Raw genomic sequence first — 254,661 nt, forward strand, 5'->3', positions numbered from 1 at the left:
CCTCCGCCTGCAGTGGAGGCCCATGCGCAGGGCCCTGCGGCGGTGGCGGAGGCCAGGGAGGCGACGGAGAGGCCGGCGCTGGTCGCTGGAGGCCCTCCAGCGCCGGCCTCTCCGCTGCCTCCCCGGCCTCCACCTGCAGTGGAGGCCCGCGCACGGGGCCCTGCGGTGGAGGCCGGGGAGGCTGCCGAGAGGCCGGCGCTGGTCGCTGGAGGGCCTCCAGCGACCAGCGCCGGCCTCTCCGCCGCCTCCCCGGTCTCCGCCTGCAGTGGAGGCCCGCGCGCGGGGCCCTGCGGCGGTGGCGGAGGCCGGGGAGGCGACGGAGAGGCCGGCGCTGGTCGCTGGAGGGCCTCCAGCGACCAGCGCCGGCCTTTCCGCCGCCTCCCCGGCCTCCGCCACCGCTGCCGGGCCCCGCGCGCGGGCGGGGAAGGCAGCGAGTGAGGGAGGGAGCATCCCCGCGCATGCGCAGAGCCCGCCACAATGGCCCTGCGCACGCGCAGGGACACTCCCTCCCTCACTCGCTGCCTTCCCCGCCCGCACGCGCAGCCCACCGGCTCTCTGGCTGGCTAAACCGGGACCTCTAATGGTCCCGGTATAGCCAGCCCGGGAGCCGGGAATTGGGGGCCAGAACCGGGACTTTCCCGGGAGACCGGGACGGTCTGGCCACCCTACTTTAGCCCCAGGTGGCAAGATGGAACCTGCAGAACTGCAGGCATGGGACAGGAAGTAGTGTGATGTCACAGTCTCATGACAGGAAGGGCCCTGCCTTTGCCAGAAAGAAAGCCTCTGTCTCCACCTCTGACTGACCTCTTGCCATTCTGATGCTCCCTCCAGGATGGGTTTGCAAGGATGCCCACTCACAGCAAACCGAGAAGGCGGAGGAAGAAGGTATTTTTTCCCTTTCTCACAATACAAGAACTCGTGGGCACACCATTAAATTAAAGAGCAGTAAGCCCAGAACAGAGAAAAGGAAGTACTTCTTCACCCAAAGAGTCATCCACATGTGGAATTCACTGCCACAGGAAGTGGTGGTGGCTACAAGCATGGAGAGCTTCAAGAGGGGATTGGATAAACATGGAGCTGCAGAGGTCTGTCTGTGGCTCTTGGCCATGATGCAGATGGAACGCTCTGTCTGGGACAGATGCAAGAAGGTAGCAGTGTGGCCCTTCCTGATGGCTGTCCCACCCCATCTTCCTGTGGATAGGGCCTGAGGAAATTCTGTTTCACTCTATCTGAGGAAGTGCACGTGAGCACAAAAGCTCATACCTTGAATAAAGCGTTGTTGGTCTTAAAGGTGCCTGACTGGAATCTCTTGCTCTATATGGGGCAGTGATGCTCTGTCTTCATGGTGCTTGGGGAACCACAGTGGGAGGGCTCCTGGAGTTCTGACCCCACCAGTGGACTTCCTGATGCAACTGTATTAGACTGGATGGGCCACTGGCGACATCCAACATGCCTTCTCTTATGTTCTGATGCCAAAGACTGAAAATGACCCCTTCAGCATATAAATTGGTGTGGTTAACCTGCTGCATAGGAAGGAGTGGATGACCCCCCCACCCTGCATGAGGACCCCTGGTGACCAGGGACCAGCAAAGTCCACCCTTCTCTACTCAGCCTACTTCACAGGGCTGCTCGGAGGATAAAATGGGGAGGCAACGTGGCTGCCTTGTGGGATCTTCTGGCAGTATAAGAAGAATGGTGAGATGTACCTGCCTTGCAAGTAACCTCCAAGGAGCTCTTGTTTGTTCCAAAACCAGCAGCAATCCACTAGCAATATTCTGCTGGAGTCTGGCTGTCTGACAGCCAGTGGGTGGCTTGCTGACACAGGCTCACTTTTGCTTTCTTTTGCCAGCAACTCTTGCCTCCATGGGGGAGGCATATCCACTAAGCAATATAGGAGAGTCCAGGAAAGAACATGTTAGGTAGGAATGGAAAGGTGTGCTGGCTGGAATTTAACCTGCAATAAAAGTGGTTTGCAATATTTTTCTGGGCTGTATTTCTCCATAAGGAACATTTGAGCTTTCCTTATACTGAGTAGGCTAACTCAGTCCACCTAGTGTCAAGTCTGCTATAATGTCTGAGTAGTTTAGAGCTAAACTTTGGTTCAGGAAAAGGATCCTGGGTAAAACCACTCTGTATTCAGATGCTGCTAGCTGAAGCTCTCCTCCCCCCCTCCCTCCCTTTGTTATGTAGCAATGCTTGGAACTGAGAATATGGGAACAAGATTGTGGTGCCTTCTCAGAGATAGCCGGTGCTAAGAAAGCGCCCAAGGCCAGCCGGTGCTTGAGAACGATAAAACAATAACAATGTGTGAGTGTGCCATGCATAGAGTGCCTCCTCCCTCAGGAATCCCTTTGATGTATACCTTAAATGTTTGCTCTTTGTGCATGCTCGCCAGTCTCTCAATCTGTTTCTACAGTCTTGCAACATGTTACAGTAAACTAGAAACTTTTTTATCAAGAAGGTCTCGTTATTGAAACATCAGACTTGACATTTTGAGAGACTCCCTTTTTGGAGTTCAACCTTTCCGGCAACTTGAAAAGCCCGATGGCCGACCAGATTCCGGACAACGGAGAACTCACACCCGACACGGGACTGGAGGGAGCGACTCCGTGGCACGTCCTAGACCCGAGGAGAGCCGCGGAATCTCCCCCCGTGTTCCAGCTGGTGTTGTCCCCCCGGCAGTATCAACCAAGGACCTCGACCACCATCATGGATCAGGCCCCTCTGCGTCGGGAAGCCATCCTGAACCGCCACACCAGGCCGATCCAGGGGGCAGGGACGGAGACCGCAAGCCCAAGCTCAGGGGAGACGGGCGAGGCGGACAGCATCCTTGTGCGAGTCGGAGAGGACGAGGATGGAGGAGCAGGACGCCGGGGGGCGGACAGCGGTGAGCCGAAGCCCAAGGACCCATACGAGGAGGACTACCAGATGTTCCGCTCGATGGTCCGCAAAGAAATCGACGGGGCCCTGGGGAGCCTGAAGGACGAGGTCCGCGACCTGACGGTCCAGCTGGGGAGGGCCCTGGGGGGAGTAACATCTCGGAGGCCCACAGTGGTCCAGGCAGGGGCCAGGAGCCAGCCAAGCCAACCGGTGGCGGCGCCAGCCCCTGTCCAGGCAGGAGCCACGCCGGCGCCTGCCCCCCAGCCACCAGCCCCACCAGCGGGGCCGCGCCACGTGGGGCAAGAGCTGGATGCCACCTTCGATGGGGACCCGGAGGAAGTGAACTACTTCAGGATCCAGGCGAACAGCTACATGCACTACTGGGGCCACGCGTTCCCCGACGAGTTCAGCCGAGTTGACTACCTAGGTTCGAAGCTGCGAGGGGCCGCGAAAAGGTGGTACGTGAGCTTGTGCGAGACCAAGAGCCCGATCCTGGACGACGTGCACACCTTCCTGCAAGCCCTCCTGACCCAGTATGAAGACCCGCTACAGGAGTCGCGGGCATTGGCGGCCCTGCGCGACATGCAGCAAGGGGCCAGGTCCATCTGGGAGTATGCAGCTGACTTCCAAGCTAACATAGCCCGGGTGAGAGGGTGGAACGAGGTGATGAAGATAGACAAGTTCACGAATGGACTGAATGCGAGCATCCTGGATCGGGCCCTCACTCAAGCCCAACCAGCCACCCTAGTGGGGTGGATCCAGCTGGCTGGGGAAGTAGAGAACAACCTCAGGCGGGTGGCTATGCTGCGCCAGCTCCAGTCCGGAAAGTCCCAAGCGAGGGGGAGCCCCACTAGAGCTGAACCCCCCAAAGGGAAGAAGCCAACTGCCGCGGTACCCCGCCGGTGCTTCAGATGTGGGGACCCGAACCACCTGGCCTCCAACTGCCCACAACCTCCGCCGGCGAGAGCACCAGCCGGGCCCCCCAAGCCCACCACACCTGCCCCGAAGAAAGCCCCCGGGCGCCCTAAGGATGCGGCGAAAAGCAGCGCGGTGGCGGTGCAAGAGGAGCTGCAAGAGGAGGAGGTGCTCCTGTCCGCGGAGCTGGCCGACCTCGCGTGGCTGGAAGAGCCGGCGGGAAACGAACCCGACCTGCTGCTCTGAAAGGTGCCCACCAGCAGGTCGATCGAGACGAGGCACCGTTGGCGGTGAGAGTGACGGGGAGATTGTATTTTGTGACTGTGAAACTGCTGAACCCCAAATTGCGAAGGTTCCTGCAGATAAGAGCTCATAGACTCGGGGTGTAACAGAGAACTGATCTCCCCCAAAGTGGTGGAGGCCTTGGGACTAGAAAGCTCACAGCTTCCCCACCCGATGCTGTTTGAGCAAATGGATGGGTCCGTGATGTGCGGGGAGCCCTGCACACGGGAGACACAACCATGCCCCATGGGGATCGAGGAACATTTGGATCAGGAGTTCTTTGTGATAGCCCCCTCGTGCTCGTACCCGGTAGTGTTGGGGGTGGGTTGGCTAGAGAAGCACGAACCCCTGATCCGATGGAGGGCCCAAACCATCATGTTCTTGGATCCGGGTTGTAAGACCCATCTCTGGAACACGGCGTGGGGGCCGAAAGCCCCCGCCGCAAAGGAGAGGGCGTGCGTGACGGTGGAGGAGGTACACCCGATCCCGGAAGCTTACCGAGACTTAATGGAGGTGTTTAGTGAGAGGGAAGCTGACCAATTACCCCTCCACCGCAGCACGGACTGCGCGATAGAACTGATCCCAGGGGAAACCTTGCCCCGTGCCAAACTGTACCAGATGGGGTGGGCGGAAAAGAAGGAACTCCGCAAGTTCCTAGACAAGAACTTGGCTTGGGGGTTCATCCGACCAGCCACGGCCCCCCCATGCCGCCCCGTCTTGTTTAGGAAGAAAAAGGACAATTCGATTAGACTTTGTACTGATTTTCGCAGGATTAACGCGATCTCCATGTCAAATGCCTACCCCATCCCCCTCATCCGAGACTTGTTAAGCACGGAGGCGGGGGGGAAGATTTTCACCAAGCTGGACTTACGCGACGCATACTTCCGGGTGCGCATCAAGGAGGGGGATGAGTGGAAAACAGCTTTCAACACACCAATGGGACAGTTCGAATACTTGGTGATGCCGTTTGGGCTGCATGGAGCCCCGGGGGTGTTCATGAATTTCATTAATGATGTGTTGCGGAAATACCTGTACAAGGGGGTGGTGGTTTACCTGGATGACATCATTATTTACTCACAAGATGAGCAATCACATGTAAAATTGGTGCGGGAGGTCCTCAGCACTCTGCTGGAGCACCAACTGTATGCTAAACTGTCCAAGTGCGAGTTCCATCGGACGGAACTAGATTACCTGGGGTTTCGGGTGTCAGAACGCGGCCTGGCCATGGACCCGGCCAAGGTCCAAGCAGTACTAGAATGGGCTCCCCTGAGGACACATAGACAGCTCCAATCTTTCCTCGGGTTCGCAAATTTTTACAGGCAATTCATAGAAGGGTTCGCCCAGATCGCCCTGCCCTTGACCGATCACCTAAAGACCAAAGGCAAGGGTCCGGAGGCCAAATGGCCCGGGGCCGGGTTAAAACGGACGCCCGAGTGTCAGAACGCGTTCGACCACCTGAAGTGCCTCTTCACGAGCGAGCCGGTCATAAGCCACCCGGACGAGCAGAAGGCCTTCGTGGTCCAATGCGACGCTTCCGATGTGGCCGTAGGAGCAATACTCATGCAGAGGGATGGGGAGGGAAAACTACGACCCTGCGCCTTCATCTCCCGCAAGTTTTCAGACGAACAGCGCAATTGGTCATTGTGGGACAAAGAGGCGTTTGCCGTCATGTTCGCGCTGAAAACCTGGAGATCTTGGCTAGAGGGGGCGAAGCTCCCCTTTGAAGTGTGGACCGATCATAAAAATTTGGAAGCATTGACTGGAAAGCGCAAACTGAGCGTGAAACAAATTAGGTAGGCCGGGTTCTTCTCCAAGTTTGACTTCACCCTGAAACACATCCCCGGAACGAGGAATTCCTTGGCCGATGCGCTCTCGAGACTCCCGCAGCACGAGAGCCAGGGGGAGGAGGTGGTGGACTTATTAATCTCCCTGTCACAAGTGGCGGCCATGGTCACCACCCGCTCCCAAAAGAAGCGAGAGCTGGACAGGATCAGCCGGGAGCGCATCGCCTTAGAAACCGAGAGGGAGGGGAAAGAGCGACCTGAGGGGTTGCAGAAGGGGAAAGACGGGCTGTGGTACAAGGGAAGCAAACTGTACATCCCAAACTGCCTGAGAAGGGAAATATTGCAGCTCTGTCACTCTTCTAAGCTAGCGGGGCACTTCGGCTACGTAAAAATGCTGCACTTAGTGAACCGCCAATTCTGGTGGCCCTCCCTGCGCAAAGATGTGTCCGGGTTCGTCACAGGCTGCCCAGTGTGCATAATGGCCAAACGGCGAGGGGGGAAGCCGCCCGGGCTTTTACAGCCCCTCGAGACAGCCAAACGACCCTGGGCGATAGTTTCCATGGATTTCATAGTGGAATTACCCCCCTCCCGAGGCAAAACAGTCATCTTGGTAATAGTGGACACCTTCTCCAAGCAAGCCCACTTCATCCCTTGCACCCAACTACCCACAGCCAAGAAACTAGCGGCCCTGTTATTTGACCACGTGATAAAATTACACTCATTCCCAGACAAGGTCATTAGCGACCGCAGGCTGCAGTTCGTTGCCACCTTCTGGCGGGAGTTCTGCAAATTGGTGGGGATGGAACAGGGCCTAAGCTCTGCCTATCACCCCCAGATGGACGGCCAGACGGAGAGGGTGAACGGGGTGCTGGAGCAATATTTAAGGTGCTTCGTAAACCAGCGCCAATCAGACTGGGTGGACTTGCTCCCCTTTGCCGAGTACTGCTATAACAACAGCATGCAAAGTTCCACCAAAGCCTCCCCTTTTCCCACTGTATTCGGCTATGAGGGAAAGCCTCTCCCTTTACTACCCGGGGGGGGGGGCAGCAAAGACGCTCCCACCGCTTTCGAGCAATGGTGGGGGGGGGCAGCGACAACTGGCCGGTCATAAAAGAAAACCTAGAGGCAGCCAAGGAATCCTACAAGAGGCAGTACAATAAGTCCCACACCCCGGCGGGAGACTACAAAGTGGGGGATTCAGTGTACCTGTCAACTAAAAACCTCCCCCTTAACCAACCCTCCCGGAAATTAGCTTACAAATTTGTGGGACCTTTCAGAATCAAAAGAATAATCAATCCTGTGACTGTGGAACTAGACCTGCCAGCCTCCCTGGGTAAAATCCACCCTGTGTTTCATTGCAGCTTGATTTGTCGAGACCCCAGGCCATCAAGTTGGCACCCTCCACCCCCGGGGTCCACCTCTGCCTTGGTCGACTGCTGCCGCATCGCCCCAGACGGCCTGGAGTGTAAACCAACCAAACTCCTCCCCCCTGCGGTAGAGGGGGCTTAGGGGGGGCAGTATGTCAAGTCTGCTATAATGTCTGAGTAGTTTAAAGCTAAACTTTGGTTCAGGAAAAGGATCCTGGGTAAAACCACTCTGTATTCAGATGCTGCTAGCTCAAGCTCTCCTAACCCCCCCCCTCCCTTCCTTTGTTATGTAGCAATGCTTAGAAATGGGAATATGGGAACAAGATTGTGGTGCCTTCTCAGAGATAGCCGATGCTAAGAAAGCGCCCAAGGCCAACCGGTGCTTGAGAACGATAAAACAATAACAATGTGTGAATGTGCCCTGCATAGAGTGCTCCCTCCCTCAGGAATCCCTTTGATGTATACCTTAAATGTTTGCTCTTTGTGCATGCTCGCCAGTCTCTCAATCTGCTTCTACAGTCTTGCAACATGTTACAATAAACTAGAAACTTTTTTATCAAGAAGGTCTCGTTATTGAAACATCAGACTTGACAACCTAGTTTATTGGTCCACCTAGTTTAGCATAGTCTACTCTGATTGGCTGCCACAGTCAAGGACAGAGACCTGAAAAGCTTGCTTCCAAGATGTTTGGAACCGTTTGTCTTTCTCCCCCCCCCCCCAACAAAAAGGGCAATGAGTGGCTCCCAGGATGGGGGTGGGCTGACAAGATAGCAAGCACCCCCCTCTTCCTGCTCACTGTGGTCCTGATCCAAATTGGGCCCCTGCACAGCAGGGACTTAAGCTCCAAGTATGGAATTCCCCAGCTTCATCTGGCATGGGGGGCATGGGGTCATCTGGGAGTAGAATGAATTTCTGGCAGGCTTGTGACTTTCATTCCTGAGGTGACCTGGGGTGGGAGGGAGAGAAGAAGAGGAGGAGGAGATTAGATTTATTCACTCAGAGCAGCTTGCATTCTTCCTTTTCCCTCCCCGCAACAGACACCCGGGGAGGTAGGTGGGGCTGAGAGAGCTCTGAGAAAATTGGGACTGGCCCAAGATCACCCAGCTGGTTGCATGTGGAGGAGAAGTGGGGAATCAACCCCGGTTCTCCCAGATTGGAGCCTATCATTCTTAATGACACCAAACTGGCTCTGGGAGACTTTGAAGCCCTTGTCTTATGAACTGAAGAATATCCATTCCCCCCGCCCCAGTCTCTCCTGTAGGCTGTTGTCTGTTTATAAAATGTTTTATTGTATTTTATTGTTTTATCATATGTTGTACTCCGCCCTGAGCCCTACAGAGAATAGGCGGAATAGAAATATACTAAATAAATAGGTTCTTTAAACCCTGTCTGCCCACAATCCAGTAAAGGAACGAGCTTTAAATGAAAGGTGGGTCACATGTAAGCTTGTGCTCTCTCAAAGTTTCTTCTTTGCAGACCAGCTGGACTACAGCTACACTTTTACTTAATTTGCTTTTGCTTAATTTTTTGACATGACAGACAAGGCATCAATGAAGGTTTTACACAAAATGAAGTACTTAATGAGGTAAAGACAATGCATGGAGAACTTAAGTATATAGAAGGCTGGGTCTCAGATCAGGTGACCCTCTGTCCCAATGCTGCTTAGGCCCCTCCCACCCAAGGGAGTTCCTGGGCTATGGTTGGCTGACCATTACTTGGATTTGCATGAGGTCTAAATCACAGAGGATGATTGCCACAACTCCAAATATCCTTTGAACTTGGTCTGTTCATGAAGGAACCATGGGGGTCTTGAAAGGAACAAAGCGCCCTGACCTGGACAGCCCAGGAAAGCCCAATCTTGGAAGCTAAGCAGGGCTGACCCTGGCAAGGACTTGGATAGGAGACTTCTACCAGGCTGGGGAGACAGAGGCAGGCTGTATCAAGCCACTTCTCTGAACATCCTCCATGCTGCAGTAGGGATCGTTAAAAGTTGCCATGACTTACAGAAATGCATGTGTAAGTGTGTGCATGCACACACACACCAACTACCCCCCACACAAAAAAGGAAGGAACAAGACCTCTGCCTGCCTGCCTGCCTTCCAGTTACTTCCTGAGACTTTCTCCTCTTCTCCAGGAACTGCTTCCTGCACCCACTGCTCTCCAAATGTCTAATATTTTGTTGCCCAAAGTCTACTAGCTGGAAGAAGTTGATACCGGGGTGGGGTGGCTGCCAAGAGGGTGGATAAGGGCAAGGACCACTGGCCACAAGGACCATGGGAGGCCTGTTTCTTTCCATGATGTTGTCAAGCATTGATATTTCGCAATAATCAAGCTTTTGGTTTTAATCAAAGACTTGTTTTATTGAAACTCCATGACTTGTTCCAAGGACGAATTCCTTGGAAGTAATGATTGATACAATACTGAATAGTATCTTATAGACTACTTCTAAAGACAGGGTTACAGATAACTTCAAAGAATAACATAAAGATGCAAATTGAGTTGAAGGTTCAAAGGCTACTTGCTAGTATCTCTTTCATGACTGAGGAATGTTCACATCTCCATTTCTCACACATTCTCTGCTAGCTGATAAGACATCGCTGTGTGAATCTGAGGGAGAGGCACTTTACACCGTTAATACAAGATTACACTAAACATCCTGGATTCAGAGGGATTTATTATGCCTCCACAGGTGGGAAGGAAGAGAAGGGGGGGGGAGAGAAGAAAGGTATGGAAGAAACCAGCATTAAGAAATAGCATGCTTGACATATTGCTCCCCCTAAGATTTTCTTCGGGGTTTGGAAGGGTGAGCTTTATAAAACTTTTTTATTAAGTCCAGTGCTTTGACCTGCGAGCCTTCGACCCATTTGTCGTGGGCCGGTGAAAAATGCTTCCATCGGATCAGAAAATACAAAACCCCTCATTTAAACTTAGCATCTAATATTTCTTTAACTTCATGGTGACTCTGACCCCCAATCGGGATAGGTTATGGAGCTTGAGGTCAAGGGTGCCAAAACGTAGCTTCAGGATCTCATCGGAGTAGACTGCAATGAAAAATAGGATGTATTTTACTAAACATTTTGGGTAACTCAAGTTCCACTGTCACTTTATTAATCACTCTTTTGATACGAAAAGGTTCCAGGAATTTGTATGCCAGTTTCTTTGAAGGTTGGGGTAATGGAAAGTTCTTAGTAGACAAAAATACTGTTTCTCCCACTTTACAATCCCAAACCGGGGTATGGCTTTTGTCATAGTGTTTCTTGTATGTATCTTTGGCTAATTCCAGGTTTTCCTGGATAACCTTCCAAACTTTCCCTAGTTTTCCCCACCACTGTTCAAAAGAGGAAGGTACTTCTGGTGTTACTCTCCCCCGGCAATAGCAGGAATGGTCTTCCTTCGTACCCATTCACTACTAAGAACGGAGAGGTTTTTGTAGAGCTATGCACACTGTTATTGTATCCATATTCTGCGAATGGCAAGAGTTCCACCCAGTTTGAATGCTGGTAATTCACAAAACATCTCAAATATTGTTGTAATAACGCGTTCACCCTCTTCGTCTGTCCCAACGGTTTGCGGGTGGTAAACTGAGCTTAATCCCTGTTCGATTCTGGTCAACTTACAAAACGCCTGCCAGGAGTTGGCAACGAATTGCGAGCCCCAATCGCTGATTATCTTATCCGGAAACGAGTGTAGTTTAACTACATGTTGAAAAAACAATTGGGCTAACTTTTAGCCATGGGAACTTGAGTGCAAGGGATAAAATGGGCTTGTTTGGAGAACGTATCTACTATTACTAGAATTAAGGTAAGGTAAAATTTTATTTGTATCCCGCCCTCCCCCGCCGAAGCGGGCTCAGGGCGGCTAACATCAACATAAAAATAACAGTGCATTAATAAAACATTACATTAGTAGACATAAAATTAGCCTTAAAACCAATTAATACATTAATTAAAAACCATTATTAATCTAATTACATTGAATTAAATCTAACCGTGGTATTATCTTTGACGCTATATCTGTCCGTTGGTATTGATGGCGGATGTTTCCTTATTATGGTTCAGCTATTCATAAACGCCAGTTTATAGAGGGTAGTCTTGCAGGCCCTGCGGAACTGAACGAGGTTCCGCAGGGCCCGCACCTCCTCTGGGAGCTGATTCCAAAGGTGTGGGGCCGCAGATGAAAAGGCCCGTGTGCGGGTGTTCTGGAGTTTAGTTTCTTTTGGCCCCGGGGTAGTCAATCTGTTTCTTCCTATTGACCTCAATGCTCTCTGGGGCTCGTACGGGGAGAGACGGTCCCTCAGGTAGGCCGGTCCTCGGCCATATAGGGCTTTAAAGGTAATGACCAGCACTTTGTACTGGACCCGGTATACAATCGGTAACCAGTGCAGTTCGCGTAGCCCCGGCCGTATATGTTCCCATCTTGGGAGACCAAGCAACAGCCTGGCCACCGCATTCTGCGCTAGTTGTAACTTCCGGGTCCGGCACAGAGGCAGCCCCATGTAGAGGGCGTTACAGTAGTCCAGTCTTGAGGTGACCGTCGCATGGATCACCGTTGCTAGGTCCTGGCACTCTAGGAAAGGGGCAAATTGCCTAGCCCGCCTCAGATGGAAGAATGCTGACTTGGCAGTGGCTATCTGGGCCTCCATTGATAATGAAGGCTCCAGTAAAACACCCAAACTCTTCACCCGCTGCGCCGCCTTCAGTGGCGCACCGTCAAAGGTCGGGAGAGATATTTCCTTCCCCAGAGTGCCACAACCCACACAGAGAACCTCTGTCTTCGCTGGATTCAACTTCAGCCCACTCAGTCTAAGCCACGTTGCAACAGCCTGTAAGGCCCGGTCCAGATTCCCCGGGGCGGAGGCGGGCTGGCCGTCCATTAGCAGATAGAGCTGGGTGTCATCTGCATATTGATGACAACCCAGCCCAAACCTCCGGGCAATCTGGGCAAGGGGGCACATATAGATATTGAATAACATCGGGGAGAGAACTACTCCCTGGGGCACCCCACAATCTAGTGTGCGCCTCTGGGATCGTTCACTCCCAATCGCCACCCTTTGTACCCGACCCATGAGGAAGGAGGAGAGCCATTGTAAGGCCAACCCCCTAACCCCTATGTCGGTGAGGCGGTGGATCAGCAGCTGATGGTCGACTGTATCAAATGCAGCCGACAGATCTAGTAACATCAGCACTGCTACCCCGCCTCGATCCAGTTGCCACTGGAGGTCATCTGCCAAGGCGACCAGGACCATCTCCGTCCCGTGGCCTGGCCGGAAACCAGACTGGCATGGGTCTAGGACAGAAGCGTCATCTAGAAATCTCTGTAGCTGCAACGCCACTGCCCTCTCGATAATTTTACCTAAAAATGGTAAATTAGACACCGGTCGGTAATTTGCCAATTCGGCCGGGTCTGCTGTAGATTTTTTCAAGAGGGGGCGGACCAAGGCCTCTTTCAAAGGTGTTGGAAAACGCCCCTCTAAGAGGGATCTATTTATGATGTCCCGTAAAGGACATCTAAGCTCCCTCTGGCAAGATTTAATCAGCCAAGAGGGGCAAGGGTCCAAATCGCATGTTGTTGGGCGAGCAGCAGAGAGGATTCCATCGACTTCCTCCAGGCTGAGTGGGTCGAAGTGGTCCAGCATTAAATCCGAAGACAGGTGCGGAGCCTCAATTTCACTTACTGTATCTAATGTGATAGGCAGGTCTTGGTGGAGTGACGAGATTTTATCTGCAAAGTATTTTGCAAATGCCTCACAGCCTATCTCTAATTCTCTAACGTTTGGTTTGCCTTGTGGCAATGTTATAAGGTCCCCAATTACCCTAAACAATTGTGCTGGGCGCGACTTTGCAGATGCAATCTTGGCTGCAAAGTATTCTTTCTTTGCAGCCTTGACTGCCATCTCATATGACTTCATAAACGTTCTATAGGATGTTCTCATCGCTTCGTCCTGAGTATGCCTCCACCGCCTCTCTAGTCGTCTGAGCCCTTGTTTCAGCTGGCGCAATTCCAAGGTGTACCATGGGGCCAGCTTCATACGAGGGCGCAGAGGGCGCCGGGGTGCAATTTCGTCGATAACCCTGGATAGCTGGCCTTGCCAGACTTCCACCAGGTCATTGAGGGAATTGCCAGTGGGCCAGGGATCCCTCAGGGCTATTTGGAACCGTTCCGGATCCGTCAAGCCCCGAGGGTGAGCCAAAATAGGCTCTCCGCCCATACAGGGTTGAGGTGACATCTCCATACGGGCCTTAAGGGCTAGGTGATCCGACCATGGAACCGCTTCAGCTGCAATATCGTTCACCAAAATCCCAGATGCAAAGATCAGGTCTAATGTGTGTCTGGCCTGATGTGTGGGTGTTGTGACAAATTGAGAGAGCCTCAGTGTCACCATGGAAGACACTAGGTCCATTGCCTGAGTGGAGGCCGTGTTATCGGCATGGACATTGAAGTCACCCAGGACCATAAGCCCCGGGTACTCCAAAGCCCAGCCCGCCATTGCCTCCAATAGTGATGGTAAGGCGCCGGCTGGTGCGTTAGGCGGACGGTACACCAGCCAGATCGCCAACCCCCTCTCCAACATCCCACGTCAGACCGGCACATTCAATGCCATCGATCTTTGGGGCCGGGAGAGCCCAAAAGGAGTAACCCTCCCGTATGAACAACCCCACCCCTTCCCCCCGCCCGTTGCTCTGTTTTGCCTTGCGACATGGGTAGTTCCACAATAAAATTCATTGAGACTACTGACCACGGGTAGCTGTCTCCAAAAATTGCAAAAATCCGGGGGGGGGGGGTTCCCTCCCCTTTTCTTTGCCATTATACATATTGGGCAAGAGGCCACATAGTTGGAAATGTCTTTCTTCATGAATGGCCACCAGAACTGTCGGTTCACTAAATGCAGTGTTTTCACATATCCAAAGTGTCCTGAAAGTTTATTGTTGTGACAGAATTGCAGGACTTCTTTTCAGAGGCTTTCAGGTACGTACAGTTTACCCTCTTTATACCAGAAGCCTCTTTCTCCTTTCGTGACTCCCTCTGGTTTGCTGTCTCCCTCTTTTTCCACTTCGCTGATTAATCTTTCTCCTCCCCATTTTGCGTCTAGGTTTTCGCGTTTTGCCTTGGAGCAGGTAGTTACGGCCCCTCCTATCTGGCTTGGTGGGATGAGGGAGTCAATCACGTCTTCCCTCTGGCTATTATGTTGAGGGAGTCTGGACAATGCGTCTGCTAGAAAGTTTCTAGAACCCGGGATGTGTTTTAAAGTAAAGTCAAATTTGGCAAAGAAGCCCGTCCACCAGATTTGTTTCTCGGTTAGTTTCCTTCATCCTGTGAGGGCCTCCAAATTCTTATGATCTGTCCAGGTTTCAAACGGAATCCTCGCCCCCTCTAACCATGATCTCTATGTTTTTAAAGCAAAAGTCACGGCGAAAGCCTCTTTGTCCGAAACCGACCAATTTCTCTGTTCATGAGTGAATTTTTTGGATATGTATGCACAAGGCTTTAACGCCCCCTCTTCATCACGTTGCATCAGAATTGCCCTATGGCGATGTCACTAGCGTCATATTGTACCACGAAGGGCTTTAATTCATTTGGGTGAATTAGAATGGGTTCACTAGTGAATAGCCTTTTCAATTTATTGAACGCCTCTTGGCATTTAGCCATCCATTCTAGTTTCGCTCCTGGCCGTTTGGCTTCTAGACTCTTCCCTTTTATTTTCAGGAGATCTGTTAAGGGTTGCATCGTGTGTGCGAATCCTTGTATAAAATTATGATAAAAATTCATGAATCCAAGGAAAGATTGGAGCTGTCTATGTGTCCTCGGGGGTTCCCAATCTAATACTGCTTGGATCTTAGCTAGATCCATGGCTAGCCCTTTCCCAGACACTCAGTATCCTAAATAGTCGAGTTCTGTCTTGTGAATTTCACATTTGGGTAGTTTGGCATACAGTTGATTCTCATAAAGGGTTCTCAACACCTCTTGGACCAATTTCACATGAGATTGTAACTCTTTGGAGTAAATAATTATATCATCCAGGTACACCACTACCCCTTTGTACAAGTACTGGTATAGGACTTCATTTATAAAGTTCATGAAAACCCCCGGGGCTCCTTGCAATCCAAAAGGCATGACCAAATATTCAAATTGTCCCATGGGCGAATGAAACTCAGTCTTCCATTCATCTCCCTCTTTTATGCACACCCAGAAGTAAGCATCCCGCAAGTCTAATTTGGTGAAAATCTTTCCCTCGGACACCGTACTGAGTAGATCTTTTATTAGCAGTATGGGGTACGCATTAGAGGTGGAAATCCCATTAATCCCCCTAAAATCCGTGCAAAGCTGAAGTCTACCGAACTTTTTCCAGAAAAGCATCGGAGCAGCATGGGGTGCGGTGGCAGGTCGTATAAAGTCTCTCTTTAAATTTTTGTCCAAAAATTTTCATAGCTCAGCTTTTTCGGCCGACCCCACTGAGTATAGTTTAGCTTTCGGGAGCTGCTGTCCTGGAATCAATTCTATGGCACAGTCAGTATTCCTGGGGCAGGGGGAGTTCATTTGCTTCCTCTTCACTGAACACTCACTTTAAGTCTCTGTACTCCTTAGGGATCGACTGTACTTCCTCAATGGTTAAGCACAGCTTCTCGTTTCGAGGGGGTGGGTCTGGGCCCCAATCTCTGTTCCAGTGATGGTGTTCACACCTTTTATCGGTAAAGTCTATGGTTTGTTCCCCCCACTTTTTATCGGGCTCATGTTTGGCAAGCCACCCCACCCCTAGCACAATGTCAAAAGAAGAAGAGGGGGCTGTCACAAATACCTCCGTATCCCAGTGGTTCTCTATTCCCACTGGTACTTCTTGGGTTTGCTTGGTGCAAGGTTCTCCTTTCATTATAGTTCCGCCCATTTGTTCAAACTGTATCGGGTGAGGTAAAGGGCTCTTATGGAGTCCCAAGGCTTCCACCAATTTGGGCATAATTGTGTCTCTATTACACCCTGAGTTAAGCAGCACTCAAGCATGAATAAATCTCTTTAGTTTGGGGTTTAAGAGAGTCAAAAGGGACGAAAAATAAAGTTCCGGTTATTCTCACCCTTAGTGGTGCCGTTAGTTCCGCGACCTGCTGCTCGACACCTCTCAGTGCAGGTTGTCCCAGTTTCCCGCCGGCTCATCATCCCAGGACATTTCACTCAGCTCATTGATGATGGTGGTTTCTTCTCCCAAAGAGGTTGCGGTAGTGGTGCTCCCTTTCGCCGATTCCTTCGGTCGACTCTCGGTCTTCTTCGCCTTGGGGGCTCCAGGTTTCGGGGTGAGGGGGTGGCTTCGAGGTCGCTTTGGGCAATTGGCGGCCAAATGGTTTAGGTCTCCACACTGAAAGCAGCGTCGGGGAGCGGCTGGCTTAGTCACTCCTCCAGCAGTACTGACCTTTTATCCACATGGTTTTGCCCCCGACCGAGACTCATGTCCCCCCTTACCCCCTTGCTACTGTTGCCGTTGTAGGGCCACTCATTTCATATTGGTTTCAACTTCTCCGGCTAGTTGCATGCACCCCACTAGCGTGGTGGGGCATGCTTGCTGCAGAGCCCAATCCAGCACGCTCGCATTCAGGCCCCTCTGGAACTGCTCTATCTTCATTTGCTTGTTCCACCCACGGATTTTGGCCATGTTAGCTCAGAACTCTGCGGCGTACTCACGCACGGATTTGGGTTCTGCTATACATCTTGCAGGGTGGTGAGGGCCCTAGTTTCTTGCAGGGGTCCTCATATTGGGTTAACAGGGCCCGAAGGAACATGGCCACTGTGTCCAGTTCAGGGCTTTTGGTGTCGTACAGGCTTACGTACCATCGTTTTGCAGCCTCCTTGAGCTTCGACCCCAGGTAGTCTACTCTGCTGAATTCGTCAGGGAGGGTGTTTCCCCAATAATGCATGAAACTATTGGCTTGAATTTAGAAGAATTCCACCTCTTCTGGATCTCCGTCAAAGGTGGCATCCAGTTCTCTCTCTCTCCCATAATCACGCGGGATGAGGGGCAGCGGAGGTAGCGGCACTGGCGATTGCCTCACCGGAGGAGGTATTTGCCCTCCTCTTGGATCTGTTGGCTGCAGCACTCTCTCTAGTTGCCTTCTCATCTCTTGTGCCATGAAAGTAGCATTGGCTTGCATCTCCTCTCTCAGGCATTTGGCCATTTCAGCCATCTCGTCTCTCACTATCTTGAAGAGCCCCCTGTCATCAGGATTGGGTTCCTCTTCTTCCGGGCACAGCTGACCTGGGTCACCCCTGTCCTCATCCTCTTCATCTGGTCTCGGTTGGTCTCGTTCATCTCGACCGCCTCCTCCACCTGCTCTCCAACTGTCCTGGTCGCTCTCTTCTCCCGCTCTCGCCCGCAGGGATGGTGGTGCCAGGATCGCTTCTCTCCAAGCTGGTGCCTCGTCCATCAGGGTGGTGGATGTTTGGGGGGCCCACATTTTAGGGGTGATGAACAGTTGTTGGATATGCAGGGGGGACCCTCTGCCTATGACTCGGCGAGCATTGATGATGTGCCACGGTGGTGTTCGCACCCTGGCACTGTCTCCTCTAGCCTCCTCCTCTCAGCCTGTCCAGAGTTGTAGGGAATCTGTCAGACATTGTAACTTGACTGCTTAAAATGTGTTTATTCGCCCCGACTCCCTTGCCTTAACCGACTCCATCTTGAAGTCAGAGCTCCCAGAATAAAAGGTTGCATTTCAAACGCTTTTGGTAACAGCCACTAACTCCCTAGAGAATTCCTTGCATAGTACTAACAAATGTAGCGAGCCTTTGAAGATAACATGCCCCAAGGTGACCAGCAGGGTTCCTTCCTTGGGAAAGAGATAACAAAGTATGGGAACCGGCAATTGCCTCCCAAATGTGTGAGAATGATTTTATTGTTTAGTTTTTGATGTTAGAGGTTAAAATGATATGCTACACTGTCGAATGTATCAATCCCAACTTGCTTCTACCCCAGACCACTAGTTCTCAAATAAATGGATTTACTTTGATACAAATGATGGTCCGTTTACTTTGAAGTTCCAAGTCTGACAGAATCTTCCATTGTCTGGAGTTCTTTCCGCCATATGGTTAGAAAGTTGCCAGTTTGATTAAATTCCCAAGTGGGATTACTTCCAAAGTATCAAGCATCAATATTTCGCAATAATCAAGCTTTTGGTTTTAATCAAAGACTTGTTTTATTGAAACTCCATGACTTGCTCCAAGGATGAATTCCTTGGAAGTAATGATTGATACAATACTGAATAGTATCTTATAGACTACTTCAAAAGACAGGGTTACAGATAACTTCAAAAGAATAACATAAAGATGCAAATTGAGTTGAAGGTTCAAAGGCTACTCGCTAGTATCTCTTTCATAACTAAGGAATGTTCACATCTCCATTTCTCACACATTCTCTGCTAGCTGGTGTGAATCTGAGGGAAAGGCACTTTACACCATTAATACAAGGTTACACTAAACATCCTGGATTCAGAGGGATTTATTATGCCTCCACAGGGGGGAAGGGAGAGAAGGGGGGGGGAGAGAAGAAAGGTATGGAAGAAACCAGCATTTAGAAATAGCATGCTTGACAGATGCGGCTTCAAGGCATAATGTAGCCTGCCCCCTGGAGAGCCCACTATTTGAATCAGCCAGCAACTGAGGACTATGACTTTGACTCTTCCAAGGACCTAGCAAGAGGAGGGGCAGGCAGGCTCTCCAGCTTCCTGGAAAGGTTCCTGCAGCCCCCCTGGACCAGCCACACCCAGTTGAGGATAAGCAGCACCACAGGGGCTGTTCAGCTCAGCTCCAGTTGGTATTGGAGACAGTGGGGAACAATGTCTCCTTGACGCCTTTATGAGGGTGGGATTTAAGAAAACATATCCTCTTTCCCATTTTTAAGAAATTTGCATTGGATAGAAAAGCAGGGCATTAGTCTATCTCTATAACCATCTATCTCTGGGGGACCCACAAGTAGTTGTATGGGGCACCTCACTTTTCCTTCCCCCACAATTTCTTCTTTTCCTTCCCTGAAAGCCCCACACATTCTCTCTAACTTTGAGGATTCTGTGATCTGAGGGCCCTTTCCTTTGCTAGGCTTAGTAAACAGTCTGTTTTAAAACCACTGCTCAGAAAATAAAAGTATGTGGTTTTAGAGCAATGCCATTGAGCTCAGTGGCATTATAAGTCCAGTGCTGCCACCTACTGCTTGCATGAGGTAGCACAAAGTGTTTCAGAGGCCCAAGCAGGATGAACTGGAGGTCACTGGGCAGAAGTGTGTTCACGCAAAAGTGTGCACAGACAAGCACGGCAGGCACAGGCCCTCCCTGATGGGTTCACTACTTTATGCTCCTTCAGATCCCACTGGTTTCAACAGGGCTTAAAGAAATGTTGGACTGCCTCCTTGTCTGGCTGCCTTTGCCAGCCAGGAATTGCCTGTTCTAGAGGTTGTCACGTGCCCTGTGGCAGGGATGGCCAAACTTGCTTAACGTGAGAGCCACACAGAATAAATGTCAGATTTTTGAGAGCTGCAAGACAGGAAGGAAGGAACTTTTAACTTGAAAGCATTCTTCAAGCTGCCAACTGCTTTGGCTTAGAGAAGTGATTTGAAGAGAGAAAGGCCTTCTCCAAGCCAGCTGATGGGGCAGTGGGGGCTTCAAGAGCCACATAATATGTGTGAAAGAGCCACATGTGGCTCCCGAGCCACAGTTTGGCCACCCATGCCCTGTGGGGAAGTCTCCCATTTCTAACTGCAAGTGTGCCCTGGGAGAAGCGGAATGGGACATACTCTGTCACTCCCCCCCGCATTGGTCAGGAGTTGCCCCAATGATGCAGCCACATCATCTAACAGATTTATTATGTCTTGTGCTTTTATGGATCAGAATCTACTTTGCCAGATGTAGCTCAGCTAGCTGTGTGTTTGTGTGTGCGTGCACACAGCCCAGGCTTGCCTGATCTCATGAGATTTGGGAAGGTAAACAGGGTTTATGCTGGTCACTCTTTACATGGGAGATGGCTAAGGATGTCCAGAATCGCACTGCAACTGATGGCAAATGGCCTCTATTCATCTCTTGCTTTGGAACCCCACAGTCCCAAAAGTTAGCTCTTGTCATGGTTAAGTGATGAACTGGGGTTTGAATCTCTCCTCTGTTATGGAAGCTCCCTGGGCCCATTTCTGTCGGCCTAACCTACTTCACAGGTTGTTGTGAGCATAAATAGATACAAGTATATTGTCCCCACTGGATAGAAAAGCAGGGCATTAGTATATCTCTACAGCCATCTATCCCTCCATCTATCTGTGGAGGACCCACAAGAACATGCATGGGGCATCTCATAAGAACATAAGAGAAGCCATGTTGGATCAGGCCAACGGCCCATCCAGTCCAACACTCTGTGTCACACAGTGGCAAAAAATTTATATATACACACACACTGTAGCTAATAGCCACTGATGGACCTGTGCTCCATATTTTTATCTAAACCCCTCTTGAAGGTGGCTATACTTGTGGCCGCCACCACCTCCTGTGGCAGTGAATTCCACATGTTAATCACCCTTTGGGTGAAGAAGTACTTCCTTTTATCCGTTTTAACTTGTCTGCTCAGCAATTTCATCGAATGCTCACGAGTTCCTGTATTGTGAGAAAGGGAGAAAAGCACCCCCCTCTCCACCTTCTCCATCCCATGCATTATCTTGTAAACCTCTATCATGTCACCCTGCAGTCGACGTTTCTCCAAGCTAAAGAGTCCCAAGCGTTTCAACCTTTCTTCATAGGGAAAGTGCTCCAGCCCTTTAATCATTCTAGTTGCCCTTCTCATTTTCCATTCCCCCACTATTGTCTAAAAACGTTTCAGTTTAAAGAGACAGTTTGTTTCAGTATACCACAGGGCTATGGAAGCTATTTGTCATGGGTCATTTTCCTACGGACCTTACTCCGGAGCGACATCCGGAAGAGCCGCCAAGTCCCGCAGCTTTTGCGTCGCAAATGTAAACTGGTTTTTGGCGGTTTCCATTTGCGACGCAAAAGGTCGGGAACTTCCTGGTTCCTTGGAGCAGCCTCGAAGCAGTTGGTGGGAAATCCGCGCAGACGCTGCGCGGTGAAGAGAGACGTCGCTCCGAGGTAAGCTCAGTGGGAAAACGGCTATGGACTTTTTAAAAGCTGTATTTGATGTTCACTGATAGTGTGAGAAGGTGTTCATATAAATCCAATTAAGATCTCGCTTATTGTTTTGTTTATTTCGGTGATTTTCCTTATATTGTTTTATCTATACACCAAAACTGTGATTGTGTTCTTCAACGATCTGCTGATCACCAGCTGCAACAGAGGAAGAATTCACCTTCCACCTCTGCGCAGTGCTTCAGTGATTCGATGTTGCAGGCCTTAAGGTAAAGAGGGAAAAGTGTATGCTGGGGGTCCCAACAATCAGCTTCCTGGGCTACATGGTGGACACTAGTGGAATCCACTTGGTATAGGACAAGATCAAAGCCATCTGTGACATGCCGGCCCCCACCAACAAGGCAGAGCTGCAGGCATTCCTCAGTCTGAACTTTTATCACGTCTTCCTCTCCCACAAGGCAGCAGTAGCGGTCTCTACATAGGTTCCTGGGTTTGGGTTCCGTGGGTTTGGGGTCGCCATCAGGCATTTCAGGCAGTAAAGGACATATTAACCTTGAATAGCTTGCTGGTATTAGTGACTGGCATGCCCTAACCTAAGCTGTCTGCCTTTGCCATTGGGGGACCCAGATCCTGCTCCAGCGCACCAGTTACTGCTTCTAGAGTCCCTCCTGGACCAGCCCAATACACATGAAGGACATTGCCCACCAACCGGGTGGGCCCGGATTTTACAGCATACGCATCCCACCGGGATGAACTTTTGGTACACAAGGGGTGTTTGTTTTGGGGGAGTAGGGTGGTGGTGCCCCTGGTGCTGCAGCAGTGAGTCCTCACAACACTGCATGAAACCCACGTGGGGATCGTGCAAATGAAGGCGCTCGCTTGCAGCTATTTTTGGTGGCTCAGGATCGATGAGGCGATTGAGTCCTGCGTCTCCAGATGCTAGCCCTGCCAGGAAACCTGACCGGCTCCTTCATGCACACCAGCTCAGCATTGGGAGTCTGCGTGCAACCCCCAGTCCCGCCTGCATTTGGACTTTGTGGGGCCCTTCCAGGGACAAACTTTCTTTTTAATAGTGGACTCCCACTCGAAATGGCTGGAGGTGATCCCCGTGGTGTCTGCCTCTTCCTGGGCTGCCATTAGCAGCCTCCGCAGGATCTTTGCAACACACAGCCTTCTGGACACTCTGATCTCAGGCAATGAAACCGCGGTTACTTCGGGGGAGTTCCAAGACTTTTGTGCCCGGAACTTAATGAGGCATATCGGGTCAGCCCCTTTCTACCTGGCCACAAAAGACCAAGTCGAAAGGATGGCGTGGACAACGAAGGAATCACTCCGCCGCATTATCTAAGGGGACTGGGAGGCCCACCTTGCAGAGTTCTTATTGGCCCAGCAAATACAATGCAAAACAGAATTCCTGAATAAAACCAAGGCATTGTCTGTTATGATCAATTTGACTCTATATTCAGGGTTTCCCACACTTTCCCCCTCCGTGGCCCGGTTATGTTTATACTTCTCCTTCATGGCCCACTAAAATTGGGGGCGGGTGTGTGTGTGGAGACAGGAGACTTTGAGGGTGGAACCGGGAGACAGGAAATGATGTACAAACAAGCCTAAAACTCTTGCAATATTTTGTTTAGGAAAGGTAGTAGAATAGTGGGAATTTGCAATGCAATTTTAAAAATAAAGCATCAAGAAAAAGCACAAGGACCACACAGAAGAAAACTAAAAATATAAAATGTTCTCAGCCTGGGAAAATATGAAATGGCAGGGCATTTCAAGCTTCTCTCCTCACCCCCCCAGGAAGGAAGAGAAAATGGCAGCGCTGGGTGTGCCCTGACTCTGCTCTGGGCCTGTCCAGGCGTCCTGGAGGTCTCAGAATTGGGAGGGCAGAGCTGGGTTACTTCACCCCTCTTGCTCTTGCCTCTCCCTGGCTGTGCTCGGACTCCACTCCCTCTCTCTCTGTTGGCCGCCCTTGCGCTGCATCAGCCTGCTTCCTCCTTGACCCCTCAGCCTCTGGCCTTTTATCCTTCCCGCAGCCCTCTCCGCACCTCCCAGTTCCCACCCCCGGCTGGCTCTGCCCTCGCTCATAAGTGAGGACTTTGAGGTGGGGTTTCCAGGGGCGTGCCCTTCTTGGGTCTGCTGAGGTGGTTGGGATGCCGCCGCAGCTTGAGGGTTCGGCCTTCCCGCTCTCTCTGTGAGACGTTGTTTGGGCCTCCCCCTCCTTGCTGCTGCAACCGTGGCTCCGCCAGCTTCCCTGGGCGTGGGGGTGGGCGCATCGGCTCTTCGGACTAGCAGGTGCCTTGGCCGACGGGACCTTGTCTGGAGGCTGCAAGGTATGTCGGGGAGTGCGGGGGGGGGCTCCCAGCGGAGTCCTGTCTCAGCTGGGACAGGACACACCCGCTTCCATGTGTCGGGCTGCTTGGGGTCATCCTCAAAGAGCCTGGAGAGGTAATCTGCCACCTGGAGGGCCCTGGCCTGGTGATGGACTGTAAAGCAAAAAGGGAGAAGTGACATGTACCACCTGAGGATGCGGTCATTGCTATCTTTCATCCTAGACATCCACAGGAGCAGGGCGTGGTCAACCACTAAATGTAAGGGGTTATTAGTAAGGTAGAACTTCAATTCCCCAATGGCCCACTTTACGGCTATGGCTTCTTTTTCTACCGTGGAGTAGGCCCGTTTTGTGGGTAGCAACTTGCGGCTGATAAACAGGAACGGGCGCTCATCTCCCGTCTCACCCTGTGACGGCTGCCCGGATCCCTATTCTGGAGGCGTCGGTGTGCAAGGTGAAGGGTCGGGAAAAGTCCAGGTTTTGCAGCACTGGCTCCCAGGACAGACTGGTGCGGAGCTCTTCGAAGACCCATTTCTGGGTGGGGCCCCACTGCAGGATTTTCGGGCACGTTTTCCAGAGGCTGTCCGTCAGGGGGGTGGCTGTAGTTGCAAAGTTGGGTATGAATTACCCCACGAACCCTAAGAAGGAGAGTAGTTGTTTCTTGGTGCGGGGGCGCAGCTGCTGTTCTAGGGTCATGATCTTCTCGGGCAGGGGCCACAGCTGCCCTTTCCCGACCAGGAAGCCCAGATACTTATTGAAACCCGAGGTGGCTCTTCCGGGGGTTGGCTCGAAGTCTTGCTGCGTGTAGGGCTTTCATTACCTGGCATAGATGGTCCAAGTGCATCTCCCAGGTCGGACTGCATATGATTATGTCGTCGATGTAGAAGAAGAAGAAGATATTGGATTTATATCCCGCCCTCCACTCCGAAGAGTCTCAGAGCGGCTCACAATCTCCTTTACCTTCCTCCCCCACAACAGACACCCTGTGAGGTGGGTGGGGCTGGAGAGGGCTCTCACAGCAGCTGCCCTTTCAAGGACAACCTCTGCCAGAGCTATGGCTGACCCAAGGCCATTCTAGCAGGTGCAAGTGGAGAAGTGGGGAATCAAAACCGGTTCTCCCAGATAAGAGTCCACACACTTAACCACTACACCAAACTGGGCAAAGCCTTCGCACTGGGCCAACACTCTGTCGACGAGCTGCTGGAACGTCGCCACCACTCTATTCAGCCCGAAGGGCATCCGCTTGAACTGAAAGAGCCCCTGGGGAGTGGGGAAGGCTGTCTTCTCCCTATCGGCTGAGTGCATGGTGACCTGCCAATAACCCTTGGTCAGGTCTAGTGCAGAGAGATATTGTGCCTTTCTCAGTTAGTCAATGAGAAGATCTGCACGGGGCATCGCGTAGGCATCAAACTTGACTAGTTTATTGACCTACGCCAGCACTCTTCATGCTAGGCAGGGGGATGGCCTCCGGGTACCGGGTGGCGTAATCCACTAGGACCAATATGTAGCGGGCCCATAAAGTCCATAGCCACCCGCTTAAAGGGGGTACCCATGAGTGGCAGGGGGGCCAGGGGCACCCGGGGGTCTGCCTGGGAGGTAAGGCGCTGGCAGACTCCGCAGGAGCAACAATAGGCCTGTACGTCTCAGGCCACGGAGGGCCAGATGAAGTGTGCCAAGACCTGGGCTAAGGTGTTCTTGACCCCTTGGTGATCTGCCCATTGGTGATCATGGGCCCCCTGGAGGACCTCCGACTGATACCCGCGAGGGACTAGCAGTTTTTTACAGGGGCCTAGCCGCACTTTTACCTCACAGAACCAGACGCCTTCCTCACGGACGATCCGGGGCAGGTGTCGGCCGCACTGTTCATCTACAATGACCCCGTCTTGGACCATTTCACGCCTTCACAGGACCTCCAGTCCTTCATCCTTGGTTTGTCCCTCCACAAACTGAGGGTCTGCTGGCCAGGCCTCCCTGACGTCTGCTGCCGCTGCTGGAGTCTGGGTCAATGGCCCCTCTCCTGGGTCCTCATCCACTTCCATGGCTGGTGCCACAGTGTCCTGGTCGACAGGGGCAGGCCCCCCTTGGTATCCGGGATTGGCGGCTTCTAAAATTTCCACAAAACATAGGGTGTCCTGCCTGAGGAGGATCGGGTACGGCAAACATGGAACCTTAGCCACCTGCACACTCCAATACTGACCCAGGTACTTCAAGGGGATGGCCACCACCGGGCAGCTTTCCATGTGTCCGTGGATGCAGGCAATGGAGGCTGTCCGCCGGATGGGCAACAGGGCTGGTACCAGGTGTGCCTGTATCATTGAAACCGAACTGCCATTATCCACCATGGCCTGCACTTGTTGTCCCCTGAGCCCTACAGGGATGGTCCAGGGAGGAGGCTTAGCTCTCACCTCTGAGGTCTGCAGGGGGCCTCTTCCCGGCCAGTGTTGCACTCCATCAGGGGGCATTCCCACTTCAGGTGCCCCCACTGGCCGCAGATGAAGCATGGCCTCACCTCGCCGGCTGGTCATCGCTCTTCTGTGGGAGGTCGTCCTTCTCTGCCGCCCTTGCGACTATTGGGCCAGGATCCCGGGCCCAGCGGTAGGGGTCGGCTCCAGGTTCCCTACAGGCAGGTATGGTGTGGGCGAGCAGGCTCCATGTGCGCCCGCCTCTATCATGCATGCCAGAAGTTTGCCCCAGGGTTGCCCTAGGGACCGCCTGCCCCGCAACCGGGGTTGGTTCCTTTGCAGGGCGGGGATGTCACGGTGGTTGGCTGCCTGGAAATTCTCCCACAGCTCTTTGGCCTCACTGAGACATGTAGGCTTCCAACAGGCCACCCAGTGTTGCGTGTGGGGTGGCAGCACCTGCACCAGCTGCTCTATCATCACCAGCTCCACGATACATCTCCCATCCTCTGTGGTCAGGCGAAGCCAACGGGTCGCCACATCTTTGAGTTTTTGGCAGTGGGACTCTGGGGTGACCTCTAGCCGGTCCAATATGGTGATTTTGAGCTCGTTGTAGTTGGCCACCTGGACATTCTCCAGCGCCTTCATGGTGGCCTGGGCCTCACCCTTTAGGTAGGGTCCCATGATAAAAGCCCATTGTTCCTTTGGCCACCTAGCGGCCTCGGTGACCCGCTCGAATGCCTCTAGGTAGGCCTCCATGTCATTGTCTGTCCCCAGCTTTATCAGTGGGGGCCAGGGATTCTGGCCGACCCCGAAAGGCGCCGCCCCCGCTGGGTCAGGCCGGGTCAGTAGCGCCTGCTGGAGGTCCTGGATGAGTGTCGCCTGGGCTACCTGCTTCTGCTGGGTGACATCGCGCAGGAGCTGGGCCTGGTGGCCGGCCAGCAACAACCTGAACTGGGCCAAATCCAGAGGCGTGGGGTTGGCATCCATGTCCGTTGGCTGCCCCACGTCTATGACCGATTCGTCATTGGCCTCGCCTGCAGAGGAGCTGCTGGAGCCAGACTCACTAGCCTGGTGCTTGGATCAGGTGGGTCGCCACCCGGTTGGGGCTGGGATATGGGGGCGGGGGCATCCTAGGCCAGGGGCGGGGCCCGCACCCTCCACCACTTTGTCATGCCCCTGGTGGCCCCCGCCACGCCCTGCCATGGCCGCTGCTCTGGGTGTGCCCTGATTCTGCTCTGGGCCTGTCCAGGCGTTCCGGAGGTCTCAGAATTGAGGGCAGAGCTGGGTTACTTCACCCGTCTTGCTCTTGCCTCTCCCCAGATGTACTCAGGCTCCACTCCCCCTCTCTCTGTTGGCTGCCCTTGTGCTGCATCAGCCTGCTTCCTCCTCGACCCCTCAGCCTCTGGCCTTTTATCTTTCCCCCAGCCCTCTCCCCGCCTCCCAGGTCCCACCCCCAGCTGGCTCTGCCCTCGCTCATAAGTGAGGACGCTGAGGTGGGGTTTCCAGGGGTGTGCCCTTCTTGGGTCTGCTGAGGTGGCTGGGACACCGCCGCAGCTTGAGGGTTCGGCCTTCCCCGCGCTCTCTGTGGGGCGTTGTTTGGGCCTCCCTCCTCGCTGCTGCAACCATGGCTCCGCCAGCTTCCCTGGGCCTGGGGGCAGGTGCATCAACTCTTCGGACTAGCGGGTGCCTCGGCCAACGGGACCTCGCCTGGAGGCTGCGAGGTATGTCGGAGCCCCAGAGGGTGCAGCGGGGTGGGGGGTGGGGTGGAGGCTCCTGTCAGAGTCCCGTCTCAGCCGGGACAGGACAATGAAATAGCAGGGCATTTCAAGCATCTCCCCCCCCCTACTCAGATTAGCAATGGCAAGCAATGAAGGAGAAAGGAGAAAAGACTGACAGAGAGAAAGCAAGAGGAAGGGGAGTGGGAAATAAAGCAAATAGGGGGGGAAAGTGATAGAATTAATGAATGAAAGGGAGGGAGGGGGATAGAGTTGGAAACAAATAGAGAAAAAGAAAGAGGAAAGAGAAAGGGAGGAAGGAAAAGGGAGGGAAGGAGGGAAAGAAAGGGACAAAACAAAGAAAAAATAAAGGAAAGGAAAATAAGAAAATAAGATGGAGAATAAAAACTTACCTTTTAAACTGCTGACTGGCTACTCTGCTGGCCAGGGTGAAGTCAGACCTTAGTTTGTTCTCTAGCGCCTCCCCCCATGGCATCGCACACACACCCGTGCCTCCTCCTCCCTCCCTTCCCCACCCAGGTTAATTTCAGGCTGTGCAAAGCCCTCCGTCCCCCTCCCCCCACCAACCACCTTGTTAGCGGGGAAAATGGGGTGTGCCGAGCCCTGACTCATCTCTCAGGCAGGCCAGCGGCAGATTGAAGGGACAGCATTCGAAAACGGCGCTACAGCTTCTACCACCCCAACACTTCCTAATATAGTCAAAGTGACCGTGACTTTAAGCTTAGAAGGCTGTTTACTCACCAAGGGGAATCAATGGATTCCTGTAAACAATGAGAAGAAATCACCTTGTAACATGGAAACTAAATGACCAAAACAGATAAAACCTTGAATCTTTCCAGAATTCTTCTGTGCATTGTATTAAGCTTAGCGAGCTGTGTATTGTCCAAGGAGAATCAACACATTCCTGTAAGCACTGAGAAGTAATCATTACTTTGTAACATATTGTTACATAACATTAAAAGTGACCATGACAGACGAAACCTTCATTTTTTCCAGGAATTCTTCTGTGCATAGTATTAAGCTTAGAACACTGTTTCTTCTCCAAGTAGAATCAAAAGGATTTCTGTAAGCACCGACAAGCACTATTTTGTAAAATATAGTCAAAGTGATCCCATAAAGTCAAAGTGATCACAACAGGAGATCCCTTGGCTTTTCTCAGCAATTCTGCTGTATTACACTCAGAAGGCTGTGTGTTCCCCATGTCGAATTAATGGAATCCTATAAGCACTGAGAAGAAATCACTACTTTGTAAAATTGTAGCACAGGAAATCGAGGAAACCTTGTTTTTTTTATTCTGTGCATTCTATTAAGCTTAGCAAACTGTATATTCTCCAAAGGAGAATCACTGGATTCCCTTAAGCACTGAAAAGAGATCACTAGTTTTAACATTGTATTGTAACATATTTCAAAGTGACCATGACAGACGAAGCCTTCGTTTTTTCCAGGAATTCTTCTGTGCATTGCATTAAGCTTAGAACGGTGAATCAAAGAATCAAAGGATTCCTGTAAGCACTGACAAACACTACTTTGTAAAATGGTAACATATAAACATATATAAACATATATATGTTTATCAATATATAAACTTATATAAGCACAGATTTCCTGGGAAAAGCCAAGGGATTGTTTGTTTGATGCTATATGTTAGCATGTTACTTGGTGATTTATTCTCAGTGCTTACAGGAATCCATAGATTCTCCATAGCCTTCTAAGCGTAATGCAATGCACATCAGAATTCCTGGAAAAAGCCAAGGTTACGTCTGTTTTGGGCATGTGTTACCATTTTACAAAGTCGTGTTAGTCAGCCTTCTAAGCTTAACAGAATGCACCGAACAATTCCTGATAAAGAATGGTTTCTTATGGCTACTCTGACTCCCTATGCTACAAATTTACAAAGTGGCAATTTCTTCTCAGTGCTTAAAGGAATCCATTGATACAGCTTTCTAAACTTAATAGAATACACAGAACAATTCCTGATTAAAAACCCCCAAAGGTTCTATTGAGTCCCTATGTTACAATTACAAAGTAATGATTTCTTCTTACAGGAATCTGTTGATTCTCCTTGGACAATACACAGCCTTCTAAGATTAATAAAATGGACAGAAGAAATCCTAAAAAACCTCAAGGTTTCATCTGTTATGGTCATTTTGACTATTTTACACCTCCTTCATGGTTAAGTTACAACGTAGTTTTTTCTTATCCGTGCTTACAGGAACTCATTTTCTCCTTGGAGACTATACAGCCTTCGAAGCTTAATAAAATACACAGCAGAATTCCTGAGAACAGCTAAAGAATTGTCTGTTATGATCAATTTGACTCTATATGTTACCATATTAAAAAGTATTGATTTTTTTTCAGTACCTACAGGAATCCATTGAGTCCCCTTAGAGAATAAACAGCTTGCTACGCTTAATACAATGGAAAGAATTCCTGAAAAAAGCCAAGGATTTGTCTGTTATGGTCACTTTGACTTTTATGTTTCTATGATACAAGATAGTGATTTCTTCTCAGTACTTACAGGAATCCATTGATTCTCCTGGGTGAGTAAACAGCATTCTAAGCTTAATACAATGCACAGAGGAATTCCTGAAAAAAGCCAAGGATTTGTCTGTTATGGTCACTTTGACTTTTATGTTTCTATGATACAAGATAGTGATTTCTTCTCAGTACTTACAGGAATCCATTGATTCTCCTGGGTGAGTAAACAGCATTCTAAGCTTAATACAATGCACAGAGGAATTCCTGAATAAGACCAAGAGATTGTGTGTGATGATCACTTTGCTTCATATTACAATGTTACAAAGTAGTGATTTCTTCTCAGTGCTTACAGGAATCCATAGGTTCTCCTTGAAGAATATACAGCCTTCTAAGCTAACTACAATGCACAGCAAAATTCCTGAGAAAAGCCATGGGATTGTTGTGAACATATACTTTCCATTTTACAAAGTAATTATTTCTTCACAGTGCTTACAGTGAATCTCCTTGAAAAATACAGCCTTTGAAGCTTAAATAAATGCACAAGTTTCCTGAAAAAGTGAAGAGATCACTGAATCTGTATGTCAGCATGTAAATTTCCTGGAAAAAGCCAAAGGATTGTCTGTTACGATCACTCTGACTTTATATGTTAGCATGTTACAAAGTAGAGATTTGTTAAGTAGCGATTTCTTTTCAGTGATTACAGGGATCTGTTGATTCTCCTTCTCAGCTTAATACAATGCATTGTGGAATAATTGAGAAAATCCAAGGGATTGTCTGTTGTGATCACTTTGACTCTATATGTTAGCATGTTACAAAGTAGTGATTTCCTCTCAGTGTGCATGCTTTCGTGTGCATGCACACTTCTTCAGACGAGGAATGAGGTACAGTAAGCAGAGCGACATATAGCTGGTGGGATTTGGAATGCAAACTGGTATAAAGTTAAAAACCAATAGCAGAATAGTGAAATTAACAAATTCAGCAAACCTTTGATCTAGGTTGAATTAGCGTGGGAAACCTTAAAACAGTAACATGTCAGAATGTGAGAATGCCTGTTAATTATTCTATTACTAATAAACCTGGGTCAAAAAGAAGGCATTTAATCCGTTATGGTCACTTTGACTTTATATGTTACCATGTTACAAGGTAGTGATTTCTTTTCAGTGCTTACAGTAATCTTTAGAGTTTTCTCTCTAGATTCTTTAGAGTTTCCTCTCTGTTGCCAACTCCTGGTGTTGAATTGGAACATGATTGCCTAGAAGTTATGATGGTTAAAACAATTTATTATAATGCTATATATTGTAATGGTATGTTATCATTTGTCATTAAATGTTAATACACATATATCACATTTTCTCCACTCTCCCCATTTTGGTGACCCCCAGCAGTGCCTACTCCCTTAACAAACATCTCCATATTACTATTTAATTTAGTTTGTTATGAAGTGATAAACTCTATCTATTAAAGAATCTTTCTCTAAAAAGCCCAAAGGTTATAATTATAACCCATCTTCATGGTAGTTCTTCTTAGTCATTAGCAAGTAAATGAAAAAGTTATAATCCAATAATCCTATTTTTTTAAACTGTAATACATATATAGTTTCTTTAAAGATTAACCATTGTCAAAGATCACCAAATGTCCTTTAAGGTTCCATTGTTTTTCAATATATTTTTGAAACTTTCCCCACTCGTTTTTAAATTTCTCTAGATCTTGTTCTTTTAAGATTCTTGTAAATTTGTCCATTTCACTCCAATTCGTGACTTTTGAAGTCCATCCCCACATTTCTGGTATTTTGTCTTGTTTCCACATTTGCGCATATAATGTCCGTACAGCTGAAAGCATATACCAAATTATTGTTCTATCTTGCTTTTGAAAATTTTCCATTTCTTTACAGTCAGCTAATAATGCTTTCTCCTGCATTTTTTGCATAGTGGAATCTACTTTATCCATTCTTGTATCTAGGTCTTTCATCTTTTCCTCCACCTTCTGCACTTTTTGTAGAGCTGCTTGTGTCTTTTCTGAGATCTTCAATGTCTTTTTAAACTTCTTCTGCACTGGACTCAATATCTTTTTTTAGTTCTCTTTTTAGTTGTTTTCGTTTCTCTAATTATCTTTGCCACTCTTGCTTCCATAGCATCCATTGCTTGTTGCCATTTAAACATTTAAACAGGTAAGTTCCAGTGTCTGACACCTGCTTTCTCAGCCCTGTCAGTTTTAAATTTGGCCATTTTTCTTCTTCAAGTGACCCAGCCCTCGTTTGCATCTGTTTTGCTGCTAATCTTTGCTCCGACATCACTGTTTACCTAGTGCTTTAAATAGGTTCAAAAGTTGACTTATCAGATTTTAAAAACACAGCCTGTAGATTAAATCATGCCCTTTTACGTAAGCCTAAAATCACCGTTCTCTGATGTTCCTAGGTCAAGATATTAATTTTTTAAAAAAATTGTTTACTCAAAATGGCCACCGCGGTTTTTCTGTCCTTTTAAAAAAAATTCCTTTTTTCTCCAAAACAGTACCAAAGTTGATTCTGAGTATATAGTCCAATAGATTTAACCTTTTAATGACAATATCTGCCGGCTCTGCTATTTTTCAATGTCCAGTTTTCTTTTAATTAATTAAAAAAAAACAATTTTTAGTTAAAACAATTTTATTTAGTAACATATGGTAACAATATCTATTTCTTGCATCATTAACAACTTCTTTTTATCTATTCCATATGTTACTTTCTAACCACCCCTCCCCCCATTACTTGACCCCCGCTGGTGTTATTTACTTAAAATACTAATATTTAAAGGTACCCTTAACTAATAAAAACAAAGATTAATATCCTTCTTCCTTCTAAGACTTAACCATTATCAAAAATTGTCCAATGTCCTTTTACTTTCCACTCTTTTTCTACATATCTTCTAAACTTTTTCCATTCCATCTTGAAAACTTCTAAATCATAGTCTCTTAAAATTCTTGTTAATTTGTCCATTTCACTCCATGACATAACTTTTACAATCCAATCCCATTTCTCTGGTATTTTTTCTTGCTTCCACAACTGCACATACAATGTCCTCGCAGCTGAAAGCAAGTACCAGATTATAGTTCTATCTTCTTTTGGAAATTTTTCCATTTGTAATCCCAACAGAAAAGTCTCTGCAACCTTCTTAAATTCATATCCCAAGATTCTAGAAATTTCTTGTTGAATCATCTGCCAATACTTTTTTGCTCTTTCACAAGTCCACCACATATGGTAGAAAGAACCTTCATGTTTTTTACATTTCCATCATCTATCTGGCATCTTATTGTTCATCTTTGCCAACTTTTTAGGAGTCATATACCATGTATACATAATTTTAAAACAGTTCTCTTTAATACTATGACATGTCGAAAGCTTAATAGAGTTCTTCCACAAATATTCCCAAATTTCCATCTGTATTTCTTTATTTACATTAATTGCCCACTTTATCATTTGAGATTTCACTACTTCATCTTCTGTAGACCATTTTAGAAGTAATTTATATAGTTTTGAAATTAATTTTTTGTTGTCTCCAAGCAGAACTCTTTCCATTTCTGTTTGCTCTTTTCTTATTCCTTCAGTTTTAATATCCTTTTCCACCAAGCTCTTTGTTTCATTTGAAACCAATCATATTTATTATTCAGTTCTTCAGCAGTTTTCAATTCTATTTTGCCACTTTGTATTTTTAATAGTTGGTTGTATGACAACCACTTTTCTTCACCCATCCCAGCTGTTATTTTTATTACTTCTGCTGGCACTATCCATAACAGCTTTCTCTCATCCCCATATTTCTTATATTTCATCCACGTATTTAACAGGTCGTTTCTTATATAATGGTGAGAAAAAAAACCATCCATCTTTTTTCCCCATAATACATATAAGCGTGCCAGTCAAATTTATTTCCATAACTTTCCAACGCTAAGAGTTTTCTGTTTAACAGCATCATCCATTCTTTTATCCACATTAAACAATCTGCTTCGTGTTATAGTTTTAAATCTGGTAATTGAAATCCACCTCTCTCTTTTGCCTCTGTTAAAATTTTCATTTTAATTCTTGGTTTCTTCCCAGCCCACACAAATTCTGAGATTTTTCTTTGACATCTATTAAATTGTTTACTGTCTTTCACAATCGGAATAGTTTGAAACAAATACATTATTCTTGGCAGAATATTCATTTTAATTGCAGCTATTCTGCCCAGCAATGACAAATTAAGTTTATTCCATTTTATCATATCTTCATCCATTTTACGCCATAGCTTCTCATAATTATTTTTAAACAAATCAATATTCTTCATTGTTATCTCCACACCCAGATATTTTACCTTAGAAGTAACTTCACAACCCGTTAGTTTCTGCAATTCCTTTTGTTTATTTACTTGCATATTTTTACATAGAAGTTTTGATTTTTCTTTATTAATATAAAGTCCCGCCAATTCTCCATATTCTTGTATTTTAGCTAACAACAAAGGTGTTACTTGTATAGGATTTTCATTTATAAACATTATTGTCATGCCTGCACCAGACCCAGCCCTTGCTAACCCAGAGCAGGAGCCACCTGAAACTGATCAGGCCACACCAGGCCCTAGCTCATCCCCTCCTGAAACTGATCAGGCCACACTGGGCCCTAGTGCATCACCTCCTGAATCCCCGCCACCTGTGAGCCGGCTCCATGAAAGGAGACGGCAGGAGTTCAAAGACAGATGGAAAGAAGCACGCATGCGTGGGAGGAGAGATCTAAGCCCGGAGTACTAACGAGTTAACAAGCCAGCACAGTATATCTGTAGTCCTGGCCTTAGGGCAAACTGTGCTGGCAACGAACGATCCTCCTCGGACGTGACCACGCCCTGCACCCTCTTGCCTGCTGAGAGAACCCGTTTGCTCCTGACCCGGCTGGAATCTTGGACTTGGAACTGGACTCTGCTTTTGCTCTGTGGACTGGCTTAGGTACTTTGAATATATTCGGCTTGCTTCCTCTGGCTTTTGACCCACTGCATTCCTGTGACGACGCGCCCTGCTTCTCCCTTCGGCTGGACTGATTTATGGTAGGGACTAATTAGGACTGCTAGATAATGCTTGTGCTGCTTTTTGAAAGCCCCGTAGCCGGCTGCCAGCGTCCTGGCCGAGTGCCAGGGCAACAGCAGCCGCCCGTCTCTACCTGAAGGTCCGGGTCGTGACAGCTATATTATCTGCAAATGCTCTATATTTATAAGTAAATCCTTTTACTTTTAATCCTTCTATTTCTTTGTCTTCTTGGATTTGCATTGGTAAGATTTCAAGAGTCATTATAAACAACAGTGGGGAAAGCGGAAAGCCTTGTCTTGTACCTTTGCTAATTATCATATATTCTGTAAGATCTTCATTTATACATAGCCTTGCACGTTGTTCAGTATATATTGCTTTTATCATCCTTATAAAGTTTTCCCCCAACTCCATTTTCTCCATTACTGCAAACATAAAGTCCCAATTTAAATTATCAAATGCTTTCTCTGTATCCGCAAAGAATAATGCTACTTCCTTTTCTGGATGTCTTTCATAATATTCTACAATATTTACAACAGTTCTAATATTGTCTCTTATTTGCCTTTTGGGGAGAAACCCCGCTTAATCCTCCTTTATAAAATTTGTCAGATGTTTAAGCTGTTCTGCTAATATTCTTGTATATATTTTATAATCATTATTTAATAGTGAGATTGGTCTGTAATTTTTTACATTAGTGCCATCTCTATCTTCTTTTGGAATCAATGAAATAACAGCTTTCTTCCATGTATTTGGTATTTTCCTTTTTATTCTTATCATGTTCATTAATTTCTGAAGTTTCGGTGTTAACTCCTCTTTGAAAGTTTTAAAAAATTTAGCTGTATATCCATCTGGCCCAGGTGCCTTTCCAATTTTCATTGCATTAATCGCTGCTTAAATTTCTATTTTTTCAATTGGATCATTCAAAACTTTCCCCATATTTTCTGTTAAGGGTGCTATTTTAATGTTTTGTAAATACTCTTCCATCTTTTCTTTCTTTATTTTAACACCCTTAAATAATTTGGCATAATACTTAAAAAATTCTCTTTTTATTCCTTCTTGATCTACCACCTCTCTTCCATCCACCACAATTTTATTAATAATTTTGCTTTCTCTCTTTTTCTTCAGTTGCCAGGCCAAATATTTTCCAGGTTTATTTGCTCCCTTGAAAGATTTCTGCTGCAGTCTTCTCAGATTCCATTCCAGTTCTTTATTTAACAAATGTCTCATTCGTGTTTGTAATATTGTAATCTCCCTCATAATTTTCTTTTTCCCTGGCCTTTTTCTCAGTTCCCCTTCTTTTTTCTTTATTTCATTTTGAATGTCCAGCATCTGTTTTTCTTTTGCCCTCTTATCTTTATTATTCAAAGTAATCAATATTCCTCTCATTACTGCTTTATAAGCATCCCATACCATCTGAAATTCTATATCTTCTTTATCGTTTATTTGGAAGAAAGCTTTAGTTTCGTTTTCTAGAGATGTCACTATTTCTTTATTCTGTAGTAAATCCTCATTTAATCTCCATCTTCTTGACTTTTTAGACAATTTTGTAATCCACATTATTGGGTTATGATCAGTCCCTATTTTAGGTAAAATCTCTATTTTCTTTGTTATAAGACCTAAATCCTTAGTGCCCCACAACATGTCAATTCTGGAAAAAGTATTATGTCTTGCTGAAAAAAAGGTATAGTCCCGCACTTCAGGGTTAAATTTTCTCCATATATCCTCCAGATTTTCTTGTTTGACCAATTCAAAAAAAGACTTTGGCAATTTTCCTTCCTTATTATTTCTTTTTCCCCCAGACCTATCCAGTGTATTCTTAATTGTTCCATTAAAATCCCCCATTATCATTATCATATGTCACTTCATCAAATTGTTGTATAATGTCTTTTTTAAAAGCATCCTTTGCTCCATTTGGTGCATACAGTCCCAATAACAACTTTTTTTTGCATTTAATAATATTTCTACCGCTACAAATCTTCCATCTTTATCTTTAAACACTAATTTCGGGTCCAGTTCTTGTTTAATATAAAAGATCACCCCCCCTTTTATTCTGTTCAGCCAGTGAATGAAATTCTAGTCCCAATTGCTTATTCCATAAAAATTTGTAATCCAATGAAATGTTGCCTTTCTTTTTTGTGGTGAATTTAGTCCATTTACATACCAAGATAATAATTTATAATCCATCATGGTGCAAATCCTTTGTGTTCTTCAAAAAATCTATGCAGATCCTGTGTATTTGTAATTGTAATCCTTCTTCCTTGAAGTTCAAAGCTCAAACCTTCAGGTATTATCAATCTATACTTCATTTCATTGTCCCATAATTTTTCTGTCAATTTCTTATAAGCTCTTCTGTCATTTATCACCTCTTGGCAACTCCTTCATAATTCTTACTCTGCTGCCTCCCACTATCAATGTCTTTTCAAAATTTGTATTCATATTTTTTCCCACCATTTCTTTTGTCATATATCTTATAACAAGTTCTATGCTGATCTACGCAACCTCGTACGGAAGACCCCTACAGAGGACAAGGTGATCATCCTTGGTGACTTCAATGCCAGAGTAGGTAAAGACTCGGAAGCCTGGAAAGGAGTACTTGGCAAACACGGCATTGGCAACTGCAATGACAACGGGCGCCTCCTGCTAGAATTCTGCATGGAGCACCAGCTCACCATCACCAACACTATCTTCCAGCAGAAGAACAGTCTGAAGACAACCTGGATGCACCCACGGTCCAAGCATTGGCACCTTATCGACTACATTCTGGTGCGCCAGAGAGACCTTCGAGATGTCTTACACACCCGAGTAATGCCCAGTGCAGAATGTCATACGGATCATCGTCTTGTACGCTGCAATCTCCGTCTTCACTTTAAACCCACACCCAGGAGAGGAGGTATCCCTCGGAGGAAGTTTCAGGTTGGCAGCCTCCAGTCAGCCGAAGTTAAAGCTGCCTTCCAGGCAAAACTCCAGTCAAGAATTGAGGACCTCAGTTGCCCCACAGACCCTTCTCCAGAAGCACTCTGGGAACACCTAAAAACTACCGTCCTGCAGATCTCTGAAGAAGTCCTCGGGTTCTCCACAAGGAAGAACAAGGACTGGTTTGATGAGAACAATCAAGAGATCCAAGAATTACTGGCAAAAAAGAGATCTGCCTACCAAGCACATCTTGCTCAGCCCTCCTGTCCTGGGAAAAAAGCAACCTTTCGTGCTGCATGTAGCAACCTCCAGCGCAAGCTTCGAGACATTCAGAACGAGTGGTGGACCAAGCTTGCAGAGAGAACCCAGCTGTGTGCAGACACTGGTGATTTAAGAGGGTTCTACGAAGCCCTGAAGGCAGTATATGGTCCATCATATCAGGCTCAGAGTCCCTTGCATAGTGCAGACGGCCAAGTGCTCCTCACAGACAAGGCATCCATACTGAGCCGGTGGTCGGAGTATTTTCAGGTTCTCTTCAGTGCCAACCGCGTAGTTCAAGATTCAGCAATCCACCTCACCCCACTTCAACCGGTGAAAACAGAGTTGGATGAGATCCCCACCCTAGAAGAGACTGTTAAAGCCATCAAGCAACTGAAAAGTGGCAAGGCAGCAGGAGTTGATGGAATTCCACCAGAGATCTGGAAGCATGGGGGCACAGTACTACATAGCTCACTTCACAAAGTACTTGTCACCTGCTGGGAACAAGGCAAACTACCACAGGACTTTCGCGATGCAATCATCATCACCCTATACAAGAACAAAGGGGAAAAGTCAGACTGCTCCAACTACCGGGGGATAACCCTGCTCTCCATCGCAGGCAAAATCCTTGCCAGAATACTCCTGAACAGACTGGTGCCCACCATTGCAGAAGAACTCCTCCCAGAGAGCCAGTGCGGCTTCAGAGCTAACAGGAGCACCACCGACATGGTATTTGTTCTCAGGCAGCTCCAAGAGAAATGCAGGGAACAGAACAAGGGTCTGTATGTGACTTTTGTCGACCTTACCAAAGCTTTCGATACCGTTAGCAGGAAAGGCCTGTGGCAAATCTTGGAACGTTTAGGATGTCCCCCAAGGTTCCTCGGCATGATCATCCAGCTACACGAAGACCAGCGAGGCCAAGTCAGACACTGCAACGACCTCTCGGAGCCCTTCCCAATAGGCACAGGTGTAAAGCAAGGCTGCGTTCTCGCGCCAACTCTCTTTACGATCTTCTTTAGCATGATGCTTCAAAGAGCCGCAGTAGATCTGGATGAGGACGATGGTGTCTACATCCGCTATCGCACCGATGGCAGCCTGTTCAGCCTGAGGCGACTAAGGGCACACTCCAAGACAATGGAAAGACTCATCCGAGAGCTACTGTTTGCTGACGATGCTGCACTCGTCTCCCACTCGGTATCAGCTCTGCAGCATATGACGTCCTGCTTTGCAGAGGCTGCCGGGCTGTTCGGCCTAGAAGTTAGTCTGAAGAAGACAGAGGTTCTCCACCAGCCTGCACCCCAGGAAGATTATCACCCTCCCTGCATCACTGTGGGTGAATCAGTTCTGAGGACAGTCCAGCAGTTCAGCTACCTGGGGTGCATCATCTCCTCAGATGCCAAGATCGACAAGGAGATTGACAACAGGCTGGCAAAGGCAAACCGTGCATTTGGCCGACTGCACAAAAGAGTGTGGAGCAACAAGCATCTGAAAAAAGGCACAAAGATCAATGTTTACAAAGCGGTTGTGATGACAACCCTCATCTATGGCTCCGAATCGTGGGTTTTATACCGTCATCACCTGCAACTCCTTGAGCGCTTTCATCAGCGCTGCCTTCGCACCATCCTCAACATCCACTGGAGTGACTTTGTGACCAACACTGAAGTCCTCAAGCGGGCAGAGGTTACCAGCACCGAGGCACTGCTGTTGAAGACGCAGCTGCGCTGGGCAGGGCATATTTCTAGGATGGAAAACCACCGCCTTCCCAAGATTGCCCTGTATAGCGAACTCTCCACCGGCCATCGAAATAGAGGGGCACCAAAGAAGAGGTACAAGGACTCCTTGAAGAAATCCCTTAGCACCTGTCACATCAACCATCACCAGTGGTCTGACCTAGCCTCAGATCGCAAAGCATGGAGGCACACCATCCACCAGGCTGTCTCTTCCTTTGAGAACGCACGCATAGCTGGTCTTGAGGACAAAAGGAGATTGAGGAAGAATCGCACTGCTACAGGGCCAACCCTAAATCAGACTTTTCCCTGCAGCCGCTGTGGCCGGACCTGCCTGTCCCACATTGGTCTTGTCAGCCACCAGCGAGCCTGCAGCAAACGTGGACTATTGCACCCTTCTTAAATCTTCGTTCGCGAAGCCAAGCCGAGAGAGAGAGAGATATCTTATAACCACATCTCTTGGTAAATTATTTTTTTTAGCATAAAGTGAATTCACTCTATACATATAGTCATACATGTTTCTACTCGCTTCAGGATCTTCCTCCAGAAATGCTGCAATTATTTTTATTATATATTCTTTCAAATCAGTTTCTTCATCCTCAGACGTATCTAAGTCTCCATCAATCTGCAGATGTATCTAAGTCTCCTCTCAGACGTATCTAAGTCTCCATCAATTTGCAGTCATGAATTGCCACTTTTTCCTAAAGTAGGCTGGTTGCTGCAATGATTTCCCTTTTTCATCCAATACTTCCTGCTTTACTTGCCACCAAATCCCGTTTTCGCTGGTAGAGAGATACTTGACCTATTTCCTGTGTTGACTGTGGGAGCTGCAGTTCTATGATGATGGGGCTTTTTCCTCAAAAACCACAAGTAGACCAAACAATAAATTCCTTTCCAATTTTTAACACTGTCCTTTAAATTTACAAAGTCCAGATTTCACCCCTTCTCCCCTTTTTCTTCCAAGCTTTCTAGATTTCAATTTCCCACCTTCTGATTTTATTTTGTTTAACTTTAATTAGTCCTGGAATGAAAGATAGCGATCTGTACCTTTTCTGTAGTTATTCAGATCAACACCGGTCTTGTATAGCTTTAGATATTTAGTAGTATCAAAGAAGATTAGGATGCTGTCGAGCTCAAGTCAAATAAATGACTCAAGCTCGATAGGATCCTAATCTTCTTTCAGAATAAATAAAATAGGATCCAGAATAAATGACTCTGGAAACTTCTGCAGATGATGAAAATGCAACTCGTCTCTGGAGACCCTTCAAAGTCTCAAAGGAGCCCCCCCCCCCCGGGACTCCCTTTTAGCCAAAGTAAATCTCCTCAAAGTTTCCTGAGAACCAGTTTGGTGTAGTGGTTAAGTATGCGGACTCTTATCTGGGAGAACCGGGTTTGATTCCCCACTACTCCACTTGCACCTGCTAGTATGGCCTTGGGTCAGCCATAGCTCTGGCAGAGGTTGTCCTTGAAAGGGCAGCTGCTGTGAGAGCCCTCTCCAGCCCCACCCACCTCACAGGGTGTCTGTTGTGGGGGAGCAAGGTAAAGGAGATTGTGAGCTGCTCTGAGACTCTTCAGAGTGGAAGGCGGGATATAAATCCAATATCTTCTTCTTCTTCTATATCTTGGACTGATCTCTGACTGAGAAAAGTAGGCAGTAGGCATTAGATTGCCTTCTACTACCCCGAACAGAAGTTCCAGCCTGCTCCCCTTCTGAGAAGCAGTTCAGCTCTGCATTTTTCAACCCTAGAAGTCATTAATTTTTAAAATTTTGACCTTCTTATAATGGCCGCTGATACTTCTCTATGATTTTCAGTCCTAGAGAAGGCTGGGAGGCTTGTTATTTTTCCCTTCTCCTAATGGCTCCTTCCTTTACCTTCCTTCCTTTCTTGACACGAAGTCTTGTTTTCAGTGGTTATGAAATCTCACGTTGTTTCAATGACGGCATTTCCTGTATTATAATCACCAGCTCAGTAAATCTTCTCAGAGGGGTTGTCTTTTTCAGACCACAGGTATTCCAAACGCCATGCTGGGAATTATTAGGAAGGGAATTGAAAACAAATCAGCCAGTATTATAATGCCCCTGTATAAATCGATGGTGCGGTCTCATTTGGAGTACTGTGTGCAGTTCTGGTCGCCGCACCTCAAAAAGGATATTATAGCATTGGAGAAAGTCCAGAGAAGGGCAACTAGAACGATTAAAGGGCTGGAGCACTTTCCCTATGAAGAAAGGTTGAAACGCTTGGGACTCGTTAGCTTGGAGAAACGTCGACTGCGGGGTGACATGATAGAGGTTTACAAGATAATGCATGGGATGGAGAAAGTAGAGAAAGAAATACTTTTCTCCCTTTCACACAATACAAGAACTCGTGGGCATTCGATGAAATTGCTGAGCAGGCAGGTTAAAACGGATAAAGGGAGGTACTTCTTCACCCAAAGGGTGATTAACATGTGGAATTCACTGCCACAGGAGGTGGCGGCGGCCACAAGTATAGCCACCTTCAAGAGGGGTTTAGATAAAAATATGGAGCACAGGTCCATCAGTGGCTATTAGCCACAGTGTGTGTGTATATATAAAATTTTTTGCCACTGTGTGACACAGAGTGTTGGACTGGATGGGCCGTTGGCCTGATCCAACATGGCTTCTCTTATGTTCTTATGTTCAAACAATATTTGTTTTTCCTCTTTTAGTCTTAATTCTCCAAGTTTACAAGTCCCAATTTTAACCCCTCCTTTCTCTTCCTTAATATAAGATGATATTTCTGGATCCAGACCTTTGTTTTTATTTTTATCTTGTCTTTTATTAGTCTCGGAGTGATAGATATAAATCTTTTACCTTCTGTTCCGATATCCTTCTGCGTATTGCTCTCTTAGTTGTTAGATGTTGATCAGTCTCAAAGAAGCTTTGTATCTTGGTGGATTTAAGCCAACTTAATGACTTCAGAGATCCTCTGTAGACGACTGAATGCAGTCCTTCTCGGGGGGACTCTTCAAAGCCAAAAAGGAACCCCACTGGAGTCCCTCGTCAGCCAAAGTAAATCCCCTCAGAACTTGATAAGTATATCTTGGCCCTCTCCCTGCCTGGAAGAGGTAGGCAGCAAGATCACCTTCTCTGCCCAGAACAGAGGTTCTGATTTGCTTGTCGGCTGAAGAGCAGCCCAATCCTCCATGACCAAAACCCGGAAGTCCTTGATTGCCTAGAAGTTATGGAAGTCTATTCCAACCGGCCCGATCTGAAAGGTGCCCCATTTTATTTATTTATTATTTATTACTTTAAATTTCTATCCCGCCCTCTCCACAGGCGGACTCAGGGTGGCTGACAACAATCATATTCTCACGTTAAAACCAATAAAAACCAATAAAACATAATTACAATTTAAGCTTTTAGAAACTATTTCATGGTGCTGTGTCAGTACAATATTAGCGAGTTCTTAGGATGGATAGATGGATCGATGGATGGAGAGGATGATAGACGATGGATGGATGAATCAATGGAAGGAGATGGATGATAGAGGATGGATGGATGGATACATGCATGGAGGAAGAGGATGATAGAGCATGCATGGATGGATGGATGGATGGATGGATGGATGGATGGATGGAGGATGATAGCGCATGGATGGATGGGGGATGATAGAGGATGGATAGAAGGATGGATGGAGGAGGAGGATGACAGAAGCTGGATGGATGGAAGAGGAGGATGATAGAGCATGGATGGATGGTGGAGGAGGATAATAGAACATGGATGGATGGATGGATGGAGGAGGAGGAGGATAGAGCATGGATGGAGGAGGAGGATAGAGGATGGATGGATAGAAGAGGAGGAGGATAGAAGATGGATGGAGGAGGGGGATAGAGGATGGACGGATAGAAGAGGAGGAGGATAGAGGATGGATGGATGGATGAATGGATGGATGGAGGCGGAAGAGGATAGAGGACAGATGGATGGATGGATGTAGGAGGATAGATGTAGGAGGAGGAGGAGGATGGATGGATGGAGGAGAAGAAGGATAGAGGATGGATGGAGATGGATAGAGGATGGATGGATGGAGGAGAAGGATAGAGGATGGATGGATGGAGGAGTAGGAGGATAGAGGATGGATGGATGGAGGAGGAGCATGATAGAAGATGGATGGAGGAGGATGATGAATGGATGGAAGCATGGAGGAGAAGAAAGGATGGATGGATGGAGGAGGAGGCTAGAAAATGGATGGATGTAGGAGGAGAAGGATAGAGGGTGGATGGATGGATGTAGGAGGAGAAGGATAGAGGGTGGATGGATGGATGTAGGAGGAGAAGGATAGAGGATGGATGGAGGAGGAGGAGGATAGAGGATGGATGGATGGAGGAGGAGGATAGAGGAGGAGGAGGCTAGAAAATGGATGGATGTAGGAGGAGGAGAATAGAGGGTGGATGGATGGATGGATGTAGGAGGAGAAGGATAGAGGGTGGATGGATGAATGTAGGAGGAGAAGGATAGAGGATGGATGGATGGAGGAGGAGGAGGATAGAGGATGGATGGATGGAGGAGGAGGATAGAGGAGGAGGAGGCTAGAAAATGGATGGATGTAGGAGGAGGAGGATAGAGGGTGGATGGATGGATGTAGGAGGAGAAGGATAGAGGGTGGATGGATGGATGTAGGAGGAGGATAGAGGATGGATGGATGGATGGATGGAGGAGGAGGATAGAGGGTGGATGGATGGAGGAGGAGGATAGAGGATGGATGGAGGAGGATGGTAGGGGATGGATAGATGGATGGATGATGATAGAGGATGGATGGAAATGGAGGATGATAGAGGATGGATGGAGGAGGATAGAGGATTGATGGGTGGATGGAGGAGTAGGATAGAGTTTGGATGGAGGAGGATAGAGGATGGATGGAGGAGGATAGAGGATGGATGGATGGAGGAGGAGGATATAGGATGGATATTTGGATGGATGAAGATAGAGGATGGATATATGGATGGATGGAGGCGAGGGAGGATAAAGGATGGATATATGGGTGGATTGATGGTGGAGGAGGAGGATAGAGGATGGATGGAATAGGAGGATGATAGAGAATGGATGGATGAAGGAGGAGCATGACAGAGGATGGATGTTTAGAGGAGGAGGATAGAGGATAGATGGATGGAGGAGGAGTTTAGAGGGATGGATGGAGGATGATGATGACAGATAATGGATGGATGGATGGATGGATGGATGGATGGAGGAGGAGGAGGATAGATAATGGTGCAACTTAACCATTACACCAAACTGGCTCTCAAGTACCTGTGCTGAGACACCATTGGGTTATTTGAACCAGTAGGGGGCTGGTGATTGGTCAGGCGAAGCAGGGATTGGGATCCTGCTTCCCATTGTTTCTCAGTCCCCAAGCTCAGTCCTAAGGCTCCAATAAGCCAGGCAGAAACTCATAGAACACATGAAACAATGAGTCCACATACACAACAACCAGGACAGTAATTGTGTTTTGACTGCTTTAGAGAGCACTGAATTATGACTTACTGGAAGGAATTTTACTAAATGAAGGAAGAAGACAATGATGGATTTGCTATCCAGAATTTCTACCACCTGGATCTAATGCATCTAAATATAATTCCTAGGTTTGCTGACATAAGGCCTGCTGTGTTCTCTGCCTTGCAAGTGACATATGTGTTCTGATTAGGACAGAGAAAGATTTGGAGAAGGGCTTTTATATTATCAAAGAAACAGCCTTCCTTGTTTCTCTGTCCCAGAATGCCTTGTATAATCAGAGATGTTTTAGCATGCCACAGATCTACCCTGACCAGTCTGCAGAGGGATTGCTTCGTTCTCAGTTGAAGCAAATCACAGAGAAGACTTAATGCCATGCCCTCAGAAATCCCCCTCTCCCTTTGATTTTACATCCAGTTCCAGAAAGAGTTCCATGCAACTCAAAAGTTCACAGTTCACATATCACACTCAAATTTTACCTGTTCCCAACAAAGAAAGTATTTCACACATTATGATGTACACAGATTTGGTCTGGAGATCCCACCTTGTGTCAGACAAAACACAGTCAAGCATGAATTATGGCTTCTCTGTTCCCATGCATGCGGTGCCCAATTTGGATCTACTTGTGCCATGGTCAGACACCGGATGGTGACTGTAGACACAACCTGTGTGCTCTACAATGACATAGGCTTTTGGCAATAAAATCTGGAACTACTGTACTGAGCCAACATGGCTGTGTGCTTAGCTGTGTGTCTTTGCAGAGGCCTTCTGAGTTCAGTGAGGACAGCTAATTCACTCTTTTGCAAGCAATATTCACAGTGCTGTACGCAAACACGTGACAATCTCTCACCCTGCTCCTGTCCTGACCATACAGCACTCCCTTGCTCCCTAAATTCCAGATCCTGCAAAAATCTGAACACTAGACTCAGGGTAAACAGGCAAATTAAGCAAACTAAGCACAGTTATATGTGTTTTGCTGATTGGCATTGTCATGGGTTTCCAGGGGACAGGAATCTGAACTGTTCTGGAACTCCATCTGTCTGATGCATTGTGTGACAGAACCGGCCCGATTCTGCCTTCAGACCCGGTCCCGTCAACACCCTGTTGAATCGCCAACTCCTGGAGGGAGCTATTTCTCCTCCAGCCACTTGGGCTCGCTGCCACCACCTGCTCAGTCTAGGGGTTCAGATTGAGAGGAACAGGACTCCCAATCCCCCTCTCCAGCTATGAGGCCAGGCCTCAAGGTCCTCTGCCACCCTGTACTTGGGTATCACAGAGACCCCAGCACTTCTTTGGGAAACCCCTGGAGGATTGGCACCTTATCCAACTGCATGCCTTCCCCCTTCCCCGGGGCCCCCTTCATAAAGCAGCATGGTCTAATGCGGTTGGGGATCTATGTGGTACAGAGTTTGACTGCCAGCATTCAAAACAGTAAAAATGTTTAATAAGAAGAGAAAGAAAAACAAAAACAAAAACAGTTACATGTAAAAGTTTAGCACAGCACCTGATCAGCAACAAGAAGGGCAAATAAAAGGTGGATTCAAACGCATCCTCTCGTCCCTGGTGTAAACTTGGTCTACCTTGTAAATTACTTACTCGGTCTGACTGCCTGGAGTCCTCCTCCTCTTGAGTAGGCCTCTCCCACAGTCAGGAGCCCACAGACTCACAACCTCTCTCTTGGAGGGCCAGCTGCGGACTGCCTTTTCCCGCCTAATTCAAATAAAAAGAACCAAAAGAACTTCCTGCCCCTCTAGGAGGCTTTCCCCCTAGAGCTGCTGGTTTAACTCCAGAAGGGAGGAGGGAATGAGGGGAAGGCTAAAGAACTTCCTGCCCCTCTAGGAGGCTTTCCCCCTAGAGTTGATGGTTTAACTCCGGAAGGGAGGGGGGGAGTGAAGGGAAGGCTAGGCCGCACAGCCTGCCTAGTAGTTTCATGTTCCCCTCCAACCAAGCACCAACATTAACCAAGATGGCGTTTCTCCACACAGTGCAACACCCAAATAAAGTTCAGGGTGAGGGACAGACTTCAGCTTGCGACTCTGCTGTCAAGAAAACAACATTGCTCAGAACTTCCAGAGTACCACACACTAGAGACCAACTAGGCCCATCTTCCTCTGTCAAGGCCCACTTGAAATGAGGGTTCATCCGGCCATCCACGTCCCCACTGTCAGCCCCTGTCCTTTTTGTGAAGAAGTGGGGAGCTCCGTCTCTGCAAGGACTACTGAGCGTTCAATAAGATCACCATCTGTGACCGGTACCCCCTGCTGCTGATCCCCGAGTTTCTGGATCGTCTAAATGGGGCTCAGATCTACATCAAGCTGGACCTCTGCGACGCTTACAACTTAGTGCACATAAACCCAGGAGATGAGTCGAAGACGGCGTTTGGTACCCGCTACGGCCAATATGAGTACCTAGTAATGCCGTTCAGGCTGACCGTGCCCCCACCGTCTTCCAGAGGCTAACAAATGACATCTTCCGAGGCCTTTGACCGTCCCGTCATTATATATCTTGATGATATTTTGGTCTACTCCAGAAGCTCTACCCAACACGCTGAGCACGTGCGCCAGGTTCTACGGGACCATGGCCTCTATGCCAAGCTTGAAAAGTGCGACTTTGACCTGCACTCCGTCAAGTTCCTCGGCCATATTGTGTTGCTCCAAGTGATCTGAATGGACCCAAAGAAGGTGGAAGCCGTGCTGACTGGGCAAGCCCCGTGCAACCGCAAGGACTTGCAACGTTTCCTTGGCTTCTCAAACTACTACCGCCAGTTCATCCCATCCTATGCCTCCTTGACCACTCCCCTGACCCAGCTCCTTCGACCTAAAGAACCATTCTGTTGGACCTTAGAGGCTGACCAGGCCTTCACTGCCCTGAAGGCTCACTTTGTCACAGGTCCACTCCTGTGCTATCCAGATCCCCAGCTACCCTTCACCGTTGAGACCGATGCTTCCAGCGTCATCCTTGGGGCAGTACTCTCCCAACGAGATGACCCCACCCAGCTGTTCCAGCCCTGTGCCTACTACTCACGACAGCTGACAGTGGCAGAAAGGAACTACACCATCTGGGAAAGGGAACTACTTGCCATCAAGACCGCCTTCGAGGATTGGAGGCACCACCTTGAGGGGGCCCGCCACCCAGTCCAAGTACTCACAGACCATTGCAACCTAGAACAGCACGCTGTCTCAATCAGCGGCAAATTCATTGGTCCCTCTTCTTCTCTTGCTTTGCCTTCTGGATCACCTATATCCAACCCCCCCCCCCAAACCAGAAAGCCGATGCATTCTCACAGAAGCCCGAGTACACACCGACCCCGCCTGAAGAAGCACCATCAGTTCCCATCCTGCCGCCTTCTGTCTTTGCAGCCACCTCATCCAACCCAACCCTGACCGAGGACATCCAGGCTGGTCAGGCCAAAAACCCCTGGGCTCAACAGCGCCTCCAGCAGCTCCAAAACGGCCCACTGGGAGAACTCTCAATCCGCGATGGCCTCCTGTTTCACTAGAAATGCCTCTATGTGCTGCCAGGACCCCTCCGGGCAGAGGTGCTACGCCTGTCCCATGACTCCCTGCCTGTGGGGCATTTTGGCCAGCACAAGACTCTCCTCCTGCAAAATCTGCCAGCAAGCCAAGGACCTCCCAGCTAAACCCTCAGGATTCTTGCACCCCTTGCCTACGCCTTCGGGGCGCTGGGCTCTCTGGACTTCATCACTGAGCTTTCCCAATCCAAGGGCTATTCTTGCATTCTGGTGATCGTGGATCTTCTCATCAAGATGGTCCACTTTGTCCTCTGCCCAAAGCTCCCTATGGCTCAGGAGACAACCCAACTCTACCTCCAGCATGTTTTCCGGTTTCATGGGCTCCCAGCCTGTCTGGTATTTGACCAGGGCTTTCAGTTCTCCTCCTGGTTCTGGCAGGCCCTGCATTCATGTCTGGGTACTCAAGTCCACCTCTTCTCTGCGTATCACTCACAGACCGATGGCCAGACAGAACGCACAAATGCCACGCTTGAACAGTACCTCCACTGCTACACCTGCTACCAACAGGATGACTGGGCTACACTGCAGCAGCTGGCCGAGTTTGCTTACAACAATGCTGTACACTCATCCACACAACTGACACCCTTTGTTGCCAACTACAGGTACCATCCCCACTTCTTTCCCCTGGTCCTCCCACCCATGAATATCCTAGCTGCAGATGCCCACCTGCAAGAACTCCATGCTCTCCAAGACCTCCTCCAGGAGAGCTGCAGCGGGCCAAGGAGGCATACAAGGTAGCGGCCGATCGCAAACAGGACGGCCTGCTGCTCAAACCTGGAGATTGCATCTGGCTCTCCACCTGATACCTGTGGCAGCCTGGCTGGTCTCAAAAACTGGACGTTTGCTTTGCTGGGCCCTACCTGGTGACGAGCAGGTCAACCCAGTCACCCTTTCAGCTCCAATTGCTGCTGACCCTCTGCAGCCACCCAGTCTTCCACTGATCCCTCTTTGTTCCAGCTGCACCTCCCGACCCTACTCGCCCACTACCTTCGATGCCGATGAGGAAGAATACGAGGACTATCAGATCTTGGACTCCCGACTCCATTGTGGCGGCCTCCAGTACCTCGTGGACTGGAAAGGGTACGGCCCCGAAGACCGGTCCTGGGAACTCGCTGACAACCTCCATGCCCCAGACTTGGTGCAGCAGTTCCACACCTACCCAGACAAATTGGGCTCCTCTGTTGGGGGGAGCCCTGGGGAGGGATAGTATCATGGGCAATGTCATGATCCTGGGCCAAGTGAGGCCTACAGGCCCCAGGGAAGTCTGCTTAGGAGTACTGGGAAGAGGCTACATTTCCCAGGATCCCCTCTACCCCTCTGATTGGGTGGCCAGGGTTTGGAGGGAAACTGGCTCAGAGAGGGGTGGGGCCTGGGAGAAGATAAAAGAGCCAAGCCCAGGGTGTTCTTTCCCTGGAAGGCTTAACTGGAGGCAGGCTGTAGCCTGGAGAGCTTGAAACAGGGAAAAGACCCTTACGCAAGGGGGTAAGTGTTGGTATAACAGTAGGGACTGCATAGACAGACATGTTGAGGCATTTGATTATTTTTCCCTTCACCCCTTTTACTGTTTTATGCACCTTGTTATATTGCACTGACCTTTAAATAAACCTTTCCCCGCCTGTTGTTAACTGCCTGGTCCTCACGCCCATTATTTGGCCTAAACTAAGAGAGGCCTGGAAGGACTTGGGAGGATACTCTGAGCCTTCTCAAGAGAGACCCTTAACCCAAAGTGGTGGCAGCAACTGGTAAGACCCCCCCTGAGTCGTAACAGGTGATGAAGAGAAGCTGCCGGTTGCAGCAGAACTGGCAGCTGGGCCCTCTGACAGCACAGTGGCTGAATTCTCGGAAGAAAATGACACTTGGCAGCTGTCGCCCTCATTCCCTGCCATAGAACGGCCACAAGCACAAAGCCCCCAACTCACCCCCCTGGATGGTAGGAAGCACGTATGAAAATGAGGCGCTCTCTCAGCCCCGAGTTCTAACAGAAGCTGGCTGATCACTAATTGGAAGCAGCAGCGGCAAGCCATTTAGCTCCCAGCTCTGGGCAGATTTCCCTGTGGAAGCAACATGTCGAATCGTGTGACATCACTCCCGGCTGGTTTTGAAACCTGATCCCTTGGCTCCTGAACTCCTGGCTACGAACGACTTGGCTTACAGTTAGTGTGTCTGGACATTTTTTGTTATCGGTTCTTACTCTGCTCTTTAGCTCATACCCTGCCCTGGACTGAGTCTCACTTCCTGCCTGCACCCCAGAGCGTGACAAAACTTTACAAAGAACACAAACACAATTAAAGATTTTTTAAAATAAAAACCTTAAAACAAAATATACTTAAAAGATTAGCATTCTTGCAATATTTTATTTATTTAAGTCTCTGATAACACCTCTTGCGCTAAATCATTGTATCAAAATCTGGAGACAATGTCTGTACTATAGCAATCTTGAGTATGCTGTTCAGGTGTTGTTCAGATGTGTGTCTGTAAGCTGCAAACCTACTTTTGATTTATTGACATTCATTACAGACATCTCATGGCCCATTCTTTGAGTCTAAGGACCCAAGGGAAAACATGAAATGGTTGGGCATTGCGAGCTTTTGTACATAAGTTGCTTCATGTGCTGGTCAGCCAATGGAGAAAATAGAGGTTTTGCTCTGTAGCTCCTGTGTGATTGAGCAAGCCTGGCAGAACAAATTGTGATGCAGAAGGAACTGAGAGAAAGAAGGAAGCAAATGACAGGGAGTTGCTTGTAGGCTTGATAGGAGTCCTCCGGGGGCCTGATCTGGCCCTTGGGCTGCACGTTTGACACTCCTGCTGTACCCCATTCCATTGTCTGATAAAGTATGCATGCATACAAAAGCGTACACTCTGAATAAAACCTTGTTGATCTTAAAGGTGCTACTGGACTCCTACTTTGTTCTGTTCATCCATATTAGCTTCTTGGGTTCCCTACCATATTTCTTTCTAGCTTGTAAGAACTCTTGTTTTAGGACAGGGGGAGTCAAACTTTTTTCATGTCTTGCAGCTTTCAAACATCTGATATTTATTCTATGTAGCTCTTACGTTAAGCAAATTTGGCCACTCCTGATAGAGAGCATCAATGCCTCAGACAACAAAATTTTATTTAAGGTATAATAATTTATTGAATTTATAAATCATCCTCCCCTAAAGCAGTGACCCCCAACCTTTTTGGCACCAGGGACCAGATTTGTGGAAGGCAATTTTTTCACGGACCAGTGATGGTGGGGGGCAGCGCTGTTTTTTTTGTCACCCCAGCCTGCTGCTGCTCCCCATGCAACACCCCTGCCCCCAATGCAGTTCTTTAAATGGGGGCAGGGGAGATTGGGGCTGTTTTTGCCGCCCTCTCCCATTTAAAGACCCTCGCTGATCAGCAGAGGTCTATAAATGAGGGGTAGGCTAAGGTCACAGCAGCGCTGTCCCTTCTGCCAGCCTGGGACCTGGATGGACAAAAGAAGTGGTATGGCCTCGCTCTGAGGCTGCCTCCCCTGCAAGGGGAAGCAGCCTTGGAGGAAGGCCATGCCACATCTATAGTCCGGGGCTGTTCTGCCTCGCTCTGTGACTCAGTTGCTAGCAGGCCATGGACCGGTACTGGTCCACAGCCCTGTGGTTGGGACCCCTGCCCTAAAGGACTCAGGGCAGTGTACATCATTATCATTCAACAAATTAAAATATACAATAATTAATTACAGATACAACCAATAAACATCATCCAAGGATTCATTGTATTTCACTCCCTCTATAGGGTGGATCACAATAAACCAGACATGGTAGCGGCCATGGTAAAAAGGCCATAGTAGAAGGCCATTGCTGTCCTCAACTGTAGGCCTAATGGAACATATATGACTTACATGCCTAGCAGAACTGAGCTAATGCAGTATCTCTATGTCAGGAGCCTAAAAGAAAAATCCTAAATCCAATGTTAAAACATTTTAATGTGAAAGCTATATATTTGCATTTTTACAAACAAGTTTGAGTTTGGAAAATTAGCTCAAATTTCCCATCCTCTTTAAAAACACATTTAAACGCTACACAACCCCATCTTTCCAGGTATGAGTTTAGAGATGGTGGGAGACAGACAGAAGTGGTCAGAAAATCAGACATGGGATAGTTAAAGGCCAAGAGCTGGGACTTGGATGCTTAAATCTGTAACCCACATTAATTCCTGTGCTTGCTTGGAACTACAGAATAGACAATCCCTGGCTGTAATGTGTCTGCATACAAGGTTTGAAGGAGGGCAAGAATCTGGGGGCAGGGGTGTTGTGTTGGAAGGGGAAATGGTATCTAGAAAGGTTGGGGAGGGGAGGATTGGACTAGATGGCCCTGGGGGTCCCTTCCCAACTCTGTGATTCTATGACCAAGCATTGAGTGGCAGAAGAAAAAAGGATCCAGGAGTTCTGAACCTTGCAGTCAGTCTTCCATAATGGCTGTGGCTACAGCACCTCTTGGAAGGCAAGCACAATTCCTCAGGTACAATGCAGCAGAATTTCCTCAGGAAGATGGGCTGGGGCAGCCATCAGGAAGGGCCGACACTGTTACCTTGCTGCATCTGCCCAGCGTTGCGGTCAAGAGCCACACAGACCTCTGCAGCTGCACAGGTTTATGCTTGTAGCTCCCGCCACGTCCTGCGCTGCGGCAGGGGTTCAGGGACTAGAACCTATTTCCGTAACAATGAAATGACAACAACTTAGGAAACCAGAAAAAGTATTGCCAAATCAGAATCTACATGAGAACTAAAAACCTGATGTTTCCACAGGAAATTGATTAGGGGTTAGACAGCCATTTCCCTAATAATAATGGACTTGTTATTTTTTTAACCGCAACAACGACCGCCGAGGAACTAGAGAGACAAGTCATAAGAGAGGTTAGAAAAGGGCTATTTCCTCAGAGGCAATAATGACCATGAGAGCTGCTGAGGAATTACAGCAGGCCGGGCCGCCGGCCCAGCGGGAGAGGCCAAGCCAGCGCAGCGCAGCGCATGCCGGGATCGGAGTCCACGGTCGCCGCGTCCGCAGCTACGGGCGGTAGCGCCGGCGCAGTGCACGCCGGGAGGCGGCGAGCTTTACCTTCCCCTCCCCAAGATGGTCTCCCAGCGCCTGTCCCCGCCCCTCCCCGCGGACCGCACATGCGCAGTGCTCGCGGCGGGCCGAGCCTGCTCCCTCCCTCCCTCCTGGCGGCCGGGGCGCCACTGACAAGACCGGAGCAGAGACGAGGCCGGCTCGGGGGAGCGCCGCGACGAGGAGGACAGGCCGCTGCCAGAGCCCCGCTCGCCCGCCCTTCTCCCCCTCTCCACACGGGAGGGGGCCGCACCCTCCCCCGGCGCGGTGAAGCCGCCTCCCTGCGAGCCCTTGGCGGGGCCCGGCGGCGGCGGCTGCTCCTCGGGTAAGGCCGCCTCCCCTGCCTCACGGCCCGGTGCGCGCGAGGGAGGGGGGCGGGCTCGGCCAGAGGAGGGTGCTAGGCCCCAGCCCCCCCCCGCCTGCTCCTCGCTCTCAAAATGGCCGCCGCGCCCGTTGAGGTGGAGGAGGGGGGAGGGGGAGGGAGGGAGGGGAGTCTGCCGCCGCCCCCCCTCCCCCTCCCCCCCCCTCGCGGGGCGGCTTTTGTCCCTCTCTGTGCCGGCCTCTCCTGGGGTGACTCGGCAAGAAAATGCCCAGGAAGCGGCGGCGGCGGCGGCCCTTCCCCCCGAAAGAGCGCCTGCCTGCTTCCTCGGTGGCCGCGCCGGGGATGGGATGGGCTTCGGCTGCCCTGCCCAAGAGAGCGGCCCTTCTCGCCTTTATCGGAATTGGAAAGAATATCCTCACCGGGCCTCTTGCTTTTAATACTATACATTATGCTCTTACCTCTCTTGACTTAGAAGCGTCCTGTTAAATAAAAGGTTATGACTGGGTGGCGAGGGAGAAAAGAGTCTCTTATACTTGCTCGGGTCTGTGTACCACTGAACTCATCTCTCATCCATCTGGTCATCCTCTGTTAGTTCAGACCCACTTCTGTAATGATATCTCTGCAAGTCATTTTTGCTTCCTTCTCTGAACCTGGTTTGCTAGAGAGTTTTTCAGGTCTCCCGCCCTCTGCCCTTCACTCTCAACTCATCCTAGGCTTCATCTTTTGTACCAGAGTGTCCTGTCTCTCTGTAACACAGAGCATTTGCCTTCATCTGCTTTGTCACCAAATACTTCCATCAGACAGGCTTGCCCAAGGCCCCTAATTCTTCAGGCCAGTTTTCTCCCCCACCCATCCAACCTCACAGAAGTTTCCAGCATCCTGATTGTTCAGTAGCTGCTCCCAACAATTCTCACAGTCACAGCTTCATTTCTTCAACCTAGCTTGTTTATGTTCCTTCTTTCCCATCCCCTTATCCTTGAACCCCATCTCTACTTTTTTTTTGAGCCTGCCTCGGTGGGGAGGGCGGGGTATAAATCGAATTAAACATAAACATTGTTTTCGTCTCTCATCACCAGCCCAGTCTCCCTGCATCATTTGCTCCCAGCCATTCCATAATCTATTCTCACCTCCCTGTTTTCTACCTCCACATAACCTATTAGTGTTTCAACCCATTCCTGTAAGCTTTGTCTCCAGCCCACAACACATGTACCGTACAACACACATCTTTTTTTCCCAGCATTTCTTCCACTTGTTTATTTCTTCCTTTCTTACTTACACAACTGCATTTGCTAATGTGTTCTCTCCTGGTGATTTATCAAGAAATAAGGGCTTAGAAGCTGTAATAATAACGACCTTAATAAAGGCCTAGAGATAAAGAAGGATGAGAGCTTATATCGTAGCCTATCTTTTCCCCATGCTTCCATCTTATTTTTATTTATTATTTTCTTGCCACGAAGATGAAGGAAAATTTGTTGACAAGGTGGCCTGTTTATTAAAATAAATAAGGTTGAGATTTGAGTTGTTGGATCTAAAGAGGTACCCGTAGTGTTCAAAATATATATTTAGCAGCTCCAATCCAGTCCTCTATTAAGAGGCCTGTTTCCCACCCATCTCCCTGCAGTGACTGAGTAAGAGAAAAATCATTGATAGGAGGTGGCTCAGACCTTCAAAACGAGCCGCAGCAAAAATGGGAGGAGATAGTGATGGGAAATGAATGGTAGGGAGATTAGATTCCACACATTGGGGTTTTTGAACCTCATTGATTGTAGTTTGGAAATGAAATTGTGCTTCTGAAAAATATTTTGGGTGGATAGGGCAGATTTGATTTAGAAATGCAGATATGGAGTTCCTTCCCATTATTGTGCTCACTCAGAATGCAGGGTTTTTTTTTATTGTAACCAGTTCTGTGGAGTCTTTCTTTGTACTATCTTGACCTCTGTTAAAGAAGTTGGGGGTGACTTATTTGCTTTTAAGAGAGGTTTTTGGTAGTAGTAGTGGGGGGAGAGATGTTGCAGTCATCCTTTGATAACAGCAATGTCCCACCCCCCCTTTCTTGGTAGCATCGGTTTAAAAAAACCCTGTCCTGACAGTGCTGCAGTAGGGCTTGGTGTTTGCAGTCCAGATAATTTTCCATGGATTTCCTAGCTCATGAGGGTTTGGCTGCTTGAGGTATACTAGCAGCTTGCACTGTCTCCCCCACTGTCTTGCACTGTCTCAGTAAAAATACTGAGGTTTAAGCAGATAAACCTGTTTGCTTCTTCAGTTATCCTGGGATTTGTTCTTGCTACCATATAGACATCGTTTGTAGACCATGTTGTGGTGGGGAGGGGAAGGAATGATTTGCATGTTCAGATATTTATAATTTATTAAATTTTTTAATGCTATTCAGTTGTTTGTGTGTGGGTCAAATCCAGATTTTTTCTGGGACAATGGAAGTAGTTTTAGTGCCTCTGAAATACATTGATGTTGAACAAAGAAAACAGTTAACAGAAAAGCTTTTGCTACAGATACTTGATTTTGTCAGGATGGGTTTGTGTTTTCTAGTTTGGCTAGATCATATTTATTGAAAACGCATGCAGCCATTGAGCAGGAGAGAAACTGGGTGGAGTAAGGCAGAAGCTGTGAAATGGCTAATTGCCTTTTTGATCCCCCCCCCCCCCCTTTTGGCCTGTGTTCTTTCTAGGGTGGAGGGCATAGTAATCACAGTAACAATGATGCCTGTTCTTCAGGGAGGGGCCTAGTGGTGCAGAAATTAAGCAAATATAGTATTCTGTTTATTTGCTTTCCCCCTCTACAGGGTGAATCTGATTTGTGTAGCACTAAAGTGACTACTCACTGTTACAAAGCAAAGCTTTTTTTTTGTCTGATTATCTTTCTCAGATTGCCATAGACATTCACTTGTTGACCTTATTTTCTGTTGATCATTGACTTTAAGGGATGTCCTACACAGGCAATACATGTTACAGGATTTCTGTCTTCATTTGTTTAGACAGTTGTGAGTAGTTCAGTTTGTAGAGGTGTATTGCTACCCCCATACTCTGTGCTGCCCCCACAGAGTAAAATTAAATTCAGGAGGATTTGAATTGACGCATATAGTCATAAGCAAAGACGCTTTTCAATACTGTTTGCTGGTGATCGTGCACAAATTTTGAAACACAGTAAAAGTGTAGGACAAAGGATGTAGGAAGTACTTGGATGAAACTGTGAACATGATTTCCCCCTTTCTTAACATTTATCTAATGAGATATGGCTGTATTTATATTGAAGGTGTGGAAAGTCCATTTTCTTAGATGAAAATACATAAATTATACATCAGACGATCATTTTTATTGCCACTGAGTATATTTAAATAGCTTAGTATGCAACTTGTTTAATCTTTGGTGCAAAAATTGCTACTTGGGTAGTCTCATGGCTGGAATTCTGAGGGGTGGGGAAACCCACATATTTTAACGTTTGGGTTTGGGCAGAGTTCTTATTCATATGAACTCCCATACTTGTCTTTTAAATGAAAACTTTCAGGTCAGTCATATTCTTGAGATGGGATACCTACAGTCTTCATATTTGCTTGTTTCATTCCATGTGGTATGAATAGCTGTTGCTTGACTCCATGATTTTGGCCTTCTGTGCCCCACAATACTTTTGAACACCAATGCTTATCAAACACATTGTCATCTTCCCTCCCCCTCCAAGTTTTGGCTTTCATCTACTATATGCCCATATGTTTTGTTCTTGGTTGTGGTCTGGTTGAAGTCCTTACTCAAACAGGTACGGTTGTGGTCCTTACTCATGAATTGGGAATATAATTAATGTTGCTTTTTACTCGAAGTGAAGGATTTCTGTATGATCTTAAATTCCGCTACTCAGTACAGAGGTGTGAATAGGTTGAACTCCCTCCCTGTTTCCATTTGGTAGCTCATGTTTGACTTGAAAGTAGCAGTTCTGAAAGTAAGAATATTTTCAGAATCACATGAGGTATATCAGTTTCATAAATGTTCTTTAACCAGCCTTTAGTATTCACATGGGTGTGTGTCTCGTTTCACATGGGCATGAATCTTCGGACGAACTGCGTTTCGTGCTTAAAATGACTGATTCATGGTTCATTATAAATAGGGTTGTTTTGTAGAAAAATAGGTGGTGGAGCTCATCCAAGGATTGTTATGCAGCTGCACCTACTATTCGATGGACAAAGTGGGAAGGAGGAAGTGGAACTCTCAGAAAGGTTCAGGAGCTGTGCTCCTGTGAGCTCCTGCTGAATCCAAGGCCTGATTATAAATCAGTTCAGCAAATGGTGCTGCACAAGAAATAACAACAAAACAGTTTTGGGGACGGTTTGTCTGTGTTATCTGTTCATTTTTGGCAGTCAGGCTGGTGCCAAGGCAATTAATTTCCAGGCAACGCTTGATTGGCAGGTCTCTAGCCTAGGGTTGTGTGGTCCTACCTGGCTCCTGGTGGGGGGATCCTCCTTGTTTGCTTTGATGTGCTTGACATGATGATGTCATCTGGAAGTGATGTTATCGCACCAGGCATGTTGCCAGGGGGGCACTCTATCACTTGGGGGGAAACCTCTGTGGTTATCATAAAGTTTCCTTCAAGTGGTAGAGTGACACCCCCAGCCATGTGCTCAGCACAAAAATGTCACTTCCAGGTGATGTTATTGTGCCGGGTACGTTGTGGCACGCCAGCATTTTCTAGCCCTTTTGGGGGCCATTCCATACCTTCCTGAACCAAACAAACCATGATTCATGTGGGGGGGGGACTCACTATGAAACCAGTCACTGAATTGGGCAAACCAATGAACCATTAAACTAAACGAACCACCATTTTCACAGTCAATGTCCATCTTATAGAGAGAGTTTGAAGGCCTATGAGATGGCAATGAAAGCTGCAAAGAAAGTGTTCTTTGCGGCTAAGATTGCGTCCGCAACTTTGCGCCCGGCACAATTGTTCGACATAATTAGAGGACTTACAACGCTGCCGCAAGGCAGACTAAATTCTACTGAATTGGAAGTAGGCTGTGAGGCTTTTGCGAAATTTTTTGTTGATAAAATCGCGTCACTCCGTCCTGACCCCCCCTGCCAATTTTGAGACAGTTAGCGAAATCGAGGCCCCGAGTCTGTCTTCGGACTATATGCTGGACGGCTTTAGCCCCCTCAGCCTGGAGGAAGTTGACAGGATTCTCTTATCTGCTCGCCCAACTACTTGTAAACTGGACCCATGCCCTTCCTGGCTTATTAAATCTTGCCAGGGTGACCTTAGATATCCTATACGGGATATCATAAATAGATCCCTGATAGAAGGGCATTTTCCAATGCCGCTCAAAGAGGCTGTGGTCCGCCCCTCTTAAAGAAACCATCTTTAGATCCGGCCAAATTGGCACACTATAGGCCGGTCTCAAATTTGCCTTTTCTGGGCAAACTTATTGAGAGGGCAGTGGCGATGCAGCTACAGACCTTCCTGGAGGATGCTTCCATCCTTGACCCATTTCAGTCCGGCTTTCGCCCGGGACATGGGATGGAGACGGTGCTGGTCGCCCTAGTGGATGAACTTCAACGGCATCTGGATCGGGGCGGCTCAGCGGTGCTGATGTTGTTAGACCTGTCGGCTGCGTTCGACACGGTCGACCATCGGCTACTGAAGGGTCGTCTCGCCGACGCGGGGATTCAGGGGTTGGCCTTACAGTGGCTTTCCTCTTTCCTTGACGGTCGGGGACAAAGGGTCGCAGTTGGGGGGGAGCTGTCCCGGAGGTGCACACTTGATTGTGGTGTACCACAAGGGGCGGTTCTCTCCCCGATGTTATTTAACATCTACATGCGGCCTCTTGCCCAGATTGCCCGAAGGTACGGGCTAGGGTGTCATCAGTATGCTGATGACACCCAGCTCTATCTACTGATGGATGGCCAGCCGACCTACGCCCCGGAAAATCTAGATTGGGCATTGCATGCCGTGGCTGAGTGGCTCAGACTGAGCGGGCTGAAGCTTAACCCTCCGAAGACAGAGGTCCTTTGCTTGGGTCGCCGCGGCCCGGGAGGGGGAATCCCCCTACCAGCCTTTGACGGTGCGCCGCTGATAGCGGCGGACAAGGTCAGGAGCTTGGGGGTGTTATTGGAGCCTTCCTTAAAGATGGAGACTCAGATAGCAGCCGCTGCCAAGTCTGCGTTTTTTCACCTTAGGCGGGCAAGGCAGTTGGCCCCCTTCCTGGAGCGCGACGACCTAGCAACAGTGATCCATGCTACGGTCACCTCGAGGTTGGACTACTGTAATGCCCTCTACATGGGGCTGCCCCTGTCCCGAACTCGGAAATTGCAGCTGGTGCAGAATGCCGCGGCCCGGCTGTTATTGGGCCTCCCAAAGTGGGAGCACATTCAGCCGGGTCTTCGGACTCTGCACTGGCTTCCAGTGATATACCGAGTCTGGTACAAGGTGCTGGTTATCACCTTTAAAGCCCTATATGGCTTGGGACCTGTCTACCTGAAGGACCGTCTCTCCCCGCATGTTCCCCAGAGAGTACTGAGGTCGGGATCACAAAACTTCCTTACTGTCCCTGGGCCGAAAGAAGCCCGCTTGAAATCCACAAGAGAAAGGGCCTTCTCTGTTATGGCCCCTACATGGTGGAATCAGCTACCGGAAGAGGTGAGGGCCCTGCGGGACCTTGTTCAGTTCCGCAGGGCCTGTAAAACAACCCTCTTCCGGTTAGCCTACACCTAGCTTGAGAATTTTAATGCAACCTGCCAGATCTCTGTATATATTGGAATATTTATTAATTTTTATGGTTTTATCTGTTTTAAAGTTATTCCCTTATATGTTTAAATATTGTTTAATTTATGTTGGATCTAATGTTGGAAGCCACCCTGAGCCACTTGTGGGAAGGGCGGGATATAAATTCTAAATAAATAAATAAAATAAAAAATCTCTAGTGTGGACTGTGTCTACTCTTTACCCATTCTTATTTATGCGATACGTGCATATAACAAAGGTCATGGTAGTTCCAATCTAAATTAGCATAGATTCATGTGGGTATTCATATTGGTCTGAAGCAGCAGAACAAAGTGTGAGTCCAGTGGCACCTTGAAGACCAACAAAGTTTTATTCAAGGTGTAAGCTTTTGTGTTATATGTGTCTGAAGAAGTGTCTGTGTACACAAAAGCTTTGAATAAAACTTTGTTGGTCTTAAAGGTCCTACTGGACTTGAATTTAATTCACGTAGAGTACAACTTTTATGCATAGGGCATAAGATTCCAGTCCTGAGTCTACTCTGTATTTCTCATAGAAATACTAGGCAATTTTCCTTGCGAAACAATAGGCTTACTCTGCTGTTAGATAGATGCTGTATGAATATGAGATAGTTTTTTTGTACAGATAATGTTTCCTTATGAATTGTATATAAAACTAGTTCTATAATGAAATTGTATGTTCTCTGCTCTGTATCCTCTTAATAGTGATATGAAATGGGTCATGAGATCTGAGTTCATCCAGTGATCTGGTGGTGTATTGGCTTGGGTCCACTGCTGTTTCTGCTGCATTAAGTTTACCTCACTGACATTTGGATTTTCTCTCACTTTTCAGTCCTCTGTGTGCCTAATTACCTAATTCTTGACTCCTTTACTGTATATTTGGCACAGTTGGCATTCTTTGCCGCCCCAAACTATTTATCAGTAGAAGGTGCAGATATGCATATCTGCAATTTGTGGCATAGCTTGCATATTTAACACACTTTTAACAGTTTAAGCTTGGGGGAAAACCTGTTTTTTTTTTTTTTTTTTAAGGTATGGTTCAGTGGTAATGATTTTTGTGCATTACTTTTCGGCTGTAAAACTTCCTGCGTGAAATGTGTTCTTTCCATGCAGTGTGACTCTGAACATGGTTAGCAGTAGTTAATTTTCTGCTTTTCTTCGCTCTAAAAGTGGTAACATTTCCATAATTCTTTTGTAAAAAGGTTCTTTTAAAGGTTCTAGCAAGGCTTGAATACTTGTTATTAAATTGTACATGAGACTTAAATATTTTAAGGAATAATTGATTTTGATAATTAGCCTGAAACACCCCCCCCCATTGGTATTTTTTGGGGGGAGGGGTGTGTGTGCATGCACTTGAAGTTATGGGAACCTCTGGAGGATATTCAGACAGGTGGCTGAATGAAGCCTGCCCATGCCTGGTATTCAAAGAAGATGTCCCATCCAAGTACTTGCCAGAGTCGACCCTGCTTAACTTCTGAGATCTGCTGAGATTGGGCTTGCCTGGGCTATTCATGTCAGGGTTTAAAAAGCTGAAATTCGAGCATACTGATCATATTTTTCATGTGATGCTAAATATAGGGGCAGATCTAACGAAATAAAGATTTTTCTTAAAATTTATTAGGATGAGCCATGCTAGGAAGTCAAAGATCCCAGTTAACGTGGAAGCACGGAATACTGACTTGTATGCCAGGCATAATTAGATCCCTGTTTTGGTCAACTGTAAACCAGGATTGATGAAACTTAGTTACTTCTGAGATTCGCAGACATCCAAATACTGCATTTGTTAAAAGATTTTGTGAATTGGATATGAGGCAATATTCTCATCCAAAGATCTCATTTAAACAACAGTCTATCTGTTCTAGTTTTGGAAGTTTATGAGACAGCTTGCTGTAATTTGGACTGTATTAGCATTTACTTAAATCAGTTTTAGATGAGATGATTTACCATATTTTGTCTAAGCTACTCAGTTTGCTGCTTGAGTTTATGTAAGAGAAAATTAAAGGCTTGTTAGGGGGTTGGCATTATTGCTAAGGTTGCTTATTGATGACATAGTACCTTTCTCAATCAGGTGCACAACTAGGAAAGACTCATTAAACAGTTGCTTCTGTGCTGCTGGAGTGATGAATGTATTCTGCCCATTTAAAACATTGATTAAATAAAGGTGATTTGGAAGTGTTTATTTAAATAACAGAGAAAAGGTGCGTAATCCAAATGTTTCATCATGCTACCATATGTTTCTTGCTCTGCTGATTTATATCTTCTTATGGATGAGACAGATTTCTCTTTCTATCTTTACAAAGATACTTAACAAGTTCACTTGGAAATTAAGGCAGCAACTGCACACACTACTTGGAAGTAGGAAAGGAAAGGTCCCCTGTGCAAGCACCAGTTGTTTCCAACCCTGGATGACGTTAACTTTCACAACATTTTCACAGCGTGGTTTGCCATTGCCTTCCCCAGTCATCTACACTTTCCCCCCAGCAAGTTGGGTAGTCATTTTATCGACCTTGGAGGGATGGAAGGCTAAGTCAACCTCAAGCCGGCTACCTGAACCCAGCTTCCACCAGGGATCGAACTCAGGTCGTGAGCAGAGCTTAGGACTGCAGGACTGCAGCTTCAACGCTCTGTGCCATGGGGCTCTTACTTGGAAGTAGACAGTCTATTAAACAAAGGGAGGGGTAAGCTGAATAAACTAAAGCTGGGATGTAAAAGTGTTTAACTGTCTAGAAGCAAGAACTGGCTATTATTGGTTAAAATAGTGTTTCTAGTTAGACAAAGTGAATGTCCATGGCCTTTCATCACCAGATAACTGTTAGAGGACAGGGGCACCCATCCTGGATGATCAGGGTGACATTTATTTATGACAGGGTGACATTTATTGGCTATAGGTGGGTGTGATCTGTTGTCTCTGGGCTTAACAGAAACACATTGTAATAACTCTGTCTTTTTAATTTGTATTTTAAATTCAGATGTCCTTCCAGCAAAATTAATTTTTAATTAAAATTAATTAAATGTATGGTAGAAATACACTGTCTAAATTTAATCTCTTGTGTCTTATTGAGCGGCTTCACAGATCATCTTGACAATTTATCTGTGGTTACTATACATTTTCAGTTACTCTGTTTTGGGTGTTGCAACAGTGATTTGTATTTGAGGTGCCAGTTTTGTTCCATTGGCATTATTTAAACATTACATCAGCTAATATGTTTCTCAAATGTTGCTTGAGGTAGTGTATCTGATAGATGGATGATTTACTATATAAAAGTTTAAGGCATTTAAGGCATTTTTAATTTTGGCCTATCTTTCTCCAAGGCAACTCTGATAGATGTTGGACAGTAATGTCTAGTAGTTCTGTATGTAAATGCTACCAATGAGTTAATGGATTAATGGAAGTTACTAAACTTTTTTATGTTCTCAGATTGACTAACCATGATTCGTGTAAACTGTGGAGACCCTGTTGTGTTCTTTGGATAGATTTTTTTGGAACAATAACATTCTCTTGAGGTAATCACTTGTGAGTAGCTTTCTGTGAAGCCATTGTTTCTGTGATGTCAAATCCCTCTTCTGTTCTTTTTTGCCACTTCAGAAACTTTTGGCTGTGCTGTACTGGATATGATATTCAGTAAGCAGCTATGTTGGGAAGTTCTGGAATGGAACTTGAAGCCATTGTGGATTTAAAACAGATTAACTTGTGGAACTCATGAAAACTGTTGGGATGCCATGACTGTTATGTTGGGCTTGTGTGGGAAAAACTTGGTTTCCACTACCCGTTTGGCTTTGCAAATCATTAGGTGAACTTAGGCAGGACAGAGGTTCAATTAAGACATTGTTCCAAACAGTGATTAAAGAAGCTTGTGATGCGTAAAGGGACAAATCATTTTCTTTGATCAGCTGGGAAACCAGAACTGGAAATCATGGCCTGAAATTGCTTTGCAGCCCATTGCCTGCTCTGTGATTTAGAATAGTATCTGAATAAAAATCAGGAGCAGAGGTGATGCAGTATGCAGAGATATGTAGGCAGGCTAGACTATGAGCTGTTAATGTTTAAATGATAATTTTTGGTAGTTTAAACACTTGCTTTTTATTAAAAGAAATTTGTACCAGAATACTGTCTTTAAAGTGGATCCTCTATGCTTTGCAATATTTTTCTTACAAAAGGGTGTTATTTGGTTTACCAGGTCACCCAGTTTTAATCCAAGTCTGTATGTTGTCCATTCCCTGAATTGGTGAATGTGGCTTGTCTTCGATTGGACAGAAGTACTACAATTCTAAGATTTTTTTTTTACAAGAATCATGGAGACCTAAAAGCAAAAAACCTTTCCTAATGTTGGGAATGTTAACCAGCAGAATAGATCTAGCCATTCTTTCCAAGATGCTATACTGTCTTAATTAAGAAGCCATATTTATAATCATTTTTCTGCCTCTAGAAGTTGCTTCACCATGGTGATGGAATGAATTTGCAGAACTGAGAGAACAAAAACAAAAAATAATGCTCTATAACAGCTGAATTTACCAGTTCTCAGTGCATAACCAGATCATCATACCTGGGAACTTTCTCTATGCTTAGCCAAAGTACCAGTTGCAGTTTCCATTACAGTTCACATGAAAAATAGACCATTACTGTGAGCTGCACTTGGCTGTATTATCTGTATTCTTATCCTTTTCGTTGTACTTACTACTACCTAGAACCATCATTCTTAAACTATTGTTGTAATTACACTAGCAGTCTAGAAGAAAATTAAAAACACAACTTATAGGTGGACAAATTTTTGCTGAGCAAGTGTAGTTTAATTGTTGATAGAACTACTTTTCCTTTTTTAATGACCGAAAACCACTTTTTCTGTTCCTGACTTCAAATAATGCTTCTGAAAATAGGTTCAGGTGCTGTTGGGGTGGTGGTTGCAGGCTTACTGCTTTGGTTTGATAGTAGCAAAAAGTGAAAATTTGTCGTTCCTAGAATTCTTTTAGCCACTAAAAGGTGTAGGTAGTCCCCTGTGCAAGCACTGAGTTATTACTAATCCATTGGGTGACGTCACATCTTGGTTTGTGATTGCCTTTGCCTTCCCCAGTCAAGCATAAACAGATCTGAGCAATGCAAGCAGCATCTTGGTTTCATTTTAGTAATTGGGGTTGTGAGGGATGACATGATACATTTCCCCCCCCTGCAGAACCAAGACTCCTCAGATTTATTTGAAGCTTCTAATTACTTCAAGTCTATACTGATTTTTATCACTAGTTCTTAACACTTTCTTTTGGCTCTTAGTCATCCAGGAACTGGACTTTTTTGGGCAAGCTGTCCCTTGATGGCTTAATACATGTTCCTAAAGCAGATGACTTCCACAGATGACTTACTGCTCAAATTCTGATGAGTCAACAAGAAAAACTAGCTAGCTGTGAAAAAAAATGGTCATGGATCAATGAGTTCAATGGTGCTGCATCGTTACTGATATTTCTGTTGTAAGACTATTGCTGTCAAATCAGATTTTATCACACTAAGAACTGGGAATGGTTCTCGGCATTTTCAGGGAACTAGCAGTTAAAAGGACTCTGATTTGATTTGGGATTTGACTGCCTGTCCTTCTGAAAAGGAATACCGTATATACTCGAGTATAAGTCGACCCGAATATAAGCCGAGGCTTCTAATTTTACCCCAAAAATCTGGGAAAACTTATTGACTCGAGTATAAGCCGAGGGTGGGAAACGCAGCAGTTACTATTCCTGTGGCAGGTAAGGCCACAATGCTGCTTGCAATGAAAGATGAGGAGAATGGTGGTGCAGAACACAAATCAACAATACCAAGGCAGAAGTCATTTCTGGTCAGACTGAAAACACCAGTCCCAGCACGACCCCTCCCCCTTCACGTGGAGGCGTCACGGCAGGACCGGCTGAAGGGGTGGGAGGAGCAGCAGCGGCGGGTCTCCCTTGGCGCCCGCTGAGGAGGAGTTTGAGTGTGAGGTGATTGGGGTTGAGGCCGCCGCCATCGCCTTTCCCCCGCCTCGCAGATGGAGCAGCTCTTGCCACCTCCCCAATTTGCCCTTCTCTCCGGCTAATCCCGCTGTTGTGCAGCGCTTCCTTGACAGTCTGTCTCTCCGGGCTTCACAGCCTCAGAGGATGCCGACAGAAGGTTATTATTAGCACGGCGTTAAAAGGGAGTGATCAGCCGAAGGTTGCCAAATGAGGGAGACGACAGGGAGAGTTGAACTCCAGCTTTAGCTGTCCTTGGAATTCCGGGGATGCGGGCGGAATAGTGACTCAAGTATAAGCCGAGGAGGGGTTTTTTCTGCCCAAAATTTGGGCAGAAAAACTAGGCTTATACTCGAGTATATAGGGTAGGTGGCTATTGTCAACTTTGAAGCTGCATTTTCCATATTCTTACCTGTTACATAGGCACATGAGGGAACTGGAGTATTTTTTGCTATAGAAACTTAAGAAAACTGCACTATGAACTCTATTCAGTATTGTAATATAAGTAATAAATATTTATACAAAATCTTCAATAAATCATCTGTGAATTTTTAATATCTAAATCAGGGGTGTCAAACTCATTTGTTATGAGGGCCAGACCTGACATAAATGAGACCTTGTCGGGTCATGAAATGTAATGTCAGGTAGCAGAGATATAAACTTTATAAAGGACACAAACACAAAGATTTAAAAAAAGACTATTGATAATATTACAACTATTGAATAACATGCAATATTAAGATTTTAGCACCAAACCAAATGCTGATTGTTTTAACTGTTGAATGACTAATTTTATAGAATGTATGATTTATAACATGTATTGTTTTTACTATTGTGGTTTTTATGTTGTGAGCCGCCCTGAGCCTTCTTCGGCGGGGAGGGTGGGATATAAATCAAATAAATAAATAAATAAATAAAAATAAAGAGTTCATGCTGTGATTTTCTTAGTTTCTATTCCTTTCAGTCCACCGTGGTCCCTGTTACTGTTCTGTAGTTGTATTTCTTGGTATAACTGGGGAAAGATGGATCAAAATTACAGTGGAGTCACGTGCAGATGGCAAATAAATCATGAGAAGTTTCTTTAGTCTGTGAGATTGGAAACTAAATATTACAGAATATGTTATCCATGAATTGACTTGAAGTTCTAATCTTTAATTGTAATGCTGTGCTTTCTGTCTTCCATTGACATTTAATTTTTCCTACAGCTAACTGAATGGTGCACAAGCAGATTTAATTGAGCACTGTAAATGGCTTCCTCCTTTAATGAACATCAGTCTGCCTTGCAAATAATTTGCACTGGAATTGTTAAACAAGTATTAAACTCACAGGTGATTATTGCTGTAGAAATTGTGCTCATGCAGACTTGACTGTCTCTGAACAGGCATGAAATGCAAAGGGTGGGTGGAGAGAACTTTAAGCATTCATTTGCTTGTTTTTCTCTCTCTCACACACACACAAACACAGCTGGCTTTCTTTTTTTCTAAATTCTTAGAATCAGTAGATTGGCTGATCTGCATACCAGATTAACAAATCAACACTCTTAGAAATAGGTTTACATATAGTATACTGAATTTTAAATTGAACAGCCATTCCTGAGATCTATATATCATTGTATTGAAAACTACAGATGTTAATTCAGTAGTTGCTCTCTGCTATAAAGATGGAACTAGGTTATAGTCTTCTACTGAGTTCTAAACCAATGGGATGAAGAACTAATTTCCAGATTTGTAGAGAGAGCAGTTCCTTGTGCTGATAATCGCCAGTGCTAGTAGCTGTTCTTTTTCAGGAGTTTGATGGAAACATAATTACATCAAAAAACAGTAGCACCAGCAGCTCCACCCTTGAGAAAACTTAAGACTGTCTATACATTGTACTCTTATTTGTTCAGCTTATTTCTTAACAAGTTGCTTATTGCTGTTTTGCTTATTGTGTTGTTCTTTATGCTTTCTGCACCATGGGTTTTTGGTTGTGTGGTCCATGAAATGACGAGTCAAAGTTGATACAAAGACTACGTTTATTGATAGACCGATACTTTCTGTGTAACAAGTTCTTGAGAGTAATGCTGCCAATACATTGATACAATACTTTTAAGGCTTACTTCAAAAGTATTCCAAGGGATGGGGTTGCCGGGTAGCACTCACACATAAACTATCATAAATGTCTACGTTCCCATAGTGTTATCAGGACTTCGTCCTTGCTTTACCCAGATGCCTCGTGCTCCCTTACAGGAATGTATGGGAAGGTGCTGATTACTTAGTTTCAGTTCTCACTACTTCTAATTTTAAGCCATAAAGCAAGACGGGGGGAAGGGAAAGAATAACAAAGCTGGATCCTCCATGACACTTCACAGACCACGTTTAGGCAGGACCCTATAACAATCAATTATCAATGGGATTTCACCATGCTTGACAGGACTAGGCTCTGCCTCTCCTCTAACTTTTCCAAAATTCGCTTCATTCTTCTTCCAGCTTCCACTAAGCTCCTTTCCTCTTTCCTCTTCCTGAACCCTCTCTCTACCTCCCTCACTTTCAATCTTCCTTCACCGTCCGCGGAGAAGACGAACTGAGTGCAGCTGCCCGTGGCTGGCAGGCACTCCAATGGTTTCCTCTCGAAGGGAGAGGAAGAAAGCTGCACAGCTGCTGTTGCAGCTACGCAGGAGACAAACGTGGCCAACATGCCTTTGGGGCATGATCGCACCTCCTCAGCAGAAGTCACAGCTAGGGCTGCCAAGCCCAAGAAGAATTGGCACAAGTCAGAGGCCTTTGGCGCACACATGACCCAGGGCCTTCGGCGCACACGAAAACAAGCAGCAATGGCTGCTCTGCCAGCAAGCAGTTCACGCCTTCCCAGCTCAGCCCCCTCTCTGCGGGTAATGCCTCCAGAGGCAGCACTTGGCGGGATCTTCATTTTGGTGCGGCTGCTTCCACCTCCGCTGGATTGGGTAACTCTCCTGCAACCCTGGAACCTGGCAGCCCTGATTCTCTCCTCCCCCTGCAGCAATTTATGCAGGAAGAAATGGCCAGATTCTACACAGCCTTTGGCCTGAATGTAGCAGGGGCCTTTTTCCACAGAACCTCCCCAGTCTTCCTAATCTTCAGCGCCCCCATTCCTGGCCGCCCAAGGCAGCACGCAAAGCAGCTCCCTTACCTAAGCTTGGGCTTAATGCAGAGACTGAGTCAGACCCTTCAGTGTCTGAGGGGGAAGAGAGGGAGGAGGGGGAATTCCTCTCAGATGAGGAACAAGAGGAACAGTCTAAGGTGCCTGAATTGCCCAACTGCCTCTTTAAACCAGAGGGTTATCAGTACTTGGAGGCTAAGACACAGACTGCATTAGAAATATGTGATCTGCCAACTGATGAGGAACCTAAACCTTCACAAGCTAGGAGGTATCACCCAAAACCCGTTTAGGCGGAGAGCGTATTTTAGCTCACCCGCGGAGCCTGATGGACCCGGAACGGTTCCTAACGGCTCTACGGGATACCTGGCCCACTGGTGATTCCCTGGATGGTCTGGTAGAGTCCTGGAACAATGGGCTCTCCAGGGCCATCAAGGAGATCGCACCCAGGCGCCCTCTGCGCCCCCGCCCGAAACCGTCACCCTGGTTTAACCGGGAGCTGCGGCAACAAAAGCGGGGGCTCAGACGACTAGAGAGGCAATGGCGGCGTACTCGAGACGAAGTGACCCGAGCATCTTATAGAGAGAGTTTGAAGGCCTATGAGATGGCAATCAAATCCGCAAAGAGAGCATTCTTTGCGGCTAAGATTGCATCCGCAACTTCGCGCCCGGCACAATTATTTGACGTAATTAGAGGACTTACTACGCTGCCGCAAGGCAGGTTAAATTCTACTAAATTGGAAATAGGCTGTGAGGCTTTTGCGAAATTTTTTGCGGATAAAGTCGCATCACTCCGCCCCGACTCCCCTGCCAGTTTGGAGACAGTTAGCGAACCTGAGGCCCCGAGCCTGTCCTCGGATTATATACTGGATGGCTTTGACCCCCTCAGTCTGGAGGAAGTTGACAGGATTCTTGTATCTGCTCGCCCAACAACTTGTAAATTAGACCCATGCCCTTCCTGGCTTATTAAATCTTGCAAGGGGGACCTTAGATATCCCGTGCGGGATATCATAAATAGATCCCTAACGGAAGGGCACTTTCCAACGCCACTTAAAGAGGCTGTGGTCCGACCCCTCTTAAAAAAGCCATCTCTAGATCCGGCCCAATTGACACACTATCGGCCGGTTTCAAATTTGCCCTTTCTGGGTAAACTTATTGAGAGGGCAGTGGCGAAGCAGTTACAGACCTTCCTGGATGACACTTCCGTCCTCGACCCATTTCAGTCCGGCTTTCGCCCGGGACACAGGACGGAGACAGTGTTGGTTGCCTTAGTGGATGACCTTCAACGGCATCTGGATCGGGGTGGCTCGGCGGTGCTGATGTTGTTAGACCTGTCGGCGGCGTTCGACACGGTCGACCATCGGCTACTGACGTGCCGCCTCGCCGACGCAGGGATTCAGGGGTTGGCCTTACAGTGGCTTTCCTCTTTCCTGGAAGGTCGGGGACAAAGGGTCGCAATTGGGGGGGAGCTGTCTCGGAGGCGCTCACTTGATTGTGGTGTGCCCCAAGGGGCGGTTCTCTCCCCGATGTTATTTAACATCTACATGCGGCCTCTTGCCCAGATTGCCCGAAGGTATGGGTTGGGGTGTCATCAGTATGCTGATGACACCCAGCTCTATCTGCTGATGGATGGCCAGCCTGTCTGCGCCCCGGAAAACCTTGACCAGGCACTACGGGCCGTGGCTGAGTGGCTCAGACTGAGTGGGCTGAAGTTAAATCCTACGAAGACAGAGGTCCTTTGCTTGGGCCGCCGCGGCCCGGGGAGGGGGATCCCCCTGCCGGCTTTTGATGGTGCGCCGCTTATGGCGGCGGACAGGGTCAGGAGCTTGGGGGTGCTATTGGAGCCTTCTTTAAAGATGGAGGCTCAGATAGCAGCCGCTGCCAAGTCCGCATTTTTTCATCTTAGACGGGCAAGGCAGCTGGCCCCCTTTCTGGAGCGCGACGACCTAGCAACAGTGATCCATGCTACGGTCACCTCAAGGTTGGACTACTGCAACGCCCTCTACATGGGGCTGCCCTTGTCTCGGACCCGGAAACTGCAGCTGGTGCAGAATGCCGCGGCCCGGCTGTTATTGGGTCTCCCAAAGTGGGAACACATCCAGCCGGGTCTCCGGACTCTGCACTGGCTTCCAGTGATATACACCGGTACAAGGTGCTGGTTATTACCTTTAAAGCCCTATATGGCCTGGGACCTGCCTACCTGAAGGACCGTCTCTCCCCACATGTTCCCCAGAGAGCACTGAGGTCAGGAACACAAAATCTCCTCACTATCCCCGGGCCAAAAGAAGCCTGTCTGAAAGCCACCAGGGAAAGGGCTTTCTCCGTTATGGCCCCCGTATGGTGGAATCAGCTGCCGGAAGAGGTGAGGGCCCTGCGGGACTTAGCGCAGTTCCGCAGGGCCTGTAAGACGACCCTCTTCCGGCTAGCCTATACCTAGCCTACATTTAGCTAGGATAACAACTTGAGGAAACTGGCCAGCCATCTGTTCATAGGAAACTGAATTACTCTGTTTTAATGTTTTAACTGCTTAAATTATTTAACTGTTTTATATTTGAAATTGTTTACTTTTAAGTTTGATTAATTGTTGGAAGCCGCCCTGAGCCATTCGTGGGAAGGGCGGGATATAAATCCCAAATAAATAAATAAATAAATAAACACTGAATTTTTATGCAAGGAAGAAACATCAGAAAAAGTCTTCCCCTTCGCTCAGTATTTTGAGAAACAACTCAGGTCTGAGTGGGAAAAACCAGCTTCCACTAAGCAATTTTCTCACTTAATGAAAAAATTGTATGCTTTACCCACGTGTACTGCTGAGCTCTTACAGATACCAACAGTGGATGGTCCAGTGGCAGGGCTGCAGTCTTCGGGTCTGTTGTCAGAGGACAGGCATAGCAACATCAAAGATGCCTTGGACAAGAAAGTGGAGGTTGCACTCAAGAGAGTCCATGAGTCAGTGGCCATGATGGTGCGGGCATCTTCCACAGCCTCCGTAGTCTCCAGGGCCTCCATCGTTTGGCTATGCAAACTTTTGGAGATGATTCCGGAAGACAACAGGCGTGGTTTAGAGGGAGTCAACCACCTCCTTAAGGCGGCTTCCTTTACTGCTGATGCAACCCTTGACATCATCTCAGGTGCTTCCGGAGCCATTGCAGCCAACACAGTGGCCAGAAGACAACTATGGTTGAGAGCCTGGTCAGCTGACCTATACTCTTAAGTCCAATGTAGCAGCCTATCCTTTCTATGGAGAGAAGCTCTTCGGAGAAGCCCTAGAGAGCATCCTGGTGGAAACTCATGATAAGAAAAAGGCCATGCCTAGATATATCCACTGTCCCAGAAAAAGGGGGCTCCAGTCCTTTCGTTCCCACCATACCTTGTCCAGATTCCGACCAGATACTAAGAAGTCCTCATGGGAAGCCAGGTCCAACTCCAGAAGAACTTCGTATGGATCTAAATTCAGCAAGTCAAAGGTGGACAAGCCTGACAGATCTGACTGGGACAACAACAAGCAAAAGCAAACATGACTATCCCATCCCTCCAGTCGAAGCACGTCTGCTACATTTTCTCCCAGTCTGTCAGGCTTCTCAGGCAGACTCTTGGGCGATAGAGGTTGTTTCTCAGGGTTACTCCATTGAATTCTCCTCTTTTCCACTGGACAGATTTATCAGATCCCCCCCAGCCAGGAACCTCAACAAGAGATCAGTCATCGCCAGGGCATTACAACATTTCCTGGACATCCAAGCCATCGAACCTGTTCCTCAGTGGGAGCAAGGCCAGGGAGTATACTCCTGTTCATGGTACCCAAGAAAAATGGCAACTGGTGGGCCATTCTAGATCTCAGATTCTTAAATCGTCACATCAGGTTGCGACGCTTTTGGATGGAAACCTTGAGATACATCACAGACTCCCTTCAACCTGGGGACTTCCTATCGTCCATAGATCTGACCAAAGCTTATCTTCATGTACCAATCCACCCATCTCACAGACGTTTTCTGCGTTTCTGCATAGAGGGTCGACACTTCCAATACAAAGCACTGCCATTCGGTCTTTCCTCAGCTCTGAGGGTATTTTCCAAGCTTCTCATCAACCCAGTAGTCCACCTCAAACAGCAGGGCATTCATGTTCATCCGTACCAGGACGATCTGCTGATCCGATCGAGCACAAGGGAGAAGGGCTTGGAAGATACCGAAACCACCATCAGGTGCCTACAGTCCCACAGATTCCTGGTGAATCTCTCCAAGAGCGCTCTCCAACCCACAGGTGTCTGGAGCATTTGGGAGCAATCCTGGATACCCACAACAACAAGTTGTTTCTCCCAATGACCAAGGCCAACAAGATAAAGGAGTCAACCTCTTGGTCCTTCATTTTGACCTTCACTTGACACTATAAGATCCACACTATGGCCTCCGCTGAAGCAGCATTTGGAAGGAAGGTGTTGCAGCATATCCTTACTTCCAGAGAAGATGAAGAGGATCCACCCATCTGAGGGACACTGCTCTTTAACGTCCCACCAGGATGTCCTCTGACTCTGAGGGAGAATGGACGATTGGTATTCACTGTAAGGGGTCCTTCTCCTCAGAGTAAAGGAGGACATCATGCCACACCCGTCTTCATAGTTCTTCTCTATATATTATTACTGTGTCTCTGATCTGTACTATAATGTGAATTAGGTACTTGTGGTTATTGTTACAGTTTTATCTTTGTTCTGTTAACAAGTTCTGTTTTTTACAGTGAAGTAGTTAGTAGTTAGATACTGCTCTTTGGAGTCCCGAAACTGAAAGCCCAGGGTTATTCCGAGGGCGCCAAAGGGAAGAAGAAGAAAGTATTTCCTGCCTCCCAAAAGAACCATGGGAATAACCCACTAGGATGTCCTCCTTTACTCTTGAGGAGAAGGACCCCTCATGGTGAGTACCACATACTTCAGAGTCTTATGTACTGATCAGTTTTCTTTCATGCAGGCCTAATTGCACAATGTTGCCTCTGGTTAAAAAAATGTAGCACGTTGTCACCTTATAACTGGACTTGAAGCTTTTTCCTTTGTGGGTGAACAATTGGTCTAGGTTGCTCTAAAAATAACTAACATCCTTAATTTTATACTTGTCTCATTTTTGTTTTTCACTCAAGTGTTAGGTGTATATAGAGTACATAATTTCTTTATAAAATGTTTTTCTGTGCTTTATTCCTAATTCTGGGAAAATGAAAGGCTGTTGTTAGCACTAATCCCTGGGCATTCAGATTTTAGTTTTAATATTTGGAGCTAAAGGATTTGAGAAGTAATGTTGAGTAAATTGGTTTGGGGATGGGAAAGGATTTACATCATTTGTGCATATGTGATTTAGGGTCATAATGTGTCGCAAACAACAGAGTTTGAAAAACAAGAAAGGAGATTGGCTTTATACCCCACCCTTCACATGGAGTCTCAGAGTGGCTTACAATCTCCTTTCCCTTCCCCTCCCCACAACAGACCCCCTGTGAGGTAGGTGGGGCTGAGAGCTCTGAGAGAACTGTGGCTGACCCAGTGTCACCCAGCAGCTGCATGTGGAGGAATGGAGAATCACACCTGATTTGCCTGGATTAGAGTCCACACACTTGGTGTAAAACAATTTTATTAATTTGCAATGTATTGTTATAATATTCTTAAAGAAATAAAAAGATCAATACAAATTTAATACCAGTACATTATAGTTTTCGCCCTCCTCCTCTCCCCCTTTTTATGACCCCTGCCGGCGTATACTTAAATTGGTAAAAATACAAGATAATTTTATCAAACCAAGAATCACCATATTCAAACCTTACAACAGGGGTCCTCAACCTTTTTAAATAGGGGGCCAGTTCACTGTCCCTCAGACTGTTGGAGGGCCGGACTGCCGTTACTGTACAAGGCTGCGGGCCGTCAGTTCTCCGTCTTCTGCATCTCTCTCCCTTCCCCACACCACACACCCCGGCCTGGGAACTCACCTCACCTCGGTATCACCTCACACTCTGTCTCTGCCGCCTCAGCCCAGTGCTGGAAGTGTGCGTTGCTAACGCAAGTTTAGGTCGAACGTCACTTCCGGTCTGATTTTGCCATAACCCGGCGGGCCGCATAAACGTTCTCAGCGGGCCGCATCTGGCCCGCGGGCCGTAGGTTGAGGACCCCTGCCTTACAACAATAAAAAGAAAAAAAAGGATGAGTATAAGAGAAGTCCAACCCTATATGTCCATCTTTGTTCTTATCCTTTCACATTTATCAAAAAAACAAGGAAATTATTTCTTTATCACCAAAGTAAATTATTTTATAAGTTTTAGTCCATTGTTCTACAAAGCTTCAGCTATTAGCAAAAATCACTAAATGTCCCTTTACCTTCCAATGTTTTTCAGTATATTTTTGAAATTTCTCCCATTTCTTTTTTTTTTAAACTCAAATTTTTTTTTATTTTCAAGTGACATTATACAAAGGGCAAAAATAATACAGTAATACATAGACCAAGACTTTACATTAACCCAATTCAAAAATATGGAGAAAAAGAGAAAGAAAAGAAAAAAATTATATATATTACCTTTTACAACACTACATCACACAGCCAAATCTTGAAGTCCATCATGAGCGCCAACAGATAAATTAATATAATATAAAATTTAGATACTTTTTTGGCATCTTACTCTTCTTTGTTGAATTAGCATTTACGAAGTCCAAAAAGATATACCATTTCTCAACAAAGTTTTCCCCTATTTTAGGATTGTCACTAAGGACAATTTGGGAGGCTATTTTATCTTGTATTACAATGTCCCATACCTTCTGGAACCACAGGGTTATAGATGGGATCCTTGCAACTTTCCAAAATTTAGCCAAAAGAATTTTCCCTGCCAAAATCAGCAAAGAGATGAGTTCCTTCTTTTGTTTAGAAAACTTATTGTTAGGCCAGTAGTTACGCAAAATAGATTCCGAGGTTCGAGGAATGGTTTCCTTAACAATGATTTCAATTTTGTTTATCAAGGTATTCCAAAAGGTTTGAATTTTCTGGCAAGTCCACCAACAATGAATAAAAGAACCAATCTCGCTACAACTTTCCAGCAAAGGGGGTTATAATCTAGTTTCGCATGGCTTAAAGAAAGAGGAGTTAAATACCAGCGAGAAAATAGTTTATATTGTTGTAGTTTAAAATTTGTACATCTAGATCTACAAAGTGGAGACAACTAAATTGTGGACCACTGTTCTTCAGATAAATTAATAAAACAATCTTTACTCCAAGCGACCAGTTTTTCTGGTTTAATAAATTATATAATTTTGAAATTACCCCTCTCAGACTTGTGTTTTCTTTAAGAATTAGTTTTTCAAAAGCATTTAGTTGACTTATAGGCTTCATAACAGGGATCACTTTATTCAGTACATCGTAGAGTTGATGGTATTCATACCAAGGAATATTGATTTTAAATTTGGATTCCAGTTGGCTACAAGTAAGCAATTGCCCTTTAGAACTGACGTCTGATATCCTCAAGATTTTTTGCTGTCTCCAGATTTTAAAACCTCCCAGTGGAATTCCTGGAGGAAACCAGAGCTGACCCAAAAAGACCATTACTGGAGAAGAAGGCTGGACCACAAATGACCTGTACTTGTCCCATATCTCTAGAGTGCATTTTAAGAAAGGATTGTTTAACAACTCTTTCCTTCTTTCTGATCTAGAATTCCATAAAAATTCATTAAGGCGTACAGGGTAAATACTTGCAGATTCAATTTGGATCCAAGGTAGCTGGCACTCTTTTCTGGCATAGAACAAAGTATTTCGAAGTTGGGCTGCCACATAATAATTGTCTAAGATCGGTGCACCCAGCCCCCCCTTAGCCAGAGGTTTAGAAAGTACTTTATATGAAATCCTTGGCTTCCTATTGTTCCATAAGAATAATCACATACATTTTTGCCAGGTCTTCATGTCATTTCTTGGAATAGGTATAGGAAGGTTTTGGAACAAAAAAAGAAATTTAGGGTAAAAAAAAAGTTTTAAACAAGTCTATATTTTCCAACAAATTGAGTTGAAGTTTAGACCATATATCCAAATTACTTTTTGTTGTTGTAAAAAGCTGTTTAAAATTTGCTTCAAACAGTTTGGATAAATTTAAAGGAATGTAGACACCTAAATGGTGCCATGATTTAGTAACCCATTTAAAAGGAAAGGAGTGTAATAATTGTTGGTAGACATCTGGAGGGACATTTATCGGAAAAATTTCCGATTTAGACATATTTATAGTAAAACCAGAGTATTTCTTAAATGATGCTAAGATATTCATTAGTTTGGCTAATGATTGTAGGGGATTATTCAAATCAAAGGCAGTGTCATCTGCAAACAAGCTAATTTTATGAGGATATCCTCTCACCATAATGCCTTCAATATCTGGATCAGATTGTATTAAATGTGCCAGAGGTTCTAATGAAATAGCAAATAAAATTATAGAAAGGGGACAACCTTGTCTTGTGCCTCTAGATAAATATATCTCATCTGATCTAGAGTTATTAATAGTTAATTGTGTTTTAGGTGCTTTATAAATAGCCGCTATAGAATTTAGGAAGTTCGGGCCAAATCCCATGTGGTCTAAGACAGCTTTTAGGTAGTTGATCTCTAGCATGTCAAACGCTTTCTCTGCGTCTAAAGAAAGAATTAAAGAAGTTGCTTTAGATGTTTTGCCATAATAAATTAAATTGAGAGTTCTCCTAATGTTGTCAGAAATAGAACGGCCAGGGATGAAGCCTGCTTGATCAGTGTGTACATAGAAGCTGATAATTTTATTCAGTCTACAGGCCAAAATAGTTGAAATTTTTTTGAAATCATGATTCAAGATTGAAATCGGTCTATATGATTTGGGATTTTGTTTGTCTTTAACTTCCTTGTGAATTACTATCATTTTAGAGTCCTTCCATGAATCCGGTAGGATACCAGTAGCCATTGCCAGATTACAAGTTTTCAGGAGAGGCTGCAGCACACCAGAACTGAATTTTTTATAAAACTCAATGGGGAAGCCATCTTTCCCCATTGCCTTGTTATTTTTTATTGAAGATAGTGCCCCTAAGATTTCTGATTCCGAAATCGGTCTATTCATAAAGTCAGTATCTTTGGATAATTTCCTATCAAATTTAGCATTTCTTAAATATTCTTTAAAATCCAAGTTACTATCTATAGATGATTTATATAAAGAGGAGTAATACTCCTGAAATACTGTGGTGATTTCTTGTGGAGTGATATGGATATTTTCTTGAGATGAGCGTATAGAGTGAATTAAAGCATTAGCACTCTTTTGTTGCAATCTGAATTTTAAGAATCTAAGTGATTTCGTAGTCTTAGTGACATACTTTTGCTTTAGATATAACAGCTTTTTTTGTATGTCAGGGGTTTCAATCAGTTCTAGCTTATTTCTCTCAACTGAAAGTTTCTTTAAGATTCCCCCCCCCCCCCCATATTTCAAATGCTTTTTTTCTAACTCAGCAATTTTAGCTTTTAGCTCTGTTATTGCTTTACATCTATTTTTATGTCATGCCGCTGCTATGGAAATTAGATTTCCTCTAAGCACTGCTTTGAAAGCATTCCAGATCAAATGCTGAGACACACCACAATCACTATTGTGTAAAAAATAATCTTGAATTAACTTTTTGATTTCCTCACAGACACTCTCTTTTGATAACAGTAGCTTGTTTAAAGACCATGTTGGGCCTTTGTTATCAGAGTCTTGAAACACCAACTTTCCAGTCACCCAAGAGTGGTCTGAGATAGTTCTAGAGCCTATGTTGACACTGTGAACAGATTTTAAAAGATTTGGGGAGGTTAAAATATAAGCAATTCTGGAGTAAGAATTATGTACGTGTGAAAAGTAGGTATAGTCTCTCACACCCTGATTTAACGTCCTCCAGATGTCTACCAAGTTAAAGGAAAGTAAAAGATCATGTAAACCTGATTTTTTGGGGGTGCTGGGCTGAACCACCTTACGGACTGATTTATCAAAAACCGAGTCAACAATGCAGTTGAGGTCACCACCTACAATAAGCTCTCCTTGTTTGAAGCCCATCAGATCAGAAAAGGTTTCCTCCAGGAATTTCAGTTGGCCACTGTTTGGGGAATAGATAGAAGCTATTGTTAGTGGATTGCCATTTAAAATGCCTTTAATAAAAACAAACCTTCCTCTGGCGTCTGTTTTTATGCCTTGCAGGACAAAAGAAGTGGTTTTAGAAATCAAAATTGCCACACCCCTAGCCTTAGAAGAACCCGTGGCTTGGAAGACCTGGTTAAACCATTTGGAGCGTAGCAAGGAAGAAGTCTGTTTTTTAACATGGGTTTCTTGGAGGCAGACCACATGTGGTCGCTCTTTAGCTAAAAAATTGGAGATACGTGCCCGTTTAATTGTTTTTTTAAAACCCCTGCAATTCAAAGTGAGAAATTTTACCTCCCTAGACATTGTAAATTTAAATTATGAATTTTAGAAAGACTAATTAGGGAGTCAAGATTTGGCTGTGATATATTGAAGCTAATTATTAAATTAACTCACAAAGACTCACACAAATAATAAAAGGACAAAAACAAACACACACACAAAAAAGGGGGTATAAAAGCTAAACAAACTAAACCTTTCCAAGGTAAATCTATGGAAAGGTAAACTACCTCTAAGTAAACTTGCTTACTACCCTAAATTGGGTACTGTTTCAAAGCTTCCTTGGTATCAGGAAGCTAAGGAAAAAACCTTTTAGGCTTCCCTTACTTGAAACTTCTAAAGTTCTCACAGGAGGGCGAATACAACCACCAACAAAAGTAAATTTTTAACTCCCCTCCCTTCCCAGTATTGTTACTTAATAATAAACTCCATTAAATATTTAAGCACGTTAATAGTCAATACAAATTAAAGCTATTTTAGTATAGCACTGACAACGCTTTCAAATATTATTTCCAATCTTAAGATACAAAGCCCTGTTAAAGATAGTATAAGAAAGTTCATGACACTATAACAAATATCATTTCATAGCTTTCCATCATTTCCAAGTCTTGCAATCTTAACACAACAAAGGAACCTTTGCAGACTTAATTTTCTAATGCTATCCCTCCTTTTTTTAAAAAAAATCAGATTTCTGAAATTAATTATAAAACCCAAAGATCAGTGATATAGATTTGTACATCTTCAAGGATCAGAGTTACTTAAATTGTGGGAAGGGCGGGGTATAAATCTTAAATAAATAAATAAAATAAATAAATAAAATTTCTAATTAATAAAAGAGTAATTAATTAATATTTGATTTAATGCAATTACATAAAAAAGTTAATTTCAAAAACAAGATCCACAGTGGTGATTGAATCACACAATAGTGATTTTTTTTTGTTTTTTAATAAAAACCTAGTGTATAACTTTCTTTAGAATAGTAAGCCTTCAAGTAAAATAATTTTTTTGCCATGTGATATAATGTTTTAGTTCATTTAGTCAGGAAATAGCTAAGATATAATATAAAACAAAGTCTTATATCAGACATCAGGTTCTGTTCACTCCCTCTATAAAACAAAAAAAATGAGAACAGAGACCTATATATACCTAAGGACTAGAAGTACTTGGCTTACAAATTACCTAAATACCTTGACTTAATTACGACTTAATTTAATAATGTATAGAAAAATTTATCCTAAGGGCAAAATCAGCAACAAGATGAATTGGTTTGCACAATAGCTATGAATTTCTTAATAATAACTTTTCCTTTTTATATAGATTATAATTCCATTAAGTAATTTAAAATCCTCTTATCATATAAAATATAATATTTCAAAAAATAAAGAAACATCCTAGAAGTAAAACAATGTGCAGTTAATTTTAGTGCCAAACCTTCTCTATAATAGATAACAGCTGAAACTATTTGGAAATAGCAATCTAAGGAGAAGACAAGAGCCTAATCATATCTAAAACTCAAGGCTGTAAAATGCCTTCAGTAGCCCCCCTTCACTCCTTTGCTATTGGATCTACTAGCGATCATTAAACAATAAAATGCTAAACTTAGAACTTTTACAGCATTAAGACAATAGGTGATCTAATTCCAGAGAACAGTGGTGCAAAAAAAAAAAAAAAACTAGTTTGAAATGAGCTATAGAGTTTCTATGAGGCTTCATCTTCAGCAGGTGCTCAGTGTTTCGGCGCCGGAACCAGCTTCCCGAGATCTTCCTTCTCTTCCGTCGTTAGCTCTAAGGAGAGGGCGTCCATTAACTCCATTCCTGACTGTGCATCATAGGCTTTGTATAGGACGCCATTTTTGTGTAACAGAATGTCTGACGAAGGGCTCCACCTGAATCTCAAGTCGTTTGCATGTAGTTTATTTGTTATAATTTTCAAGTTTTTCCGTTTATCTAGCGTTTCAGGGGATAGATCTGTCAAGATTAAAATTCTTTTGCCATTGTATAACAGGTCATCTTTTTGTCTTGCTTTTTGCAATATCATGTCCTTAATTCTGGAATTAGAGAATTGCACAAGAATATCTCTGTAGAAGTTACTCCTCACTGACTTCTGAGGGCCCAGTCTTTGTACTCTCTCTATGTTGGACGCCATATTGCCTTGGAACAATCAGTTAGTTTGGAGCCAATCCGCAATAAATAATAATAAATCACTTTTATCTTCAGCCCCTTCTTCAAAGCTACGCAGCTTGAAATTTAAGGCCCTCCATTTGTTTTCCAAAATTAATAGTCTGTCCTGCAGTTTATTTTCATTCACTTTGATATTGGTGAGTTCCCCTTTAAGAGCCAGCCCCAGCTCCGCTGATTGCTCTGCTATTTTGGCTGCTGTAGCTAGGTCTTCAGTTATTTCCTTTACCTGCTCTTTTAAGGGCCTAATGTGCTCAATAATAGAATCAGTGAAGTACTTATGAATGTCCAAGCGCAGCAAATCAAGGTCTCTGAGGCTAATTGGGCCGTCCTCCTCATGAGCAGGAGCTGGAGGGGTATTAGGTTGACTAGACTGAGAAACAACAGGGCTAAGCGCCATTTTGCAAGTGATCGGGGAGCACGTTATTGGGCCACCAACCTTTGTTGAGTTCTCTGGAGAAAAGTTAGCTGGAACTGAGGCTTTTTTTGTGGAAATTTGCTGCTTCTTTTGTCAGGCAACTTTCACCTTTGATTTAGATGACATTGGAGTCTGAGATACAATGTACAAGCTAGCTGGGGAAGGAGGTTATAGGAGCTCTCTTATTTTGCGTCCGCCATTACTCCATGACGCTCCACCCCCCCTCCCATTCCTTTCTAAACTTCTCCAAGTCATAGTCTTTTAAGATTCTTGTAAGTCTGTCCATTTCACTCCAAGACATAACTTTTAAAATCCAATCCCATTTTCTGGTATTTTATCTTGCTTCCATAACTGCGCATAAAATGTCCTTGCAGCTGAGAGCAGATATCACACCATCGTTTTATCTTGTTTAGGAAAACTTTCCATTTGTAATCCCAACAAAAAAAAGTCTAGAGATCTCTTAATGTCATAATCTAAAATTTTTGACATTTCTTTCTGAATCATTTGCCAAAATTGTCTTGCCTTTTGACAAGCCCACCACATATGATAGAAAGGTCATTCATGCTTTTTGCATTTCCAACATTTATCTAACACCTGATTATTCATTTTTGCCAGTTTCTTAGGTGTCATATACCATCTGTATAGCATTTTGAAGCAATTTTCTTTAATGTTGTAGCATGTCGATATATTCATTGAGTTCTTCCATAAATACTCCCATTATTCCATTTGTACTTCTTTGTTAAAATTAATTGCCCATTTTATCATTTGAGATTTAACTATTTCATCTTCCGTAGACCACTTCAATAATAAATTATAAATTTTTGAAATCAACTTTTCATTATCGCCCAACAGCATTCTTTCCAGTTCCGTCTTATACCTTCATTTTTGATGTCCTGTTCCACCAAACTCTTAATTTGTTGCAGTTGAAACCAATTATATTTATACTGTAATTCTTCAGCCAATTTTAGTTCCACGTTTTCTCCCTGTATTTTTAATAGTTGATTAAACGTTAACCAAATCCCTTCATCAGTTTCTGAAGATAATTTTATTACTTCCGTTGGCACAATCCATAGCGACTTTCTCTCATCACCATATTTTTTGTATTTTAACCAAGTACTTAGCAGATTTCTTCTTATATAATGATATGAGAAAAAGCCATCCATCTTATTTTCCCCATAATACATATATGCATGCCAACTGAAAATATTTCCATGGCCTTCTAAAACCAACAATTTCTTATTTAATAACGTCAGCCATTCCTTAATCCACACCAAACACACTTGCATCATGGTACAATTTTAGATCCGGCAATTGGAAACCTCCCCTTTCTTTTGCATCGGCTAAAATTTTCATTTTGATTCTTGGTTTTTTCCCGACCCACACAAATTCTGAAATTTTTCTTTTGCCATTTACTGAATTGTTTATTGTCCTTCACAATTGGAGTTGTTTGAAATAGGAACATAATTCTTGGTAGAACATTCATTTTAATTACAGCAAGTCTGCCCAGCATAGACAAGTTCAATTTATTCCATTTTATCAGATCTCCATCAATTTTATGCCAGAGATTCTCATAATTATTTTTATACAAGTCTATACTTTTCATAGTAATTTCCACACCTAAATATTTTACTTTTGAAGTAACCTCACTCTGTTGCACTTTGCAGTTCTTCCTGTTGATTTTTTGTCATATTTTTACATAAAATTTTCGATTTTTCTTTATTTATATAGAAGCCTGCCAGTTCTCCATTTTCTTGTATCCTACGAAGCAGCAGTGGTGTTACATATATGGGATTTTCATTGATAAACATTACATCAGCAGCAAATGCTCTGTACTTTTAAGAAAAACCTTTTAATTTCAGTCCCTCTATTTCCTTATCTTCTTGTATTTACATAAGCAAAATCTCGTGTCATTATAAATTTCAATGGAGATAGAGGGCAACCTTGTCTTGTTCCTTTACCAATTATCATCTTTTCCGTCAAATCTGCATTTATACAAAGTCTTGTTTGTTCAGTACATATTGCCTTAACCATTCTTATAAAATCTTCTCCTAGTCCCAATTTCTCCATTACTGCAAACATAAAATCCCAATTCACATTATCAAAAGCCTTCTCTGCGTCTGCAAAGAATAATGCCACTTCTTTTTCAGGATGCTTCTCAGAGTATTCAACAATATCTATAACAGTTCTGATATTATCTCTGATTTGTCTCCTGGGAAGAAATCTTGCTTGCTGCTCTTTAATGAAATTATTCAAATGCTGTTTGAGTGGTTCTGCTAGTATCCTAGCATATATTTTATAGTCATTATTAAGTAATGAAATTGGTCTATAATTTTTTACATTTGTGTTGTCTCTATCTTCTTCCGATATCAACAAAATTACTGCTTCCTTCCGCATATTTGGTATTTTCCCATCAATCCTTATAATATTCATCGATTTCAGAAGTTTTGGTACTAATGTCTCTGTTAGGACTTTATAGAATTTTGCTGTAAAACTGTCTGGACCCGGTGCCTTTCCCAATTTCATTGAATTTATTTGCTGCTTCAATTTCTATTTTTTCAATTGGTTAATTTAAAATCTTTTGCATATTTACTGTCAAGGGATTTACCTGAATTTTCTGTAAATATGCATCTACTTTTCTTTTCTCCACCTTTTGACCTTGAAATAACTTAGCATAATATTTATAAAATTCTCTTTTAATTCCTGCTTGGTCTACAATTTCTTTACTTCCTAAAACAATTTTGTTAATAAATTTATTCTCCCTTTTTTTTTTCATTTGCCAAGCCAGGTATTTTCCAGGCTTATTTGCTCCTTCAAAAGAATTCTGTTTCAGTCTTTTGAGATTCCATTCAACCTCTTTGTTTAACAGATGTCTCAATTGATTCTGTAATATTGTAATCTCCCTTATAAATTTCTTTTTTCCTAGTCTTTTTTAAAGTTCCTTTTCTCTCTTTGCAATCTCTTTTTGTATGTCCAGCATTTCTTTCTCTTTAGCTCTTTTATCTTTATTGTTCATTGTAATTAAAATACCTCTAATTACAGCTTTATATGCATCCCACACTGTCTGAAATTGAATGTCCTCATTTTCATTTATTTGAAAGAAAGCTTTAGTTTCTTTTTCTAGAGACTCCACCATTTCCATTTTCTGTAGCAAATCTTCATTTATCCTCCACCTCCTTGTCTTTTTCGCACCTTTTGCCATCCACATTAATGGATTATGATCTGCCCCCACTTTAGGAAGAATCTCTATTTTTTTAATTATAAGTCCAAGATCTTTTGCAGTCCATAGCATATTAATTCTTGAGAAAGAGTTGTGCCTTGCTGAGTAAAAGGTATAGTCACGCACTTTAGGATTAAATTTCCTCCATATATCTTTCAAACTTTCTTGTTTCACTAATTCAAAAAATGATTTTGGTAATTTCCCTTCATTATTTTTTTTTCCAGATCTGTCCAAAATATTTTTAACTGTGCCATTAAAGTCTCCCATTACCATTACTTGTTCATATGTCACTTGGTCTAATTGTTGTACAATATTTTTAAAGAAGGCATCTTTCGCCCCATTTGGGACATACAGTCCCAATAACAATGTCTTTTTGTCATTCAACACCACTTCCACTGCTAAATATCTTCCATAATTGTCCTTAAAAATAAACTTTGGATCCAATTCTTGTTTAATATAAAAAACCACTCCCCTTTTTTTCTCCTTAGCCAATGAATAAAATTCCATTTCCAATTGTTTATTCCATAAAAATGTATCATCCATTTGTTTAACATGTACCTCTGGTAGGCAAATGATACTACATTTTTGTTTCTTAGTCCAATGAAATGTAGCCTTTTTTTTTGCGGTGAATTTAGTCCGTTTACATACCAAGATATTAATTTGTGATTCTTCTATTTTGTGTCCCCAAATCCCCCATGTTCTTCAAAAAAACCTCCTCAGTTCTTGAACATTTGTAATTGTAATCCTCTTTCCTCCATATTCAAAACTTAGACCCTCTGGTAGTATCCATCTGTATCTCACTTTGTTCTCCCGCAGTTTGTCAGTTAATTTTTTATACAGTCTTCTGTCATTTTATGACCTTTCTTGGCAACTCTTTCATGATTCCTACTCTGCTGACATCTATTTCCAATGTTTTTTTCAAATTGTTTACTTAAGATCTTCCCCACCATATCTCTTGATAGAAATCTTATTACCGCGTCTCTTGGCAACTTATTTTTCTTGGCATATGCTGAATTAACCCTTTATATATAGTCATAAAGATAGCTAGATTCATCAGAATCCATACCCAAAAATTCAGCAATGATTCTTATTATATATGTTCTTAGATCAGACTCTTCATTTTCAGGTACTCCTCTCAGACGTATCTGGTTTTCCATTAATTTACAATCTAGTAGAATTACTTTCTCCTGCAATTTATTAATCAAGGAATCTTGATCTTTCACTTTATTTTCAACCACATGTACTTTGTTTAATGTTGCTTGTGTGTAATTCCTGAGATCCTCAATTTCTTTTTTAATCGCTGTTTTCACCACCTCTGCACTTGCTTCAGTATCTTTTTTAAATTCTTTAATTAATTGCTTCTTATTATCAGTTATTAAATCTTTCATCACTTTGAGCAATCTTGCCTCCATAGCCTCCAGTTGCTCTTGTATTTGTACTTTAGCCATTTTTGCTTCCTCCAATGAACTCACCCTCGTACGTGCTGGCTTTGGTCCTGGCTTGTGTTCAGACATTACTGTCTTCCCATCACAAAAATAGGCTTCAAAGTTGGTCTCACAAAATTAAAATTGAACCACAGGATCCTAATAGATTAGAACATGCACTTTTCAGTGAGCCCAAAATCACCGTTCCCAGAGCTTCCTAACTCAAGATATTAATTTTTGAAACTTATAATTTACACAAAATGGCACCCGCGATTTTTCTGACCCTTTTAAAAAGTTTTCCTTTTTTCTCTTAAGGTCCACCAATCTTACTTTCACTTAGGTTGTTCAATATATTTCACCCTGTTATAAAAACACCTGCTGGCTCCACTGATTTTTAAAGTCCCGTTCTTCTTTTAAAAAGTTTTTAATTTTTTTGACCTTCCTTTAATGGCCGCTGAAGTTCTTCTATGGTTCAGTCCTAGAGAAGGTCAGGAGGCTTGACAATTTCCCTTCTTTCAATGGCGCCTTCCTGCTTTTCTTGCCACGAATTCTCGTTTTTGATGGTTGAGAAATCTTGCGATGCTTGTATGACGCCACTTCCTGTGACATCTTCCAGATCAGCAACTCAGTGACGATGGGTTTTTTTTTATAGAAACCGCAAGTATTCCAAACATAAACTGAAATGAAATGAAACTTTTAACATGCAGCATGTTTTACAGCCTGAAGTAATTCTTGGTGCTAGTCACCCAGTTACTAGTTATAAGTTAGTAGGAGCCACAATGTGACAGAGGGCCTGGATCATAGAATTTGTTTGATCTGTAGGAGGGTTGGAAGCTGCAGGAAGGTTGACTGATTAGAGTTTCCTCAATTTGCTCAGTTGTAACCGTAATGGAATGATTTAACTGCTGTGGAGTTGGTTTGGTTTTGACCTCCTTTATTGCCTGTAACTGGTATATACAGGCAATAAAGCAGGTGTATAAGTGAATTTATTCATGGACAGACTCATTTAAAGAGTTAATTTTTCATGTAGGTTAAGTTATATTTTCCTGCTGTTAAGTTCAGTGCAGTTGGAAGACTTAACAGTAGCTGATGCTCTTCAGAATGTACCTTTTCAGATTTTGATAGTAATAACTAATGATCTTCTAGCATATTAGAAGCATAGTGCCAGTGTTTAGCAGCTCTGTTACATGGAAACTGCTTAGAGAGAAATGGTGTCAACCTGTGCATGAGCTTGACTCCAAAGAAAATGCTTGGCCTTCATATCTGTCTGCAGGAATTAACTTAAATGGCATATAGTAGAAGAATGCAGTGTTAGAGCATTGTTATGTGCATATGCTCAATAACACAAATTAATAAAGCAGTAATTAACTATGTAGGTCAGGGGTATCAAACGTGCAGCCTGCAGGCCAAACTGGCTCCCCAAGGGCCTCAGTTGGGCCCACGGGGCTCTCTTCTCCCCCCTCCTGTTCTCACCCTGCAAAGCTGAGAGGCTGCTGACATTCCCAGCTCCTTCTGCCTTCTTTTTGCAGAGGCTACAGCAGAAACGAAGCTGCAAAGAAAATGTGGACTGAATTTCCCATTCAGGCCTCTAGGCAGAACAGACGTATGGAAAATCCACTCCACATATTCCTTACAACTTTGTTTCAATGGAGAGGAACTCAGTATAACTTCCCAGCGTTCCTATGGTCAATTGATTGAAGCTTCTTGGAGTTGTGTCCTTGGAAATCAAGCTGTGAGTCAGCTTTGTCTCTTCTCAGTGGGGTGAGAACTAGTACCTAGTGAGTACTCTAACTTGGGAACCCATAGCCAAAGGGGATATTACACTGGAGAGACATTGCTAATCTGAGTAGACCAGGAGGTGGGGGAGAAGAGAAGCTTGCCATTTCATGTTTTTCCAGGCTGAGAGCATTTTATATTTTTAGTTTTTTGCTGTGTGATCCTTGTGTTTTTCCTTGATTTCCTTTTAAAATCGCATGCCTCTGGGTATGGAGGTTCCATTAGGTATTGCAAGTATTAGATAAACTCATAGAAGAGAAGTCAAATTCTCTTTTAAAACTAGCTAAGCTCTTGAGCATCAGCACATCTTGGGTTAGATCCAGTCAGCTTTTCCACTTATGAAGAGAGAAGAGGAAGTACCTTTTTCCCACCAAAAAGGTGGTGGGGATAATAGGACCTGTATGAACAAAACCCATGTGGAAATAAGGGGGAATTGAATGAGGCTGAATGAAAGTGTTAGCAGAATCCAGCCCCTTGAAATCTTATACGTTTCTTCTTCCCTTTCTTGCCCATTTTGGTACTTTTATGTATAATTCCCATTAGGTGATTCCAAATAAGCATTTATGTAGTGTTTCATGTTGTCTGAAACATTTAACGATCATTATCTTGTTATCCTAACAAGCTCGTAAGGAGAGGTAAGTGTCTTAGCTGAAGCTAGGAATGACTTGCCGAAGACCACCTAGTTAATTTATCAGAGGTAAAATTTGAACTGGGATGCTATACCATGCTTGGAATTCACTCCAGTCACTGATGTTTTCATGACGAATCTCATAGTGGAACTTGCGAGTGGCGTAGTGTAGCCTTATTAGGATAGCTCAGGGGATTCCAGTGCTCCTGGGGAGGGGAAGGCATAGCAGTGGGAGCAGGCAAAGTTGGAATGGAAGGAGACTGAGACATAGGAAGGCTCACTCTCCTTCCAGCCTGTATCCCATCCCAAGAATAGCAGGTATAGGGGCCAAGTGGAAGCACTCACCTCTGTCCTTGGTGTTGTGCAGTGCCAGGTCCATAAATAATAAGACCTCAGTCCTGCAGGATTTCCTGCTTAGGCAGGATATGGACCTGGGTTCGAGACGGGGAGACAGTAGCTGTCTCCCAAGTTGCTCCTCATGGGTTCTCAGTCCTTCACCGAGCACGAACTAGTGGGCAGGGGGGAGGGGTGGCTTTTTTCATATGGGAGGCTTACTCCTTCCAGGCGCTCACGCCTCCAGAGATCACTGGCATAGAGTGTGTTGGCTTGATGTGGAATGTTGGGGAGAGTTTGGCAATCTGGCTGGTGTACCATCTGCCTAATGCACTGGCCAGTGCCTTACCATCCCTGATGGAGACTGTAGCAGGCTGGGCACTGGAGTACCCTTGACTTATAGTCTTGGGTGACTGCAATGTCCATGCCGAGGACGCAGCCTCCAGTTGGGTGGCAGACCTAGTATCTTCCATGGCGGCATTAGGGCTCTTGCAATATGTAACAACCCCCACACACCAGGCTGGACACATGTTAGATTTGATCTTTGCAATAGGAGTTGTAGTGGACCGGATTTCTGCTGATGCAGTGCTATGGTCGGACCACTGTGCCCTGAGGGCCTATGTGAATATCTCACTTCTATCCTGTTTAGGTGACGAGAACATCCTATAGGTCGTTTATGTGGACCTATGAGATGGCAGTCTGGGCCACAAAGAAGGCTTACTTTGTGACCCGGATTGCGTTTGCGACCTCATGGCTGGCACAGTTATTTAGTATAATTTGGTCATTAACTTTATTACAAGGTAAACCAAACGTTAGGGAATTGGTAATAGACTGAGGCTTTTGCAAATTTTTTCACAGATAGGGTCTCATCGCTCCGACATGACCTCCCCACCACATTTGATACAGTGAGCGAACTAGAGGCACCGAGCATGTCTTCTGGTCCATTTCTGGATTCCTTCACTCCACTCAGCCTGGAAGAAGTTGACAGGATCCTTCTTACTGTGTACCCTACCACCTGTGGGTTGGATCCTTGCCTGTCTTGGGTTGTAAAAGATAGCCAGGCAACGCTGTATGAACCACTACAGGTGATTATCAACAGATCCCTCTTAGAAGAGATCTTAAAAGAGGCTGTGGTCCGCCCCCTCTTAAGAAAACCATGTGCAGACCTGGCTGAATCGGCAAACTGTCAGCCGTTATCGAACTTACCCCTTTTGGGTAAGGTTATAGAGCGGGCAGTAGCGACTCAGTTACAAGGGTTCCAGGATGACACTTCTGCACTGGACTTGTTGTTCCAGTCTGGCTTTAGTCCAGGTCATGGTTTTGGTCGCGCTCACAGATGACCTCCTACGACGCCTGGATTGAGGCGGCTCAGTGGTGCTGCTGCTATTAGATTTGTCAGCCGCATTTGATACGGTTGACAACCAGCAACTGTCTAGCTGCCTCGCCGATGTAGGGATTCAGGGGTCCGCCTTGCAATGGCTGGCCTCTTCCCTCCAAGGCCAGAACAAAGGGTGGTGATAGGGAAAGAATCATCCCAGAGGCATCCACTTACATGTGGTGTGCCGCAAGGGGCGGTTCTGTCCCCGATGTTATTTAACATCTACATGTGCCTCCTCGCCCAGATTATCAAGAGGTATGGACTGGGGTGCCATCAGTTTGCAGATTGATGAGTGGCTGATCCGACTATGCCCTGCCCATCTGAGTTGACTGAAGCTGAATTCGACGAAGACGGAGGGGGAAGCACGCAGCCCTCTCCACAGCCGGCGATCGAGAAGCGCTGGGTTTGCGGAGGGGGCGGGTGCTTCCTCCTTGCCCTTGTGCCTAGCTTCAGCTGTGATGTTTAAAGCAAGAGCTGGGATCGCTCCCTCCGCCCTCCGATCCCAGCGCTTGCTTTAAACATCACAGCTGAAGCCAGGCACACAGGCAAGGAGGAAGCACCCACCCCCTCCGCAAACCCAGCGCTTCGCGAGCGCCGGCTGTGGAGAGGGCAGCGTGCTTCCTCCTTGCCTGTGTGCCTGGCTTCAGCTGTGATGTTTAAAGCAAGCGCTGGGATTGGAGGGCGGAGGGAGCGATCCCAGCGGTTGCTTTAAGCATCACAGCTGAAGCTAGGCACACAGGCAAGGAGGAAGCACGCTGCCCCCTCCACAGCCGGCGCTTGCGAAGCGCTGGGTTTGCGGTGGGGCCACGTGGAGCGATCCCAGCGCTTGCCTGAAAAAGATGGAGCCAGGCAGGCGCGGGGGAAGCGCCGGATCGGAGGCAGAGGCAGCGGATCACCCCCCCCCGAAGGTACGTATCTTCGGACCATAAGATGCACACACTTTCCCCCCCACCAAAATATGGACTTTACATCTTTTATAAACTCTGCCAATACTTAAAGCAGGAAACTTCCCATTTGTTTCACCTGTACTTATGTGTTTGATATAATAATGGTGTGACATTTAGGAGATAAGGTCCCATGATCCTCCATGACTGAATGAATTGGTTCCTATATTGAATACATTGCTGAGATCGGGGTGAGTCTTTCATACATTGTGTGATTTATGTAATTTTGTATACTGTGTTATATTCCTTGTTGCTGTTATTGTATGCCTTTTGTTTTTGTATTCAGTCCCATCACCAGCCTATTGAATTTGAAAATGAGTCACTCGAAATGCGATATTTCTCATCCGGAGAATGTGACATTTTCAAGATTCCACATAGTCCACTCTTGTTCAGAACTGCACGTCTAGTTGGACATTAGAAATTATTGGACAACAGAAATGATTGGAGTGAGACTATTGAAAGTTGGGACTGTATCTTATTGTATTGTTATTATACTACTTTGGTTCTGACCACAAGCCAAAAAGAGATTGGACTTTTGTACAGAATAAATTGATATCTAATGTTTTTAACATACATGAGTGACATCTAGTGGGTATAGTTGTGACCTTTTGACTTTTTATTCCACTTGTACCAAGAACATAAGAAGAGCCCTGCTGGGTCAGACCAGTAGTCCATCTTGTCCTGTATTCTGTCTCACACAGCAGCCAACCACTTATTTTGGGCATAGAGGCTGAGATCTTCCCCTGATGTTGCCTCCTGGCTCTGGGATTCAGAGGTTTAGTGCTTCTTAATATGGAGGTTCTCTTCAGTTACCATGGCTAGTAGCTACCAGAAGCTCTATCCTCTGTGACTCTTATCTAATCCACTTTTAAAGCTGCTGATTCATGTGGCCATCACTACATCTTCTGGCAGCAAATTCCACATTTTAATCAGTTTCTAGGTAAAGAAGTATTTCCTTTTGTCCATCCTGAATCTACTGCCTATCAGTTTCATTGAATGCCCTTGAGTTCTGGTATTTTGGGAGAGGGAGAAAGAAATCTTTGTCAACTTTCTCCACCCCATGCGTAATTTTATAAACATATCCCCAGTCATCTGTTTTTAAAACTGAAACATTCTAGACTCTTCAGCCTTTCCTCATAAGAAAGGTGCTCCAATGCTCGCATCATCTTGGTCACTCTCTTTTGTACTTTTTCCAACTCTGCAATGTCTTTTTTGAGATATGTGACCAGAACTGTATGCAGTATTCCAAATGAGGCCACACCATAGATCTATACAGGGGCATTATAATATTGGCTGTTAAATGTCTTTTGCTGGTTGTGTTTGCCTCTACACAGCTACTCTATTGGTTTTATGTAAAATAAAACTGTTAGGCTTTTCTGTCTTTTCCTTTCCCCAGTTTCAGAGGCAGCACTTGAGACTTCAGATTGGTGGGTGGTAAGCACCTATGTTTTTGTTTCCAGAACTGAAGCAGCATCCCGAAGTCTGATGATTTCTGTTAACAAACTTTTTTGGGATGTAAAACTAGACTTCAGGAGAAAAAAAAATGCAACTTTTCATTGTCTTTTCTTAACCTAGTTAATTTCTCTTAATGAGATAGTCATGACAATGCACCAAAAGTTAAGGTGGCTAGATTTCAGTGATATTTTATCACTGTTGCTTCTACTACTAATTACATGTCCAGGGAAATGCTGTTAACCACTTTGGGGTCAGGCAGCAATTTTTCTCCAGGCCAGTTTTGCCAAGGATCCTGGAGGGGGTTTTTTTTTCTGTCTTCTAGGCGTGGAGCAGGTGTCACTGGAGCATTGTGCAGGGAGTTGGACTAGATGACCCTGGATATCCCTTCCAGTTCGGTGTTTCCAGGCAATGTGTTTGGATGCCATGGGGGATCATTGAGCTTGCAGCTTTCTGACTGGGAGAGCCAGTTTGGTGTAGTGGTTAAGTGTGCAGACTCTTATCTGGGAGAACCGGGTTTGATTCCCCACTCCTCCACTTGCACCTGCTGGAATGGCCTTGGGTCAGCCATAGCTCTGGCAGAGGTTGTCCTTGAAAGGGCAGCAGCTGTGAGAGCCCTCTCCAGCCCCACCCACCTCACAGGGTGTTTGTTGTGGGGGAGGAAGGTAAAGGAGATTGTGAGCCGCTCTGAGACTCTTCGGAGTGGAGGGCGGGATATAAATCCAATATCTAGTGCAAGAAAAAAAAAGGTGTAGATAATGTTTTTGAGGTAGGAATACAGATAGGGGGTAAATAAACTTGTACACTGAATCTGTAAGTTTATCTTTTAGATGCTCAGAGCCCATTTGGGAAAGGGCAGGCTATAAATCGAAAATAATAAGTAAATGAACAAGTAAGTAGTGTAGCTTGTGCTGTCATAACTGTAGTGATGCTTTGTGCATGTCTTGTCCTGTGTTGCTGGTCTATTGTACAGGCTGTTATCAAATACTAGATACTTAAAAGTTGTGTCAGTATAGTTGAAGGTATTTATAGCAATGGCATTCCTTGGATGCCTTGTTGGTAAATCATTAGTATTCTAATGGGAGATGCTTACTGCGACAACAAACAGCTAGATGGTAACATAAATATATTTAATATGTTGTGGAAGACATGCTGTTTTTCTCCCTGTCTTCTAAGGTGGCTGAAACATGAAAGTTAAAATGTAATAATAACAAAGTATAAATGGCTTGAATCCATAAATTCCAAAATCCAGAATATTGGTGCTATAAGTAACGTGTAGTACATCCATGAAAAACCCTGGACAAAAGTTAGATAATAAAATGGTCAAAAGTTAGATAATAAAATGGTGTTTGTCTGGCATCTAAAAGATATGATTATGAATTTCTCTTCTGCCTAAAGATTGCCTCTTTTGTGACCCATTATGATCTCTTATATCAACTGAGAATGCCCTCGGTAATGGTATCCATTGGTCAACTTCATGGAGGAGCCAAGTTCACAGGCGAGCATACAAACCTGGCTGCTCTATTGTAGGATGTTTTTCCTTCTAAAATAAAATTTAAACATCTCCTAGAGGAATTGTGGGAAGGACGTTTAATGGCATAGGTAAAGATCTAAATTGTGTGCTGAAACTTGGGACATCATCAATTGAAGACCTTACCCTGGTAAGAACTCACCTGGAGTATTGTGTTCAGTTTTGGACACTACATTTTAAGAAGTATATAAAAAAGCTGGAACAGGTCCAGAGGAGGGCGACGAAGATGGTGAGGGGTCTGGAGACCAAGTCCTGTGAAGAAAGGTTGAAGGAGCAGGGCATGTTTAGCCTGGAGAGGAGGTGGCTGAGAGGTGATATGGTCACCATCTTCAAATACTTGGGGGACTCATATAGAGGATGGTGCAGAATTGTTTTCTGTTGCCCTAGAAGGTAGGACCAGAACCAGTGGGTTGAAATTAAATCAGAAGAGTTTGTGGCTCAACATCAGGAAGAACTTCCTGACAGAGTGGTTCTTCAGTGGAACAGGCTTCTTGGGAGGTGGTGGGTTCTCCTTCCTTGGAGGTTGTTAAACAGAGGCTAGATGGCCATCTGACAGCAATGTGGATCCTGTGAATTTAGGGGGAAATGTTTGTGATTTTCCTGCATTGTGCAGGGAGCTGGACTAGATGACCCTGGAGGTCCCTTTCAACTCTGTGATTCTAAATGGTGCTTTATTAGTTTGATACAAGGATTTATTTAGACTGTTTGCCACCTTTCCAGTTCAGACAGCTACAGATCAGCACAATACAGTGTAACCATAATAAGAGTAATCAAGAAACAAGCAACACCTTGAAGTGATTAAAAAACAAACCACAATTTAAAACCATGGCAGGATTTCGGTTAAAGAAGTCCCTCCAGGTTAAAGTACTTAACTGCTTTTGGAAGGCCTGAAATGAGGGAGCTCATGGGATAGGGAGTTCTTTAGCAACTGAGGAAGGCTTACATGCCCATGCCCCCCCCCCCCCAAGTAAACATATCTCTTGTTATGGGTTTCTGCAACTGGATCCACTTGGAGTGCATGGTGCAGGTAGAAATGTATAAGAGTTAAGGTATAATCTTGGTGTTTACATTTTTAAAAATGGTTAGGACTAAAGGTTTTGGTCCTTTATTTTGTATTGAATCAAGAAACTAGCCACAGCAGTCTGCAGCAGGTAAAGTTTCTGAATTGTCTTCAAAGGCAGCTCCATATGGAGTGCTTTAGTCCAACCTGGATGTTGCATAGGAATGGGAGACTGTGGTTAGGTCCACCTTTACCAGCCTGAGCTGATCAAAAGTGCTCCTTGCTTCCTCTGCCACTTGAGTATTGTGGTCAGAGGAGTCTAGGAACACTCTTGAACTGCATGCCGGAATTTTCAATTTATGCAGAAAAGAGAATGAACTTTCAACACAGGAAAAATGCTAATGCTTAAGAAACTTGAATATGCTAAGGTCAGAAATAGTGTTCACTTTTTCTTTCTTTCTGAGTATAGGACAGAAAGTCAAAACAGTGTAATAGTTGGAATATTGACCCAGGTTTGAATCTCCACTCTCCCATGCCAGTTTGCTGGCTGACCCTATCTCTCTCATCTGAACTCACCTCACACAGCAATGGTGGGTTGTGACAATAGAGTAGAGATGAAGAGGGCTGCTAGAGATGGAATGAATGCTGTTGTAAGCTTCACTGGTTCCCCATTGGGGCAAAAAGGTTTTAAGTTGATCCTTTATTAGCTGGAGATCTCTACTAGTGAGAGATCTCGAATGCAACACAATTCTTATATTAAAATCCCTGGATGTTGGTAGTGTCAGGCAAAAACTGCTGTTTCCAACACTTATGGTAAAGTCAGGTTACTGGCAGATTAGGGGAATAGACTTTAAAACTATCTTCTGATATGGTGTCTGTATAGCTTGGTTAAAACTTTTCAGCAGTGGCTGTAATGGAGATTTGGTTGGGAAGGATGGCGAGTTTACACTAATTAGGAGAGTTCACAGGGGAAAGTGTGCAAGGCCAGAACTGCCTTCTTGTAATTAATTACTCAAGAACCAGGCTGCTGGGTTTATGAAGATACAGCAGCCCAGGCTCACCCAAGCTTTCCTGCAAGTCCTTTTATTAAAAGTACTATGAACATAATTTCAAGATTTGAAACTCTGTTTAATAATAATCTTAGTAGTAATGATATATATATTTTTAAAAAATTCTAGGAAAGAAATAAAAACGGTGAATAAAGGCAATCTCTGTGGATCCTTGGGTTGCTAATTGCAAGCTTTTAGAAAGGTCAGACTTTGCCATCAGTGTGGTGTATCGCTTGGAATTGGTATAATCTGTTTCTGTTAAAAAATGGTATAAATTAAACTGGCAGTCTTTAAGCAGTGGCTAGACAAACACTTATCAGGGATTCTCTGGGCTGATCCTGCATTAAGCAGTGGGTTGGACTAGATTGCCAGTATGGCCCCTTCCAACTCTTCCAAACATCCTGAATGTTAGACTAACTACTTATATAATGGAATAGTGTCAAGCATTGTGAATTTTCTATTTGTTATAATTGTCAGATCATAGAATTGTTACTAACCATGAATTATATTCAGGCACATCAAAGTAGCAAACCATTGCTTCTTTCGCTTTTGCTAACAAATGCAGGAATGTCCTCTTTGAAGATAAGACCTCCTGGGACTCATTCCCAGGCCCGGCGAGGCCTGGACCCAGGATGCGCCAACTGCAATAGAGATAAGGAAGTTAGAGTGTGAATTTCACACGTGAATGTAGAATTGTTTAGAGAACCTTTGATGTGCCATTTTAAAACATGTATTCTGTTGTTACTAAGTATCAGTTCCAATACCTAGCTCAACTGAGCCACATGGATTATCAATAAACCAAACTTTGTTTCAAAACCCAGGGACTGGTTATTTTGAAATCTCATGCTTGACAAATAGTCCAGTAGCACCTTTAAGACCAACAAAATCCAAGGTATAAGCTTTTGTGTGTTACACACACACTTCTTCAAATACAATAAAATGGGAGAAATGCATTCAAGTTTATAGATAGGATTGAAAAAAATGAATTAGAGGCATACAGGCCAAACCAGCCTGCCCAGGGTTTCAATCAGGCCCGCAGGGCTCCCCCCTCACCCTGTGAAACTTCAAGGCAGCGACATTCCAGCTCCTTCTGGCTTCTCGTTACAGAGGCTAAAGCTGAAAACAAAGCTGCAAAGAAAATGCGGAATGGATTTCCCACTCAGGCTTATGGGCAGCGCAAATGTGAACAGAAAAGCTACTTTACATTTTCCTTGCAATTTTATGTGTTTCAATGGAGAGGAACTTCCCAGCATTCCTATGACCACCTGAAGTATCCTGGAGTTGTGTTGTTGCAAAGCAAGCGTTGATGCCTTCCGCCAGCTTTGTCTCTTCTCAGTGGAATAAAAACTAGTAATGAGTACTCTAACTTGGGAACCCATAGCCAAAGGGGGATATGACACTGGAGAGCCATTGCTAACCTGAATAGAACGGGGGTGGAGGGAAGCCTTGCCATTTCATGTTTTCTTGGGCTGAGAGCATTTCATTTTTTAAAGTTTCTGCTATGATCGTTTTGCTTTTTCTTGATGTTTTATTTTTAAAATTGCATTGCAGAATCCCACTATCCCCCCTTTCTGTTTTAAACAAAATATTGCAAGAGTTTTAAGCATGTTTGTATTTTAAGTTAAAAATTGATATATTTAATTGTGTTGGCCTGTGTCCTCTATAAAATCTATATCTCTTCTCCCTGGTATTAAATTTTAGGACATGCATGACTTGACCCCACAAAGTCTCTTTTATGTCAGATCCAGCTCTCCTAACAAATGAGTTAGGCAAAATGAGTTTGGCAAAACAAATGAGTTTGGCAAAACGGGTAGCCAAAATGAGGCCTGGGAGCCACATGTGACTCTTTCACACATATTGTGTGGCTCGCAAAGCTTGGATGGCTCTCAGAGCCCCATCAGCCAGCTTGGAGAAGGCATTTCTCTCTTTAAATCACTTAGCCAAGTCAGCCAACAATTTGGAGTACGCATTTAAAGTTAAAGTTGCCTTCCTTTGACCTCTCCTCCCCTCCCTCCCTCCCACATCTGACATTCATGTCTTGCAGCTCTCAAACATCTGATGCTTCTTCTATGTGGCCACTGCTGTCATATGACATGATGTTTTCATTTTGAGACAAAGCAGGGACAACAGAAACAACTCTCAAATATTACTTTTTACAAAGAACTGAACTCAGATCCCACACTGGAATACAGAAAAGAACAGAAAAAGATCATAAAGGAATTACTGCTGCACGTTCAGGAATTAATCCTTTCAGATACATCACAGAAACTTCGACCAGGTATCTTTTATCTTCTACCCAAAACACACAAACCTGGCAACCCAAGATGCCCCATTGTCTCAGGCAAAGGCACTATCACTGAGGGGGTATCTGGATATATGGGCACTGTTCTAAGACCATATGCCACCAACACTCCCAGCTATCTGCTTGACACCATAGACTTCCTGAGGAAAATACAGTCTTTGAATGACCTTCTAGAGAATACTATTTTAGCCACTATGGATGTGGAATGACCTTGCAGAGAATACTATTTTAGCCAACATCCCACTCCAAGATGGATTACAAGTCATAAAGTACATGTTTTTTGACAACAGCACAGTTGACTTTGCCACCATACTATGCCATTTTGTTCTTACACATAACCACTTCAGATTTGGTGAAAAACTTCCTCCAGATCAATGGTACAGCCATGGGCACATGCATGGCCTCACAATATGCCAACATCTTTATGGCTGACTTGGAGCAACGTTTCCTAAACTCTCACTCACTCTGATTGCTCCTGTATCTTTGTTTCATTGATGACATTTTCATTGTTTGGACACGTGGAAAAGAAGCCCTGGATGCATTCCACCAGGCATTCAATGACTTTAACCCCACCATCAACCTGACAATGAACTGATCTATGAAAGAAATACATTTTCTACACAATTCTGTGAAAGTATACCATGGATGCATAGACACAAACTTGTACTGGAAACCAACAAACATACCAACGTGCCTCCAGCCACCATCTTAAACATACCAAACAATCCATTGAATACAGCTATGCTACAGCTGCATCTGCTGCAATAGTACAGACAGAGATTTCCACCTAAGGGATCCACAGCAAACTTTTTTGGAACTAAAGTGATGAAGTCAGGAAACAGATTAACATAGCCAGAATGGCACCCAGAGAAAACTTGTTACAAGGCAGAACCAAAAAAGACAATGATAGAACACTACTGGTGATTATATACAACTCTCAACTCAAGAGTTCAATGCATCATCCATTACTTACAACCTCTACTGGACAATGACAGCTCTCTTTCAGAAGCACTGGGGGACAAACCTTTTTTTGCACACAGACAACCTCCTAATCTCAGTTTCTCACCCACAATAATGCAACATCTAATTTGGACATGGACACTGGTACCAGAGCCTGCAATAAATCCAGATGCCAGCTTTGCTGCCACATACACCCAGACAACATATTCACTGGACCTAACAACATCAACTACACCATCTCACGATCATTCACTTGCTCATCTTCTAACATTGTATATACCATTAAATGCTAACAGTGTCCTTCAGCTCTTTACATAGGACAGACTGGACAGACTCTACACCGAAGGATAAATGGACTTAAATCTGACATCAGGAGTCACAAGACTGAGAAACCTGTAGGATGGGGTGGCCAACGGTAGCTCTCCAGATGTTTTTTGCCTACAACTCCCATTAGCCCCAGCCATTGGCCAAGCTGGCTGGGGCTGATGGGAGTTGTAGGCAAAAAACATCTGGAGAGGTACTGTTGGCCACCCCTGCTGTAGGAGAACACTTTAACCTCCCAGAAAATACAATGGGTAACCTCAAAGTCGAAGAAGAAGAATTGCAGATTTATACCCTGCCCTTCTCCCTGAATGAGAGACTCAGGGCGGCTTACAATCTCCTATATCTTCTTCTCCCACAACAGACACCCTGTGAGGTGGGTGGGGCTGAGAGGGCTCTCACAGCAGCTGCCCTTTCAATAACAACCTCTGCCAGAGCTATGGCTAACCCAAGGCCAAGTAGCTGTTTTATTGCAAAGGAACTTAAAGAACAAAATGGAAAGGGAAATTGCTGAAGTAAAGGTTATTACAAAACTTGGAACAAACACCCATCCACGACTGAACAGGGATATTGGTTTCTTATCTCATTACATGTGTTCTCACCAGGAAGAACTGTACATTCTCTGTAAGAACATGCATCCAATGTATTTTTATGCATTTCTCTCTCTCTCTCTCCTCCTCTTTTCTATACATCCTTTATAAAGATTATGCATCCTAAGTATTTTTATGCATTCCCAACTCTTTCTGTCTCTGTACTCAGTCTTTCCTCCCTTTTGAATAATATAGTGGGATACTCTTTTTAATAGAATGCAATATAAAGGCATAGATTTTTTGCAGACACAGCATCTGTAAGAGCAAAATATTGGTATAGTATTTAGAACAACATGTAGTGATTGTCACCTTCACGCTTGAGGGGAGGCAGCTGGCCATCTTGTTAAGTTTCCCACAATTAGAAAAGATTCTCTTACACACTTATCTCCTGTTTTGACATTTTTTATTGCCTCAAATGTTGTTTCTCCTGAATTGAATCCATACAGTTGTTGGCTCTGTTGCACTTGGCTTGTTGTCTCTGCTTTGTCTCAAAATGTCTACATCATGTTATATGCTAATTCATTTTTTCCCAGTCCCATCTATAAACTTGAATGCTTTTTCTCCCATTTCTTTGAATCTGAAGAGGTATGTGTGTAACACACAAAAGCTTGTACTGTGAATAAAACTTTGTTGGTCATAAAGGTACTATTGAACTCTTACTTTATTCCATTGCGGGAGTAGTCAGCCTAACATATAGGATGTTTGCCATGAAGCTCGTCTTGGAAGTAAGCTTCTAAAGATTTCAAGTCTATTTGCCCTTCCACATTGATGGTTCACAGATGGCCTAAGGAAAGTTCTGTTTATGGAAGTTTCCTTATTTGGTCTTCTGGCATATAGTTATCTTACTTGCTGTGGATGATCAGATGAGTGGCTGTTGCCATGACTACATTGAACTGTTCAACATGTGTGCACAAAGGAAAACAGACTGGGACCCTTGGATTGCTCAAAATACTGGATTGAGCCAGTAGTAAGTACCCTATCAGTGTGACAAAGCAGATTGTATTCAGTTGGGAACTAGTGCCAAATAACTATTCATTGTAGATGTGTTGAGCTGAGGTATGGTTATCTCAGACTGCCACTGTGCTGACACTCTCAGTTCTGGTTAAATTGCATTGTGTAACTAAAGAAGTTGTGTCATGTCCTTGCCTGTGAGTTGAATCGAGAGGCTGTTGAATTCAGATGATCTGCTAATCATGTGTGGACAGTCATCGGTGTGGAGTAAATGTGCTTTAACTAGATTGAAAGGTCAGGGTCCTTAATCTCGATCACTGTCTTGGAATTAGCATGTAAATAGCAACTAATGTACCATGGTAATTCTATTTAGGCACAACTGTGCCTTTCTATAATTATTTGTTTGGAAAAACGCATTCAGACACTTTCATGAGAGAATCTCTCCTTTGTTTTATGCACGTTAATCCCATGTTGCTTCCCCCATTAAACTGTGGGAGAAGGATTAAACAATCAAATTAGGTGAAGAATAGCCAAGAAACAATGAGGTCTTTAAAAAGATTTTAAATGAGATTTTAAAAAAGACAGCAGCCATGGAAGATTGGAATAGTACGCATTCTCTAGTTTTCCATGCTTTATATACAGCTGTTGATGTTTCATCCAGTATTGGATTCTCCCTCGCTTTTTTGCTGGATCAATAGTGTATTCTGCATATAATTATGCTTCTTATACAAAAACATCAGGAAAATACTTCCAATTTTTAGGTACTGGCATGAAATGCTTGGGTGTCATCTCTATCAACTACAACTTTTCACTTGGTCCAAAAAACATGATACAGGTATATTAGATCTGAAAATATTAACTTCTGCTTTAGGTGCATTGCTCTTAGTTTATCATGGTTTTCGAGATCCATAAACTGTCAGCTACTTCATTAGACAGACAGACAGTATACAAAAATTCAGTGAAAGTTCTGGGATTGTGAGATGTCCCTCCCCACAAGCACAGTGGTCATCATGAGAGGCATTTTCTGAGTTATAACAGCATATAAATGTGCACACAAACAAGCTCAGAGGCTAATAGACTAGTAACAGATTCAAGGTTAAAAGACCAGTTTCCACTAAGTGTGGTTTTTGCTGCTTGTAAATAAGTTTCGCCCCAGCTGGTGTATTTGGCTAGCTGTCTACATTAAGAATTGTGATTTGTATATGTAGGATTTGAGAATTGATTACTGGGAACTGGAATAGCAAATTTATGCTGATAGCCAATCATCTTAAACCTGACTTTGTATGTTTTTAATTCTGGAGTTCTCTTCCATACCTTCCTCCACCCTGAAGCCACTAATACAGTGTGCTTTAAGCAGGAGTTGCATGAAATTAGTTGAACTTGTTCAAGAAATATGTTTTGCAAAAAACTTTGCACCCAGTGAATTGCAACCCCCCCCCCCCCCTTTGGTGATCTTTTGTTGGGTCTCAAGTGCATGAAAGTGAGTTTACCTCCATTTAGACAACCAGTCTTTCCATCATCAGTTCTCTGTTAAAGTAAGAAAACTTCAGCTACATTCTTCAGCTACATTTGCAGCCTTGATCAACTGCTATAATGACTTCATTTTTCTTTCAAAATAGCCATTCTGTCTCCTGAAACTGACACTGTCACATAGTCAAAAAGGCTTTAGCTGTGTTGCTGAGAGCGAATGAAATCTTGTTTACCCTTGCTGGCAATGAAGCATCAGGCAAATCATATTGGTTGTGTGACATTTTGAAAGACTAAATAAATGATGCTGATGCAGTAACTCATTGGGGCAGAGCATGAAAAAGAATACATTTGGGGAGGAAATATATGAGGGGGGATACTTGAACTTCCCTAAAATGCCCTCTTTCATGCTGAAAGTAATGAATGTTTGTAATGAATCTCAAGAAAATTCTGGCCTCTTCAGTCATTTGTGCTCACAAAAAAAGCCCAGTTCTTCTGTAAACCTTCTTCTTCTGCAAACCTTCAGTTCTTCTGTAGTGTGGAAATGCTTACCACCAGTTGACCTGCATGATGCCAGCTAGACTTGAGCTTGAAGCGAAAAGGCATTCATTTATATAAAGTGCCATTTTAAAATGTTTTAGACCTGAGGTGTATTTTTTAAACCAACCCTTTGCTGAAAAATACTATTTTTGGAGTGTTTCCTTTAAGTGTGCCTTTTAGATGTCTTGTCCTTTTAAAATTTGAGATGACTGCAGCTTGATTCTGATTCTGTTAGCCCTCTTTTCATCTAGTGACAAAATGTGTGTGGAGTGGAGGCTGCAGCAGGAGTCCATACGGAAGGCAGGGTTCTTGGCTGGAGTTTCCTGGGCAGACCTTAAAAAGAAGGAACTTGGCTTTCTTCTTTCTTGTTCAGCTTCTTAGCACCTCGCTCAGCTTTAAAAAGGTAAAGGGACATCCAAACATGGCTCTCTCTCTAACCTCTTATATGTTTCCTCCCCAGCTGCTTTATGACTGCTGTGTCTTGTGACAGTGGCAAACATCCTGCTCTTTCCTGGCAGATGGGGCCAGCATTCCTCTGTGTTTATGTACCCTCTGCTCTTAGTCTGTCAGACAGTTGGCTGATTTCTCAGGGTTTTTTAGAATTCAGTTGGAGGCTTCCATTGCCACCTTTTTTGAGAAGGCAAAAGTTGCAACGTGATACCAGTTCATCTTCTTCGTGGTCTCTGTGCATCACACTGATGGGATATAGGCGCCCGCGCCGATCTCGATCGGTATTCTTGAAAGCTGCGGATTTCCGCGCCCCAGGTCCAGTGCGCATGTGCAGAAGCCCCACCGCGCATGCTCACAGGGACCGGAGCGGACATCCCGCCAGTTCTCTTCTGACCTCTGCTTGGATCAGTCGATCTCTCGCCACGGTCGGTAAAACCCTTTTTTCTTGGAAGTTGCAATCGCTACTACTTGAACTTAATAGAACTTTATTCTGACTCGAGTCACACAACAGTCTTTTTAAAGACTTAGGAGCGGGGAAGCGGTGAAAATTTTTTTCGGAACATTCCCCCTCATCCTCCCTTTTCCCGCCAACCCCCCACCCCACCCGCATGGAAAAGCGGTGGGGCTTTTTCAAAAGGTGCAAGAATTGCGGTAGCAAAATCGCCCCTCCAGACGGGCACGCTCTTTGCCTTTTTTGCTTAGGAGAGACGCACATCCCTGACGCGTGTGCACACTGTGCTAAATTTTCCCTCCAGACGAAGAAGAATCGCGCGGGTCGTTTAGCAGCGGCGCTGATGGAGAAAGCGCTGTCGCCCAAGAAAATGTCGGCGGCAACACACAAGCCGTCGACGTCGGAGTTGGGCGATATCGACAAGACCCCCTCCGATGCCGATCGCCCCACAAAAACGGGCTCGGCATCTAAGTCCGACTCCTCCACTCCTGCGAAATGGCCAAGGGAGGAGAAGGGACTTCAGCCGGAAGCGAAGAAGAAGAAAAAGTCGGACAAACATCGATCGTCCGCAACTTCGCTCCCGACATCGCCATCGGAATCAGCGACGAGAGTACCACCTCTGAAGCTCTTCGCTTCACCACGTCGCCGATTAAGCCCCCCGGTACTGGCATCGATGTCGACGCAGATCGCCATTTCTTCGGACTCGGATCGCGACCTGGATCTGACGCAACGGTCAGGGACGGAGGGCAGTCCACCAGAGATACATACCGTGGAAGACACCGTCCGATCCCGAACACCGGCCCGAGACCCCTCGGTCAGCCCCGATCACCGTCGAGTCCGAAGCCTGGAAAGGGATCGATCCACCACACCTAGTCGTGGAAGCCTCGGGCGCGACCATTCAGACAGCCCTCGTAGAGACCAGCATAGCACTCGGCGTCGTCATCGGTCCCGAGATTCAGAAGAGAGATCCCTCAATAGAGATCGCTCCCCTCTTCGGAGACCACCGCCACCAATGTCCTGGGACCAGAGACAGTGGCAATACTTGTATGGGTCTTGCCCTATGCCTTCCATGTTTCCGTGGTTTCCTACTAAACACTTAGATTGGGACCAGCAGTCTGAAGCCTCGGTTAGATCCCGGACATCGTATCGACCCAGACACACGCTGTCGGCGTCGGTATCGAAACCACAGAGTACAACACCTCCAAGGAGACAAAAGACCCCCCCACGCTCGCGGAGCCCAGAGCGTCGGAAGACACCGGAGTCACCAAGAGCTCCAGAGACCCCGAAACATTCTTCTGAACACTCAGAATCAGGAGAAGGCTCACACGGATCGGAGGAAGGCTCCATCCGGGAAGAACAGAACATCTCCTCCCCGGATGAGCCAGCGCCATCGAATAAGGTGGGTGAAGAACTGCCTCTGAGGACCTTAAATCCTATGGGGATTTAATCAAACGTATGGCACAAACCCTATCGCTTCCGACAGTCCAACCGAAGCCGGTAGTTACCGACAACGTATTCGACGTCGTCCAACTTGACACTTCGACGGCCGTTGCCTTACCTCTCATGACAGTCATGCTCCACACCACAAAATCTTCGTGGGACAAACCAGCTTCAACGCCGATAAGCTCCCGAAGGCTGGACCACATGTATCGAGTCCAGGAGTCCACAGCGGAGTTCCTATTTAATCACCCAAGGCCAAACTCTGTAGTCGTAGCCTCGTCTTCAAAGGCTAGAAAGACACACGCTTCTCCACCAGACAAAGAGGGGAAGAAGTTGGACAATTTAGGCAGGAGATTCTACACTGCAGGTTCGATAGGAGTGAAGGTGGCGAATTATGGAGCATGTATGGGCCGTTATCAATACGCCCTATGGGATCAATTATCGACTCTACCAGACCTGTCAGAGCAAGCCAAACAGGCAATGAAAAAGATTCAAAGGGAAGGCTTAGCACTTGCTAAACAGCAGATTAATTCCGCCAAACACGCAGGTGACATTTCAGCAAAGACACTCACCTCGGCAATTACCTTGAGACGTCACTCTTGGCTGAGATCGACAGCATTACAGCCAGATACTCAATCCTATGTCGAAGATCTCCCCTTTGATGGAAGTGGATTGTTCAGCTCCAACACAGATTCTGTGCTACAAGAGATGGATAAAAGCATCAGAACATCACGCAATTTGGGAGTCCCCATCTCGTCTAGATCCCAAGGGAAACGTACCTGGAACAAGCCGTGGAACAAGAAACCGTTCCCCAAACAGCCCACCGAACAACAATGGGGACCTAAAGGTTCCACAACCTATTCCAAACCTCCATACAATCCCAAGTCGAAGTACTCACCGACTTCTTCACAACCAACCAGACAGAAAGGGAACAGACCATCTAAACAGGGTCTTTGACTGCCCTTCCCCCTGTTTTATCCCCTCCCCTTTGGACCCGGACCATACCAGACTTTTCCCATATTTCCAGGCATGGTCCACAATCACTACGGACAAATGGGTCTTGTCGATAATCCGGATGGGTTATCAAATAGAATTCAGAGAAAACCCTACAGTCCCTACTGTCGTTCACACCAGGGCATCCCTCACTCTGCAGGCAGAGGTTCAATCCCTCCTCAAGAAAGACGCAATCGAACAAGTGCCAATCAGCCAGACCGGACAAGGTTTCTACTCCCGATATTTCACCATTCCCAAAAAAGATGGGGGCCTTCGACCCATTATGGATCTACGAGGCCTGAATCATTTCATACCAAACCAAAAATTCAGAATGATCTCCCTGCAAAACATATTACCCCTACTGAACCAGGGAGATTGGATGGCCACCCTAGACCTGCAGGATGCCTACTTCCATGTAACCATACATCAAGAAGACAGGAAGTTCCTCAGGTTCTCTATTGGAAACACCCATTACCAATACAAGGCCTTACCCTTTGGCCTCTCCACGGCACCGAGAGTTTTTACAAAGACTATGGTGGTGGTGGCAGCTCATCTGCGTCTACAAGGGATCATTATCTTTCCCTATATAGACGATTGGCTGCTAGTGGCGAGTTCCAAACCTCTGCTACTTAAGCATATAGAAAATCACCCTAGCCCTTCTACAAGACTTAGGCCTGCAGGTCAACTTAAAGAAATCGGCACTGCAACCCTCTCAAAGGGTACAATTCATAGGAGCGATATTGGACTCACAAGCCTGCAAAGCATTCCTCCCGATACAAAGGGCGGAAGACATCATATCACTGACACAAATGTTTCTGACAAACCCTACAGTTACGGTGTTCCAGGCCCAACGCCTCCTGGGCTTAATGGCATCGACAACAGCAGTACTGAAATTCGCCAGGTTCCACATGCGAATGCTACAGTTGTGGTTCCTACGCGTATTCAATTGTCAAACGGACCTTCCCTCGCGCCAGCTGACTGTCCCAACGTCGGTGCTCTGGACCCTATCCTGGTGGCAGGAGAAAAAGAACCACCTCCAAGGAGCCCCATTCCACAGACAGACTCCTACCTTGACCATAACGACAGATGCATCCTTATGGGGCTGGGGAGCACACGCAAACAACATGTGTGTGGGGGGCAGATGGCCCCAGGATGTTCTGCGCTACCACATCAATTTCCTAGAGTTGCTGGCCATATATCATGCCGTTCTCTCATTCAAACACCTGATTGGGGAGAAAACGGTAGCGATCTTGACAGACAACACCACAGCTCTATCCTACGTAAACAGACAGGGTGGCACAGTCTCGAGGAAGTTATGCCTTCTAGCGCTAAGAATCTGGGAAATTTGCAGAGAATCAAACACAACCCTAGTAGCCTCGCATCTACCAGGCAATCTGAACGCTTGCGCGGACTACCTCAGTCGGGGAGGAGCCTCACTCCACGAGTGGGAACTCAACTGGGAGTTTCTCCGACCGGTGTTCCAGAAGTGGGGCACACCGGAAGTGGATGTCTTTGCCACACGCAGCACCTCGAAATGCAACAGATTTTGCTGCAGAGAAGGCGCAGACCCTCTTTCGTTGGGAGATGGGCTACTGATCTCATGGACTCATTTACATGTGTACCTCTTCCCGCCGATCCCGCTAATCACGCGGGTAGTCCACAAGATATGCCGCGAACGCCCCAGGGGGATTCTCATCACACCGTGGTGGCCCAGGCAGCAATGGTTCTCCCCTGTACTGCAGCTGTCTCACGGAACGTTCCACCAATTTCCGATGAACTCGGACCTTCTACTGTCCCACGAAGGGCGAGTGATTCACCACGACATGCCTCACTTGAAACTCACAGCGTGGAAGCTGGAGTGACGAGGTTGTCTGATAGAGCTCTGCAAGTCATGCTAAACAGTAGAAAATCATCCACTAGGAAGTCCTATGAGTATAAATGGACAAAATTTGTCCAATTTGTAACCAAAGCTGACAAGGAACCAGGAAAGGCAGGCCTTCCACTTATACTGGACTTTCTACTCTCACTTCTAGATAAAGGACTGACTGTGTCGTCTGTGAGAGTGTACCTAGCAGCCATATCGGCTAATCATGACCAACTTGAAGGCCACTTGGTGTTCTCACACCCTGATACCAAACCGTTCCTCAAGGGGTTGTCGAGATTATACCCTGCGGTACGAGACCCAGCCCCCGCCTGGGACCTCCCAGCGGTGCTGCAGGCGCTGACAGGGAAACCCTTCGAGCCTATGGCGACATGTTCCCTGCAATTGTTATCTTGGAAAACAGCCTTCCTAGTGGCCGTTACCTCAGCTCGCAGGGTAGGTGAGTTGGCAGCGTTGCGCTGCGACGAGCCATATTTGAGGTTTAGTGTTGAGGGAGTGAGATTGCGTCCCAATGTGACTTTTCTCCCGAAGATAGCATCCTCTTTCCACCTGAATGCGGAAATATGTCTACCCATTTACTTTCCGAACCCATATACAGACTTGGAGCGAAGGCTTCATACCTTAGACGTTAAAAGGGCACTCTCGTTCTACCTACACAGAGTAAGACCGGGACGTAAAGACCCTAGACTTTTTGTCGCGTATTCCACGACATCACAAGGTGTTAGAGTTTCAGCACAGCGAATCTCAAAGTGGATAACTGAGACCATAAAGTTATGCTACCTGTTGAACAAGAAACCTCTGCCAAGACAAATTAGAGCTCATTCTACTAGAGCCCTAGCAACTTCGGCAGCCTTCATGAAGGGAATACCACTGAGAGACATTTGTGACGCTGCCACTTGGTCCTCCTTGCATACGTTCGTGAGATATTATGCATTGGACCTGAACTGGCGTAGACGTTCATCAGTGGGCCGTGCGGTGCTTCAAGAAGTTTCTCGCTGATGGACCGTTGCACCCTCCTCCAGGTAGGACTCTGGCTTGCTAATCTCCCATCAGTGTGATGCACAGAGACCACGAAGAAGATAAACAGGTTTCCTACCTGTAACTGATGATCTTCGAGTGGTCATCTGTGCAGTCACACTACCCGCCCTCCTTCCCCTCCGCTGCCGGTCCATCTCTAAGGGCTTACGCAGCGGTCAGAAGGAACTGGCGGGATGTCCGCTCCGGTCCCTGTGAGCATGCGCGGTGGGGCTTCTGCACATGCGCACTGGACCTGGGGCGCGGAAATCCGCAGCTTTCAAGAATACCGATCGAGATTGGCGCGGGCGCCTATATCCCATCAGTGTGACTGCACAGATGACCACTCGAAGATCATCAGTTACAGGTAGGAAACCTGTTTTTCCTGTCATCAGTTCTAACTAAACAGCTTGAGCGTTCTATGAAGTCTGATGTGCCATAGTTTCTCTTTGGGATGTTTAAGACCTGGGCAGGAAGATGGTAGACAAATCTCCTGCAGTTTATGGAGCTTTGAATTGATATTAGGTAGAAAGGTAGGTTCCCTTCTGAGTACCACCTTGTCCTTATGGAAGACACACAATTCTGATTTGATGGACAAACTCTGAGACTCTTCTAGCTGATGTCACTGCTATAAGGAATACTCTCTTCATCCTCAGCTGTCATAAGGATATCTCCCTGATTCGTTCAAAAGGATGTCTAGTAAGCAAGCCAATAGGACCACATAGGTGCTACCAAATCCTCACAAGCAAGAGCCAGAATGTAAAGGAAAATTTCATACATCAGATTTTTAGTGCAGAATTCCAAAATTTTGTATTATGGGAGAGATAGTTTACTACATTTTGTTAAAATTAGAATACAACAGTTCATCTTTTATGTGCAAATCTTTTATGTGTGTATTTCAGCCTGTTCTCTCTGCATATGGTAGCTCAGTTCCTCACTTCATGGAACCCAGAGACTAGTGGTGCACATGTGGGCAACTGCAAACTAGTGCAATAATGTGCTACTCAGCACATGTTGCTGTTTACACTGCAGCTGCACCTGCAGTAATGTATATGGGGGGTGTCAGAAGGAGCTCTTTGTTCGAGTACCACATCTGTCCCTTCTGAGAACAGCTGAATGATACTAGTTAAAGAAAGAGCTGAATTTATTTGCTATAACTAATAATAATAATAATAATAAATTTTTATTTATATCCTGCCCTCCCCGCCGAGGCAGGCTCAGGGCGGCTCATAGGACATGGCACATACCATGATTACAATAAAATACAGTTAATACAATAAAATACAGTTAAAATACAATTAAAATACAGTTAAATAAATAAATTAAACCAGTATAAATTGAAGGTGCTACAGTTCAATACATATATATAAAGATGGCTAGATGTCATTATCAGGATTCCACCTTAAAAGCAAGTTGGAAGAGGACAGTTTTACAAGCCCTGCGGAACTGATTGAGGTCCCGCAGGGCTCGCACCTCCTCTGGCAGCTGATTCCACCATTGGGGAGCCATTATCGAGAAGGCCTGCTGCCTCGTTTTTAGCTTGGCCTCCCTTGGTCCAGGGATTTTTAGAAGATTTTGAGAACTAGATCTCAGTGCTCTCTGGGGAACATATGGAGAGAGGCAGTCCCTAAGGTAGGCAGGTCCTTGGCCATATAGGGCTTTAAAGGTAATAACCAGCACCTTGTAACGAACTCGGTACACAATTGGCAGCCAGTGCAGTTCCCGCAGCCTAGGCCATACATGTTCCCACTGAGGTAGTCCCACTAACGGCCTGGCTGCCGCATTCTGCACTAGCTGCAGTTTCCGAGTTCAGTACAGGGGCAGCCCCATGTAGAGGGCATTACAGTAGTCCAACCTGGAGGTGACTGTTGCATGGATCACTGTTGCCAGGAAGGGGGCCAACTGCCTTGCCCTCCTAAGATGGAAAAAGGCGGATTTAGCAGTGGCTGCTATCTGTGTTTCCATTGTCAAGGAAGGCTCCAGTAGCACTCCCAAGCTCTTGACCCTGTGCACTGGTATCAGTGACGCACCGTCAAAGGCTGGTAGGGAGATCTCCTCTCCCAGCCCACCGCGACCTACGCAAAGGACCTCTGTCTTCGCTGGATTCAGCTTCAGCCCACTCAGCTTAAGCCAACCTGCCACGGTTTGCAACGCCCAGTCCAGGTTTGTAGGGACATCGTCAGTCCGGCTGCCCATCAATAGATAGAGCTGGGTGTCATCAGCATACTGATGGCAACCCAGCCCATGCCTCCGGGCAATCTGAGCAAGGGGGCACATGTAGATGTTAAACAACATCAGGGAGAGAACTGCCCCCTGAGACACCCCACAATTAAGTAGGTGTCTCTGGGACAGCTCTCCTCCAATCGCCACCCTTTGTCCCCGACCCTCAAGGAAGGAGGAAAGCCACTGTAAGGCTAGCCCCCAAATTCCTGCGTCAGCGAGGCGGTGGGTCAGCAGCCGATGGTTGACCATATCAAACGCGGCTGATAGGTCTAACAACAGCAGTACTGCCGAGCCGCCTCGATCCAGATGTCGCCGGAGGCCATCAATGAGGGTGACCAACACTGTCTCTGTCCCGTGGCCCGGGTGGAAGCCGGACTTGGTATGGATCTAAGGTGGAAGCGTCATCCAGGAAACCCTGTAACTGCAACGCCACAGCCCTCTCTATAATTTTGCCCCAAAAGGGCAAATTTGAGACCGGCCGATAGTGAGCCAATTTGGCCGGATCTGATGTAACCTTTTTCAGGAGAGGGCAGACCACTGCCTCTTTCAGGGGTGTTGGAAAAGAGCCCTCCGAAAGAGATCTATTTATGATGTCCCATTTAGGACATCTTAGCTTCTCCTGGCAAGCCTTAATTAGCCAGGAGGGGCATGGGTCCAGATCACAAGTAGTTGGGCGTGCAGTGACAAGGATTCTGTCGACTTCCTCCAAGCTGAGTGGATCGAAACAGTCCAGGATCAAACCAGAAGACACGCAGATACAGATATTACTGTATCTAATATGGCAGGGCAGTTGTGGCGGAGCGACTGGACCTTGTCTGCAAAAAATTTCGCAAAAGCCTCACAGCCTATCTCCAATTCCTTAACATTTGGCTTGCCTTGTGGCAATGTAGTAAAATTCCGAATTATCCTAAACAATTGTGCCGGGCGCGAACTTGCAGACGCAATCTTAGCCGCAAAGTATGTTTTCTTTGTGGCCTTGACTGCCATCTCATAGGACCTCATAAACTCCCTATAAGATGTTCTAGTCGCTTCGTCACGGGTACGCTGCCATTGCCTCTCTAGCCGTCTGAGACTTTGTTTCAGCTGGCGTAGTTCCGGGGTGTACCGCAGAGCCAGCCTAATCCAAGGTCGTAGAGGACTTCGAGGTGCGATCTCATCAATGGCCCTAGAGAGCTGGCTATTTCAGATCTCAACCAGGCCATTGAGGGAATCGCCAGAGGGCCAGGGATCCCGCAAAGCCATTTGGAACCATTCCGGGTCCATCTGGCTCCGCGGGCGAGCCATAATAAGCTCGTCACCTAAATAGGTTTGGGGTGGCATATCTACACGAGCCCTAAGGGTGAGGTGGTCCGACCATGGCACCACTTCGGTAGTTATATTGTCCCTAGCACTGGAATCCCTAGACCAGCCACTCCCCGCTGGTAGTAGCCGCGGGGCTCTGGCTGCCTCCAAAATTATTAGCGGTCTGTGCCATGCATCTGGAAAGGCTTTATGCTTCATCTCATCCTGCCTTCTAGCTCTTGTTTGAAAGTTATTTATCAAATTTTAAAGTATAAAGTCTTAGATACAAGCAAAATTGTGAGTATACTGAATACCACACAATGAATTCTGTAATTGTTATGTTCCCTGTGTTACCTTAGCATATGTATCTTAATTTTTGGCATATAAGAGACAGGGGAAAATAGAAGCTGAAAATAGAAAACACAGGCGTTTTATTTAAAAAAAATGAATTGTGTTTGGACAGAAAAAGTCTCACATAGGCCTAATTGAGGTATTCCTATATCATCATATACATTTTATAGCTTATTAGGTACAAAACATGATCACATTCAGAAAAAAAAATCTGCTTGAAAATATTGCACTGGAGTTATCTAATGCAGTAAATTGTTCACCTTACTCATTTTTAAGTTTCTTTTAGAGTATTCCAGAAATTTCAGTTTTTTCCATACTTTCAACTTACCTTCAGAATTGCAAAGATTAATCCTGTCAGTTTGGGTTGTAATGGAACATTTTAGATTGCTGAACTATGTGGTATGGCACAGAAGTGGGAAATGTTTTCTCTGTTCCCCTCTATATGTTAGTTTTACACTGATAAATACTAAAAAAGCAGCCTCTTGTGCTATTCAGTGGTTTCTGTATGTCTTGCATGTCCTGAATACACAGACGTTAAATATATTTATGACCTGAACCAGTTGAACCTTGAAGCAAACATTCAATTTAATTCCATACGAGAGAGCAATTCCAGCCAGTCTAAGGAGTCTTTTTTAAAAAAATAGGGTAGGTACATAAAGTGTGTGTGTGTGCCTGTTCAAAAAACCCAGGAGTGATCTTGATTCTTGGCTGTGTTGCTGCTGGAATGTTGCTCTGCATTGAAACTATGAGTGGTGTAGGTTTTTGTGCCATTATTTTTTGAGCAGGTAGAACTATGGTCCTCTGGAATTTTCCTGAATGTTGTTGAAGAACACCAAAGTGGTTGGATTCATTGGGACTTCCACAGGATAATTCCTGGCAATTTGCATGCACAACAGTTTGGCAGAATTTGATGTGTCACCAGATCTAATTATGTAAGAATAGCAGAGGCTGATAACCAAACCAAAATAAAGAAAAGCTACCACTCTGAAAATAGAAGGTTGAAAATATTGAAGAATAGTGGGTAACTACTTTTTCATGTTCAGATGGAGAAAAGTTCAGACATAAACTTCTTGTTGCCCATGTTTTTTCTTTTAAAAGAAAAAAATGTTCTTGGGTGTTAAGGTTCAAACATATTGGTGAACAGTATTCCTGCTTGCTTTGTCAGTACTACAATCTATAACTCTCCTAGTGAATAGTGATATTGGTTGCATACTTAACACCCTAAGAAATAGTTGTGACAAAATTTAGCAGAGCCCTTGTAGTAATGGACTTTGACTAGAGACACCCAGGTTAGTTCCATGTTCAGCTATGAAAGTTGTTGCCATGATCCCGTCTGTATCCTTCTCTTACCGTGACAAAAACTTTACTATCCAGGTGTGTAGCCATGTTGTTTTGAAGCAGTAGAACAAAATTTGAGTCCAGTGGTACCTTTACGATCTTGAATAAAACTTTGTTGGTCTTAAAGGTGCCACTGGACTCAAACTTTGTTCTGTTTATAGTCTTATTACCAGTGCTTGCCTAGTGTGATGTTCCTTCCTTTTAAAAAGTGTGTTGTGCTTATTGTACAACTGTCTCCCAAAGTGACTGATACTCAATCAAAAGTTTGCAGTTGAAAAAATATAAGCCATAAAAGGGAAGGGGGAATGGTAGGATCATTCTGGCATGAGATTAAACCACCTGGCATGCTTGGAGTTTAGTGATCAGACCTCCTAGGTTTTTTAAAAATGCAATTATTGGGTATTGTGAGGCCTCTGATTCCATCAGGACCATGGAAAGGGTCATTTTTAAGCCTTCATCCTCATGTCATTTTCCTTAGGGAAGATAGCTGCTCCTAGTATTATTTCAGGTAGAAAAAACAGTACAGGGGAAGAAGGCTTTAACTTTGCTGGTCCTGACCTTATGTGCACAATAACTGCACAAACAACACAAAACTGAAAGCTCCAGTTGCAGAACTGGCAATGTCTTATTGGATTTGTCCCACTGTCCTCATTCATATCCAGTTGAGGGAAAGCTGACCTTCCTGTGGAGATGGTTCTTTCCCTCAGAGGGAGGAATACCTGGATGGCCGTTGGACCCATGGCCAGATGACCTATTTTATGCAATGGTAATGAACATCTTTGACAGTAATGACACACCCATTCCTGTTCTCCCCCACCCCCCATTTTTATAGATGGAATGAATCTTCCTTGTTGAATGCATACAGTCTACTTGCTGGAGCTGGCTTGTGGAAACGCTTTGTCCTTTGGGTTGAAGCCACTTCGTGGCAGGTTGAATTGTGGATCCGTGAATCCCAAGGCTGCTTGTCAAGAAGAAGACAGCTGAATCACGTTAACCTGACATCACAGCCATAATGGTGCTGTCCCAGAGGCAACGAGATGAACTGTGAGTAGTCCAGTGCATCAAATTGTAAATGTTGACCATGCTTATTATTGGCTGTCTTCCCTGTGAGGGAACCTGGAGGCATTCACTTTTATCCTGTTTTGTTAATCAAATTTATCTGAATGTCTGTCGCCCTCTGCATACTGTGTTCACACGTATAAAAACTTGACCATAAAACAGTTATTGTTAAAGAGAATGGCATAGGTCCACTTGGTATACTTCTTCTGAACTCTGCAGTCCAGTAGTATATTGGCCATAATTTTGGGTAGATTTTGGGTAATCCTGTGGAGTGGGGCCTTTTCAACATTGGCATCAATATTATGGAAATCTCAAATCAGGCCTGCTGGGTCCAGTTCTTGCAGTTTCATTCTGTTCTGATAAACATGGTTTATATATTAGTTTGGGACTTTGAGGTTCTTTCCTGTCAGCGGAAGGGGGGAACATTTGTTGTCTGTCTCCCCCACTTCCAGTACAATTCTTTTTGCCCCCATACTGTTCATGGCCCACCAGGAGCAGCATTATGTGGGTCTCCCTGGGCAAAGGTGTCAAGCATGCGGGTTCAATGACGAGTCAAAGTTGTTACAAAGACTACGTTTATTGATAGACCAATACTTTGGCCAGAGCCGTTGCTTGAGAAGAATGAAACTGATACATTGATACACAACTCTTAAGGCATACTTCAAAGGGATTCCAAAGGGAGGGGAACGCAGGGGAGCGTTCACACATAGAATATCAAAACTACATACATTCCCAGGGCGTTATCAGGCATTCGGCCTTGCTTTGCCCAGATGGCTCATTCTCCTGGAGGAGAATTCATGGGAAGGTTCTGATTGCTTTGTTCCCTCTAATTAAGCAGTCATAAAGCGGGAGGAAAGCCAGGAAAGAATAATAAACTAACAACATTTCGTTCTCTGGGATCTTTCCCAGATCTGTTTCTAGCAAGGCCCTAAAACCATCAGTTATTGATCAGAATTAGCCATGCTTGACAAAAGGAGGAAAGTCAGGGATGTCCTGTTCTGCCAGCTTCACTTTGCTGGCAGTGCTTTGGATCCAGCCCATAATTTTTTAGTGTAAATCACCAAAAGTGCCCTTAATGGGTAGAAAAGCGAGGAGGTTAACTTTTAAATAAAGAGAGACTTTTCTGAAACTCGTATGAAGTAAACCTGACTGCATTCCAAAACCTGCTTTCCCTACTTGAAAGAATAAATGTCTTAAGGACTTTTGTATTACTCTTGGTAGATAGTAGTAAATGTACATTTAGTTCAGGTGCAGTAGAATACGCTCTAGGGAATATCTGGATTTATGTACTTAGGATTGATTAGCACTTTCCAAGAATCACCTTCAGTGTATGGCGGGGGAGACAGTTCAGGAACTGGTTAGATTTGGACTTCTAAAGGTGAGGAGTATTTATTCACAGTGAACACTATTTAAAAAATTGTGCATGAGCTGAGTGGGATGTGGATAGGTTCATGTTAGTGATTTCAGCTCATGACAAACCTGCATGCCTCATTGCTCTAACTGAACAACCAGTTAATTCACAACTTAATGGTGTGCTATGAAATACTGTCATATTTCTGCAGGCCAAGTCAACCATCAGGCCCCTCTTTTCATTGATGCTGCAGTCTGTCTACTTCTAAGGTTTCCTAGAACTGTTGGCTAGTGCCAGAGACTCCTCCTGCCCTTGCCCCTACAGGGCCAGGCTCCACACATGTGCCTGCTGATACAGATGGGCATGCTGCTTCTGCTTGAGCTTGGCCAGCATGGCTGTCATCTGCATGGAGGTTGCTGCCTGTCTCTTCCAGCCTTGATGGCGTGCACTTTGACTCAAAATAGGCAGTACACTCCGTATTACAAAAATTAACTTAATATCTAGTAAATAGGTAAATTAAATTCTGCATCTAGCAAATTCTAGTTCATGCTTTGTCTGGTTTTGCACCTGTAAACTTTACAGCATTGCATATTAATCTCTCCACCCCTCATATCTTCTCCTTATCTTGTGACCTAAATGAAGTTTCATTTAGACATCACAGGAAAAAGCCTAGGAAGTTCATAAAAGTCTGTGCTCTCCTTGCTGTGTTCCATTGTGCACAGCTCGGAGGGCAAAGCCTTCTGTGTTCCCAACAGATTGTACTTTGTCACGATGTCCCAGCAGACAGAATGACAAAGGATGTTTTTTTACCTTATCCATGAACCACACTATGGTTTTGAATCCCAGTTTTCAGACTAGAGATTAGGATCCACACAATTCTGCTGACTGGCTTGTTTGGAGTGTGCCTCAGATTTGAGGCTTGTGTCTGTGTACTGCACACTGTTCCTGAAGGTCCATTACCCACCAAGAATAACTGCCCACTGAAACCAGCAAGCTTCATGGCCTGTGGGAGGAATTTGAACCTAGGTTTCATTGCCATGGTATTTCCCACCTCCTTCACTTGAAATCATATCTAGAAGCTTCTTTTCTAGAGCTTTTCTAAAGCTTTTCCACGCTTTCCCAAATCATGAGAATTATGGCTCTGTCTCTTGTCTAGTCAAGAGAAAGCTGACTAGCAATCTGCAAAGCAATTCTAACTATCCCACAATTCTATCCTAATTAGGGTGTGGTAGAGTTTTTCTCCTGACTATTAACAAAGATAAGATTTGTTTTCAAAGGCTGAGATTCTCACTTGGCTTTTGCTTCTCTATGGGTTATGCATCCAAAAAACAAAAATGAAAGCCCTGGGCAAAAATGGAATCAGTTTCCCCTCTCTTTTTCTGATGACTTTTTCAATTTCTCCAAAATTGAGAGGAGTACTAATGCAGCTTCTGGATATGTTTTTTCTTTGAAGTTAGTGAAATGATTTTTTTAAAGATCAGGTTTTAGTGATTCAAAATGTACAGCATGAAAATAGACGTTTATGCTCTCAAACTCTAAATATAGATGAATTAATACAATCTTAGAAGCTAAGTTATAAATTATGCATTTAATTTGGCAGGGAAAGTATTGTATACATTTCCATTTCCCCAAAATTCCCGTTCTTCTGAAGTATGTATGTGTACGTCAGTTTCCCTGTCCCCTTGGCCACTGTATTTCTGGAAATTTTGCAGCTGCACATCCAGCTTTTCTGTGAGAGCATGCGCTCTATCACTGAGAAACACTGGCTGCTTTGGAGCATATGGTAGCTTGATCTTCTAGGATTGGCAGGAGTCTTGTGGTAGAGTAAAACAAGATTCTTGAACTGTCATAGAAGCCCTGTTTACAAGTTACAGTAATGTCTGCAATCAGTGTACGCTTGATTTTTCTGTGTATGTTCATTGAGTAAGTTTCATGTTACATTGAACACATATACAGCTGAACATATGATTGAAACTCCAAATTTATCTAGGTACTGGTCCCTAGTTTCATTTGTGAAGTGAATGATCATTGGCTCTTCCTTACAAACAGGTATACGACCATATATGTAGATTATACATGAGCTCATTGTAAATTATGAACTGAGCACAGAAGCATTCAGAACATAGCTCTCCCTGTTGAGAACCAATGTAATGTATGTTCCACAACCTTCCTGTTAGGTGCAAGCTGATTTAGGCTTGCCTGCAGAGACAGATGATTTCTTGAATGTTCTGTGGGAACTGATTCTTTGGAAGACTGGCATAGCCATTAAAATTGACTCCTGGTGCTGTCTCTGTCCCCATGCCAGATTAGCTCCTTGGTACACGTTGAAGCTATGAAGGGTGAAACAGGAGCTAAGATGGCTAGAGTGAGCGTGGCAGCACTCTCGTGATAGAGCTGCAAGAACATCTTATAGGGTGTTTGTGAGAACCTGTGAGATGGCAGTGAAAGCTGCAAAGAAGGAATTCTGTGCTACTGTCTTTGTGTCCATGAGCTCACTCGCAGCCCAATTATTTAGAACAATTTGATCTTTTACATCACTGCCACAGGGCAGACAAAATAGTAGGGAATAGGGCATTGGCTGTGAGGCATTTGCAAATTTTTTCATAGATAAAGTCTTGGTGCTCCGCCATGACCTCCTTGCCACTATTGATACAATAGTGGAACTGGAAGCCCCTTGGTTTTGTATTGGACCACTTCAGCTGCCTCTGACAGGAGGAAGTTGACAAGTCCTTGAAGCTGAGAAGCCCACCACTTGCCTTCTTGATCCATGCCTGTCCTGGTTGGTCAAGGCCCGCAGAGACATGGTGTGGGCCCCCCTATGTGACATTATCAGCTTGTCCCTAGCGTCGGGGGCTTTTCCAGCAGGGTAGTGGTGTGTCCGCTCTTGGGAAAAAACATATTTGGACATGGCAGTCTTAACCAACTACCGCCCAGAATCAAACCTTCCATTCCTGGATAAGGTAGTTGAGAGACTGGCGGCTAAGCAGCTGCAGGTCTTCTTGGATGACACCACCATCCTGGATCCCTTCCTGTCTGGCTTCTGACCTGTATCATATGAATTACACAAGAGGAGAACACAGAAAGTATCAGCCAGATAGAAAAAGCAAAATCTGTGTTCCAAATATGCTACAGTTGTTGGCATATAATAATACCAACAGTGATACAGTGACTCAATTCCTGTTGTAATAAGATCAAACAACAATGAAGCAGGATTGCCTCCTCTTTGTATTGAACAATGGAAAATAAAAGTCCAAAGCGAAATGTAGCTTGTGAAGTGGAGGGGGGGGCCTGTTCCAAGAAGAAAGATGCAGATTGCAGATCAACATGGCTTCTGGATAAGTCCAACATTTGGGGATTAAGTCCTTCTTCAGGAAATAATTTCTACAAAGTCAAAAATGGATTAACATATTCTTACCAAATCAATTACACATACACAAACAGAATTGCACAAAACAACAAACCACTTCAGTTCTAAGTTTCGCTCGAGGTCCCAATTTCAAAATTCCAACTGGCATGGCTCACAGTATCTCATGATTTGGGTAATACTGCTTCTATTTGTTACTACTACATAGAAAAACTGCAAATAAATAACTGCAAATAGCTGGGCACATAACATTTACCTCTGAAGGTAACAGGATGCATACCATATACAGTAATATACTCTCTCTCTCTCGGCTTGATTTCGCAAACGAAGATTTAAGAAAGGTGCAGTAGTCCACGTCTGCTGCAGGCTCACTGGTGGCTGACAAGACCAATGCGGGACAGGCAGGTCTGGCCACAGTGGCTGCAGGGAAAAGTCTGATTTGGGGTTGGTGCTGTAGCAGTACGATTCTTCCTCAATCTCCTTTTGTCCTCAAGACCAGCTATGCGTGCGTTCTCAAAGGAAGAGACAGCCTGGTGGATGGTGTGCCTCCATGCTTTGCGATCTGAGGCTAGGTCGGACCACTGGTGATGGTTAATGCAACAGGTACCAAGGGATTTCTTCAAGGAGTCCTTGTACCTCTTCTTTGGTGCCCCTCTATTTCGATGGCCGGTGGAAAGTTTGCCATACAGGGCAATCTTGGGAAGGCGGTGGATCTTCTTTGTGGTCTCTGTGCAGTCCCACACATGGGTCTTGCCGCAGGCAGCGGATCCGTACCTCGGAGTTCTAATAGCTCGCCTATAGCGCTTTTTTGGTGCGCTTCCCTCTCGCTCTGGGGAGCAGGCACCGACTGCGCATGCCTGGAGCGAGGGGGAGGCGCCATTCCCACTCAGTTTCTTCCCTTCCACCGCCCGGACAACACCTACCTTGTTGCGCTCCTCTTCTGGCTCGTCTCTTCTGTCGGTATCGTATTCCTCCTTTCACTTTTCTTCATTCTATTTCTTTTCGTCCACAAAAAAACTTCTTAAAAAAAAAAAAGGAACCGACTTCTGCGCTTACTATTTTCCTCCCCCCCCCCTTCCCTTCCATTTTCCCTCCCCGTCTGGAGCGTATGGAAGGGAAAATTACCTTCAAGAAGTGTCGGAAGTGTGGGTCTAAAATCCCTACTTCTGACGGCCACTCCTATTGCCTCTTCTGCCTTGGTGAAGCTCATCGGGTCGATATTTGTCCTCATTGCGCCAGCTTCGGAAAACAGGCGCGAAAAAACCGAGCGGCCAGACTTCAGAGTTTTCTGCTTGCAAAGTCTCTCCGGCCTATGTCCGCCTCGGATTCGCCGCCTCCCCCGAAAAAGCGAGCGGGAGATTCGGCAGCATCGGCCGCTTTTCAACTCGTAAAAAAGCATAAGTCCGATAAGAGGCCATCCAAGCACTCCGAAGGCCACAAGGCTTCGAAGAAGTCTCGGCATTCGGGTTCGCCGACGTCCGAACCGAGGTCTCAGCATTCGATTTCGCCGAAGTCCGATCCGAGGTCGCACCCGGACTCGACGAAGGCGCGCGATCGGGCCGTATCGCCCTTGATCCTCAAAAGATCCTTCGACCCGACCCAGTCGGCGTCTACCTTGGCTTCCAACCCGATGACTTTGGCTCCTATCATCCCGTCTGAGCTCTCGGCGCCGTCCAACGTCATCGCAGATATGCCGCAATTGACTCCGCATTCCCCCACTGTGGAGGTCATTCCTATTGGATCCCGATCCCCTTCCATCCACAGCGAGGTTCCCGACAACATCCTAGAGTTGGATCCATCGCCAAGAAGGGGACGCCTGAGATTTAAGCCCGGATCGTTTCGAGACATTGCGGTCTCTCCGCTATACAAGGAATCTTCCATGCAGGTCTCGGCACAGCGGGTTCGATCCCGCTCTCTGGTTCGGGGCCGTCGTTCCCCTTCCTCCTTTCGAGATCGTTACGACTACTCCTCACCTTCCCATTCACCATCTCCTCATCCACGGTTCCACCAACGCTATCCATCTCCTTCGGAGCGGAGCCCCCACAGATCTTATCGTGATGTCGGCCTGGACCGGGATGTATTGACCCCTCGAATCCGCAACCTTCTAGATTCCCCTCGGTACCATTCCCGTGCATCACCCCGATACCAATATCGTCATTTATCCCCATACTATCCTGATGAGGATCCCTACTATGTGCCCCATCGAACCCGTGATACTTATCGAATCTGTGAACCTTCCTCTACCTGAGATCTACCGGAACGCTTCTCTCCTCGAACCCGTGAGACCTACCAACCCCGAGAACCCTCGCCTCGAGCCCGTGAGACCTCTGGACCCCGTCTATCCTCTCGAAGCTGAGATTCCTCCACTACACCTCTGGACCCGTCTATATCGTCACATCCTATCAAAACGACTCCTAACCTTCCCAAGGAATTGTCATCCTCCACTACCAGACCCCGATTGTCGTCCCAACCCGATGGATCCCAATCCGAGATGGCTTCCTCAGATCCCTCCGACTCTGATGACCCTCCTGCCTCTCCTGCCTCAGGCTCCCTCCAACCCGCCAGACTCTCTCCCTCCGACAGCTCCAAAGCCTACCTTAACCTTATCACCACCATGGCCAAAGCCCTTAACATCCCTGTACCTTCTGACTCTCCTAAAGTATCGGATATGGTACACGATCTTGTCCAGCAGGATTTCCCATCTGGCTCCATTCTGCCCATGCTGCCTGTTCATCTGGAGGGCTTACGTGAATCCTGGGACAAGCCGGCTTCTATTCCCCCTACCTCTAAACGCCTTGATTCCCTCTATAGAGTCCATACCCCTGAATCCAAGTTCCTGGTCTCCCACCCAGCTCCTAATTCAATTATTGTCCATTCAGCTACCAAGGCCAAGCCATCCCGTCATCCCATTCCGCCTGATCGTGAGGGCAGGAAACTGGATACTCTCGCTCAGAAAATTTACAGCCTGGCATCCACCAATTCCAAGCTTAATAATTATTTGGCATACTTCTCCGCATACACCTACAACTTGGCTAATCAGATAACACCTCATATTGCATCCCTACCCGACGCCCCCCAGAAAGCTGTCTCTACTTTGGTCTCAGAGCTGTCAAGGGTGTCCAAACAACAGATTAACTCCCTGAGGCACGCTGTGTCATGTTCATCGAGGGTTTTTGCTTCGGCAGTAGCCCTCCGCCGTCACGCCTGGCTTCGCTCTACCAATCTGCAGCCAGACATTAAACAAAAGATTGAGGATTTGCCTTTTGATGGCTTGGGCCTGTTTCATGCCTCGACAGATGAGGTCCTTACGTCCGTGGATGATGGTCGTAAGAGGGCAAAGCGCTTGGGGGTTTCTCAGCCCACATCACAGCAATTTAACAGGCCTAGACCCTGGAAACAGCCATTCCAACGCCGTCAGCGCTCACCCAGGCAGCCTGACTACTGGAAGAAAAAGCCTCAGCATAAGCAGCTCTTCCAACAAAGGCCTCGCTCACAGCCCGCAAAGAAACCGGCACAACAGTCCAAACAGTCTCTTTGACTTCTCTCCACCCATCCACCAAGCGGAACCTCTTCATGGCACACGTCTTCTTCCCTTTTACCAAGCCTGGACCTCAATCACCACAGACTCCTGGGTGCTCACCATCATACGCCTCGGTTACGCAATTGAGTTCGATTCACCACCTCACCGCCATCGTTGTATCATTACACCACCCTCCCCTCACGTCCAACAAGAAATTCTGGAGTTACTCCAGAAAAATGCCATAGAACCAGTTCCTCTTCAATTCCGCGGGACCGGGTTCTACTCGAGATATTTTCTGGTGCCCAAGAAGGACGGAAGCAAGCGTCCTATCCTGGATCTTCAGAAGCTAAACGAGTGCATAACGTACAAAAAATTCAGAGGGACGGAAGCAAGCGTCCTATCCTGGATCTTCAGAAGCTAAACGAGTGCATAACGTACAAAAAATTCAGAATGATCTCTCTGCAATCCATCCTCCCTCTGATCCCCAAGGATTCCTGGATGGCTTCCTTAGACCTTCAGGACGCTTATTTCCATGTAACCATACGCCCTCAACATCGTAGATATCTGCGATTTGCCATAGGTCAGGACCATTTTCAATACCTCTCCCTGCCGTTCGGACTCTCCACTGCACCCAGAGTTTTCACCAAATGCATGGCAGTGGTGGCAGCTGCCCTGCGTTTCAGAAACATTCCTGTGTTCCTGTACATAGACGATTGGCTTCTGATTGCATCAACACAGCAACAACTGAAGAGGAACCTCGATACAGCCCTCTCCCTGCTGGCTTCCTTGGGACTTTGTGTGAATATCACAAAATCGCACCTCACACTGACCCAGGACCTGCAGTTCATAGGTGCTCGTCTATGTACGTCCCCTCACTTGGCCTTCCTCCCAGCGGAGCATGTGCACACTATAATTTCTCTAGCCAACATAGTTCGGCAATCCCCCACACAGTCTGCCTTTGTCATTCAGCGGCTTCTGGGACTTATGGCTGCAACCACGTCTGTTCTTTGCTTTGCAAGGCTCCGGATGCGACATCTCCAACTCTGGTTCGTTCGTGCCTACCATCCACATCTGCAGCCACAGAGCACTCTTCTCACTGTTCCCCAGAGAGCCTTACAGTCCCTAGTTTGGTGGACCATACCACGAAATCTGCTTGCCGGGACGCCGTTCCTCCCGCCTCCCCCATCAGCCACCGTGACATCCGACGCCTCCAAGTGGGGTTGGGGAGCCCGCTTAGAGGACAAAACTGTCAGAGGGCTTTGGACTCCATCCGAAAGGGCCATGCACATAAACTGCCTAGAACTGATTGCTGTACACAGGGCCCTCCATTCGTTCCTACCGCTGATCAGGGGTCAGCACGTTCAGATCTCCACAGACAATATGGCTACTGTATTTTATGTCAACAAACAGGGCGGTACCAGATCCGAAAGGGCCATGCACATAAACTGCCTAGAACTGATTGCTGTACACAGGGCCCTCCATTCATTCCTACCGCTGATCAGGGGTCAGCATGTTCAGATCTCCACAGACAATATGGCTACTGTATTTTATGTCAACAAACAGGGCGGTACCAGATCGCTTCGGCCATATTGCTCTGGGAGTGGTGTGTCAAGCACAACATCTATTTGACTGCCATTCATCTCCCGGGCGTAGAGAATGTTCTGGCCAACTCTCTCAGCAGGACTCGGATAGACGACCACGAATGGTCCATCAATCAGATCTACCTCCGTCGCATCTTCCTGTGCTTCGGCATGCCCAGGATCGATGTTTTTGCCTCAAGGAGCAATGCAAAATGTGCTCGTTTCTACACAAGAAGGGGCAACGATGCATTTCTACATTCCTGGAGGGGCCCTCTACATTACATGTTTCCTCCGATCCCCCTGATAGCGCGGACGCTACTCAAGATCGCTCGGGACGGTACGGACTGCATTCTCATTGCTCCATGGTGGCCTCGGCAGCCGTGGTTCATGAGACTCCTGCAGATGTCCCTTCACACCTACCGCTGCCTCCCAGTAACAGGCGATCTCCTGACGCAAGCCAATGGTCAAGTGTGGCACCACAATCCTCAGGTCCTGGCCCTCACAGCGTGGAGAATTCGTCCACCTCCCTGTCTGCGGAGGTAGCTGAGGTTATCCTTAATGCGAGGAAGCCTTCCACCAGACGTTCCTATCTTTGTAAATGGAAGCGTTTCTGTTCCTATGCGTCTTCCCAGCACCTACGACCAGAGGCTGTGCCCCTGCAGTTGGTTCTTCAATATTTACTTTCCTTACAACAATCAGGACTGTGTTATTCCTCCCTAAAGGTTCATCTGTCTGCCATCTCGGCCTTCCACGACCCTGTTGAGGGGCATGCAGTTTTTTCACACAAGTTATCCAGATGATTTCTGAGGTGCATGTTGCACCTGCATCCTCCAATCAAACCTTTTGTTCCAGTTTGGAGTTTGTCCCTAGTGCTTTCATGTCTTATGAAGCCCCCGTTTGAGCCCATGGCCACGGCGCATCTTAACCTACTGTCCTGGAAGACTGCTCTACTAGTTGCCCTTACTTCGGGCAAGCGGGCCAGTGACTTATGTGCCTTCCGCCATGATGCTCCTTATACTATTTTCCATAACGGATCCGTTGCCTGCGGCAAGACCCATGTGTGTGACTGCACAGATGACCACTCGAAGATCATCAGTTACAGGTAAGCAACCTGTTTTTTTCCATCCTGGAGATATGCCCTGCCCAGCGCAGCTGCGTCTTCAACAGCAATGCCTCGATGCTTGTAACCTCCGCCCTCTTGAGGACTTCAGTGTTGGTCACAAAGTCACTCCAGTGGATGTTGAGGATGGTGCGAAGGCAGCGCTGATGAAAGCGCTCAAGGAGTCGCAGGTGATGACGGTATAATACCCACAATTCGGAGCCGTAGATGAGGGTTGTCATCACAACCGCTTTGTAAACATTGATCTTTGTGCCTTTTTTCAGATGCTTGTTGCTCCACACACTTTTATGCAGTCGGCCAAATGCACGGTTTGCCTTTGCCAGCCTATTGTCAATCTCCTTGCCGATCTTGGCGTCTGAGGAGATGATGCACCCCAGGTAGCTGAACTGCTGGACTGTCTTCAAAACTGATTCACCCACAGTGATGCAAGGAGGGTGATAATCTTCCTGGGGTGCAGGCTGGTGGAGAACTTCTGTCTTCTTCAGACTAACTTCTAGGCCGAATAGGCCGAATAGCTTGGCAGCCTCTGCAAAGAAGGACGTCATATGCTGCAGAGCTGATACCGAGTGGGAGACAAGTGCAGCATCATCAGCAAACAGTAGCTCTCGGATAAGTTTTTCCATTGTCTTGGAGTGGGTCTTTAGTCACCTCAGGTTGAACAGGCTGCCATCAGTGCGATAGCAGATGTAGACACCATCGTCGTCATCTAAATCTACTGCGGCTCTTTGAAGCATCATGCTAAAAAACATCGTAAAGAGAGTTGGCGCGAGAACACAGCCTTGCTTTACACCTGTGCCTATTGGGAAGGGCTCCGAGATTGTTGCAGTGTCTGACTTGGCCTCGCTGGTCTTCATGTAGCTGGATGACCATACTGAGGAACCTTGGGGGACATCCTAAACGTTCCAAGATTTGCCACAGGCCATTCCTGCTAACGGTATCAAAAGCTTTGGTAAGGTTGACAAAAGTCACATATAGACCCTTGTTCTGTTCCCTGCATTTCTCTTGGAGCTGCCTGAGAACAAATACCATGTCTGTGGTGCTCCTGTTAGCTCTGAAGCCACACTGGCTCTCTGGGAGGAGTTCTTCTGCAATGGTGGGCACCAGTCTGTTCAGGAGTATTCTAGCAAGGATTTTGCCTGCAATGGAGAGCAGGGTTATCCCCCGGTAGTTGGAGCAGTCTGACTTTTCCCCTTTGTTCTTATGTAGAGTAATGATGATTGCATCGTGAAAGTACTGTGGTAGTTTGCCTTGTTCCCAGCAGGTGACAAGTACTTTGTGAAGTGTGCTATGTAGTACTGTGCCCCCATGCTTCCAGATCTCTGGTGGGATTCCATCAACTCCCGCTGCCTTGCCACTTTTCAGTTGCTTGATGGCTTTAACAGTCTCTTCTAGGGTGGGGATCTCATCCAACTCTGTTTTCACTGGTTGAAGTGGGGTGAGGTGGATTGCTGAATCTTGAACTACGCAATTGGCACTGAAGAGAACCTGAAAATACTCCGACCACCGGTTCAGTACGGATGCCTTGTCTGTGAGGAGCACTTGGCCGTCTGCACTACGCAAGGGACTCTGAGCCTGATATGATGGGCCATATACTGCCTTCAGGGCTTCGTAGAACCCTCTTAAATCACCAGTGTCTGCACACAGCTGGGTTCTCTCTGCAAGCTTGGTCCACCACTCGTTCTGAATGTCTCGAAGCTTGCGCTGGAGGTTGCTACATATAGCGTGAAAGGTTGCTTTTTTCCCGGGACAGGAGGGCTGAGCAAGATGTGCTTGGTAGGCAGATCTCTTTTTTGCCAGTAATTCTTGGATCTCTTGATTGTTCTCGTCAAACCAGTCCTTGTTCTTCCTTGTAGAGAACCCGAAGACTTCTTCAGAGGTAAACAGGATGGTAGTTTTTAGGTGTTCCCAGAGTGCTTCTGGAGAAGGATCTGTGAGGCCACTGGGGTCCTCAATTCTTGTCTGGAGTTTTGCCTGGAAGGCAGCTTTAACTTCGGCTGACTGAAGGCTGCCAACCTGAAACTTCCTCCGGGGATGCCGCCTCTCTTGGATGTTGATTTAAAATGAAGACGGAGATTGCAGCGTACAAGACGATGATCCGTATGACATTCTGCACTGGGCATTACTCGGGTGTGTAAGACATCTCGAAGGTCTCTCTGGCGCACCAGAATGTAGTCAATAAGGTGCCAGTGCTTGGATCGTGGGTGCATCCAGGTTGTCTTCAGACTGTTCTTCTGCTGGAAGATAGTGTTGGTGATTGTGAGCTGATGCTCCGTGCAGAATTCTAGCAGGAGGCGCTAATTGCAGTTGCCAATGCCGTGTTTGCCAAGTACTCCTTTCCAGGCTTCCGAGTCTTTACCTACTCTGGCATTGAAGTCGCCAAAGATGATCACCTTGTCCTCCCTAGGGGTCTTCCATACGAGGTTACGTAGATCAGCATAGAACTTGTTCTTTTTTGCAGGATCTGCTTGAAGGGTTGGGGCATACACACTAAACAGGGTTGCATGCTGCTTGTTTTGAAGTGGGAGGCGCATAGACATGATGCGATCTGAGTGACCTGTTGTCAGGTTTTCGAGTTTAGAGGCAATGGAGTTCCTGATCATGAAGCCAACACCAGAAAGGCGGCTCTCAGCCTTTGACTTACCCGACTAGTAGAGGGTAAAGCCAGCACCGTGTTCTTGAAGACTACCTTCCTCAGGGAAATGGACCTCACTGAGAGCTGCTATGTCGATATTCAACCTGAGAAGTTCGTGGGCAACTAGAGCAGAGCGTCGTTCAGGGCGACCACTGTCTACTGTGTCAAGCATGGTTCTGATGTTCCAACACGCAAGCTTTAGTCTTTGCACACTTTGTGAGGCAGGTGCATGCCTTTTCTTTGTTGTTATTTTTCGACCGCAAGTAAGGATGCCCATTGACCGCGGCTAGCCAACTGGGGGGAGGAGACTTTGTTTAGGCCACCTTTTCTAGGCTCCTCTCCATACGGAGCAAGCAGTGTTGTCCCTAAATAGGGCTGCTTGGTCGTTCAGGGTGCTGCCGAAAAATGCTTTCGTCTCCGTGTCAGCATCAGGCAACCAGCACCCTGAACCGCCTACATGCAGGATCAGGACTGCGGCTTCCAGTGGCATCTTCCACCTGCCGTTTCGCCCCTTTCCCATCGCTGCAGGACTTGGTATGTTGTGGGTTGTGGATGTGGATACCCTTCAGGCCTGCGCAGAGGAATTTTTAGGTGAAGCACAGTGTGCGCAGTACTGGCTCCACCTTTTCACCATGGGGTCATCTGCCATGGCCCAGTAAGCCGGGACGCTGGCAGCGAGTCCTCCAGGTGGTAGATGTTACATTAACGAGCTCTGTCTGCCTGGGCTTGATGTTAGAGTTTTCCTTCTCTTGGCTGGCGAGGTTGGTGAGCCCAACCTGCCCATCCGGTTATACTGCCGGACATTCGATTGCACCATGACGTGGCAAACTCTGTGAAAACGGGGGGGGACCAGCGAGAAGGTGTTGCCACAGATGCAGTAATGTAGGAGAGGCCATTGCAGTGACCATCTGCCAGGCATAGCCAGACAATGACCACGCAGCGTTCACTACACCGGGAAAGGAGAGGCGATGTATTGCGCATGCACTTTCCCGGGAGGGGGCAGGACACCCAGAGGGAGCCCCCTCCCCAATATACTAATACTAATATACTATTTCTCAATATAATATAGTAATATCTCATCACATAAAATGTTACAAGTCCAGAGTTGAATTAAGACCTCTTGGATGGAGGGCTCCTAATCTTTGTATCAATTGTAGATAGACCCAAGTGGGCAGCTGTGTTGGTCTGAAGCGGTAGAACAAAGTAGGAGTCTAGTTGCACCTTTAAGACCAACAAAGTTTTATTCAGAATGAAACGTAGAGCACATGAAAGCTGAATAAAACTTTGTTGGTCTTAAAGGTACACTTGACTCCTACTTTGTTCTATGTATCAGTTGTGCTTCCTTTTGTAATAAAAGATGACATCTCAACTGTGGGACTGAGATGATACTGGTCGCTCTTACAGATGATCTCCAGAGGGGTTTGGGGGGTCTGCTTTGTAGTGGATCTTCTTCGTGGTCTCTGTGCTTCACGCTCAAGGGATAGAGTGCCTGCACCGATCCCCGAATAGGTACCTAAAAAGCCCGGGATTTTTTCGTGCTCGGCACCAGTGGGCATGCGCAGGCGTCCCAATACGCATGCTCGCCGGCGCCAGTGCGAGGTTCCCGCCAGTTCCTTTCTGACCGCTGCACTGAGAGGATCTCCTTTCTCATCCCCGGTCGGTAAAGTAATCTTTGGATTATTTCTCCCCGATTGTGGTTTTCTTAGTGTAGTTATTTAGTTAGTTAAGATAGTGTTGTTTAAAAAAAAAGTTGGACTTTGCCCTTTGGGGCTTTGTTCCCCCCCCCCCCCCCCTTTTTCCCCTCAGAATTCCTCTGTGTGGGATTTTTCGGGCGTCTATGGAAAGGTGTTGGGTTTTTTTTAAGAGGTGCCGTTCCTGTGGAAAAAAGATCGCACCTCCTGAAGGTCACTCCCTCTGTCTCCTGCGTTTGGGCGAGGGACACCGTGTTGATTCCTGTCTGCATTGCCTCAGCTTTTCTAAGCAGACTCGGAAAAATCTTGCGGCAAGACTTTCAGCCACTCTCGTGGAATCGGCACTTCGTCCGTCAAAGATGGCATCAGGCCCGTCGGTACCGATGGGGGAGTCTACTAGGGCCAGGGCTTTTTCAGCTCTGGCTCCAGCCTGCTGGAATGAGCTCCCCCCAGACGGAGCTCTTCTGCCAGGCTTTTGAGTGAGGCAGTAGCCATCAATATTTATTAGACCCCCTCCTGGCATATGGTTACTTCTCTGGAAAGTGAGTAATGCTTATGAAGACTTGGTCCCTCAAGAACTGGAGACAGTTTACTGGGACAGTGTATGATTTACTAGGTCACCTGGAATATAATGGTATTAGTGCTGGACGCCACTGTTTTATTGTAGAGTATTAGTTTTAAATGTGATGGTTTAAAATGTATTTAAGTCTAAATTTTTATTGTTTATGATTTTGTTGGAACCCATCCTGAGTCTGTTTGCAGGAAGGGTGGGCTAGAAATCAAATCAATCAGTAAATAAGAGGATGCCTGTAATTTCTTTTCAGATACCTTCAGGGAGTTATTAGATCTCTAGGCACAGAATCACAAAATCATAGAGTTGGTAGGGAAACCCACAAATACCTCCCCCTAAATTCACAGGATCCACATTGCTTTCAGATAACCATCTAGCCTCTGTTTAAAAACCTCCAGAGAAGGAGAGCCCACCACCTCCCCAGGAAGCCTATTCCACTGAGGAATCACTCTGACTATCAGGAAGTTCTTCCTGATGTTGAGATGGAAACTCTTTTGATGTAATTTCAACCCTTTGGTTCTGGTCCTACCTTCTGGGGCCACAGAAAACAATACTGCACCATCCTCTATATGACAGCCCTTCAAGTACATGAAGATGGTGATCATATCACCTCTCAGCCGCCTCCTCTCCAGGCTATACATGCCCAGCTCTTTCAACCTTTCTTCATAGGACTTGGTCTCCAGAACCCTCACCATCTTCGTCACCCTCCTCTGGACCCATTCCAGATTGTCTATATCCTTCTTAAAATGTGGTGCCCAAAACTGAAGGCAATACTCCAGGTGAGGTCTTACCAGAGCAGAGTAAAGCGATACTATCACTTCACATGATCTGGACACTATACTTCTGTTGATATAGCCCAAAATTGCATTTGCCTTTTTAGCCACCGCATCCCACTGTTGACTCATGTTCAGTGTATGATCCACTAAGACCCCTAGATGCTCTTTGCACGTACTACTGCTAAGACAAGTCTCCCCCATCCTATAACTCTGCATTGGAGTTTTCCTTCCTAAATGCAGAGCTTTAAATTTATCTCTGTTAAAATTCATTTTATTGGTTTTAGCCCAATTTTCTAGCCTGTCAAGGTCATCCTGCATCCTGTGTTTGTCTTCTACTGTATTTGCAACTCCTCCCAATTTAGCATCATTGGCTAAATGAATAAGCATTCCCTCTTATTCCTTCATCCAAATCATTGATAAAGATGTTGAACAAAACAGGACCCAGGACAGATCCTTGAGGCATTCCACTTGTCACTCCTCTCCAAGAGGATGAGGAACCATTCACAAGCACTCTTTGGGTGTGATTTGTCAATCAGTTACAGATCCACCAAACGGTAACTGGATCCAAATCACATTTTACCAACTTGTCTACAAGGATAGTATGTGTTGCTCTCAGCTGCTAGGACATTGTATGCATAGTTGTGGAAGCAAGAAAAAATACCAGAGAAATGAGACTGGATCGTGAAAGTTTTATCGTGGAGTGAGATGGACAAATTAACAAGAACTTTAAGAGACTATGATTTGGACGTGTTTAAAAAGGAGTGGAAGAAATTTAGATGATATATAGAGCAAGAGTGGAATGTAAAAAGACATTGGACAATCTTTTAATATGAATGTGAGAAAAGAAAGACATTGAACTTTGATTGGTTAAGGGTACCTTTATAATTGAACTTAAGTATATAACCTCGGCGGGAGTCTAGTAACAGAGGGAGGGGGGATTGAAAATATCATATGGGTTAGAGATAGTAAGGATATAATTAGACATTGTAACCATATGTTATCAGTAAAAATTGTTTAAACTCAACAGGGATAGTATATGGAACCTTATCAAAAGCCCTACTGAAATAATGATAAATGATATTTACAGCATTCCTCCAATCCAGCAAGGTAGTCACTTTCTCAAAAAAAGAGATCGGGTTAGTGTGACATGACTTGTTCTTGAGAAACCCCTGCTGGCTCTTATTAATCACAGCTATCCTTTCTAAATGTTCCAGGACTGACTGTTTGATGATTTGTTGTGAAATTTTTCCAGGTATAGACATCAAGTTGACGGGTTGGTAGTTACCCGGATCCTCCTTTTTCCCCTTCTTGAAAATGGGACAACATTTGCCCGCCTCCAATCTTCCGGCACCTCTCCTGTTCTCCAAGAATTCTCAAAAATAATAGCCAGAGGCTCAGAAATTACATCTGCAAGCTCTTTTAGAATCCCTGGATGCAGTTCATCTGGCCCTGAGGACTAAGTTTCATTTAAAGAAATTAGGTGTTTATGTACTACTCCTATGCTGATCCTAGGTTGGAACTTCACATCCTCCTTATATGTTTTGTTTTTGCCATGTTGAGTACCGTTTCCCTCAGAAGAGAAGACTGAGGAAAAGTAGGAATTGAGCAGTTCTTTCCTCTCTTCATCACCTGTTACAGTTTCACTTTCCTGCCCTCGCGATGGGCCTACCATGTCCTTGCTCTTTTTCTTACCCTGAACAGAAGAAAAGAATTCTTTTTTGTTGTTTTTAGCATCTTTGGCCAGCCTGAGCTCATACTGAGCTTTAGCTTTCCTAACTTTTTCTCTACAAGCACTGATGATTTGTTTATATTCATCCTTGGTTATAAGGCCCTCCTTCCAATTCCTAAAGGAGTCTCTTATTTCTCAAGTCTTTAGAGAGCTGTTTATGGAGCCACTTCGGCTTCTTTAGGCTTTTTCCATTTTTTCTTCTCATAGGAATCGTCTGTGATTGTGCTTTCAGTATTTTGCTTTTAAGAAACTCCCACCCCTCCTGAACCCCCTTCTTCCTAAGTGTTTCTGACCATGGGATTTTACCAAGCATAGTTCTAAGTTTATCAAAGTTTGCCATTCTGAAGAGAGTAGAGCCAGTTTGGTGTAGTGGTTTAGTGTGTGAACTCTATCTGGGAGAACTGGGTTTGATTCCCCACTCCTCCACTTGCACCTGCTGGAATGGCCTTGGGTTAGCCATAGCTCTGGCAGAGGTTGTCTTTGAAAGGGCAGCTGCTGTGAGAGCCCTCTCATGCCCCCCCCACCTCACAGGGTGTCTGTTGTGGGGGGAAAAGATATAGGAGATTGTAAACCACTCTGAGTCTCTGATTCAGGGAGAAGGGCAGGGTATAAATCTGCATTGCTTCTTTTGAAGTCCAACCTATAAGTCTGACTACGTATAGCTTTTCCCTTCCCTAAGACTGTAAATTCCAAAATCACATGGTCACTACTGCCCAGGGTGCCCACTATTTCCACTTCTTCAATCAATTCTTCCTTGTTGGTGAGAATCAAATCCAAGATAGCAGATCCCCTTGTTTCCTTCTTCACTTTCTGAAGAAGGAAGTTGTCAGCAAGACAAGTCAGGAATCTATTTGACTTTTCATTTTTAGCAGAGTTGGACTTCCAACAGATGTCCTGGTAATTGAAATCTCCCATGATCATTGTATCCCTTCTCTTGGAGAACTTTGCAATGTGCTGTAGAAGTATCTCATCCAAGTCCTCTGCCTGACTTGGTGGTCTATAGCAGACTCCCACAATAATATCACTGTTATTTTTTACTTCTTTTATTTTTAACCAGAGACTCTCAACTGAGCTGCCATGCTCAGATTCACACATTTCCTCACAAGTATATACCTCCTTCACATATACTGCTATGCCTCCGCCCTTTCTCATTTGCCTGTCCCTTTTAAATAAGTTGTACCCCTGAATCCTAATATTCCAGTTGTGAGTGTCATCCCACGAAGTTTCAGTAAGGCCTATTATGTCATAGTCTCCTTCCTTTATTAGAACTTCCAGTTCCTCCTGTTTGTTTCTCATACTCTGTGCCTTAGTGTAGAGACATCAGAATCCATGTTTCATGTATCCTGAGGGTTTAGTTTCCTAGATGAAGTAAGTAAATACTTGAAGTAGGCTGTATAAATAGTATATATAATAGATTAGTCGTCTCCAGCCTTTCTAAAATGTGAATCTATCTTTGACACCCAGACAGCTGCACAGTGACCAGTGAGCAGTAAGCACATGACAAGGAGTCATGTCACATCAGTTTCATGATAGGACAAGGAGGAGCTAGGGATCTTCTTCGTGGTCTCTGTGCATCACACTGATGGGAGTAGGCACCAGCGCCGACCTCGATCGGTAAACTTCAAAAGCTGCGGATTTCCGCGCCGACGTCCCAGTGCGCATGCCCAGGAGCCCCACCACGTATGCTCACTGGGACGGGAGCAGACATCCCGCCAGTTCTCTTCTGACCGCCGCGCTGATCAGTCGATCTTTTTCTGCTACGGTTGGTGAACTTTATCTTTGGATATTTCTTCTATTGTTGTTAGCTAGATAGTTGTAGTTTAGTATAGTTATAGTATAGTTGTAGCTGCGGGAGAGCGGGGTGTTTTTCCCACCCTTCGGGGCCCCCTCTCCCTTCTTTCGTTTTTTCCCACTGCTATCTTTCCTCGTATGGAAAGACGGTGGGGATTTTTTCGCCGGTGCTCCTCGTGCGGGAGTAAAATTGCCCCTCCTGACGGGCACAAGTTGTGCTTACTGTGCCTTGGCGAGCAACATCGGCCAGATTCCTGTATCCATTGCGCTAAGTTTTCGCGCCAAACCAGGAAGAACACGGCGGCTCGACTTGCAGCGGCACTGATGGAACAGGCACTTTCCCCGCGTCGTCTGTCGACGGAGCAGGCTGAACAGCCGTCTGGTCAGTCGGACCAGTCGGCGTCGAAAACGGTCGATACCGACCAGGTCCCTTCCGATGTCGATCGCTCCCGAAAGAGATCGGGCTCGGCTCTAACTTCGGAGTCCTCAATGCCAGCCAAACAGCACAAAGAGGACAAAGGGGCGCCTGCAGAGAAGGGAAAGAAGGCCAAGAAGCAGAGACACAAGTCAGCGACCCTCTCGGCCCCGGTGTCTCCTGCGGATCCGACGGCCCCGATCGTCCCTTCTCTCAAGCTCTTCGCGTCCCCGGTACGCCTGTCGAGCACCCCGCTGGAATCGAGGTCGACCCAGCTGGTTATCTCAGACTCCGATTCGGAGATTGAATCGGCCCAACGGATGGGTACCGATCGCAGCCCGCTCGCTCAACTCACTCCTAGAACGAGCAGCCCATCGGTCCGGACGCATGATCGGCATCGAGATCGCTCTTCAAGCAGATCCCGCTCTCCTCGCCACAGAGAAGGAGACCGCTCGCCACGCGGAACCGCAACCCAGGTCCCGTGGGACCAACGCCAGGTGCAGTATTTGTATGGGGCTTACCCCATGCAGCCACCCTACCCATGGCTACTGCCACGACAATTAGACTGGGACCAGGCATGTGAAACCTCTTACCGGTCTCGTACTTCTTTCCGCACAGTGAAACAAGCCCCGTCGGTGTCGAAGCCTCCGGATGCGCATAGGAAGGAGCCCGCTCAGAGCACCTCGTCAGCAAAAATCACGTCGGCCCCGACAGCACCGGTGTCCCCGAAGCCGCCTCAACAATTTGAACTGTCCGACTCCCCGGGTGAGTCCCCCAGATCTTTGGAAGGCTCATCGCCCGAGAGGGAGACTTCATCTCATGACGAACCGTCGCCCCCGGTAAAGACTTCGGAGGAGCAGCCCATCTCGCCTTCGGAAGACCTCAAGTCTTCTGGAGATCTAATCAAGAGGATGGCACAAACGCTCTCTCTCTCGACGGTCCAACCACAACTGGTAGTTACGGACACAGTCTTCGATATCGTTCAACAGGACACTTCCACTGCTGTAGCTCTACCACTCACCAACGTTATGCTACAGACCGCCAAATCCTTGGGACAAGCCAGCGTCCACGCCTGTGTCTTCTCGCAGGCTGGACCATATGTACAGGATCCAAGAGTCATCAGCCGAGTTCCTGTACGTCCACCCCAAGCCAAACTCGGTGGTGGTGTCGTCCTCCTCGAAGGCGGAAAAGACCCGTTCCACGCCCCCCGATAAGGAGGGCAGGAAGTTGGATGCGATGGGGAGACGACTGTACTCCACGGGCTCCTTGGGAGTCAAAATTGCAAACTATGCTGCCTGCATGGGCAGATATCAGTATGCCCTATCGGACCAAGTATCCACCATAATGGGTTCCCTTCCGGAGCAGGCCAAGACCGCACTGCAGAAGCTACAAAAGGAGGGCATGGTCCTCGTGAAACAGCAGCTTAACTCTGCCAAGCACTCTGGGGACACGTGTGCCAAGGCATTGACTACGGCCATCTCTCTCCGTAGGCACTCCTGGCTCCGGTCCACGGCACTGCAGCAGGATACGCAGGCCTACGTGGAGGACCTTCCATTTGATGGCTCGGGCTTGTTCAGCTCAACTACTGATTCAGTTTTGCAAGAGCTGGACAAAAGTATAAAAACTTCACAGAATCTGGGCGTGTCGACATCTCGTACACCAACCAAGAGGCAGTGGCCGAAGACGTGGCAAAAGAAGCCGTACTCAAAATCACCAGAGAGACAGTGGCGTTCAAAGCAGGCAACGTTTACCAGGCCTCAGTATCAGCCTAAGCCCAAATATTCTCCCTCTTCTACCCAGGCTCCCAGGCAGAAGGGCTCTAAGCAAAAACAGGGCCTTTGACTGCCTCCCATATTTGGGTGGCCCTGTGGACTCAGACCTCATCCGCCTTGCCAGTTTTTTTCCCGCCTGGGCCCGCATTACGTCGGACCGTTGGGTGTTTTCCATAGTCCGCCAGGGCTATGGAATAGAGTTCTGAGACCCCCCACCTACCCCGACTTTCGTCTTCACCCCTCCTTCACAGACCCTCCGGAAGGAGGTCCGTTCCCTCCTCCTAAAGCAAGCAATCGAGAAAGTTCCTGCAAACCAGCTGCGGCGTGGCTTCTACTCCCGGTACTTTGCGGTCCCAAAGAAGGATGGGGGTCTCCGGCCCGTCATGGACCTATGGGCTCTGAATCTGTTCGTAAAATGCGACAAGTTCAGGATGACCACTCTACCTTATATCCTCCCTCTGTTGGGGCAGGGGGACTGGATGGCCACGCTCGACCTAAAAGATGCATACTTTCACATATCAATTCACCCCTTCCATCGACAGTTCCTACATTTCACTGTCGGGGATGAACATTTTCAATACAGGGCACTGCCGTTCGGGCTGTGCACGGCTCCGAGGGTGTTCACCAAGGCTATGGTGGTGATTGCTGCCCACCTGCGGCTGCAGGGAATAACACTCTTCCCGTACATCGACGACTGGCTCCTGGTGGCGGAGACCAGGGAGTCGTTGTTGCAGCATATAGAAGTCACCCTGGCCCTGGTGGACGAACTGGGACTCCAGATCAATCAAAAGAAGTCCCATCTCCAGCCTGCCCCGCGGGTGCAATTCATCTGGGCGATATTAGATACACGAGAGTGCAGGGCGTTTCTTCCCCCGGACCGGGCAGAAGCCATTGTCCAGATGATCGGGGCGTTCCAGCTGAATCCGACAGTCTTCGCGCGGAAAGTTCAGCATCTTCTGGGACTTATGGCAGCCACAACAGCGGTGCTTCCGTTTGCACGGTTGAGGATGCGGGCCCTGCAGCTCTGGTTTTTGCGAAGCTTCAAATGCAATCTCGAACCACATTCCCGCCTGCTGACGGTGCCGCCAGATGTTTTGGAATCCCTGAAATGGTGGGGGCAGAAGCAACGTCTGATGGAAGGGGCTCCCTTCCACAGACCAGCGCCCTCTCTCACGATCACGACAGACGCCTCCTTGTGGGGCTGGAGAGCCCACATGCGGGGGGTATGCGTAGGAGACCGGTGGCCGAGCCATCAGGCTCAGCAACACATAAATCTGCTCGAACTGCTGGCAATCTTTCACGCCATTTACTCATTTCAGCCTCTTCTGAGGGGCAAGTCGGTGGCTGTGATGACCGACAACACAACGGCTATGGCATACATAAACAGACAAGGGGGCACGGTGTCCCGCAGCCTTTGCCACCTAGCCATCAAGATTTGGGAGCTGTGCATGTCGCTGGGGGTCTTCATTCAAGCAGCCCATCTGCCCGGGGTGAAGAATGTGCAGGCAGACTTTCTCAGTCGTGGGGGGGCCCTGTTCCACGAGTGGGAGCTGAACTGGGAGTTCCTGGGTCCAGTCTTCCACAAGTGGGGAACCCCAGCACTGGACGTTTTCGCCACAAGGCACAACGCAAAGTGCGAGCTGTTCTGCTGCAGGGGAGGAGCAGACCCGCTAGCACTCGGGGACGGTCTCCTGGTGCCCTGGACTGTTCACACGGTGTACCTGTTTCCACCTATTCCACTGCTCACCAAGGTAGTACAGAAAGTGCTGAGGGAGCGGCCACAGGGAATTCTGGTGACGCCATGGTGGCCGAGACAGCACTGGTTCCCCCTGGTCTTACGTCTATCCAAGGGGAGATTCCATCAGTTCCCCGAGGTCCCGGACCTATTACTTTCCCATCAGGGCCAGATCCTCCACCACGATGTTCCTCACCTCCGGTTGACCGCCTGGCGGCTGGGACCTCCCGGATCTCCGAGAGGGCACAGTTTGTCATGATGAACTCCAGAAAATCCTCTACGAGGAAGTCATATGCTGCCAAATGGGCGAAGTTTGCTGAGTTTGCTTTGAGTCGTTCCTCACGGCCTGACAGGGCTGGACTACCTGTAATTTTTGACTTCCTGATTACCCTACTTGACAAGGGCCTGGCGCAGTCGTCGGTGCGTGTGTACTTGGTGGCCATCTCCGCACAGCACGATCATGTAGAGGGTCGGTCGGTCTTCACGCATACGGACACCAAGAGGTTCCTTAAGGGCATGGCGTGGTTGTACCCAGCGGTAAGGAACCCCGCTCCAGCATGGGACCTGTCCCTGGTGCTTCGGGCTCTGACAGGGAAGCCCTTCGAGCCGACGGCCTCTTGCGCTCCTCACTTACTGGCCTGGAAGACAGCTTTCCTAGTGGCCATTACATCTGCGAGGAGGGTGGGGGAACTGGCAGCACTACGCTGCGATGCCCCCTACCTGATTTTCTCTGCGGACGGGGTGATGCTCCGCCCTGATGTCAAGTTTTTGCCAAAGGTGATCTCGCCTTTCCATCTCAATTCGGAGATCTTCCTCCCGGTCTACTTCCCGTCACCGGCTGATGACTCGGAACGTCGTCTGCATGCCTTGGACGTAAAGCGGGCTTTGTCCTTTTACCTTCATCGCACGAACCCGTCGCGGAAGGACTCCAGACTGTTCATCTCCTATGCGGGGTCCTCCATAGGTCAACGGATTTCTTCCCAACGTTTGTCCAAGTGGATCACGGGGGCGATCCGGTTGTGCTATCTCCTCTGCAAGATGCCTCTTCCTGGTCTGCTCCGGGCCCACTCGACACGAGCGGTGGCAACCTTGGCTGCCTTCATGAGGGGAGTGCCCTTGCAGGACATCTGCAAGGCTGCCACGTGGGCATCGGCACATACCTTCGTATCGCGCTATGCGTTGGACCTGAGGTGTCGGCAAGCTTCCTCTGTGGGCCGTGCTGTGCTGCAGTCTGTCTCCTCGTGATGGACGGTCGCACTCGCCTCCAGGTAGGCCTTGAGCTTGTTAATCTCCCATCAGTGTGATGCACAGAGACCACGAAGAAGATAAGCAGGTTTCCTACCTGTAACTGATGATCTTCGAGTGGTCATCTGTGCAGTCACACTACCCGCCCGCCTTCCCCGCTGCTGACGGTCCCTACCGACGCGGCGGTCAGAAGGAACTGGCGGGATGTCCGCTCCCGTCCCAGTGAGCATGTGTGGTGGGGGCATGCGCACTGGGACGTCGGCGCGGAAATCCGCAGCTTTTGAAGTTTACCGATCGAGGTCGGCGCTGGCGCCTACTCCCATCAGTGTGACTGCACAGATGACCACTCGAAGATCATCAGTTACAGGTAGGAAACCTGTTTTTATGACTTCACTAGTTGGGAGGAGAGATCTGTAGCTAGTATGGAGTGTTGTCAGCATTGAGTGGTCAGTGATCAGGGGGGAGGGCGCAGGAGTCTTGATCAGTGAGTGGCCTTGCCCATTCATCCTGCTTCTTCTTTCAGCATGCAAGGGAAGAGGGAATGCCCTTGCTCTCTACACCCACACATCAGTAGCAGGTCCTTTCAGATTTTTTTATTTCATTTATATTCCACCTTTTCTCTCCAGTGAGAACTCAAAACAGCTTCAATTTTCCTCCATTTTATTCTCAAAACAGGTAGGTTATGTAGGTTTGGCTGAATGTGCGTGATTGGCCCAAGGTCACTCAGCAAGCTTCCATGGCAGAGTGGGGATTTTGAATCTTGGATCTTCTACATCCTAGTCTGACACTTAACTGCTAAAGGTTCTATAGAGACTAACAATCTGGCAGGTTCACCTCAGATGTTGTAAAGACCATTCTTCTAGCTAGTACCATCCAAAGTTGGCAGTGTGCCTAGGCTGATGCAGATCCAGAACAGTTGTATAAACCCAAGTATCTAACTGCAGAGACTTAAAAGCAATTATAAAGATAGATCCATTGCTATTATCCAGTATATTAGCTAGACCAATTGCTATTAGCTATTATTTATTTATTCTGCTTATATCCTGCCCTCCCCGCCGAAGCAGGCTCTATTAGCCAATTGCTGTTGGCCTGAGAGGCTCAGGTGGGGTTGCATGAGACCCACAGGTATGGAAGTGCAAGAAACTTGTACATCTTGTTACTTCTTGTGCTAAGGTATACATCTGAAACTCTCAAGCTATGAGGGTATTTTTCCCTGTTCCTTCCAGATAGTGGCCCAAGTTACTTCAAATATGTGAGGATTTTTTTTTTATAAATGTCACATGGTACCTCACTAATGCAAAACTATTGGTTTTGATGGAACCTTTTTAACAGACTACATTCTGCCTTAAGGTTGCAAACATGTTAGAATATGGATGCAAAGATCCCACTTTTTGTCTTTGTGACTTACATGTAGTCCCACATGGAACTGTGCATGTGCAGGCCTGCTGTGAACAGAAACTCTGCAAAGAATTAGAATTTTCTATGCTCTCCATTACCCTTCCAGAGCTGGTCTTTCCTACCCAAACCAGCCACGTGACTGGGAGGGGGAAAGTGATCTTCCTTCAGTCTTTTCTTTGCCACCATAAGACGATCTCGGCAAGAGTGCTTGTCCCTGTTTGTCTCTTCATGGAACTCTTTTGTCTCCCGCCTTCCCTGTTCAGAACAAAGATGACTTTGTTTAAGAAATGTGTGGACTATAGCACCAAGATGAATCATGCCTATTATGCCTGGGAGAGTCACACAGTGTGGCGACTTGTGATCACTGCCAACAGTTTACCCCAAAGACCAGGCATGAGAGGGCCCAGAGGCTTTGGGAGAAGGTTTTGGGGCCAAAACCCCCCCTCAAGCAAGAGGTGCCAACTCCTCCTAAAGAAACAGCCTGAACACTCTCAGTCTTATCTTCACCAGCTTCAGCCTTGTCAGATCGAACATCCAGAAAGGCACCAAGATCTTCTTTGAGTCTGTGAGCGATATTGGAGCTAAGAAGCTGCAAACAAAACACCTTTTGTTCTAATGCTGGTTGTCTTCATCCTCACTTTGAGGCTTCTCTCCCTCTCAATACTGATAACTGCATCCCCCTCAACACCGATCACCAGCACTGAAAGAACCTATGCCAAGACCAAGAAGACTTTATCCTTCCATACGGACCTGTCAGTTGCCTCCATCCTGGGACAACGAGGTCTTTGAGGCTTGTTCTCTACTAGGCTTGATGTCCTGGATCCAGACAGATCTAAGGACCACATAGGACCTCCTTGCAATCAGCTGCCATCTTGCTTTCCATGGGGACCCCAGCAAACGCCCTGGTTTCCGTGGTGGCCCCCACCATGGAGTCAGAGGTATCAGCAGACGCCCTGGCAACAGCCTCCACGGGCCATGCCTCTGAGTGCCATCGGACACAAGCAGTGAACTTTGACCCTCAGAGTGATGGATGCTCAAAGGTTACTGCCCCCATCAGAACAATAGGAATTTGACTCTGTAGATTTTACCAGCTGGGGCTCTGACATCAACTCCAATGCTCCATCCATCACGCCTGACAACACATGGGGACTGCATGATTGCAGAGAAGAGCTTCCAGACTGTTCTGAGGAAGCTTATAGGTTCTGGAGTGTTCACTTTCCTCCTTTTCTGCCCAAAGTGTCACTTGACAGAGACAGGGTGAGCATTCCTTCCCTTAGTTCTCTTTTTTGCCAACATGAGAAGGAGGACGTGCTTCTAATCTGCTTTGTGGGGCCTCAGCAATTAAAATGGAGTTTTTTCTCCACAAAGAACAGTGAGGACTTAAAAAAATTATATGATGGCTCTTAGGACAAAGGGCAACTAGATCCACAGCCACCAAATCCATGGCTATCTCAGCAGAATAATAGAATCTTAGAACCATAGAGTTAAAAGGGGCCACACAGGCCATCGTCCAACCCCCTGCTCAATGCAGGATAAGCCTAGAGCAGAGGTGGCCAAACTTTGGCTTGGGAGCCACATGTGGTTCTTTCACACATATTATGTGGTTCTCAAAGCCCTCACTGTTGCATTGTCCAGCTTGGAGAAGGCATTTGTTTCTTTAAATCACTTTGCCAAGCCAGCCAGTGCCTGGGAGAATACATTTAAAGTTGTTTTCTTTCCCCCTCCCGCTCCCTCCCTCCCTGTGTTAGTCCAGCTGCTTGCTTAAAGATTGGTAGTGAGGGGGAGCTCACCACCTCCCTCAATAGCTGATTCCACTGTTGAACGCTTACTGTAAAAAAGTTTCTACTAATATCCAGTTGATACTTCCCACCCTTAATTTAAACCCATTATTATGAGTCTTCTTGTCAAGCATCTTGTTCCTTTATTAGTATGCCTGTATTGTTAACTGTGATTCTAATGTGTTGCACATCAAAGCCATGTAACTTCTTCCTTAGTTCTCACTAGTAGCAAATGCAGGAATGTCCTCTTTGAAGATAAGGCCTCCTGAGACGCTTTCCCAGGATGTTGCTAAACCGCAAGAATAGATAAAGTAGCAAGCGTGTGAATTTCAAACACCTGAGTGGGAATTCCTAAGCTATCTTGGATGTGCCCCCTTAAAACTAGTATTCTAGAGTTACACTGTATCACTTCCAATCTGATGCCTACCCGAGCACAATGGATTATCAGTAAACCAATACTTTGTTTCAAAATCAGCGGCTGGTTATTTTGAGATCAGATGCTTGACATTTTGGAAGTGATCCTTAAAAAGTTCAACTGTCCTAGCAACTTTCAAGCCGAATGGCTGAAGGAGCACCAGCTAACAGTGAACCGATCAATCCGCTGGTGCAGACCCCCCCTTGGCACATCATCGATGCGAGGCGAGTTGCGGGGTGCGGGTCCCCTCTACACGTACAACAACTGTTTATCACCCCACAAAAGTGGGAGCCGCGAACCTCCATTACCCTGATGGACAAAGCTCCGGCTCGCTGGGACGTCATACTAACCCGACCGTCCCGTGGAGGATGAGGTGGTGGTGAACCAGGGGGAGACCGGGAGGGTTGCCCTCCGGAGGATGGAGGTGGACGTAAAGAACCCTGGCCCAAGGACGGTGGTGGAGCACCACCAGGTTCCGACTCCGAAGGGGAGGATGGAGGCAAAGGTCCGGGGGAACCAGACATCCTAGAAACGGTGAGAGAGGAGGAGATAACTATGGCGAGAGGGCTGAGGGACGAGATCCAAGCCAATGCCGCGTTCATGGCTCGAGCGATGCAGAGGCAGATGGATCGCCTGCTGAGACCCGATCCGAGGGGAATACCGGGGATCCCAGCAGGGGCACCACCGGTAGCACCGCCTGCTCCACCGGTGGCACCACCAGCCCCACCGGTAGGGCAGCCCCTGGCCCTGGTGCCCCAGGCAATGATGCCAGGTCCTCGAGACTATGGGAGAGGGAGGGACCTGTACGCCACCTTCGATGGCGACCCTGAAGAAGTGGAATACTTCTTGATTCAAGCCAATAGTTACATGCGCTATTGGGGGAACACATTCCCAGACGAATTCAGCAGGGTGGACTACCTGGGTTCTAAGCTAAAAGGAGCGGCCAGAAGGTGGTACGTGAGCTTGTATGAGATGAGGGATCCTGAGCTGGACACCGTGGCCGGGTCCCTGCAAGCACTGCTTACCCAATATGAAGACCCCCTGCAAGAAACCAGGACCATCACAGCGCTACGGGAGATGCAACAGAGGTCGAAGTCGGTGCGTGAGTATGCGGCCGACTTTAGAGCCAATTCCGCCAAGGTTCGGGGCTGGAATGAGCTGATGAAGATTGAGCTGTTCCAGAGGGACCTGAATGCAAGCTTGCTGGATTGGGCCCTGCAGCAGGCACGCCCTACCATGCTGGTAGGGTGGGTGCAGCTAGCAGGGGAAGTAGAAACCAATATGAAACGAGTGGCCCTACAACGCCAACTGCATCATGGGAGTAAGGGGGGATGTGAGTCTCTGTCGGGGGCAAAACCAGAGGGGAAGAAGGGCCCACAGACAGGGGAGCCACCAAAACTCCACCCGTTCGCAAATGCTACCGATGTGGGGACCCGACTCACCTGGTGGCAGACTGCCTCGAGAAACCTCGAGGCCTCCCCTTACTCCAGAGCCTTCCGCCACGACGTCTAAGAGAACATGGATCCACACCAAAGAGTCGGCAAGGGGGAGCACCACCGCCTCCGCCATTCCTGAGGAGGAGACCATCATCCTGGATGAGCTGAGCGAGATGTCTTGGGAAATGGAACCGGTGGGAAACGAGAATGACCTGCACTGAAATGTGCCAAGCAGCAGGTCGTGGATCTAACGGCACCACTGAGGGTGAGAATAACTGGGTCTTTATTTTTTGTTCCATTGACTTTACTAAATCCAAAGCTCAAGAGGTTTATACATGCACGAGCCCTAATTGACTCTGGGTATACGAGGGAAATAGTTACCTCCAAATTGGTGGATGCCCTCGGACTCACGCGGACTCATGCTGCCCCACCCCATCCAATTTGAACAGATGGATGGGACCGTGATGAGGGGAGAACCGTGCGTAGAACAAGCCCAGATGGTGCCAGTGGGCATAGAGAACCACTGGGATACAGAACTGTTTGTAATTGCCCCGTCAGCCTCATTCAGTATAGTCCTAGGGGAAGGCTGGCTAGCCAAACACGAGCCGGACATTAAGTGGGGGGATCAGATTATAGACTTCACAGACAGTAAGTGCAAGCACCATCAGTGGGTCAAAGCATGGGGACCCGAACTCCCCCCCCCCCCCCCGCTAGGAATGAGAAGATGTGTGTGGCTGTGGAGGAAGTCCTGGCCATTCTCAAAGAATACAGAGATTTGAAAAAGTATTCAGTGAGGAGGAAGCTAACGAACTCCCCCGCATAGAAACACGGATTGTGCGATTGAACTCATTCCCGGGCAAGAACTGCCTAAGGTGAAATTGTACTCCATGGGGTGGGTGGAGAAGGCGGAACTGAGAAAGTTCATAGAGAAAAATCTCAAAAGTGGTTTCATCCGCCCCCGCAACAGCCCCACACGCTGTGCCAGTACTTTTCCGGAAAAAGGAGGACGGGAGTCTTAGACTTTGCACGGATTTTTGAGGGATAAATGGGATTTCGACCTCCAACGCCTACCCCATCCCCCTGATTCGAGACTTATTAAGCGCGATCTCAGAAGTGACAATCTTTACCAAGCTGGATTTGAGAGACGCGTACGTCAGACTTTGCACGGATTTTTGAGGGATAAATGGGATTTCGACCTCCAACGCCTACCCCATCCCCCTGATTCGAGACTTATTAAGCGCGATCTCAGAAGTGACAATCTTTACCAAGCTGGATTTGAGAGACGCGTACGTCAGGGTACGCATTAAGGAGGGGGATGAGAGGAAAACAGCTTTTAACACTCCAATGGGCCAATTTGAGTATTTGGTGATGTCATTTGGTTTACAAGGAGCACCTGGGGTGTTTATGAATTTTATCAATGAGGTCTTGAGAGAGTACTTATATCAAGGGGTGGTGGTGTGCCTGGATGATATAATTATTTTTTCAAATGATTTAAAGTCACATGTGACCCTGGTGAGAAAAGTACTCTCCACTTTGTATGAACATAAATTGTATGCCAAACTGTCTAAGTGTGAGTTCCACAAACCAGAGTTGGACTATTTGGGATTTAGAGTATCTGGTAAGGGGCTAGCCATGGACCCAGCTAAAATACAAGAGGTATTGGACTAGGAACCCCCGAGAACACGTAGACAGTTACAGTCATTTATTGGATTCACAAATTTTTATCGGACCTTCATTTAGGGTTTCGCCCAAGTCATACTGCCCCTGACAGATCTCTTAAAGACCAAGGGGAAAGGTCCAGAGGCGAAAAAGCCGGGAGCCGAGTTAAAATGGACTCCCACATGTCAACAAGTGTTCAATAAGCTAAAGAGACTGTTTACAAGTGAACCTGTGTTGAGCCACCCTGATGAGCTCCGGCCCTTCGTGGTGCAATGCGACGCTTCTGACGTGGCTGTAGGAGCAATACTCATGCAGGTGGATGAGGAGGAGAGACTGCGCCCCTGCACCTACATTTCTAAAAAATTCTCTCACGAACAGCACAATTGGTCCGTGTGGGACAGAGGCGTTTGCTGTGACTTTTGCTTTAAAAACATGGCTGTCCTGGCTCGAGGGAGCGAGAGTGCCTTTTGAGATTTGGACTGATTACAAAAATTAACAGGGTGCCGAAAACTAACCGAGAAACAAATTCGGTGGACGGGATTTTTTGCTAAATTAGACTTCACTCTCAAACACATTCCAGGCTCGAAAAACTTTTTAGCGGACGCCCTGTCCAGGTCGCCCCAACATGACAGCCAGAGGGAGGAGGTGATAGACTCTATAATAACCCCCAGCCATGTAACTGGAGCAGTTACTACCTGTGCCGGAAAGAAAAGAGAACTGATAGAACCTTGGGAGGGTAATCAACTGATAGAGGCAGTCGAATTAGAAGGGGCAGAAAAGCCGGAGGGAATCCGCAAAGGACAGGGCGAGTTCTGGTACCATGAGGGGAAACTCTATGTACCTAAAAGCCTCAGGAGAGAGGTGCTACAATATTGCCATAATAGCAAACTTTCAGGCCGCTTTGGATATATAAAGACCTTACACTTGGTTAATAGGCAATTCTGGTAGCCCCAGTTGAAAAAGGACATTTCTGAATACGTCTCCACTTGCCCGGTGTGCATCATGGCCAAAAGAAGGGGGGGGGACCCCCCGGACTATTACAACCAACGGAGATCGCGGAGCGCCCCTGGTCCATTGTGTCCATGGACTTTATTGTGGAATTACCCACATCTCAGGGGAAAACAGTGATCCTAGTGATTGTAGACACTTTTTCAAAACAAGCTCACTTTGTCCCCTGTACAAAATTACCAAACGCAAAGAAATTGGCGTATTTGTTTTTCCAACACGTGGTCAAAGTACACTCATTCCCCAACAAGGTCATTAGTGACAGGGGCCCACAATTCGTTGCCAACTTCTGGTGGGAGTTTTGCAAACTAACCAGGATGGAGCAGGGTCTAAGCTCCACGTACCACTCACAGACAGATGGTCAGATGGAAAGGGTTAATGCGCTCCTAGAACAGTATTTACGGTGCTATGTAAATCATCAGCAGTCAAACTGGGTAGAACTTTTGCCTTTTGCCGAATATGGATACAACAACAGCATTCACAGTTTTTCTAAAACCTCCCCCTTCAAAGTAGTTAAATGGGTATGAAGGGAAGCCTTTTCCTGCCGGGAGGTGTCAACAATCCAACCCCTTTTTCATTTGCACAATGGTGGGGTTCATTGGGAAAAGGTGGAAAGTATTCAAGAGAATTTAGAAATTGCCAAGGATGCGTATAAAAAACAGTATGATAAAAAACATGCGCCGGAATGGGATTTCAAAGTGGGAGAGACTGTTTTTTTTGTCAACCAAGAACTTGCCATTGTCGCAGACCTCCCGAAAATTGGCATACAAGTATTTGGGACCTTTTAAAATATTATGAGTCTTCTTGTCAAGCATCTTGTTCCTTTATTAGTATGCCTGTATTGTTAACTGTGATTCTAATGTGTTGCACATCAAAGCCATGTAACTTCTTCCTTAGTTCTCACTAGTAGCAAATGCAGGAATGTCCTCTTTGAAGATAAGGCCTCCTGAGACGCTTTCCTAGGCGCAGACCTGGACCCAGGATGTTGCTAAACCGCAAGAATAAAGTAGCAAGTGTGTGAATTTCACACGCCTGAGTAGGAATTCCTAAGCTATCTTTCATGTGCCCCCTTAAAGTTAGTATTCTAGAGTTACTACACTGTATCACTTCCCATCTGATGCCTACCCGAGCACAATGGATTATCAATAAACCAATACTTTGTTTCAAAATCAACGGCTGGTTATTTTGAGATCTGATGCTTGACACTTCTCTTCTGCTGCCAACAGGAACAGCTTCCTGTCCTCCTCTAAGTGACAATCCTTCGGATACATCATGTTCCCCTTAACCTCCTCTTTGCCAGACTGAATGTTCCTAAGTCCCTCGACCTTTCCTCTTAGGGCTTGGTTTCCAGGCCTCTGATCATTCTCATCGCTCTCCTCTGCACCTGCTCCATTCCGTCCACATCCTTCTTGAAGTGAGGCCTTCAGAACTGCACACAATATTCCAGGTGTGGCCTGAACAATGCATGAACTATGACACCTAGTGATCTGGATATTATGCCTCTTTTGATATACCCCAAGATGGCATTTGCCTTTTTTGTCATTGCATCACACTGGCTACTCTAACTTACAGTCCACCCATGCCCCAAGATCTTGTTCATACGCACTGCTTCCCAGAAGTGTATCCCCATCTTGTATGTGTGGTTTTCTTTTTTGTTACCAAGATGTAGAACTTGATGATTATCCTTGTTAAATTGCATCTTGTTCACTTCTGCTCTCTTTTCCAGCATGTTCAGATATCGTTGAATTCTAACTCTGTCTTCTGGTGTATTCGCTGCTCCTCCCAATTTGGTGTCATCTGCAAATTTAATTAGTAGCCCCTACAAACCCTCATTCAGATCATTGATTAAATATATTGAAAAATATTGGACCCAAAACTTAACTCTGTGGCACCCCACTGGATACCTCCCTCCATTCAGATGTAATGTCATTGACAACTACTCTGTGTGTGTGGTTCTCCAAAAAGTGTGTCCATATAACTATCCTAGAGTCCAGTCCACAGTTTACCCATCAGAACATCATGGGGAACTCTGTCAGAAGCTTTACAGAAATCTAGGTAAACAACATCAACAGCATTCCCTTGATCCAGTAAGCTTGTCACTCGATCAAGGAAGGAAATGAGGTTGGTCTGGCAGAACCTGTTAGGGACAAATCCATGCTCACTCCATGATTGACAAAGACTCTGCAAGTTCTCTGAAAAGTTCTTTGATTTGTACTCATTAAGTGCATCCTGGTGCTTCTCGACTACCCCTCTGTCCATGTTAACCAGCAGCCTGGATACCGTACCTTTCCTACTGCTATCTCTTCTTCGGGGAAACAACTGAAGCAAAATAGGCATTAAACCTTTCTGCTTTCTCTCTCTCTTGTCAGAGTGTCTCTATTTTCACCTAGTGGTAGGCCCATTGCCTCTTTTATCTTGCATTTGCCCCTCACATACCCGAAGAAGATTTTCTTGTTGTGGTGAGCCTCCCTGGCCAGCTTTAGTTCACTGTGAGCTTTGGCTCTCTGATGGCTGACCTACAGTGCCTGACAATCTGCAGATACTCTTCTTTAGAGGTATGTGCTTGTCTCCATTTCTTGAACATTTCCTTTTTCTCCCTTAGCACATCACAGAGTTCACATTACAGAGTTCGTCCACATTGACTTTTTGGATCCCTTTCCACGTTTCCTTCTTGTTGGAATTGTGATGGCTTGAGCTTGTAAGAGCTCTTGTTTTAGGAGAGTCCACCCCTCACTTGCTCATTTCCCTTCCAGCAGTCTTGCCCATGGAATAATTCTCATCACACCTCAGTTTATTGTTCAGATCAGTTTATAAAAGTCTGCCCTACCTCAGTTTATTGTTCAGGTCAGTTTATTAAAGTCTGCCCTACTGAAATCTAATATACGTGTGGCTACAAATATTCTTGGTCCCCCACATCAAAATGAATTTTAGCAAGACATGGTCACTTCCCCCTAAGGTTCCCATCACCTTCACCCCATCTAGTCAAATATGGCTAAGCCCTTCATAACTTCCTCTACTATTTGATGAAGGAAGTTGTCAGCCAGACAGGTCAGGAATGTGTGTGACTGTGGACACTTTGCAAAGTTTGTCTCCCAGCACACATCAGAGAAGTTGCAGTCACCCATAACTACCAGGTCATGTTTTTTGGATACCCTGTCAAGCTGTTCCAAGGAGGAGAGCATCCACCTCCTCATCCTGGTCAGGAGGTCTGTAGCAGACTTCAGCCACAATACTTTCTGTCTTTCCTTCCCTTATCCTCACCTAGACACTTTCTACTAGACTGTCACCCTCCTCCAGTATTTCCTGACAAACCAACCCTCTCCTCACATACAACGCCACTCCACCTCTTCTTCAACCCTTCCAGTTTTTCTTGAACTGATATGCATTCAGTACTATAACATTTCAGTCATGGGTATCATCCCACCAAGGCTCTGTAATGTTTACTAAATCACATCCCTCCATCTGCATTAGAAGCTCAAGCTTTTACGTCTTATTGCCCGGGCTTTGGGCATTGGTACGTAGATACTGTCAGAACTTGGATGAACTTCAGTCGAGTCCAATACTTGTTACAAGTTAGGATCTTTATTGAAGAACTGCAGTGCTAGAGTAACGAAATAACAGTAATGGCGATTCTTGGCAGTTGGTTACATTTTATGCCAGCAGCAAAGCACAATAAAACAATTATTCACACGGTTTCAAACAGTTGTCTTGTCTTCCCAGCTTTCGTTATCAGAAGGGAGGATGCTCCCCTGTTGTGAAGGCCAAACGGTCTGCCTTCAAAGGGCACCTGTGGATGCTAAGCAGAGACTATCTGCCGCCTGCCCTACTGCCCTAAATATTTGGCATAGCAGAGGGGCCAGGGTTAATGACCGGTGTCAGGCACTCTAAATTACAGCATGGAGTCAGTTTGGTCAATGCAAGCAAAGTAAAAGTCACAAGTTCTGACATACTGCCCCCCCTTAGCTCTTCGCCTTGGGCTTGTGTGGGTACAATAGGTGAAACTTTTTAAGCAGTTGCGGGGCAGATACATCGCTAGCTTTCACCCATTCGTCACAGCTAGGGGGAAAATATTTCCACCTGATAAGGTAGTACAACACCCCCCTTTGGACTTTAGAGTCCAGGATTTCCAGCACCTCATGGTGACTCTGACCCTTCACTAGGGTCGGAGGCGGTTCCGGGGGGCGAGGTTGAAATTGCGTAGCTCCAGGATCCTTGCGAAGAAGGCTGCAATGAAAAACAGGGTGGATCTTACTTAAGGATTTGGGCAACTCTAATTCCACAGTCACCTTGTTGATAACCTTTTTTATTTTGAACGGACCCAGGTATTTTAGCGCAAGTTTGCGGCACCCCTGCGGAAGAGGCAGATTTTTGGTGGACAGGAACACTGTCTCTCCCGCTTTCAATTCCCACTGGAGGGCATGCTTTTTGTCAAAGTGCCTTTTGTATTCCTTCTTCGCCTCCTCCAGATTTTCTTGAATCACTTTCCACCCTTCCCTCAGTCCCTCCCACCATTGTTGGCACGAAGTGGGTTCCTGAGATCCGGACGGTAGGGGGATGTTGGGGAAGGGTTTCCCTTCGTACCCATTGACTATTTGGAACGGGGAGGTTTTGGTGGAGCTATGGAGACTGTTATTGTACCCATATTCTGCAAAGGGGAGGAGCTCCACCCAGTTTGTTTGTTGGTAGTTGATATAGCACCTCAAATATTGCTCGAGAAGCCCGTTCACCCTCTCAGTCTGTCCGTCCGTTTGCGGGTGGTACGCGGAGCTCAGCCCCTGCTCGATGCCTGCTAGTTTGCAAAACTCCCGCCAGAAGTTGGCAACGAACTGAGGTCCGCGGTCGCTAATGACCTTCTCCGGGAACAAGTGTAGCCGGACCACGTGATTAAAGAATAATTGGGCCAACTTTTTGGCTGTGGGGAGTTTTTTGCAGGGGATGAAATGGGCTTGCTTGGAAAAAGTGTCAACCACTACCAGTATCACTGTCTTCCCTTGGGAGGGAGGGAGTTCTACTATAAAGTCCATTGACACCACTGCCCATGGGCGGTTGGCTGTGGGGAGGGGAACGAGATGACCCGGGGGCTTCCCTCCCCGTCGTTTGGACATGATGCAAGTGGGGCATGCGAGCACGAATTCAGAAACGTCCTTCTTTAGTCTGGGCCACCAGAATTGTCTGATGATTAAATTGAGGGTTTTCACATACCCGAAGTGACCCGCTAGGCGGTTGGAGTGGCTCTGTTCCAAGACCTCTCTCCTCAGGGACTTAGGCACGTAGATTTTCCCCTTGTAGAGCCAGATTCCCCCCTCACCCCTCTCTAGCCCTTCGGGGCGTTCGCTTCCCTCCAATTCTGCCTCTGTGGCGAAGCGCTCCTTTTGTGGTAACTCAGGAGCCCCGGTTTGTTTCCCTGAACGGGTGGTGACCCCCCCGCGACGGCCGAGGGGGGAATGAGAGAATCGACTACTGCCTCCCTCTGACTTTCGTGCTGAGGTAGGCGTGATAGTGCATCAGCCAAAAAGTTCTTGGTGCCGGGGATATATTTTAGCACAAAGTCAAATTTAGCAAAGAACCCCGCCCATCGGATCTGCTTGGCAGTCATTTTGCGGCGGCCGGTGAGGGCCTCCAGATTTTTGTGGTCGGTCCAGATCTCGAAGGGGACTCGGGCTCCCTCCAACCAGGATCTCCATGTCTTTAGAGCAAACATTACTGCAAACGCCTCCTTGTCCTACACCGACCAGTTTCTTTGCTCGTTTGAAAATTTGTGAGAGATATATGCGCAGGGGCGTAGTTCCCCCTCCTCGTTCCTCTGCATCAATATGGCTCCTACGGCGACATCGGAGGCGTCGCATTGCACCACGAAGCGTTTCAATTCATTGGGGTGAGCCAATATTGGTTCAGAGGTGAAGAGTCGTTTGAGCTCTTGGAAAGCTTGGTGGCACTCCGGCGTCCACGTTAGGCGCGCACCGGGCTTTTTTGCTTCTTCCCCTTTTCCCTTCGTTTTAAGAAGCTCCGTAAGGGGAAGCATCACCCGTGCGAACCCCTTAATGAACCCGCGGTAAAAATTTGCGAACCCAAGAAAAGATTGTAGCTGCCGTCGGGTTCGGGGAGGTTCCCAATCTAGAACCGCTTGAATTTTGGCGGGGTCCATGGCCAGTCCCTCCCCCGATACTCGAAATCCCAGGTAATCCAGTTCCGTCTTGTGGAACTCACATTTAGACAATTTAGCATACAGTTTGTTCTTGCACAAGGTAGCCAACACCTTCCTCACTAAGGGTACATGCGATTCGAGATCTTTCGAATAAATAATGATGTCATCAAGGTACACCACCACCCCCTTATACAGAAATTCTCTCAACACTTCATTTATAAAGTTCATGAAAACCCCCGGCGCCCCTTGCAGCCCGAAGGGCATCACTAAGTACTCAAACTGTCCCATGGGTGTGTTGAATGCTGTTTTCCACTCGTCTCCCTCTTTAATCCGCACGCGGAAGTACGCGTCTCGGAGATCGAGTTTGGTGAAAATCTTTCCCTCGGCCACGGTGTTCAATAGGTCTCTTATCAGCGGGATCGGATAAGCATTGGACATGGAAATCCCGTTTATCCCGCGAAAATCTGTGCAAAGTCTAAGCCCCCCGTCCTTTTTCTTGCGGAATAGGACTGGGGCTGCATGGGGGGCCGTGGCCGGCCGGATGAAACCCCTCTTCAAATTTTTGTCAATGAATTTTCTCAGTTCCGCTTTCTCTGCCCACCCCATTGAGTACAGCTTTGCCTTCGGTAGTGTTTGCCCTGGGATCAGTTCGATAGCACAGTCCGTAGGGCGGTGCGGGGGGAGCTCGTCTGCCTCCCGTTCGCTAAAGGCTTTCCTCAAGTCCCTGTACTCTTTGGGGATTGACCCTACTTCCTCAAGGGTGAGGCAGAGTCTCTCGTTCTGGGGAGGCGCTCTCGGGCCCCACTCGGTCCTCCAGTGGTGGTGCTCACACCTCCAGTCCGGGAATCGCACAATTTGTTCGGCCCATCGAATGTCCGGTTGGTGTTTAGCCAGCCACCCGGCCCCCACCACTATGTCGAACGAGGAGGATGGGGCTATAACAAAAGTTTCTATTCCCCAGTGTTCCTCCGTCCCCATAGGGGTAGCCTGGGTCTCTAGGGTACAAGGTTCCCCTCTCATAGTCGACCCGTCCATCTGTTCGAATTGGATGGGGTAGGGAAGGGGGGATGTGGCTAGCCCCAGCGCTTCCACTAGGCGTGGGGTGATAATGTCTCGGGTGCACCCGGAATCGATCAGCGCCCGGGTGTGCATAAATCTTTTAAGGTTGGGGTTCAGGAGGGTGACTGCCATAAACAATAATCCCCCGGTAACTCTCACCGTTAGTAGTGCCGGCGTTTTCTTGACCTGCTTTGCGGCACCGATTAAAGCAGGTCGTTGTCGTTTCCCGCCGACTCCTGCTCCCAGGACTCCTCGCTGGACTCTTCTACGGTGGTAACATCCTCGTCAATCGCCAGGGAGGTGGCGACGGCGCCCCGACTGGGCTCCTTCGAGCGGCTGCCTTTCTTCTTCTGTGCGGTGGATGCCGGTTTGGGTGTCGGCGGTGTCGGCGTTGGTTTCACCGGGCAGTTGGCGGCCAAGTGGTTGGGGTCCCCACATCTGAAGCACTTCCGAGCCGTGGCCAAGGGGGTCGAAGTCGCGGGGCCTCGCTTCCCCTCCGCTTTGCTCGGGGAGGGGCTAGGCTTCCCCCCTTTCTTGCCTTGTTGCTGGCGTCGCATCCCGACATGCTGGAGGTCTGTTTCCACCTCTCCCGCCAACTGGATCCAGCCCACCAGGGTGTCCGGCCTCCCCTGGTGGTAGCACCGATCTAGGATGTTCGCGTTCAGGCCGTTCTTGAACGCGGTGTATTTCATCACTTCGTTCCAACCCCTGGCTGCCGCGAGAGGCCCATGAATTCAGTAGCGTACTCGCGGGTGGTGCGGTTGCCCTGTTCTATCCTTTGCAGGGCTGCGATGGCTTTTTCCTCTCGTAGGGGATCTCCATACTGCCGGAGCATCGCCTGCAGGAAATCGGCCACCGTGGCTAGCTCGGGTTTTCTTCCCGTGTAGAGCCCCACGTACCATTTCCGAGCCGGCCCTCGTAGCTTGGAGGCGATGTGGTCGACTCGCCTCGCCTCTGTAGGGTAGCCCGCTCCCCAGTGCGTAAAGAACGTGTTGCACTGGATCGTGAAGTACTCCACCTCGTCTCCGTCGAACGTGATTTTGAGTTCCCGGGTCCCCACCCCGTCGCCCCCGGCAGGGGCGGCAGGGGCCGGTATCACCGGAGCAACCGGTCCGCCTGGTGGCGGGGCTGGGGGGCCCACCGTGGGGCCGGCGGGTGGTCCTGCGGGCGGACCTGCCGGAGGGCCCGCGGGGGGGCCCGCTGGAGGACCAGTGGGAGGTCCGGCTGGGGGGCCGGCTGGAGGACCGGCCGGAGGGCCCGCTGGTGGGCCTGCTGGGGGGCCTCCTCCGCCCGGAATCTGGCCCGCGGGTATCGCCCCCTGGAGCGCTCGTATCTGGTCGCGAATCGCCCCCAGGTTCTGCTGCATCTCTTCGGCCATCAAGGTTCGAGATGCGTGGACCTCGTCGTGGATCTCCTTCACCCAATCGAACAACTCGTTGCGTAGTGTTCGGATCGGGTCCCCTCCGCCGTAGGTGCCGAGCCCCTCGTCTCTGGGCTCGTCCCCTTCGTCCTCTCCGCCGCCTGTAGCGAGGATTCGGTAGCGTTGCTCCGCGGCCTCCATAGCGGCCGTAGACTTCCTCGGGCTCCAGGTCCGGGAGGGGAAGGCGTCGACGGAAAAAGGCGCGGGGACCTTAAGCTTCCTCCTCGCTCCGGTTACCTTCGGGTCGAGGGGTTCCTCGTCGGCTGGGATGTTGGGCTCTCCGTTGTCTGGAGCCTTTGCCGCCATTGGGCCAGGTTGCCAGTACAGATAAGTCCAAAATAGAGATTACTGTTATAATGTCAGAACTTGGATGAACTTCAGTCGACTCCAATACTTGTTACAAGTTAGGATCTTTATTGAAGAACTGCAGTGCTAGAGTAACGAAATAACAATAATGGCGATTCTTGGCAGTTGGTTACATTTTATGCCAGCAGCAAAGCACAATAAAACAATTATTCACACGGTTTCAAACAGTTGTCTTGTCTTCCCAGCTTTCGTTATCAGAAGGGAGGATGCTCCCCTGTTGTGAAGGCCAAACGGTCTGCCTTCAAAGGGCACCTGTGGATGCTAAGCAGAGACTATCTGCCGCCTGCCCTACTGCCCTAAATATTTGGCATAGCAGAGGGGCCAGGGTTAATGACCGGTGTCAGGCACTCTAAATTACAGCATGGAGTCAGTTTGGTCAATGCAAGCAAAGTAAAAGTCACAAGTTCTGACAGATACCTGAAACCCTTCACTTTTCGCTCCAGTAGACCTGGACCTCCCCAGCAGACTTCCATTGTTTGCTCTCCATTTAAAACCCTATCTTGGTCATTTCCTTCCTCTTGTGCTGTCAGTTTCAAACTCTCTTGATGAATCTCCAGGTTTCTGCCAAACACTTTCTTCCCAGACTTTGACAGGTGAAGTAAGGTGAATTGGCGAACTATTGGCTGGTGTCAATCCTACCCTTTTGGGATAAGGTAATAGAGTGGGCTGTAGCAGCTCAGTTACAGGGGTTCCTGGATGACACTTAGGCACGGGATGCGTTCCTGTCCAGTTTCCGTCCGGGTCACGGGACAGAGACAGTTCTGGTTGCCCTCATAGATGACCTCCTGCGACATCTGGATTGAGGCAGCTCAGTGATGCTGCTATTAGATCTGTCAGCCACATTCGATACGGTTGACCATCAACTGCTGACTAGGCGCCTCGCCGATGTGGGGATTTGGGGGTCCACCATGCAATGACTGGCCTCTTTCCTCCAAGGTTGGGGACAAAGGGTGGTGGTAGGGGAGGAATCATCCCAGTGACACCCATTTATATGTGGTGTGCCGCAAGGGGCAGTTCTATCCCTGATGTTATTTAACACCTATATGCGCCCCCTGGCCCAGATTGTCAGGAGGTACGGGCTGGGGTGTCATCAATATGCGGATGGCACCCAGCTCTATCTGTTGATGGGTGGCCATTCTGGCTCTGCCCGGATAACCTAGATCTAGCATTACAAGCCGTGACATCCTGGCTCAGGCTGAGTCAACTGAAGTTAAATCCGACGAAGACGGAGGTTCTCTATCTGAGTTGCGGTGGTCCAGGAAAGGAAATTCCATCAATTGATGACACCCCAAGAGGTGTCTTGTCTGCCAAGGGCAAAAATTAAAGATATTATGGACAGGATCTCAAAACTTATCACACCCACAGACCACTACCCATTTGTGATGGTCCACATAGGAACCAATGACACAGCTGTGAAAACCATTGGAAGCATTAAGGCTGATTATGAGGCTCTCAGGAGGAAGCTGAAAGGAATGGGGGTGCAGGTGATGTTCTCTTCAACCCCTCCAGTTGTGGGAAAGGGAATATGATGGGAGCAGACGATAATGGAGGTGAACCACTGGTTGTATTGGTGGTGCCAGCAGCATAATTTCAATTCTGGGACCGTGGGCTATGTTTTCTGGATGATAACCTACTAACACGAAATGGGCTTCATTTATTTTATTTATTTATTTACCTTAAATTTATATGCTTCCCACTCCACATATGGACTCTGGGCGGCTCACAGTCATAATACAACAGTAACAATACCTTATGATCATAAAATCAAACACATATAAACAATTTATAATTTAAAACTTAAAAACGGTGCTATAAAATTTCTTACAAAGGCAGTCCAGCTTCGCTTTAGTTCTTAATTCTCTGTATTACTCTATTATCAGTCAACAGAAGAGCAGGAGACCATTCGTGCCCACTTGATAAAGAAGGACGAAGGCTCTATTTGCCGGGATGGAAGATCCACTCCTCTGGGGCTATGGGTCTGAAGGTGGCTAACTTCACAGTGGTCATGGGCCCCTACTAAATGTTACTATGGGAAATGATGTTGCAGTTTCTAAACTTACTGTCTGGCTAAGATCCTTATTGCAGAAGGACAAATTAGGAAAACAGTAACTCAGTGCTGCAAGACATGGAGCAGATTGTAATGTGGCCTCTGGCATTGTTGGTCAAAGGAAAAGTGAAGGAGTGTCCACATGGTAGTGATGGTCTGCTCTTACCAGCAGATATGCCTTCCTTTCCACAGTCTCAATCAAGGTCCTGTTGGGCACAGGACTGCAGATGCCAAGGCATCCCTCTAGCAAGGCTTCAGAGGAGATAGTCAGAGGAAGACTCAACAGTCTCAGTTCAAGAGACAGGGTAGACAACAGGGAAGAATCCCCTCCCAATCCCCTAGAAACCAACATACTAGAAATGCTCCATTCAGCTTATTAGATTCTGACCAGGGCTTTTTTTTGGATTAGTTATCCTACTGTTGATAGTAGGAGTCTGTCTGTCTCTCTGTGTGTGTACATACATATGTGTGTGTGTGTATATATGTATGTATATGTATATATAGATATAGATGGATATATATAGATAATAGATATATAGAGAGATGTGCTTCCTCTTGAATACTCTTGAATGCCCAGTCCTGCAACGTTTCCCCTTTTTGATTGCAAGAGGTCTCAATTAGCTAAAGGAGGAATTACAAGGCTTGCTCCTGAAGAACAATTGAGGGGCTTTTTTCTAGATACTTTGCCCCTAACAAAAAAGGCAGAGGCAAGAGGCCCATTTTAGACTTAAGATCCCTGAATAAACATTTGAATGTCCCAGTGTCAGGATGTTATCTGTACAAGAAGTAATGTCTTTTCTAACCCCCAATGTATGGTTTGCTACACTAGATTTCAAGGATGCATCTCGATACATGAGGGCAGTAAGAAATTATTTCAAGTTCAGTTATTCAGATACCATCTATGAGTGTGCAGCACTCCCTTTTGTGCTCACAACAGCACAAGTTATAGCTTACTTTGAGATTATGTACCCTTACTGGATGATTGGCTCTTTGTCAGTGACTCTCCAGAAAGGCTGGTCAGGAACCTGAACTAAGCCCTGCACATTGAAAAATCCCACCTCACTCCAGTTCAGTCTGTTGACTTCATTGGGACCTCTTTAGATTCCCAAAAAGAGAAGGCATATTGGCCCCTTTCCCAGGGCTAAGATTATATTGGCCCTTGTTAAGAAATTTCTGTCCAAGAGGTACCAGTCAGCCAAATACATACCAAGACTTTTAAGATATATGGCCACCACTGCAGTGGTCCCATATGCTGGGTTACATATGAGACTATTGCAGAATTGGTTTATAAAGAACTTCAGTGTCAGGTCTAAACTGCAACAAAGGGGACTTTCTATCTCAAGAATCACTGTAATTCTCTTCTTTGGTGGTCCCTATCAGAAGACCTCCTCAAGGGAATCCCTCTCGGAGTTCAATCCCATGACATCCACCTCTTCACTGACACTTCACTCACATGTTGGAGTTCTCACTGTCAGGGACTGAAATTGAAAGGGTCATGGACTAAGAAAGCATCTATGCTTTACATTAACCTGTTAGAGTTGAAAGCCATCAAACTTGCTCTCGCCTTTTTTACAGCGGTAGTCATAGGAAGACTCATTTTGGTTTGAATGGATACCTGAACAAGCAAAGAAGCATGGGCTCCTTCTGCCTATGGAGAGAGACCACATTCAACTGGCAGTGGGCAATAAGGCACAAGTTGCAATCAATACTCCCTCTAAGTTGTGGAGTCCTGTGAACAAAAATTCTACTTCGTGGGCTACTGGCATTAAAGTTGTGAGCTACTTAAAAAATTAGTTTGCTCTGAGGCCATTTTTCCTCAGCTAAGACAAAAATGTGTGAGCCAGAGGCTGAAAAACTGTGAGCTAGCTCACACTAACTCAGCTTGGAGGGAACACTGGTTGCAGCTGTTCGTATAGCAGGCCTAAGCAATGCAATAGTAGACGGCCTAAGCAGGGACACAAGTGCAAAACAAGGGTGGTCCATATTTATTTATTTGGATTTATATCCCGCTATCTGACCCCAGTCTTCAAGAAATGGAAGGTCCCCGAGATTTACCTTTTTGCATCAGTACTCAACAAAAATGATGTCATTTCTGCTCCATGGCAGGCATGGCTGTAGGTTCTACCATTGGCTTCCAGTGGCAGTGGTATGGCCACCTCTTCTATATGCTACCCCTGTTGGTATCCTCCACAGGGCAGACCAGTCGTCATGCATCCTTCTAGCCCAGGGGTGGCCAAACTTGCTTAACATAAGAGCCACATAGAATAAACATCAGATGTTTGAGAGCCACAAGACAAAGAAGGAAGATGGGGGAGGGAGAGGTGGAAAGAAAGCCAACTTTAAATGCATTCTCCAAGCCACCAGCTGGCTTGGCTTGGAGAAGTGATTTAAAGAGACAAATGCCTTCTCCAAGCAGGCCAGTGGGGCAGTGGGGGGCTTCGAGAGCCACACAATATGTGTGGAAAAGCCACATGTGGCTCCTGAGTCACAGTTTGGCCACCTTGTTCTAGCCCTCTTCTGGCGCAATTCCCCACACTGTGGAAACTGGCCAAAGGGCAACACAGGACATTGCCCCTGAAAGGAGAATCTTTTCCACATAGGGCCTGTCTACTGTCCTCAGGTTCAGTCCTTGCACCTGACTGCTTGGCAAATCCTGCAGCAGAAGGGTTTTCATGTAAAGTTGAACAGGTTATAATTGTCTCTCAGAAACCCACAGTGTGAAGGTCATATAGTTATAAATAGAAAAGGTTTGTGCGCTGAAGTGGCAAACGGCATTGATCTACAATCATGTACTTTCAGTAAAATCTTTGATTACCTTCCCCCCTCCCCCACAACAGACAGCCTATGAGGTGAGGGGCTGAGAGAGCTCTTCCAGAAGCTGCCCTTTCAAGGACAGCTCCTACGAGAGCTATGGCTGACCCAGCAGCTGCAAGTGGAGGAGTGGGGAATCAAACACGGTTCTGCCAGAAGAGAGTCTGCGCACTTAACCACTACACCAAACTGGCTGTCATGACTTCGTCTATAAAGGTTCATCTGGTTACAATATCTGCATTTCATCCCCCAGTTAATGAACAGTCAGTTTTCTTTGTTCCAGAGTCCAAAAAAGGTTTGTTTAATATATTCTCACCAGTTGTAACTCTCCCCCACTTTCCCCTGGGTCCCTCAATAGAGTTTGTCCGTAGTCCTGACAAAATTAATGTACAAACGTTTAGAACTCAGTGGCCACTGCAGACTTGTCTTTTGTCTCTTATAAAACTGTCTTTTTGGTAGTGAGAACCTCTGCTAGAAGGGTAAACAAGCTGTGGGCACTGCGCTGTGACCCACTTTTTAAAAATTAAATTCCACCCAGACGAGGTAGTACTCAGACTTAGTGTAGAGTTGCTCCCTAAGGTGGTGTCACAGTTGCACCTCAACCAAGGCATCACCCTTCCAGTGTTCTTCCCTTCCCTGGTGTCATCATAGGAACAAACACTACATATACTAGATGTACGAAGAACACTCCTTTCTTTATTTGAAAAAGACACCTGGAGCTGGAAAAAACACCTTTCAGGATATAGTTGCCTTCCTGGGATTCTAGAAGCAAATCTGGGCTTTCCAAATCAGCTTCATCTTAGGCAAGGCCATGCTATCACTACTACTACTACTACTTCTCCTTCTTCTCATCCTTTCTTCTTCTCCATCTCCTCCTCCTCCTCATCCTTGTTGGACCAGTAGTCTGACTGCTTACTCAAAATCACTGAGAAGTCCAAGAGACTTAACCAAGGCACATACCTCATGCCAGTTCTCCAGCAAACAACAATAGCCCTTTTATACTACAGTGAGCAATGTGGGAAATGCAAGTTCCTTCATGAAATCTTTGATTGTGCATGAACATTCAGGTCATAACAGTCATAATTGTTTATAAACTTCCTTTTTAAAAAAAGTATGCATGTTCCATATAATTCCTGTCAAATATGTGGTGTGCTTAGGATGTTGCTTTTGGGGAGGGGAGGGCTGGGAAGAAGCATTTCTTCAGAATTCTAATGCAAGTGTTATAATAATTCCAAGAATAAAATCTCTCTGTTTAGAAATCGAGCGATAGCAGATTACCTTCGTTCTAATGGCTATGAAGAGGCATACTCTGTTTTTAAAAAGGAAGCGGAACTTGATGTGGTAAGTATGAAGTATATTTTTGGTAAAAGTGATATTTACTGTTTAGCTTCTTCAAAACTTTCTATAAAATGCAAGCAGTGCTGCTGATCTTAGAATTTTGCTTGAGCAGATATTGGATACAGCCCAAAGGTGGTTAAAGTCAAGGATCCAGATTTTGATCAAAATGTTTTTCTTTTTCTCAGGCATTTCCCTTCTCCTTGCAGCTCATTCTGCAAAGCCTCTTTTCCAAGTGCACATGACAAGCATATAGTTCTACAACCGAAATTCTATCGTATTGTTTATTGAGTGTCCCATACTGTTGGTTGTGATGACTCATTCTGTTGTAATCTGCTTTTAGTGCAAGTAAGGAATGGGGGACTATAAACAACATAAATAAATAAGTATTCCATGTGGAGATTTCTTTTTTCATTGCATCTTTGCGACAAAACAGTGAGCCCAGCATCAGCTGCTGTTTAAGAGCAAATTTAAGGGAAATATTTGTTTTGCCTCTACATGGTCTATAACTCAGAAGGTCCCAGCCCACATTCTGATCAGTGTCACCCCTTGATTGGAAGTCTTTGTGCTCAAGAGAGCAAGAAACTTCCTTAGTGGTTAATAGCTTCTAGCTTAGAGGCCAGCTGAGCAGAGGTGGGAAGGCTTTTGGAAAAGCTTTCAGAGTTGCATATGGAGAATGAGTGACATCCCACAAAACCTGAACTTCCAGTACTCAGTTGAAGCTGCCATTGGTTATTTTCTGTGGATGCAGGGTTGTGCGCGCTCTGCCAAAATCCTTGCATCAGAAAATACAGTGGAGGCCAATTCAGTTTTATTTTATAGTTTTTTCTTGATGACAGTATTAGGGCTGTACCTGCTTGGTGGTGCTAAACCAAAGACAGTTTCACATCAGTCACATGGGTGTAAGTCCAGCCTGTCCTTGGTCCTTCTAAAGGACTCCTGTGGGTCCCAGTTTGAGAAGTGCTGTTTTAGCTGCACAGGTTGCAGTCTGCACAGGTTGGATAGTGAAATCTCATGCAGACTGAGCTTCAAGAAGTTTTTCATAATGGGCAAATGTGATTCAGTGTAAGGGTATAAAAGATCCTGTATGTATTGACAGGGTCTGAATTGACTGACTATCGCATAATAATAAATGACATCTGCAGGGCAGTAGTCTAAGTACCAGTTACGAGAGGAAATAGAGGAAGTTTGTTTGAGCCCTGGCCTCTGTTATAAACAGGAAGCTGGACTGGATTAACTCTTGGTCTGATCCAGCAAAGTAGGTCTTATTACATAACCCTATGTAAGGTTTTGCTTAGGTATCACTCAGGTAGACTTCTCATGCAGGAGCAGAAAAATTTTAAAGTGCATCAGCAAAGCAAACTCTTACTATAGTCATGTAGCATATTAGCAAGACTGAGATCTTGCCAGAACTAAATAAAAAGGAAACCTAAAATTCTTTTATAGATACCATATAACTGACTCAAACCTCCCATCAGGAGTCATTCAGATTGGGTTCCCAGACTGATGTTTTCCCCAGCCAAGGCCACACATTTCAAGGGAGACACATCTTGCTTGTTGCTTGTCTCTGTCTCCCTGGAGACAAGATAAAAGTTCTCCCAGATGCTTTCACTTTTGAGCAGGCTCACTCTTATATATGCTATTCTATTAGCAAAGGTTAATGCTTTAAATGTTCAGGGTTATACAGTAAACTTCATGGTGGTTAGTTCCAAGTGAATACGTATAGATAACTGAATATATGAATATATTTAGCTAAATATAAAAACAATTGGTGCATAATAAGTAATGACAATAGTACTAGGATAACCCAAACCAATCAGAACGAATATACAGCATTTAACCAGAACAACCAACCTTGTCTATTGATACGTATTCACTTGGAACTAACCACCGTGAATTTTAACAAGTTTATTGTGTAACATTTAAAGCATTAACCTAATGCTAATAGAATAGCATATATAAGAGTTCCTGACTCCCTACTCCAAACATTTTTTGTTATAGGGGGTCTCAAACAAAGAGGGACACTTTATGTGGGGAAAAATGTGTAAATTCACCTAGGTTGGCACAGCATTTTTCCAGAATGATGACCTTGGAGGATTTTGCTGCTGCAGGGGCAAGTGTGTGAAAGTGTGTTCTCAGTGCTAAACAACATCACATCTTTTATGGCTGGTTTGTAAGCTTTAGAATGCTGAATGGATATGGTTATTCATGTGCCTCTGATAATCAACTGCCACTGCTGGGTTGTGATTTGAGGATGGAACCAAACAGCTATCTGCTAGTTGTCAATTATGCATTTAAAGAAGCTCTTAAATTTCTCAAACTCTTAAACTAGCCAAGGGTTTTTGATCTTATTTGCAGGTATATCTAAATTCAGATTTCACTCTTTTAAAAGAAGATGTCATTCTTTTAACATTCAAACTAACCACCTTTAGCTGTTTTAGAAAGGGTTTCTCTTGGAACAGTTTTGCCTTTCCAGGCTGCTTGCAGTCCATTTTGAAGTCAACAACCCTTGAACTAGATTACCTATTTAGTTAAAACTCAGATAGGAATAAATTTCCTCAACAGCAAACTTTGCCAAAATTACCTTCTCTAGGTTAACTTGGGTGTGTGTGTGTGGGGGGGGTATTTGTTGGTTATGTCTCATTTAAATGTGTGTGTACTTGTGGGAGAAGTCACTCTTAGGTTTGCCAAAATATCCCCAAACCTTTCCAGTTGTAAATTGCCAAAATAACAATTCAGGTAGCGATGCTGCTTCAAATAGTTATTCAGTGTCTGTTTCGGCCCCCTCCCATCTTATCATTTATTACTTCTGTGTTCTGTTCTCATGAAGGCTTGGATCCAGAGTAAATTTTCTGCTAGCAAAAGGCACTTTGTAGAAGAAAGTTTTTCTTTCTTGCCCCCTCCCAGTGCAATCCATGGAAATGCTACTGCTGAGAAACGAGACCCTCAGGAAGGGCAGGAGCTGCAGCTGTACCAAAAGGAAATAGGTGTTTTCTCTCTCTGAGATGGAGGATATTTATTTATTTATTTATTTATTTATTTATTTATTTATTTATTTATTTATTTATTTATGTATTTATTTATTTATTTTATTCGATTTATATCCCGCCCTCCCCACCGAGGTGGGCTCAGAGCGGCTTACAACAGAAAAAAAGCTAACAAAAATCAATTTAAATACGTTAATAATTATACCTAAAAATACATAAAACTCGCATCGATATACACTATGCTATGTTTCCTTAAATCAATCTTTCAAATTTTCCAGTATTCAATAATTTGATGTTCGAGATTTAATAGTCAGGCATTCCGATCACAATTAATTATATGCCAACCGGAAGAGGGTTGTTTTACAGGCCCTGCGGAACTGTTCAAGGTTCCGCAGGGCCCTCACCTCCTCCGGGAGCTGATTCCACCAACAGGGAGCTGCAATTGAGAAGGCCCTGTCCCTGGTCGCTTTCAGACGGGCCTCCTTTGGCCCAGGGATTGTAAGGAGGTTCTGAGACCCTGACCTCAGCGCTCTCTGGGGAACATGTGGGAAGAGACGGTCCCTAAGGTAGGCAGGTCCCAGACCATAAAGGGCTTTAAAGGTCATGACCAGCACCTTGTACCGAACTCGGTATGTTATTGGCAGCCAGTGCAGTCCCCGAAGCCCCGGCTGAATGTGCTCCCATCTAGGGAGCCCTAACAACAGCCGGGCCGCGGCATTCTGCACTAGCTGCAACTTCCGGGTTCGGCACAGGGGCAGCCCCAAGTAGAGGGCATTGCAGTAGTCCAGCCTCGAGGTGACCGTTGCATGGATCACTGTTGCCAGGTCGCCGTCCTCCAGGAAAGGGGCCAACTGCCTTGCCCGCCTGAGATGAATAAATGCGGACTTGGCAGTGGCTGCTATCTGGGCCTCCATAGTTAGAGTAGGCTCCAGTAGCACCCCCAGACTCCTAACCCTGTGCGCCGCTGACAGAGGCACACCGTCAAGGGCCGGTAAGGGAATCTTCCTCCCCGGACCACGGCAACCCAGGCAAAGGACCTCTGTCTTCGTTGGATTTAGCTTCAGCCCACTCAGCCTGAGCCATCTAGATATATCTTGATAGGATGATTCCCACCATCCAATCAAGGGAGGCAGGAACTAATTTTCAGCTTCCCGTCTTCAGTCTCATGGGAGTCACCCTCTCTAGTTTGTTTCCTGCCTCAGAAGGGAGTGCAACTAGGCAAAAGGGCTCTGCTGCCCTACCTCATCTACTTTCTATACCAGTTTGGTATTGTGGTTAAGTGTGCGGACTCTTATCTGGGCGAACCAGGTTTGATTCCCCACTCCTCCACTTGCACCTGCTGGAATGGCCTTGGGTCAGCCATAGCTCTAGCAGAGGTTGTCCTTGAAAGGGCAGCTGCTGTGAGAGCCTTCTCCAGCCCACCCACCTCACAGGGTGTCTGTTGTGCGGGAGAAAGGTAAAAGAGATTGTGAGCCGCTCTGAGACTCTTCGGAGTGGAGGGCGGGATATAAATCCAATATCTTCTTCTTCTTCCCTCCCATGGGCTTTGCCTTGCCCTCTTTCCTTTCCCCTCTGTGGACCTTGGGAGTCTGGACAGCAACAATAAAAAAGAGCCCCATGGATGCCTCACAGTCTATTCAGCTGTGGAAAGTGGAAAAGTGTGCAGAAGCAGCTTAAGGAAAGCAGCATGTGCCAGAGGACAGTGATTTCTTGTTGGCAAGAGAGACCAACCACTCCCTCATGGGAAAGGCATCCCTGAGGGCAAGGCACAGGAGAGGAGGAGTGGCGTGGCCCTCATGCAGTCCACACATGTAGCTGTGTCCTTTGGTGCACGGAAAAAGGTGTGCCAAGAAACATCGCCTTGCTGCAAGTGTGCCCAAGCCTATAGCTGGATCAAGCTGCATGGCTTATGATAGCGGCCATTTTAGCCGCCTCCCAGGAGAGTTGTCTGCTGGAGAAAATGCCCGGAGAGGCTATGGAGGTGTCAGCCAGATGTTTGAGTGGAATGTGATCCAGTCTCCCCGCAAGACAACATGGGAGGCCCTAATGCCCCCCAGTTGGATTCCAGTTACAGAATACAATCCAGTTATAGAATACAGTCCAGCACTCTGGGCCATATCAGTTTTTTTCAGATCTTATGTCTTTTGCTGGAGGAACTTGGGAATATCTGCCAGAGCCTCACCCCTAAAGGGACGTAGGTGATTCAGATCTTCCATAGGGCCTCCTCTTCATTTTCTCCCTTTCCTCACTCATGGGACAGGAGAATGCCCAACAAATGCAGGTTTAGGGATCATAGGTCTTTGGGTCTTCACACTTGGCCAACTAAGGCAGCCCCAAAAGGAGCCCCCTCCACTAGAAGGAAAAGGGAGCGTTTAGCATTAGACTGAGACTCAGATACTTCCTCTGACTCAGAAGCAGCAGGACATAAGAGTTTCTCTACGATGAGCAAAATGCGGAGGACATAGCAATACCAGAACAACCAAATAGATTCTTTAAAGCTGAGGATCATCAGTACTTACTATCCAAAGCCCTCATTACATTAAAGAGTAGTTGTCAATGGCATTTCATCTGAATGGAGGGAGGTGTCCAGTAGGGTGCTACAGGGCTCAGTTTTTGGCATGGTACTTTGCAATATTTTTTAGCAATGATCTGGATGAGGGTTTGGAGGGGCTACTCATTAAATTTGTAGGTGACACCAAACTGGGAGGAGCAGTGAATACACCAGAAATTGATTTCAACAAGATCTGAACATGCTGGAAAAGTGGGCAGAAGTGAACAAGATGCAATTTAACAAGGATAAGTGTTGAGTTCTACATCTGGGTAACAAAAATGAGAAACACACATACAAGATGGGGGATACTTGGGGTATGGGTGGACCATAAGTTAAATATGAGCAGCAGTGTGATGCAGTGACATCTTGGGGTATATCAACAGAGGCATAACATCCAGATCACAAGATGGCATAGTTCCTGTATTTACTGCATTGTTCAGGCCACACCTGGAGTGTTCTGGTGGCCTCACTTCAAGAAGGATGTGGACAGAATGGAGCAGGTGCAGAGGAGAGCGATGAGGATGATCAGGGGACACGAGTGCTCTTTATAAGTATTTGAAGGACTGTCATTTAGAGGAGAGCAGGGAGCTGTTCCTCTTGGCAGCAGAGGAGAGGACTTGTAATGGTTTAAATTAAGGGTGGAAAGCATCAACTGGATATTAGTAAAAAAAAATTTACAGTAAGAGTTTTTTTGCCAGATCAGAACTCATAGAGTGTTTCCCTGAGTATTTTGAAAAACAATGGCAATCTGAATGGATCAAACCAGTGGCAAATAGGCAATGCCCAAGTTACCTTAATAAATAATTTATTTATTGTATTAGACTTATAGCTCATCCTCCCCTGTACAGCAAGGGACAGGGCAGATAACAAAATTTAAAACAATACCAGAGATTGTTTAAAAATGATCAAAATAGTAATTTAGAATAAAATCAGATGGTGGCACAAAATAGCATAACATTATCCAAAGTGAGGTTGTACAAACTGTGTGTTCGTGGAACTGGTGCAGTGTAAGAGTGGGGGGCTGGGAATGCCAATTCAGATGGAAAGCTTCACTGCCTCAGCTGTGGGCCTGGTGAAGCATTTCTGCCTGCGGAACTGCATCAAATTCTGCAGGGCCTGGATCTCATCTGGAAAATGTTCCACCAGGCTGAGACCAGAGCCAAAAAGGCTCTGGCCCAAGTTCATAGAATTATAGAGTTGGAAGGTGCCTCCAGGGTTATCTAGTCCAACCCCCTGCACAATGCAGGAAACCCACAAATAACTACCCCAAATTCACAGGATCTTCATTACTAGCCTTTGTTTAAAAACCTCCAAGGAAGGAGAGCCCACCACCTCCCGAGGAAGCCTGTTCCACTGAGGAATTGCTTTAATGGTCAGGAAGTTCTTCCTAATGCTGAGCCGGAAACTCTTTTGATTTAATTTCAACCCATTGGTTCTGGCCCTACCTTCTGGGGCCACAGAAAACAATTCCACACCTTCCTCTAGATGACAGCCCTTCAAGTACTTGAAGATGATGATCATATCACCTCTCAGCCGCCTCCTCTCCAGGCTAAACATGCCCAGCTCCTTCAGCCTTTCCTCTTAGGACTTGGTCTCCAGACCCCTTGTAGCAGGAAAATAGCAGTCGCACACATTACTGGTATGAAGCGAGGTTTTTTACTTCTGGTACCAAAAGCAGGGTCCAGTTGAACAGCATAGTTCCAAAATACTGAAACCCCACCCACCCCCACCGATCCTCAGACCGTCTTTTTAAGCACAAAGCAAGCTTAGCAGGCAGGCTTACAATTTGATCTGATTCAACATTCCCCACCCCCTTGCGACTCCTTCTAGTACTTTTCCATTCCTCCTGTCTCCTTCCTTTATCAGCTTCAGCAAGAAGCTTCTCAATGAGGCCCCTTTGTCTTATCCCAATATACATCTGTGAACACCCCCCCCCCCCACTGAAGGCTGTCTGTGCTTCTAACAAACACTGCATCAGACACCCTCGTTTTGAAGGCAGAAGCATGCTTTCATTCATGATTATAGGGGTATTCATAAATTATTCAGGGATCTCCCTTCATTCCCCCCTTTCAGCCTCTGAAAACTTATTTAAGTCTGAAAGAGACTGACCATCATCACACAAATTAATGAAATATTGTTTCCTTTCCTCTGGAGACATGTACAAGATGCTGAAATTTTTTCCAAAGGGAGTAAGAGCCTTTACAGCATTATTAATACTGTTCCTTATAACAGCAATTAAACATGGCAATAGCATTAAACCTTCTAAGGAAATACCAATTAAGAATAAAATACGCTTCCAATCTCCCATAATTTGTCCAAACCATGATGCATCCAAATTTTTCCATGTACATGAGCAATTTTACGAATTTCAGATGCTATATTCTGCACAGCCTCTCCATTATTAAGACAGCAATTTGAAAAATTAAACTTCCCACAGACACCACTTTATTCAACCAGCATATAATCCAGAGCCAAACTGTTCTGATATATGGCTGCACACATCTGGGTCTGCTGTCTAGCCAACAGTTCTAAAGCCATGGCTGTTTGATTAGTAATAATGTCTACCATAGCTTGCAATGTAATAATACGGTTTAGCATGTACACAGGCGTATGGTAACCCCAAGACCCATCTTGTGCCCAAGTAGCTGGGCCATAGTATTCAATGATTTGCTGTGGGGGCCATTCAGCTCCCCACTGCGTACCTCTGATGCCCAAGGAACATTTTGATCTAACATAATTATCAAACACTGGGGTTCTCAAAGCAGAACCAACATTTAATGGCAAAAGAATGAAGCGGGGATGTATTGTGCTAATAAGGCAAGTCCCATGCCATCTCCTGGGTAGGAGTGTATAAGCCCTTTTACCACAGATCCAATATAACCCTTCAGGAGCCATCCATTGCTCAGAGGAATCTGAAGCAGCATTAGAATATTTATTTATACTGCTAACATTTTCCCATGGCTGAAAATCCTCTATAACAGTGCCATTCGCCTCTACCCATTTTGATTTTTCCTTAGTGGAGCTGACTAACAAAGTTCAGCGGCTTGAAGTGTGCCCAACATGCTTTCCATTTGTCCACAGCACAGCCCCAGAAATGCACAATTCTCCATTCACCACTGTCTGCAATTCCCAGATCTTTCTCTTTTCTATCTTTGACTCTGATCTAGGTTTTTTCCATTGGACTAGGTCAGAAGGCAAGATCTTAGTGCCATCCCAAGGCCATCTCTCACTCATTAGTGGACCTCCGCACACCCAAGAGTTAGAAATATTTAGGGAGGTGGCTGTTCTCTCAGCTAAGGCTATAAAAAGATTACTCCCATGTTCTGGAATCACAAATTTCTCATCCTGAGCATCATTAAACAGCCTTACACAAAATTTTCTTATTCTCCTGGACAAGTAGCTTAGGCTTAGGGTTTGGCTTTTTCACCTGGTTAGACTTTAAATCAACCGGCCAGCATACCCACTGTGATGTCGGGCAGCGGAAACTTCCTCTAAAAGCTATTGTCCTGCTTCATCCAGGATATTCTATTTTTGCTTGATAATAAGACATTCCACGTTCTACACAAAGTATCTGAGTGTTAGGTTTTAATGCATGCACTCCATGCACTCCTCTAGATGGAACGCACAACATACATTTAGAATCCTTTCCTTCCCAGCATCTAGTATATCTCACTGCTTGAGTACAGCACATTGGCACACTGACAAAAATATAGCAAGAAAGCACAGCAGTAAGAGCTTTTGAAACATGCATGATTTTTAAGTCCTACAGCAAATGCTTATAGCGAAATAGCACCGTTGTAATAATATATTCAATACAGAAAAATAAGCAATTCAAGAAGTTCAGCAAACTAATACAAAGGAATATCTAACTCTGTATGGCTTCAGAAGACTTCCTCAAAGCTTCGGCCGTGCGTAGATCAGCTAGCTTCCAGGTGTGGCTGGGGCAAGGCTGCTGCCTCAAAGCTTCGGCCATGCGTAGACCAGCCAGCTACAAGCAGTTGACTTTTAACCATCTTTACTAAGTGGCATAAGGCCGGGTAGGGTCTTTATAAAGTTTCAAAGTTAATGGTTTCCCTGAAACTGGCTGTGCTTACTAGTAATCTGTAGCTCGCTTTAAATGTGACCAATGGATCCACGCTGCTACTCCTTGTACCTTGACGGCTGTAGGGGAACTTAAAAGGACAGTGAATGGGCCCTTCCACCTAGGCTGTGAGGTCTTTGCCCTCCAGCTTTTTACCCACACACTATCCCCTGGTAAGCATGTACAAGAGAATAAATTTGATATGGCAAAGTTTCAAACACATACTTATTCACCTCTTTTACAGCTTTGCCCAAGGCTTGCAATTTCCTCAAACATTATAAGGCTCCCTAACTGCGAAAGGTCACCTTGAACAACTTGGACTATGGGGGTGGGGCGGGTCTTCCATAAACGATCTCGAAGGTGACAGACGAAGTCGTTTGTGTGGCAAACAGTGCAACCGAAACAATGCAATTGGCAGCATTCTGGTCCATGGCAAATGGGTTTCTTGACAGAGTTTAGACAAGGCATTCTTCAAAGTTCTATTAGTCCTTTCAACTTTTGGTGAACTCTGTGGGCGGTAGGCTGCATGCAATTTCCAGGTAATACCAAAATTGTGATGGACCACATGGCTTCCTACTGTACAAGTTCGTTTGGCTAGAAGTGGTCTGAATTGTTTATGCCCTGTAGCTCCAATGATATTAATATACTTGCAAATTGAAGGAGCAATCTTATCAGGCACGACAGATCATGCAGCTCCAGTATCCACAAGGAACGCAGTTTCCCAACTGTCAACATCAACTGTGACCATAGGCTCCGCAGGGTCAGGACTGTCGGTGCCCAGTCTGTCCTAGTTATCCCATCCTTCCAACCCAACCAAGCTCTGGACAGGCTTTTCTTCGTTTCTCCAATATCTGCCACTCTGGTCTTGGCCTCTTCCTCTTCCCCTCGCTCTGGCTCCTCTGCTCCCTTGGCCTTTAAACTCCAGTCCTGTCATCTGTCTAGGAGCGTTTTGAATTTCTTGTGTGCGGGGTGGGGGGTGGGGGTCGATTCGGGCATGAATTTTTCCAGTGCCCCAAATCCTTACAAAACGCACACTGGTTTGGGTCTAAATTAGTCATCATCGTTCTTTGATTTCTGCCATTCAGTCCTTGCCCTCGAGCAGCCCCTCTGCCTCTTATAGGTGGCTGCCCAGCCAAAGCTGCTGCCAACAGATCAGCCTTCTTTTTCATCTTTCTGCCTCCCATTTCTGGTCTACGTCCCAATTGGCATAAACTTTCTGGGCAATCTCTTAACAGTTGGACTAAATTCATGCCAGCAAAGCCATCTTGGTCCTGAAGTTTTTTGCGAATGTCAGCATAGGATTGAGCTACAAAAGCTGTATTTACCATGCACAGGTTCTCTGCAGCCTCAGGATCGAATGGAGTGTACATTTGAAATGCCTGCATCATGCGCTCAGCAAAAGCTTGAGGGCTTTCATCTATTTCCTGGAATACTTTGTTGACTTTAGACATATTAATGGGCTTCTTGCCTGCTTCTTTCATCCCTTCTAAGATTGCCTGCCTGTATTCTGGTAGACGCTCTTTGAAAATCTGAGAATTGGGGTCCCAATTTGGATCTGTTGCAGGAAAATGGGCCTTTATCCACTCCTCTCTATCTGCAGTTCCCTGAGGAACTTTTCCTTCTACATGTTTTTGAGCATGATGCAGGATACGGCTTCTCTCCTCAGTTGTGAAGAGGGCCAGTAAAAGCTGCTGACAATCTGCATAGGTAGGCTGATGCGCAGCCATAATACTGGTTAGCAGATTTGCCATTGGGGCAGGATTGTCAGAAAATGCAACAGTATGGGTTTTCCAGTTTACTAGATCACTTGAAGTGAACGGCACATACATGTATCGGGTCTCAATACCGGGACCAGGCTGTTGAGGGATATGGACTTCCCAAAGAGGAGCTAGCAGTGAGCCCTCTATGCTGGATGTAAAACCTGGAAAACTTGGGGGTGAAGCCGTAGAAGAACTGGAAGTTTTCTCAGTACTTGATGAGAGTGCTGTATGCAGGGGAGGCTCAGGAGGTGAATTAAAACTTGCAGACAACCTCTGACTATTAAACACAGGCGTGGAGTAACAAGGAGCTATTGCAAAAAATGGTTGCTCTGAAAACAACGAACCAAATTTAGAGTTCGTAGGAGTGTCACTTGCCCTTTTCCAGCTCTCGCTCCCTTATTCATCTCTATTTCCTGGCTCTCTTCATCAAAGGATTTTAAAGTGCCCTTAGCTAGCTGCGCTTGATCCTTGCCATCAGTACCTCCTTCTGCTGCCTCAGCACCTCCTTCAGCTGTCTGCATCGGGAGAAGAGGGTATACTGGAACATATGGCGGGGGACTAGCCAAGGGGTCTTCGGGATCGGCATCTAACACTGGAGACTTTTCCTTCTTTGGAGGAATCATTTTTACTAAGACATCCCGGTGCAAAGCCATAACTTGACTTGCAGCTTTATCGGCGGCCCTCTGAGCCCACTTCTTTTTCATGCTCTGTAACTTCTCTGGCCACCAGTAAGACTTCTGCACCGTAGCTGCCCAACTGTCAATGTAGGGAAACTAACTTTCATGAGTCGGGGACTGTACCACACTTTTATAAACTCTGTGAACCAAGCCTTGGTCAAAGCTACCCTCGGGCAGCCATTCTACATGTAAGGCCACCCAGTCTTTCTGACATAACGCTTTCAGACTTTCAGGAGTCAGTTTGACTCCATAATCATCACAGAAATGTTCCTTAAAATTCTTACACATATATTCTAGCGGAGTTTTTGACTGAATTCCACCCATGGCACCAGATGTTTAGACAAGACACACTTTGAAACACAGAGGGTAGGGAAGGTGAGCTGCCAGTGGGATTCTGACAGCTCCAGACACAAAGGAAGCCTTAACCAATCGCTTCCCTAGCTCAGATGCACTCGCATGGCTGAGAACCTCAGTACCGGTGGGTACAAAAATCGCTTAGAGGCTGATCTTGGTTGGCTTGCCGGGCACCTTCCCCCACAGGAGCGAAGAGAGCAGGACTCAATCAAAAATTTGACCGTGGTGCCTAGTCCATTCTTCCCGCCACGAGGGTAGAAGGCAGACGGTTACGCAGCCAGCCCAAGGGGAAGGGAAAATCCTACTCCATTATTTCCCGGCCAATCGCACCAGGTTAATGTAGCAGGAAAATAATGGAGCCGCACACATTACTAATCTGAAGCGAGGTTTTTTACTTCTGGTATCAAAAGCAGAGTCCAATTGAGCAGCATAGTTCCAAAATACTGAAACCTCCCCCCCTCCCCAATCCTCAGACCATCTTTTTAAGCACAAAGCAAGCTTAGTGGGCAGGCTCACAAGTTTATCTGATTCAACATTTCCCACCCCCTTGCAACTCCTTCTAGTACTTTTCCATTCCTCCTGTTTCCTTCCTTTATCAGCTCCAGCAAGAAGCTTCTCAGTGAGGCCCCTTTGTCTTATCCTAATACACATCTGTGGATACACCCCCACTGAAGGCTGTCTGTGCTTCTAACAAACACTGCATCAGACACCCTCATTTTGAAGGCAGAAGCATGCTTTCATTCATTATTATAGGGGTATTCATTAATTATTCAGGGGTCACCCTTCACCCTCACCATCTTTGTCGCCCTCCTCTGGACCCATTCCAGCTTGTCTATATCCTTCTTAAAATGTGGTGCCCAAAACTGAACACAATACTTCAGGTGAGGTCTTACCAGAGCAGAGTAAAGCGATACCATCACTTCACGTGATCTGGACACTATACCTCTGTTGATACAGCCCAAAATTGCCGTTTTACTGCTAAGACAAGTCTCCCCCATCCTATAACTATTAATGGGTTGAGGCTAGACAAATGTTTTTTGGCCCAGGTACTACCTGGAGGTTATTGTCCATAGAGCACAGTGCTCTTTAGGGGGCGTACTACAGGGTTGCCGCTTTCTGGAAAGTCTGGGAAATGGAAATTGGTCAGGGAAAGTCAGGGAAATTGGTTTGAAGTCAGGGAATGTCAGGGAAGTTGTGATTAAAGTATATTCAAGCAGTGGATTTTTTACCTGGTGCTGTAAGAGCATGATCTGTTCTTGTGGCAACAGAAATAGAGAAGTAGCAGAATACAAGTAAAACTTAATTATGCCCTTTCCCAGCTCCACCTTTTTCTCAGCTCCACCCCCAGCAAGCAGCCTAATTTGTTTGTTGAGCTCTGTCCCTGCATGATTCCCAAGGTCTGCCTGTAGCATTTGCAAAGCAAGGCTTGTTTAAACATTTAGCAATATACAAACTTTAAACATCTGTTTTCATCCGTACCTGCTTAGTACTGCATTTAACATACATATAAAGATAAATGTGTTTTTGGATCATGCTTGCGAATGGAATGGATGTTTTGTCTCCTAAACCCAGCACAGAATTGCAAATGAATTTTGCCAGTGTTGGATTTCACAGGCAACTAGCACTTTCTACCTCACCATACAACGTAAATTTTGTTCCTGCTGGAGTTTACAGAGTACCAGCTCTCTCGCCCTCTTTCCTGATAAAAGTTGCAAATGAGGGTTGTCTGCATCTCTAGATTGCAGAAATTGCACCTCTTTTCTTGTTGCTGATCTGTAATGATCTGCTCATTACACTTTCTGAAACCAGAAAGCGAAAGTGAAACTTTCCCAACTTTGGAAAGTTCCTACTTGTTAGCATTCAGAGTTTACTTGAATTGAAGTTTGTATCTTGGTGTAATTTTTGGTGCAATTGCAAAACAGATGTTGCTGCAGTTAATGTTGAAAGAAACTGATATTAAATCTCTTGACAAATATTTTTGCAGTTAAGATGTGTGGTTGTAGCGTGGAACATTTCATTAAGCCTTGCATTAATGCAACATGACCTATTAATTTTTAAATTTGTGGTTATATTTGAATGGTGGTCAGGGAAATTGACAAATGTTAGCCAGGGAAAGTCAGGGAAATGAAAAATAAAATTTTAGTGACAACCCTGTAGTAGGATTAAATGCCCTTCCCCCTTCAGCTAAGAAGCTCTTACGGGTACACTAGTAGATGTCTCCATCATGCCTCTACAATCTTCAGGCCTTTTATCTGAAGATGAGTGAGGTACTATTCGAGATAGCCTTGAGAAGAAGGCGGATTTCACTTTATGAAGCCATGGTGGTGGCAGTCAAGGCTTCTACAGCAGCATCTATCATATCAAGAGTTGGTATTGTTTGGTCCAGTTCAACAAACTTCTTAAAGATGGTTCTTCCAGAGTTCTCAAAGCAGTCTCCTTTGCTGTGGGTGCAGTGAGAAGGACCCTTTGGATCTGGGCATGGACAGTGGAGAGGATTTTCGTTCCAAAACCATTGTCACAACATATTCTTTTCAGGGAGACAGCTATTTGGATACTGTTTGGACAAATACTTGTGGAAACAAGAGATAAGAAAGCTTTGCTTATGAGGTGTATGGGTGGAAGAGGGTACAAATTTCAAGCCCGAACACATTTTATCAAGGTTCAGGCAAGACCAAAGGAGGACCTCTTTGAACCAGTCAAGAGTCTTCTTCAGAAGAGGAAGGCAACTGTCCAGATTCACTTGCCTGCAAATTCTCTCTGGTGGCTTCAGACTTCAGACCAACTGCACGCTAAAATTTAGTATTCAGGATAAAATAAAAAACTTAAAATGGCAATAAACAGGAGTGTCACATCAAAGCATCCACTCAGGATGCCATCTTACCCCTCAGCCCAGATCTGAAGATCCAACTTACCTGACTGGAGACACCTTGAACTGTCCAGATTCTCTCCAGGGGTGTCAAGCTCATTTGTTAGGAGGGCCAGATCTGACACTAATGGGTCTTTGTGGGACTGGGCCACGCATGAGCTTCAGTTGTCTGTAGGAATGTTGAAAAGTGAAAATGTCCCCCACTTCATTGCAGCACAAAGTTGCAAAGAAAATGTTGAGTGGATTTTCCATTAAGGTCTCTAAGCCCTATCTGCCTGGGCATGGAGAACTTAATGGAAAATCCACTCAGCATTTTCTTGGCAGCTTTGTTTCCTGCTGCAGGCAAAGACAAGGCAGAAGGAACAAGGAACTTTGGCAGCTTTGGAGCTTTAAATGGTAAGGATAGGAGGAGGAGGAGGAAACAAGAGCCCTGCAGTCCTGATTAAAGTCTTAGATGGACCAGTTTGACACTCATGCTCTAGACAACCTGGTCCTTGATTCAAAAAGCCCTATTGGGAAACAACCCAAAGTTTGATGCCAGCAGCATTCTGGTGAGAGGACAACTTCTTCCATTCAGGGAAGTCTGGATCCAATCTCAAGTGGACCTGTGGTCCACTGAAGTAGTCACCAAGGGTTATGCAGTGGAATTCTTCAGCCTCCCTCTGGAACATTACATACAGTCACCAATTTCCAAAAGAACAGAAAAACAGGGCTATTTAGGCATTGATCCAATCCCATCAGCCTAGCCCCGGATGCCATAGATCCAGTCCCATTTCCAGACAAGAGCATATACTTTTCAATTTCCTGGGGGGCGGGGCTGGGGCCCAGCCAGAGGCGTTTGATTCAGTGACATCATAGGGGGGAACCAGTGACATCACAGGGAGGGGCCTCCATTTTCACTTCCATTGAATTTATGGAGAAGCTCCCTCCCCATAAATTTAAGGTGCACCTCCCCCAACAATGCCCATGGACCAGGCCAAACCCAGGAAAAGGTGGGAATTGGCTAGTCGTTATAGTGGTAGAGGTCTCTTGCTGTGTCCTGTTTTTGAAATTCAGTTTTACAATAGTCACTTTAAGATCTGCAAATATACATATCATGTGCATAGGACAAACCAGTGGTCACAAATTTGACAGTAAAAGGCAATACAGAAAAGCTTTAGGGGAACATTTTATAAGCTTCCCTGGATGTTCACTTACAGTGTCTTGTTTCTGCCTCACTAATAAAGTATGATTGTACTGAAATTGACAAAACTGTGGCATCACAGATACCTTTGTTTGATAAATTCATGGGTCTCTGACCCAAGGCAGAATACAAAACAGTTTCTGGGCACTCAATTTCTGAGCAATGTACAAAGTCCAGAGTTAGTGGCAGTGTTCTTCTCACTTCAAACTCATATCCTACAAAGTGAGTACAAGTACATTTTGAGGCAATTCAAAATAGTGCCCATGGCCCCATACCACCTAGGATTTTATATACCTTAATTCCACCTTAAAAACACCTTAGGATTTAATTCCACCTTAAACATAGATATTCAGAACAAATCATTAATGCAAATCACATGACTCAATTTATGGGAAATGACTGCATTCCTGTGCATGGTAAATTTCTGCTCTTTAGGTTCAATTTGGTGCCTCTACCACAAAAAACAGCCCCTCCAGAGCGCCAGATACCCACAGATCAATTCACCATTATACCCTATGGGAATCGATCTCCATAGGGAATAATGGAGTGTCCAGCAGACATTTCCCTTCCCCCCTGCTGTTTTCTGATGACCCTGAAGCAGGGGAAGGGCCTCCAAACGGATCCCCTGCCCCCAACTGGGGCTTGGCAAACCTATGCCTAGGTGGTGAACAATTGTCAGTACATACCTACTTGACCAAGTCTTTAAGAGTGTAGTTATTTTGGGAAAAAAGGCTTGCTGGGGCCATTAAATTTCAAAAGGATCTGGTTCAGCATCCACTTAAATGAATATAAACAATCACAGGCTTGAAGGAGACACAAAATATCTATCTGCCAAAAGAACTCCAAATACTATAGCAATATGTATGCAACATAGCAATACAGTGTTATTCCCCCCCCCCCCCCCCGGTTTCTTCTGCAGTCATTAAGTAGTTGAACAAAGTTTGAGTCCAGTAACACCTTTTAAGACCAACCAAGTTTTATTCTGGGTATAAGCTATCCTGTGCTAGCACACTTCCTCAGATACATTCTAAACAGTTTCCTTAACCCTTACTTACAGGGGTTGGGTGGTTGTCAGAAAAGCCAAGATGCATAAATACTGGGTGATTATATCTGATTACAGCTGAGACTGGAGGTGAGAAAGATCTGTGAATTGCATAAAATTAGCATGCAAATACAAGAGTTAACACATATTTCTCTGACATGAGGCATGGATTTTTTTTTTGCTAGGGGGTAGGATGGGGTATAAATTGAGATGAGAAGGAAGAAGAAGAAGACCATAGATTTATAACCTTCAGAGCGGTCACAATCTCCTTTACGTTCCCCCCCAACAGACCCCCTGTGAGGTGGGTGGGACTGAGAGAGCTCTCCCAGAAGCTGCCTTTTCAAGGACAACTCCTGTGAGGGCTATGGTTGACCCAAGGCAATTCCAGCAGCTGCAAGTGAAGAAGTGGGGAATCAAAGCCAGTTCTCCCAGATAAGAGTCTGCACACTTAACCACTACACCAAACTGGCTCTCTTGTATTTGCTTGGTTATTTACTGCCATTCACAGATCTCTCACATGATATATCCAGTCTCAGCTATAATCATAGTACTTATAGTACTTTTATACCTTGATTCTAAATTCTGTTTCACCTGTATCTGATGAAGTGTGCTTGTACACAAAAGCTTATACCTAGAATGAAACTTTGTTGGTCTTAAAGGTGCCACTGGACTCAAACTTTATTGCTTCAGAACAACACAGCTACCCACCTGGATCTAAATAAAACAGTGTGCATGCACATGAAAGCTTATACCTAGAATTAAACTTGGTTGATCGGTGCCACTGTACTTAGGCTTCCCAACCCCACCCCCTGCTGGGGGACCCCTGGATTAGCAGCCTCATCCCCTGCTCTCCAAAAATGTGGAAGCGGGTGGGGTTGGGGAAACGGCGCGGTGTCTCTTTCCTTGCCTGCCTTCCTCCCTCGCAGGCTTTAGGCTTCTCCCTTCCTCCGGGTCACAAAGACCCGTCCACCGCCGCCCTGCTATTTGCTCCAGTCCGGCCTCCCTTCGCGAGGTGCATGCTGGGACTCGTAGTCCTTGCGTCCTCTCCGGCTGCCACAGGCATCTCCTCGGGGAGTCTGGCCGGCGGGGGGGGGGGGAGCTCCGCCCCCAGAGGACCATGTGCGTTTTTACTTCCGGAGGCTTCAATTGCTGATTGAAAGGCTTCCTCTTGGGATGGGGTGTCTGTGTTACTTTGAAGAAGTTGGCAGCAACTCGTGAGTAGAGAGGCCAATCCCCCTTCAGTGTTGCCAGAAATGGGGGGGGGGGGAGGCTGCTGAGTACTTCATTATTCTCTATGTGGAGATAGATTCTCATAGGGTATAATGGAGAATTGATCTGGAGGTTTCGGGGGCTCTGGGGGCGCTGTCTTTTGAGGTAGAGGCACCAAATTTTCAGTATAGTATCTAGTGACTCTCCCCAAAGTATCCCCCAAGTTTCAAAACGATTGGACCATGGGGTCCAATTCTATGAGCCCCAAAAGAAGGTGCCCCTATCCTTCATTATTTCCTATGGAAGGAAGTCATTTAAAAAGGTGTGCGGTCCCTTTAAATGTGCTGGCCAGAACTCCCTTGGAGTTCAGTTATGCTTGTCACACCCTTGTTCCTGGCTCCGCCCCAATGTCTCCTGGCTCCACCCCCAAAGTCCCCAGATATTTCTTGAATTGGACTTGGCAACCCTAACTGGACCAACTTTGTTCTGTTGCTTCTGACCGACATGGCTACTCCTCCTGAATCTGTTAGCTAGTTGGTTGCCCCTTTGAACCTATACCACCATACCATTTTAGGTAACAGTAAAATGAAAAGCATGAACACGTACAGAGTGCGTATTCCTTGGCAATGTTGTCTCTGGACTGCACACAGGACAAAAGGAAATTTTAAAAGGCCTTTGATCTTCATGTCCCCTCCTCCGAATCTCACTTTTCCCTAATTGTAAGTATGTTGAGCCCAACAAAGGCCTTGCAGTCTGACTGTTATCACACTGAAAATGGATGCAGCCAGGGAGGGTTAAGGACTATACTTTTTTTTCCAACAGACACCAAACATATTTAAGTACTGATGTGTTCTGGATATCAAAACTGTAGTAATTAATCTAGAGAGTCCAAAGATATAGCAAAAAGTTTTGCAGATTACCTTTTACAATATCAAGTGTCCTCCTTCAGCCCTGTAGGCCAGCCAGATGAATGGACAAAATTGCCACCTTTCATAGATCTCAGGTGAGAGATCTGTCCCTCCTGATAAGCAGCAAAAGGGCTTCTCTTGCCGCTACCCAGAAACATTATCAAAGTTCTTTTCCCACCCCCTTGACGCAGGTCTGCTCAAGTCAAAACAGCTTTTCCTGTCTCCAGAGATAATCTTCCTATTCACATGTATGTTTCCTGGGAGGGGAGAGAAGGGGGATGTTTATTTATCTATCCATTGTCTGCTCTGTAGTTCAATTAGCATTTGTAAGAAGGTGAAAAAGATCATTACACCTCTGACTTCCTTCTTCGCAGCCCAGAGGAAAAAACACACAGAGGGGGGAGCTTTACTGCTTCACATGCCTTTGAAGATCATTATTTCTCCTTGAAAATCTAAACTCAAAGGAGTTTGTCACTATGCCTAGCATTGGTTGCTGAGCTCGCAAGTCCTGTACTGATTGCCCGGGGGGGGGGGGGCTTTATGCCTATGTTTCCAGACAAGGGGACAGAAGTCTATTCCATATTCTTTGCACGGCCAAAGAGAAACAGAGATTGGAGGGCCATTCTAGACCTAGAGTTCCTGAACAGATTTGTGAAGATGAGGCACTTCAGGATGGAATTCCTATGCTCCATCATGGAATCTCTGCAACTCAGAGAGTTTCTCACCTCCATTGATCTCACAGGCATATCTTCATACTCCTGTTCTCCCAGCTCACAGGAAATGCCTCCGCTTCTGCTTGGGCAACTTGTCAGAACTTGAAGAACTTCAAACAAGGCCCATTACTTTGTTGCAAAAGTATAAGGCATTTATTGAGAACTGCGTTCAGGGAAGGCACAAGTTGACTCTGATAACAGGCTCAGCGATTGATACATTTTTTATGCAGTTGTTACAGAAACAATAAAACCATTTCTCACACTCTGGGAGACAGTTGTCTGTTCCCAGGGTCCCTTATCTCCGAAAGGAGGAAGGAGTCCTGCTGTGATGCTCTGGTTGGTCAGCTTCAAAGGACACCTGCAGATGTTTTCCAGAGGCTATCTGCCACCCTTCAGTGGTTACAGTTTGTTTGAAATGCAAAGCATTTAGTTAGTGGCCCTAGCTACAAGGACATGGGATTAGTATACAGTTACAAAATGGAGTCAGTTAGGCTAACATTATCAAGCTCAGCATACATAGCAGATACAAGTTCTGACACAACTCCACTACCAATTCAGAGCACTCCCATTTGGCCTCTCTGTGGCTTCAAGGGCATTTTCCAAGATACTAATCAGTTGTCAGATTGTAGCTTAATGATCTTCTTATCAGGTCCAGCACCAGAAACAAGGCTGAACTAGACTTAAAGTTGACCATACCAATGCCTTTAAGATGGTGGATTCATCGTCAACCTACAAAAGAGCTCTCTGTCTTCCTCTAAGGAACTGGAGTTATCATTGACACTTCTGTGAACCAGTTTTTCCTATGACATTATAAAGCACAAAGAATAATGGAACTATCGAGCTCTGTTGTTAAGGCCAGGTCTACATTCCTAAGGACTTTGGCCAAGCTATAAGCCTCATTATATTGTATATAGATGCAATCCAGTGAGCCCAACCACACACAGGACAGTTGCAACAGGTGTTATGACCATATCAACTTCAAATCATGCAGAGAACAAGCCTGTCCCTCCAGATTTTATTTGATTCGATTTATATCCTGCTCTCCCTGCTGAAGCAGGCTCAGGTTGGCTCACAGTATAAAACCACAACAAACAATTAAAATCCATACATATTATAAAATTACATATTCAATAATTAAAAGTCAGAATAAATTGGTGCTAGTCTCTTTGATGTTATATAATTTCAATGGTGACATTATTTCTGCAATTTCCCTACGATACAAGGCTCAGCATCAGTTGAAAGCCAACCGGAAGAGAGTGGTCTTAAAGGTCTTGCGGAACTGGGCAATGTCCTGCAAGGCCCTCACTTCCTCTGGTAGTTGATTCCACCAGTAGGTGTCAGTCTCTGTTCATTTATGATATTACATAAAGGCTGTTACTAATCATAGCGAGTAATGCATAGAAATGCCTACTAACATAGAAGTGGGGGGTAGCAAGGAGGGAGGGGGGAAGAGAAGAGAACAACTTCCCAGGAATATCAAAGGTTGCCCTTTGAAGTAGACAGTGTGTGCCAGATTCTCACCTCCTCTCTGGAGGCCCCAAGGACATTGCCTCCGGGAAAAGTAACCACCAACTGAAAAGATAAGGGGGGGAAGCGTTGGGAAAAATCTCACATGCAAAAGCAACCTTTTGTTTTGGGAATTAAGGGGTAGAAATGATTGCTTTGATGTAGAAGGTTAAAAGACAATGGTTCGAGCTGATCTCCATCAGTTCCAATGCCTGCCTTGCTGGAGTAACTCTGATGTATCCAATAAATGCAACTTTGTTTCAAAATACTAAGTCTGCTTACTTGTGAGCTTCAATGAACCCACGCCTGACAGTAGGGGGCTGCAATCGAGAAGGCCCTCTCTCTAGTGGTCTTTAATTTGGCCTCCTTTGGCCCAGAGATTGCTAATAGATTTTGAAATCCAGATCTAAGTACCCTTTGGGGAACGTGTGGGGAGAGACAGTGATGCCAGTCCAGGTGGAAGACTTCTATGGTAGACCAAGCCATCCAAACTGTCACAAAGCAAAACATATTGAAAGTGAGAGGTACTGCAGAACACCATCCTCTCCGGATGGGAAACAACATTAAATAACAATCCAATCAAAGGAATTTGGTCAAAAGCGGAATCCAAGATGAGCATCAGCCTTCTGGAGCTGAGAGCTATGTGGCTAGTGTTGACACATTTTCACCAGTCCAACAGACATGTGCTCATAAAAACGGACAATATTTTGGTGAAGACCTATGTCAACAAGTAAAGGAATAGGGGTCAAGGTCTTTCAATCTCCCCAGAGAAACCCTGAAAATCCTAACCTGAGCTGAGAAGACCTTATTATCGATTACAGCAGAACATATAAAGGAGTCTTACAGCAACAGATTGGCTCAGCAGACAAAACCATACAGGAGAGTGGTCTCTCAAAAAAGAGGTCTTTCTGCAGATAGTGAATCAACTTGGCCAGCTGCAAGTAGACCTCTTTGCCTCCCTGGTAAATCACCAGCTCAGATGCTTCTTCATGAGATTTTACCATCCCAGGGCAGAAGTGATGGATACGCTCATAGCTCCTTGGCCCAAGACTCTACTATTAACCTTGGCCCCTCTCCCAATTCTGCCCAGGGTCTTCTAGAAGATCAGTGAATTGAACGTAATACTTGTGGCCCCATTCTGGCCACACTGGTTCTGGTTCCCAACACTCCAGGAGATGTCAGTAGAACTGTATGCAGGAAGGCCAGATGACTGCATGATTGGACATCCACTTGCTCAGCAAGAAGCCTGGTGGGACAGCTGTGTTTTACAGGTCCAGCAGAACTGCAGTATGTTCCACATAACCTTATTTCTCTTTTTTGAGAAAAATGGATCAGGGGAATGCTGTAGATGTGGTTATCTTGATTTCATTGAGGCTTTTGATAAGGTTCCGCATAATATTCAAGTTGACAAATTGGGGTTTGGATTCTGTTACTGTTAGGCGGACCTGTAACTGGTTGACAGATTGCACTCAAGGAGTGCTTGTGAATGGTTCCTTGGAGAGCAGTGACAAATGGAGTGCCTCAAGAATCTGACCTGGGACCTGTTTTGTCCAACATCTTGATAAACGATTTGGATGAAGGAATAGAGGGAATGCTTATTAAATTTGCAGGTGATACTAAATTGGTAGGGGTGGCAAATATGGTAGAAGACAGAATTAGGATACTGGATGATCTTGATAGGCAGGAAAACTGGGCTAAAACTAATAAAATGAATTTTAATGGGGACAAATCTAAAGCTCTGCATTTAGGTAGGAGAAATCAAACACATTGATATAGCATGGGGAGATTTGTCTTGGCAGCAGTATGTGTGAAAAGGATCTGGAGGTCTTAGTGGACCATACACTGAATATGAATCAGCAGTGTGATGTAGTAGCTAAAAAGGCAAATGTGATTTTGGACTGTATCAACAGAAGTATGTCCACGTGAAGTGATGGCATCGCTTTACTCTACTCTGGCTAGGCCTCATCTAGAGTATTGTGTTAAGTTTTGGGCATCAGCAGGGCTTTTTTTGTAAAAAAAAAAAAAAAGCCCAGCAAGAACTGATTTGCCTGTTAGGCCACATTTCCTGACACCAAGCCAGCTGGAACTGCGTTCCTGCTCAAAAAAAGTTCTGGGCACCACAATTTAAGGATATAGACAAGCTGGAACGTGTCCACAGGAGGGCAACGAAGATGGTGAGGGGTCTGGAGACCATGTCCTATGGGGAAAGATTGAAGGAACTGGGTATGTTTAGCCTAGAGAAGAGACAACTGAGAGGTGATATGATCATCCTCTCCAAGTACTCGAAGGGCTATCGTACAGAAGATGGTACAGAATTTTTCTCTTACCCCAGAAGGCTGGACCAGAACCAACAGGTTGAAATTGAATCAAGAGTTTTCAAATAAACATTAGGAAGAGCTTCCTGACAGTTAGAGCAGTTCCTCAGTGGACAGGCTTCCTTGGGAGGTGGTGGGCTCTCCTTCATTGGATGTTTTAGAGGCTAGATGGCCATCTGACAATGATGCTGATTCTGTGAACTTAAGGCAGAGAAGGAGGGCAGGAAGGGTTGCATCAGTGCTTGGCCTCTTCTTACAGGCCTGGGGAATGCTGTTTGCCAGTTTGAGGTCAGGCAGTTTTTCTGCAGTCCAGTTTTCCCAGGGATCCTGGAGAGGTTATTTGGTTTATTTGCCATTTTCTGGGCTTGGAGCAGGGGGTCACTGGGGGTATGTGGGCAGAGGTACTTGTGAGTTTCCGGTACTGTGCAGGAGTTTGGACTAGATGACCCTGGAGGTCCCTTCCAACTCTATGATTCTCTTTCACATTTCTCATCGCCCCCACATAATCTGTTTTATTTGAAGTGTGACTCTTGAGAGACCCACCACAAGCTCACAGATTTCCTACATGTAAACTTCGCATCATTCTCTTTGCTCTCAACAAACCACTATTTCAACCACTTCAGAATGTCTCCTTCAAGTGGCTAAGAATAAAGACAATGTTCCTTGTTGCCATCACTTCGGCTAGGAGGGTATCTGAAATTGACTCACTTTCAGTCAAGGATGACCTTTGAATCTTCCATGAAGACGAAGTGGTCCTCCGACCTGATCCCATGTTTATCTCCAGGGTTAATTCTGCATTCCACTGGTCCCAGGAACTGCACTGCACTGTCATTCTGTCTAAAGCATAAGCACTCAAAGGAAAAGGTTGGTACACGCTCAGTGTTTGAAGAGTCCTAAAGTATTACTTACAGCAAACCAACTTCATTAGAAAAACAGATGCTATTATCTCCACATTCCCTCCAGAAAGGGCCATAGAATGTCCAGGTTGACCACAAGCGACACCATCAAAGCTTGCATCATTGAGGTCTACAAAGAGCATAATGGTCTGGTTCCTTCAGATATCACAGCTCATTCTGTCCAGAGTTCTGCCACCAATGTGGCCTTCATTAAGCATACTACTGTTGAAGAAGTCTGTAAAGTACTAACCTGCCCTATAATTGAGGACACTGCTCAAGATGTCCTCTGCCTCAGAAGGAGAATGGACCATTGGCTCCTTAACATGAAGGGTCCTTTTCTGAGGAAGGGAGGACACCTTGTCCCTCCTGAAGTCATCATCGGGAAGATAGTAAAACAGATTTTTCTTTTTTCCTCAGCCCCAGTTTGCTCACCTTTTGTATGTATCTGCTGTTCTTCAGTTTTTTCCATACTCCTGTACAATCATTAGGTTGATCTAAACTGCTGATGAAGTTACCAAACTGGACAGGGTGATTCTTCTTGTGTCTTTCCTGCTGTCTCCAAATTTCACTTTTAAACTGCTGACCTCTCTTGAATTCTGCCCCCCTCCAAAGGATTTCAGCATCAGGACAGGCTCTTAAACCAGAAAAGTAATATTCTAGGAAATATTCACTGAATAATAGTAATATTCTAGGAAACATGCTCATCAATATGTTTGTCCAGTCCTTGTAATATTGATTCTCTTCTGCTCCTTAGTGCAACTTCTGGAAAGGAGTAACTGTTGTGGTGTGAGCTGGAAGTACTTTGGTACAGACTACATTGAAATATTTGTGCTGACCTCTTGAGTACCTAGAAATGCAACCAAGAAAGTGTAGAATTTTGTCTCTTACCAAACCTACCCACTTGAGGCTCCAGTTTCTGTAATCTATAAAGTCTTATTGTACATGTAATTGAACATGGGGCTTGATAAAAAGGGGGCTGACCCCATCCATCAACCTAATTAAAAGAATCCTCTCCCCCAAAAGGTAGCAATAACCTGAATATGCTAAGCAGCAATAAGAGATGCTGGTTAACTTCCTCACGAGAGAATTGCACAAGGAAACTGGGGAGAATGAATTAGTCACGACTCTAAATAAATTAAAAGACCTAAAACTCGAGGATCAGTGGTTTGGAGACCAGCCGGGCAACAGCTTCAGGGGGTACACTTGGCTCCAACACAAATTAGTTCTGCAAATAACCCCAAATTCCCCCAAGCACAGATGATGGAAATGTTTCCATCATGTCTTCTTATCCAAGAAGGTAATTCTTTACATATTCTGATCTGTAGCTTGCCTGCCTTTCTTCATGTCCTCTCTGAGTCTCCAGAATCTGAAATGTCAGTAATGTGTCTTCATCCTCCTTGGATTGTTCTGAAATTTGATGTAAGGCAAGAATGGAAGCTCGGTCTACCCATAGACTGGGGAGAGTAAAGGTAAAGGTAGTCCCCTGTGCAAGCACCAGTTGTTTCCAACTCTGGGGTGATGTCGCATCACAATGTTTTCATGACAGATTTTTTTTTACGGGGTGGTTTGCCCAGTGATCTACACTTTCCCTCCAGCAAGCTGGGTACTCATTTTACCGACCTTGGAAGGATGGAAGGCTGAGTCAAGCTTGAGTCGACTACCTGAACCCAGTTTCCGCTGAGATTGAACTCAGGTCATGAGCAGAGAGATTGAACTGCAGTACTGCAGCTTTACCACTCTGCGCCACGGGGCAGAGTAGATGCCTTTTATTTCACATTTCTACATATGTTGCTAAGCTTCTCAGTTGGGCAGTGATTCATGGCTGTGTCATTGTTCACATTGATACCATAGAGTGGCTAGAGAGGGCTAGGACAGGATAATTGTTCAGTATTCTGCCTTTATGCTTCTATGTATCCCCTCTTCTATTTGTCTTCAGCATCAGACATAAAGTAGACAAAACTTTTATGGTGGTGGGACCTTGATTGTGGGGTCCCTTCTTTTTAGCAGTTTGACATGGTGTCAGGACTGTTGAACTTTAGCACCAAGTGAAAACATTTTTGCTCTCTGGGTTTGTGGTGTATTGCCAGTAGATGGGTTCTTATCCTCTACTAGAGATGGGTATGAACTGAACCACAAAGCAAAATCCATGACAAATTTTGCCATTTGTGGTTCTGGAACAGAATTTTGTGATGGGCCTACCATAGCAAACTTTCAGAGCAGGTTTATGCTGTTTGTGGTTTGTGCATGGGGTAGAAAGCTGGAGTTTAAAGGGACTGTTAGTCCTTTTAATCCCTTCCTTTCTGTTCCCTCTGAAACCCTAAAAATCAGTTGAGGGACAGGTAGGCACTCTCCACCAATCAGTTGTTTGGGGCGGTCTTCTGTGGTCCCTTTAAAGGGTCAGGGAGGCACTCCCAGTTGTTCTGCTGTTTGCAGTCTCTTCTATAGTTCCTTTAAACTGCAGAAGCCAGCCTGAAAGAGCTTCACAGCAGGGAGGCACTCCTGCTGCACAGTTGTTTTGTGCTGTCTTCTGCAGTCCTTTTATAGTTTAAAGGGGTTGCAGAAGACAGCCCAAAACAATTAATCAGCTGTTCTTCAGGTGTTCTGCAAACTATGTCCCTTTCAAATGAGGTTTGCAGGGCCATGAACCAAACAAACTAGTTTGGTTCCTAAATGGATAGTTTGCTTCATAGGTCAGCATGAACCAAACAAAATTTGCATAGTTCTTGCCCATCCCATCCCTACCCTCCACAGTCCCACAGTTCAGGCTTCTTTAAAAACAACCCTAAAATTGCTGACCTCTAACCCATTTATTATTTTAGTAATAATAGCATCATGGTTTGTATACTTCAGAAGTCTCCTCAGCAGCCGTACTGAGGACAGGGGTACAGATTAATTAATAAATGTGTATGGTTTATAAAACATGCATCCAGGGCCGGCCCGACACCCTGGGGCACCCTAGGCAGACTTGTTGCCTGGTGCCCCCCCAAAGCGCCCCCACGGCTCCCCCCCTGTGACTCTGCGCCCCCCACCCTCCCTTCCCCACGTGTCAATTGCAATGCCGGAAATGGCTCTAATGCCACGTTCCAGTGCCCTGCCCCCCCCCCCGGCACAGTGTCCCGCCTGCCCCCCGCCCCCCTGGCGCTCCGCTTGCCTTCCTGCCGCTGCTAAAAGCAGCGCGCTCCGCTCACTCACTCCCTTCCCCCTGCTCGCCGGCTAAAAGTAAGCTTTGCTGGCTTTGCAGCCCGCGCCTACACTTTTTGTTAAGAGACAAAACGCACAGGCGCGAGCTGCGAAGCCAGCAGAGCTTACTTTTAGCTGGCGAGCAGGGGGAAGGGAGTGAGTGAGCAGACTGCTGCCGCTTTTGACAGCAGTGTGCAGGCGAGCAGAGCGCTGGGGGGGCATGGATGGGTGGGATGCCGCGCTGGGGGGAGGCGGCTGGCGGTGACTGGGGGTGGTTCTAGCGGCAGCCACGGCAGCAGTGGGGGTGGGGAGGGAGGCAAGCCAAGCGCTCGCCTGGAGCACCGGGGGAGGGCGAGAGCCCAATTTGCCACCCCCCAGCCTCTCGGCGCCCTAGGCAACCGCCTAGTTTGTCTAGTGGGAGAGCCGGCCCTGCATGCATCCTACTTTTCATATGAGATTTCAAGGCAACTTTCATTAAAAACAACAACAAACCAATCCTGAAGAGTTCTGAAATAATTCAGTTGATTGAAAACCATGAGCGTAAAATGTAACTGATAACCAAACCCACAGGTAAATAAAGGCAGCTTAGCTCCCACAAGCCCAGAGAAATCAGTATGTTAAATCAGAATTCACTTTCCAGTGGCCAAATACTGCTGCAAAATGTAAGCTTTAATTCCATGACAACATGTATTTTATCTCTTGGGTATTTGACTGTGTCACAGTTGTTTGATAAGCCATGCGGTTTCATGTCTGTAATTTTTAGAGAGCAGGAAAACTATTGTTCTCATAAAGAGAGCCTTTGAGATCTTTTCTGTTCATGAGAGCATCCTAATACTGACTGAAACGCTGACTGAAAACTGCTGAATGTAGCCACTGTCTTTGATTCCTTTAGAATGAAGAGTTAGATAAGAAGTACGCTGGGCTCTTGGAAAAAAAATGGACATCAGTTATAAGATTACAAAAGAAGGTAAGTAGAAGCCTCAGTATACTGGCAATTAAAGTGTTGTGGGAGAACTTTGTTGGTCTTAAAGGTGCCACTGGACTCAAACTTTATTGCTTCAGAACAACACAGCTACCCACCTGGATCTAAATAAAACAGTGTGCATGCACATGAAAGCTTATACCTAGAATTAAACTTGGTTGAAAATTGTCTTTAAATATTTGCAGAGGTTGGGTAGCAGCAGAGAACATGTGGACTGCTGCAGAGTAACTTATACATGCAGGTATTGTAGTTTTAAGTTTTTAAAGCTGAATTTCTGTATTTTTGTGAGGAAAAAGAGAATCACAGGGGTTAGTCTTGGTACAGCATTTTCTGAAAATACTTGATTTTCTGATGTACTGATGCTGTACTCATGATCTAATAAACCAGACTTCAAAAGCAGCCATTTTTAGAAAATGTGCATAGTATAAACATCTCTTTTTGAAGGGATTCTATAAGCAGAGCAGAGGAGAGATGCTCAGGCTTTGTATTTCTTGTCAACTTGACTAGATGTGTTCCATAAAACAGTATACGTTTTTGCTTGTGGGTTTTTGTTTTGCTTATTCTGTCTTATTATGCAACACAGTAGTTCAAATAAAATAGCATTTAAGCCTTCTTTCAGCATTCTCTTTTAGATGCGTTTGGAGGCATCTGCAATTAATTGGAGCTTGGGGGAAACATCAACAGGGTTGAGGGCAGGAGAGGTTGTAGCGGTTGGAGTGGGGAGGAGCAGCAAGAATGCAGTGGGGAAAGGTGGGTTATATTTATATGCAATAATTGTAAATCATCTTTCAGTCATTGAACAGTTCACAGCTGAAAACTAGACTGTTAAGGCAATAGAAATCTAACCTACTGTTATAACATCTAAAAATATCACACATTCCTTTTGAAATTGCAGTGCTAGTTGCCCAAGTAGAATACAATAGGTCTTCCCCTGCTTCTGAAAAAAGATGAGAAAAGGAAAAAAGTCAGGCCTCCAGACGAAGAGGATTCTACAGCACTTGGACAAATACAGGAAAAGCTCTGTGCATGGTGGATGGATGCTAACTAGTCTTACACCCACCTGAGCAGGGTCTCTTTGGCAAATCTTAGCGTGTAACCTCTCTGTGAGGTAGGAAGGGACATAGAGATGAGTGGAATTGTTTGACAATAACCAGATCTTTGGCTAAATTACACAGGAGTCCAGTATACTTTTGCAACTTAACAGAAATTTATTTCAGTATGCTTTTACTTCCTTGGATTCATAGAAATGGATGTTCATTATGCCTGGCTGAGGGGAGGAATACAAAGAGAAGCTGGTATAAAACAAAACCCAATCAAACGTTTACCCAGTGAAGGCCTGAGATACTTCCAGCCTACAGCAGAGTAGAAGAGATATCAAATTAGAGCAGGATGAAATGAGTTAGTGGAAAAAAATAATATATGTAAGGGGTGAAATATGTGTGGCAGTGAATTCCACATGTTAATCACCCTTCGGGTGATGAAGTTTGTGAATGAATTCTAATTTGGCTCTTCTGTGCTGAATTCTATCTGTGATGTTCAAACTGGGTTTGTAGTAATTGGAGAATTCAGCAGTTATTAAAGCTGCAATCCTAAAACCTCTTTCCTAGGAATAGTAGGCCTCATTGAATACAACTGGACCTATTTCTGAGTGGCCTGCTTAAATTTGGTAATGGCTAAAGGTAATTTAACTCTCTAAGATTTTGTGGTTGTGACTCTACAGCTTACTCATCGGTTCCCTTGTCTTCTCTTCCTTTGTCTTGCAACCCTTTAGGTTATGGAATTAGAATCCAAACTAAATGAAGCTAAGGAAGAATTCACATCAGGTGGGCCACTTGGGCAGAAACGAGACCCTAAAGAATGGATCCCTCGTCCTCCAGAAAAGTATGCATTGAGTGGACATAGGAGTCCTGTCACAAGAGTAATTTTCCACCCAGTTTTCAGTGTTATGGTCTCTGCTTCAGAGGATGCGACAATAAAGGTAAGCCCTTGGATATATAGAGGGGTGAGTCTCCTTGGTGTTGTGGTATTTGCTTAACAACCTCTGTTTCAGTAGGCAGCGCGGAATGGAAGGAAGAAAGCAACAGCTAGCAGCCTCCATATTAAGATAATTGTCTGTGAGTTGGCTGACAGGAGTTATGTATGGTTCTCAGCATATGCTTTTTTGGGTATTGTGGTCAAATTAGCGTCTATAAGGGGTTTCACTGTCTCTCAGACAGCTCCACCTTTGCTCCTGTGCAACTTTTGTGCCTTGACTTGCCTCCCAAGAATGCCTCTTACTATTTTAGCTCCCTCTCAAAACCCATATTTTCCTTTGAGCCTCTGACATACTCCTTAGCCCCCTGAAGGAATGTCTGTTTTGCTCTGTTGTTGTTCTGCCCTTTGTTTTACCCTCCCTCACAAGTTTTAAATCGTAAGCTCTTTTGGGGACAGAGCTTGTTTTGTACTCTGGGAATCATCACGCTCATTCACAGGCTGCTGGGTAAATACTCAAGCTTGGAAGTTTCAGCTTGCTCATCTTGCTCTGAGATTCAGAGTGTAGGGTGGCGTATAAATCCAATATCATCATCATCACCACCATCATTCCCCATTGTCTTGAAGTCTGCATTTTGTTGGTGCACTGCTGGATATACTACAAGGTTTAACAGTGTGCATGCTACTGTAACCATGAATCAATACACTTTCTCCTGTGTTGATTCCCTCTCCCCCGCCCAGTGGCTCTTGATCAGTGGAGCTGGAAGGACATGGGGGGGGGGGGGCTTTCCTTCTTTGGAGATTTTAAGCAGAGGATAGATGGCCATCTGACAGCAATGCTGATTCTGTAAATTAGACCGATCATGAGAAGGCGGGCAGGAAGGGTTGCATCAGTACTTCGTTCTCATGGCCTTTTCTTACATGTGTAGGGAAATGCTGATTGCTACTTTGGGGTCTGTCAGCATTTTTTTCCCAGGCCAGATTGACAAGGGATCCTGGAGGTTTTTTGCCATCTTTTGGATATGGCCACTGGGGATGAAAGTGTGTGTGTGAGTAGGGGAGGGGAGGTATTTGTGAAGTTCCTGCATTGTGCAGGGGGTTGGACTAGGTGACCCTGGAGGTACCTTCCAAATCTGTGATTTTATGTGGTGAGGCTTTCCATGGCTGCAGCTTCCAGCCTATGGAACCCTCATGTGGGAGCTTGTTGGAGTCCAAACTTCACTGAATTGGCCTACCTGAGACTGGACTATACCACAACAGACTTGCAGGGCTGGGATTAGGGTTCAGTTCAAAAGAAACTCCCTCTGCATGGAGAAAAGGCATGCTAGTCTAGAGAATGGTTATTGCCTTGCCTTCTTTTTGCTAGCTTTATGTGCACAAGGATTTTTTAAAATGTTCCTGCTTACAATTGCATGAGTCCATCTCCTGGAGTCATAATTCTGACATTTCTTCAGCATCTTGGCCAAGGCACCAGTATCTGCTGTATGAATCCCTTTTGCTGGAGGTGCTAGGGGGACTGAGCCAGAGTGCAGAGCACTGAACTCCCCAAGTATAAAATGAGCCAAAGTATTAATTCATCTAGCCATGTACAAGCTTTTCTGGCTGGTAGAATCTAGCTGTTTTCTTGAAGATGCCTGGGGTGGAACTTGAGATTTTGTGCAGGCAAAGCAGGTGCTGTCCTGTTTGAAGCTGTTTTTGTGCCGAGCCAGACTCATCAATCTGTCCAATATGGGATTGTCTACTGGAGCTGAAAGCAACTACCTGTGGTCTCTGGTGGAGAAGAATCTTCTCCAGCAGTACTTAATATCCTTTCAACTGGAGATGCCTGGGACTGAGTCCTGCAAACTCTGTGCTTTACACTAACCCACAGCCCTTCCTCATGGCTCAGGTCTGTTCTCAATCTGGGATTCTGTTCTAAATCTTTACTAAGACTGGCAAAAGTGCTAGGTGACGGGCTGCCTTTAATCCCTGTAGTGAATCTGTACAGTTATCTCCAGAGCAGATGCTTGGAAGTTTCTTGCAGGTGCCGTACAACTTCTCTCTATCCCTCCCTCCCATACTTTGTTCTATGAGGACTCTGGGACATGAGCATATTAGGACTTCTGATTTAGATAGGCTAGATAGGTTTCTTCCAATACTCCCTCTAAGCTGTGGAGCCTTGTGAGCAAGAATTCTACTTTGTGAGCTTTTGGCATTAAAGTTGTGAGCTACTGCATGAATTAGTTTGCTCTGGGGCCATTTTTCCTGAGCTAAGACAAAAATGTGTGAGCCAGAGGCTAAGAAACTGTGAGCTGCCTCGCACTAACTCAGCTTAGAGGTAACCCTGGTTCCCTCCTTTTTTTTTTTTGTTAACAGTGACCCCTTTAAAAACAACTTTGAAGACTTTTTGTTCAGTCCTAGTCATGATACATCTGAATATTTCATTTTCTGATATCTGTTGGACATCTTTAGAATTGATTCTGTGTGGGATTTTTAGAAATGGCTAGAATCTCCCCCATGTCAGCAAACGAAAGTTACACCCCTGAATAGTTCTCACAGAAAGGGACTTTTTTATGTTAAAGCACCGATAATCGTGGCAGAGTATATATTCCTGTTGGTTAGTGGTGTCAGTTGCGAACAGTGATGAGGGACATGCACTTCTAAGCTTAATTAATTTGAAAATTCTAAAATATGCTTTTGTCCCTGCTTCTCTTCCACTATGGAAGTACAGTCTTTTGTTTAGTTGATATTAAACAAGGTGTCAGAAAGCCTTCCCATGTGCAAATTGGGGGCCTGCAAGAAAAAAGAGGCTAGGCTGATAACTAACATTTTCCTCTTGTCCATTCTGCTTAGGTCTGGGATTATGAGACGGGTGATTTCGAACGAACCCTGAAGGGCCATACAGACTCTGTGCAGGATATTTCTTTCGACCACAGTGGCAAGTTATTGGCATCTTGCTCTGCAGATATGACTATTAAGCTATGGGATTTCCAGGGATTCGAGTGTATCAGAACCATGCATGGTAAGGCATCAACAAGATCAGCCAGCAATCCAAGACTGGGAAAACAACAAAAAAAACCCTGATCTTGACCATCCTATTGGTCCTGATGTAAAGTATCACCCCCCATTCCAATATACATGCTAGGATGAGCTGAAGTGTAGCTTACATTAAACCAACAATATCAGAATTCAGTGTCTAATCGGCAGGTGGAAGCTTCCATCTCTGCTACTCAGTACATAAATTCCCTGCACCCAGAAACCCAGGGTTTTCACTGGGCATCTTGGAATGGGTGATTCTCATCAGTCGCTCAGGTAGGAGGAACAGTTTCTTCAACTTCCTGTCTTCTGTGTGGAACCCAGTATCCCTTTTGTTTCTTGCCTTGACAAACAGTATACGGTAAATGGGGATCATGGTGGACTGTAGAACCAAATCCAAACAAACCTCACATTGTGAAAAGTATGAAATCTACAACTAATAAATATATACCAAAATAAGGTCTATTGTAATTAATTCTTAAAAGATTCTCAGTTCTATATCAAAATGATACAAAGCTAATATTAAATATACAGAACTACAAAGTAACAACCACCTTGTCAAAAGTTACTACAAAACATATATGAAATTGTCCACTTATAAATGTATCCTAGAGTTGTCAAATGTCCAACTAAAATATTATATACTAGGAATAAGGCCTGTTTTGGAGAAAAATACAATGGGCTCTAGAAAGAGGCTTTAGGTGAGTGCCCCCCACGCAACCCTCACACCGCAAGAGGAGCTGATCTCTGCCATCTGGAGAGCAGTTGTTGTTTGAACTTATGAATCACTTCATCCTGGCCAGTGCCAGGCTCTAGGCAATGTACTACTGTAAAATACAAATAATCAATAAAATCAGTTAACTTAAAAACAATTTTAGCCCAGTGACGTATGTTATAACTTGCTACCAATCTGCTTTCTAGATTCTGCATCAGGGCAGGGGACACCCCCCCGCCCCCCAAACGGGAAAAGAGTGCCAGCCCAGCAGCTGTTACTGTCCTTAAGCAAAAGCCTGGCAGATCAGCTCTGCTTTACAGGCCCTGTGGAACTGTAAAAGATCCTGCAGGGCCCCGGTGTCTTCCGGGAGAGCATTCCACCAGGTTGGGGCCAGGACTGAAAAAGTCTTGGCCCTTGTTGAGGACAGCCGGCCCTCTTTAGGGACAGGGATCACCTGAAGATTGCAACCTGTAGAGAGTAATGCCCTTCCAGGGACATAGTGGAAGAGGTGGTCCCGTAGATACATTGGTCCCAGCCCACTTAAGGCCTCAGAGGTCATAACCAGAACCTTGAATCTGACTCAGTACTCAACTGGAAGCCTGTGTAGGTGGTGCAGCACAGGTAGAATGTATATTGTCCATGGCGTTCCTGTCAGGACTCACGCTGCTGCATTCTGCGTCTGTTGGAGTTTCTGGGTCAAAGTCAACGGTAGACCAGCATAGAACGAGTTACAGTAATCTAACCTGGAGGTGACTGTTGGGTGGATTACTGAGGCTAGGTCCAAGTGGGGCAAGAGGGGAGCCAGTTGCCTAGCTTGGCATAGATGAAAGAATGCCGTTTTAGCATTGTGTGACCTGGGCCTCCATTGAGAGAGAGGCATACAAGGTCACACCCAAGCTTTTGACGGTTGGCACTAGTGTTAATAGCACCCTGTCAAGAGCAGACAGTTGTAATTCTGCGTGATCCCCAGCCCTCTCCTGGAGATTGGCAACAGTGGTTCACGAGGAGCAAATGTCATTGTACCTGCCTGAGGTCCCACTCCTCCTCAAACTGCACCCTCTCCAGGCCCCACCCCTTAAATATCCAGGAATTTCCTAATCTGGAGTTGTCAACCCTATCTCCTTCCCATCACCTTCCCCTTCCCTGCAGCCTCTACATAGGAAAAGGACAGGTTTTCTCCGCAGTGTGTGGGGGGGACCAAATCAGCTTACATCATTCTCCTCTCCCCCCTTTGATCCAAGCAACCACCCTTTGAGGCAGGTTAGGCTGGAATTCTGTGACTGGTCCAAAATAACCCAGTCAGCTTCCACAGCAAGAACCTGGGTCTGGCAGACCTCACTCTGAAGCCCTAACTCGTATGCACTCCTCAAACTCCACCACAGAATCTCCAGAAATTTTCCACCAACCTGGAACTGGCAGCCCTAGTCAGGACTGGCCCCAGTTAGTTCTGTCTCAAAGGCCTTTAGTGATATCTTTCAGACCAACAGTCTGTTTCTGATGATGATGTTGGTTTTAAGCATAGGACTTCAATTCTCTCTCTCTCTCTCTCTCTCTCTCTCTCTCTCTCTCTCCTGTTGCCACAGGATGCTATTTTTCCCCTTTCCAGAGGAGATGGGGCAGAGTCCTCAGCCAATCAAGGGAAGCCTCCTCTTCCCTCCCTCAACCAACTGAGGGAAGAGTTTCTTTCTCTCCTCTGTGAATCAGCGCAACAGGTGGCTCAGCCAATGGGAGAGTAGGGAGAGTCTGCCAGAACTAAGGTTGCTTGCCTTTACTGACAGAATCAGCTTTGCTGGCTAGCAACAGCCACTTGGGCGGGAGAGAGGAGCAGACTTCCAACCAATGGCATGCAAGTACTCTTGATTAATGCAAGTACTCTTGATTAATAGTGGTGCATCAAAGGTTGATGCACCACAGTCCCACCTAGTCCCAACTAAGCAGGTTGCTTGGTTTTAGATAGATAGATAGATAGATGAATTTATTGTCATTGTTCTCAACAAAAAGAGAGCAACGAAATGAGGTGCTCTTCCACAAACATACCAACACATCAAACACACATATTCATAAACCATTTAAATACATCTAAAACCATTAAACCATTTAAACCATTAAAACCATTTAAATACATCTAAAACGGATAAACATTCATAAAACCATTAAAACCATTAAATAAACATTCATAAAACCATTAAACATTCATAAAACCATTAAAACCATTTAAACCATTAAATACATCTAAAACAGATAATCCTTCATAACCCTGCATTTAACCTAACTACAGCACTTGGATAGAAACTGTCCTTAAATCTGTTTGTCCTAGCCTTCAACACTCTATATCGTCTACCTGACTGTAAGATCTCAAAAAGCAAATGGCCCAGATGTGTATGGTCCCTTAGGATCATTTGTATCTTCCTTTTACATGCCATATTATACAGATCCACCAATGAGGGGAGAGAACATCCACAAATCTTTTGTGCTCTTCTCGTCACTCTTTGCAGAACCCTTCTCTCTGCTTCCGTGCAGCTCCCAAACCACGCGCAGAGGCAATAAGATAAAATGCTCTCAATGGAACTACGATAAAAGGCAACCAGCAGACTCCCTGACAGTTGTAGTGATCTTAAGAGTCTTAAGTAGTATAGTCGTTGCTGGGCCTTTTTCTCTAGAGCTAAAGTATTTGCCCCCCATGTTAGATCCTGTTTCATGGTAATTCCCAGAAACTTCCATTCTGTCACCTGTTCTACCATAACACCATCAATAAACAACGGCTGGGTGTCCAAACTACTCTTCCTGTAATCCACTATAATTTCCTTTGTCTTATTTATATTTAAAATAAGATTATTTACTTTACACCAAAGGGACAGCTGTTGAACTTCCCTCCTGTACGCAGACTCATCATCCTCAGAGATGAGCCCTACCAACGTTGTATCATCTGCATACTTAATGATTTTGTTACTCAGACTGCTAGAAACACAATCAGACGTGTAAATAGTGAAAAGAAGTGGACTCAAGACACATCCCTGAGGGGTGCCAGTATTTAAGATCTTCACGGAGGAAATATATCCATCCATTTTAACCCTTTGTGAACGACCTGACAAAAAATTCAAAATCCACTCACATATAGAGTCCGACAGCTTCAAATCTTTAAGCTTAAACAACAATCTATGGGGTGATATTGTATTAAAAGCAGAACTAAAATCTGCAAACAACATTCTAACATACGTCCCCTTTTTATCCAAATGCGATAAAGCAGTATAAAGAACAGTATTAACAGCATCCTCAGTAGATCTATTTTTCCTGTAAGCAAACTGATATTCATCAAAAATAACAGGAAGGCAGGAAATAATATATTTTCGAACTAATTGTTCAAAACACTTCATTATCACAGAAGTCAAGGCCACTGGCCTATAGTCATTTAAAACCTTTGCTGGCGTCCTCTTTGGTATTGGGACAATAAGGGAAGCCTTCAAACAAGTGGGAACAATGGATTGTGATAAAGAACGATTGAAAATCTCAGTCCACACCCCGGCTAACTGCCCTGCACATTCCTTTACCACACAACCAGGGATATTATCGGGACCTGCAGCCTTTCTAGAATTTACTGCCTTCATTATACACCTAACATCGTGCTCCCTCACAACGAAAGGAGCACCTTGCTCGGTCCCCAACGATGATGTTACTAGTAATTCCGCTTCCTTTTGATCCACTTCAAACCGGGCATAAAAAGTATTTAACTCCTCTGCCAGCTCCTGCTTTCCATTCGTGCTAGCCTTTAGCGCCTTGAAATTAGTTAACTGCTGAATCCCCTGCCAGGCTTGTCTCAAATTATTCTGAGAAAGCCATTCTTCTATCCTGCCCTTATATGCAGCTTTGGCCTGTTTAATACCCCGCTTCAAATTTGCTCTGGCCACACTGTAAAGTGAGGCATCCCCAGACTTAAAAGCCTTATATCTCCTATGCAAGAGAAACCTAACAGTGCCAGTCATCCATGGCTTTTGATTTGGATAGGTTCGAATACACTTGTTTGTTGTAACAGTATCAATACAGTGGGCCATATACCCCAAAACTGTATCTGTATAACACTCTAGGTCTGGATGTTCAAAGATGTCCCAATTTGTTCGTTCAAAGCAGTCTTGAAGCTGCATAGTCGCCCCCACAGGCCAGCATCTCACTGTCCTAGTTACAACCACCCCCCTCTTCCGCTTAGAAATATACACAGGAACCAAGACCAAGGATAAATGATCAGACATACCTAACTGTGGTAGCTGCAAAACTCTATACCCCTGTGCTATATTTATATAAACTTTATCTAAAATATTCAAACCCCTAGTCGCACATGTCACCTGTTGATAAAACTTAGGAAGAACAAGACAAAAGAGCTTTTATTATATTATAGAATAGATAACACACTGTTCAGCTGAAAAATGTTGTTACTGTGTAGTTTTGGATAGTTAATATTGTTATTACGTAGCTTTGCATCATTTTAATACAGTATTGAGAATCTGGAGAATTAATGACAATAGACCTGATTTTGATATATGTTTATTAGTTGTGGATGTTATATGTTCCACAGTGTGAGGTTTGTTTGGATTTGACAAGGGAGTGCAGCTTCTGAGTGGGCTCATTGCCTTTCCCAGCCTGTTCTTTTTCCTTCTTCACACCTCTTGTTGACTCTTTTTCTGTCTCTGCAGCTTCTCTCTTGCCTCCCCACTCCCCCCCCCCTCCATTAATGGCTGCTCAGCAAGCCTTGGAGACTTCAGAGGTACATGGGAGAAACAAGTTTCTCTCCAAGAACAACAGTGTCCCTTCTCCCATTTGTTCCTCTAGGAGAGAGCTCCTCTGATGAGTCTAGCCCAGAGAGTAGTAGAAAGACTGCTGTTGCTCAAAAATGAAAGCACCTGAAAACATACCATGAAAAAGGCAAGAAGGTGGAACAAGAAAGGCTAGAAAGTGCAAGTAGACCTCTCAACTGCCAGTTTGGCACCTCTGTTGGATCCCTCCTTCCAAGGCCCAGATGGACTCCCAAGGCCACCAGAGCGTATCTTCAAGGGGGTAATGTACAGGTCCCCCCTCACAGTTCTGAGGTTGTGGGCAGGTGGAATCCTTGCTTGGTTGAGATAATGGCGTTTTTGAGGAGAGCCATAAGGGAAGAGCTGCAAGGGATACAGAAGTGCTCCTTCCATCTTGGGGTGCCAAATGCTCAACCTGAGGTCACCCTCACCTGCCCCGAGGGAAGGGACCAGACATAGATGGGGTCATGCTTCATCGCATAGGTGTTCCACAGATCCTCTTCCACTGCCACCCCAGCTAGGGCCCAGGGGACAGAAAGCCTATCCTCACAGTCAGAACCCATGAGCGAAGGAGAGTTCTCCTTAAGAGGAGCCCAGAGTCACTGAGCAGCCCTACCAGTCCTTCCTATACAAAGCCATCCTGACTTTACTCACAGAAATCCCTGGCTCGGAGAGGAACCATAGAGTAAATCCAGGCCCTTGGGGAACAAGGAATTCTTTCCGTGGGCACCCTCCTCACAGAATCATAGAATTGGAAGGCACCTCCAGGGTGTCAGAACTTAAGAACTCCAGGCAGATCCCATACTTAGTTTCCAAGCTAGGATTTTATTAGAGAGAACTAAGAACTGTTAGATACAAGGTACAAGATAACAGTGATGGCGAGAGCCAGCACTGGCCCAGTTTTATATAGTAAAACAAACAACCCACAAAGCTTTAATTCACACCGTTACAGGCACATCTGTCTTCCCACCAGTGCTATCAGCAAAGACGTTGCCTCCTTACTCTGAAGGCCACACGATTCGGCTTCAAAGGGTGTCAGTGTGAGAAAGTACAGAGATACAACATTATTCAGTCTACAGCCCCCAAATACTCTGGATGCCATCGGGGCAGGGTTAACTACTACTCAGGCACTTCAGGTTAAGAAAGGTTACAATATGGGGTCGGTCTGGTTCAACGCTCAGGTCCACTCTATGCATACTTGCCAACCATCAATTATACTGGTTCTACATTAAGCTAGCAATACTAAAGTTACAAGTTCTGACACAGGGTCTTGTCCAACCCCCTGCACAATGCAGGAACTTCACAGATACCTCCCCCCACACATACATCTCCAGTGATTGCTGTTCCATGCCCATTTAAAGATGACAGAAACCTCTAGGATCCATTGCCAAACTGGGCTGAAGAAAAATTGCTAACGGACCTGAAAGTGTCAGTTTTCTTTCTCAGTTCCTTTTGAAAGACTGCTTAAGGGAGAGTGGGCCAAGCCTGTATCTTAGAGGCAGTTTCTACGCATTATCCCAAAACTTCATTCCTTGGCTCCTCATAGTATGGATTTGTTGCAGATACCCCTAGCAGATTCACCAGTAACAGTGTTACAGTCCATTGACCTTGACTCAGATAATCGTGGGGGAGGTATTTGTGAAATTTGTGCATTGTGCAGGGGGTTGGACTAGATGGCTCTGGAGGTCCCTTTGGATTCGTAAAGGATGGTCTAGACAGAAGAGCTGGCTGAGCACTGTGGAAGTCCCACAAGGCTGCAGCAGTGACCATCAGGGCATCAGCAGTCTCCACCTCAGTCTCTAGAGCAGCTGTCATGTGGGCCTAGAAGCTGGTCCAGCTGATTCCCAATGAGAAGAGAAGGGCTGTAGAGAGCTCCAAGAGTGTTCTCTTTGCATTGTGCTCTATAATGGTGGCTTCTATAGCCGGGGCTTCCCTATGGCTTTGTGCATGCCAAGCAGATCTCTATTCCAAGTCCATAGAAATAGCCTGTCCATTTTAAGGTGGAGGGCTGTTTGGAGACCATTTCGACAAGATCCTGGTTGAAACAGAAGACAAAAAGAAGGCAATGCCCAGAAGTCTGTAGCAGGACAAAAGGAAACCATTTGTTCCCATCACACCTTATCCTGGGTCAAACCAGATCAAAGGAAGACCCAGTGGTCAAGCACCAGAAACTCCTTTTGAAGGAGCCTCCATGCTAACAGACCATTCCAACTTGAGTCCTACAGGTCCACTGAATCTGATCGACTAGCCATGCCAGGAAAACCATGACACCAGGGACATTCTGGTGGAGGGTTGGATGCAGGAATTCCATTCCTGGCCAGACCACTAGATTCTGCAAGCCATCCAATCAGGCTAAACCATGGAGTTTTGCAGTTCTCTTCGTAATGCTCCTTCAGTCTCCCATCTTCAGAGAGAAACAGCTCAGGAGTATAGTTGCCATTGAACACCTACTGAAGCTACTAGCAATACAGCCAGTTCCCTCCTGTGACCATCAGTTAGCAGTTTACTCCATATTTTTCATGGTGCCCAAGAGAAACAGGCTGGAGAGCCATTCTTAATCTGAAGTATGTGAACAGGTTTATGGTACACAAGCACTTCTGCATGGAGATCCTACAATTGATTACAGAAGCCTTATGCTCCAAAGCCTCTATGGACCTCCGTCAACCTCAAGGAAGCTATCTACACATTTCCATCACAAGTTTCTCTGGTTTACCTACAGTGGCCAGAATTCCAGTTTAGAACTGTCCCTTTTAGCCTGACATCAGCCCCTTGGGTCTTCTCCAAGGTCCTCATGGCACTGCAAGGCATCCAAATCTACCTTTGTCTGGATGGCATCCTGATCTGCTCTGCCAATGTTCATAGACATGCACAGGAACACCTCCCAGAAGTCAGACTGCTTGAGCAGACAGACCATTAATGAGAATGAGTGGCCCATCAAACAGGATATCTTCCTGCAAACTGCAGCCAGACTTGGGACTCTGAAGGTAGATCTGCTTGCCTCAGCATCCAGTCATCAAGTACCAAGATTCTTCTCCAGAATGAATGCTCTAACCTCTTTTTGGTCCAAGGGACTATTGTACACCTTCCTGCCCCTCTCTGTGATTATGGAAGCTTTGTGGAAGATACAAAGGAAAAGCAGGTAATCTTTGTGACTCTAGATTGGCTTTACAGGCCATGGTTATCCCTCTTTAGTGGAGCTCTTAGTATAGGCCCCTTGGAAGATTCTATTGAGTGGACATGCTGCAACAGGGCCCAATATGGCACCCAGAACCCAGGTGGCTCCATCTGACTGTGTGGCTCTTGAGAAGAACAGTCTCCTGAACTTAGGCCACTCCTCAGAAGTTGTGGATGCCGTCATGGCCTCCAGGAAGGACTCCACACGGTGCATTTATAACAACATATGGAAAACCTTCATGAGGTGGTGCCAGTCCAAGCATCCTAGACTTTGGTTTGAGTCATATGTTGGCCTTCATTCAAGGGGGCTTTTCCCAAAAGTGAAAAGTGTCCTCCCTTTTGTTACCATGTGGCGGCAATTGTCATCATCCTGCCATATGTAGCTGGTGTCCTTATATCCAGACATCCTCTTGTTGTCCATTTCCTCAGAGGGGTTGTGCAGATCAGCCCTCTGATAGTCCACAGATTCTCTTCATGGATGGCACATAGTCCTTTCAGCTTCCTAACCTCCCTTGAAGCCCCTGAGAGACGTTTCTCTTAAATGGTTTCATATGAAAATTCTCTTCCATATGGCAACGACAGCCGGAATAGTGTTGAATCTGGGAGCCTTTTCAATCAGAAAGGGCCTGTGTCATTCCTGTAAAAACAAAATGATGCTCAGGCTGCATCCCATCTTCGTTCCCGAGGTGAACCCATCCTTTTACAGGAGCCAAGACATCCATCTCCCATCCTGTTTACGTTTTAGTCACCCCAGGGAGAGAGAGTGGCACTCCTTAGACCTCCAAGGTCCCTCAGAATCTACCTCTGGACTCTCTTTTCATTTCTTTGACAACCTATAATATAAGGAAGATGTCCAGATTGGCTATCAGCTACACTATTCACCAGTGCATCTCCCATGCCTGCTACAAGGCAAGTCACATCCTGGTTCTAGCAGGGATCACAGGCCAGTCTGTAAGAAGTGATCTGGCACTAAGTCCACTGATTTAACTTTTGATTATCAGGCCACCGTGGAGGAAATATTCAAAGTAACCACATGGTCTTCAATCTCAAACTTTGTTAGGCACTGCAAACTTCTTATTCTTGGTGCTTGGGGGGGGGGGCAAAGTAGAAGGGCTTCTAGCCCCCCTTGTGAACCTCCTGATGGCATTTGGGGGGGGGGGGGTTGGCCACTGTGACACATAGTGTTGGACTGGATGGGCCATTGGCCTGATCCAACATGGCTTCTCTTATGTTCTTAATGCTGCCTTTGGATGCAGAGTACTTCAGCATGTGTTTGAAGATCCCACCTGTCACTTGGGATATTGCTGTTGGAAGTCCCATTCCAAGATGCCCTCCTGCTCAGAGTGAGAACGGAACCTTGGAAACTTACTGTGAGGGTTCCTTCAGCTCTGAGGTTAGGAGTGCATCTTGCCCCCCATCCCTCTCCCTGCAAGTAATAAGAGGAACATTTACAAAGAGTGGCTTCATGAGTCTGATCATGCCAACGTGATCAAGTTGCACTGGGAAGGTGCTTGCTCGCTTTAGCCCTCCCTTACACCCATTCATAATTCTTCTCTGATTATTACACATTTGCTTCCAACTCTGACTAACTTGCTTTGGTCACTATTTCTGTTATTTTTTTCCCTGTTCTTGGATTCATTAGTTTGTGAAGTAACCAAACAAACCCAGAGGACAGGAAACAATTTTTTCCTGCCTCCCTGAGCAGTTATTGGAAATCACTCATTCCAAGATGCCATCCCAATCTCAGGGCAGAAGGAAGCCTCGTGGCAAGTATCTGTGGCTGCAGTTTGTCTGTCATTTCCTTAGCTTCCTGGGAAGTGAAATGATGTGGACAGTCTTGCTCTACATGTAGTGCTGACAATAGTGGACTGCCTCTGGGAAACATCTTTTTTTTTTTTTGCTTCATATTGTTGGCCACATGAGAGAACCCTGGATATTTCCCAAGGAAGACATAATTTCTTGCTGCATAGTTCCTTAAAGTGAAACTTGCCTGTCTCCATTCTGAAACCTATTGCAGTGGTTCTGAACCACCATGGGCTATTTATAACAGTTGCAGGAACATTTTATTTATTTATTTATTCAACTTATACCCCACTGTCCCTACTGAAGCGAGCTCAGAGCAGCTTGTGGTGTGTAATGTGGGGAAAATGCATGACTAAAAAGAGTATCTAAATGTTTTCCCTCATTCCCAGTGTCTCATTTTCCCTGATTCTGTACTTGATTCCTTGTCTGGTGAAGTGTGCTTAGAGCACACGAAAGCTTACATTTTGAATAAAACTTTGTTGGTCTTAAAGGTGCTACTTGACACCTGCTTTGTTCTACTGCTTCAGACCAACATGGCCACCCATCTGGATCTATCTCCCTAACTTGTTGATCTGTCTTGACAAATGCAGCTGCCTGTCTCCTTCCACTTGCTGCCAGCAAAAGCCCAAAACCAACTGTGCTACGTTTCTGATGCTGCCCTCCTAAGTTTTGAGAGCTTAAACAAGTGGCATTTGTAATGGGGTTGCATCAGAATTTGCAACCTCTGGAAAGGATCTTGCTGCAGAATCCCATCTTTAGGCAGTGATGTGGTGGGCGGCGGGCATGCGTGGTATCTTCCTAATGGGGCAGGATATCCATCAGTACAGAGATAGGTAGTGAGCAGGCACTAAGTCCACTATCTTTCTTAGCTGCTTATGAGATTAGTTTCTGTCCCTCTTGGCTGCTACAGCGCTATGTCTCTTGCTCTCCTTTGCACAAGTGCACAGCTGATACACTTGCTTCTCCTGGGCTCGTGTTGTTGCTGTCGTATAGAATGTTTGCAGGTCTGCTTCAGTGCTGTGGCTTCCGATTGAGGAAGCCATAATGGGGAGGGATATTTAATAAGGAGGCAGATTTCTTCCCTGGAAGCAACTCAAGGTATCTTTCTTGAGAGACTGATGTCTGCCACTGACAACCTGTGGACCAAAATGTAGGACTGTAGGCCATCCCCCACCCCACCCTCTGCAGAAGGCCCTGTCTTCAAGTGATGATTCTACAGATGCATGAATGAATACAGGCTTAAAATATTTGTTAAAGGTTATCTTTTGAACAGTTCCAAATGTGCCAGCTTATTTAAGTATGATCTCTGTCTCTTATCAAAACCTGTGCTCCCAAGCATCACATTAAAAGATGTAATACCAAAATGCTTGCAAGAGCAAATAAGAACATGAATGGAGCCAAATGCAGGCACGAGGAAAGGGGGCCTGGCTGCTGCTTTCCTGCCCTCCAGTGGCCTTGCAGGGTGGTGGCTGCCAGCTGGAGGTTCTCAGTAAGAACAGCCCTGTTGGGTCAGACCAGTGAGGGTCTATCTAGTCCTCTGGATGACCAGCAGCAGGGTATAGAAGCTGAAGCCTTCCCCTGATGTTGCCTCCTAGATCTGGGATTCAGAGGCTTAGTGCCTTAGTGCCTCCATGAATCTATCTGATCCCCTTTTAAAGCTGTTTATTCCTGTGGCCATCACTACATCCTCTGGCAGTGAATTCAGCATCTTGAATCTATTGCCCCTCAGATTCAGGTGGGTAGCCATGTTGGTCTGAAGCAACAGAAAAAAGTTTGAGTCCAGTGGCACCTTAAAGACCAAAAAAGGTTTCATGTGCATGCACACGTCTTCAGATATGGTATGCATGCAAGCAAAACAGCAATGTTTTGACAGCAATGAAGATCCTGTGAATTTAGGGGGAAGTATTTGTGAGTTCCTGCATTGTGCAGGGGATTGGACTAGATGACCCTTCCAACTCTGATTCTATGAAAAGCTTATACCTTGAATAAAACTTCGTCTTAAAGGTGCCACTGGATTCAAGCTTCGTTCTGCTACTGTGCATCAATTTCATTGGGTGCCTTTGAGTTCTGGTATTTTCCAGGAGAAAAATTTCTCTTTGTCAAATCTCTACCCTTTATCATCTCTCCCCCCTCCCCAATCATTCTTTTCTAAACAGAAAAGCCTGAGAATCTTCAGCCTTTCCTCCTAGGGAAGGTGCTCTAACCTCTTAATCATCTTGGTTGCCCTCCTCTGCACTTTCCCCAGCTCCCCAATGTTCTTGTTGAGATATGGGGACCAGGACCATACACCATATTCAAAACGAGGTCACACCGTAGATCTATACAGGGGCATTACAATATCAGCTATTTTATTATCAATCCTTTTTTTACTGCAGCAGCACACTGGGTCGATGCTTTCATTGAGTTACACACTATGACCCCAAGATTTTTTCCCCTCTTAGTCCTAGCAAGTTCAGGCCCCATTAGCCTATACTTGAAGTTGGGCTTTTTTGTCCCAATGTGCATTACTTGGCCACTACACTACCCACCCCTAGTTCCATATAAGTTATGAATAAATTAAATAGTGCCCGCTCCAATACCAATCCTTTTGGGACCCCACTGCTAACTTTTCTCCATTGTGAGAACTATCCTTTGATTCCTGTCATTAACTGGTTTTTAATCCATAAGGGAATCTGCCCTCTTTTCTTCTTATTCCATGATTACTAAGTTTACTCAGGAGTTTTTGGGTGTGACACCTTGTCAAAGGCAGTTGAAAGTCCAGGTATTTATAATGTCCACCAGGTCACCATTGGCTACCTGCTTGTTCAGTTTCTCCCGATTTTTAAAATTTTTATTGATCTAACTACAAAAAGAAGCACAAGCATAGATACATTAGAGAGGGAAAGGGGTGTATACAGAATAGGAAAAACAAACAAAGAAGAATACAAATATATCAGTTATAATTCTCCCTCCAAATAAAATACCTAATTCTTTCTACCTGCAAGTATGAAGTTCTCCATATATTTTAGCATCTTTGTCTTTCATTATAATTTTTTTTACTAAACTATTACTTGAAATACAAGTCTAAATAATTCTTCTTCAACATTATAACTATAAAAAAGTCAGAGCAGTCTCAACACAAAACTGGCTGGCTGAGCTTAACCATATTGAAAGCACAGACTAACTTGTTAAACTTGTTTAACAAGTTAGTCTAACAATATCATCATTAAAATAAGCATATAAAATTCATATCTTTATCCTTAACAAGCTAAAAAAAATGCAACATAGTAATTCATCTATCTCAGTATAGACAGTTTCTCCAGACAAGCATACTAAAAGCGGATCTGCCAGATTACAAAGTAATTGTGCTGTCTGCCTTCTTAACATTTGATCCAAATTAGCTATTTATTTATATAACATTTTGAAGACCCTTCTTCCTTAAAATTCTTCTCAAAACTTTTCCATCCTTTAACTCTTATATCCCTATTGTTCTAGGAAAAGCAACTTAATATAACCCAAAAATCTCACTTAACCTTTAAAAATCACATATCAGTTCTTATTAAGAGTTCCATATCCAACTACCCACAGAGGGAGAGAGTGACAATTCAAAAACCCTTCTTTCTAAAAAATTCTATATCCTGATTTATGGCTAAGATGCACCTTCTCCTTAATACAATCTAAGACAAATATCTTTATCCTTAACAAGCTAAAAATAGAACACAATAATTTATTTATCTCATTATAGACAATTTCTTCAGACAAACATACTAAAAGCAGATCTACCAAACTACAGAATAATTGTACAGTCGACCTTCTTAACAATTGATCCAAATTAACTGTTTATTTATATAACATTTTTTGTAAAACTTTTCCATCTTTAAAATCTCACTTACCCTTTTGAAATTGCATATCAGTTCTTATTAAAAAATTCCGTATCTAATTGCCCACAATGGGAACAACAATTCAAAAATCTTTCTTCCTCAGAGATTTCCACATCTTAGTTTTACTGTTTAATTCAACCATATTCAAAATATGGACTAGCTTGTTAGTTTAACAATATCATCATTACAATAAGCATAAGAAACAAATATCTTTATCTATTAAAAGCAAATTTACCAGATTACAAAATAATTATATTGTCTGCCTTCTTAAAAGTTAATCTAAGTTAACAATTTTTACATAAAATTCTTTTCAAAACTTTTCAGTCCTTTAGCTTTTATATCCATATTACTCTAGGAGAAACAATTTATTATAGCCCAAAAATCTCACTTAGCCTTTTAAAATTGCATATCAGTTCTTATTACAAGTTCCATATCCGACTATCCATGGAGAAAGAGCTAGTTCAAAAACCCTTCTTCCTGAAAAATTTCCACATCATGATTTTTTGGTTAAGATGCACCTTCTTTCTTTATTCTTCTAAATAAACAGTTAATTTGGATCAATTGTTAAGAAGGTCGACTGTACAATTATTCTGTAGTTTGGTAGATCTGCTTTTAGTATGTTTGTCTGAAGAAATTGTCTATAATGAGATAACTAAATTATTGTGTTCTATTTTTAGCTTGTTAAGGATAAAGATATTTGTCTTAGATTGTATTAAGGAGAAGGTGCATCTTAGCCATAAATCAGGATATAGAATTTTTTAGGAAGAAGGGTTTTTGAATTGTCACTCTCTCCCTCTGTGGGTAGTTCTTTCTCCTTAATACAGTCATCCCTCTCAGTAAAAGTAGGAAGAATTCCACAGCCTTTGTTCCTCTCAACATAACTTCAATCAGTCTCAATTTCTGGTCTCTCTTTTTAACTACGCCATAGGGTTCTATTTTGGTTTTCTTTTGTTCATTTCCCAGCGGATCACTCTCCCTTTTCACTTCCACAGATGCCACCAGGTTGTCTTTAACACTCTGCTCATGTAGATTTGAGATTTCGCTAGCTTTCAGCACAAAAGCTCCCATTTGTTTCTTAATCAACTCTGTTAATGAACCAAGATCCTGCTTCAGAGAATTTATGCTGCTGAAAATGTCTTTTTTTATAAAAGATTTCGCTTGGCAAAGCCATTTTTCTCTGTCAACAAACTCAGTCTATTAATCCAAGTTGAAAAGTAGCTCAGAGACCCAGATAGTCTGTCTTTCCAAATCTCCTCCAGCTGAGATTTTGAGTGTTAGCATTTCAATTTCAATCAGACAACAAAGAGAAATCTCTCTAAAATATATCTCAGTTTTTGTTCAGACCATATTGCAGCCAAATAATGGCCTTTTTAACAGATATCCAATTATAGTCCAGGTTGATTTAAGTATCTATATTCGGATTATTTCCAATGTTTAAAAATGTTCTTTAACTTTTTGAAGCCTCATTCAAAGGGGAAGTTGAGATGTAATCGACCTCTTTCCCTTCCTTTGAACTGACCCGCTTGTTATGTAAAACGACCCATTAGCCAGTAGTATTGAAAGCACACTTACTTGCCACGTAGAATTGTCATGCTTGAGGTAGAGAAGCGATAGATCAGAAGCTTATTGAGAGAAAGAAAAGCAAGCAGTTGGGTGTTCACCTCTTTCTGCTGTATTGGCTATCATGACGGGGGGAGCTTCGAGGCATACAAGAAGAACAGGAACAGCTGCCGCTGCGCCCCTGACCTGCTGTAAAAGTCCCATGCTGAAAGAAGACCCCTTCAGGGTCTCTTTGGGGGTATCACATCTGTGGCACCCCTCCACCTGCCTGATTCAGAGGGGCTGCAGGCGAGACAACCAGGGGACCCTGCTGAGCTCAAGGCGACATAACCCAGAAACCACTTGTTCAGTTTCTCAAAAGGTTGGTGAGGCAGGACTCTCCTTTACAGAAGCCATGCTTATTTTTCCTCAGCTAGCATTTTCCCTCAATTCTGTCTTTGATTACAATTTCTACTAATTTGCCTGGGACAGACGTTAGGCTGACTGGCCTGTTTTTCTGGTTCCCCTCTGGATCCCATTTAAAACTGGTGTCACATTTGCTGCATTCCATGAAGTTAATCCTACATGACACCCCTGAAGGACTTGAAATCTTGTGCTGGATCCAGCCTACTTTTTCACATCATCTCACCTAATTTTCCTCCATTTTGCAGCCCCTGTCTCACTGGGGGTTTGTACATGCAGGTCCTGTGATCCTCTTTGGTGGCCAAAGAGAACCCTCTGCCCTTTTTACTAGCAAACCAGTGCTTCCAGTGATTGTCAGATTTTCTGATAAAAATTGATATTTTCACAGCTGCAGGATAAAAGTCCTTATTTCCTTGGCTGATTTGGAGGGTGGTGCTGTTCAAAGACTAAAAAATAAATTTCAAAATCTGCGCTCTTTGTCTCTCTCAGTTAGACCTCACTCTTGAAGAGTTAACCTTCAGGAGGATATAAATGGCTGCTGCACAGATTGTACACACTTGCTCCGGTTGTAATGTGGCACATGCATGGAAGTGCTTAATGTAAACTTATTATTCCTTTCTCTTAGGTCATGATCATAACGTTTCATCGGTAGCCATCATGCCCAATGGGGATCATATAGTGTCTGCCTCGAGGGATAAAACCATCAAAATGTGGGAGGTTCAAACAGGGTAAGTTGTGTCTAATTTGTTCACACAAAGGAAGGAGACTTTGTTTCCACACCATTTGTGTTAGTATGAATCCACTGAGATTCTTTAAAGTGAATGTGTAAAGTGTTGGAATGTGGCTGGGTTGTTCTGGTGAGGAACCCATGTCTGTTTGACACCTTAGATAATTTAGACTTTGGAGTGTTGAGTATCTAGTCAGATTTCTCTTTTCTGTTGCATTTTAGGTTTTTGCAGAACTGCTGTTGGTCAGCACAATCTGGCACTTGCTGAGAGCCACTATAAAGCAGTGTATCACTGGGTGGTTCTTGCCCTCCACACCACCCTATGGGGTCTGTGTTTGGGCCAATAACTGGCTGTGCATTCCTGCATGGTTGACTTTGTCTTCCAGCAAGACCAGCGCTAGATCAGATTTAAGGTTACCTGGTCCATCATTCTGGGGCAGCCAGATGCTCAGTGAGAAGCATCTGGTGAGGACTATGGAGGCTCCATTCTTAGTGACTGCAGCTTGTAAGTACAGATGTGGATGCTTTCAAAAAGGGAAAACTTGGAAATCCAGTTTTTCCCCTGAGGCCTTTCCCCCCAGTTTTTCTAACTGAAAACTTGGAAATTTTGGAGAGAGCAGGAAAAAATCCTATAAAATATTTTCTGTTATAGGATGACTGGAACACTTTTAAGGACAAGATGGACATCTAGTAGACATATACAGCTCTTAAATACAAGATGCATTTCTGCAACTAAAAGATACTTAATCCTCATGAGAGGAGGGGAGCATTGCTTCTCCACTGTTGCCTTGCCTTCTTTTGTCCTTTTGATCACACTCTTCTCCTGTGGTTGACCTTTTCACCTCTCCCTCAAGCCACTGTCTACATCTGGTGTTCCAGCTTGTTGCCAAGATGGCACCCGCAATGGCTTGTGTTTTGGCAGACTTTAAGAGGACAGAACTCCCTGCCTTAGAGACCCCTCTCCTGGGGACTTAGAATCCCAGACTCCCACAAAACTGTGCGGTTCGGCTTGCCTACTGGAGTGGATCTCCAATGCAAGTCTGACCTCGCCTGCCGAAACTGGAAGTCATGCTATACTGTGATTCCTACACTCACAGACGGGGCCACAGGTGACTTATTGCCCTATGTCACTGAACTGGGGGGAAAAAAAGATCAGAAGGAGATAGGCCTGAAACTGTGTTAAAGTCTCAAAGGAAAACTGAGAACTGAACTCTTTCTGACCAGATGGAAAAATTGAGGTTGTGCTAAAGTGGAATAGGGCTCATCAGCTCATTGTTTTCTCTCAAGTATTGGATGTATTTGCAGTTTTGCTTGTAGAAAACTAATACATTTATAACTCTGAAATTCCATATGTCAAATATTGCAGTTTTATATGCCAAGTTATAAATTATGCATTTTATGTTAAAGCAGTAAAATTATTCTAGGTTTGATATGACAGTATTGTGTATATTTCAATTGTTTCTAAAATTTCTGTGTCCCACCCCCCACCCCCCCCGGCTTCAACATTTCTGGGAATTTGGCATTTCTGCTTATAAACCATTGGTAATCCCCGCTGTTTGGGAGAAGACAATTGCTACATTCCAGTTTGTAAACCACATAACTTCACCCGGAGTTTGAGCAGGTCTTGTTTCCTTACTTAAGGAAAATGGTCTTAGAAGATCTCTCTTTGATATTTTTATTACCTTTTAAAATGAAATCTCTCATCATCCTAGGAACACAGCTCTGATCTTTTTTGAGTGAACTCCTGGTTTGTCTTTGTGACTTCTGTACAGCACCACATGGGACTGCGCATGCACAGACCAGCCACAGAAAGAATTTTTTTACAAATTTCTGGAGCTCTTTCCTTTTATTCCCTTAGAAGCTCATTGATTAAGAAATCTTGAGTAGCAGAAGATTCTCATTCCTCATTTTTTGGACACAAGGGCTAAAAGGACAAATGAATGTTGCTGTTGCTAGAGAGGTCTTAGGATCCTTGTTACTAAACAAAGGGGCCAGAGTTTCCAGGGTGTATGGGGACAGTTGTTGAATATAATGACCCCTTATATTCTCAACCTGCATTCAAGCAAAACATTCAAACAAAAGAGGTGTCAATCCTATTAAAGCCACAGGGGCAAATTCTATTGGAAGAAGGCATATTCCAAAATCTCCCCTGTAGAACCACTGCGGGTATAATATTCAGTTTTGTGAAAACAAAAGCTCTGCAGTATCATGTAATAGTAAGATACTGTATATATAGGGGGCTAAAGATTTTGGGGAAAAAGAGACCAAAAGACAGGGGTGAGCAAACTTGGCTGACTCTTAAGTCAAACTGCTGTGATCAGTTTCTAAGACATGGTTTTTGATCAAAGAAAACACTTTGGATTTGCCCATATCAGAAATATGATTAGCCGACATCCCAACTAACGTCAGTTTCTCATCCAGGGATTTAATCTGAATCTGTTTGTGGGTATCCTGTTTCAGAACGGCTAACAAGCCATCTTCGCACAGAGCAGTTTAAAGACACAGAGCCATGCTCTTGCTTTGTCTAAATTCTGCCTGCAATTCAACATTTGATACACAACTGAGCCAGAGGCTGATCAATATTGTCTGAGCTAGCTTTGATCTAAATAGCTGAGCCATAAAGAATGAGGGGGACCACTTTCAAGTTGAAGTCTTGCACAGCTCCAGGAATATACTCTCCCCCCCCCCCCCCCCAATTATGGAAAAATCTATTTGTGGCATTTGCACATGGTTTTACTTTGTTGAGTACTGTTGTGATTGGGGGAAGGGGTCTAAAATAAATATACTGAGAATAAGATCCCCAGATAGAAGGCCTTAACCTCTCAGTATTGGATCTGTTGTTTTACCATTGAAGTGGGTTCCATTTCCTGTTCTTGGTAAAAACTCAGATAATAGATTTCGGATAATTAAGATGGCAAATAATTGGCCCATCATGCATCAGTCACCACCTCTGGGTTTCCACTGACGGATTCCCCATCCCCAACCTACTGCAGGCCTGGGAACACAGAACAAACTGCCAAAAGTTTTACCTCAGAGACAGACACATCTCAGATGCTTCTCTGTTCCTCTGCATCAACCCACCTCAGAAAGGGTAGCCACTTTGCTGTGGCTTCATGAAGCATTTCCTCAGAAGCCATGACGACCGCCTCTTTCCTGTCACTCCCTCCCTCCCTGCTGGGGAAGCTGCTAGCCAGAGGCTGTTGCCCTCAGCTGAATATAGTGCCATAGAGTCCACCCTCCAAAGAAGTTATTTTCTCAAGGAGGGAGCAATCTGTTGTCTAGAGTTCAGTTGTGATCCCAGGAGATCTTCAGGCTCCACCTGGAGGTTGGCTACCCTTGGCCTGGTAGCACCCTCTGGGTGGCTTGTTGCCACCTGACTCGCATGACGTAACTAGGGGCCTGATGGCTTGTGCCTGCTCAGCGGCAATCCCCCCATGGCAGCCAGTGTGACTTAGCAGTTGCCAACTCCAGGTTGGCAAATTCCTGGCGATTTGAGGGGTGGAGCCTGGAGAGGGTAGGGTTTGAGGAGGGATAGGATCTCAGACAGGTACAATGCCATAGACGTCCCTTCAAATCAGCCATTTTGTCTTGGGGAACCACTGTTGCCAATTTCCAGGTGAGAAAGCCGAGAGGAAACTGTGTTATACAAAATTATGCACAGTGCAACAACTTCTGAAGAATGCAAGCTCCAATGAATTGCTTATTAATAAATTTTATAGAGAACTACACAGTAACTCAATTACATACATATATGTTTTCATATAGAATTAATTTTTAAGGACATAGTATAGAAATACATACATACAGTGCAACCACTGATAAGGATATAGACTCCACTAACAGACAAATTAATTATATACAGTACACTAAGTACTTGAAGGATGCTGACATTCTTCTCCAGAATATGAAAAATTGAAAGTGACACGCTTCCGGTAGAGGGTGTGTTTGGTGTCGTCCTTCCTCCGACAATTATTCAGTAATTCTGGAACCAGTGCTCATTCAGTGTGCTTACAAACACAGTGGTCAGTTTCATAGGGCACAGTTGGTTCTCCCAAGCAGCACAAAGCCACGTACAATCAGCAGGAATTATTCGTGGAACCTGTGCTCAATATGAACGATATGTCTTGTCAGTTACTCTCCAGGCACTAGCGGTTCACTAGGTGAGGGCTGGAGATCACTCAGAATTACAACTGCTCCCTAGATGGCAGAGATCGTTTCCCCTTGAGCAGGTGTGGGGGGAAGTGAATACCTTCACTTTGATGGGTGGGAAGACAAAAAGACTGGGCCAGGGGGTCCAATTCCTGGGGCACCCAAAGCCAAACATAACTTCACACCAGAGAATCTCTATAGGACCCAAATGCACTTTATACGTCTATCTACTCTATGAACCCTGCCACACAAAACACAATCTGCTCAAGGTCTGCTCTGCAGACCTGGCTGCAGCAAACCCAGATGCCAGCTTGGTGGAGTGGAGAGCCAGTTTGGTGTAGTGGTTAAGTGTGCGGACTCTTATCTGGGAGAACCGGGTTTGATTCCCCACTCCTCCACTTGCACCTGCTGGAATGGCCTTGGGTCAGCCATAGCTCTGGCAGAGGTTGTCCTTGAAAGGGCAGCTGCTGTGAGAGCCCTCTCCAGCCCCACCCACCTCACAGGGTGTCTGTTGTGGGGGAGGAAGGTAAAGGAGATTGTGAGCCGCTCTGAGACTCTTCGGAGTGGGGGGCGGGATATAAATCCAGTATCTTCTTCTTCCAGCCCTGCCCCAAAGAACGCAGGGAGAGCTGGCCAAGCACAACAAGCATGCTGGCTCTGGGTCTCTCACCCAGGTGCCAGCTTCCCTGCCACAGAACACACAATCTACAGATGCCAGCTCTCCAGCCCTGCTCGAAACAACATGGGGAGAGCTGGCCAAGCACAACAAGCCTGCTGGTTCTGGGTCTCTCACCCAGGTGCCAGCTTCCCCCCCCCCCCAAACCAGAACCAGGAAAAGGGACAACAGGAGAAGGCCAAGAAACTCAACTGTTAAAAAAGTGGCCTTTTAAACAATGAAAATTAGGCCAAACAGCCCCCCCCCCCCAAGAACCAGAAGAGAAAAGGAACAACAGCAGCACAACACAGCAGCAACAAATCAAACACAGAATCCTTTTAAAACAGTAAAAAAAACTTAACTTTTAACAATACAGGAACTTTACCAACCCCTCTCCCCCCCGAAAAACCACTCTAACCCCAAGAAATCCAAGCCACCCAAATCAGGAAAAGTAAAAGGACACTGCACTTTTAAAAGTCCTCTCACTAAAGTAAGAAATGGGCAAATTGGCAAAAAACCCCACCCCTCCCCCAGCAGAACCCCCTAACCCCAAATAAGCTACCCACCACCCAAATCTGGATAAGTAAAGGGACTCTGAGTCTTAAAAAAGTTCTTTTACCAACTAAAATAAAAACAAGAACCCCAAGACTGTCTTACCTTAGATGTCTTCTCTACTCCAGGCAAGTCTGGTAAGGCTGAGAGAGAGTAGCAGCAGCTGAGGCCAAGGGCCAGCACAGCACAATCTCTCTCTCACACCAACACAGCAGCAATGGAGGAGTCCAGCCAGGCAGACTCCTTAAAAAGGTTCTCTGGCCCTACAGAGAGCAGTTTCAAAAAATAGCACTGCTCTGTGATTGGCCAGACAACAATGCTTACTTGGATACCCAAGTAAGCAAAAGATCAAAAGAACAACAATGTTGTTGATGGCTGGGGGATCAGCTACACAACAGCCCTGCAAAGCATGCATTTGCAATGCATTTTGCAAATGCATGCTTTGGAATGGCTGCTGGGTATCCTCTTCCCCCTCCCCCCCCCCCGATCCCAGGGAGGCTATGAGAGAGGTGGGAAAAGGCTACCAAAGGCGGGAAAGGAGGCAAGCAGCTCCCCTGAGGCTGCAGAAGCCCCTTTCCCGCCTTTTCCATGGATTTCCGTATACTTCCGAATATCTATACGGAAGTATACGGGGAGCCATACTCGGCTCCTGCATAATGGGCCCCAATTGGATTCAGCTGTATGCGATTCCATATACAGCCAAATCAGGGGTGATTCGGTGGTTGATTCGGTTCGGCCAAACTGAATGCACACCCCTAGCCTAGACCCCTTTTTAAATATTGGGACAATAATCAAATGTCTCCATGAATCAGGAATTTGCCCACTGGAATTAATTAATTTGGATAAAAACTGGGGCAAAGATTGTGTTCCACCATAGTAGATAACTCATTGGGAATTAGATCAGAGCCAGGGGCTTTCCTAATTTTAATCCCTTAATAATTTCCTTGATTGATACCTCAGGCCAAGGTACTGTTAAATCAAGAGAAATAATATTCAAAGTTGATCTAAGTGCATTAGAATCGGAAAATGGTCTCTTGAAATGGTTTTCCCAGGCCAAGGGGGCAATAAAGCATGGTAGTTTAAAATCCTGAAGGCCGAATTATCATTGCTGTTAACAGTTGAAATGAGAATTCTCATTCTGTACTCATCTGTCTCCTCATCTTAATCAGCTCTCTATCGTATCTCATTTTAACTAGTTCTCTGTACATTTTCTTCCGTTCCATCACCTGTCGAACTGATATTGCACTGTTACTTTTAAAATTATTATGCTGCTATTGAATACACCTTTTCAGTATTCTAAAAAGGTAAAGGTAGTTCCCTGTGCAAGCACCAGTCGTTTCCAACTCTGGGATGACATTGCATCACGACATTTTCATTGCAGAGTTTTTAAAGGGTTGGTTTGCTATTGCCTTCCCCAGTCATCTACACTTTCACCCCAGCAAGCTGGATACTCATTTTACTGACCTTGGAAGGCTGAGTCAACCTTGAAATCACCCACCATTAATACTAGAGGAATTCCTGGAAATTGGGCATGCATGCTGCAACAATTTCCCTCAGGTGGGCCCTTCTTTGAACCATTATACTAGTTGTGGGTGGGGGAATATAAACTCTAGCTATGGAAAGCACTTCCCTTCCCTCTGGAGACGTCCATTTAACATGTGATTGAGGGACCAGTCTCCTCCTCAAGTCTTTTCTTTGCTGCCAGGAAGAGAGAATCTACTGGCATCTTTACTGTGAGGGTTTTTTTGTTCCTTTATGGCTCAAAAATGTGCCAACTGTGGCTCAAAAATCACTCAGTTGGATGAGCATGCTGCATGCTTAACTTATTTGAGGGAAGAGCACAAAATTGAGGGGTGTGTAGAATTTCCTGCCAGTTTACTCCCAAGGCCCGGCACAACAGAACCTCCTAACTGAAGGCTGCTTTATGGGAGAAGATGCTGGGGGCTCAGGCTCTTTAAACCCCAGAAGCACTCTTCTTCAGTTGAGGAACCGGCCTGAACACCTGCAGTAGTGTCAGTGCTAAATTGACTTCATCAGATCTGACTGGCAAGAAGGTTCTGAAATCCTTCTAGGTTCTGAGGACCACTTTGGAACCACTGGTGAAGAAAAAGAGAAAACACCTCTCAGCCAGCCATTGACCACCTTCTATTTGAGGCTGACCACCGCCTCGATACCAGTCAGCAACCGGGAGCTGTTCTGTGTTCCAGTCGAAACTTCTGCACAGTCCTGATCATCCCAAGATCACTTTGCCCTCTGGAGGGATTTATAGCTACCCACCTTCCTCTGACGACAAGGTACTTGAATTTCCAAACCAGGTTCCAGCATTTCTCTATCCACAAGGTCTGCAGAAAGTTCTTAAGATTCCAGTGTAGAGCCTCCTGTTACGAGTATTGTGTCCCTTTGGCCTGACCAGTGCTCCAAGGGTGTTCCAGTGGTTTCTTACCTTAGATTGAGGGGGCACATAGTCTGCCCCTTTCTCAATGATTGGCTTATTGTGGCCAATTCTGAGACCAGTCTCCAGTCATCCTGCAGCACTGTCCTCCAGACCTTTCAGAACTGGGACTCCTTGTTAATCTGGAGAAGTCCCACCCATCTTTTCTAGTGTATTGTCAGTCTGGGAGCTAATCTGGAGAAGTCCCACCCCCTCGCTGTGGGTTGATTACATCGGGGCTGCCCCGGACTCGGAGAAGCCTTTTTACCAGATGTCAAGATCAGGGCTGGTGAAGAGTTTTTCATTGAACTGTTTTCAGGGAGTGGTGTGCGTGCAGTCACTGTTAGGTCTGAGGGCTGTGTCCACCTTCACGATGCCTCTTGCCAGGCTCATGATGAGAGCTCTCCAGAATTGTGTTTAGGGTCAATGAAGATTCCCAGTCATGAAAACTTTCCATCCCTAGAAGAGTTACTAGGTCTTTGTTGTTGTGGTCTGATGAAGCCAACCTAGCTAAAGATGTAGGCTTTAGGCCCCAAGACTTCAGCATCCAAATCTTTACAGATGCCTTGCTGTCAGGCTGGGGCACTCACTGTGGTGAATTCTCAGTGTTTGGGTTATGGCCCTTAGGGGAATCTTCCAAGCATATTAATTTGCTTGAGAGTAGAGCCAAGTAGGTTTGCCCTAAAATGTTTTTCAGTGCTTCTGTAAGGAAAGAGGATCTTCATGGCAACAGACAACAGCTGCCACAAGCAATGGGGCATGGAACCCTTGCCTTCTGTGCAGAGACCTCCCTCCAAACCGTTTGTGTGGCCAGTGTTCAGAACACCAGGGCAGATCATTTAAGCAGGCAACTGAGTCCAGACCATGAATAGGCACTCAACCCAGATTATCTACATCCAGTGTTTCAGGGTTGGATTTGTTTGCAGCCCCGTCAAATACCATATGCTCTTGATTCTGTTCAAGAGTGGCGTGGGCTGCTCAGTCCCTGGGAGTCAGGCCCGTAGCCAGAAAATTTTGGGTGGAGGGGCCCCTGAGGTAAGAAATTGAGGGGGGCAGGGCCAGATGGCCCCGTTTGCACAGAGGGTTCCTCTTGAGGAGCCCTTCATGCAAACTCCACAAGTTTCCCTGCCTCCTCCGCCCACCCGCCAGCCTCTGCTGAACACTCCTTCCCTTCCTTTTGCCCCCCCACTCCTTCCTTTTGCACCCTCCCAGCTTGCAGCACACTGCCCATGCCTTCTTTGCTGGCCTGCCGCTGCTGCCACTCACCCCTCCCTTCCCTTTGCATCCCCCCCCCCCGCACGCTGCCCACTGCAACCTGTGCCTCCTTTGCTGGCTTGCTGCCTCCTGCCCCTCCTTTCCCTTCCCTTTGCACCCCGCCCCCCCCCCCCAGTGTGCCGCCCACCTGCCGCCACAGCCTGTGCCTCCTTCGCCAGCTTGCCACCACTGCCCACCCCTCCTTCCCCTTTGACTCCCCTCCCCTGCACAATCACAGCGTGCAGCGCCTGGGCCTTGCCGTGATCATGTGGGGGTCGGGGAAGGCAACGAGAAGGGAAGAGAAAGGGGTGGGTGGCAGCAGTGGGCCGGTGGAGGAGACACGGGCGGCATGATGGTGGGGAGTTCAAGTTCAACGGCGCTGAACAAAGGGGCCCTACAAGGGGAAGGGGGGTTAATAGAGGGGCTGTGCCTGTGGCTACGGGCCTGCTGGGGGTTGCCTTCCAGATTCATTGGTGAGAGAATTTTTTCTGCACATTTCCCCCTTTCCCTACCCTGCACAAAGTCATCCAGAAGTTAAAGGCAGAGAAACCATGCAGTATTCTTGTGAGCTCCTCCCTTTTGGCCGGGAAGACCTTGGTTTCTTGTCCTTTGGAGACTGACCCAGAGGAGACAGATTGGTCTTCTCTGGTGGGGCACATTGGTGCACCATGTCTTGTGATCCTTGCATTTAAAGGCATGATTGATCCATTGAAACGGGCCTGTTCAGACAGAGTCATCAAAGTTCTGCAAGTGGCCCTTAAACCTCCTATTTGCAAAACATGCTACTTAAAACAGGAAAAATTCTAATTCTGGCATCCAAGCAGAGTTTAGACCAGAGGTGTTGAACTCATTTGTTATGAGTGCCAGATCTGAAATAAATGGGACTTTGTGGGGCTGGGCCATGTGTGTCATAAAATGTAATGCCAGGCAGCAGAGATATAAACTTTATACAGATAAACACAGTTAAAGACCAAGTCCTATGAGGAAAGGTTGAAGGACCTGGGTATGTTTAGCCTGGGGAGGAGATATCCAACTTTGAAGTACTTTGAGGGCTGTCATATAGGGGATGATGCGGAGTTGTTTTCTGTGGCCCCAGAAGGTTGGACCAGAACCAACGGGTTGAAATTAAATCAGAAGAGTTTTTGACTAAGTTAGGGAGAACTTCTTGACAGAGTGGTTCCTCACTGGAACGGGCTTCCTTGGGGGTGGTAGAGTCTCCTTTATCAGAGGTTGTTAAACAGAAGCTAGATGGGGATCTGACAGCAATAGTGATTCTCTGAGGCAGATCATGAGAAAAGGAGGGCAAGATGGGGTTGCATCAGTTGTCATGGTCCTTTCTTACATCCCCAGGAAATGCTGTTCACCACTTTGGGGTTAGGCAGCAATTTTTATCCAGGCTACTTTGGCTGGGGATCCTGGACGGGTTTTTTTTTTTTTTGCCATCTTCTGGGTGTGGCACAGGTGTCACTGGGGGTGTATTGGGGGAGGTATTTGTGAGTTCCCTGTTTTGTACAGGGGGCGGACTAGATAACCCTTGAGATCCCTTCCAGCTCTATGATTCTGTATGTGTTTTTTAGCTTAAAATACAAACATGCTTAAAACTTGCAGCATTTTGTTTATTTATTTATTTATTTTATTCGATTTATATCCCGCCCTACCCCACCGAGGTGGGCTCAGGGCGGCTTACAACATAAAAACCAACAGAATCCATTTAAATACATTCATGATAGATTAATAATTATAATTATACAATAAAATATATAAAATACATATAGAATACATAAAAACACATAAAACTTACTACAATATGTACTATGCTAACCTTCCTTAAATCAATTCTTCAATATTCCAGTATTAAATAATCTGGTGTTATAGATTGGAGTGTTCAGGCATTCTGATAGCAATTAATTATATGCCAGCCGGAAGAGGACTGTTTTGCAGGCCCTGCGGAACTGTTCAAGGCTCCGCAGGGCCCTCACCTCTTCCGGGAGCTGATTCCACCAACAGGGAGCTGCAATCGAGAAGGCCCTGTCTCTGGTCACTTTCAGACGGGCCTCCTTTGGCCCAGGGATTGTAAGGAGGTTTTGGGACCCCGATCTCAGCACTCTCTGGGGAACATGTGGGGAGAGACGGTCCCTAAGGTAGGCAGGTCCCAGGCCATATGAAAGTTGAGGAATAGTGGGATTTGGCAATGCAATTTTTAAAATAAAAAGCACAAGTATCACAGCAGAAACTAAAAATATAAACTAAAATAAAATGCTCTGAGTATAGCTGAAATGGCTGGGCTCCCCCTGCCCAAGTCTACTCCAATCGGCAATGGATATTCAGTGTCATATCCCTCTTTGGCTATGGGCTACACACTTGGCACCAGTTCCCAGGTCCATTCAGCAGAGGCAAGCTGACTCAAGCATCAACCCTTTAGTTGCAAGGAGCCAACTCCAGCAAGCAAACTGGCCATACAAATGCTGGAAGGTGAAATTACTTGAGCTCCACTCTATTGAAATACATTGCAGCAGAAACAAAGTTGCAAGGAAAATGCAGAATGGGTTTGATTCCCCACTCCTCCACATGCAGCTGCTCGAATGACCTTGGGTCAGTCATAACTCTCTTGAGAACTGTTCAGAGAGCCAGTTTAGTGCGCGGACTCTTATCTGGGAGAACCAGGTTTGATTTCCTACTCCTCCACTTGCAGCTGCTGGAATGGCCTTGGGTCAGCCACAATTATCGCAGGAGTTGTCCTTGAAAGGGCAGCTGCTGTGAGAGCCCTCTCAGTCCCACCCACCTCACAGGGTGTCTTGTGGGGGGAAAAGATCGTAAGCTGCTCTGGGTCTCTGATCCAGAGAGAAAGATGGGGTATAAATCTGCAGTCATCTTCTTTTTCTTCCTCTTCTTCTTGGAGAGCTCTCTTATTAAGGTCTCTAGGCCCAGACAGATCTGGGTGCAGAGACCTTAATGGGAAATCTATTCTGCATTTTCTTTGCAAGCCCACAAGAACCAGTTTGGTGTAGTTAAGTGCATGGACTCTTATCTGGGTTTGATTCCCCACTCCTCTACATGCAGCTGCTGGAATGACCTTGGGTCAGTCATAACTCTCTGAGAGCTGTTCTGCTCAAGAGCAGTTCTTGAGAGCTCTCTGAGCCCCACAGGGTGTCTGTTGTGGGGAGGGGAAGGGAAAAGATTGTAAGGTACTCTGAGACTCTTGAGTGAAGGGCAGGGTATAAATCCAAACTGCTCCTCCTCCTGCTGAATCAGGCAAAGACAAGGCAGAAGGAGCTGAGAACTTTGGCAGCCTTGGAGCTTCAAAGGGCAAGGACAGGATGTGGGGGGGGGGGAGAAAAGAGCCCATGGGCCTGATTAAAGCCCTGGGCGGGCCAGCTTGATACTCCTATGTAGACCCTTACTCCTGCCCAGCAGTGTTTGATTTCCTGTTGATGCTGAGGAACAGGAAATTATCAGTTTCTTCCATTAAAACATACCTAGCTGCTATCTCTGCCAATCACAGTAAGGTGGATGGCTGTGCTGTTTGCCCTCCCAATACAATAGGTTCATTAAAGGGCTTTTCAATCTCTTCCCTCCTGCCATTACTCCACCCCCACAATGAAGTTTGTGTTTACTGCTATCAGCCCTGATGAGGAAGCTGTTTGAACCTTTGGTGATGGATGACCGCTCTGGTGTTGTACAAAATGATGTTTCTAGTTGTGGTCATGTTGGCTTGTAAGGTAAATTCCATGTTAACCCAGGAAATTGTATTTTCTCTGGTGTTTTCCTCCTCACTGTTGTCCCCTACAAACAGGCTCTGCATACCCAGGAAGTTAGGAAGTGTCTTTTGTTTTATTTGGAGCATACCAAAGGTTTCTTCATCTTTCTTTGTTTTTTGGGACACAATAAGGGAAGGGTGCCCACACCTCAGTCAATACCTAGGTGGGTGGTTTCAGCCATCAGAATGACATATAGAGTCCAGCCCTCTTCCACTCAAGGCACACTCAACCAGGACACAAGTCTTCCACATTCTCGAAGCATGATGTGATTGATGTAGACTCCAGGAGGGAAGTTTCTGTGGGAAGAGCAGTGTTGCAGTCACCATTCCATTGAACAGCACCCCCCCCCCCCCCTTCAGTAAGTCAGCTTGCTATTCTCCCATGTGGGATTGCACAGAAGCCACAAAGATGGAAACAAGGTTGCACTTACCTGTAACTGGTGTTCATTGAGTGGGCTTCTGTGCAGGCACACATCCCTCCCTCCTTTCCCTCCTGTGGGCTGCTTAGTGTAGTTCCAAGTATCTACAGTGGCGATAGGAATATAGAGGAGGAGACTGCTTGTGATCATGTGCTGTTTTGGGCAGAAACAGCCGTCTCTGGAGGGGAGTGGGAGCACTCTCCACATCTAGAGCTCTAGAAATTTGTAAACATCTCCTCATGGCTAGCCTGTGCATGCATCTAACATCTGTTACAGGTGAGTGCAACTATGTTTTGTCCTCCTGTTTCTGCTGAGCCTCTTGAATTATATTAGCTTCTGTTTCCTTCTGAACAGATGCTGGACTTCCCTATTCTCATTAAGACTTCCTTATTACCCTGAGACCCTTTATAAGCTTAATGTTATTAATGCCACTGAAATCTGTCCACAGCTTGTGTAGCAGTGTGCTGACAGCAGTGTCTTTAATCTCCTCCCCCTCCCCCCCTTTTTTTTTTGCAAAACAGTTATTGTGTGAAGACTTTCACAGGGCATAGAGAATGGGTCCGTATGGTGCGACCTAACCAGGATGGCACATTGATTGCAAGTTGTTCTAATGATCAGACGGTGCGTGTTTGGGTGGTAGCAACAAAGGAATGCAAAGCTGAACTCAGAGAACATGAGCATGTGGTAGAATGCATTTCTTGGGCTCCTGAGAGCTCTTATTCCACCATATCAGAAGCTACAGGATCTGAGGTAAGGGGCTGTTGTCTCCTCTTTTTCTTCCTTCTTTCCTCCAACACTACTCTTACATGTACTGCAGGGCGGGGTGCTGAGGAAGGGGGCAGCTTGCTTGAGCATGTAGATTCATCTGATGGCTGTCTAGAATTTTCACCACATGCTAGCTCCATCCACAGCTGCCTTACTTCCCTCTTCACCCATGAAGCTGATACCACATGATGGCTAGAATTTCTTTGTGTTGGTATATTTTGAACACCACTTTTCTGTCCTCATCTCACAAAAATCATTTCACAAAAAATAAAATTTAAACAAAATACCAGTGTAAAGAAAGTGTTGGTGGTGGGCAATGCTCCCTCTAAGCTGTGGAGTCTTGTGAGCGATAATTCTACTTCATGAGCTACTGGCATTAAACTTGTAAGAGAACAATTTGGCTACTGCATAAGTTAGTTTGCTCTGGGGCTATCCCTCCTGAGTTAAGACAAAAACATGTGAGCCAGAGGTTAAAAAACTGTGAGCTAGCTCACATTAACTCAGCTTAGAGGGAGAACTGGTGGTGGTGGGAAGGTCCATAGGAGCATCCTGGTTTTGTGACCACTGCTGGGTTAGTCAGTCCAAGCCTCAGGCAAAGGGCCAAGATCCCAGAGGCTGTAGTCTTGCATCCCTGGCTGTGGCCAGGACCAGCTCCACCTGGGTCTTACAGTCTGGCAGTGATTTCCCTGTGATTTCCTTTCCTGCATAAAGAACGAGCTGTGCTCCAGAGTGTTCCCCAGTTCAAAGTGACAAGGTGGCTTCAGACAAGCCTCTGTCTCCTAGGCTCACCCACCCCCGTATTTGCAGTATAAGGAAAATAGCCTATCTTACACAGATGCTGTCTATAAAGAGCCTGGACAGTTGAAAGCACAATCTACATGAACTGTTGTTGTTATTGCTGCTGGACTTCTCTCTGTAATCCCATCAGAGCTGAACAGGTGGGTGTGGGAGTTCTCTGGAGAGGTTCTGGAAATGCTTTCAGGAGAGGTTTAGATGGAAAGTAGAGGAAAGAAAATGGGAGGGAGTAGTCATGTTAGCAAACTTGGCCTGGAGGGAGGGATTCCCTTGCATACCTCCCGAGCTGTGTTCAAGGTTATCTGTTTTACAGTTTGTTGAGAGGCAGGTGGTGTGAACTAAAGTGTCCGCCGTAACAACACGAAACTTCAGCGTGCATGCTGCTGTTCTTGCTTGTCATGGAAGACACACCGCATACCTGTTTTGAAACTGCAAGGGAAGGGGCAGGCTGGGTGTGCTGATATTGAGCTCTGAACTGGACAACATTCACCTGGCTTGAGCAATCTTCTGGAGGTGTGCTTGAGGCCACTTTCCTGTGAGCTGACTCCCTCTCCCCTTCCCCCTGAAACAGGACATGTTGGAGCCTGTTCTGTGGTGGGTGCTGAGCCCTCCCCTCTTTTCCACCACTGGGTTTCCTGGTGAAGAGTTCCATGCCCCTAGAAGAGAGCATGTGCGTCAGTTCCAGCTGCAGTCATCGCAGACTCTTTGGTGTGATTTGTTCTAGTCTTGGGATTCTGATAGCAGCAGCAGATGATATGGTGGTGACTGCCCTGAGCTCTTTTCTCTGGAGTGTGGAACAAGCAGCTGGGGTGTCTCTTGAGCACTTGGGGATCTCTAATCCTTGAATTCTCTAGATTTTCAAGATGCAGTTGGGGGGTGGGGGGAATGGAGGACACAAAAAGGGGCCTCGGGCAGGGGGGGGATACAAAGTGGGGCAGGCTGTGACAGGAGAGGAAGGTGGTTTCCCTGTGCAGAGACAGAAGAAATTACTTCTGTATTAATGGGAATCCAAACAAGAAATGGCATTAGGTACGATTGGGCTAGGGCATCAGGACTCCATTTATTTACCCCTCCTGGGTGGGCGAAGAGCTTTGGGCCTGCTGGCAGCACTCCCATTTCACTAAAGAGGAATGGAGCTGTTGCTGAGGCCATGCCTACAATTGAGGGTGGTACACAGGAGCTCACATGGGAAAAGTTTTGGCAGCTTTTACAGCATTTACCTCTAGCTCTGGGGTTCATTCCACAGCAGCCATGCTGACTCACTGGGAAAATCCTTCCAAACAAATGTCAGTGGCGCCTATTTGTAAGCCTTTTGAGTCATTTTTCTCTTGCCCTCCTTGACGCTAAGAAGCTAAGGAGATCTTGTTCTGAGGGTGCCTTAGGGCCCTTGTGTTTGTGCATGAATGAACTCTGATTACATGAGAGTTGGCTGTGAACATATGAAGCTGCCTTATACTGAATCAGACCTTTGGTCCATCAGCTATGTGCTGCTTACGTGTCAATTTTGTCTCATTTTGCAGACTAAGAAGAGTGGTAAGCCCGGGCCTTTCCTACTCTCTGGATCTAGAGACAAGACCATTAAGATGTGGGACATTAGCACTGGCATGTGCCTTATGACACTTGTAAGTTCAGTGTGAGCACACTTAACGGTTTGTCTCTGTCAGCACTGCAATCCTGTTCAGCATCCTTATCTGGAAATAGAGTGGGCACCTTGACTGGATGATCTCAAACTGTTATTGCAGCTAAATGGAATCAGTAGATGTATTAATGGGGAGGAGGGAATAAATATATTGTTCTCCTATCAGAAGGCTGGCTGGCTTTGACTTTCAGGATACCCCAGACATTGCTGTGACCATCTTGCATGCAAATTTAAAATGCTGGGAGGTGACTCAACCAAGGAAGCCACGAGGGCCCTCCATTTGCAAGACCTGAGCAAGACTGTTAACAGCAGGATGGTTGGGTTGTCATTAATCCATACAGTCCCCATAAGTGACATGATTGCACACACACACATTCTGGGAAGAACAGATGAGAACAACTCTTGGGCTTCTGAGAGGAATGAGTCATGCCTTCTTTTCATCATAAGCAGGAAAGGAAAGTTCAGGTTATGGGGAAGGGGAACTGCTTTGGGTTCTTTTCATTATGGCAGCTCCCTGGAGCTTGGTTAGGCAAGGTCCAGATTGCCTACTTCTTTTCTCCTCAGGTTCCAGAGCATTCATAGACTCGTTCACTGCTACATGGAGTCAGTACTAATTTGTAGTCCTTGAAAGGTGATCAAGAACTGTGGCCAGCTCCGTGTGACTGCTCCTACCAGCAAGAAATGAGAGCTCACCCCGCATGTCACATGGGCCTTAATGTTCCATTTCTGAGCTTGTGGGGTATCCACAAGGAGGGAGGGGCACATGCCCATCTTCAAAAACCTTCCCCCCCTTTTTTGGGCAGGGTCAGTAGTTAGTTGGTTTTGCCCCTTCCTAGATCCCAGCAGCAATCCATGCATATTCATTTCCTGGTGTTGGCAATGTCTTCTTACCCCACAAGGTGGCAGGGAGTATCAGATAGAGGACTTGCCTAAAAGGCACCTGCTACAGTCATGTGTTCAGAATTCTGGCTACCTCTGTATGGGGTCCAGAAGCAGAAGAAAACCCCGCCTGAGTTCAAGCAATGCTGGGCTGAGGCTTCATTTCCCTTCCTGAGGCAGGCAAGGTCCTCCACGTTCCATAATGATAACTGGAATGAGAACAAAGCATTTGGGGTTGGGTGTGTTTGCAGACTTGCGTATGACCTGGTGCTTCTCTGTTGAAGGTGGGCCATGATAACTGGGTTCGTGGTGTCCTGTTCCATTCTGGGGGGAAATTTATTTTGAGCTGTGCTGATGACAAGACCTTGCGTGTCTGGGACTACAAGAACAAAAGATGCATGAAAACTCTCAATGCGCACGAACACTTTGTTACCTCGTTGGGTATGTATCCATGGCTGAGGGCATAGTGGGATTCAAAGTGGGACTTCCTATACCAGAGCTGGCTCTTTAACTCAAATATACCACTCTGTGACCATGCAAAAGCACAGAAGAGGGCAACTAAGATGATCAAGTGATCACCTTTCCTGTGATGAAAAAAGGCAGCTAAGGAGGGAGTGAAAGAGGTTTATAAAATTATACATGAATTGGAGAAAATGTCCAAAGAGAATGTCCTTCTCCCAGAATACTAGAACTTGGGGGCACCCAATGATGCTGATGGGCAATAGGTCTACTACAGTACTGAGCAACTAATTACATCATGTAGTTCAGTGACATAGTGATGGCCACAAGCAGAGATGGCTTTAAATGGGGAGTTACACAGATTCATGGAGAAGCCCATCAATGCCTTCTAGGCATGATGAAGACTTCCTTCAGCACAACTCTGTAACCTAGTGCTGCAAGGCAACATCAGAGAAGAGCCATCTTCCAGAAAGCCTTCCTCCAAGGAATCCTGTTCCCCCTTCCTCAAATGGGGAGTTCTTAGGGTGATGGAAGGCTTCAAACTTGAGCCAAAATGAAAGACATTTCAGTAATAAGTAACTGACTTTGCTCAATGGTGTGATCTTTAAAATAGTTCACCCTGGTGGAGGCGTGGTAGTCTGGGTACTGGGGTGAGATCAGAAGGTTGGAGATCACAGGCTGCTACTGGTTTATTTTTTAAATTACTGTCCATTATGAACATTCAGCTTTGATTATTTCTTATTTGGGAAATGTTTAAGATTACCTTGAGGGGATGGGGCCATAACTCCATAGTTATCTGTCATCTTGCTTTGTTGAGTGGGTTGCATTTACCTGCCTTTTAAAAAAATTCTGAGGATTGTTGAACTCAAAAGCTGTGTGCATGTGTCTGTCCCCTTCCCCTCTTTTTCTTTTAGATTTCCACAAGACAGCACCCTATGTGGTCACTGGCAGCGTAGATCAAACAGTGAAAGTGTGGGAGTGCCGTTGATTTGAATTCACACCTGACCCCACCCTTTCCTTCCTTCCCCTTCTGGATGCACTCGGATACCATGGTTACCCATTGAAGCTCGGTTTAAAATAAATATTGTCCTTTCATGTAAATTATTCTGGATGTAGATTGAGCTTATTAAATGTTACACACAAAGTATTCATGCATGGTGAATCCAAATTGTATACTGTAAATTTACATACGTTGTTTAGAAGTACCATAGGCTTTAAGAATATGGGCTGGCATTGGTCACATCAGACCTGCGAAGGCAGAAGCTGGTTGGTTGAATTGGGGGCACTTAACAGAGATGAGAGCAAAATAATCTTGACACCCATTTTTCTTCTTTCCGGGTGGTAGCTGTCATGTGGGGGGACTGGGGAAGGTGGGCTCTTGGAGAAACACACACACCTCTCTGTAGCATCACTTAACGTGTGTTCTCTAAGGGTACTAAAGGCTGCAATTTAGAATCTTACATAATTAATGGAACTAATTAAAATTGGGTTCTTTTTGTCTATGTATTTGCCAAATCAGTAGGTTTTAAAAAAAAAATTGGCTTCCTATCACAATTTAAAAATGGTTAGACTTCATGCTGCAAAATAGGAAAAGACCTTGGTATGATGTGACGTATCTTGTTTTTAAAACCTGGTCATTGGAGTTCTATTGCATTTTAACGCTGCACTTAACACTTTCCATGCAAAAGAGGTTTTAGGGAAGCCGTCAGTGTTTGCTTGAATTCAGCCCTTAACCTGAGCAACTAGACAACCTTCTGACTGATGGCACAACTGCTGGGTTTGGCTGTGGCTTCTTTATTGGAGTTATGTCATGCCAGTGATGTCAAAGGTTGTGTCCCTGGCCCTCCAAGTGGTCAGTGCAAGTGATCCCCATTCTCTCTGGTTGAAATTGGAACTTGATGCCAGGGAATGGAGACACCTTTGCTGCAGCAGCAGCAGCAGCAGGCCCTGTGGGCAGTTGGAGCACACAGGATCCAGGTCCCTCTAAAGAAAGCCCAGCAGGAAAGATGAAGAAGAGCATGGCCTGTGCAAGCAGAGTTCTCTGCACATCATTTCCCAAAAATCTGCAGAATGGTCATTTCAGAGTGGAAATACTTTTTTCAGTTGGAAGAGCCCTCAAGACCAGAAAATGCACAAACATATTAATGGGCATTTTGGGCCAAATTTCATTGCAGGTGATGAAGAATTTCTGGTCCTTAACCAGGTCTCTTAGAATCCCTTTGAGGTATGCAGCCAGACATTTTAACATGGGGGGGGGGGGTATTTTTGTTTTATTTGCTCTGTTCAATTGAGGGACTTTTAAAAATTGTCCCTTTTTAAATAGAAGTGTGTAATAGCAAAGTAACACTTGAATTTGAGTGGGTTTGGATGCACATCAAGAGAAATGGCAATTCACCCCCAAAGCTTTGTGATTTGGCATCTTGTTGGAGGGTTTAAACTGAGAGAGGGGAGCATGGATGTGTGTGCAGAGGGTAGCAGAAAGCCATGCTTCTTGGTCAGCCATGTTCCAATGGAGTCTTACACATTTGAGGTCTTGCTCTTGTTTTTAAACAGTTTGACTAGAAATGGCTAATCTGCCTTCTCCCCTTTCCTCTCAAAAATTTGTGGATCTGTAGTGGGTACAGGGTTAACAGTTTCTGTTAATTGTAGTCAAGACATAGCAATTCTAGTTATTTTTAAGGGTTCAGGTAAACCATGTATATTTCCAAAACTAGAGGGAGTAAAGGTTCTGTGTTTAGCAGAGGAGTTTTCTGCTGTGTTTCTACCTTCACACTTTTCTTTTTTCTTTTTAAGTTCAGAATGTCTTTTGTTGCCTCTTTCCTGGTTTGGCAGGGAGCACTCTCTTCATTGGCCAACCTACAAATGACACAGTTGTTTAGCCTCCTACAACACACAGCAGATATTTAGGGACGGTTCTGAACTGGATCAGCAGTTGCTGCCCTAGTTCTTAAAATGAAAGGGGAAAGCTGAATGGGTCAGAGGTCAGCTGTGGAGCCATTTCCTAAAGGCTCCCATTCCCCTCTGTGTGTCTGTATTTCCCCCCAAAGGCTTTTTTGGCTGTCCAGTCCTGTGCCTTTTCTGTATCGAGTCCAAATGCTTACTTGGTTTAATTCATAAAAGGAATTGTTGTTGGAAGGCATCCAATGGTTCATAGCTGGAAGTGCTTTTTTGCCATTAAAAAAACAACAACAGAAAAAGCATCAGATTCCTCAACCACTCCCTTGAAAAGAGGCTGCAGACAGACCCACAGACATTCCAGTACCACATGAATTGACACTTGCCCAGGAAAAGTCTTAGATGCATAGTTCATTCTTTCACGCTTGTTTTTTTTTTAAAGTGCAGAGTTCTTTGTGGTTTGGATACAATCTGAAAACTGATGTCTCAGCGCATCTTGCACTTTACAATTTTTTTTGTTGTTGAGCAAAAAAAAAATTATATATATAAGCCGTCCTGCTTTTGTGTGTGGTGTGACCAATGATGTGCCCAGGGCACTAATTTAAAAAAAATAGTTGCTAGCAAGTTGTCAAAGAGCACTGTAGCATTTTGAAAGCTTTGGCTATTGCCTCACCAAGCCCCGCCCCCCAGCATCTGTCAGCCTCTCGCTACTCCTCCTGTTGGCTCCTTCAGTTTCTGTGTTAATTGAATTGCCTCCTGCATCATCTCTCTCCTTCCCCACTGATTCCTTCTCTTCCCTCCTTACCCAGTTTCTGTCTCCAAACTCATGAAAGCTATTTGAAAGGAAAATGTTGGGTCTTGGTTTCATGACTAGTAGTGGCTTGATAATCCTGAGACTGTTTTGGAATTTGAATTAAAGAAAAAATAAAGTACTCTTAATAAATCTGTATTCTCGATCCAGTGGACTGTCTAATGCCGAACTTGTCTTAGTAGCAAAATGATGTGTATAAAATGGGAAACTGGCTTGGGAGGATTGGGAGGGGGGGGGTGTTGAATCAAGATGTCAACTGGCCTTTTTATTCTCTTTCCACTGGTGTCCCTGTAAAGTAATTGTTTTTTCTTGTCCTGAGCATTATTCCTTCCAGCTTTCCAAAATTTGTTCTCAAGAGTTAGCGAGCTCTTCCACTTTCTTTAGAGGGAGACACCGACATGAACACAAGCTGTCTTGCTTCTTTCTCCCCCATAAGGAAGACATAGAGATTGCCATTGGAGAAGTTTTCCCCCCACTCTTGTTCCCTCAGATTAGGAGTTAACTGAAGATATTGACACAAATTTAAAAAAAATCAGTAAAGGAATGTATATAATACTGCTCTGTGTTTTACAGTAAGATTCGTTGCTCTCGGACTGTGTAAAACAAAATTTATTCATGTTTTCTGCATATTAAAACAAATCTTATTGTACCAATTGGTAAAACTATTAAATGCATATAAAACTAATTGTGTTTCTCTTTTTTGGGGCCCAGCACAGGTCTTTAAGCGTTCTTCATATTTTATTTTTCACTTTGTGATTGTATGAGACTCAGATTGCATCTCTTGGGTTCTAGCAAGGGAAGGAGGTGTGAGACTTCAGTAGTACCAGTTGATAAAGATACATTCTCACTTGCTAACAGCTGTGGTGAATGGGGGACCATTCCCTTGACAGCATTCTGCTACCTTGGCATTTGTCAAATAGGTTGTAGGTTGGGGGCCTTTTCTTTTGTATACCTGGGCTTCAAGTGCCTGCAGCAGGGGCTCTCCAAGGTTTCTGTGGCAAAAGAGAATTCCTAAAACCTGCCTCCCTGAGAACAAAAGGACCAAAACTTGTAATTGGGCACTGTGGGCTGAATAACAGATTTAGGACCCATTTTTCTTCTCTTGCCAATGTGTGTCAAGCTTAAAACTTTAATAGTGGGGCATTTCCTCCAGATATCCCAAGCAGAAGCCTTTCCAGCCTCTCACTCCCTGCCATCCTTTTAATGGGCTGGTGGAGATCAAACAGGAAGCAGTCTCCATGCTGAGCAGCAGGTGCTTTATGACACAGCTACACCTACTCCCTGCTGGGCTGATGTGAATCTGTGGTGCTACCTATGCCAGATCAGACTGGTCTTCCATCTTGGGTCTGTATTGTCTTCTCTGGCAGCAGTTTTCCAGAGCCTCAGACTGAAAAGGGCCTTGCCTAACAGTTGCTGCGAGAGATTCTGGAGTGGGAAATTAACCCTTGGTCATTCTGTGTACTATTGAGCCACATGCTCTCCTTGTAGTTCCAATTTGTTCTGCCAATAGCAGGCAAGATGGCAAAATAGAACCAACCATGAAGGTGGATTTTCAGGGCTGCCGTTTCCCACTTTTTTTTTTTAGGCTATAACTGTTCCTACAGTGTCCTTACCCATTGTCAGTTGGGCTCAGAGAGAGCGGGAAAGGGTGTTGCTGAAGGGTGAGTGTTTGCCTTTTCTTACTGCAGAGGAAAATCAGCTGAGCACTACTGTGTGGACGGAGAGAGTCTGAGGATGTGTATGTTTGGTAGGGAGAGAGGAACTGCTCTTCTTGTTTGTCTGCTTTGACTGGACTGGAGCTGATTGCATCAGGTGATTATTGCTTATTGGAAGTGTCTGTGTTGTCTGAGGCTGACTGCTGGCCCCACCCTATTTGCATTTGTAAGGCTGCACCTTGCCAGAGGTGCAAGCTGAAGGGCGAGAGCTAAAAGACTCTTGGCCTGTCTCTTAGCCTAGGGGCTCTGAAAGAAGCCCAGGGAGGACCAGGAAGCCAGGGCCCTAGTCTCCTTATGTTCCCAAAAAGGTAAGTAGACTTTCTGCAAGGAGAGTCACATAAACACTTGGGATTGTATTAAAAGGGGGATTGTATATATTTTTAAAAATTAAAAAAGCAATTATGAAGGCAGAATGCCAGCAGGGGGGTTGGGGACTATCCAGTGCTTTGCATTGTACAACTATCCGCCAACTGAACAGAAGTCTTGGATGTGTGCTCAGTACAAGGAGCTCTTGGTTCTCAAGGAATGAGTTTGCACCCTTGAGGTGACTGACCTGGAGAAGCAAAGAGTTAGTTAGGCACTTGGAGAAGTCTCAGGGACTTGTTAGATGTGTCCCACTCTGAAAATAGCAGCCCCAATGCTGTCAGGTAGCATGAGGGTCAAGAGGCAACAGGGCACTGTGCTGAGGATAAGGGAATGTGCCCTCAGAAGGGACCTCTTCTTCAGTTGGTGAGCAGGTATCCTTTCACACCAAGGGACTGTCCCTAGGGAGGGAGAGGGTTTCTTGGTCATTGGAGAGTCGACCTTTAGGTAGGTAGACAGCTGGGTGGCAAACCCGCATACTGATCATGTGACTAGCCTGCTAGACAGTGCTAGGGAGGAGTCAGCAGTCGTGGTACATGTTGGAACAACAATATGGGAAAATGCAGTTGTGAAGTCCTGGAGGAAAAATTTAGGTTGCTAGGCAGGGGACTAAAGGCCAGGATCTCCAAGGTAGCCTTCTCAGAAGTGCTTCCTGTTCCACACAGCCACAGAGGCAGGTACAAATTAGGAGTCTCGATGCGTGGATGAGACGATGGTGTAAGGAGGAAGAGTTCAAGTTTGTTAGGCACTGGGATGCTTTTTGGAACAAGCAGGAGCTGTACAAAAGAGACAGTCTCCACTTCTCCCAAGAAGGAACCAGACTGCTGGTGCTTAAAATCAAAAAGTTGGCAGAGCAGTTTTTTAATTGAATCTTGGGAGAAAGCTGACAGGAGACAAACTTTCTGGTTTGGGGTGGCTCATCTCAAATGAGATGAAGTGTTACTTTTCTATAAGACAATGGATTGGAGTTGTCCATTGAGGTGGTGACAAACAATATGGACTGCCTGGTAAGGTCTCAAGGCAGCTGGCACAAGGTTGCAGGCCTAATATGCCTGGGAAATTATAGATGCTTATATATAAATGCTATGTCTGGTAAAATTGAGGAGTTGTAATGCTTAGTGTTGGGAGAAAATATAGACATTGTGGGCATTTCAGAAACTTTGGTGGGATGAGGAGAATCACTGGGACAGCAATTCCTGGATATAAATTATATTCAAAGGATAGGGAGGGAAGGGACGGAGTTGGGATGACTCTATGTCAGAGAAGGCATACAGTCCAGTAAGGTTGAGAAGGTAAGAGAATTAGATTTGCTTCTGGAAATGCTTCGGGTCAAAATAGTGGGTCCACAAGGAAGCTTAGATCTGGGAGTTTGTAATCACCCACCAGATCAAAAGATAGAGGATGATTATAAAATGGTGAAAGATAGTAGCTAGATGTAAAAACTCATAACAGGTGATTTTAACTACCCACACATTGATTGGGACCATATGTGTTCCGGTTGGGAGAAAGTTTATAGACCAGGGGTGTCAAACATGTGGCCCAGGGGCCGAATCAGGCCCCTGAAGGGCTCCTATCAGGCCCCAAGCAACTGGCTCTTGTCTGCTTCCTTCTCCCTCTCTCTTGCTTCTTTCTGCATCTCAGGTTGTTTTGTCAGGCTTGCTCAATTGCACAGAAAACCTTGCTTTTCTCCATTGGTTAAGGCTCCTCTCCCTCCTGGTCCCGAGGAAGGAAGGAAAGAGCCTGAGCTCTTGGTGTAATGATTAAGTGCATGGACTCTTATCTGGGAGAACCGGGTTTGATTCCCCACTCCTCCACTTGCACCTGCTGGAATGGCCTTGGGTTAGCCATAGCTCTTGTAGTTGTCCTTGAAAGGGCAGCTGCTGTGAGAGCCCCCTCAGTTCCACCCACCTCACAGGATGTCTATTGTAGGGGGAGAAGATAGAGGAGACTCAATGACGGTGCTGTGCAGCAGATGGTCACAGAACCTACCAGGGGAGAGGCAATCCTGGACTTGGTCCCAAGACCTGGTGAGAGATGTAAAAGTGATTGCACCACTTGGGAACAATGACCATAATGTTGCAGATTTGTATAAATGGGAAGTTGCCCCAAAAGTCCAACTTTAAAAACTTCTCTGAGATGACCAGGTATGTGAAAAGGAAACTAAAAGGAAATAAACTGAAAAGACTATTTAACTGAAAGACTATTTAAAACTACAATCCTAGAAGCTCAGATAAAATATATAGTGCAGGTTAGGAAATGAACAAATAAGTATAGAAAAAGGCCTGCATGGTTAACAAAGTAATGGAAGCTGTAAAAGGTAAGGAGGATTCCTTTAAGCAGTGGAAAGCTAGTCCAAATGAAGTTAATAAAAGGGAACACAAGCTGTGGCAAATAAAATACAAGTCTGTGATCAGGCAAGCAAAAAAGAACTATGAGGAGCATATTGCAAAAAAACAAAGACCAACAATAAAAAATTCTTCAAATACATTAGAAGCAGAAAACTAGTCAGGGTGGCACTGGGGCCTCTCTGGATGACCACAGGGTAACAGGATTACTGAAGGATGTTAGGGAAATAGCTGAGAAACAATATTTTTTGCCTCCATCTTCACTGTGGGAAATGAGAAGTGCTTGCCCACTCCAGAACTGCTGATTTTGGGAGGGGTGTTGAAAGACCTGAGTCAGAGGTGACAAGAGAGAGGTCCTACGACTGATAAACAATATAAGAACTGATAAATCAGGCCCAGATGGCATACACCCAAGAGTTCTGAAAGAACTTAAATGTGAACTTGGGGATCTCCTGACAAAAATATGTAATCTTTCATTAAAATCTGCCTCCATTCCTGAGGACTGGAAGGTAGCTAATGTTTAAAAAACATTTTTAAAGGGTTCCAGAGGAGATCTGGGAAATTACAGACCGGTCAGTCTGATGTCAATACTGGCAAAGTTGGTGGAAACTGTTATTAAAGAGAATTAGGCACATTGATGAACAAAAGCTGTTGAGGAAGACTCAGCATGGGTTCTGTAAGGGAAGATCTTGTCTCACTAACCTGTTAAGAGTTTGAGATGAAAAAATATGTGGACAAAGGGGACCCAATAGATGTTGTTTACCTTGACTTCCAGGAAGCTTTTGATAAAGTTCCTCATCAAAGGCTCAATAGTCATGGGGTAAAAGGATAAGTTCTCTTGTTGATCAAAAAATGGTTAACTAATAGGAAACAGTGAATATAAATGTGCAATTTTGACAGTGGAGGGTGGTAAGCAGTGGGGTACCGCAGGGCTCAGTACTGGGTCCAGTGCTTTTTAACTTGTTCATTAATTATTTGGAGATGGGAGTAAGCAGTGAAGTGGCTAAGTTTGCAGATGACGCTACATTGTTCAGGGTGGTGAGAACCGGGGAGGATTCTGAGGCACTCCAAAGGGATTTGTTGAGGCTGGGTGAGTGGGCGTCAACGTGGCAAATGAGGCCATGTGCAAATGCACATTGGGGCCAAAAATCCTAACTATAAATACAAGTTGATGGGGTTCAAATTGGCGGAGACTGACCAGGAGAGAGATCTTGGAGTCATGGTAGATAACTCACTGAAAATGTCAAGGCAGTGCGTGACTGCAATAAAAAAGGCCAATGCTATGCTGGGGAACTGAAAACAACCAGTATCATCATGCCCCTGTATAAATTGATGGTGTGGCCTCATTTGCAGTACTGAGTACAATTCTGGTCACCACGCCTCAAAAAAGATTATATAGCATTGGAAAAAGTCCAGAAATGGGCAACTAGAATTGATTAAAGGGTTGGAACACTTTCCATATGAAGAAAGCACTTGAGGCTTTTTAGCTCAGAGAAATGTCGACTGAGGGATGACGTGATAGGAGTTTACAAGATTATGCATGGGATAGAGAAGGTAAAGAAGTACTTTTCTCCCTTTGTCACAATACAAGAACTTGTGAACATTCAGTGAAATTGCTGAACAGTCAGGTTAGAATTATTATTATTATTATTAATTTCATTTATATCCCGCCCTCCCCCACCTCGGCAGGCTCAGAGCGGCTAACATTTTATAAAAACATACAGTAATAGAGCCTTAGATTTACAATATAAAACACTAAAACATTAAGCTTAATAACATTAAAACCAGTCTAATAAATGCAGTTATACAGCGGTATAGGTCTTTAGACCGCGTTGGCGGATCCTTAATTACCGATCCTTTTTAGCAGTCCGAGTGTGCAAGTTTAAAAAGGGTGGTCTTGCAGGCCCTGCGGAACTGATCAAGGCTCCGCAGGGCCCGCACCTCCTTGGGGAGTCGGTTCCATAGGGTAGGGGCCGCGATCGAAAAGGCCTGTGCTCTAATATTCTGGTGTTTAATCTCCTTCGGCCCGGGGATGGTCTTTAGGTTTTTCCCGGCTGACCTCAGTGCTCTCTGGGGTTCATATGGGGAAAGACGGTCCCTCAGGTAGGCAGGTCCTCGGCCATATAAGGCTTTAAAGGTAATGACCAACACTTTGTACTGGACCCGGTATATAATCGGCAGCCAGTGCAGTTCACGTAGCCCCGGCCGTATATGTTCCCGTTTCGGGAGTCCCAACAACAGCCTGGCCGCCGCGTCCTGCACTAGCTGCAGTCTCCGGGTCCGGCACAGAGGTAGCCCCAAGTAGAGGGCATTACAGTAGTCTAGTCTTGAGGTGACCGTTGCATGGATCACTGTTGCGAGGTCCCAGCGCTCAAGGAAAGGGGCCAACTGCCTTGCCCGCTTCAGATGGAAGAATGCTGACTTGGCGGTGGCTGCTATCTGGGCCTCCATCGATAATGTAGGCTCCAGTAAAACACCCAGGCTCTTTACCTGGTGCGCTGCTTTCAATGGCGCACCATCGAAGGCCGGGAGAGCTATTTCCCTTCCCGGAGCGCCGCGACCCACGCATAGGACCTCTGCCTTCGCTGGGTTCAGCTTCAGCCCACTCAGCCTGAGCCATGTCGCAACAGCCTGTAAGGCCCGGTCGAGATTCCCTGGAGCGGGGTCGGGCCAGCCGTCCATTAGTAGATAGAGCTGGGTGTCATCTGCATATTGATGGCAACCCAGCCCAAACCGCCGGGCAATCTGGGCAAGGGGGCGCATATAGATGTTGAACAACATCGGGGAGAGCACTGCTCCCTGAGGCACCCCACAATCCAGTGTGCGCCTCCGGGACCGCTCACCCCCAATAGCCACCCTTTGTCCCCGACCTAGGAGAAAGGAGGAAAGCCATTGCAAGGCCGACCCCTCAACCCCAATGTCGGCGAGGCGGCGCGTCAGTAGCCGATGGTCGACTGTATCAAATGCAGCCGACAGATCTAACAACATCAGCACCGCAACGCTGCCTCGATCCAGTTGCCGTTGGAGGTCATCTACCAAGGCGACCAGCACCGTCTCCGTCCCATGGCCCGGCTGGAAGCCAGACTGACATGGGTCTAGGACAGAAGCGTCATCCAGAAACCTCTGTAGCTGCAGCGCCACGGCCCTCTCAATAATTTTACCTAAGAACGGTAAATTAGACACCGGACGGTAGTTCGCCAATTCGGCCGGGTCTGCTGTAGCTTTTTTCAAGAGAGGGCGGACCAAAGCCTCTTTCAGAGGTGTTGGAAACAGCTAAAGGAAGTACTTCTTCACCCAAAGGGTGATCAGCACATGAAATTCACTGCCACAGGAGGTGCTGGCAGCTTCATGCATAGATGGTTTTAATGGGATTGGATAAACAAGTGGAGCAGAGGTCCATCAGTGGCTATTAGCTACAGGGTATAGATGGAACTCTCTGGGGTAGTAATGCTCTGTATTCTTGGTGCTTGGGGGGGGGACAACAATGGGAGGGCTTCTAGTGTCCTGGTCCCACTGTTGGACCTGATGGAACCTGGTATTTTTGGCCACTGTGTGACAGTGTTGGACTGGATGGGCCATTGGCCTGATCCAACACAGTTTCTCTTACTTTCTTATGTCTTATTGTTTAGATCAGTTAGTTTAGGTAAGTTGTCAAGGAGCGGCGCAGAGTGGTAAAGCAGCAGTACTTCAGTATTGTGGTCTGAACTCTCTGCTCACGACCTGAGTTCGATTCCAGCGGAAGCTGGATTCAGGTAGTTGGTCCAAGGTTGATGCAGCCTTCCATCCTTCCGAGGTCAATAAAAAGAGTACCCAGCTTGCTGGGGGGAAAAGTGTAAAAGACTGGGGAAGGCAATGGCAAACCGCCCCATAAAAAGTCTGTGAAAATATTCTGAAAACGTCACCCCTGACTCGGAAATGACTGGTGCTTGCACAGGGGACCTTTCCTTTCCAAGGAGTATTCCCACCCATAATTTGAGTAGATTAGGGGTGTTAAAATATGTGGTCCGGGGGCCAAATCAGGCCACCGGAGGGTTCCTATCAGACCTCCAAGCAACTGACTGTCATCTGCTTCCTTCTCCATATATCTTGCTTCCTTCTGCATAACAATTAGCTTTGCAAGGCTTGCTCAGTTGCACAGAAACTATGGGGAAAAATCTCTATTTTCTCCATTGGCTGAGGCTCCTCCCTTGGGAAAAGGGGGGGGGGGAGGCTGAACTTGTTGTTGCAGGCTCTCTCAATCACATAGCAAAACTACTGAGCCAAGTCTCTCTCCCTTCTATTGGCTAAGGCTCCCCCACCAGTCCCCTTGGGAAGGAAGGAAAGAGCCACAGCTTCATTTGTACAGTTCTCCGGATTCCATGGGAGAAATACAAAGAAAGTACCTTTAAGACCAACTAGTGCTAATGTTTAAAGAATGTTTTAAGTTTTTAAAAATATATATTTAATTGTGTTTTGTCTGTGTCCTTTATAAAGGTTATATCTCTGCTACCTAATCTTAAATAGATACACACATGGCGGAACTCTACATGGCCCAGCTCAACAAGGTCTCATTTATATCAGGTCTCATAACAAATGAGTTCAACACCTGTATTAGATAGTAGTAGGTTGTTCTTTTCCCTACTCTGTGGGTTGGGGGAGGAAGTAAGATGGGAGGTTTCAGTGGGAGGGAGAGATATTTAGTTGGGAACGAAAGGTTGTGGCACTTGCCTAACAGGTAATTAGTGCTAGTGGTTTACTGTTATCTAGTGATTTACTGTTACTTTTGATATGTGGGTGTAGGGAAGGTCTGTGATATGGGGGAGATCTCTGAGATCTTTTGCTATACCAACACTGGGTTAGGGATTCCAACAGGTACAGCAGTAGGAAAAGATATTATAGAGCAGTGTTTCCCATTTGCAGGGTCATGGCCATGAAAGCCTCACTACTGGGTCACAAGAAAAGCCAAAGTTAGCCCTGCCCCCAGCAAAGCATGACCTCTGCTTCCTCCCCCCCCCCCCGTCTCTGTTATGCAGAGAAAAGCTAGCCTTGAAGACTGACACAGACTGCAAAGCCTGCGCTCCATTTGGCTTCCTTCATTCCCCCATCTTTCTGTTGTGCAGAAAAAAGCTTGCCTTGAAGACTGACACAGGCTGCAAAGCCTGAGCTCTGTTTGGCTTCCTTCCTTCCCCATCTCTGTGTTGTGCAGAAAGGAGCTGGGCAGCCTTTCCTTCCTTCTCTCCCCCCCCCCCCAGTGTTTAAGAGAAAAGATGGAGTCCACTGACACTTTAGACCCATGAAGTGTTCTTCAAGGTATGAACTTTCATGTGCCTTGCAGTATGCTATTTTGGGGAGATTTCCCTGGGAGGCCTGGGTGGCAAAGAAGGGTGTGTGTTTTTTTTTCAGCCAGGAGGGGTGGGGAGCGGGCATTCCAGTAGCTATTTTTTTTACCAAACAACCCCTGGGCAGAATTGTTGCTGGCTGAGGTCATCTGATGGTGGGAAAGGCTTTTTTCCCCGTCCCCCCTTCTTTCTTTCCCTGCAAGTGATGCTCTGTCCGTATTCTTGGTGCTGGGAGGAGGGAAGCAACAGTGGGAGGGCTTCTAGTGCCCTGGCCCCACTGGTGGACATTCTGGTGCTTTTTGGGCATTGTATGAGATAATTTTGGACAAGATAGTCCACTGGCCTGATCCAACATAGCTCCTCTTATGTTCTTTCTTTCCATGTCTTCTTTTCCTCTCCTTCCATTTCATTATTTCCCTTTCTTTCCTTCCATCTTTACTGGATGAAACTTTTCTGTTCCTCATACTGTTGTTGCAGACATAGGAGCTCTGCCAATGAAAAGTTGGCACCCCCTGTTGTAGCCAGCTGGCCTTTCTATGAGATTTCTGCGTGAGTGAGTGTGAGAGGTGTGGGGCAGAGAGAGATTATTGGAGATTACTGCAGTATATCTCAACAGCACTGGAAGTTATGGTACTATGAACTTGGCACCATTTTACTAGTCCTGCTTTTAACAGCTGTCTGACACCAAAATTAAACTCCTCCTGTTGATATTAAAAAGGATGAAAGAAGTTCACTGGCTAAATATCTGCAAAACAGGTTGCTTTTAAAGGCATGGGAAACACAGCCAGTAAAAAGCTGCAGGCCCCTGATAAATATCCTTTTTGGGATAACTACAAAAAAGCTTGTATGAACTTCATATAACTAGAAATTAATTCATTAATTGCTGTACAATTCTCTGCTACCTTTTACAGCAATTTCCCAGTGTTTCGGCCAAAGAAAAATAGCTGTCGAAAGATTTTCTTGAAACCAAGCAAGCTTGGTTGTAGCTTGAGGCAGGGTTCCAGTAGTAGCAGCTGAAGGAAGGGCCTACTAAATGTGTCTGCATATTTTGAGGTAGAGCAGCTGCCAGGGCCCAGTGTGGGTGGTACACAGTGCTGGCATTCCTGATGTCAATGGCAACAGCACTCCCAACTACATACACTGGCCAGTGCTATTGAGGAAGAAGATGATGATATTGGATTTATATCCCGCCCTCCACTCCGAAGAGTCTCAGAGCGGCTCACAATCTCCTTTACCTTCCTCCCCCACAACAGACACCCTGTGAGGTGGGTGGGGCTGGAGAGGGCTCTTACAGCAGCTGCCCTTTCAAGGACAACCTCTGCCAGAGCTACGGCTGACCCAAGGCCATTCCAGCAGGTGCAAGTGGAGAAGTGGGGAATCAAACCCGGTTCTCCCAGATAAGAGTCTGCACACTTAACCACTACACCAAACTGTGTGTAGGTGGTGTAGGTGTAGGGGTGTGTAGGTGGTGCAGGCAACTGAACATGGGCATTAGGAGTGCTTGCAAGCTGGATAAGAACATACAAACAGATAGGTGCTGTCAGGCTCTGTTCATTAATACTGTTGCTAAATATGTGCCAGATTCTCACCTCCTCCCTAGAGGCCACAAGGACATTGCCTCCGGGAAAATGTAACCAACTGAAAAGATATGGGGGGAACGTTGAGAAAATTCTCACATGCAAAGTAACCTTTTGTTTTGGGAATTGGGGGTAGAGGAAATTGCTTTGAAGTAGAATGTTAAATGCCAATGATTCGAACTGATCTCCATCAGTTCCAATGTCTGCCAAGCTGGAGTAACTCTGAGGTATCCAATAAATGCAACTTTGTTTCAACTACCAAGTCTGCTTATTTGTGAGCTTCAATGAACCCCGTTTGACAGGTGCATGCAGGTGTGGGAGTGGAAAGAGAGGACCACCCACTTCCAACCCCCAGGCCCCCCATCCACTAAGGACAGCAGAAAATCAAAAATTGCCGACAAGCCCACCTTGCCAGGTGAGACCGCAGAGTCAGCCAAAAACTTAATAAATTTCCCCCACTTCCTGTCATAGGAAGCGCGGGTGGACGGTTTCCTGCTGTTCATGCGAACTTGCTGGACCCTGTCAGAAAAACCTACTGGTCGATGAACCACGCTGTCAGCTTCAGATGAGGAAAGTTGTGATGGAATATGTGCCCGCCCTGAGCCGACAGCAGGTCTGGTTCTGCCAGGAACTGGTAGAAGACCCCTCTCGACAGCTGGAGCAGGATCGAGAACCAGTTCTGGTGAGGCCACCAGGGAGTCACCAGGATGCAGCGTGGTCTCTCCCGTGCTAGTTTGTTGACCACCTTCGTCAACAACGGCAGAGGTGGGAATATGTAGAGGGACCGGCCCTCCCAAGGAAGCAGGAGCCCGTCTCCCAGAGAGGCTGGATCCGCTCCCCCTCTGGTACAGAACAAAGGGCATTTCTTGTTTTCGGCTGTGGCGAAGACATCCAGCTGTGGGTACCCCCAAAGCTGGAACACAGGCTCTAGGAAATGCCATTGCAGTTCCCACCCATTTGGGGAAGCCCCACCCCTGCTGAGGGAGTCTTCCTGAATGTTGGAAGTCCGCCTGGAAGATGTGTCGCCTTCACAAAAATATCGTACTGGAGACACTCCAACCAGAGATCCATCGCCAATGCACAGAGCCGACGAGACACTGTCCTCCCCTGCCTGTTGATGTAGCACAGGGCAGTGGTATTGTCTGTAAGCAGCGCTACAGTCTTTCCCGCCACCAAGGGGTGGAAGGAGCGAAGGGCAAAATGAACCGCCAGCAGGTCTAGGTAGTTTATGTGACACCGAGTCAGTCTTGGTGGCCACTGGCCCCCCACACATAGGTCCTCCATGTAGGCCCCCCACCCCCACAGGGACGCATCTGTGGTGATAGTCACAGTAGGGGTCGGAAAATGGAAGGGAGTTCCCTGGCAGATGTTGTTCTCCGACTCCCACCACCGTAACGATTGAAGAGCCCCTGATGGGATGGTGAACCTCTTTTGAGGTGAGTCTCTTAGTGGGCGAAACTGGCGCAGAAACCATAACGGAAGGCCTCTCATTCGCAGTCTCGCAAAACGTAGCACGCTTGTCATCGCTGCCATCAGCCCCAGCATCCGCTGAAGCTGCTGAGCCGTGCCCCACTTTCGCCTCTGAAGCAATTGAACCAAGCTGACAATGTCCTTTGCCCTCTGCGTGGGCAGATAAGCACGATGCTGGTTCGTATCCAGCAAAGCCCCAATGAACTGCACTGTCCTTGACGGAGTAAGATGGGACTTCTCCAAGTTGACCTGCAACCCCAGGGTGTCGAGAAGACGCAGAGTGATGGCAATGTGTGTTGACAAGCTTTCCCTCGGCTTCGCCACAAGGAGCCAGTCGTCGATGTATGGAAACACGACCACTCCCTGAAGGCGGAGATGGGCGGCCACCACGCTCATCATCTTCGTAAACACCCGAGGTGCAGTGGACAGGCCGAACGGAAGGGCTTTGAACTGGAAGTGCTGGGAACCCACTGCAAACCTGAGGAAACGCCTGAACGCCGGATGGATGCTGACATGGAAGTAGGCATCCTTGAGGTCCAGTGTCGCCATCCAATCCCCTTGGTTGATGAGGGGCAGGATTGTTTGCAACGCTGACATTCTGAACTTGTGGTACAGAATGAACTTGTTCAGATTCCGAAGATCCATAATTGGTCTCAAACCCCCGTCCCGTTTGGAAACCAGGAAGTAACGAGAGTAAAAACCTCCCATCCTGGCCTCTGTCGGAACTTTCTCTATGGCTTGTTTCTGTGAATAAACAATTTTTATTAGTAACATATGGTAGCAAAACTATATCTACAACTTATAAAAACGTAAAGGATTTTTTTTTCTACCCCATATCTTACTTTTCCCCCCACCCCTCCCCCCGTTACTTGACCCCCGCCAGTGTTATTTACTTAAAGGAAACAAATATTAAAGGTACCCTTAACTATTAAAAAACCCCCAAAAGTTATAGTCTTATTTTAAAAAACTTAATCATTATCAAAGATTGTCCAATGTCCTTTTATTTTCCACTCTTTTTCTACGTATCTTCTGAACTTCTTCCACTCCAACTTAAAAAGTTCCAAATCAAAGTCTCTTAATTTTCTTGTTAGTTTGTCCATTTCACTCCATGACATAACTTTTGTAATCCAATCCCATTTCTCTGGTATTTTTTCTTGCTTCCACAGCTGTGCATACAATGTTCTAGCAGCTGAGAGCAAGTACCATATTAAAGTTCTGTCTTCTTTTGGAAATTTTTCCATTTGTAATCCCAGCAGAAAAGTCTCTGCCACTTTACTGAATTCATATCCCAAAATCTTAGAAATCTCTTGCTGAATCATTTGCCAAAACATTTTAGTCCTTTCACAAGTCCACCACATATGGTAGAAAGAACCTTCATGCTTTTTACATTTCCAACACCTATCTGGCATCTTCTTGTTCATCTTTGCTAATTTTTTTGGAGTCAAATACCATCTATACATCATCTTAAAACAGTTTTCTTTAATACTTTGACATGTTGCGAGTTTCATAGAATTCTTCCACAAATATTCCCATCTTTATTTCTTTATTTACATTAATTGCCCATTTTATCATTTGAGATTTCACTACTTCATCTTCTGTAGACCATTGTAAGAGTAATTGGTATACTTTTGAAATTAATTTCTCATTATCTCCGAGCAGAACTCTTTCCATTTCTGTTTGCTCTTTCCTTATTCCTTCAGTTTTGATATCATTCTCCACCAAACTTTTTATTTGTTGCATTTGAAACCAATCATATTTGTAACTCAGTTCTTCTGCAGTTTTCAGTTCTATTTTTCCACTTTGTATTTTTAGTAGCTGATTGTATGATAGCCGTTTTTCTTTGGCTGCTTTAGCTGTTATCTTTATCACTTCAGCTGGCACTATCCACAAAGGTCTCCTCTCATCACCATATTTCTTATACTTTATCCATGTATTTAGTAGATTACTTCTTATATAATGGTGAGAGAAAAGGCCATCCATCTTCTTCTATGGCTTGTTTCTGTAGGAGGTTGTTCACCTCTGCCAGCAGAGGTGGGGAGGGGGTGGTGGTAATCACCATGGATTGGTTCGGAATCTGCGCAAACTCTATTCTGTAGCCCTCTTCTATGATGGACAGAGCCCACCTGTCTGTAGAGATCAACTCCCAGGCAGGCAGGAAAGGGCGGATAGATGTTGTACCAGTGGGGGCAATGGCGCGTGTCACAGGAAAGTCAAAGGCCCTGCTTTTGAGGGCGAGCACCCTTGGACTTGCCCGAAGCCTGGGAACCATAGCAGCTCCTATTTTTGCCAGAATAGGAAGGTCTGTCAGGCTGCGTAGAGCGGGGACGCCATTGCTGCTCTGGTGAAAACTTTTGGTAGAGCTTCTTGGCCCAGGGTTTGTGCCACTGTTTCGACCTGGGAGCCTTACACGTGGCCTGCACGCCCAGGTTCCTGGAGGTCTTGACGCCTCCTGGACCCTATACATGTGGTCCAGCCTCCTGGAAGAAACCGGTGTTGTTGATGGTCTCTTCCAGGGCTCCTTCACCGCCTGTAGAATCACTTTGGTGACCAGCAAAGCGATTGCTGTGGATGTGTCCCTCTGCATAATGTCAAAGGCATTATCATCCACGACTGGTTGAGGCTGAGTCACAGGCAGGTTGAGGGTGGCAGCTATTCTCCTCACTAGGTCTCCGTAGGACTTTAGATCCTCCGACGGTGAAATTGGAAGATCCTCAGCCGTCTGGAAACCTGGCGAGGGCTCCAAGTCCTGGGCGTCGCTGTCTGAGCTCGATGAGGAAGACTCCCGAGAGGATCAGCGTCGATTCCCTCGGCGGCGACCAGATCGGCGTCAATGGTCGTCGAGGAGGTTCGATCGGCACAATGCACCTCTCCGGAGGGATCGATACCGATGCTGACGGCTTTCGGGAGTGATGCGAGACCCGGGACATGCAGGACACCTCCGACTGCTGCTCCCACTCTGGAAACTCCCTCGGGTACCACTGATACGGCAGATAGTACGAGTAGGGGGGTTGCCACCTGCACTGCTCCCACAGTGGTATTGGGAAACAGCGAGGTGCAAACGGGGGTTCCAGCTCCCGTCTGTCTCTGGGTCCCATTGGCGTAGCCGGGTCTATCGGCGTCGATGCCTCCACCTCCGACATCGACCCACTAGCACTGCGACGTCGCGGCCCTGGTGATGAAGATCGCTGGGTCAGGTCGATCTCCTGCTCCTGCTCCGATGTCGAGAGACGGGGCTGAGTCACTGGGCTGCGGCGCGGGGAAGCTAGGATCTTCCTCGGCGATGCAGAGGTCACCAAAGTCAAAGCATCTAGTGAAGGCG

At 45.8% G+C, this 254,661-nt stretch overlaps 1 protein-coding gene across 1 annotated transcript; it reads left to right on the forward strand.

Moving 5' to 3' along the window:
- The first annotated feature begins 117,477 nt into the window (after positions 1-117,477).
- Positions 117,478-239,239, forward strand: PAFAH1B1 (platelet activating factor acetylhydrolase 1b regulatory subunit 1). The gene is made up of 10 exons (XM_060259480.1): positions 117,478-117,692; positions 165,795-165,879; positions 194,994-195,068; positions 196,855-197,061; positions 199,887-200,055; positions 216,993-217,095; positions 230,833-231,061; positions 233,392-233,493; positions 234,674-234,830; positions 235,763-239,239. Exons 1-10 carry the CDS (start codon positions 117,661-117,663, stop codon positions 235,834-235,836), a joined length of 1,233 nt encoding a protein of 410 aa, XP_060115463.1. The 5' UTR covers positions 117,478-117,660; the 3' UTR covers positions 235,837-239,239.
- Positions 239,240-254,661: the final 15,422 nt, after the last annotated feature.

The sequence above is a fragment of the Heteronotia binoei genome, chromosome 18, assembly GCF_032191835.1.
Source record: "Heteronotia binoei isolate CCM8104 ecotype False Entrance Well chromosome 18, APGP_CSIRO_Hbin_v1, whole genome shotgun sequence".
NCBI lineage: Eukaryota > Metazoa > Chordata > Lepidosauria > Squamata > Gekkonidae > Heteronotia > Heteronotia binoei.

Coding starts and splice junctions, on each gene's coding strand:
- PAFAH1B1 (XM_060259480.1), top strand. CDS start 117,661: ATGGTGCTGTCCCAGAGGCAACGAGATGAACT. Junction 165,880..194,993: donor AGGAAGCGGAACTTGATGTG/GTAAGTATGAAG, acceptor TGATTCCTTTAG/AATGAAGAGTTAGATAAGAA. Junction 233,494..234,673: donor GCATGTGCCTTATGACACTT/GTAAGTTCAGTG, acceptor TCTCTGTTGAAG/GTGGGCCATGATAACTGGGT.